At 39.4% G+C, this 203913-nt stretch overlaps 17 protein-coding genes, 1 long non-coding RNA gene and 2 pseudogenes across 31 annotated transcripts; 6 read left to right on the forward strand and 14 right to left on the reverse strand.

Moving 5' to 3' along the window:
* Positions 1-2903: 2903 nt before the first annotated feature.
* On the reverse strand, positions 2904-7326 carry LOC5506473 (brain-specific homeobox protein homolog). Of its 2 annotated transcripts, XM_032374853.2 has the most exons (3): positions 6747-7326; positions 4643-4687; positions 2904-4127 (listed from the first exon to the last, which is right to left on the reverse strand). In XM_032374853.2, exons 1-3 carry the CDS (start codon positions 7021-7023, stop codon positions 3787-3789), a joined length of 663 nt encoding a protein of 220 aa, XP_032230744.1. In that variant the 5' UTR covers positions 7024-7326; the 3' UTR covers positions 2904-3786. The 2 variants fall into 2 exon arrangements, with proteins under 2 accessions (XP_032230744.1, XP_032230745.1); XM_032374854.2 differs by lacking the exon at positions 4643-4687 and having other exon boundaries at positions 6747-7301.
* Positions 7327-14935: 7609 nt separating this feature from the next.
* LOC116614170 lies at positions 14936-20744 on the reverse strand (annotated as a pseudogene).
* Positions 20745-24484: 3740 nt separating this feature from the next.
* On the reverse strand, positions 24485-27044 carry LOC5506472 (homeobox protein BarH-like 2). The gene is made up of 2 exons (XM_032374864.2): positions 26527-27044; positions 24485-25563 (listed from the first exon to the last, which is right to left on the reverse strand). The coding sequence occupies exons 1-2, from the start codon at positions 26774-26776 to the stop codon at positions 25100-25102; spliced, it is 714 nt and encodes a 237-aa protein (XP_032230755.1). The 5' UTR covers positions 26777-27044; the 3' UTR covers positions 24485-25099.
* A 3580-nt stretch (positions 27045-30624) lies between these two features.
* LOC125561792 (mucin-2-like) lies at positions 30625-31740 on the reverse strand. The gene has a single exon (XM_048726199.1). The coding sequence runs from the start codon at positions 31738-31740 to the stop codon at positions 30625-30627; it is 1116 nt and encodes a 371-aa protein (XP_048582156.1).
* Positions 31741-31885: 145 nt separating this feature from the next.
* On the reverse strand, positions 31886-58055 carry LOC5506466 (beta-adrenergic receptor kinase 2). Its single transcript, XM_048726463.1, has 23 exons — positions 57898-58055; positions 57724-57800; positions 57471-57544; positions 50015-50116; positions 49703-49777; positions 49016-49077; positions 48866-48917; positions 48082-48173; positions 47643-47730; positions 47143-47224; positions 46559-46611; positions 45583-45660; positions 43928-44022; positions 43240-43347; positions 42127-42193; positions 40382-40482; positions 40002-40068; positions 38985-39080; positions 38601-38676; positions 37831-37911; positions 37351-37481; positions 34931-35050; positions 31886-34398 (listed from the first exon to the last, which is right to left on the reverse strand). The coding sequence occupies exons 1-23, from the start codon at positions 58008-58010 to the stop codon at positions 34228-34230; spliced, it is 2061 nt and encodes a 686-aa protein (XP_048582420.1). The 5' UTR covers positions 58011-58055; the 3' UTR covers positions 31886-34227.
* Positions 58056-59972: 1917 nt separating this feature from the next.
* On the reverse strand, positions 59973-72480 carry LOC5506464 (organic cation/carnitine transporter 4). Of its 2 annotated transcripts, XM_032374855.2 has the most exons (8): positions 68538-72480; positions 67777-68048; positions 67193-67438; positions 66618-66749; positions 65387-65495; positions 64884-64956; positions 63271-64643; positions 59973-61088 (listed from the first exon to the last, which is right to left on the reverse strand). In XM_032374855.2, exons 1-5 carry the CDS (start codon positions 68817-68819, stop codon positions 65408-65410), a joined length of 1020 nt encoding a protein of 339 aa, XP_032230746.1. In that variant the 5' UTR covers positions 68820-72480; the 3' UTR covers positions 59973-61088; positions 63271-64643; positions 64884-64956; positions 65387-65407. The 2 variants fall into 2 exon arrangements, with proteins under 2 accessions (XP_032230746.1, XP_048582599.1); XM_048726642.1 differs by lacking the exons at positions 66618-66749; positions 67777-68048; positions 68538-72480 and having other exon boundaries at positions 67193-67327.
* On the forward strand, positions 62239-79820 carry LOC116614165 (WAG22 antigen). 3 transcript variants are annotated; one of them, XM_032374856.2, is made up of 5 exons: positions 62241-62467; positions 72027-72133; positions 72732-72989; positions 76011-76397; positions 78301-79820. In XM_032374856.2, the coding sequence occupies exons 4-5, from the start codon at positions 76028-76030 to the stop codon at positions 79158-79160; spliced, it is 1230 nt and encodes a 409-aa protein (XP_032230747.2). In that variant the 5' UTR covers positions 62241-62467; positions 72027-72133; positions 72732-72989; positions 76011-76027; the 3' UTR covers positions 79161-79820. The 3 variants fall into 3 exon arrangements, with proteins under 3 accessions (XP_048582597.1, XP_032230747.2, XP_048582596.1); XM_048726639.1 differs by lacking the exon at positions 72027-72133; XM_048726640.1 differs by lacking the exons at positions 72027-72133; positions 72732-72989 and having other exon boundaries at positions 62239-62467.
* Positions 79611-107950, reverse strand: LOC5516522 (DNA replication ATP-dependent helicase/nuclease DNA2). Of its 2 annotated transcripts, none has more exons than XM_048726638.1 (21): positions 107663-107950; positions 107391-107438; positions 106221-106269; positions 106060-106109; positions 104976-105797; positions 104284-104825; positions 103653-103897; positions 102578-102802; positions 101821-101930; positions 101480-101672; positions 101088-101225; positions 100656-100874; positions 98925-99377; positions 98633-98696; positions 97792-98055; positions 97302-97557; positions 96793-96921; positions 95832-96025; positions 94892-95127; positions 94294-94510; positions 79611-81368 (listed from the first exon to the last, which is right to left on the reverse strand). In XM_048726638.1, the coding sequence occupies exons 1-21, from the start codon at positions 107726-107728 to the stop codon at positions 81020-81022; spliced, it is 4869 nt and encodes a 1622-aa protein (XP_048582595.1). In that variant the 5' UTR covers positions 107729-107950; the 3' UTR covers positions 79611-81019. The 2 variants fall into 2 exon arrangements, 1 of the variants encoding a protein (XP_048582595.1); XR_004297200.2 differs by lacking the exon at positions 79611-81368 and adding an exon at positions 92979-93189 and having other exon boundaries at positions 93682-94510.
* A 396-nt stretch (positions 107951-108346) lies between these two features.
* Positions 108347-109167, reverse strand: LOC125561887. Its single transcript, XR_007307591.1, has 2 exons — positions 109001-109167; positions 108347-108509 (listed from the first exon to the last, which is right to left on the reverse strand). It is a non-coding gene; the product is annotated as an uncharacterized LOC125561887 (long non-coding RNA).
* Positions 109168-110648: 1481 nt separating this feature from the next.
* On the reverse strand, positions 110649-116689 carry LOC5516525 (syntaxin-12). 3 transcript variants are annotated; one of them, XM_048726643.1, is made up of 12 exons: positions 116556-116689; positions 115937-116014; positions 115576-115656; positions 115435-115495; positions 115167-115266; positions 114835-114912; positions 114684-114752; positions 113939-113985; positions 113280-113373; positions 113091-113163; positions 112667-112749; positions 110649-111871 (listed from the first exon to the last, which is right to left on the reverse strand). In XM_048726643.1, exons 2-12 carry the CDS (start codon positions 115974-115976, stop codon positions 111779-111781), a joined length of 819 nt encoding a protein of 272 aa, XP_048582600.1. In that variant the 5' UTR covers positions 115977-116014; positions 116556-116689; the 3' UTR covers positions 110649-111778. The 3 variants fall into 3 exon arrangements, with proteins under 3 accessions (XP_048582600.1, XP_048582601.1, XP_048582602.1); XM_048726644.1 differs by having other exon boundaries at positions 116438-116568; XM_048726645.1 differs by lacking the exon at positions 116556-116689 and adding an exon at positions 116481-116551.
* A 105-nt stretch (positions 116690-116794) lies between these two features.
* Positions 116795-118888, forward strand: LOC5516537 (vicilin-like seed storage protein At2g18540). Its single transcript, XM_001636536.3, has 4 exons — positions 116795-116956; positions 117124-117452; positions 117727-118031; positions 118348-118888. Exons 2-4 carry the CDS (start codon positions 117146-117148, stop codon positions 118471-118473), a joined length of 738 nt encoding a protein of 245 aa, XP_001636586.1. The 5' UTR covers positions 116795-116956; positions 117124-117145; the 3' UTR covers positions 118474-118888.
* A 1323-nt stretch (positions 118889-120211) lies between these two features.
* Positions 120212-134636, reverse strand: LOC5516538 (transmembrane 9 superfamily member 4). The gene is made up of 23 exons (XM_032386474.2): positions 134526-134636; positions 134273-134401; positions 134055-134154; positions 133567-133610; positions 133030-133139; positions 132577-132631; positions 130342-130389; positions 130209-130264; positions 129789-129830; positions 129594-129679; positions 129140-129180; positions 128510-128621; positions 127057-127127; positions 126584-126716; positions 126273-126354; positions 125971-126046; positions 125750-125833; positions 124352-124447; positions 123800-123879; positions 123543-123606; positions 123037-123156; positions 122307-122396; positions 120212-121430 (listed from the first exon to the last, which is right to left on the reverse strand). The coding sequence occupies exons 1-23, from the start codon at positions 134586-134588 to the stop codon at positions 121281-121283; spliced, it is 1932 nt and encodes a 643-aa protein (XP_032242365.1). The 5' UTR covers positions 134589-134636; the 3' UTR covers positions 120212-121280.
* A 321-nt stretch (positions 134637-134957) lies between these two features.
* On the forward strand, positions 134958-154834 carry LOC5516526 (NEDD8-activating enzyme E1 regulatory subunit). The gene is made up of 22 exons (XM_001636537.3): positions 134958-135076; positions 135975-136078; positions 138920-138980; positions 139130-139160; positions 139226-139297; positions 146928-147007; positions 147267-147376; positions 147558-147667; positions 147875-147937; positions 148018-148081; positions 148236-148327; positions 148521-148580; positions 148687-148747; positions 148832-148904; positions 149176-149251; positions 150652-150691; positions 150787-150873; positions 151364-151456; positions 152109-152152; positions 153042-153115; positions 153650-153699; positions 154262-154834. The coding sequence occupies exons 1-22, from the start codon at positions 134976-134978 to the stop codon at positions 154369-154371; spliced, it is 1656 nt and encodes a 551-aa protein (XP_001636587.2). The 5' UTR covers positions 134958-134975; the 3' UTR covers positions 154372-154834.
* A 285-nt stretch (positions 154835-155119) lies between these two features.
* On the forward strand, positions 155120-157728 carry LOC116620747 (annotated as a pseudogene).
* Positions 157729-157763: 35 nt separating this feature from the next.
* On the reverse strand, positions 157764-164180 carry LOC5516528 (sin3 histone deacetylase corepressor complex component SDS3). The gene is made up of 15 exons (XM_001636603.3): positions 163862-164180; positions 162921-163119; positions 162068-162134; positions 161702-161757; positions 161547-161618; positions 161435-161454; positions 161292-161351; positions 160774-160870; positions 160330-160422; positions 160064-160143; positions 159836-159905; positions 159699-159762; positions 158950-159003; positions 158436-158466; positions 157764-158348 (listed from the first exon to the last, which is right to left on the reverse strand). Exons 1-15 carry the CDS (start codon positions 163994-163996, stop codon positions 158247-158249), a joined length of 1200 nt encoding a protein of 399 aa, XP_001636653.1. The 5' UTR covers positions 163997-164180; the 3' UTR covers positions 157764-158246.
* A 199-nt stretch (positions 164181-164379) lies between these two features.
* LOC5516535 (vacuolar protein sorting-associated protein 29) lies at positions 164380-167583 on the forward strand. Its single transcript, XM_001636538.3, has 6 exons — positions 164380-164465; positions 164836-164910; positions 165767-165883; positions 165959-166066; positions 166495-166622; positions 167093-167583. The coding sequence occupies exons 1-6, from the start codon at positions 164463-164465 to the stop codon at positions 167208-167210; spliced, it is 549 nt and encodes a 182-aa protein (XP_001636588.1). The 5' UTR covers positions 164380-164462; the 3' UTR covers positions 167211-167583.
* Positions 167584-167830: 247 nt separating this feature from the next.
* LOC5516539 (E3 ubiquitin-protein ligase RNF34) lies at positions 167831-173837 on the reverse strand. Its single transcript, XM_032386445.2, has 4 exons — positions 173427-173837; positions 170000-170401; positions 169361-169541; positions 167831-169126 (listed from the first exon to the last, which is right to left on the reverse strand). Exons 1-4 carry the CDS (start codon positions 173832-173834, stop codon positions 168948-168950), a joined length of 1170 nt encoding a protein of 389 aa, XP_032242336.2. The 5' UTR covers positions 173835-173837; the 3' UTR covers positions 167831-168947.
* A 245-nt stretch (positions 173838-174082) lies between these two features.
* LOC116611312 lies at positions 174083-181213 on the forward strand. Its single transcript, XM_048725845.1, has 4 exons — positions 174083-174239; positions 176385-176453; positions 178054-178574; positions 179068-181213. Exons 1-4 carry the CDS (start codon positions 174213-174215, stop codon positions 180854-180856), a joined length of 2406 nt encoding a protein of 801 aa, XP_048581802.1. The 5' UTR covers positions 174083-174212; the 3' UTR covers positions 180857-181213.
* On the reverse strand, positions 181029-186271 carry LOC5501490. 3 transcript variants are annotated; one of them, XM_048725847.1, is made up of 11 exons: positions 184885-186271; positions 184708-184798; positions 184513-184603; positions 184231-184316; positions 184055-184148; positions 183634-183713; positions 183104-183201; positions 182887-183023; positions 182691-182803; positions 182163-182314; positions 181029-182039 (listed from the first exon to the last, which is right to left on the reverse strand). In XM_048725847.1, the coding sequence occupies exons 1-11, from the start codon at positions 185099-185101 to the stop codon at positions 181825-181827; spliced, it is 1374 nt and encodes a 457-aa protein (XP_048581804.1). In that variant the 5' UTR covers positions 185102-186271; the 3' UTR covers positions 181029-181824. The 3 variants fall into 3 exon arrangements, with proteins under 3 accessions (XP_048581804.1, XP_048581803.1, XP_048581805.1); XM_048725846.1 differs by having other exon boundaries at positions 184055-184154; XM_048725848.1 differs by lacking the exon at positions 184708-184798 and having other exon boundaries at positions 184055-184154.
* A 139-nt stretch (positions 186272-186410) lies between these two features.
* On the reverse strand, positions 186411-202143 carry LOC5516536 (serine/threonine-protein kinase TAO1). 5 transcript variants are annotated; one of them, XM_032386434.2, is made up of 23 exons: positions 201991-202143; positions 199301-199492; positions 198810-198881; positions 198565-198666; positions 198397-198442; positions 198259-198317; positions 197959-198007; positions 197840-197881; positions 197654-197714; positions 197506-197557; positions 197329-197368; positions 197022-197115; positions 195868-195949; positions 195541-195744; positions 194730-194846; positions 194078-194251; positions 193241-193465; positions 192882-193079; positions 191638-191814; positions 190952-191191; positions 189758-189970; positions 189100-189282; positions 186411-188180 (listed from the first exon to the last, which is right to left on the reverse strand). In XM_032386434.2, exons 2-23 carry the CDS (start codon positions 199427-199429, stop codon positions 187920-187922), a joined length of 2820 nt encoding a protein of 939 aa, XP_032242325.1. In that variant the 5' UTR covers positions 199430-199492; positions 201991-202143; the 3' UTR covers positions 186411-187919. The 5 variants fall into 5 exon arrangements, with proteins under 5 accessions (XP_032242325.1, XP_032242326.1, XP_048581799.1 ...); XM_032386435.2 differs by having other exon boundaries at positions 199301-199489; positions 201991-202129; XM_048725842.1 differs by lacking the exon at positions 201991-202143 and adding an exon at positions 200948-201108.
* Between the last annotated feature and the right edge of the window lie 1770 nt (positions 202144-203913).

Consider the following 203913-nt stretch of genomic DNA (forward strand, 5'->3'; position numbering starts at 1 on the left):
TAATTTGAGTGAGGCTATGTCTGTCATCTTGAACACATGGCTCCTCCGCGGAACTGTCCAAATTCAGATCGTGGGGAGGAATCTGAAAGCCATGCTGTGGTTGATGGTAGTTAGCCAGAGTGGTGCCTTTTCGAAAACTGTGGCGTTGGTTAACCACACAAACACGAAAAGTAGCAATTTCTTTGATTCAAAAGACTGTTTTCATTCAGGGTTCGCCCTAAAAACAAGGTGAATGCCTTTAATGGTTGTATTCTTTGAGTGTACCTTCAACCATAAATGATGGACTCTTTTCGGGAGTTTTGTCACTACTGAAGGCGGATTTGGGAGTTCTTTGTCTTCACTTTTTGGCAGCTTAAAAAGGCTGTCGTTTTAGGAGACATTTCTAATTATTCCCTTAATTCTATCGCAAAAGATCGGCGCCACGGACTCTATAAGCGATAGCGGTATCACTTCTGTTGTTGCCAATGTAGTAATTTGTCTGATAAAAATATAATGGGCCTTCAACAGAACTATCTACTCTCTGCCCACTAGCTTTGTAGCTAAACCAGCTAATATGTAATTACCCGGAATAGTGGCCGAACCAATTGTCCTACTTTTGTTGCTTCTGTTTCGCCGATTTAGAGATAGTCCAATTCTAGTAATGTGGCTTTATCGCTACAGGTTTCTGTGATTATTGAGTGCTAAAAGTGTGTTTAGTAGGTTTTGAGGCTACTTAGCTCATCCTAAGCAATCATGTGCTCCTTGGACTACCAGAATACTTGTTTTAATCAGTCTTTAGCGCTTTTAAAGATTAGTTAGCTCAATTAGTAAAACTGACTTTGCTCGAAATGTCACACGATTCAGAAACAAAGCAAATATGTAAACGAATAGACATTTTTATTCAATTTTGTTAAGGAAATTTTCAAAGAAGTCTTGTTAAATTCAACCAATTACGGCTTGAACAATATTTACATTTTGGTCTAAATATTTTTCAATTTAGAACCGAAAGTATTTTCGAAATACTGTTGATACCTTTTCGACGTCGTTTGAATGTCCTCACTGAGTGGCCAGTTTTTGTGACGGAAAGACATTCTTCGCAAGGGCTTCCTGCAGATAACACTGTAATAAGGAAGCATTTTTCTACTTTGGGAAAAAATGGTGAGTTCTAAAAATACAAAATAAGGTTAGAAAGGGTATTCCGAAAATACTGAAAATAAAAAACAAGGCATTGCAAGGGCGCTTAACTGTTTATTAAGAGAAAAAAAAAAAGACACTAAGCGGGCTTTTGGAATGGTGCCGGTACAACTAGCCGCAAATTGCTTCTTATGAGCTGTTTATTGATAATTCCCAAGAATGGTGAAATCACACATCTTATCATTTTGTGGTTTTTTGACCAAAGTCTTCGATACCGAATCCAGGCCAGTCTAAAGACAAACTGGTAAAAAATTATTTCTTATTTACCGCCGTAAACAAAGTTCTTGTATCGTAAAATCGATATTTATATCTATGAAGATTCTTTTTTCCCATTTCTCTAGCACGCGCAGCATTGTATCATTTGGAAAGAGAATATAAAAAGCCTTTAGCCCCATGTATAGAATAATAAATATTCTGAAAAGGATTATTTTTTCTTGCTTATTGTGTTATTAACAAAAAGCGTAGGAGACAAATATTTTTTCATGGAAATATGAAAATATGTTGTAACCGCAACTCCATGCCAAACTGACAACTTTGGCCGACACAAAGTCTGGTAAAACTGCTCTCTGGTATTTTCTTGTTCAACATACGATACACAAGCGATTAGATATTCTTAAATTTATGCCCTCAGTGGGTACCGAAAACCCGCCGTAGAAATTTAACGTGGTCAATACTCTTAAATGAATCAAGAGTACTTTGTCAGCACTCGACGCGAATGAGTTGAAACAAGATGAACATGGAGTCGAGTTGATGTTTTTCACTTCCATGGTAAATAATTAGAAATCTTAAACCTAGACAATAGCCTAATAAATCAGAAACAACGAACCAAATTCCTGCTAAAGTGGTTTTTATTGTCAGCGATTTGATCACTTTTGGTGACAAGCATTGTCACATACCGGTCAACTGCAGGCCGGAGCTTAGCAACATTGGCGCGAGCGAGGCGTCCATTCAACCGAGCTGCGCCAATGTGAAAAGAAACCCACGAAAAAATAAATTCTATAAGAAAATATATATCAAACTATTAGTTAGTACATGTCAATTTCTCAATAGGCTCTAGAACAAGGCGTCTTTTCAAAAGGAGGAAAAGGAAATAAGATCTTTGCACTATAAGGGTGAAATTGTGTAAAACGATGAATAGACTTCCATCCACCTTTCGTTTTGTCGTAATATCAACTATCGCTTTTTCCTTCTGTTAGCTATTTTCGACAGATTAGGGTCTTATTGAATAGCTAATCCTACAATATATTTGCTGCTGACCGGCAATAGTTTCGTCACCGTTGTTGACATGTAAAAGAGGTGTTCTCGAGAAAAACGACGTTTCTATCGACAGTAGGTCAATGTTCTTGAGTTTCTAACAACTACTTGTGAGCTTATGTATTGGCATAGGCAAACTTTATCTGCGCTTTTTCGAGAGGAAAGCACACAAAAGGCGAGCCAAGAGGAACTAAGAACTGTCTTCATGTCAAAGAGGACGGAAGAGATTGTAAAATGAGAACGTGAACGACATTTGTTTAAGAACTTTTGTCAAAGATTTTTTAATCTAGACGAATTATTTTCACAATTTGATGATTTCGTGGGTTCTATAGTAGTCTGACTTTTTTATATCCAAAGAATTCGATGTACGTAAAGTTTTGAAAGCGAAATCTAACCAATGTTTGTAAGACCATACTTCACTTCTTCTTTGTTTTCTCCAGAAAGAAAAATACGCCCTCACAACAAAATGCACAATATTTAAGAAACATTCCTTTCATTATTTGTAAATAAACCACACAATACTCTGTTTTACATGGTAGATAGGTGGAAGATGGATAAAAATACTCTTTGTACACTTTAAAAACAATCTTACATTTAAGACTATTAATTATTTTAAGGCTTATAATAGACATTCGTGTTTTTAAAGATGCAAGGTCACTTTTAGGCCCTCTTATGTACAAGATTCACGCCCTAAAGCGGGTAGTTCTCATTGTTCTTCTAGCGTTTCTAATCCTCGCTAGGCCAAGTCTAATGTGTTAGCCAAGCTTGACCGTAATCCCTTGTTACGCGAGGGATCAATGCTATGTTTGGTTTTCGCGAGAGGACTTCGCGGGGTCATTCGAGTTTCGGAACGTATTGTCATTTTAAGGTGGCGGGCATGTTTACGGTGGAGAAGCGATGGCCACCATTAGAGTCCGCATGTCCTGGCCATTATCCCATTTAAATGTCATTCTGGACCCCACACGCATCGCTTTCACTAGCCCCCAACAAAACGCTCTCCGAAACGCAACAAAATGAGACATATGGCAGCAACACGCATGGTTTGCAGGAAATTTCTTTTCACCATTGAAATACGAGAGATTGTCAAAACTAGGACAGGGAAAATAAAGCAATAAAATCATTCTTTTGTCCTTTCTTTTTATGGGTAAATGTCTATTGTAGACAAAGGCAAAAAACCAAGACGTTTATCATCTAAACAAAAACCAGTTTCTCTCTAGGAGTTTTTTATGTGCTTGAATCAGTCAAACACACCATTGTTCTTGGAACAAGTCCCAATCAAACAAGCCAAAAGAAGCCCGTCTTCTTAAACGGCTCACTTCTAAACCACACCCAAGTCGTGAGGATCCACTATATAAAATATTAGTTATTCTTGGATTTATCATCTTTTTTGGTGTCTTCCAGAGGCTTGTCCTTGTCTCCCACGTCCTCTTCATCCTTACCAGTCTCTTTTTTCCATTTCATGCGTCGGTTTTGGAACCACGTCTTAACTTGCGTCTCATTTAAGCCCAGAGTTTGCGCGAGCTTAGAACGACTCGAAGTGTCCAAGTATTTTTGCTCGGAGAATGTCTTTTCTAGCACTCTGAGCTGCAAATCTGTGAATACTGTTCTTGATTTACGGCAACGTCGTCCGCAAGGCGTCCTCAAAGTTGGCTTAACGCGAAAGTAAACGGGCAACTGGCTGATTATTTCAGGGCTCGGGTCTGTGAAATAAATATTTTTCTTGTTAAAATCGAGCTTACTTGACACGCTCATTTATTTCTTTAATGCTTGGCAATCCAGTCTAGAAAAAAGAACACATTTGGTACACATCACCTATGTCTATGCTATATTCACAGTTTGGTAAAATTATAAATGCCGTTTGAATGTAATATATCTGATATTCTGTACGGGACGTCTTCGTTTCGATTAAAAGTATAATGAAAAAAGATGCACACTTTGAGCATTCTATGTAAGCGCTAAAAGGCGAAATCGCACGTTTCATATAGCCCTATATGGCTATGCTTATATAAAGCAAAGATCTGCGTACGCTAGTTTAATGGCAAAAATCAGGCAAAAAAAAAAAAACAAATGGAGGCAGTGTTTTTTCGTCATTGTAAAAAGGAAAGATTTTTGTTGTACTGTATAATGTTATTTTTAAACCGATAAAGGTCTAGTTTGAACTCGGAATAATTGCGCAGAGCACAAGCAGAAGTCCCATTTGAACGTGAGAACATACCAAAGTTAATCAGACTAGCGTAACCAGTAATTGACAGAAAGACTCCTAAAACGAAAAACAAAATTAAAAGGGTTCAGTTTTGTAGAAAAATAACCTAAAAGGCCATGGAAATGTCTATAACTATTTACGCTAAAGGCTTGTGATGTTTAGAGAGCAAGTATTTGAAGAAAGACTATGGAGATATGGCGTTTATTACGCAGTAAAAAATCTGCTCTCATTTAAATTGCGCATCATGCGAGCATGAGGAATTGTGTAGTGTGTGGTGGATGGCTCCTTTGTGATTCTATGGCAGCTGAGGAGGTCTTAGAGAGAAGAAGGGGTGCGCACGGAGCGACTGACTGGTGCTGTAAAATGATACTGCCTACAGGTGAAAGAAAAGACTTCTTGCAGCACATGTTCTCCCAAGATCTGAAGCTCTTCTATTCTTTTCTCACAATGCCTTAAGTGTTTTTCTCGAAAACGCTCTTCAAGAGATTCTTCTTTGGAGAAACAACAATTTTGCACTAAGCCTGCAAAGCTGAATGAAACTTGGCGCGCGAAAGACGTCAAAACTCAAACGCGTTGATAAAAAGCTTCGAGCGTCGAATACTAACTCAAATGTTTAATCCTATCAAAATGTAAAACTACATCCTGTGGAATAGAAGTGAGGATATGGTATTTTGATACAGCGAGTCGGGCACTCAACCCGGACCGTTTCAACGAGGATCTTGTAATTGTCGGGGCGTAATTGGTTTTCAAAGGCTTCCATAACAATAACTGCAAAGTATAAACAGGGCTACGCTTCAATTCGTTAAGAATCAGATAACTCTCTTGCGCGGTGAATCCGTAGAATGATAGGCGCCGTGCCTTTTCTTCGCTTTTATCGCTGGATCTCTATAAGACTTAAATCCAAAAGATGATGAAGATCTAATGAAGGACTCGGCTCGCATGCTTGCCGCGTATGCGCCACTTGAAATACGCACCAAAAATACAGCATGTTTTTAGAGGACGAAAGAGAAGCGAGTAGACGTCGAGTTTGCTGTTCGCGAGGATGACTATGTCGGTGGCCGTTAGACGGGGCAAGCTCTTAGTCGCACACTTCCTCTACGAGATAAACCATTATCCTAGAGATGCCGCTCTCCCTCCCTTCTCATTAGAATTCTCAAACTTTACGATAAAGTAATTCGCCGAAGCCAATTTAAGAGTTCTGTGTGGGGAGTACCTATGGCTTGTACAATGATTGCGCGTAATTTTCTAAACATCATAATCTTTTCTACAAGCTCTCTATACCCAAAATGCTATTTTTTTTCTCTTGGTGGGATAATAAAAAAAAGTCATCTTCAGGATGTGGTTATATTTATGGTTTAATGTCGCGCGTGAAAGTGCTACCGGAGTCAAAAGGTTCCTTTTGACAGAAGACGGACTGTCAAAATACTGTACAGCTCTTATATGTTCTCGTGCGCACTCAGTTCCACTGATATAGCTAACGATGCAAAGGCAATTCATGTTTATGCACTCTTGTATTTTGACACCATAAAAGCTATAAGCCAAGGCATTTTTATACTTGTGGTTAGTAATTGCCTCAAAACTCCTCGAAATTGCAGTCAAAGTGACGCGGGGAGATGGCGGATGGATAGTAAAAATAGGAATTATGGTGCAAATCTGTACTAAGGCGATTCATCCATACGGGTATCGCTCTCCAATTAAGATCCCGTTAAATGGAAATTAAGTTTGAAAAGGCCAATAAAGGAAATAACCCGAGGTGGAAATATCACTTATAAAATTAGCGCTTACCACTCGATACGGGTGCATTTGGGACAGCGCAAAGAAAATATTTCATTGATAAACAAATCAACAAATGCGACCAGACCACCGCCACTCAGAGTGCCAACTGCCAAAGGAGAGAAAAATCAGACTGAGGTTGGAAGGTTCGAAACTCAAGAAAACACATATGCCTACAGAACTACACTTCGTGCGCGCGCTTATTAAAGCTCAATTGAAGAAGCTTCAGTTAGTTGTATGTCGTGTAAGAGTTGCTTAGAGTGGGTATAAGCTTTATGAGCTGGTGATGGCTGTCGAGCAGGGGCTCTAGAGAGAAGAGTTTAAGTAAACGAACGGAGTTTACCTTGAAATACTGGAGTTTCATCGCGGGCCCGTGATAGAATTGAGTGCATACTGAACTTGAGAGATGGACCACTTGTGACCACTGGTGTAGGCTCGGGAAATGTACCCTGCCGCTGCATCATATACTGGTCACGTCTTGGAGGTAACAGGTCGTCGATGAGAAAAGAGGAACGATTATTCGGAGGCATAGGGCTTCGCTGGAGCATCGGATTGTGAGGCGGGAAGGCGTAGGAAGGTTGTTGAGGATGGTAGTACATCAGTGGGTCTTGGAAATACATGTTGCACGCTGAGCTCCCTTTCCGCTGTCAGCTCTGGTAATAACTGGCGCGCGCGCAGTACTCATCGGTATCTGAAGGTACTAAGGCCCGTTTAGCAGATGGCACAGCTATTTGTTCTCATTGTTTCCGACGAAACCACTCAGAAGACAGCGAGCCGCTTGATTGACAAGCCAAGTGACAGTTGAAGGGGTTTTCTTGTTTGTGCTCCATATACACGGCTTATTAGCGTAATTCCTAAAGCTCGAAAATTGCGTGTTACGGAAAATGCATCCATGGAGCTGTCCGATATGTTATTGTTCGGCAGTCACAGAGGATAAAGGAATTCCATTCGTTAATCCGACTGGATAATTTTGACCACCCCTTGTATGGTACATAAATTAATTGAGACTATTACACAATTAGTCCGTATTATTCAGCCAAAGGGTGTCAATTAGTCTCATTATCGCAAGATAATCGAAACAGGAATTCAGTTTACTATTAAAACACAAAATACAAAAGTCAAGATAAGCTTGTGACTGTGCCGAGCTCGTTGTTTGAGAAAATTAAAATGATAAAGAAAGGGGAAAAACAATGTAGGAGAGTTAAGAAAATGGAAATTCGAAACAGCTTTTTAGGGCGACATCTCAACTGAAGGGGGCTTGCTTTCTGTTCTTTGTGGGACGAAACAAAGCAGTAAACTCATTCAATTACCAGGCAGTTTAAAAGGACTTTCATGGCTAATTTGTACAAAAGAGTAAACAGAATAGCCTACTTGCTAAGATGTAAAGACATGCCATGAAATTGAGATTTTGACGTGTCGGCTTGGTCAGCCTTCTGCCGTGTTTATTCACAGAAGAGCAGTTGCCCCCCATCAAATACACCGCCAAAAGCTATTTATCCACTGCCATTAAGCAATTGTCTCTCAATTGCGACCATTTTACGAGCCAAAGCACTCGTGTTAATTTGAGGCTCACGTTTGTAATACACTCGAGCGAAAGCATAAACTCACAGTTTAGCGGAAGAAAATGGTCCTAAGAGGCCATGTAGATTTCATTAGTGTTACAATCGATAGAGATCAAAGAGATGATTTCTCGTGGGGCTTTTTGGAAAGATTGTTTGGGTCATTGGTTTTCGTTTTAATTGTAGGGTTGTTTTTGGAGATAACCTTTGCACCAGTTAGGCGCCGGTAGTCAAGTAAGCCCAACAAGAAAAATCGTGCGAGAGCGGAGAAGCCAAGCAATAACAAGACCAGAGAACAGATCTGTTTATTTACGATAGCGTTATTGACACAAAAAATAAAAAGGGACAAAAGCTTACAATTCCAATTCACTTAACCCCAAAAAGAATCTTATTCGATAAAAGGGCCATAAAACCTCTATATGATCACCGATTTCATTGACAAGTTCATATTAAACTGAAATGATGACCAAGTCAGAGTGATTTTACACAACGCGCGCAAAAGAAACTAAAAATAAATGTCCCTATTTTGACTGATGAACTGATAATATGTTAATTGGTTTCCGTAGAGATATCCATTGGGACGCACAGAGTTAGCCGGTGGCCTAAGAGAACGTAGATCCACCATGCACCCTGAGTAAGGGTGACAAGCATGGAAGGCGTAGAAAAGACTTCTCTATGATATGTTTGCGCGTCGTCGTGAATCTAATGGGGTTGGACTCTTCTAAAAGCATTTCCACCTTGCGGTTGGCAGCTAAATAAGGAATTTGAAACCTGCGCATTGGGTCTGTCGATGTTTGTTCAGCAAATTGATGCTGTCTTGACCGACCAACGGGGCTTAATTTCGGAAACTAAATGCGCCGATTCCGCAGGCCCCTCTAAAGGGTTTTATAACAGTGTGGTATCGGACTAGCGAGAACTTCTGCCGGGGTTTTGCCTTCCGAAAAATGCCTTCATTTAGACATAGAAAGTGATGTACAGGATGTAACCAATCATTTTTACATGGACTCGAAAACCGTCGAAACACTGATCCGTGTGCTAATCCTCGTAATAGAATAATCCCATCTAGCTCGGGAGTTGAAGTCTTGAGTGAAAGACTCGCACATTATGGAATTGTCGTGAAAGCGCTAAATCTTCCGCGCCACGCCAAATGTGCATTGCAAATGCTATAATGTGAGCTAACACAAGCGGCATGTCAACACAAGTTTCTCGCTTCGTTGGCGTTTCATCGGTTTCATCCCCTGTGATGTGAAACGGATTATTGTAATCGATACGTACTGACCAATAAAACATAGCTTACGTCCGCTTTTAATAGAACATTACTCAGGAATTTGCGTCAGGGGGCGCATCTGTTGGCCACTTGGGGGGAAAATGCTGCACCGTTTTTGAATGTGTACATTTGCCCTGATGTCGTGAGGTGTTGAGATCGTTTCCGCTAAGTAACGATTTGAGGTGTTCAAAGCCAATTTACAGGTTCACGCCTCGGCTAAACGGAATCGTGTCTGGCCTGTAATAACTGTGATAATGGCTGGATAACTGAGACAACATCCGCAACACACACGGGTCACGATTAACGACCAAAACGGCACGTCGTGTCACATCTAACCCTTTCATTGCACTGCATCAAACTGCGCGGCCTGTGCGCTGACATTGTACAATTACAAAACTATCATTAATTGATTTTGATTATCACCACAAATACTACAATCACTAGAGGTAATCTGAAATAAAAAGTCTGTAGAACTGAACGTTCGTTTTATGATTTAGTACAATCAGTTTCAAATCGCTAAGTATTATATGAATACATTGCCTTTTGTGTATACATGGCATCCGCATTTGCTAGAGCCTCTTAGTTTGTCTAGTGTCCGCTAAACACGACCAGTTTGAGGCGTTTTTAAAAGCGATTTCGCTCTAATTCATTCGCGCGGTATAATTAACTCTGTCAGAATCCTGACAGTTTAACTAGGAGGTATTGTTTTTTTTAGCCGGACGATGTTTGCTGTTGCTTTTGATATGGAAATCCCGGTGTGTGCCGCTTCCTGTTTTCACCATCTCCATTATAGCTAGTTCACAAAACACGTGCAAAGGAAAAAGACCCCAGTCCTTAAAACGCCCCCATGCTTGCTAGCTTCGGGAATTGCCTCGCAATTTTGACGCGATAAAAATGGCTGATTATAACTTATATATGGTAGTATAAACCAATTAGGCCGTGACTTTTATCGAGTAACATTTCAAGAGAAGCTATATACTTGATTAGTGTTTATCCTTTTGAGATTTCAAGAGAACGAATACAATCTTTGAGGGTTGCCGTAAAAGGAGGGACGTAGAATGTTTGAGTTAACACGAGGTGTTAAATACGCGATGGGATAAAAACACGGGAAGGGCGCGAACGACCTGTCGGCATTCCCCGTTACGTACAAGCACAGCACATCCATATGTAAGTTGCTAGGTAAAAAGTTAGGATTATCTCTATTAAACATCTCATCGAACTATCTTCACATCTATGCATACGTGATGCTTTTCGACAGAACCCGAAATCTGTTTTTCTCGTTATGTGAAAGCCAGACCAACTAACGGACGTAGACAAACACAGACGCGTCTAGAAGCCAACCTTTAGTTTAATCTCCCCAAGGTGACTATCAAATAAGCGTTATTTTGCAATATGAAAGCTTGTGCTAGTAAGTTTGTAAGGGCACTGGTTAGCGGGATACGTATTGCTTTCAATCTCCAAGACGCTATTCTAGTGTCTTCCTATCCGCCAGACGAAGGAAGTCATTTTTTCATAGGTTTTGTTTGAGAGGATCTTTTATTTTTCAGCTAAAAAAACAGACTCCCGCTAGCTTTAGAAAGCACTTAGGATATCGTTTGGAGTTCTGAGTAAGCGATGTTTTGAAGCTAAGTCAGCAAACACGACTCTAACGGGTCACTCGAGTGACTAACAGCTTCAAGGTGGTCCAGGGTCTTTACGCCTGTTGAGAGCTCATTACTCGACAAGGCGACCAAAGGTCAATAGCTTGAAACGACTAAAATCATCACTTGAACAACTCTCGAAAGCTTACATACCTAAGGCCAGATGCGTCCCTCCTCGCGTCTTCCTCTTCGCGTCTCCGTCCCTGCGTCTTCTTTCTAGTGTCTTCTTTCTCGTGTCTTCCTCCTCGCGTCTTCTTCCCCACGTCTTCATCCTCGCGTCTTCCTCCTCGTGTCCTTCTGCTCTGAGTTAGTGGACTGATGCGCGCATAACGAGTCTTGTAAACAGAGGCTTTTCATTATTGTGGCTTTATATTCGCGGTTTTTGCTTATACAATCGAACTACGCGAGAAGACTGAGACGCAAAGCGGCAAGTGAACTGCTTTAAACTAACCGTTTAGTTTTTACCTAAGATTGTCCGTGACATCTTTCTTGGGTGAAAAAAAATGATATGATAGATATTGCTTTTGATAAAGCGTGACGAATACCCTCTAGCACAACTATATATTTCCAGCCAAACAAAAAAGCAAATGTAAAGCTAAGACGGTGTTGGTAAGAAAAAGTTCAATTTTGATGTTACCCAAGGTTATCAGAGTATTTCCCCGACTTGTCACGGGTCCTTTACGAACTTTTCTGAAAACAGATGGGGGCCAGAATAGCGGGGCGTGGTCATTAAATAAAAAAAAAACTGTTCATGTTATAGGGGTGAAAATACATAGAAAATACTTGAATCGAAATAGGACGCATTTGGGGGATGTATGGCGTAGATGCAAAGAAGATTATTCGAATTACCGAGGTTTCGAGTCAGCTTTACATACCATGCATATAGTATGCATGTTTTCTAGAATCAACATCGGTAGAGAATTAGCATACCCTTTTTCAGCTGAGAGAAGGGACTATGAAAGAACACGGATGAACACTTTAGAAATAGAAATGTTTTACCAAAATCAACGAGTTTCAAAAAGCAGTAGAAGGGTTTTTTTCATGAATAATATCATCCGTCCCTTTACAATAGGTTTAGACGTGCACTTCCCTCTGCCGGTAGAAAATAATTGATTATCGCTTGAATTGACATAAATGTTTGCTCGCTTTTATAAAGTGTTGAGTTTAGCACAAAATTAAATCCTGTCTTTAAGTATTGAGTCCACCACAGTAGTACTTTTTCTTTAGTCGGAAACGGAAGACCGATATAGTTTTTAAAGAAGCGTGTCTTTCGAAGCTGAGAAACTCTTATCCTGTTCACAGGACCTCGTCGTCTCTCCGTTTTTAATGCTGACCGCTGACCGCCTCGAGGAGCTTGCTACTAAGGCTAGCAGCTCTATCTACAGTTATCGGAGTCTATTTTCAAGTGCTTTTACAAAATGACTACAAAATGGGTGCTTCTGCTGGGACAATCGACCAACCCGCCCACCCCCCCCCCCCCCCCACCTTCCACAACACCCCTCCCCCCACCGCCCATTCAGACAGAAATTCTAGATGGAAGTATGGGAGCTAAAGAATCCACCAAACTAGCTCTAGCCATGTTTTTATGGCCCATCATGAATGAAAACGCCGCTATTACTTTGTGGGATAATATGAAATAATAACAAAAAAATAAGTTGCTTGTTGAGCACGAAAAAGGGTCAATTTGTTATCAGTGAGGTTTAGAGCACATAGCGCGCATTGTTTTGTGTCCTGACAAAGAAAAAAGTGACAGAACAATTCGTGTCTTCCCCAAAAAAAGAAAAACAATACAATAGCCAAACTGAAATCCAAGTCAGCAAACCCAGACAACAAAACGTCAATAAAATCGCTCAAGGATTAACTAAAATCGGAAGCTCTATGCTCAGGATTAACATTGTTTGTAGATCGCGACCGAAGAAATAAAATCAATTCACTGCCAGGACATGTTTGCGCAAATTCGAACTAAAAGATGTCTGGATTAGTTTTAGGATCTGAATACATGATCAAGAAAAGACGTAAAACTGCTCCCTTTCTCGGACCTAGGGGCTCAAAAACCGTCTCCTCGAATTCGCAAATGCTCTCATTTAGGTCAATGCTCGCATACTTGCGCGTGCTGCATGACCCATTGCATATTTACGGTACTTGAATGCGCGCCATCGAAAAAAGATGCTCGTTTTGCCCTTTTTTCACAAGGCCTAACAACATGTAAATCTTTGTAAAGAAAGACAAGCCGACAAGCTCACAATCCAAGACTTACCAAGATATCTGATAACAATCGACTATTTATTTACACATGCACTATTCCTCAAACAAGTATTTCTCAAAGAATGATTTGCCTAAAGGAAATACAATTTGGCTGTGGATCGAATTTATCAAAACAGGACTGACTCGGAAGAGGCGTCATTTGTAAGAATTCTATGAGAATTCTCTGAGATGAAAAATGTGCATTGTTCTTTAAAGCTAAGGAGCGACTATTTTTATTTCTGACAATCCCCCGTCAAAAACCAAATGATTTATCGTTAAGATAAGAAGTTGTATTGGTAGAAATGGTTAGGAAGAGTGGTTGGAATGGGTTTATGGGGCGTGGGGGTTCCGTTGTAGGATAGAGGTCGAGGGAGGGGGGGAGGTAATGTTCTTGGCCTGGTTCTTCTTTCCACACCCAGATTGCTGTGTACGTGCTAAGCATACTAATGCGATAAATACCAACCATCAAAGACAGGAGCCTCCCACGACAGTCACACCGAGACTTGAGTTATGACAAACATGCACCCTTGTCCACAAAACTTGCACTGCCAATGGGGATTAAATGTAATGGGAACGAGCTAATGTATTGACACGGAAAATTAATGACAATAGCAACCAAGTTCAAGTACATGACCTGACGGAGGACACTAGCTAAACAAGACCAGACAGTCTACAGGGTTGTTATGCAGGAAAACATGTGCTACGTTTAACAAAGATAAAAAAAAATCAAGCATAACGCCCATTTAATCTTTGGTTTATATTTGGTTTATTATTGATGTTAAATTACACAACAAACATCAATAAGCGATATTAGCTTAAATGTCTCTTCTTAGCTACCCTAGGACTTCCATTTCATGAAAAGGGATAATTAGCTTTTGATAAACCAGATGATAAATTAAACAATTATCAGAATTGTTTTAAAACATTCCTTTTCTTTTTTTATGTCTTGAATCAAGGCTGTGGGGCGTGGCTTTAGGAAGTCTTTAAGCTACAGTATTGATCCTTAAGAAGAGTTGCGTGACTGATTATTGGGAGAGGAAAACGAGTCTCATGGCTGATCTTTAAAAAAGGTGAGAAGAGTTGCGTAACTGACTTTTGAGAAGGGTGAGAAGAGTTGCGTGACTGACCTTTGGTAGAGGGGTAGAGTACGTGACCGATTTTAGGGAGAGGTGAAAAGTTGTTAGTGATTTTTAAGAGAGAAGAGTTGCGTGACTGAAGGGGGAGAACTGTTGCATGGAGAACACAGCAAGATAATTGTGACCAAATTTGCAATAAATCTGACCCATTTTGTATTAATCCTGACCCAATTTGTAATAGACTCGACCTATTTTGTAATAAACCCGACACATTTTGTAATACACTCGACCCATTTTGTAATAAACCTGGCCCATTTTGTAATAAACTCGACCTTTCTTGTAATAAACCTGACACTTTTGTAATAAACTTGACCCCTTTTGTAATAAAATCAACCCATTTTGTATTAAACTTGGGGATTGAGGCTTTATCTAATGACCTTGTTGTAAAACGAATATACCCCCCAACACACACCCTTATTCTTACTACCATTAATGCTACTGTTCCGGCTATAAATATAAATGTCCTGTCTATGACAGAAAATGGCCAAAACGTCCCCGTATAGTGAATAAAGGGCAGTATCACCCACGGATAAAAACAGGCAGCGACAGGGAGAATTCGACAGGGAGAAAGGGACTTTCTAGAATCATTCACAAAAGTGCAAACAACAACAACAACAAAAAGGTAAAATCATTCTCTTCGCTCATTAACCTATAATTATGAATTTAATGTAAAAATATATGGGGATCTAATAACAACTAATCTAATTTACAACTTCTAGCTGATACCAGCCCAAACCTCTAGGACCATGCTTGACAGAGTATTTGGATAAGGTGGTTGTTTCTTCTTACAAATTGATGCTCGTCGATTTATTTTCCTCGACAAATCTGCCGTGTATATTATAAGGTATGGTTATCGGGACTACGCCTCGACCAAGCTCTTCAAACGTCTCCCCGTCGAGTACCAGTAAAAAGGCGTTGTTGTTGAGCAGATCGATGACAGCAGAGAATACCACACCTTCATCTTTCTTCTCCGCTGCGGGCTTCGGCACAAAGATTGGCTCCGAGGCGACAAGACCTGGAGACCCCCCGTCTTCACTTTTCTTGTAACCGCGTCAATCTTAACCAGACTATCAAGCACAACCCCAGAATGCTAGATTGTCAGACCATAGACATACTTGTAGTCCTTACCATTTGAGAATTTATAGTTGATCTGAGGAAGCTCGAGGCTTTCGTCGTACAACACTTCGTAGGCAAATACGTGGGGGTGTTCCACAAGGGATAGACTGGGGCTATTCTTAGGATCTGCTAGACGATCCCTGCGAAAGTGCCCTGTTGGAACGGAGTACTTCTTTGGGTTTTCCGACTTGTACATCGCTTTGAGTTCTTGTAGAAAAGTGGACTGTATAACGGAGGCGTCTTTATATGTAATGAGGTCAAGCGCAATGTCGTCCTCTTTCTGAAAAGCGTTGATGTGATGAAATACGAAGAGAGGCTCGGTATTGTAGACCGCCATTTCCTTCCCCGTTTTCTGCAGATAACGTAAATACGTGATAGCTGGGACGGATCCCAGTAAAAAACACTTCTCTAAGGACCAACCAAAAAGGTGTCTTCCAAGAAACCTAGGGATACTGAGGAAAAACGGATTTTCCATGAAAATGAAATAGTTCTCGGTCATTGCAAAGCTTTGGGTGTAGACCTCGGCGTTAGCTGGGGTTATCGAGCACAACACTTTAGCATCTGCAAGAGGCTCGACCTGTGAGCAATCTTTGGTTACAGGAGGTACCATATAGATGTTGTACTTTGGTGAAGGGCCCCTTGTGGCTCCAAAGTTGTAGAACGTACCATCTTGCGCCGAATGTGGATGAGCGAGTGAGCTATGAATTGTGGTAGGACCTGACAAAAGATAAGCAAATAGCAAGATAAGAAAATTTATTGCTAATTGAAATAACCATACTATTTTAGGGGTTGTCCACACCACCACGGATTTTAAATACATTTAAATATCAGGATTCGTTTCGCCGAAAACGCATCACTTGCTTCGCTTCCACACTATCGTTTCAGCAGCGTGTTCGCCTGGATCCAGCCGTCCATAAGGATTCAAACGTTTGAAAACGCTGAAAGGTACTGGGTGATGTTATTTTTATGATATGCGCATGCTCAAAGCAGCAGACGCGCTTGCGATATGACGCCATCGTTTTCATTTTGATACGGATTCGACCGTCCCATACTACGGGCCAAAGTATACGGATTCATTTTGGTTCACTTTAGAAGGCGTGTTAGTGTGGACGGAAGGCCTAAACGTATCAAAAAAAGTATACGGATCCAAACGAATCCGGGTTAGTGTGGACGGCCCCCTAAGGACCAAAATCGAGCGCGCTCTCAATAAACTAATCGATACTGTTTGCGCGCGCAAAGCACTCATTTTGAAAAAATAAACCGATCATCTACCAGAAAATGCTTGCATGCATTGTTACTTAAGCCCAACCTACCACCAGGTAGGAGCTTAAAATATGAGCTTCCTTCTTAAGAACTACAGGGGAATATAGCCGGAATTACAGGTGTAACAATTTGGTCTCTGATACTCGTGTTGACCCCATAACTTTAAGTTGGGCCTATGGAAAATTGGGGGACAATGAACCACATAAAGAAGCCCACGATTTAGGAGGAGCGCTTATTCCGATATTCGAGGTCGAGGGGAAGGGGGTTATTTGGGAGGGGAGGCGTATTAAAAGCCCGGCGCACACGGAAAGGAAAATTTCACGCGTACACTTTGATCACTGCCTCGCGAGGCCAAAAACTCACAGTAGGGCTCTTATTCGAATCATTACGGTATTACGTAATCCACGATTACATAACATTAAACTGGGGATAACGTGGAATGCTTGTTATCTCTACAAATATAAGGGTGTTGAATCCAGATGTATGTATAAAACTTATGTCTAACAGCAATATCGCATCAACTGAATATACCTTTATCCTAAAAAAAACAACCTTGGCTAGTCAGAGTTTTTTCTCGAGAAGGTAGGAGGAAAAATATCCTTTAGATATTTTTTTGATGCGTAGAATATGGGTAGCATAAAATAGAGATAACATTGTTTTTCTATTCACCTTTTATGTCCCGTGTTACGTCAAGTCGTCCAAGGACATCTAATGATCGCGGATCGATCTCTGTCAGTACAGGAGTCTCAGTGACAGCGTATAGCTTGTTCTCGATCTCAACTACATTTACCAGACATGTGAACTTCCCCTTATTCCCACCAAAATAGTAGGAAAAGTAGCGATGGAAAATATTTTTACACGGGTCAGGAACGGCGTTCGTCCCAAATTCAGTAAACGTTATCCGATTCGCTTTGGTGTTTTCGAGAAACGAGTTGCTCCGGAGAAATCTGCTGTAGCGTACTCAACGCTTCCATCTTGAATGGTGAAGCGATGAAGCAGCGTTTGACCATCGAACTTGTGATTGGCAAACTCGCCAAACTCGTACTTCCCTGGACCGTAAGTACCACTTAGCCAATTTGGTATGGTTCCGGTTATTTTTGCTAAAATCGGTTTGTCCAATTCCTGATGAGACTCCAACAAGCGCACGTACTTGCTGGTTGAAATAATAGCTGTTTGCGGTTTCAGGTATGAGAGCACCGTTACTGGTTTAATGCGTACAATTTCTCTAGATAAAAGAATGGTAAGTTAATTAAAATGCAGTCATCTCTGTTACGTAATGCGTAACTTAATCCAAAAATTATATAAGTAAGTTTAAGATAGAGTTTATGAAATGCTCACCCAAAACAAACAGAGACCAAACACGTCTAGGGTTTTTAAAATACAAACCGCAAGAAAGCGTTTGCTAAATATCTAAATTAGTTTTCTTGCGTGTAAATTATCAAGATAGAAAAATGTCAACAGGATATCAAGTAGTTGGTGGTTCGATGTTAGGGATGAGAACTCTAAACCTGAAACATTTCGATTTTGTCCCGTTACAAGTTACGTTTATTCCATCGAGCCCTCGTTTAACTGGAACCTATAATTTCTGTTTCCCTTAAGTACTATTATATATTTAATAAACCTGTGTACTCTTACCTCAGACTATTGACCCAGACTGATTATCCAGGTTATTTTGGACAAAACCGCCTTAATTATGAATAGGACACTTGAGAGCTCCCTGTGTGAGACCGTTCTTTATAAATACATGGGGCGGACCATTAAAATTCGATGGGGGGAGGGGGTGGTTACAGGATTCTGGTGGTGACGGATTTTGTTTGTGTTATGTGCATGTGTGTGAATGTTTTTTTTTTCTTTGTTTTTCCGATGCTCGACTTCTTTTTTCATTTTGGGTCCACTTGTAAATGATTTTTTTTCTGATAAAAATTGGAATAGCTAATCAACTCTCATTGCAGCTAGATGCTGAATTACGAGAGGGCAGATTCAAACGTGGTCGGGTTGAAGGCATGGGAAAGCGCCCCAGGCAGCCTCCATATATCGAAATTGTTAGTTTCTGAAGGGAGGAAAACCGGAGAACCAGGAGAAAAACCCTCGAAGCAAAGGCGAGACCAACTAAGCTCAGCTCACGTCGGAACCGGGAATCGAACCCAGAACCCAGTGATGAGAGGCACAGGCACTAGAAAGCGACGTTCTGGTCGTTTTCCTAGCTTGTCGGTCATTTTCTTATTAGGCATTACATACCATATTTGGGAATCCGCTTCAATCATTTTTTCGCTTTTTTTTATCGCTCTAGAGCTTAGTAAGTCAAGAATATCCACGTAAACTTGCAGGAATTCGTGTTTACTACGATTTTGGTGGCAGCCATCTTGGAAATGGAGCCTACTCCCCAAACGTTTTAGAATATCTCCCGCGCGCTCGCCCCAGGCTCTTTAAGTTCATTTAGAAAAGAAAATTTAACCAAAATTGTCGTTTTTGCCAAACGCGGTCACTTCCATATAAGAAAGCTAATATATTCCTTATTCGGAAAAACTGCATGATTCTTGTCATTTTTAAGGTTGCCGTACCGCAGGTGCTTCGTAAACATTATGACTTGCAAGCAAAAGAGAAAAACATTGACTGTGACCATCTTTGGTCAATGGAGAAAGTATCTGAAAAGAAACTAAGAATTTTCGGTACCAGTCCCTCAAAACGACAACAAGGAGGAGGGAGTGAATTTTCTGATAAAAATCTGACCACCCCTTAGAAGTAAAAAGGATTTTTTATGCCTTTGTAGTATCTCCACGGGCTACAAGAAAGTCTGACTTATGGATGACATACCTGAGTGACCTAGCTTATGCTTTATAGTTTTGTCTACAAATAGAAGGTCTATTGAGAACTAGAACTGGACTTTCGGCCGTTGTGGGGGGAGGGGGGGACAGCTTTCACACCCCCAGCACCCCCCCCCCCCCTGGGTACGGGCCTGCAATCAACCGTGGAACTTTAGAGATATTTGTCAATGATAAAATTCGGTCCTTTAGACAATTTCTATGATCGACTACATTGCATAGTATTTTCTTGCTGGCTGGGGTTGTCAATTTCACGCCACACAGCGTTATTGAAATCGAGAGCGTGTTGGAAACGCACACATCAGTCAGAGGGGGGAGCAACAGCGGAGGAGCTCTGGGAACGAGAATGCCCCTCCAAGCAAAGAGTCGTTAATACCTGCCGTTGTAACCTTAGTTTGTTGGAATTGGCTCAACGCAATGGAAGCCCAAAACAGCAATTCCTTTAATAATATATAGATTTAGGCATTGCCTAAAAGCGGAATTCCAAACGACGAAATATTTGCTTATTTCCGGTCAATAATTTAAGAAATATTAAATATTATTATATTTCTGTTTTTGACGACGTCAACGATTTCACAGATCACGCGACCATCTTGTTATACCCCCTTCCCCGGCCACCCTTGACATCACATAACAAGTTTAGTTGTCATACGATGTTTCGGCGTCAGGGTAGTTTTACTTTATTGACGTCGTCGATGACGTCACGTGACCATTTCAGTGCACCCCACTTCTCAAACTCATTAATAATTCATGCACGCATTAGCCAATAAGTGGAGAGGATATGGGTCACATGCATGGGTCTTGATACCCAATGAAAACCCAGATGAACACCACTAGTGATTTGTATATTTGATCCAAACCACTAGTGATGTTCATCTGGGTTCAAGATCTTGGATATCAAGATCCATGCATGTGATCCATATAGAACAATAACATCAATTTTTTTATCATAATTTTAATCACCAAATTGGGCAATTGGTTAAATCAAGGAAACCAAATCAAGCAAGGAAACAGCAGGTAGTCCTACTTTTTTTCGTTAACCTCATAATTTTAAAATGATCCCGAATGTAAAATTGAACTTAAGCCTCGGTCTACTTTATTGCACTCCGACCCCAAACTCTGAATATTGACCGTTTCTTTCTTCTTAAAAACTTTTTTTTCTGGCCCTAAAAGATTGGAAACTTTGCTAATCTGTACTCCTGTACATTGTAGACTTTGGGATGCTGGCTTTCCCCAATGTCTTTTCTTCCTTTCCGCCCTTGCGAAAACGGTTGGCCGCTAAACCTTCGGCCATAGCTCAAGCTTCTCTCGCCGGATGAATAATCTTGCGTCGCATAACAAATAACAAAATGTACTAATTCATTTCCCTTGAGAAAAATCAGGTTGTGATTGGACACAAACTTCTCGGCATTGTTTGGTCAATAGTTTGAAAAGCAGTTTTGCGTTCCGTTCACGCCGCCTTTTACGATTAGGGCAAAATTGCGATTACATCGTGACATTCTTTTGTGAATACTTTGAGAAGCCATATAAAAACCCGTGCTTCGTGTTTCATCAGGGATTCCAAACACCGAGAGTGATGAAAGCACGAGGCCGTTGCCAATTGAAAAGCACTCGCACTCGTTTTTGTGACGTCATCGATGACATCACAAATCACGTGACAGTATTTACGTACCACCCTTGACACAAACATGACACCTGCCAAGTTTGGTTGTGAAACATGTTTCTTCCAAGAGATATGAATATTTTTGCTTTTAATCACCCTTTTTGCTTTAAATGACGTCATCGATGACGTCACACAACAAGTGACCATATTGTTGCATCCCCCTTGACACCTACATGTCACCTACCGAGTTTGGTTGCCATACGATGTTTCCTTCGTGAAATATATATATTTTTTATTTTGATGACGTCAGCATATTATTTCTTCTAGTGACGTCATCGATGACGTCACAAATCACGTGACCATAGTTTTGCATCTCCCTTGACACATACATGACCCCTACCAAGTTTGGTTGTCATGCTTTTAAGGGACGGACGGACTGAGACGGACATCGTGTAATGAAAACTCGAGTCGATGGGTTACCAATATTTGTTACTATATTTGTTTTGTATACCACTTTTCTTAGGTATGGGGCAAGGTATGGGGCTCCGCGCCGCGTGGGAGCTCCGCTATTACTTCTGTGTGTTTGTTTTTCTTTTAAAATTATCATGAATATTATTATATAAATGAAAAAAAAATCATCGCTTTTTTGTAGTTCGGTCAGCGATTTTTTTTTTGTTCGAAACTTTATTGTTCAACTGAAAAAACTGTCCTGAATCAAGAGAGCATATGCTCTCTTGCCTGAATTTATTTGCGCAAAACTACTACATAACTATATAAAGCACGGATAACAGTAAGAGGAAATATCTACCCAAGTCCTGAAAATACAAGGCCTATTTTTAAAACAACGTAAGTGTAGAAAAAAAATGAGAATGAAAGAAGGAATAAGATTAAGAAGGAATTGTAAATGATACAGGTATTTAGAACCATATAGAGCAGTCAGAGCTTAGATTGGCTTAGTGTAAGGCACACTTTGCAACGGAACCGCCGTTTAGCTTATTTTTGTCAACGGAAATAGAGAGCACTCAACTTCGTTTCAAAGCAATTTTCTGACCAAATAGACACGCGTGCTGCCTTGATGTTATCAGTAAAGCTTTAGAACCCGCTCTTTTACACCAAATCGGAGTATTTTAGGGACATTACAAGCGCATTTGAATAACCCATTAGCCATATAAAAACAGAAATAAATCCCTTTTTTTTTTTGCTTTAGTGGTAGGGATATGTTTGGGCGCGAGATCAAGTGAGACCTCTCATGTTCGATTTTTTTTTGTGCAAGTGAAGGTAGTTTAAAAACAACACCGGTAGTGAAAATATCACACTCATAAAGGTTTCGGAAAAAATATTTCAACCGATAAAGATAATGTTATCTGTGACCGACTGACATTTTGTCTTTCTACTTGGTTTAATCGGGGCAGTTGGTACATGGTCGCACCGAACTACTGATAATCAAGATCAACTCGAAAACTGTTCAATCGAAAACCTCTCATTTTTGTTTATCGGGCGCCGATACTACTGCCACATCTTTCGATTAAGCAAAATTGAACAATCTATAAGGGGTAGAAATTACTTAAGTTCGCATTAAGGGATTTGAAGTAACGTATTTGATTGTCGACTGCCAATTTTCTTGTAAATTCTGGTATATCAATGCCTGAAAATGTCGAGAAAAATTCTATGTGAAATCAGCTGCGGTACGCGTTAATTTCCGAAGTTCTTCAATCCAAGGCCGTCTACTCCATGCAAAATCAGCTTACAAATCGAGCTAATTATAAAGAACATTACTAACAGGTGCAAAAGGAAATTGTGACTTAGTAAAGCACTAAAGAGTAGCAAAAATTAATCCCATACAAAATAGACCACCTCAAGGCATTTAAGTGACTTATTTTTCTGATGACGAGTTTTTAAAACATTGCCGCTTAGCAAAACAATTAAAATAACTTCCTTGAAGACCCCAAACACTAGAACAAAACCCAAACGGAAGGAGGCGATAGAAAGGTCATTTCTTTTTCGATAAAAGTAATGAAGCTAATTCGAAGAAGTAGTTAAAAAAGCTAGAAATCCGGTGACGGAGCCGCCAAGACTAGCGATGTTGAAAGAGAAATCGGAGAACTGGTACTTTGTGCGGATTTGCGCAAGCTTTTGACAAACATGAAATTACCTAAGTATGTAATCATTTCGTTTAGAAATATATAGCTCGTTTCAGAGCCAAATGGAACCTAGTAATGAGATAGTTTGGTGCCCGGTAAGGATTAAATTTTCGTTTTTGTTCCTGTTAAGGATTCAATTATCTCACTCGACTAGTTCAATTTCCTCATTCGGATAACATAAGTATTACTTTTTAGCTTCTAAAATGTACTGAGGGAATAGTGTTACTACTTATGTTCTGTCCGGTGGTTTTATTTAGTTACAACACGCAAACTCGACAAGGAAGAAAATCCCCTTTTATTAAAGGCGACATGAATTCTACTGTAAAAGTAAAGGAAACTTTTTTTCAGTCTCTTTATTCTTCTGCAATATTGCAGCTCCATTTTTTTTTTCATACAATAATTCTTTACTGCATTTGATTGAAATTGACTTTCTTATTCGTCTTAAATAAACTAAAAAAAACCTGCACGGTGCAAAGAGATTGAAAATGACACAATTTTCTTATTCTTATTAAAAAAAAATCCAAAACCTTGGGAAGTGCAAAGAGGAACTAATCGTGAAAAAAAATGTGAAATCGCGCAAAAAGGCGTCAAAGTCAAATGATTAAATTACCCTTTTTATGGTAGCATTTTTTTGATATTCATTTTAAAAACAGCATTCGCGTGTTTCTTCAACAATGTAGCGACATTGCATGTCGTTTCCATGCCTTTTGCAGTTTGCCAAAGTCAACAGACATTTCATTGCTCTGTTCCGTTCGTCAAAGACCAATAACATGCCTTAATCCCGACTAAGTTAGTTACCGGGGAAACCGCGGAAAAGCTACTAGTTTTATGGGAAAAGCCCAGATGAAACATAATCATATTATGAAAGAATTCATTTCGGTAGAAGCGCTGAATATTTTGAAACACAAACTTGGTTGAAGTTTTATGAAATCTGATTCCTTTAGCATTAGAAAAAAAACATAATTGTTAAATCATTCTTAAAAGTTGAAACCAACGAAATTGGGAGAGCGTGGAATTTATTGTCTAAAAAGATGTGTGAGAAAGTTTGCTTTAAGTGGAACTGTCTAAATCCAACCCTACGACTAGACACCAAAGTAATGAGTTTATTAAACTGAAAAGAAAAACACTCTAAGACAACTGAGGACATTTTTAGAGAGCTACAACAAATATTGGCTTCCGTGATCTAAAATGATTTCACCGGGCAACAAATTGACAGGTGGTTTACACTAAGAAAAAACTGTCGTTAGAACAAACGTTTTCCCAAGCCGCAACAACTGCAGAGAAAAATAATCCTTTTAGTAAACTTTAATACACTTTACCCTTTGCAATAGTACATTTTCTACTAATTACAGCTCGTTAAACGTTGTATTTTAAGTCAATAACTATAACAACTAAAGTAGTTAAAACTGTTGGGGCAAAACTTTGATTTGATGTTAATTTATTTGCGCATTTTACTGACTTTTGACGGAAAACCTAAAAACAAGAATGACTCTTCATGCTTGCGAAATTGACGATGAGTTCCTTGGCGAATAATATAATAGCAATAATGACAATAGTTAACAAAACCGCAAAAAAAAGAATAAAACAACTCATTTTGTGCGAAGGTTGTGGGTAATGAATCTTTCATTTACATATGATACAAATTCGGGAATTTTTCCTAATACATTTATTTTTACCCCGACCTTGCAAACCCTATTTTTCTCGCGTTAAATATGGTTATTTTACCTTGACATTTTCTTTTCAAAGCCTACAATAATTAAAAAGACATATCGGAATATATCCCCCCACTTGCCCAACATCTAGTTAGCATTTTCTGCAGAAAGCCATTAACTAGACTACCCGCAGAATTCTAGACTTTATCATGTTTTTTCTCAACTCTGAGTGCATTCATTGTTGTTATATACACTACAATGTCATCGACGAAAGACTGTTTTGTTCGCTTCTCTGTTCTCTGCTAACATTCTCTCGCTTTTGGACGACAGTTTTTTCCGTTGCCGACGTTATCTCGACGGCTCTATCTTCTCTTGGTCTCGCAGGCGTTTTGTCTTTAACCCCCGAAGATGAACTTTCCGACTTTTCTTTGTCCTTTTCCACTGAACTGTTTTTGTTATTCTTCTTCTTCCATTTCATTCGTCGGTTCTGAAACCATGTTTTCACTTGTGCTTCGTTCAAGCCGAGAATCTGCGCGAGTTTCGCGCGGTTTGTCGAGTCGAGGTATTTTTGCTCGGAGAAGGTTTTCTCAAGCACTCTTAGCTGTAAATCGGTAAAAACTGTGCGTGATTTTCGACATTTACGTCCACTTGGAGTTCTCAGGCTTGGCTTGACGCGAAAATATACTGGCAGACTATGAAGGATATCAGAGCGAGAATCTGCGAAAAGAAAGCATATCTGTGAGCTTACATTCTCAAAACATAAAATTCCCTAAATCCCTTATTGGGGGTTTAAACAAAAGATTTGAGCTAGAAAATAAAAGTATTGTTGAATTAGAAAAAGGAACAATCTTGATCTTTTTGGGGAATAAATAGGATAATTAAAAAGCTCTATTTTGAAAAAGAAAATTGCAGACACAGGTTTTTTTGTTCTAGAATATCATTTGTTAGTTACCAAAAGTTTCTTTTACTTAAATGAGGAAATCTAATTTCCAAACACTTGGCTTGATCAAGTGGTCAGGTCCACAAATGAATGAGAAAACACTTGAGTTTTATATGGCTCCATAATATAAAACGTGTTTACTTTGTTTTCCTTCTGTCGAATCTCTTAGCACTTAAACATCACCCACAGAAATTGAACGCATTTGACCGCGATTTACATAGCGATTGCTTTCACAGACAAGCGCGGCTCTTTTTATGAGAAATACAGCCACACGTCAAGTTTCTGGTTAACTTTTAAATATAAGCTTGATAAGTTTTCTTTTTTGGTTAGCGGCCTAGTGTGAAAGAGAAAACCGGCTGAAAATGACCGATAATGAAGATCCCTTTGATTGCCAATTAATCCAAGAGACTATAAACGAGTAATATCATTATTTCTAGGCGAAAAACGTGAGTGTAAAAAGAAAAACGAAATTTTGGTGACATACTTTTTTGCATTCATTTTTTTTTTCAACAGTATTGCGCTAATTCTAACAACACCGATTCAACAACATTCCTACTTGTTGTGTCACAAGAAAGCCTGTCTCAGTTTACGAAATTCTTTTTTACGTTTTACTTTCTTTAAAAAATATATAGTTAAATTTTCTTTTGCTGGTGCATTCTTCCAGGCTTTACATATACTGAGAAAAAGTTGTAACCGGTATTTTAGGTGTTTTTTATCTCAAAGTATCGTGGTCTTCTTACCTTGTGAAACTTTAGGCATTTGTGGTTGAGGAAGGAAAGGCTGCATGCTGCAGTCGAATGCGCTCCTGGGCGATGGCTTTTGTGGACAAACGTCTTGGTAATGTGAAGGTTGTTTAGAGACGAAATACGCAGATTGCGCGGAGCAATCTCCCATTAGATGAGGGCTGTATTTGGGAGAAGGAGGGACAATGTTGTGAGGAGAGTAGTGTGGAGACTGCTGATAAAATAGGAACGGGTCTTGGTAAAACATGTCGGCCCGGGTCGTTTGCGATTTACTGCACTTCAACTCTGTTGCAGAAACCTTTGTGAAGATACTTGTTTGAAGTTCGAATCCCCTCTGGCGGAATACTCTTTTTCGAGCACTTAAATGGCTTCTTTATTGCCAGGCCTTTTGCAGACGAGTGGCTCGTTCAGTCGGTGATTGACAGACTTGTAAATGTCTTGAGTAAACAAACGGGCCCTTTGGGGCTTTATTAAGCGTTTTAGAGAGCCAATTTGCGTGCTAAAAGTATTAATAGCAAACTCCCGGTCAGTCTTGACATATTGGTGCAAAAGAGCCGCCCTATCCATGAAAGGGTCTTATTGCCCCTCTTCACATTACAGTTGCAATTAATGCCGCTCGTTACTCAATTACAGCTTATTATGGCTCAAACCTTGCTGTCAATTGTAAGGTCATTATCTCCTAGATAATCGAAGGCGGAATTCAATTACACAGTACAACAAAACGCTAAGAGCGCTTGGGGGATAGTGTATGTACGCGCTTTTTGATAGGTTTTCATGAATAACAAAGAAATTCCCACAATGGGCCTTTTCGCCTCTGCAAACAACCATCGACCTTTTTAAAAGCACTGACTTTGGTGAGATTTACTACCATTTCAAAACCTTTTGTCCACGAATGAAAGTCAATATTTTACTGAAAGCCTGTTTTTTAAGGTATGCTGGCAGAGCAATTTCCATAAAATTTGACATATTTCTTTTCTGCTATTTGAATGTGAAATACTAGTAACAGCGCTGACAAAAGACCAATCTCGGCTTAAACAATGCTTTGGATTCATCTTAATACATTTGATAATCAACCACTTTGTTTGAACTACTGTTTTTGATTTTAACTCTTTGCCCTCTAGTCATATCCCCCTCAAAGTAACTATTTCAACAGTTCCGTACTAAAAATGTATTTTGTCAGACATTTACTAACGTACAAAACTCATTATTTTACCTAGAATAACAGTTTTCCTCTAAGTGCCATTTCCACACGCTCATGGAAAACCAAACTTTGTAGCAGATAGCTTTTCGCGAAAAAGTGGTTTGTGTGTGATGTCATTATAAGACATTACAGTCTTTTGGAGGCGTTAATATGAATAAGAGTTGGAAGAGGAAATTACCTTCTATCGACTTCGAACAATGAAACAAAGTGTTTGTCATTTGTACGGCACACGTTTGAAGTGTACACAAACTCGAGTGAAATGCATCGCCACAAACGCCGCACTGACATGCTTCAAATAGTGATCGAACTAGTTAATTAAAATGACACAATAGCAGCTTTGTTTTCTACTATAACGATCGTATTTTGCAGACTTAATGATGAGCTCGCACCATGAGCCGAAACCATAAAGTTTAAAGTCTCATTTTCGTTCTTTAATGGCATTTTATCAAAGATCGCCAGCAGAGAAAACGGCAAGCAGAAGAATAGATAATGATGAGGAGTTAAAAAAGACATTTTGTCCTACTTTGTCGCCTGTGAAATCCTTAAAAATGCGAGGGAGGTTTAACGAGCATAAGTGGTGTATATTTACGATAAAATCTATCATGTAGTAGACCAGTTTGTAATGGAAAGTGCAAGCTTTAAAGTACTTAGACACGAAAGTCCGCCATTTGAAGTGAAATTGATGGAATAAAGAGACTGCTTGAATAAATCATTTGAATGATTATTTTGCAAAACGGCTGATGATAACGTTCGGCAAAATTTTCTATACGGTTATAGCAGTCCTCCCGAAAATGGCTTCGCATTTCCGGGACTTCAAACCAATACAGACCAATATTCTAAAGTGACCTGTCTCGTTACAGGGTCAAAAACGTAGTGCGTATTTCAGCTTTCTCTATCGGCTTTGCAACTTTTATTTAAAAGATAAACGTTTTTTTTTTGTTATTCTGTTATTGAAAGAAGAAGTTTGGGGTTTATGCCAATTAAAGGATTTCAGTGTATGAAAGTAATCTAGCAAATATCTTAAAAGCTAGATTTACCTTTTAAGTTTTGAAACGATAAAATCTTGATAGCGATTTTAACGATCAAGGAGCGCGTGGCTTCGCTATTATTATTCCACTTGAAATTTAACGGATTGAATGTAAGGCTTCCTTCATCTTTACTTCAAAATCCTGATAACAGGAGCCCTAAAAACTTGAATTTTACTTGATTCCCCTTCATATGTTTACAGACGTTTTAGCCTTTATCTTTCTTCTTAAAAAAGACATCTCGCTTACTCGAGGTGATTTTATATTCTCTTTATTCAACTCTTTATACTTTGAAAAGAGAATTCGAGGGAAGGGGCTGGAGGGAGGGGGAGGTGCAGTTAAAGGTGTCATATGGAAAAAGGATAGTATTTAAAAATCCTCGAATTAAGAAATGGTTCAGGCACTCACCCCCCCCCCCCCCCCCCTCCTTTCCAGTGTACGCACCTGAATATCCCTCGATTACTTATTGCTTAACTGTTTTGCTTATTCTTACAACTTTGGTCCATTTATATATAGGTACATCTTTGACATTTCCCAAAAGAGGGAAAGATATACCATATCAGTTCATTTCTTTTCCGATAACTGGTATATCTGGTAAAACTGGGAGTATCATTAAGGTGAAGTATTTTATATTTTTGATTAACTATATACTTTAACTCTTAACTAAACACACAATGCTGGATTTGATTTGGTAAACGAGTTACAGACGCCTTATAAGAAAAAAACTAAAACACATTTCTTCTCTAGAAAAATGTGTGCTTTGCCATATTATCGACACGTGTTCTTCAAGGTTTCACGATAAAAATCATTTCTATTCTGGTTTTTTTACGAAGGTTTTTTATACTTGAAACCATTTACAAAAATGTTTTAAGAGCCCAAAGTGTGGATGTAAAAAACTCGAGACGACGTTTTAGAAGGTATATGTGTTTACTGACGTTTTGCTGTGTGGTGTAGAGGAAGCAAACAGATCAACAGAACGACCAAGTGCTTTTAACGACTTCCAAACAATTCCATTGTTAAGGGTTTGTTGGCAAATTTTATAATCAGCATTTAGCGCAGGTGGTCAGCATCCAATCTAAACAGGGCCTCTTTTGTGTCTTGAATTGAAAGATCAATGAACATTTTGTAAGAATAAAGGGCTCATGCAAATTAAACGAAAGCTTCTTACAATAAATGGGTTCATAAAAATAGATCTCAAATTCCTAAAACAGGTTGCACAAGAAAGTTAAAAAAACTGGGGCAGGTTAAAATCGGCATCAGCTTTTTCACGTGCTTTGCTGTGTCTATTTATCCTCTCTTTTGCATTTCTATCATTGCAGTTGACTTTGCTAGGTCGTACAGGCTGGTAAAGGGGGTATAGATCAAGTTTCATGGACCGAAACCTGGCCTTTCACCTTTCACGGACGTCGAAATGGACGATTTCACGTTTCTCGTAGGGTGAAAAATGGCCAAATCTTGTTTCACGAAAATACCCTTACCACCCTGTAGGTAATATCGCAATTTTTAGTAAAATTGTGTTATAACATGGAAATGCGAGAGATAATCTCCAAATAGCCAAATAAGGAAAATAGTACTCAACATTTTGGAGAAAAGTAGAAGTTGTTCAGCGAAATTGGTAAAAGAAATCCAACGGGAAAGAAACTCAGGTTTTCATTTTTATTTGTTTGTGTGAATCTGTGTAAGAGTAAAGAACTTTGAATGTTTCTGTTCTTTAAGGAAATACTCTCATTATTTCCTGACTACGTGCCTGTATTTCAACAGCTTATGGAAATATAGTATATCAGGTAGAGGTGTGTCAGCTCTGACACTATCTGCCTGCTTTTGACCCGCTTATGGGCAAATAGCGATCGAGTCAGGGGGAGTCCTGAATCAGGAAGTCCTGATTACAAGGAGAGTGTAACTTAAAAAAATAGTAGTTGTGGTGGTGGTGATGATTGTGGTAGTTCGGGTGGTAGTTGTAGCTGAGGTGGTAGGAGTGATAGTAGTGGTAGTTGAGGTGGTAGGAGTGATAGTGGTGGTAGTTGAGGTGGTAGGAGTGATGATGGTGGTAGTTGAGGTGGTAGTGATGATTGTTGTAGTTTGGGTGGTAGTTGTAGCTGAGGTGGTAGGAGTGATAGTAGTGGTAGTTGAGGTGGTAGGAGTGATAGTGGTGGTAGTTGAGGTGGTAGGAGTGATAGTGGTGGTAGCTGAGGTGGTAGTGATGATTGTGGTAGTTTGGGTGGTAGTTGTAGCTGAGGTGGTAGGAGTGATGATAGTGGTAGTTGAGGTGGTAGGAGTGATAGTGGTGGTAGTTGAGGTGGTAGGAGTGATGATGGTGGTAGTTGAGGTGGTAGTGATGATTGTGGTAGTTTGGGTGGTAGTTGTAGCTGAGGTGGTAGGAGTGATAGTGGTGGTAGTTGAGGTGGTAGGAGTGATGATAGTGGTAGTTGAGGTGGTAGGAGTGATGATGGTGGTAGTTGTGGTGGTGGTGATGATTGTGGTAGTTCGGGTGGTAGTTGTAGCTGAGGTGGTAGGAGTGATAGTGGTGGTAGTTGAGGTGGTAGGAGTGATGATAGTGGTAGTTGAGGTGGTAGGAGTGATGATGGTGGTAGTTGTGGTGGTGATGATTGTGGTAGTTCGGGTGGTAGTTGTAGCTGAGGTGGTAGGAGTGATAGTGGTGGTAGTTGAGGTGGTAGGAGTGATGATAGTGGTAGTTGAGGTGGTAGGAGTGATGATGGTGGTAGTTGTGGTGGTGATGATTGTGGTAGTTCGGGTGGTAGTTGTAGCTGAGGTGGTAGGAGTGATAGTGGTGGTAGTTGAGGTGGTAGGAGTGATGATAGTGGTAGTTGAGGTGGTAGGAGTGATGATGGTGGTAGTTGAGGTGGTAGGAGTGATGATGGTGGTAGTGGTAGTTGAGATGGTGATATGGTAGTGGTAGTTGGGGTGGTAGGTATGATAAAAAGGGGAGTAATGGTGATAGTTTGGGTAGTTTGGGGTGGTAGCCATAGTGTATCATCCTGCAAGACATAGGAATACTTAACACTATATGGAGAATTTTCTAACTGCTACAATATCTCCTGTTTTTCTTTTGACAGGGAAGAAAAACAAGCTAAACCCTGGATTGAAAGGGATAAAAACACACTCACAACACTTTCTCTTGAGCCATGTTATTAACAATTTAGGGTAAGGATTAGTTACAAAGAACTGTGCAGCATATTTAAGCTGCAATTAGGTTTATTTTAAATTTGTAGTATTGGCCTATTATTCTAAGATGACATATAACACAGACACTACAACACCTCATAAAGTGTACTAGAATTGAGATGAGATGTCTTTCTATTTAAGTTAAAGTCAGGAAAATCAACACAAAGGCAATGCACCTGGCTGATATGTTTTTGCCATGTCAAATAGTGCTTTTTTAAATCGGTAATATATCCACATAAACGAACTTCATCTGAAGAAAGTCTATGAAGTTCACACCAAAGAGAATCTCATTTCAGTTGAAGTGTCTGTGCCACATACAAATTTACAGATATAATGTCCTAGTTTATATAACTTTGTACACAAATCTCTTAAAATTGATTTGAATCTAATAATACACCAACTTACAGTCTCTCTTGGGAAATTGCAAGATACTTTTATATTCTTGTGGCTACCTGTGGCATTCTGATGCCCATCAGATAGAACAAAAAACTGGTGGTGGCAGTTTGATTTATACACATTTATTGTTTCTTCCCTTTGATTTTTACTAAGCAAATGCACCACAATAATACGTCAAAGCTTGTTACCCATCATCCAAAAGAGAAACAGACAGAGTAACAAAGTGCCAGATTTATTAATAGCACTTTTGAACTTGCAAACTCTAATTAAACAAAGTTTTAATATGATTTTCCAAGAAAGATACTTATCCTTCAATTAGCAAACTCACTGAAAAGCTGCTGTCATCGGATAAAGCAAGGACTGAAATTTTATGAAAGAGTCCCATTCCATGTGTTACATGACCTAAAATGGATCTAAACCAAAAAAAGTGAACACTAATTTAGCTGAGTTTAAAGCTCGAAATTAAACAGAGTAGAAACTATAAGTGCAGCACTTAACAAACACATGTCTGTGTAGAGCGGACACAAACTTTGTAGTATTGAATTATAACACTGCAGCGTTGAGCTATGAAAGCTGACACAGCAGTAAAAAAAACAAAAAACAAAAAAAAAACAGGCACCTTAGCTAACCCAGCTATCTGGTGAATTCAATAGCATATTAACACTGTTAAATAGTTAAAGTATTGTTAAAATGTCCATGTACAATAAAAGCCTGATATATGCGCCAATGCCTGGAACTAACATTAAAAATTTAACCCAAATCAAGGCTTTCTTCAAGAATTACAGCAAATGTAATAAAGTTAGAATAGAGCCTCAATTTGATGCTTTTGTCTTGTGGACATTGTAGCATATATTGAATTCAGGTTCAACTTTGTGGAAATGAGCAAGGAGTACAACACAATTAGTTTTAAACCTATGTACCTATCTAAAAAATTAGAGGAATATAAAAAAGAAGAGATAAAAAGCCCATTGTGCTGAACAATGAGATATGTGACAACAGTAAACACTCCATTAGGCAAACAGTAAAAACACAGAACTTCAACAAGATATCAAATTATGATATGGGAAAATTTCACATCCACCATATGGGAAAATTTCACATCCACCCTAACCTTTACTGTAGCTCTTCAAGTCAGAGAAAGACACTTAACCAGTATATCAAATTATTGGGATCAAATGATGTGACAGCCCTTTTGTTTCTTGGGAATCGTTAGAAGGGAAAGGCCACAACATTGAGGCTTGTAGCCTCCAAAGATTTTACAAATCTGAGTGAGTAATACATGAGCTATGCGAAATGCGAGGCTGACAATGGGAAAAGCACACTTGTCAGTGTTATAGGCAGAAGCAAACTATAACTGAGCCAGACATACGCTATAACTGTAGGAAAAATGTATTCACTAACACAATATGATTATGACTGAGGCAGCGTGACATAGAATTGGAAAGCCCCACGGAAAAGTGTTACTAAGTTATTATAAATTACAAGACCCTATGTGGTCTTACTCCTACATTCATGTAGTTCGAACCTCAGGCCTATCCAATACTTTGAGCTAGATTTTTCATAGATCTTTTAGACAAATCTCCTGGTGTACCACATGGCTAAGTGATACAGGAAATTATACACCCCACCCACCCTGAATAGCGAATTTCAGTTGCTGAGCGGACTGGCCTGATCACTCAGGCAGCGTTTTCACACATCTCACCTTCTCCCACTTCGCGCATGTGTGCGCAATATCCACCCCAATAGCGCATGTCTAGCGCTGATCAATAGCATTACGGGCTCGTCTAGCCTCGCTTCTAAGTATGTACACTACTGCATGTTAGTTCAATAAATCTTTGTCAGTCACGTGACCTTCACGTGCCCTGGCAAGTACGAGGTCGAAGTTGGTCAAGGTTAAGGCAAGGATGGACCGTGTGATGGGACAGGACCATTTTCCTCTTTGCTGTACTGTGTGACGTAGCGATGACCAGTGCTCATTATTTTTGCGCCGGCCTTCATCATGACCTGTGCCTGCTGAAACGATTGCTTTATCTCCTTTAGCCATTCTTGGAATTCTGTTTCAGTCTGAGGGGAAATAGAAGAATGTCAAGGAACAAAGGATATGCTGCATTTAAAGAAATTGCTGCTGTGAGTTACATGTGTGGATTGATGGGGAGCATGTGACAACGTAAGCACACTACATGATACTGCTGCAGTATCGCTTTGTGCCACATGCATAGGATCGATCTGTTTCGTCTGTGAACCATGGTTGACTTGAGCACATTATCAAAGTGTGCGTGCATGTGTTTTGTAAGTGCATAGCATAAGCATGGTTAGTGTGTGAATATGTGGTTAGTGCGTGCACATGTCATTTTTTTAGTTGAACCTGTGTGCGCAAGTAACTAATTAATGTAATGTATGTGTAATGCAAGGGTCTATGATATGTTGTTGGGGTGTGAGATGTGTGGTTGGGGTGTGTGAAATGTAATTGTGTGTAGTTCTGCATTGTGTGTGAGATGTATGACATGTAATTTGGGTGTGAGTTGGCGTGCATGATACGTTGTTGGGGTATTTGGGGTGTGTGATATGGTGTAGGGGTTACTGCAAGGCTCTTCACCTCTGCTCTGAGAATCTGTGGGTCTCTTCCGTTGATGCTGATCTTGATGCAGTTAAATCCCTTATGCTGGATTTCTTCCACCCCAGTGATGTTTTCCATCACAAGTAAACTTGGAGAGTTCTGAAACAAAATATCAGATGAATTTCTACCAAAATACTCGTTAAACCTCCTTTACTTGGTTATGGAGCAAAGCACTGGTTAGAATCAAAAGGTTATTTTGGAGAGTTCTGAAACAAAATACCAGATGAAATTCTACCAAAATACTCCTTAAACCTCCTTTACTTGGTTATGGAGCAAAGCACTGGTTAGAATCAAAAGGTTCTAAATCAAAGCATTTGATAAATGTGGTGAATCCCTGAGATAAGCACTCGAAAAACTCGACAAGTTCTGGAAAACACCACTTGTTTGTCGGACAATTGTTGAGCAAAACTCAGTTAATTCCAGTGCAAAGCAGTCGATACTGAAAAAAAGCATTGAGGTAAATTTTAGAGCAAAGCTTTCATTGAGCTCCGGAGGTACAGAGAAGGCACTCATCACATACAGAATCAAAGAGTATGTGAGCCAACTAGTTAATGCAAAGAATTTTCCCTCGTTTTTTCTTTTGTACATAAATTGTATACACAATACTGAACGGAGTATCAAAAAGAACCTATCAAAGATGCAAATAAAATAAAAAGTAAATAAAATAAAATTTTCATTTTTCGTTTTTTTTTAATCACAGGAAGAACAGTACCACCGTACTGTTCTAAAATACTGTACTAAAATTGGTGTTGATACTATTTGAATCTTGACGCGAATCGGCAAGTATTAAGTGCTAAAACAAAGAGAAAGAATAGCTCTCTAGCACTGTACGTTTTTTGAAAACGAACAACTTGCATTGAATTGAATCGTAGAAGATCGACAGACGTCGGTAACAAGTAATGCACATGCTCAACCCACATGGAAGACTTTTCCAACAAACCTAGCGCATATATATTTTACGGCTATAGCAATACTGCCATAGTGGTCACAGGTCACAGGTCACATATTGGAGTCCCTTTTATACTAAAAAGATTTAACCGGAAGTTTTCACACCGTTAACAGATGAACCAAGGATCACTGTGTTAAGAAAGCGCAGAAACACCATAAAACGTTTACAGGTGATCGATCCGACCATCCGACGATAAGGCCTAGATTAAACGGCGTGCCATAGTTGCACCGTTCTGGTTCGGTAAAGGTTCGATCATAGAGCGGCCCTACAATAAACGTCGAACTTTTTGTTTGTTAACTCCCATGGGTATGGAGTGTAACAATAGAGTCATTAGGCCCAAAATACATGCTGCTTTGTCTTATGACGCTAAAATGGAGGACAGAACACGAAGACTAGAAATGACTAGAAAAGCCTTCTTGGTCAGAGCAATATGGTCTAATAGGAAGAGGAGAATGAATTGATTACATGCCGCAATAGATTGGATAAAGAAAAGGCGACGACTCCTGCTGCGTCTTCTGTTTTTTCTTTAATTACAAAACGGCATTTCGCATGAAATGCACTCTCAATTCGTGTCCCCGAAACAAAAGCTGCACATCTGTACCCGACCCGTTGAGTCCTCAAGTAATGATTTCCGAAACGCCGCCATTTTTATTATTGCCTGAAAAGTGCGAGGTAAGGGGCTACATACGGGCTTTTAGGCTACATACAGGGTCTCAGGGGAGATATTGTCAATTGGGCGCATGCGCGAAGAACGGGGGGAGCCAATAATACTCTGCACTCTGCGGTAGCTTCTTTTTTTTATTTTTGTTCAACCAAAACGATTTGCATTGATTATAAACTAATCTGCATAATGTAATCGTTATGACTGGTGCGACCTTGGAGCACCGTATAATTACTCGCCGTACCAAAGTCGCATTATCCGACTAGCCCACCCGCTCAAGAAAGTTGGTGCGACCTCCTCGTTTATTCAATTTCGTGCGCAATAAACGGCGTGCTAACGTCGCATTATCTGTCGAACTTTTCTAGAGCGGCTCGGTAATGCGACCCTGGCACGCCGTTTAATCTAGGCCTAAGGTGACACAAGTCACTCCCCAATAACTCACAAATTATGGATAACTGTGGATAACATGGGGACCTGCGCTAAGAGACCACGTGACTGTTTGGGTGACAAACTGATCACGTGACTATTTGGATGACAAACTAGCGCGCGCTCAGGCTTTTAGCGGCAAAATAACAGCAACAAAAACCAACTTATTTAGCGCTTTCGAAAAAAGCCAGAATTCTTTTTTCCAGAAAGGGTTTAGTTTTATTTAAAGATTTTATTTCTTCGTCGTTCTCTTTTGTGACGGGCGCAGTCAATTCTGATTATTTTTGTTTGCTTATATTGTTTTTAACTTGCCACCCAGAGAGGTCATGTGATCTCTTAGCGCAAGTCCCCTATTGGACTTACCATCTGTTCCCCTCTCCACTCTAGTCTGTTGGGGAACAGGTGGACGTACCGCCGCTGCCAACTGTTCATGAACGGCCCGCCCAGCTTATACAGATAGCCCTCCAGTAACCTGTCGCCATCTTCTGCCATGTCTAGACAGACGAACAAGAGGAAATTCAGGATTATATCACGACTTGAGGTTCTCGGCCCATAGAAAGCCCTATCACGAACAACGAGCAATGTATAGGGCACGACAGGTCAACTTTGACCAGGTTCAGTCTCGTGTGGCAGAAGGCTAGGCCCATTTAACATTGAACAGATTTAAAAAATAAATTGCCTGCAGCCAATTTATATGGGATAAAAACCTAACAAAAATCGTAACAAAAAATATCAAAATAATGGAAAAAATATATATTTATGCATTCTCTCTGAGACCCGATACCTGCTCTTGTTTGGAAAAAATCCAGGCACAAACCGAAACTTCTAGATAGCAGATATTACCTGTAATTGAATTCTGATGTTTCGGTTTTTTCTTTGCCTGACATTTGTCGTGTTCCTGGTTAACAACCTCAAATACAGTTTCTGTGAATACAAAAAAAATAAAAATAAAAGTAAAGTAAAAAAAAACATTATGTTTCCCCCTTACCACAGTTTCACATTTCAGGTCGCAAAAGGATATGCTCCCGTGAGTTTGCGCGGGATTAACAACTGGTTCCTCGAAATCGCGCAAGCTTGACAGTTGGTTTAGCGAATTTGTTGAAGATAGTTACTTGGTCTCGCGAATCTTTGCGGTATTGTCAGCTGGTCATGCGAGAAAACAAACGAACGAACGAACGACAAACTACAAAATAGAGCGACAAACGAAAAAACGATAAACGGACAAACAAAAAGCGACAAACGAACGAACAAAAAAAGGACAAAAGAATGAACGAATGACAAATGAACGAGCAAAGAGCGACAAACAAACGAACAAAGAGCAATAATCGAACGACAAACGAGCGAACCAAAGCGACAAACGAACAAAGAGCGAAAAACTAACGAACGACAAACGAACGAACAAAGAGCGACAAACGAACGAACGACAAACAAACGAACGAACAAAGAACGACCGAACGACAAATGAACGAACAAAGAGCGATAAACGAACGAACGACAAATGAACGAACAAAGAGCGACAAACGAACGAACGACAAACCAACGAACAAAAAGGGACGAACGAAAAAAGTGCCAACAAACAAAGGAAGTTCAGAAAGCGTCTGGGATGATCTTGCCTGAAATCTCAGTTTGCCATCTCTCAGAAACCACCAAGTTAAAGTCTTTGTAAATTTCTTGGTCCTGATCTGTCATCTTCAAGAAGAAAAAAAATTAATTATTAAGAGTAGTTTTCATTGCGAAACCATAAGAGTTTCTTTTTTTTTAGTCTTACAGTTCGACACGCGCCACCGTAGCCACATTCGCAGTTTAAGGAAGTCATCTAATAGGGACCGTACTATTTGATAACGTGGCAAAGTAAAGATTTAATGTCCATGAAGGCCATATTATGAATGCTTAGTGTACATCCTTATTACCAAACGTTTTTTGCTTTGGTGACTACGGTAGCACATGTCGCACTATAACTTTAGCAGTTTTTGTCAGGGCGAGAATAGTGAGCTAACCTTTATGCCTTTCACGTCATCCTCATCAAAGGAACCAATGTCGAAGGCATCCGCGGCATTCACCTCGCCTCTCGGTGGGATGAGAGGCGGTGGGTACTAGGCAACAAACATATCATGACATTAACGGGAGGTAAACTAGCTTTAGCTGGTATAGCCTATTGTTGAAAAGGCAATAAGCAGTCAAGGAATTCCAGCAATTGAAATAGCACCTCCCTGTCCGATCACGCCCAAACCACACACCCTCACCCCACCTCCAAAGAAAATTCAGAAAGTTATGTTTTTTTATTCCTCCTATCCCTCCCTCCCTCAATTCTACTACTATACCCCAACATCCCGCCCTCTCCAAGTCCAACAACTGCGACATACCTTCCTCAGTCCTACTCCTATACCCCAACATCCCGCCCTCTCCAGGTCCAAACTCCCTCAGTCCTACTACTATACCCCCACATTCCGCCCTCTCCAAGTCCAACATCCCTCAGTCCTACTACTATACCCCCACATCCCGCCCTCTCCAAGTCCAACATCCCTCAGTCCTACTACTATACCCCCACATCCCGCCCTCTCCAAGTCCAACATCCCTCAGTCCTTCTACTATACCCCCACATCCCGCCCTCTCCAAGTCCAACATCCCTCAGTCCTACTACTATACCCCCACATCCCGCCCTCTCCAAGTCCAACATCCCTCAGTCCTTCTACTATACCCCCACATCCCGCCCTCTCCAAGTCCAACGTCCCTCAGTCCTACTACTATACCCCCACATCCCGCCCTCTCCAAGTCCAACATCCCTCAGTCCTTCTACTATACCCCCACATCCCGCCCTCTCCAAGTCCAACGTCCCTCAGTTTTACTTCTATACCCCAACATCCCGCCCTTCTCCAAGTCCAACCTCTCTCAGTCCTACTACTATACCCCCACATCCCGCCCTCTTCAAGTCCAACAGCTGCGACATACCTCCCTCAGTCCTACTACTATACCCCCACATCCCGCCATATTCAAGTCCAACAGCTGCGACATACCTTGAGGAGTTCAACAAGTTTCCAATCAATGTCCTTGAAGAAACTATGTTCTCTGACCTCAGATGCTCTGAAGAACAATAACCAATTACAAGATAGACGGGACAGACACACATACAGACGGACAGACAGACAGCGAGACAGACAGATAGCGAGACAGACAGACAAAGAAACAGACGGAAAGACAGCGAGACAACGAAACAGACAGCAAGACAGACAGACAGACAGACAGACAGACAGACAGACAGGCAGGCAGACAGGCAGGCAGGCAGGCAGGCAGGCAGACAGACAGACAGACAGACAGACAGACAGACAGACAGACAGGCAGACAGCGAGACAGATGGACGGACAACCGAATAGACAGACGGAGTGTAAGATCTTACCCCCTCCCTCTGCATCCAAGTCTACAAGGTACATCTCTGTTGAGCAGTCCTTTTAGAAGCGAAACCATGTCCTCAGAGAAGTACTCAGGATAGTCGACGTCCTAAGGTAGAAAATATAATAATATTTTCACAGAACGTCAGTAAATCAAATATTTTGAGGGATGGGAGGGCATGGCCTCAAAATGTGGAAACCCCGTCTTCACTAATAAATCAAAAAAGGGGTCAGATATAAAATATCAGATATAAAATCAGATATAAAATCTTAGGGAGGGGGGGGGCATGAACAAAGAATGGTGGAACTCTGAGTTCTTCATCAATACTGTATACAGAGGGCAGCACAAGCATCCTGACATATTATTTTATGAACAATTTACATGGCATTCTCATAAGAGGGAGTGCTCTCTATTTAAAGTCCACATAACCTTTCAGAGCTGATAGACTTTGACAATTCTTTATATTTTCATCTCCCAAATGGTATGTGGTTCGTATGGACCCTATAAAACACGCGTTCGCGCGAATAACTCAAATCTGTTATATTGAAGTATTTTGGTCAACCTTCGGAAAAAAGGCCGTGAACTGAAAGGCCCGGGTCCAGTCATTTGTGACGTAGATCGAGATGTCAACCAAATTACATTAGAAAACAATATGCGCGCGCTAAACCAGTTATTGCTGAAGAGCGTTGGGTGATTACAACTTTTACCGTCATCTTTATATATCAACCTGGTTGTCAAATGATTATTTAACTTCAGGAAACAAATCTGCAAAATTTAGCAGATATTTTTTAGTCTTTGAATTGTTTTTGCATTGTGCGCGCGCGCTGCATCCGCAATCAAGAATGGCGACATTCTCACAAGCGCGCTGTTTTTGAAACCTACAACAAAACGATATTTTCTTTTTTCGCGTACAATTCTCGACTTTAAATTATTCTTCGCTTTATTGTGGGTAGCATTGCAGTAGAAAACAATTCGCCAATATTTTGTAGTATTGCCATCTCTGAATTTTAACGGATTTAAGGAAAATACGTTGTTTCAGATTTTCCCGCCAAAACTCGATTCAATCTCCTTTCGCGCGGCCAGGAAAATTTTCAAAGATCTGTAGAAAATTCAGATTTCAATCAAATTCAATTCCCTTTTCAGAATTTGAAAGTCTATCTATGCTTTGTTTTGGCTAGATTGATATAAGTGAAAGGTTTTAAGAACTTTAAAAGAGCTGACTAACAGTATACATGGCGGACACCTTAAGAACAGAGAAAAGTGGAACTTCAGTTGAACCTCCACAGGACAGTGAGGGAGGCCTTAGGCACAAACATGACATGATGGTTATTTCCTTAACCTTTCTAGGTCAGTTCTAAGAAGTGCTCAGATCATGCTTGTAATATACTGCTACAAGAGAGACCAGGGAGGCGATAGCCCCACTTGTTTTGAAAACTTACACGGGGAATTCTTTGAGATTCTGATTGAAGTTCATGGGGGATCCATGGTTCCAAAATAAAGGGTGGATAATGGCCGGATAGACAGCTTATACAGTAAACCATCCAGTGGTTCTTGGTAGGTCACATAGTTCTAACAATACTTCATGCTGAATTGGATTTGTCGCGTCGGCAAAGTCAAGCAGGCGAAGGCACATGGACAGTAATCCCTGTCCCTCAGACATTGATTTTTTTAATGAAGGGACTTTTCAATTTCTTTTATTCAAAAAGGGGGGTGGATATCCCCCCAATCCACCCCTGAAGTTGTGATACTTACAAGAGTCAAGGTGAGTCTGTCGATTTCGTGTTTATCCTTTGTCTTGTGTTGTCTGAATGGACTGTGCCTGTCAGCATAGTTAGGTGATATAAGTAGAAGAAGCAGGAAGAAATACATATATGTTATTTACCAGCTGGGAGGCCCGTATCGTGAAATACCGTGACCGAGGTCTTGAAAATACTGACCGAGGCCGAAGACCGAGGTCACGGTATTTCACGATACGGACCTACCCTTAGCTGGGAAATAACATATTTATTTTTCTCTTCAATAGATTTCCCAACTTTGTTTACCTTACGGCCTTACGGTTGCACGAAGCGAGGTTTCGCTTCTGACTTTCGTCGATGTTCTTGAAAATTTTGTTCGCTCATGATCATTCAATGAACTCCATTTTGCATTCCCACACCACGCTTTTTATCCTTCAGAAATACAGAACCTCCAAAGAAGACATTCTCTGTGTTTTGACCAACAATTTTGTAAAATAATTTAATCCAAATTGATACGTCGTTCTCAACTCGAATCGATCGTAGAAATGTCTTCTTTCGCTTCAAATCCTCTACAGACGATAAGATATATTACTCTACAGACGATAAGTTATATTCACTAAAGAACTTATCTTGACTGTGGATACGTTAAGCTGGTTAGTCAGATAAATTCCTAGGGTGATTTGTCGTTTTTCTTCGTATGAAGAGACGATTTGCTGCTTTTTATATCCCAAATAAACTTTCAGCATACTTGAAATTATTGCGCGCGTTGCAAAATTATTATGGCAGGAAATTGTCAAAACACAGGGAGTTTGAAGCCGATTTTTTCGAAAAGTCAATGATTCTAGATAAAATAACAAATAAAATGCCGTTTTAGTGTGAAGACATATAACTTCGGGAGTAAAAATCCAGTTTTCGATGGGCATTTTACAAATCAACTCACTATTTCGAGCTTTGGAGGTGAGCGGTCCGGTATCGCGGGGTCCGGATCGTAGGATACCGGACCTCAAGAGAGCCAATCAGAGCGCGCGATTTGATGGATATCGGACCCCGAAAAAAATACAAGTGGCATATGAGAACCAATAGGTGATTTAGTAAATATGTTAAGGCTGTTACTCATTTCACATCCTACCCAACAAGAAGTTTAAAGAGCATGCAGCCAAGTGAGAACCAGTCGGCACAAGAATCGTATGCCTCGCCCTTCTTCAGCACTTCAGGGGCCATATAGCCGTGCGTTCCTCTGCAATAAAAAACAAAGGCACATTGAATCCAATTACAAGTCTTTCAAGTGTACAGATAACTTTTTCTTTTCCTTATTATACATGTTAGTTGTATCACTTGTATTGTTATGTATGTATGTTTCTATGAAAACAAAATAAAAGTTGAGAAACAACAAAAAAGTGTACTACCTTATACTTCTTTATTTTCGTGAGCGAAAAATTGAGTTTGCAGGGGATTTAATTTCGCGAATTATTTGAGGTTCAGGCGAGTTTTATCTTTTGTTTTTACTTTAAAATGATGTTTACCGACTACTGATACCAAGACCGATATAACTGAAACAAAACAAACACACTGTCCCTTAGCGGCAGCTGAATTTGAATCAACTCAAAAGTCAGTCTTAAATTAATGTGAAAGTATTCCTGTTCTCTCGTACAATTATCAAGTATAGTTACATGTCCGGTCATTTTTCGTGAGTCTTTAATTTCGCGAATTTTCTTAAATCGTGAAAAACGCGAATTTAAGTATGCATGAAAAGTAAGCAGAATAAGTAAGTCTCTGAGTGGAAGTACTGTAGTTATTCTTTGATTCAGGAGACTTACACACTGGCATGTGGTTTCTTTTTAGAGAAGTCACAAGCGAGGCCAAGATCTGATATTCGTACATGACCATGTTCATCCAGCAGGATATTCGCAGGCTATGGGTAAATTGAAAGCAGAATAAATAACAGAGTAAGAAAGGTCAGGAAAATATCCAATTAAAAAATTAGGGGCAGCCCTAAGCATCACAGGAATGGTTAGAAATAAGCTGTGACGTCATCAAAATAACTATCACGACCTCATCAAAATTACTATGACCTCAGCACAATCACTATGACCTCAGCAAAATCACTATGACCTCAGCAAAATCACTATGACCTCATCAAAATCACTATGACCTCAGCACAATCACTATGACCTCAGCAAAATCACTGACCTCAGCACAATCACTATGACCTCAGCAAAATCACTGACCTCAGCAAAATCACTATGACCTCAGCATAATCACTATGACCTCAGCAAAATCACTATGACCTCATCAAAATCACTATGACCTCAGCATAATCACTATGACCTCAGCACAATCACTATGACCTCAGCATAATCACTATGACCTCAGCAAAATCACTATGACCTCAAAAAAATCACTATGACCTCAGCATGATCACTTTGACCTCAGCATAATCACTATGACCTCAGCATAATCACTATGACCTCAGCATAATCACTATGACCTCAGCAAAATCACTATGACCTCAGCATAATCACTATGACCTCAGCATAATCACTATGACCTCAGCATAATCACTATGACCTCAGCAAAATCACTATGACCTCAGCAAAATCACTATGACCTCATCAAAATCACTATGACCTCAGCACTATCACTATGACCTCAGCAAAATCACTATGACCTCAGCACAATCACTATGACCTCAGCAAAATCACTATGACCTCAGCACAATCACTATGACCTCAGCACAATCACTATGACCTCAGCACAATCACTATGACCTCAGCACAATCACTATGACCTCAGCAAAATCACTATGACCTCAGCACAATCACTATGACCTCAGCAAAATCACTATGACCTCAGAAAAATCACTATGACCTCAGCACAATCACTATGACCTCAGCACAATCGCTATGACCTCATCGAAATCACTATGACCTCATAAAAATCACTATGACCTCCTCAAAATCACTATGACCTCAGCATAATCACTATGACCTTAGCAAAATCACATGACCTCAGCAAAACCACTATGACCTCATCGAAATCACTATGACCTCAGCAAAATCACTATGGCCTTGATGCATCATTATGATATGGCGAAAATCACTAATAACCATGGCTAAATCACTATAAAAATAAACATGACCATGACAAAATTACTTTAACTGCAGCAAAATCACTGTGACTTCAACAAAATCACTATGACCATGGAAAAATCACTATGACTGTGTTAAAATTACTTTAACCATGGCAAAATCACTATGACCATGATAAATTATTATGACAGCGGCAAAATCACTAAGACAAAGACAATAGTACTAACCCAGAAAATCGCAACCATACATCATAGGTGACTTAGTACCACCATCATATCCACCATCACCATAGCAGTAACAACATGCTAGTGATGTCACTATAACCAGCACAATAACTACGATCACAGACAAAGACATTGTGCTCAAACCTTGGCCCTCTTTACCTTTAGATCTCTGTAGCAAATTTTGCGCTCATGCATATGTTGAAGTCCAAGAATGATCTCTGAGGCATAAAACTTCACCTGGAAGAAGATCATTTGAACCATTTGAGCTAACCCTAATAATAATAATGTCCCATGAACAAAATTTCACGACAAAAAACTCAGTTTGAGAGATGGGGACTAATTATTTTGCACTATGCATTAGCGCTGACCACATAGGTAGAGGCCCGTAGCCAGGGGGGGTAAGGGGGGGTTTAGAAGAACCACCCCACTCAACTGTAAGGTCCACTCAAATAAAGGAAAATCGAGTACCACTGCGAGCTAGGGCGAGCTATCTAAGAGAAAATGGTCCGCTAAATGTGTAAACGAACCCCCCACTTAAAATCCTGGCTACGGGCCTGGCTATTTTACCTTTACAAAATGATTTCAATTTATTCGCTATTGTATACAAATAGAACTCTCTTGTTGTTTTAATCAATGGGAGTGGTGGGAAAGGTTGCCGCTGCTTGACAATAGGCAGACTTCTGGCTGGGCTTGGGTAAGGCTATTTTACCTTTACAAAATGATTTCAATTTATTCGCTATTGTATACAAATAGAACTCTCTTGTTGTTTTAATCAATGGGAGTGGTGGGAAAGGTTGCCGCTGCTTAACAATAGGCAGACTTCTGGCTGGGCTTTAGTAAGGCTATTTTACCTTTACAAAATGATTTCAATTTATTCGCTATTGTATACAAATAGAACTCTCTTGTTGTTTTAATCAATGGGAGTGGTGGGAAAGGTTGCCGCTGCTTGACAATAGGCAGACTTCTGGCTGGGCTTGAGTAAGGATCTCTTACACCATTTTTGCACTTCTTGTGGGGTGGTCAGTGAGGGTATTATGAGTGACACAGGGTGGGGTAAACAATGAAATGCATACATTTGTCAGAGTATTGGACTAGTATGACATGGTTGGGTTTGTAGGCCAGATGGAATCCATACCTCACTTTCAGCAAAGACACCATGTTGAGAAAGATGATAGTGTAAGTCACCACCTGACAAAATAAAACAAAAGCAACAAGCTGTAAATTGGATGAGGAAAATGGAGGATATTACTATCTTCTGGCCCACTAAGTTAATTATTTTCCTTTAATTAGTGTATTTCACCCTTCAACAGCTAGTATCCATTTGGTGATTTAAAAAAAGTAAAATAAATCATTAATCAACAACTGATTGTTATTTTCAAGCTGTTTTCTTGTTAAATGCATTTTTAGTTTCACTCCAATAATGGACTCTGATTAGAAACATAATACAGTAGAACAAGGATATAATGATATTGCATGGGGCCGAAAAACATATATCAAGAATATCGTCAAATCAATATTATTTTCAATAACACTTGATGGAAAGCATACTGTTATACTGCATTGAGTATAGCTATGTGGAGTTTCCACAGTAATGGACTTTGAAAACTTGAGCCCCATACTGAATCAAAATAAATAAGTTCCTTATTTTATGTAATTCTTTAGCCTATTTGAAATTTTCCCTTTTTCCAAAGAAGAGTTATACTGTATATAACCATTTACCATTCATTAGATCTAGCACAAAGCAGAGCTTGTCAGGAGTTTGGAATGCGTATGTCATACAGACAATAAATGGGCAGTTAACCTATGAACAGCAAAACAAACAGCATAAGGAACAAAAAATAACAAAAAATATTACTACTACTAATAGTCCTCATATGATGATATTAACTAGTTGGTAACCCATGAGACTTTCATGTTAAGCATAAAAGTCACAACATTTCTCATCCTTTTATTTTTGATCTCTTAACATCTTGCTGGTACCCCCTCTACCAATCCATCAACACATCTCTTTTTGGGATATCCTGCTTTACAACTCTAAAGAATCCTGGATACTTTGGATCCTCTGAAGGTGCAATTACAGCAGAAGAAAAAAAAACACACAACAATCATTGCGTTCTCGATGATAAGGCCATTTTGGCCAAGGAGATTTACAAGGGAAATTGTGCATGGGCAGGATGGAGCTAGAAGGGTGAGGGGACATTATATGTATGCATACTCACCATAGATAGCATTATCCTCTCATTTAGTGCTAGCGTCTCGCCTTGTTTCAACTTAATCCTCTTTTTGTCTAGACACTTCATTGCATACCTGGGCAATATGATAACATACATGTTTGAGGGACTTTTCTCCATTTCAAAATTTGCAGAGGAGGGTAATGACTCTCCTTCATCAGGAATTACTATTAGAAGAAAAACAACTGGTGATGGAGTTTGGCTCTGCAGTCACCGATTATTTTTTTTAAGGTTTTAGTAAGGCAACAGCAGCTGATTCCGTAGTGATTTGGATGGATTGAGCGATAAACAAGAAAACCAGACTTAGAGATCTTTTACATAGTAGACTGAACTACAGTACAGTGCGAAAGATACCATTTCAAAAGTAAGCTTTGTATTCAACAATAATCATTATTACTAAGCAGATTATCAGAAGGTGGTTACTCACATTTTGCCTGTATCAGCTTTCCGACATCCATACACCTCTCCAAACCCACCCCTACCAATAATTCTATGTACACTAAAGTCATTCATTGTGAGCTGAAAGATAAAGTGGCTGCATTAGCCATACATTGAATGCTTGACAACATATGAGGGAAGGTAATGGGGTTTCATTAGGCCCTGGCGGCCCTGGCGGCCACCGAGCGGCGGCAACTTTTTTTTAAAGTCGACTTAAGTTTTATTTGAACTAAAAAGATAAAATAGCTTCCATCCCCTACTTATTAATCTCCACGGCCTACTCTGAAAGCCCTGCTTAGGTGCATAAACAAACTATCATTCAAAATAATAAAAGGGTATACTGTATGTACAATCAGGGAAAAATTACTTAGGGACACAACGGTTTGTGCACGTGTGCGCATCAACATCAGTACCTAGTAAAACAAAAAACAACTATATGTCTGAAGGATCTAAGTGATTCAATAATGCTAAAACACTTATTTTATTCTACTTTTTTTTTATTCGATACTTTATTTTCCCCCAAAAAAATTGATGTCACGAAATTTAAATTCAATGAGGTATACATATTTTTTGTTGCTAAAATAAATTGGACGGGCTCAAAAAAAACCAACTGGTTGGTTTAAATTCAAAGGTTATTGCAGGCAACAAAACAGATTCTTATACTACTGTATATGCAGTAGGAAACAAGGAATGCAAAACATGTCCAACAACAGTTCATAGATGAAGTAATAGCTCAGAAGTAAATTTAAATTATTATATTATATAATACTTACATTTATATTCAGTTCTAGGTTTTTCCACTGACAGAATCGGTTCCATCTATCACTGCAAATAATTTCATTCCAATTTTAGCATTCAAATAATGATTTAAATCTGTTTTGAAAAGATAAGAAAGTCTATATTTTAAAAGGTTGTGGCTTTACCTTTTCAAAAATTTCTGGAAAACAGTTCCTCTCAAACTGTCTCGAATTTCAAGCATGTAAGGCTGGAATTAAACCAACATATAAGAATATTTAAAGCATGGTGGTTTAATGCCTCATGTTATACTGTAGATGCGAGAATGATATGGTGTGATGAGACACCCTGGATAATACCTCTTTGGATGGTAAGCTAGTCTTAAATTTATTTCAATTTTAAGGAGTATTTTTGTCTTCTAGAGGTGAAGCCCAAGTGTATTAATGGTCTCTAGAGGAGGATACCTATGTGTTGGGGGGGGGGGGGGGCTAGTTATAGTAATCCCCTGGGTCTTTGGTGGCATAGCTGTCAACCCAACTTAAACAGAAATCTTGTGAAATTTGGTGTAATACTGTAAATATGTAAAAAAAAAAAAAAAGAAAAAAAAAGAGCCAATGCAGGTGAATATAGAGAATGTATGAACATTTTCACAAAAATCAGGCTTGTGATGAGGTCCAAAATCTTGTGACACCCATCTAATGCAGATGAGTTGACAGCTATTATTGAGTGGCTACCACCACTCAAGCAGGGAGGCCCACTCATTGACTAATAATTTTAAACAACCAAAGCCCAAAGCATCATAGTTATGTATATATACAATACAAAACCACAAGGGTAATATAAATTAAATATAGCGACATATCTAATGTACATACCTCGAATAAATCTGAAGGAAGCTCTTTTTCAGAGATGTATTTCCAGACATGCTTAAATGCAGATTCTGAAAATGACTGAGAAAGGAATGGATATATTTAGCAAAACTTTCTCAAGCAAACATAGGATAGTATGCTGCCATTCGTGGTTTATGCTGACATTACATTATTTAGCTGGTGGCACAACTCCAGCAAACCACATAATTGAACAACAAAATAAGATACACTAACAAAGAAGTATCTGTACCTGCAGATTTAAACCTAACCTTATTCCTCCATAATGAAAACTCTTTTCATCATACAATTGAGACTTACATGTGAGCAAGCAAGAAGTTCACGCATAATGAAGTTGTCATAGATTTCTCTGGCTTTTTGTACTCTCTCTTCCTGTGTTTTCAGTTTTTCATAATCTTTAATCTGAAAGAAAGATCAGCCATGAGATATAAAAAAACATGGATATATGTCTAGCTTATTTTAGCATTGAGATAAGCAAATTTAAATGCTGAATTATCTGACTTAAAAAAAAAATAAAGAAGGACTGTAAAAGAAAATAATACAGTATATGCAAATGCAAACCAATGGTGTGCTGTTAGTGCTTATAAAGATTAAATCTAATTCAATTTTGATGGGTTCTTTCCTTGGTAAAAGTGCCCAGATGACAAAATGATTAATCCTTGATTCAAAGATAAATTTGAGAATTTATAAAAAAATATTAGTACATGTTAAGGTTTGACATTCTGTCAGTTATAAGCACATTTATATTCTTTTTAATTCAAAGAATATATCAATTTTCTCCCCATATTTTCAGGCATTTTGAATTCTCAAATTTTAGATATTAAACTTCAAGTTCTTGGGTCTTTAGAAAAGTAATATCTTGTTTTATTGGATTTTCAAAACAGCCTTCGTGCTGTTGCTGTATTTCTCGGATCGAACATTGCAACCTCTTATTTAGAGTATATCTCTTTCAGTAACCTAAAAAAAACAAGTATTTACTGTACATAAACAAGCAAGTAATGTTTTGTGAATAGTTGCCCTTTTAAAGATTTCAATTTGTTTCTGTTCTGTGATATGGCGTGACTGTTCAATGCTCTTTTGTGAGATTGCATGACTTTTCAATACTTTGTGGTGAGATCGTGTAACTGTTCAATACTGTACTTTGTGGTGAGATTGTGTGACTGTTTAATGCTCCGTGGTGAGATAGTATGACTGTTCAATACTGTACTTTGTGGTGAGATTGTGTGACTGTTTAATGCTCCGTGGTGAGATAGTATGACTGTTCAATACTGTACTTTGTGGTGAGATTGTGTGACTGTTTAATGCTCCATGGTGAGATAGTATGACTGTTCAATACTGTACTTTGTAGTGAGATTGTGTGACTGTTTAATGCTCCGTGGTGAGATAGTATGACTGTTCAATACTGTACTTTGTGGTGAGATTGTGTGACTGTTCAATGCTCCATGGTGAGATAGTATGACTGTTCAATACTGTACTTTGTGGTGAGATTGTGTGACTGTTCAATGCCCCATGGTGAGATAGTATGACTATTCAATACTGTACTTTGTGGTGAGATTGTGTGACTCTTTAATGCTCTGTGGTGAGATAGTATGACTGTTCAATACTGTACTTTGTGGTGAGATTGTGTGACTGTTTAATGCTCTGTGGTGAGATAGTATGACTGTTCAATACTGTACTTTGTGGTGAGATTGTGTGACTGTTCAATGCTCCATGGTGAGATAGTATGACTATTCAATAGTGTACTTTGTGGTGAGATTGTGTGACTGTTTAATGCTCTGTGGTGAGATAGTATGACTGTTCAATACTGTACTTTGTGGTGAGATTGTGTGACTGTTCAATGCCCCATGGTGAGATAGTATGACTATTCAATACTGTACTTTGTGGTGAGATTGTGACACTGTTCAATGCTCCATGGTGAGATAGTATGACTATTCAATACTGTACTTTGTGGTGAGATTAAGATACTGTTTAATGCTCCATGGTGAGATAGTATGACTGTTCAATACTGTACTTTGTGGTGAGATTGTGTGACTGTTCAATGCTCCATGGTGAGATAGTATGACTATTCAATACTGTACTTTGTGGTGAGATTAAGATACTGTTTAATGCTCCATGGTGAGATAGTATGACTGTTCAATACTGTACTTTGTGGTGAGATTGTGCGACTGTTAAATGCTCCATGGTGAGATAGTATGACTATTCAATACTGTACTTTGTGGTGAGATTGTGTGACTGTTTAATGCTCTGTGGTGAGATAGTATGACTGTTCAATACTGTACTTTGTGGTGAGATTGTGTGACTGTTTAATGCTCTGTGGTGAGATAGTATGACTGTTCAATACTGTACTTTGTGGTGAGATTGTGTGACTGTTCAATGCTCCATGGTGAGATAGTATGACTATTCAATACTGTACTTTGTGGTGAGATTAAGATACTGTTTAATGCTCCATGGTGAGATAGTATGACTGTTCAATACTGTACTTTGTGGTGAGATTGTGCGACTGTTAAATGCTCCATGGTGAGATAGTATGACTATTCAATACTGTACTTTGTGGTGAGATTGTGTGACTGTTTAATGCTCTGTGGTGAGATAGTATGACTGTTCAATACTGTACTTTGTGGTGAGATTGTGTGACTGTTTAATGCTCTGTGGTGAGATAGTATGACTGTTCAATACTGTACTTTGTGGTGAGATTGTGTGACTGTTCAATGCTCCATGGTGAGATAGTATGACTATTCAATACTGTACTTTGTGGTGAGATTAAGATACTGTTTAATGCTCCATGGTGAGATAGTATGACTGTTCAATACTGTACTTTGTGGTGAGATTGTGCGACTGTTAAATGCTCCATGGTGAGATAGTATGACTATTCAATACTGTACTTTGTGGTGAGATTGTGTGACTGTTTAATGCTCTGTGGTGAGATAGTATGACTGTTCAATACTGTACTTTGTGGTGAGATTGTGTGACTGTTTAATGCTCTGTGGTGAGATAGTATGACTGTTCAATACTGTACTTTGTGGTGAGATTGTGTGACTGTTCAATGCTCCATGGTGAGATTGTATGACTATTCAATACTGTACTTTGTGGTGAGATTGTGTGACTGTTTAATGCTCTGTGGTGAGATAGTATGACTGTTCAATACTGTACTTTGTGGTGAGATTGTGACACTGTTCAATGCTCTGTGGTGAGATAGTATGACTGTTCAATACTGTACTTTGTGGTGAGATTGTGATATTGTTCAATGCTCCATGGTGAGATAGTATGACTGTTCAATACTGTACTTTGTGGTGAGATTGTGTGACTGTTCAATGCTCCGTGGTGAGATAGTATGACTGTTCAATACTGTACTTTGTGGTGAGATTGTGTGACTGTTTAATGCTCTGTGGTGAGATAGTATGACTGTTCAATACTGTACTTTGTGGTGAGATTGTGATATTGTTAAATGCTCCATGGTGAGATAGTATGACTGTTCAATACTGTACTTTGTGGTGAGATTGTGTGACTGTTCAATGTTCTGTGGTGAGATAGTATGACTGTTCAATACTGTACTTTGTGGTGAGATTGTGTGACTGTTTAATGCTCTGTGGTGAGATAGTATGACTATTCAATACTGTACTTTGTGGTGAGATTGTGTGACTGTTTAATGCTCTGTGGTGAGATAGTATGACTGTTCAATACTGTACTTTGTGGTGAGATTGTGTGACTGTTTAATGCTCCATGGTGAGATTGTGTGACTGTTCAATGCTCCGTGGTGAGATAGTATGACTGTTCAATACTGTACTTTGTGGTGAGATTGTGTGACTGTTCAATACTGTACTTTGTGGTGAGATTGTGTGACTGTTCAATACTGTACTTTGTGGTGAGATAGTATGACTGTTCAATACTGTACTTTGTGGTGAGATTGTGTGACTGTTTAATGCTCCGTGGTGAGATAGTATGACTGTTCAATACTGTACTTTGTGGTGAGATTGTGTGACTGTTTAATGCTCTGTGGTGAGATAGTATGACTGTTCAATACTGTACTTTGTGGTGAGATTGTGTGACTGTTTAATGCTCTGTGGTGAGATAGTATGACTGTTCAATACTGTACTTTGTGGTGAGATTGTGTGACTGTTTAATGCTCTGTGGTGAGATAGTATGACTGTTCAATACTGTACTTTGTGGTGAGATTGTGTGACTGTTTAATGCTCTGTGGTGAGATAGTATGACTGTTCAATACTGTACTTTGTGGTGAGATTGTGTGACTGTTTAATGCTCTGTGGTGAGATAGTATGACTGTTCAATACTGTACTTTGTGGTGAGATTGTGTGACTCTTTAATGCTCTGTGGTGAGATAGTATGACTGTTCAATACTTTGTGGTGAGATTGCATGACTGTTTAATACTCTGTGGTGAGATTGTGTGACTGTTTAAAGCTGCAGTTTTACTTCCGGAGGTCTGACAGAAACCTCAACCGTTAAAAGACAAAAGAATCTATTATAATCCGAGATATATAACAGGCCATCAGTTCTAAATTATCAATCACAACCTCAAAGAAACTTCCAATAGAGACATATTTTGAAATATTTTTCATTTTCTATTAAAAATCATCGGAGAATGGTTCGTAATCGACAGGAAGTAAACTGGTGACAATGCGGCTTTAATACTTTGTGGTGAGATTGTGTGACTGTTTAAAGCTTTGTGGACATGGTGTGACTGTTCAATACTTTGTGGTGTGGCTGTGTGACTGTTTAATGCTCTTTGGTGAGATGGTGTGACTGTTTAATACTTTGTGGTGAGTTTGTGTGACTGTTCAATGCTCTTTGGTGAGGTGGTGTGACTGTTCATTGCTATGTGGTGAGATTGTGTGACTGTTCAATGCTCTTCGGTGAGATGGTGTGACTGTTTAATACTTTGTGGTGAGACTGTGTGACTGTTCAATGCTCTTTGGTGAGACTGTTTATTGCTCTGGGTACTTTTATTGGCCAATCAACGGCGTAGTACAAATCTTGTATGAATATATTAGCACCATAGTGAGGCTGGCTATCCGTTGCACCAGAGGCTCTTTCGCTTCGCTCGAATCGTTGTCGCCGCGAAGCTCAGAGCCTCTGGTACCCAGGGTATGCTCTGGGGTGAGATGGTGTGACTTTTCAATGCTCTGTATGACATGGGATAAATGTTCCATGCTTTTTATTGAAATTTAAATTTTTATAGAGCTTTGAAAATGTGTGAAGAGGGATTGAAAGGAAAAATAAAGCTTTCTGTTTTAGCAGGAAAATTTTTCTGCTTCACTCTGCTTTAATTTGAGATGGCAATAATACAAAATATTAAAGAAAAGTTTTGTGTTGCAATACTCCCAAAATGAAAAACAAGTAAAGCAGAGAATAACATGCAAAAATTTAAATAGGGTTTTGGGTAGTATAAAAAAAAATGAATGTTGCCATCCTTGATTGTGCATGCAGTACTTGTGCCAAAAAACTTACAACTTAAAAAATGTTTGCTAAATTCTACAGTCTTGTTTCGTGAACTTAAACAATTAGTAATAATAATAATTATCTTCGGTAAAAACTAAGAACACATAAAAACATATAAAATGGGTATCATTTGATAAGAGAAAATATAAAGAAGTGACTAAATATATAATATCTGAAAGGTTATACAAATGCAAAATTTAAAGACTCATATTTAGATGATCATTTTACTGGTGGCTTTTTGGAGATGTTTCAAAATTTCCAGTCAGGGTGCCAGTCAACCTGTATTACTTTGAGTGTTATGGACATCTGTTTGTCATAGCATATGGAATACAAAAGGTAATCAAAGTAACAAATTAAACAAAGCCCTGCTAATAAGGTTTGACTGATGGGTAAGACTGATGGAATAGAGGATTATCAATACATACAAGCAGCAAGAAATATTACTTTGATAGAAAACATTAATGTCTTTAAAGGTCACTAAGCTTCAATTATAGAAAAATCACTTATTGAAAACATTCTAAATGTATACACTAACATTAAGTATATCTTCAAGGTGATTTTGATATGACTCTTTTACTAGAAGATTCTGTAAGCTTTAAAAGTCGAATTATGAGCCAATAAATTAAAAAGAATGTTCCATCATTAAAGTTACTACTATAATCGGTTAATCATTTGGGTGGTTTAAACGAAAATTTGGCCCAGTGATATGCCATAACTGCACTCATGCTTTGGAATCTTCACACGGTGCTAAATGGCTCTTACAGTAATGGTATATGAAATTAAATTGACATCAACATGAATACAAAATAGTTCTTCCAGGATGTTAAATTATTTACGATGGCTCAAGTTTACCATGAATTTACAAGTATACATATTCTGGTCTGCAGTAAAGGAGTAACGCTTTGTCGAGTGTATGATGACAGATAGGGAACTCGAGAATCGGGAGCAATTATTAAATACACGAGCGATAAACGTTACACAGTTCAACATTTTCGCCTTCATGCAAATTACACAGCTCACTATTTGACTAACTGGGTTCTAAAATGCAAAACTAAATTTGATGTGTGTTCGTTGTTGATACGGCCTGTAAATACATGATCTTTCGTTAAAATCACTAAACCCTGCCGAATCAAGCGATGGGAAAAATGTGTTTCTGGACAAAAATCACAAGAGAGTCCCCCTGCGGCTAGGATCTGTGCTCGAAAAAACGGGATTTTTAAAAGTCCAATTCATTTGTGAAAGTATTCAAGCGTGAACACGGTAGAACAAGAAGCAAAAACGATTTATCTAACTACGCATAATGGATTTTAAATAATATATAGTCTAGCATCTCTTTCACGAGTTAGACTTGAAATTGCTCGCTGATTCCGTTCTTCTTATAATGAACAATCTACATAAAATCTGCAAGAAAGGCTAATTAGACTCCTTCGCCAATGCAAGGAAAACTTATATGTTAGGTTGACCTATATTTTTTCACTGCTAATTCGGCATGATTTTGTCTCTTTTAGCAGGAAATACGTTTGCTAGCCACCTGCATTAGTAAAAAATGGCAATAAAGAACAAATACATACGGATCACTTCCTTCTAGTAAAATGCGATCGCGGGATTGTATAAGATAATAACGCCACATTTCGAATAAGCTACAGCCATTTAAACATCAAATCCCCAAATGGCCTGCCATTTCATCGCTTTCACTTTGAGCCAGGTCAATCGTCTTTCGGTTTGTCTGCATATATAATTTATTGTATGCTCAGTTTCTCGGAGTTTTAGAAAAGCTAAATGCACAAGGAAAAGTTAGCCACCCCATACCGAAGACGCGCTTAGAATGAAGGAGAAAATTGAACGCGATCTGCGAGACGGACGCGCATGGATAGCAACGGGAAAAAGACTCATTTTCGAAGAAATAAACGGAAATACGGATCACGAAACAATGCGGCTATTCTACATAGCCTTACAACTAAGGACAGTGTTATAACTAGAGGCATTGTCCACCGACTCAGAGCAGTGCTCACAGAATAATGATCGGGACATTCATTCAGTGATTGCGATATATCCCCCTAGAAAATGATCAAATTTACCACGGTCTCAAGAGAATGATTAGGGGTAAACAAGACCCGAAATTCACCCTGTGAAATCTCTACAGTTGAGTTTAATTTTGACAGCCCAACCCCACTGGATAAATTTTCATCAATATATTTTGCATTGGAAAATGTATGAACCGACTTTGGCAGAAGCGATTTCTCTTACACGTAAAGCGAATTGTAAATAAACGCCGTTCCAAGGCCCGTAACAATCACTTACCGCTTCGTAGAAATCAAGTTGAGGGACTGGCTCGTCACACTGACACTTACAGAACTCTTTGAAGAGGAGAAATCCTGAAGAGAGGAAAACAATCGCGAGATCTTAGCACAAAATGACAAATCTCTCGCAGAAAGTAACACACAAACAGACGTGTGTATTCCAAACGCTCGACTATGAAATTATCTACTACCTCAGAGGCATTTTCTATATTCTTGGAAGCGATCTATAGGCATAAACACATATATATAGTTACCTAAGCGCTGGTCGAAAATTTTGTCAAATGTAACCTCGTTGCGCTCGCTAAGATATTTGTGCATTACATGGTAGACTCTGGAGAGAAGAAACATAAGATAAGCGACTTAGTCGACACCAAAACGCTATAAAATCCTTCGTTTGTGACAGCGGTAAGGGCGATTTCTCAACGTACGATGGATCTGGAAGGCATATTTTCTTGCTTGCTCTTGCTGCTGGCGTGGATTTGGACTTTTCCATCGCCATCAGATAGGAAACATCGGCCAAAACTGCTTCGAGGTCCGCCATCTTGGCTGGTTGGTCCGCCGATCGACATTTGGAAACCCTTGATTACAGTTGGATCTGCCCTGATTGGTAGAATGCTAATTACCCACGTGACCTAGCCGGCAAATTCAATATGGCGACCAATCGATCAGATAAAACAGTCAAGCACTCGTGAAAAAAACTCATTTATGGATTCAAAACTTAAAATAAAAAACATCCCGTCGGCAACTTACAAATGGCATAAAACTGATGAACACTTTAATGGATTATCAAAATACAAAAAAATGCCTATCTGTAAATAAAAGATTAAGGCTAGAGTCGCAAATGATTTTAAAGACATGCCTTTTGCTATATGGGCGACCGGGCGACAGTTTACTGTTTATTTAAGATAGAGAATTGTCAGTCAAAATGTATAAGCCTTGTGTTTGCTTTACAGGTTATTGTATGCCTGCCCGTAGATTGTCACTTACTTTAAGCATGTCACAAACTCGAAAACGCTTTCTTCCCAAACGGGACGGTCAATAACAACGCCTTAGTTATTAGTACTAATATCAATGTGTGCCGCTTTTATAAAGTACTCAAAGTATTATTAATTCCGAAACAAATTTGTTAATCCCAGAGGAGTGTTCATGGCTGTCAAGTTTAGTGAAGATTACTTCAATATTGCTATAATGCGTTTTCAATTTTAAAATAAAATCAATCGACCTTTGAGGCCGCCGCGTTGTCCCGGGAACAAAAATCGCTGTCTACAAATATTAGAGAAGAAAAAAAAAAAAATGAAACAAAATTATATGGATAGTCCTCCTACGTTGGACATCGGTTTGTTATCTAGACTCAAATAGAATAATTTAGAGAATACTGTAATGGAATTAGCAAAAAAGGGGTGAAAGACACGCACTACACATTCGTTTCGCTCGATTTTAAACTCTAGAGTTCGGAGCTTTAGAGTGACCCGTGAAGACCAGCAATAAACACAACGAGCCGTACGTTATTTAGGGTATCCGTTCATGATACTAATTAATCTATATGTGCAATCAAGAATGCATAAGATAAGAGAGGGACACTTTGGTATTACCCGCGCGCAATGTCGATTCCGAATCTGGCTATTTTTAGTAACCACCACACCACCACTGAGCGTGAGGATTTGCTCATTTTATTTTGTCCTACTCCCCCGCGGGTTGCGTGTTGTTTTTTTGCCAACTCGAAAGGAATGAAAAGAGATCATGTAAAATAACTTGGAAGAAAACAATTCGAACTTAAGTAAGCAAGATTGGCAAATATACTCACAGGAAGCTAAATCCCTGTTTTGTTTGTCTGAGCGGCGAAGTCAAGTGAAGAAGAAAGAAAAAACCGACGAGCGATAAAATGGCTGTGATACCGCGTTTGATTCAAATCCCGACTCCAGCTTGTATAATAACAACATTATAATATAACATATAATAATAACAACATCAAAGAAGTACAACTGCCCGTATCCTTGATGTTAGAATGAAATTTTCGATGGTATTTTTGCAAATAGGGTGTTTTTTTTTTTTTTTGTTTCAAGCCACAAAACAGCGGCAAACAACAAGATGAAAATGCCAAAGCGCGGGGGTAGGGTGAGTAAAAATGCTCACGCACAGTGAGGTGGGGTGGTGGTAACTAAAAATAGCCAGATTCGGAATCGACATGGCGCGCGGGTAATACCAAAGTGTCCCTCTCTTATCTTATGCTTTCTTGATGCAATCTATTTACGCGAAATTGCGCTGTTTTTCAAATGATTATACTATTTTTTAATGTGTTTGCATTTTAGCCTTGTAGCGTTCGATAACTTATACATTTCGTTTGAGGTCTAAGATTGTGATTGCGTTTTTAAAGGTTTGTACAGCTCAGCAGTTATTGACAGCGAATTGGCGCGCGTACCGCACACCGTCACACAAGCCGACACTCGAGAGTTTCATTTCTGCGCAATTAACTACCCAAAAGTCCCAGTATTAATTCCGTTTGTTTAGAAATCTTAATTTTATTTTATTTAGATAGCTTCATAGAAAGTTGAACGCTCCAATTATATTCGGTCGCATCCCACGGTCCCGCCGCGAATTGTACCGCGCGCGCTGGAAAACAAAAACAAAAACAAACAAACAAACAAAGCTACAAAAGTACAAGTTGTACTTTAGACGTGTAAAACTTCGGAAAATTCAATGACAACCTGCTGGATAACTTGCTGCGATTAAAATGAATTTTGAAAATAAATGGAAAAGGAAAAACCTTTATACGCCGTGAGTCTTTTATTTCTAGTAAGAATCGTTTTGTTCAGTTTTTTTTAGGGTTTGATACGGCTAAAAATTTAATTCGATGCTCCCGAGTCCTTTTTTTGTGCGTGTTTTAAGACGCTATGATGAATAGGATGTCTATGTTAGTACAAAATCGATTAATGTAAAAGCTTGTGTAGCAATAAGTGACGCTACCGATAATAAAAAATAAATCCAAAATAGTTCTTCGTGCCACTCAAATTGGCGCTCTCTTAACTACAACGACATTTGTGAATGTCTAATATACAAGCAGCAACCATGCGCGTGGTGCATCCTGGTATACGTAAACCACAATGGAGGTACTACTGAATTCTTTCTAAAAACAAACTTTGCCCGGATCTATAGAAAAGTCGATACACGTCCGTCTTTCTCTTGTAGTTCAGGGCTTCCTTGGTAAGATGACTGGGATAGTTTGTGGTCTCTTTCAGGCGAGCGGGTAAAGTCCATTTTGGATGATATGGAAGACTCCTTTGGGTTATAAACCTGTGCATGGGATAGCTGTGGAGTCGCTTGTGTATGCTTCGGGTAGAATTCTTTTTCAGCGGTTTTGTTAAGAAGAGATATAGACCCTGCCATGTGCCCCATAGCTTGTAAGTTTTCATGAGCCGGCTTTTCGTCAATATTCTGCATCTCTTCCTCGAAGATAGGATTTTGCTTCGTACAAACGGTTTCTTGTGGACGACGCATGCGCTGTAGCTCCCGTCGTCGCCACTTCAACCACGTGTAAGTGGTAAAAAGCAGGAGGAGGACTAGGGCTAGCACACATGCTGTGATAGTACCGGCGTCTAGAGCGTTCATCGCCATTTTTCCACTAGACCCAAAACAACAAGAAAATGCGGTTATTAAATTTTAACCATTAATACCCAGGGAAAGGGAAAAGGTATTCAAAAGATGTATATTGTGATCTATTATCACCCTTTAGGATACATTGCGTTGGGGGACCATTTTATATATCGTGATCTATTGTCACCCTTTTTAGGATACATTGCGTTGGGGGACCATTTTATATATCGTTATCTATTATCACCCTTTTTAGGATACATTGCGTTGGGGGACCATTTTATATATTGTTATCTATTATCACCCTTTTTAGGATACATTGCGTTGGGGGACCATTTTATATATCGTTATGAATCTATTATCACCCTTTTTAGGATACATTGCGTTCGGGGACCATTTTATATATCGTGATCTATTATCACCCTTTTTAGGATACATTGCGTTGGGGGGACCATTTTATATATCGTGATCTATTATCACCTTTTTTAGGATACATTGCGTTGGGGGACCATTTTATATATCGTGACCTATTGTCACCCTTTTATGATACATTACGTTAGGGGATCATTTCTTATAGCGTGACCTGTTGTCACTTATTTTCTGATACATTTAGGGACCTAGAGCGAGAACGACGACGGCTAGGACAACGAGATCGAAAGAGATGCCTTCGCCGTTTACTGTCGAATCCGATGTATCGCGACCCGCGTTTTCAAAACACGATTTGTTTTGTTTTTCTGTTCCGTTAGTAAAACCAGGCAGTGTCGCGACAGAAAGCCAGGCAACTGCGCTAGGCGAGAGATGGCAAGAATCTGATTGGCTTAGAATAATTTGACTGGCGGAACAGAAAATCAAAAAAGACAAAAACAAATCGATGTTTTGAAAATGCGGCGTCGCGATACAACGGATTCGACAGTAAAAATCTACACCAGTGTGATTGCAATAAAATTAGCTAAACAATATAGTCAGAGACAGATAAAAATTTACTAAGGACATTTGTAGCGAACGTAGTTAGAGGAGCTTACATGCAAACGTCCGCGTCCTCAATTGATCGTTGAATTGGGAATGTTTACGTCGTGATTTGGTGGGAAACGCCCGGCTGAAATTTATTAGACAGAACGCATTTTCACGTGCTGTTATTCAATCCTGAATCAAATTCCATTGTTTTCTGCCATCGTCGTCCACGGCGTATGGAGCCGTGACCTGTTGTCAAACACTCCTTGCACTCAAATAAATTGTTTATATGAAGCTATATGAACCCCATAATCAAACCCTTCTCTCTGTCGCAGGCCGGAGCCGCAACTTCGCGTATAAACCCACTGCAGAGCCGGCTTCGCAGGGTGACTTCACACATGCGTGCCTACATACTCTTTGATTATTTGGTATCACTCTTGTACTACATATAAACGAAAGGTAAGCGATATCTAATTCGAAAAACAAAAACGCCTGTTTATAAAATGACAAAACCTCCAAGTTTCCTAAACGGTAAGAATATTTATCATTTCGAAGTGGTTACCCTATATTTTTCTACCCTAAGTTACTTGACCGACCATTTAAGATTTTCTTGAGAGGTTTGAGTTACGGGAATTAGTTTTCAGGTTAGGGATTTACTTTTAAAATCAGTTTTAGGGTGTGTTTTCGCATGACCTATAACATCAAATGAAAAAACTTTTTTAATTAGCAAGATTGTCAAGTTATACTTTAGGGAAGGTCTCGAATATTTTTGTTTGTTTGCTACGTGTCTTGTAGGGCTGCAAACTTGAAGCGTAAAGTGACTTGAAGCGAAACGTATTTTTATAGCACGATTTATAAAATCTCTTTACAAACTCCAATAAAGGTATGATATTTAAGAAGTTACCTATTCAATCTTTTGGTAACCTGGTGGAACAACAACGAGTTTATTCAATGTAAGTTTTCCTTTTTCTTAGTGTAAATATTTTGCGTGTTTAGTTCTCAGAGAGTTCTTTTAGTACTCATAGTTATTAAATTGGCTTACGGATGTATCGTTTTAAAAGACAAAACACAAAATTATATACGAAAATATATCTAGTATGTTTTTTGCATGTTTTAGTGGAAACAAATCTTAGTGGAAACAAATGCAAATGCGAGCATTTTAAATACAAAAGAAGTTCTTTAAAGATATACTGTAGCTTATAACTCATTAAGATATCATTTGACCCCGGACACTTTTCCTGTCATTCCAGACGGGTGCATACCTCTTATTTTGCGCCTTTTGCGAGCTCCTTGTGTCCAAATTTGAGTGTGTCAAAAGGCAATTCGATCGAGTGGACTTTTGTCTTAAAGCAAACAAGATTGTAGCTGGAGAAGTAATTGAAGACCTTCAAATTAGCATAAGCAGTGGAGCCTTGCTTTATGAAGCTCAACTTCACGCATAACGAAGTCCACAGTGTGACGTCATGTCCGGAAAAAGTTCGGATTTCGTGTGAGTAACTTGGAGTGTGTCGAAAGGCGATTCAATCGAGTGGACTTTTGTCTTAAAATTAAACAAGAGTTCGGCTTGAGAAGCTTCAATTAGCATAAGCATTGCTTTATTGCTCAACTTCACGCATAACGGAGTTCACAGTGTGACGTTTGTCCGTCACACTGTGTTGGTTCTCATTTGGACGTAAGCGCAAACGGAAGGCACGTAGTTTCCCGATTCTCACTAGAACATAAGCGCAAGCGGAAGCGCAAAAGAACTCAACTGCTTGATTTTCTTGCGCTTGCGCTTGTGTTTGACCGATTCTCACTTGCGCTTCCGTTTGCGCTTACGCTTGCGTCCTAGTGAGAACCAACCTTAAGGAAACCTTGAATCACGACATCAGGCAATGCAGGGTGTGACGTAGAATAGAGACGCAGCCTGGAGCCCGGAACGTATTGTGTTCAAAATACTCAAATACTTTAAATTCTGTTTCTCCATCGATTCTAATTATCGTGGAATTCAGATGAGTTGAGATAAGCAACATCAAAGAGGAGCTTTAAAGCGAAAGTAAAAATAGCTTCATGATTCTTACGAAGTAATTCACAAATTTAACACTGAACTACTGTATATCGCTTTATACAGAACGGGCAAATACAGAGACTGGGATACCTGTGCTAAAGAAACAGTCACATGACGAAGTGACAAACTATTTATTTCCCAAGATGCATGTTGGGAGGCTCGGGCGCCAAGTCTGTCCCCGTTTTATTGTCAAATTACAGAGAGAGAAAAAGTCACGCCGATAAAAACACACACCGATCTCACGAATAAACAGAAGACTGTTCATGTCAACCAGGAAATGTTTCTTGCATCCTGATTGGTTTATGTCAAGGTTACCATTGTAGCGCGCGCTGCACTGTGAATTTATAGCTCAGTATCCTTGATATAGTCATCGCCCAGGTCTTCCTCCTCGGCCTCTCGCTTGCGTCTCTTGTGATGTCCCCAGCAGATGACGGAGAAGTCCTCTTTGGCCGCCTCGGCTTCCTCCACCGTCTGAGATAACTTGGCGAACAGCGTCTCTGGTAACCATAGCGACATGATCGCCCCAACAAGCGTCAGAACACCAAACATGGTAGCAGGAACGTACATGCCGTAATTTGGCAATTGCCCCTGAAAATAAAAGAATATTTTTGTTGGCTGTATTATCTGTCGTCAACAGTCATGAGCAAGAACGAGGGCTTTACCCCCTGAAAATCGGTTTTGAAAGACCTCTTCATGCAAAACAATGGGACCAAAAGTATCATTTTCTAAACGCTTAAACTCGCCAGATTACACCATTTGGAGTGGTTTGTATGGTACAAAGTACAGGTTTGTATAAACAGTACTTATACATATCTAGACTGCACTTACCAGCATTGCTATGTATGGGGTCAGTATGACGCCAAGCCTTGAAATCATGGTACCGCAAGCAAGGGCGTTAGACCTAAAAAGATAAAAGATAGTTCAAAATGCGCCAAGGAAAAGGCCAGCCGACACCGAAAATAAATTTTAAAAAACTTCGATAAAGGCCCTCCGCATACAACTTTGTCAATGTTGTGTAATGTGCGTTATATGATGACTTACATAAACTTGCCATCTCTTAAAAAACATGGCGGTGATTATAAATACATCTATTAGCTTATTCATTTGATACCCATGATGCATTTGATACCCATGATGCATTTGTTACCCATGATACATTTTTTACCCATGATGCATTTGATACCCATGATGCATTTGTTACCAATGATGCATTTGATAAGTGCAGTCCTACTTTATAAGAAGCCTGCGGACTTATTGTTTCAACTTCATGGACCGTTTTTGACAGAAAAGGCTAGATATGGGCATGTGATTGATTGAATGACGTGATTTACCTGACGACAGTTGGGAAAAGCTCAGTGCCATAAAGTAACGCGTTCATGAACGTCACACTCATGAACGACTTCCCGAGAATGGCGAACACTGTTATGATTACGGAGTGCTCTGTAGAGAGGACCAAAGTATGAGTATATAGTGTCCTGATAGTGTTAAACTGCGCCAAGCGCATAACCTCTTCACCCGGTGTTTTTCGCTATGTTTACCCGGTGTTTTTCGCTATGTTTACCCGGTGTTTTTCGCGATGTTTACCCGGTGTTTTTCGCTATGTTTACCCGGTATATTTCACTTTGTTTACCTTTGTTTCACTTTGTTTTCGCTATGTTTACCCGGTGTTTTTCGCTATGATTACCCGGTGTTTTCGCTATGTTTACCCGGTGTTTTTCGTTTGTAACCCGGTGTTTTTCGCTATGTTTACCCGGTGTTTTTCGCTATGTTTACCCGGTGTTTTTCGCTATGATTACACAGGTGTTTTTCGCTATGTTTACCCGGTGTTTTTGCTGTTTACCCGGTGTTTTTCTCTATGATTACCCGGTGTTTTTCGCTATCTTTACCCGGCGTGTTTCGCTATGATTACCCGGTGTTTTTCGCTATGTTTACCCGGTGTTTTTCGCTATCTTTACCAGGTGTTTTTCGCTATGTTTACCCGGTGTTATTCGCTATGATTACCAGGTGTTTTTCGCTATGTTTACCAGGTGCTTTTTGCTATGTTTACCCGGTGTTTTTCGCTATGATTACCCAGTGTTTCTCGTTATGTTTACCCGGTGTTTTTCGCTATCTTTACCCGGTGTTTTTCGCTATGTTTACCCGGTGTTATTCGCTATGATTACCCGGTGTTTTTCGCTATGTTTACCAGGTGCTTTTTGCTATGTTTACCCGGTGTTTTTCGCTATGATTACCCAGTGTTTCTCATTATGTTTACCCGGTGTTTTTCGCTATTTTTACCCGGTGTTTTTCGCTATGTTTACCCGGTGTTTTTCGCTATGTTTTCCCGGTGTTTATCGCTATGATTACCCGGTGTTTTTCGCTATATTTACCCGGTGTTTTTCACTATATCTACCCGGTGTTTTTCGCTATATTTACCCCTCTCATCTACCTCATAGCGAAAACCACCGGGTAATACTTGCGAGGCTACCAAGCGCAATGTTAACTATTTTAGAGTGTAGTGTTTATTATTTTAGAGTAAACGATAAGAGTGATGAAATATTGGAAGAATATTGCGAGTCCTACTTGTTCATGATGAAGACCATTTCCAAAGATTTCGGGAAGGTGATGATATTCATGACGTAGCTATTGTACAGGTTTCCTGGCATACTCGTCACGTACAGGAAGAGGCCGAAGTGAACAATCGCACATACTAACCTGTGTTAATACACAAACGGGGGTTATTCAGCGTGTGCCAGCAACCGCCTGCTAGCAAGCTATGGTCCATTATATTATCAGTAAAGCCCAGTCTATACCCATGCGTATTTAACCGGATTTCTGAGCAGGTTTCCTGTTGTGAGAGTTGTGACGTCACATACCCATGATGCTAAACAGTTTATCTCCCAGCACAGGACCCCCGGTGAGAACGCCTGGGGTATTAAGGGCGCGTTTTTAACTCGTGATTCCGGAATAAGAATAATTATAATAGAAAAAGCGCGCGTTCGTTTATTCCGCGTTCCCATTCCGGAATGGAATAAAGGCCATTCCACCCATCCTGCTACCTGTAGCAGAATTACTCGAATGCCATTCTGAACATTCTCCCAACCATTCCCATTCCAGAATGCTAGGAAAAAAACCCTTAGGCTGAGTAAATCCCTCACCAAGTGCAGAAAAGGATGAACGACCTCTTCCTGAGTTTCCGTGTTCGCACCAAGTCCAACATCGTGTATCTTTTGTCGTCCACTTTGTGCCGTTCCAGTTGGTCTTGTCTAACGTTTTCAATCAGCTCTCTAAGCGCTTGCTCGTCAATAGGTTTAGAGTCTTTGCTTCCAAATTTGAGCAAGACGGAGTATGCTTCGTCTAGCCGGTTGTGAGCGATGAGCCAGCGGGGAGTGGCGGGGAAAATTCTACAATAACACGGGTAATTACTTGATAATTAATGGTTAAAGTTGACAACAAATGGAAGGAACATGGGGAACTAGGAGCGTTATGATAGGCCTACTGAATTCGCCAAGGCTCAATACACAGGCGCTAACACGCACAAATACACACTGACTCGCACTTTCAGAGTCACATCGGTACTTCTGCTCTATTCTATCGTGAACTTTGTTGTCCTAAATTGCGTCTCGCCTATTGCCTCCTAACACCGCCGGATGCGAGGAAGGAAGAGAGGGCGAGAAATGATGAGAAATGGGACGAAGGGGAAAAATGCGAAGAAATTTAAGCAAAGTAAGACATAACTTACCTCCACAATAGAACGAAGATCAACCCAGGGACTCTGACAGCAATGATCAGCATCCGCCAATCTCTGATTAAATACGCAAAGAGAGCCGTGCCCGAGTACCCGATACTCCAGAGAAAGCCGGCGAGCTGTCCTCCGAGAGTGCGATGCTTCTGCCCCAAGATCTCGATGGCGTAGACAAAATATGTTACATTTACACCCATCTGGAAGAAGCCGACGATGAAGCGAAGCAACGAGATGGCGTCAGAGAATGAGGAGCCCAGTGAAGCGAGAGCCTTAAGATAAAAACGAAGCGTAAATTAAAGAGGCCCTAAAATCAGCCAAAATTATTGGAGGGGAAAAAGGTGGGGGGTAGCTTAGCAAAAGTATTGGGGACTCCTTTGTTCATTGACGACACATTATCGCTGTCGCTCTACCAATCTGTTATAAAAAAATATTTGTACTGTATTCAAGTAACGTAGCTCATACTGTTCCTGTTTTATTCGCGCCGTGTGTGCCGTAGCAGGCCTCGAAATGTTGGGGGACACAGACCAGAAACATTAAGAAAACATTGGGGGGCACAGTCACGCCTCTACTAGTCATTTCTATATTTCTCTTTTTGAGAATATTGGAGGGTAGGGGGGGGGAACAGGTTCTCCAAGTGCCGCAACCCCTGCTACGGCCCTGACCGCCCTCATATGAAGGCAACCTCTTTAATTTAGTGCAGCGCAAAGGCGGCCCTCACTCATTACGGTTATATGAAAATGACAACAGACTACTTATACCATTCCTTTAGTTCCAATAAACATAGTGGAATTCCTTCTAAAGTTGTCTGCCAACCATCCACCGGTGAGGGCGCCAAAGTACATCCCTGCGAAGTAAAAAGACTGGATTGTGGCTGCAAGGTAGGCGCGGTCACACAGCAGCTTCCACTGAAAGTAAAGTGAGATTTCACACAGCAGCGTCCACTGAAAGTAAAGTGAGATTTCACACAGCAGCTTCCACTGAAAGTAAAGTGAGATTTCATACAGCAGCTTCCACTGAAAGTAAAGTGAGATTTCAAACATCAGCTTCCACTGAAAGTAAAGTGAGATTTCACACAGCAGCTCCCACTGAAAGTTAAGTGAGATTTAATACAGCAGCTTCCATTGAAAGTAAAGTGAGATTTCACACATCAGCTTCCACTGAAAGTAAAGTGAGATTTCACACAGCAGCTCCCACTGAAAGAGTGAGATTTCACACAGCAGCTCCCACTGAAAGTAAAGTGAGATTTCACACAGCAGCTTCCACTGAAAGTAAAGTGAGATTTCACACAGCAGCTTCCACTGAAAGTAAAGTGAGATTTCACACATCAGCTTCCACTGAAAGTAAAGTGAGATTTCACACAGCAGCTTCCACTAAAAGTAAAGTGAGATTTCACTCAGCAGCTTCCACTGAAAGTAAAGTGAGATTCCTCATAAGCATACGACCTTCGCCCTGAATACGTGCTCTCCACGTGATCACCTTACCTTAGTAAGGATTAACTGGCCTTCCTCATAAACATACGTCGTGCAGTTAGTGCAATGCACATTCTTATCTGGACACGTGTTGTCCACGTGATCACCTTACCTCAGTAATAGTGGAGGTGAACTGGCCTTGCTTATAAACGTACAGTTAGCGCAACACACCTTCTTCTCTGGACACGTGTTGTCCAACGTGCTTTTCACGTGATCACCTTACCTCAGTAACCGTGGAGGTGAACTGGCCTTTTTCATAGGCATACGTCGTGCAGCTAGCGCAACACATATTTTTATCTGGACACGTGCTGTTCACGTCTACGCAGTAGAATTTTGGCGTTCCCATGGCAAACACCAGTACCCCATACTGTGTTGCCATCCCAAGGATCAAAAGGAAAATTGACAGTTAAAGCAACACTTGCACGTGACCAAATGACCGGATGTGCTCGAAGACGTCATCGTAGTGATATCGGCGTCTTGTCTCACATTCATTTTCTGCCATCTGCGAAAACGACAATCTCGTACCCAGTGCCTGCGGTTGTTTTGACAGCGGACGACCGAAGGTTCTGGAGACCAGTCCACTGGCTGTTCTTCAATGCCCTTTTTAAGACCCCAATTTTGCGCCCTTTCCTGGTTGCTTAAAAGCCTGCTTCCATTCCCATATAATGACAAAAGATCGCACTCATTGTTTCTTAATCAAATTTATGAATTATAGTACGGGACCGCAAAGTCGAAGCGCGTGAAAGTTGGCCACCCTCTCTATGAAATTTACAAAAATTGTACAAAAAATACATGGCTGCATAAAATTAATTTTCTAGGGCTGTAGAGATCAGATTGCAATTGCGATAAAACATGTAAAACTATAAAGACAAAAATAAAAAGAAAACTAATAAGAAAAACAAAGTTTCAAATAAACCAATAAGCGACGCGTATAAATAAATATCGCCCATGTTTTCTTTAAATGTATGCTCGGTTTGTACACCTTTCTGATCACGTGATGGGTTTGATCGACATCAGAGTGCCTTTTGTTTATGTGTCCTTTGAAGTTTGCTGGGTTTCCTAACCAGTCTCCCCTTTTAGTCGTTTATACTTAGATAACTCAAAACCCCCCGCTAACTCAAACTGTTTTCTTTCTGTTTGTCAGTGTAAAATGTAAAAGCATTTCAATATTGTATCTACCACGAATCTACTAAATATCATGCAGTTTGGACGATTTACTGCATTTTCATTGCAAATGTTTGAACCTTAAAGCATTGCTTTCTATCTTATGGTATGATTCACCTTAGAGTAGATGTAATCTCAGTGAATGCCACGGCCCGGTGAAAGAGGTAGTGAACCAATATTTTTCTCTACTAGTGGGTAACTGATAGGCTGTTGATATCAACTTACAAACTGCTGCTAGTAATCATTTTAACCTTGACTCGAGCGCTGATGGGGAATTGATTACAAAAGAAGGGTGTCTCAGCTGACGCTTTGTGTGTCGTTTTTAGGTATAAGAAACTCGTTGATCTTCATTTCTGCTATAACGACCCGTTGCTAGTTATTTTAAATTTAAGACCTTTCCCTTTTGCGTACCACTGTACCACTGCATTTTCATTGCAAACTCAAACTGTTTTCTTTCTGTTCGTCAGTGTAAAATGTAAAAGCATTTCAATATTGTATCTACCACGAATCTACTAAATATCATGCAGTTTGGACGATTTACTGCATTTTCATTGCAAATGTTTGAACCTTAAAGCATTGCTTTCTATCTTATGGTATGATTCACCTTAGAGTAGATGTAATCTCAGTGCATGCCACGGCCCGGTGAAAGAGGTAGTGAACCAATATTTTTTCTCTACTAGTGGGTAACTGATAGGCTGTTGATATTAACTTACAAACTGCTGCTAGTAATCATTTTAACCTTGACTCGAGCGCTGATGGGGAATTGATTACAAAAGAAGGGTGTCTCAGCTGACGCTTTGTGTGTCGTTTTTAGGTATAAGAAACTCGTTGATCTTCATTTCTGCTATAACGACCCGTTGCTAGTTATTTTAAATTTAAGACCTTTCCCTTTTGCGTACCACTGTACCACTGGCCAAACCATTTCCGTTATAAACGATGAATGACCTCATAAAATATCATAACCTCATAACATAAAATATCAAGTATCTTTTCACCACATAACAGGCAACAGCTTGAGTGCGTGCACACGCTTGCAATTCGCCAAAAAGGCGAGGTTACTAAGGTAAGCGAGCAAATGTGCGCAAAAATATCGACTTCTACAAATCTCAAGCAAGACGATGTTAATCGAAACATGAATACCAAATAACTTCTGAGTCAAACAACTTTTGTATACTGTTGTTTCATTAGTTTTGATATTGAGAACGGCACCTAAAAGAATAGATAATGAAACTTGTATATATATTGTATATATATTGAAATTTGTATAAGACCACCGGAGTTTTAGTTTATGAAATTGCATTTTATTAATTTCCTTTCGGTTTGGGAATCTAGCCGCTTTTGATTACACTTTTGTGTAGCAATGTCACTGTGTAAGGAGAAGGGAAATCGTAGCCTGAATAGGATTTGAAATTATAAACTTATCGTTTACTTAATCAAAGAATCTAAAAGGAATTGGATCTCGAGGGCGGACACAAATTCTTTTCAGAGGGGGAGTAGAAACAAGTTGAAAAAAATTATTTTCCCCTCCTCAAGTACCCCCACTGTTTTTTTTTTAAATTCTCGAATGACTATGGTGATGAAACTGAAGATAACAATTAAACTTATTTCTTTTAGTGGTCACGGTAACGAATCCTGCATTCTAATTGGCTAATAGAGCGGTCCGGAGATTCCTACTGCCCTACATCCGAGAATTGATATTTTGCGTGCACTGCTCGCTTAAGGTATGTTTTCGCTGGCGCTAGAAAAAAAATTAATAAGTTATTTACCGGGTTGGTCGGTCCGTATCGTGAGGCCGAAGGCCATTTCAAAGCCGACGTCACGGTATTTCACGATACGGACCTCCCACCCTGCAAATAACCCCTATGTAAACCCATGGGATATTTTTCGCCTGATTTTGGCAAACCCATGCAAGTTTAGCGCTAGAAGCATGATATACTTAGTGCGGAAATTTGCTCCACTTGGGGGCGCAAACAATATCAGCATGCGGTCCGACATGACAATTTACTCCTATTTTCGATCAAACCAAGACCGTCTAGGATCATTAAAAAGGCGACAATCAGCTCCATGTTTAAGAGCCGGGTGCGTAGCTAAGCGCAGAGGCAGCATACTACCCCCCCCCCCCCCCACCTTAGCAGCCAAAAAACAGTCTTTTCTTTTTAGAGAATCGTCAAATCTCAAAAGCTTTTTGCATGATATCTATACTGCGAAACCCTCCTCCGCTAATCCTAACTACTCGTCTGATCCCCCTTGGAATGACACACAATAAACCGTAAAAAGGATTCCCAATCCGAAGTACATTTACTTTATTTCTTATCGTAGAATGGCCAGATAATCATTTCCATGACGACAATTTTGAGTAGCTGTCAATTGGTGACAGTTTATCATCCCACACGGACTCGCCTCCACTGAGTGAACCACTGGCGTGATCAAGCTTAGCGGAAAATCCGAATGTAATCTCAAGTGCGTCAAGCCAGCGACCCATTTGGTTGGTCCCTCGTTCCATTGTGGGACAACAGGTTGTTATGGCGAAAAGAGCGATCTTCTAGGGCAAATGCAATTTTGGCTGCTTGTTTTGAGGTGAGGGTAGCGAACCGTTAGAGCCGGCGACTTTGTCAAATATTGGTGATTTGTTTTCTAAAATTACATTCTACAAGCTAGCCAACCCTTAGAAGGCTAACCTATTTTATATCGCACTGTACCAGTTTGAAATGTCAAATTAGAAACAACCTAGACAGACCAAATCGGGTCAAATCTGAACCTAGAATCGCCTGTATTTTTTAACAGTATATATAGAACCGCCCGTATTTTATAACAGTTTATTGTAGGCCTAGGTAAAAACCTTTTTTGACGCAACACATGGAATATAATGTATTTGACTAGGGTAGAGATGTGTATTAAAAGTGGCGATATTTCTATTCTAGATCCAGATATTTAGTCGATTTAGATGATCGAGGATAGGACATCGGTTTACCATACTTTCATTTCTTATTACTACGGATTACTTACGGATTCGAAATATGGCTGCTGCTGTGAGCGTTTCAGTTGAGTTTATAACTAAAAGACAAACCATAATGGTGATAATTGAAAAGACAAATAGTGGGATTTGCTGCAAAAAGGAAGGACAATCTTCCAAAAAATTGAACAGATAAAAAAATTGTAATAATGCAGACTAAAAGCCAGATGAGTATGTGTTTAAGTCTTCCTTTGGCTTTATTTTCTTTATGTCTTTTTCGAAAGCACACAACAAGATATGAAAGCAAAATTCTTCTTAGTTGTAAAGATCCAGATGTTAAGTTAACAGGTGAAACTTGCCTTTCTCATCGAATGTTTTATTCTTACAATATGTACATACCATATTTTTAATCTAAAAAAAACGCTTCTCATTTCTCATTATAGGTTGTCTCCTATTGTTTAGTACTAGAAAACGAAACCGTAAAAAAAGAAAATTAATCATTGAATATACTTAGTTTAAAGCATGCATTGACATTCGGAGACTTTAGACTGATAACTGAACTGCGTGTTTAGAAAGGATACAGATAGACGGCACCCATATCCGATCCGATTATAAAACTCGAGCGTATTTGACTAGCCCCTTAGTGGAACGGATAGAAGGTGAGAAATCCTAATTGATAACATGGCCATGTGAATAATACGGTCCCTCAGCAACTAGCTATCACTTCGTTTGCAGTTCCGTATCGTCCGTATTTAGATTTCACATTGAAATAATCCAGGTATTGCACGTCGATGACAAATGCCAGAGCCCTGGTTTACAATCCGCGGACCGAGTGAAGCTCTGAAAATTAAAGAGCTCTGACCAGCCAATCCTTTTACTTTGACAAATTATCAGCAGAAATCTAAAAGTAACAACCTCACATTAAAATCGAATGATTTATTCCCCAAATCAGCCGATGGAAATGGATGCTTTCTCGTACTTGGTACTTTGCCAGGAGGACAAAATAGCGGCTGACAGAGTCTCTTTAAAGCTAATGAAAAAAAAAGATTAATTTAATTTTAAGTGCTCTGGGAGCCGCCGGTAGGCGAGACGGGTTTTCGCCAGAGATCCATATCTCAAAGAAATCCCAAATTTTGGAATTTTATTGCCTGTCAAACGGCGAATGTAAATATCAATAAAGTGGCAGTCAAAATATCCAAATAGTCGTGCTCGTCAACGAGAGTAATGAATAAGTCTGGCTACCGAACAAAAAGGATCGATTTATGGATATTTTTAGGACAAAAAATCACCTATAACGTTCCAGAAGAAGAAGAAAAACTATTCTGTCACATTTGCATCTTAAGGTTGGTTCTCACTTGGACGTAAGCGCAACACACGCAAATTTTCGTTTTTCACTGGAACGTAAGCGCAAGAGAAAGCAACTGCTTGATTTTTTTGCGCTCGTGTTCGACCAATTCTCACTTGTGTTGCGCTTCCGTTTGCGCTTCCGCTTGCGTCCTAGTGAGAACCAACCTTTAGTTATGACTAAGGGGCGGACCATTTGACTTTTGAGGGGGGGGGGGGGGGTGTGATTTTATGTCTGCAAGAAATTTTTTTTCGCCCATCGGATGTGCAGGATTTTTTTTCCCATGTACTGCTATGCAGGATATTTTTTTTCTTGGAGCCCAGGTCTTTTTGCAGCATTTTTTTCCAATTGGCATTGTTTTTTCTTTTCTGGTGCTATATCTCTAATACAGAACTCCATACGTTGTGTTTCATTCTTTTTGACCTTCGAAATAGATTGAAATTATAATTCAATGAACTCACTTGGTATAGGGATTTACATGGTAAGACCTTCGTGTCATAGCCAAACAAGTCTTCGCTATCAAGCTCTTACCTTGCACATTGAGTCAAATAAAATAGAAAAAAAAGAGAGAAGCTTCTTTGAAATCTCCCACATTTGTTAGAATGTTTTTTAAGGTTCTGTTGAAAAAATTCCACAAAACAAGGGCATCTTTAGGGGGTAAGCATTTATATAGATCCCATCTGAATTTTAATCGATTTTTGGTATCTATGCCTATGTGAACACAAAGTGGAAACAACCATTTTATTTGTTTCCTCCTTCACATTATATTTTATTTTGGAGAAGTCTTGTTTTATCTTTGAGAAGTATAGCAATCATCATTGAAAAATCTTCAGCATGAGCACTTTTGTTTTATTTCAGAATGTAATTTCTAAAATAAAACCATTGGGAACTAGTTTTATCTGATAGGAAAAGACCACACAACTTATAAGTTTCAACATAGGGTGTCATAGTGGAAAGGACGAGTCTCAACCAATAGAAACTTTCAAGAATATGCCGGTGAGGAGAAATACAAAATACAAATATCAAAAATATAGAGGAAAACGTTTTATAGAGTAAAAACATCAAAGTTATCACAGAATTTTTATTTTTAAATATTTCATAGAGTTCATCTTTTCACACAACTTCGCAACATTTTTTCCCTTAAACTTGTGCATGAATTTTTTTGTCTGCTCATTTGCTTTGCATGCAATTTTTTTCTTTGAAATGTAGCTTGCAGGATATTTTTTTCAAAATCACTCACACCCCTCAAAAGTCAAATGGTCCGCCCCTAATCCTACTTCGACTAACCCTTATATTTCAGAGTATGTTTGAAAGCCAATGGCGCCCAAGACCGCCGTGTTATTCTTACAACTGATCGTGTTTTTCATCCGTGCATCACGGAGCGCACGTAACGAAAATTTACGCTCTTCGTCAATCGCATTCACGCGAAACAAAAGGCTCCTGGGATACACTATCGCCATCCAGCGGACTCCAAGTGTGCTGTCATGCGCACAACGCTGTTTGACAAGTCGAGAATGCGCATCGTTCAATTATAAATGCAATTCTGGAATGGAGTCGGAAGGAATGGACTCGGGAGGGACTTGTGAGCTAAACCACTGCGAGGCTGTATATCAAAAAGCACAAGGCATCGAACAGAGAGGGTGGCTTTATGGTTACTTGCAAGGCAAATTTTGGGAAAGACCGACAGGTGAGGCTTCTAAATCACCCATTACAAAGTTTATACGCTCTCTTGTTGCACAGGGCATATAACCGTATCACGTATCTCCCCTTCGCATTTGACTAGTACCTGGTCTTACCTCCTGATGATAAACCTTGTGCTAGAATACACTTAAGGTTGCTTTACATTTCGAAGAGCTCTAAGAAATATCCCACCTTTCCATTTTGTAACTCTATATACTTTTGTCATCCCCAGTCTTGTCATTCCACGCCATCATTTATGTTCAACATTTTCCTCCCTTCCAGATCATCTATCCACCTAACACCCACCCCCCCCCCCCCCCACCACCAACACCACCCACCCACCCCAGGTGCTTTGGTACGAATACCCGCCTTCAACCGAAAACCATATCACTAGACACAGTAGCGTGCAACGCAGGCTTTTACCCTGCATTTTTTTATAGCGAAAAGCCTCGAACGATTCGTAGCCGCCATCTTGGATTTTGCGCACGATGGCGTATACAAATCGCTCGAGGCTGGTTTCTCGCTACAAAATCACCGGGTAAACGCCTGTATTGAACGCTACAGACACAACGCGTGGTTTAACCGTGGTAGGAGCAGATACAAGACGCATCTATTAACTAAAACATTAAAAAAAAAATCGTTCCGTACATAACACGCACCCCCCCCCCCCCCCAAAAAAAAAATGCGTCGAAACTTTAGAAATATTGGATTCCGTAACCATTGCCCTTTTGGATGAAATCAATCTGCGTTTCCAGAGATGAGCTGTAACAAATTATTAGAATTATTAATTAGAGTGTACCAAATGTTCTGATTGTTGGGGAAAAAGGGCCGTTTAAAATTTGCGTCTCCCAAGTCATCATCTGCGCATGCGCAAGGTGTTTCGATTTCCAGTTGTTACTCTAATCCTCAATAGAGTTTAAAGTTCTTAAAACCTTTCACCTATACCAATCTAGCCAAAACAAAGCATAGATAAACTTTCAAATTCTGAAAAGGGAATTGAATTTGATTGAAATTTGAATTTTCTACAGATCTTTGAAAATTCCGGCCGCGCGAAAGGATATTGAATCGATATCATTAGTTTTATTTCTATTTTTGAAGTGAAATTTATACCTGAAATCAAATTGAAATTGATCTCTATTAACACAGCGAGGTATATAGGTTTGCACAAAACAAAACCATTGCCCACATTTCCCGTGACTGTTCCTATGTTTTAGCCTACGATGTTGAGAAATGGGCTGTAGGGTGGTAACTTTTTTAGCTCAGTGTTTGGGCCGGTATCTAGTGGGTTATGGTGCGCTGGTGCACCGTCGTAAATAAAAATGGAGTTTTCGTTGGGGTAAATATTCAGTCGTGTTTGTGAAGTCGTTGAATCTTTGTGCATTCATTCCCCCGATGATAGAAGAGTGGAAGATAAGACCGTTAGTGGGCGAAATAGCCAAATTGACTGTGTTATTTCTTCAACTTTGACCACATACTTGGCGGTCTTCAGTGTCTCTCCCCTCTTCTAGCTCTTCCCTGTGTTCGAGAGGTTTCTTGGCGGCATTTCTCATACAAACGTTTTCTGTTTTTCTGTAGCGAACGAGTGAGTATATATTTTTTGCGTTTATAAACCCTCCACAAAGTGTTGTTTGTTTGTCTTGTTTTTTGTTAAAAATTATTTATAGTTCTATATTTCTCTTAATTTTAGGAGCCCACTTGTAGGAGTTCTTGTAGCTCAAAATAAGAAAAGATAATAAGCTAATAACAATGTACTGCCTAAGCGAATAAACATTTTCAATTGAAGTCTAGAACTTAAAAAAACGAAATAATTTGAAAGTTTCCTTGCTATAATCAGCAGATCAAAATGGATGAATTGTGTCAATATTTGGGAGATAAATATGGCGGACTGACTGAGATTCTTTAATTTGCAGAGTTCAATTTCACTTTCACGACCCTGGGGGCGACCGGAGCTTTTGGTCCGACTAACACCTCACAGTACCAAGGGACCAGCTTGGACGGGGACGTACAGCTCGATAGGGGCACACAAATATGGACCGTGCCAACTAGAGGCACCTACACGATAGAGGCCCTAGGGGCCTCAGGCGCGGACGGCACTAATACCACTGGTGCCAGTACAAAACGTTCAGGAGGACTGGGCGCGAGAATCAAGGGAACCTTCTACTTCCTGGAAAACACTATTCTTAGAATCTTAGTGGGACAAGTTGGTATTCCCGTACAACACGGAGAGCCACTCCCGGGGGGAGGCGGTGGGGGGAGTTTTGTCACTTACACAGACGGCACGCCGCTTATTATCGCAGGGGGAGGGGGTGGGGGGTCCGCGCCATGGCAAGGGTGGCATGATGGGAACGCGGGTCAGCTCTCGGGTGACGGATCCCTGGAGGGTGGCGGTACTGGCGGGCACGGAGGCAGGATATACGACATTTATGAGAAGTCTTATGACATACCACTTCCGGTAGGTGCCGGCGCAGGCCTAAAGACAAATGGCGCCTCGGGAGTGAATGCCACTGGTGGGTCTGCCTATGTAAACGGCGGCGAGGGTGGTCTGGGAACGACTGGTTCCGAAGGTGGATTTGGCGGAGGCGGGGCAGCTTTTCTATACGCTGGTGGAGGGGGAGGGTACTCAGGAGGAGGGGTGACAAGGGCAACGCGGTATTCTAAGTCCGGGGGAGGGGGGTCGTATAACGCAGGGTCGGGGCAGGAGGGAGAAGTAAGGGGGCAAAAAGGCGAGGGAAGGGTAGTGATTATCCTGATACGCCCTGATATCGGGTGAGCTGGTCCAACCGCAGTTTACGATCATCCTTGGTGACATCTAGGCTAACGCGACCGGAATCGACAAGTCGAAACCGAAAAGTTGAATGAACATAGCGTAAACGAATATCGGCCGGTATGAGCGAACGATATGATACGTAATGATTTAGAAAACTGCGCACTGCTCTGGAGTTTGAATCTCGTCAAGTTGGACCGTGAGTACAAAACGGGGACATCACGGCTCATAGTCAATCAGCACTTTAAAGGAAACGGCTTTCTTGTAAATACATTATAGTGTTGTTTTTATCAGTGAGAAATCCTAAAATCAATATTTTAAAGGTCTTTTAAATTCAAACTTTTCAAGACGTTCTATGACAAGGTTGCAAACAGTACAAGAACCTAAATAACCACATAAAAATTGAATTTGTTTTCAATCAAGCTGGCATTGAAAGTAGATGACAGTACAATGAAACATGAGCTATATATATCAACACATGGAACAGTTCTTTGCAAAACCATGTACATATAAACAGGAGTTGTAGATTTCGTTCAGTGCTCGAAATCAATACAAAATTTGTCACGATTACAAAAAGCTTTCACAAATATTGTACACATAAGCTGTAATATTGGACAGATTGTTTTGGTAGGGAAGTTTATGTCAATCAAATTGTTTCTCCATCCCTATTGGCTTACTGCCCCCTAAACTGTCAAGGTGGCCACGGTAGCGCGCGTGGTATTAAATAGTACGCTTCTCCCATCCTGATTTGCCTACTTCCCCCTAAACTGTCAAGGTGGCCACGGTAGCGCGCGTCACATTGCAAATGGCTTTGTATGAGGACATATTGTAGACGATAGTAGAGCGTATGTAAGTGTGCACTACATTGTAACTGCGTGTTCTCACCGGCAAAAAAGCGTCCATTCACAGTGTGGGTAGTGTTTACTGTGACTGCGTGTTCTCACCGGCAGACAAGCGTTCATTCACAGTGTGGGTAGTGTTTACTCTAATTGCGTGCTGTCACCGGCAGACAAGCTTTCATTCATAGTGTGGGTAGTGTTTACTGTGACTGCGTGTTCTCACCGGCAGACAAGCGTTCATTCACAGTGTGGGTACTGTTTACTGTAATTGCGTGCTTTCACCGGCAGACAAGCTTTCATTCACAGTGTGGGTATTGTTTACTGTGACTGCGTGTTTTCACCGGCAGACAAGCGTTCATTCACAGTGTGGGTAGTGTTTACTCTAATTGCGTGCTGTCACCGGCAGACAAGCTTTCATTCATAGTGTGGGTAGTGTTTAATGTGACTGCGTGCTTTCACCGGCAGACAAGCGTTCATTCACAGTGTGGGTACTGTTTACTGTAATTGCGTGCTTTCACCGGCAGACAAGCTTTCATTCACAGTGTGGGTATTGTTTACTGTGACTGCGTGTTTTCACCGGCAGACAAGCGTTCATTCACAGTGTGGGTAGTGTTTACTCTAATTGCGTGCTGTCACCGGCAGACAAGCTTTCATTCATAGTGTGGGTAGTGTTTAATGTGACTGCGTGCTTTCACCGGCAGACAAGCGTTCATTCACAGTGTGGGTAGTGTTTACTCTAATTGCGTGCTGTCACCGGCAGACAAGCTTTCATTCATAGTGTGGGTAGTGTTCACTGTGACTGCGTGCTGTCACCGGCAGACAAGCGTTCATTCACAGTGTGGGTATTGTTCACTGTGACTGCGTGTTTTCACCGGCAGTCAAGCGTTCATTCACAGTGTGGGTAGTGTTTACTCTAATTGCGTGCTGTCACCGGCAGACAAGCGTTCATTCAAAGTGTGGGTAGTGTTTACTGTGACTGCGTGTTCTCACCGGCAAACAAGCGTTCATTCAAAGTGTGGGTATTGTTTACTGTGACTGCTTGCTGTCACCGGCAGACAAGCTTTCATTCACAGTGTGCGCGTGTGACGGCAAATCCTTCACCCACTTATTCTTCACCAGAACATCAAGTAACTCGCGCAACAGAAGACTTGCTTTCAGGGTTGACAGCGAGCCTATCAGAATCAGCTTGCGCTTAGCACGTGACACGGCCACGTTGACTCGGCGCCAGTCCTTCAGCAGTTCGCCAACATTGGCAGCGTCGTTACTGCGGACTAGGGAGACTAGAATACAGCCCTTGTCGCGCCCCTGGTATTTGTCGACTGTGTTGATCTCGATCTCCTCGAGGGATTCCCGCGGGACGTCATTCAGCAGTTGCCTGAGAAAAGAACAGTTTATACGTTAGCAGTCAGCTTTGAGACATAACTAAGTGACCGCTTGAGAAAGTTAGTGAAGGTGACTTCTTAAGGGAGGTTTGGAGGGTGACATCTTAAGAGAGGTTTGGAGGGTGACCGCTTAAGAAAGGTTTGGAGGGTGACATCTTAAGAGAGGTTTGGAGGGTGACAGCTTAAGAAAGGTTTGGAGGGTGACATCTTAACACATTGACCCCTCAACCGGCCTGTACCGGCTTTGGGAAGTACCCACAACCCAAAAAAATTCATAAATGCAAAATAAACACAACAAGATGAAGATACTCAGGCATCAGTCTAAGGGATAAATGGTCTTGCAGATATGCATCCAACCAAGGTGTTGGCATCTACTCTTAAGCCAAATAATAGCACAGGTTCTTTGACAAATCTCAAATCGAACAAGGAGAGAAAAGCAGAATCACCCCTCTCAATAAAACGCTCAAAATACAACACAAGGGAGAGAGATCAGCAAACACAGCTCAAGACACAAATAGATACCTTTATTCTGATCCTCCAGGTACATTTCCATGGCCTCAAAACACAATGTCCACTCCTTGAAGGATTGTACAACCACGAAGATGTCTTTACGTATTGCAAAGCCTTCTGGGAGATCCAGGGGAAAATTCACGAGGGGAGGGCCAGTCAACACTCCTCTCCCCAAGGTCAGATGGTTTTTTTTATAAGTCTTTTCACCCCGAAGCCAAACAAATCAATTCCAGCTCATACAGACCCAGAATAGCAGTGTAAACAATTTTGGAATCAATTTGGTTTCAGAAAAGACAGCATTTAGGAGAGCTGTGGTGATTCATTAGAAAATTATTTTCTCATCCAGGCAAAGCTAAACAAGAAAAAATCATCATGAATCCACCTTTGCTTGCAAATATCCATAAGCAAAGCACTCAATTATGCCCCAAAAGACTTCATGATGTCCTGAGACACTCTCCTAATATGCTCATAGCTGTATTTTTGATGAAAAATACAAGCAACCATCAATTTGTGCTGGCTTCAGCACAACGACGAGGGTTTAAAAGTGGGGACCGCAAAGCACGGTTGGAAAGCTTGGATACCGCTGACTAGGTGCAGCTGTGTTTGACTTTGACGGGCTGTATAAAACTCAGAATAGGGGGGGAGGTATCTGTTTTCAGTCTGTTTTTTTGTAAATTCAGCTAAAAAAAAGCCAGGAGTCAATGGGTTAAGAGAGGTTTGGAGGGTGACCGCTTAAGAGAGGTTTGGTGGTGAACTCTTAGGAAAGGTTTGGAGGGTGACCGCTTAAGAGAGGTTTGGAGGGTGACATCTTAAGAGAGGTTTGGAGGGTGACCGCTTAAGGGAGGTTTGGAGGGTGAACTCTTTAGAGAGGTTTGGAGGGTGACCGCTTAAGAGAGGTTTGGTGGTGAACTCTTAGGAAAGGTTTGGAGAGTGACCGCTTAAGAGAGGTTTGGAGGTTGATCGCTTAAGAGAGGTTTGGAGGGTGATCGCTTAAGAGAGGTTTGGAGGGTGATCGCTTAGAGAGGTTTGGAGGGTGATCGCTTAAGAGAGGTTTGGAGGGTGATATCTTAAGAGAGGTTTGGGGGGTGAACTCTTAAGTTTTGAGGGAGATCTTCAGAGAGAGTGCCGCTTCAACAGTAGTTACCAGAGGACTGACATTAAAAACAACCGCAAACTCAAAACTCAGAACATATTCCAAAATCTTCTAAAACAAGATTTAGCTCAGATTATCTCCTAGTAGGCTTTTAAACACTCGTCCTACTCTCCCATCCCCCACCACTTCCCCATGTTAGGGTGATTTAGACCCACGACGCCGGCAGAGAAGCGTGCGCGGGGCGTCCTCTTGTCGGCGTCGTGGATCTAAATCACCCTATTTACAGATGAAAGGAAACAAATTGTTCAGACTACAGTGAAACAAAGAGAAAAGATCAGTGTGAAACCAGTGCGATATGCCGCTCTACCCTAAATTACGAAAGTCATTAGTAACTACTTACTAACCGAGAGTGAGGTCATGCCGGGAAATATCAAACTGAGGCTTTGGCGTATCGACCGAGGCTTTGCGAGAAAAGCCTTGGTCGATACGCCAAAGCCTCAGTTTAATATTTCACGGTATGACCGAACGGTCGAGGTTAGTAAGTTGTTTATTATATGGCTTTTTAAAATAAAAATGACAAGAAAACAAATCAACTTTCGCTTTAGCGCGAATAACGATTAGTTTATCGATCGATTTCGAAAAGGCGGGAAAACAAGAAACACTCGCGCGCTGCTAAATAAAAAATGTAAATGAGTGAAAAGATTCAACAACAAGTAAGTTAATTGGACGACTTTTGGAAGCTACAGTTTTTATCATAGGTGAAGTTGATCCAAACAATAACAAAGAAAGCTGTTGTCAGTCTTCACGGCATGAATGCACTGTTTAGTTCGAAAACTCCACGGTAGTAGAGAACAAACTTCTAAAGTAAAATAAAAAGGCCAATCGCTTTGTGCTGCTTATTAATTTGATGGAAATATTGCATTCACAAATAACAGGTAGTACTTATCTTAAAGAGACTTTTCTGGGTCTTTACACCCCTTGTTATTTATCCATTTGTTTGTTTATCCGATATAAATAACTTAAGCTTTGTATTTTTTGGCTATCGGTGGCGGCTCGTGATCTTACTGTTTTTCTTTGTGTCAAAATTTTCCTCTTCAATCTCTTCAGGATAATAAAACTCCGACTCAAAGTGCTCATCCTCTCCCATCCCATCAACTGTAAGCCCTTTTTGTTTCTTGTTTTTTTTTTTTTTGGTTGCTTTGGTTTTTTGGTCGATTTTGTTTTAGCGAAATTCGTGCAACCGAACAAAGCAACACAAAAAAGCTGAAAACAATTCCCCGCTCCGAATACGGAAACATTTCTACATTTCTGTTTCTTCTGGGTGTTAGAATTCGCTACTCGAATGTTCGCTGTCGCTCGTTTTGCAGTTTGAAGGTGGAAAAAATTTCAAAAAACAGAAGATTGTAAAAAAAAATTCGTAGGGCAATACGGAATTCCGTAATGCCCTCAGAGAAGGGCAATACGGGAATGTCACGACTACAAATTAGCCAATCACAGCGCGCATACTATCGTAGCCATATAATAAATATATAGATTTAGGCACTGCCTAAAAGCGGAGCCAGCATGGAACACCTTTTGTGTTGTCTGATCGAGGTATTTTGGGGGGATCTAGAATCCTGCTCTCCTCATGTTTACTGAGATTAAAAAAAACGTAAGTTTAATCATTGACCAAACCAAATGGATCCAGCCCTCATTCAATAATACAAATCACGCAGAACATTAAAGTAAACAAATACAATTCCTGGTGTGAATATGGCTGTCAAAGTTGTCAAGAGTCTAATGGTAAATTCTTATGTCCCCTCCATTATAAATATTTTGCAGAATATGTCATGGATGTAACACAGGATAATGTAACAGCATTCCAAAGATTCCAAATAATATATTTAGACTGTTTAGATGCCATACCATAATTTTTATGTACAGATTACGTGACAATATTCTCTCCTTCATTGGACTGATTATTCAGAAATATGTCTGCAAATTAAAATCCACAAATATATCTGCTTTCATTACATATTGGTGGAACCACCCTTTACCATAAAGTGGCCTTGTTGTTGGTGGCCTACTCAAAAATGAATGCAATGGAGAAAAATCAGATTGACTTTGGAAGCAAATCCTAAAAAAATACATCTAACACATCACTGACAGTAAACTTCTAATTTCAAACCAAACCCTTTCATTGATCTATGTCTGAGGTAGAGAGGAAACAGCAAAAAATATCTGTTGCATAAAAAATAGTCGACAGTGAGAGGAAAAAAGAAATTGACTCAATTTGATAGAAAAATAACAGTAATGAAAATAATATGATTGAGGATTTCTTGAAATTACCCTATCCCATTATCTTGGTTTTGTTTTGAAAAAGAACAAGGTTGTTGCTAGTGTTATATAATTTAAGTATCTTACCCTAAAAAAACCCTTCCCTCATAAAAGTTCCATTTGTATCAAAGCTACATTCTGACAAGCATTGCTCTTTTGAAGAAAAAGGCATGGCTGTAACAGCATTTCAAAGATAGCATATAGTGTTAGACACAGATGCAATACTGAACTTTTCATTTATCATATTAAGTGGTGATTTTCCATCCCCATGGGAATTAAAATCCATCAAAAAATATACATACAGTAATGCATTATACCATTATAATGCTATTCCAAAATAAATGCAATAGGAAACAGACTGACTTGGAAAGGAAATCCTAAAAAGAAGACATTAGTGAAAGGGCTAAATTAAAATCTCAAATTTAAAACCAAATCTGTTCATTAATTTATTTTTGGTGTAGAAGGTAAATAGCAAACACATCTGTAGTGTCCGCCGCATTGCATTATGGATTGTTAAGGTGCGCAATGCACCATGGTAGAACACATGTCAGAGATCCGCCATCTTGTATTAAATGTGGAAGACCACGAGTCTGTTTCTTTTTGCTTTGTTCCTTGCCGAACACCACATTCTGGCGACGAGGATGGGATCAACAACTGGATAAACACATACTGAAGTTAAATCTGTCAAAAAAAAGCCGGTATGGCCGTCTGTTTATCAGGATTACCAACGCCAAAAGCCTTCGACTGCATTGGCGAACCAGCCACGCTGGAACAAAGATGGACAATCTGGAAGTCCGAATTTGAGCTCTACTGCACTGCATCTGGCATCAAAGACTCGAAACAACAACGAGCAATACTTCTCCACCTAGCAGGAGCTGGAATACGAGAAATTTTTCACGCTTTTACGGCTGAACAACAGGGGGAGGACTATAAAACAGCCATGGACTCCCTCACTCAACACTTCAAACTCAAGAAAAACGTACCGATGGCCAGGCAAGCCTTCTTGACAGCGGTACCAAAACCCGGTGAGAGGATTCATCAATTTGCAATTAGACTGCAAACCCTTTGCGAACACTGCGAGTACAACGACCAAAAGGACAGTCAAATTCGAGATAGAATTTTGACCTTCATATTGGATAAACCCCTCAAAGCAAAACTCTTTCGTGAGGAAGGTCTGACTCTCAGCAAACTCCTGGAAATTGTCAACACGTACCATGACAAAGAAGCACTAGTTCTTGTGCCAGATCAAGGTGGTGTTAACCAATTGAGAGTACAACAGAAGCCTGACAGTGCTGGTCCCAAGTTTGATGGCAGATGTCATCGTTGCAATAAGCAGGGTCATAAAGCTGCTGACTGCAGATGTAGCAAAAATCACCAATGTGAAAAATGTGGGAAAATTGGACATTTCAAGGTCTGCTGCAAATCAAAGCAGACATCTGGAAAAGCAAAGTCTGCAAGTGGACCAAAATCAAAGGGCAGGAAGCCATCTCATGTAAGACAAGTGGAAGCTGTTGATGTTCAAGAAACTGATAGCGAAGAGGAAGAAGATGTTTTTAATGTATTCTGCACGCACACAGAGTCACCGCCTGGTACTATGGAGATATCTATTGGAGGTGTTATACAGAATGTCATCATTGATTCGGGTGCAAGCTGTAACCTTATGTCAGAAAGGACATTCAATGACTTATCAAAAGGAGACATTGTTTTGAAGCCAAGTAGCAAGCAAATTTTTGCATATTCGTCTAGTGATGCTTTAAATCTTAAGGGAAGTTGTATGCTTAATGTGCATGTACCAGAAACAAATGTGGATAAGCGCGCAAAGTTTTTCATTGTCTCTGGAAAAGCGTCAACTTTGTTAGGTCGTGAATTATCCGAAGCTCTAGGCATACTCAAAGTAGGAGTTCAGGTTAATAGTTGTAGCTCAGATTTCTCAGCTATAAATACTCAGTTAAACAGCAAAGCAGCGCTTAAGGCCAAATTTCCTAATGTTTTTCATGGTTTGGGCAAGCTTAAAGGTTTTAAACTCAAGTTACATATTGATCAGAATATTAAGCCAGTAGCACAACCATTGCGTAGGATTCCTTTTAGTCGCAGGCAGAAGGTCGCTGACAAGTTAGAGGAACTTGAGAAGCTTGGTGTGGTGGAAAAGGTAAACAGTCCTACAAGTTGGATCAATCCCCTTGTGGCAGTCGAAAAGCCAAATGGAGATGTTCGCATTTGTTTGGACATGCGCCAGGCCAATCAGGCTATCTTAAGAGAAAGACACCCAGTACCTACTATGCAAGAAACCCTACAAGAAATCTCAGATGCAAAGATTTTCACCAAATTGGATTTAAACATGGCTTTCCATCAAATCGAGTTATCCCCAGAGTCCCGAGACATAACTACTTTCGCAGCGCCAACAGGTTTATATCGCTACTGTCGATTGCTCTTCGGTGTGAACATGGCTACCGAGAAGTTCCAGAACCTGATATGGCAAGTTTTGAAAGACTGCCCTGGAGCCTTCAACATGCATGACGACATTCTTATAGTGGGTAGGAACCAAAAGGAGCATGACGAGAACCTGGTAAGAGCTGTCCAAAAGCTGCAAGACAGCGGGCTCACCCTCAACTATGAGAAATGTGTGGTAGGAGCCTCGAGTATGGATTTCATGGGAGACACCATTTCTGCAGATGGTCTTAAGTTATCTGACAAAAGAGTCGAAGCAATTGTCGAGGCACCTGCACCAACCAACCAATCAGAGGTGAGAAGTTTCCTTGGTTCTGCTCAATTTTGTGCCAAATTCATTCCACAGTTTGCAACCATTTCTGCTCCCCTGTGGGATCTTACCAGTAAAAATGCTAAATGGAAATGGGGTGCCAAAGAGGCAGAATCATTTGCACAAATTAAGCACTTGCTAACATGTGCACCAGTCATGTCTTATTTTACACAGGGAGCCCAGACCAGGATTATCACTGACGCCTCACCAGTTGGCCTGGGGGCCATACTAGAGCAAAGACAACCTGGTGATGGTCAATTTCGACCAGTGTACTACGCAAGTCGTAAGCTTAGTAAGGTTGAACAGCGCTACTCACAGTTCGAGCGAGAGGCCCTTGCTGTCAAATGGGCCTGTGAGAAATTTCACATGTTCCTTTATGGAACCCATTTTGAAATACTAACTGATCACAAACCCTTAATTTCAGTCCTAGGTCCAAAGTCTAAACCCCCGTCTGCTAGGATTGAACGCTGGCTGTTGTACCTTCAGCAATTCAGCTATGTGGTCAGGCACATTTCCGGAAAGGAAAATTCAGCCGACGCCCTGAGTCGTTTACCAGTTGGTCCAGTACAGACAGCTGATTCTAAAGCAACCAGCGAGTATGTGTTTAGCACTGCAAAGGCCGCAGTACCTGTCGCCATGACCCCAAAGCATGTAGAGGTTGTTTCAGAGAAGGACCCAACCCTTATTCTGGTACGCGAAGCAATTAGAAGTGGAGACTTCACCCGCCTCACAGGTACCTTGTACAAAGCAGTGTCAAAGGAGTTGTGGATTGCCGGACAATTAGTGATGCGTGGAAACCGAATTGTGCTACCAGAATCCCCATGGAAGCAAGCAATTATTTTAGCTCATGAGGGACACCAAGGAATGGTGCGCACAAAATCCCGCCTGCGAAGCAAACTATGGTGGCCGCAGATGGATGCACAGGCTGAACAGTTCATCAAGGCCTGCTACCCCTGCCAGCTAGTTGGACCACGTGGCAAACCGGAACCTGTTCGATCAACAGAACTACCTGAAGAACCATGGGAGGACCTCGCCACAGATTTGACTGAGATACCTGGAGGAAACCACTTGCTGGTAGTTGTGGATAACTACTCCAGATGGCCAGAGGTAGTACTCCTTAAGAAAACCGATGCGCCACACGTCATCACGGCATTGGAGGGAATATTCAGGACACATGGCATACCATACACGGTTCGCAGCAACAACGGACCGCCCTTTGCCTCGAAAGAATTTGAGAATTTCTTAGAGTTCTTAGGCATAGAACATAAGAAAGGAATTCCATATTGGCCACAGAGCAACGGCGAAGTGGAACGATGTAACAGAACAATTCTTAAAGTGATTCGGATAGCAAACTTGCAAGGAAATGATTGGAAGAAAGCGCTTGATGATTTCCTTTTTCAGTATCGCACAACAAACCATGCCGCAACTGGATGCTCGCCAGCCGAACTCCTAATGGGAAGGCAGCTCCGAGACAAGCTACCTAGTGTAAAGATTCCGAAGGATAGAGCGACAGAGTCAGAGTGGCAACACAAACTTAGGGACAGAGACGCTCTATCAAAACTCAGACAGAAAGAGTATGCTGATGCTAGAAGACATGCTGAGCCAAGTGGAATTGATGAAGGCGATGAAGTACTGCTGCGACAGACTCGCCGCGAGAACAAACTCTCTCCAGTTTTTGAGCCTGAAGCTTACAAGGTTTTGCAGAAGACAGGTAATGCAGTTGTACTGGAGGATTCTGATGGAAATAGGAAGATGAGGAATGTAGCACAAATGAAGAAGTTCATCAAACCACAGGAAGCAGTCGCCGCAGACATGCTGCCTACTCCACCTGAAATCGCGCAGGAACACCAAACCGCACCTGAAACCCAGAACCAGTCCACACTTGATTGTACAGCTGAAATGCCAGCGTCTCCTGGTTCTCTAGCCAATCAGCGACCTGCGCGCACTAGGCAACAACCTGTTCGTTTTAAGGATTATGTGCTACAATAAGTTTTGTTAGTTTTATTTTTCTTTTCAGTTTTACATACATGCGTAGGACCCCTACTATAGCTGTTATAGTTATTTAGCTCCTAGTATGGACTTTAATGCTAAGTAAGGGGGGGATGTAGTGTCCGCCGCATTGCATTATGGATTGTTAAGGTGCGCAATGCACCATGGTAGAACACATGTCAGAGATCCGCCATCTTGTATTAAATGTGGAAGACCACGAGTCTGTTTCTTTTTGCTTTGTTCCTTGCCGAACACCACAACATCAGTTGCATAAAAATAGTCAACAGGGAGAAGAAAAAGGAAGAAATTATGACTAAATATGTTTGATAAGAAAATATAACAATAATAATGTGATAATATATATGTATCAGTACTTTCCTAAAATTTCACCTTTCATATAATATTTAGGTTGATAGAAAAATGTTTTCTTTACAGATTTATTATTTTAAAAGCACAAGTTTTTAGTTTTATATAATATAAGTATCTTGTTCTAGAAAGAAATATTGAGTGTGTATGTAGTATTGGGCTACCTGTAGTAGCAGAGGGACTAGGGGGACTGGGGGCGAAGTAAGATGGAGGCCTCCTAGAGCGATCGGACTACGATTGTATGGTAGCACCTTAGAGTATCTTAGACACAATAAACGCCTTACTACATGGTGTCAGAAGTGGGATCCGAACCCACGCCTCCATTCGGATTTTGATACTCGGCACGTTCCAGGCAAGGAACTTTATACCGCAGATGCACTATCTAGGTGCCCACTAAACGAAAAGAGGTCTGAGACGTCGTGCCAGTCTGACCACCTGTACGCTGAAGCAGACTGTTATGTGAATACCATACTGCTACACCTACCAGCATCCGACAAGAGACTAGAGGAAATACGGTCAGAGCTGAAGAGAGACGACGCATTGAAAGTCGTGATGCATTACGTACAGAATGGGTGGCCAGAAACCAAACAGAAGCTCTATGGGCCCGTGAAGAAATACTGGAGTGAAAGAGGAAGCTTATCCACCCACGAAGGCCTATTGATGAGGGGACGAAGACTTGTATATCCGTCGAGTCTCAGGCCAGATATCTTACGGTACCTACATGATGGTCACCAAGGCATATCCAAGACACGGGACAATGCAGCATCGTCCGTTTGGTGGCCCGGAATCTCCAAACAAATTGAAGAGATGGTTCGCAATTGTGCCACCTGCGAAAAATATCGGAAGGAACGTATAGAACCGATGAAGGGAACAGATTTCCCAGAGCGACCGTGGTCCAAACTCGGAGCAGACTTCTTCCAACATGAAGGCCGACACTACCTGCACATAATCGACTACTATTCGCGCGATATCGAAATATACTTGGTGAGCAAGAATGTAACAGCCTGTGATACAGTAAACAAGATGAAGAATGCCTTTAGTCGACATGGAATCCCAGATATCTTAGTTACCGACAACGGACCACAGTTCGCTTCTGCAGAGTTCAACAAGTTTGCGGCAACATGGGGATTCGATCACATAACTTCATCACCTCGGTACGCCCAGTCAAATGGCGAATCGGAACGAGCTGTCAAGACAATAAAGAACTTTCTGAAGAAGTGTGATGACGAGTACCTCGCTCTTCTAAGCTACAGAAACACACCGCTTCACAACGGATATTTTCCCTCACAGCTAAGTATGGGTCGCAAACTAAAAAGGAGAGTACCGTGCCACCCTGACGAGTTGAAACCTCAACTCCCAGACAATGATGTAGTGAGAAAGAGAGAAAAAGAGTACAGAAGACAAATGCGGGAAGACTATGACCGCAGACACAGTGTTGCAGAGGGGGAGGAGTTAGCAGAAGGTGATCGAGTATGGATACCAGACCTAAAAACGGAGGGGACAATAATCAGGCCACACGAAACCCCACGATCGGTTGTAATACAAACACCAAAGGGATTGCGGATACGTAACCGTCGACAGGTAAGAAAAGCCTTAGGAAGCCCTCAGCCAACATACGCTGCTACACAGTACAGGGCCCCTATACTCCCCGAGAGATACACGACTCCGGAAGCAATACAAAGCCAGTCAAGCCCTCTCCCGGTACAACAACCATCAGTCTCCGACAAAGGAGATGGGAATCGAGTACCACAGCCGTGTCCTACGCCAGAGCAGCCAACCCTGAGGCGATCAGAGAGAGTGCGCCGCAGACCTTGCAGATACATTGAAGAATATTGACTGACAATGACTGCTGTTAGTTACCGTTAGAACAATGTTAGAATATTTACTTGTATAGGTCAATTTAGAAGTAGACCATAAGTACACGTTTGTATGTTAGGTTACTGTTAAAAGGGGAGATGTAGTATTGGGCTACCTGTAGTAGCAGAGGGACTAGGGGGACTGGGGGCAAAGTAAGATGGCGGCCTCCTAGAGCGATCGGACTACGATTGTATGGTAGCACCTTAGAGTATCTTAGACACAATAAACGTCTTACTACAGTGTACTGCTGAATCACATAGTAATGCCCTAGTCATTTGAGCCCCCTCCCTTATACAATACAATACAATACAATACAATACAATACAATACAATACAATACAATACAATACAATACAATACAATACAATACAATACAATACAATACAATACAATAATCTTAATATACCGAGGGTAACATATTAACCGAATTACAGTTTTCTAACATATGGCCATCCCTAATATATCTATATTAATATCATAAAATACAATAATAACTCAATCATAGTAGGGGTTTACGGAATTACAAAGGAGAATAATTAAACTATACAAGTATGTCATCACTACTACATTTAGGTAAACTAATAACGAACTACAAACAGGAAAACGACAGCAGTAGAAACTACAACAAACAGACAAAAATTAACATGCAGTAACATTGACTGTTATTACACATAGACTGATGTGAGTATACTACCTACAGTTATGGTCCCGGGCTGGTATTGACTGTTTTTTTATTCTTGAATTAGAAACTGGCTTTTATTACAGTTCTTTAAGATTAAAGTCTAATCCCCCACCCTTTCATGGGACCATGGGGGTACCAAATGACTAGTTAATAAGAACTCCCTATTGTTATCTTCAAGACATGGTTTTCAATTATTATGACTTCCGGTCGTTTTTAGCATTCATCTTGGCCCTCAGGTAGTTCCTGGTTGATGAAAGAGTGAAAACAATTATTTATTATTTCTTTCAAAACAATCTTTTCAACAAGCCATTTATAATCTTACTAATTTCCACAGCTACTTAAATAAAAAATGAACACATGAGATGCAAGATGCAGACAAAAAATAACAATACAAATAGACAATAGGTTTTGCATTTTGGGTTTTTTATCCTCGGTAAGGAAAAATTCTTTTGTAAGTTGAAAAGGTTGCTGTCTCTTCGTAGGAACTAAGAGCACAGGATATAAGATAATATAAGACAAGAACGGTCTTCTTCAGCAGTATGACAAATGTAGGACGATTATTGGTTAGATTTATGAAATCTCACAACCATCAAGAAAAAGCTTAGATATTATATAGAACGAAAAATGTCAAAAGGAGGTGTTATGTTTATGATAACGCATTCTCAAAGCATGACGACAACAAAAAAGCTCAATAACTGTCATACTCTCAATATAAAATCGTCGTCCGAAACTCACCTTCGCAGTGTTAAACCTTTGTCGCTTGTGGTTGTGTTCGCTTGTGTTGTTGTCGATTGAAATCTCGTTGACACAACAAGTGAATAATTTTCTAGCTTAAAACAGACACCGACTCTCACAGCCCTTTCATCTTGTGATATAACGATATAAGTAGAACTACTATAGCTGCCTTTATCCTTTTTCAACCACCAAATTTTATGCAAACAAAAACAGACACTATGGTTTCTGCATACCCGACAAAAACATTTTTCCTTCCTCCGTGCTTGCATTTCGTCGGAGCATAATGGAAGTTTTTTCTCCAAAATATTCCTTTGACAATCAGGACGTCTTAGAATATTCATACACAGTCACTTTTTCTTCTCTTCATCTCTCAAAAGCAGTTTTCTCCTCTGTCTGATATATATATATATATCTTATCTGATAACTTTTTCCGTGGCCGAGTGGGGCCTGGGAGTCGCGCGGCCGACTGGCGAGTGACACCACAGGGTACCCGCGCGATGACCACAAAAACTAAGTCGCATAGCTATACTATATTTCTATACCTATGGAGCTCCGCTCCTACGGCCGCGCTGGCTCCGCTATTAATAGTATTCCATGATCATCATTGCTGACCTGATGAGCTTCAGTTGATGTCTGTAAGGAGAAATGATCCCAATCGACCCAGGCTCTACTCCACCGCGTCTCAGTGCGCATGTCAGTTGCTGCACAAGAATGGCTTCTCGCTCATTAGACACCAGGCTCCCGGAATGTGTTTCTAACGCGGGTACTTTGTCCGTGTTCAGAAACACCACGGGGTAACAGGGATCCAGTGCTTGAATTAACCAGTTGTCTAAAGAAACCATACATCATCATCTTTATAGTGAAACAACCATGGACGACATTCCACAGCAATTCGAAGAGATAGTACAAAACTTTCTAAATCGACTGAAAATACTTCAGGACAGTGGCAAGCCAACTTACACAATAAAAGGATCTGTCACGCGTATGCTTTCTCTATTGCAACTTGTCTAAAATAGTGGTGCGCCGGTTTGTTTTACATGTGACATCTCCTTTGCATTTTTTTTTATCTTCTCAAAGTCGCAGGAAAAAAAGAATGCACTCTCTTTAAAAGAATGCAATCTCTTTAAAACCTTCACGTCAACATTGCCGTGCGACTTGCAATTATTTGTTTTTGCACGACAAGTTACCAATACATTTCGTCCTCACATACCATCAGCTTGAGAAGCATGCGTGCGCAGCCAGACACACAGCTCATCCCAGTGCGGGATGTCGAGCAGGGCGTTGGCCACTTGAGGGGTGCCACACTTGAGTCGGTCGCCATAGATCAGGGTGTTGGAAAGGGTCATGATATCCTTGTGCATGCGGTATTGGTGTTCTAGGCTCACTACGGCCTGAGGGTGGCGCTCTGATAGGCGCTTAAACAAGCTGACATCCATACCTCCCTCCCTGGAGAGACAACATTCACATTAAAAACTTGTTTCCAGGGTTCTCCGGAAACAAACAAACATGTGGCTGACGGGTTCTAGAATCGATGAGAATATCGTTGTAATGTGAGAATGTTTCAGTTTCAGTTTCAGTTTCAGTTTATTGTTTTGTCACTTAATACATTTTTTAAATAAAGATAATTATAATAATTTACATAGTGTGACAAGGAGGACCGTAAGAAACCGCAAGGCTTATACGAGACGGACCTCCTAAATCTTAACAGAAAATACATATTTGATAGTTCGGACAGTCAGATTAATCATATAAATATTTGGTAGGAGAGCTTTCATATTTGTTTTTCATACTTATATAAAAAACACACACACACACAAACACAAATCGAGAAAGAAAAAAAATTAAGAGTTAATAAGAGAAGTCTTTAACTTATTACAAAAAGAGTTAAGCGTTTTGGCAGACTGAATATCAGAAGCAGGAATTGAAATATTTAGGTCCCTGATGTCTTAACGCAAACTTATGTATATTTGTTCTAAACTTTGAAATATGCGAGCTGAATAAAATGCAGATTTAAACCATTCCATTGGTGGTTTTCTTGGACAAATTATACAGACAAATTTATTAAAGACGTCCAAAAAAGAATGGGAACTGGGTGGAGCAGTTCATATCTAGACTGACAGTGTTTGATGTGAGTGTGATCTGGTAACTACCTGGCTTGTAGGCTCTGGACAAGTGGGGGTAACTGGTAATGGTCTCCTACCAGCACGAAGACCCTCGCGTGACGGAGCGGGCCGAGACAGACCGGTTGCGTGATCTGAGACGCTTCGTCCACGATGCAGTAATCGAACGAGCGCTGCGTGAATAGCGCGTGGTTAACCCCAAGACACGTGGTCGCCACCACAGACTGAAAGTGAACAGGATACGACTGAGACGACACAAAAAGCGATCGAAGTTGAGGAAAAGACTGGGGCTACATCACGATTTTCATTCGGCCACGTTTTACTCAAACAATCGAAAAACATGAAAAGGGCAGGGTTAAGACTATGGACTGAAAAAACAATTAAAGCCCCAGCTGACTAAGGCCCTGCCCTGCCGTGCCGAACCAAAATGTTTGGATTTGGCACATGAATAGTTTGACGTCTGAATCAATTAAGTTCGGCACGGCAGAATTGAGTTCGGCACTAAGCGCTGTTGCACCAGTCGTACTGCACGGCAAAAGTAGACACCATTACTCACGTCGAATTTTCGATGTGCCGAATCATATACCATATTCATTTTGTGCAACTCTGAAACTTTGTATCAAGTCATCGTTTACTACTCGCAACCTATTTAGCGCGACTCATTTGAGTGCGGCGTCTGAACCAACGTTGAACCCAATGTATTTGTGTCGATACAAATATACAATTAGATTCGGCACGGCAGGAGCGCAACGTATGACTAGGGCCCAAGGACACAATGTTGAAGGAGCATTTCTTGCGGGTGCATGTTTCCGCTCTATCACTTGTCCCTCTCCCAATGCGCGCGGTCTCGGCACTCTTCCTTTCCCCTAGTCCCTTGCACTCGTTATGCAGGCTATATCATTCCAGGTATGAGAACTCCTTACCTTCGAGTCGTAGAATGCTTTGAGCCCGTTATGCAGGCTATATCATTGCAAGTATTAGAACTCCTTACCTTCGAGTCGTAGAATGCTCTAAGCTCGTTTACCGTCTTGACATGTGAGCCTGCCACGCCCACTGTGTAAGGCTGGATCTCAGGTAAAACCTTGTGAGCTTGGCCAAGCCGAAGGAAGTCCACACCCGCCTATGAGCAGAGGAAGAAGTATTATAAAAAAGCATTGTAATAGAGTGGCAGTTATTTTATGATTCTGGCTCAAGGGAGAATAACTAGAGCGAGTCTAGGTGTGTAACCTTGTGCATCTTGCAACCATGAGATAAAAATTGGAGAAAGATACACCCCCGTATTCTCTGTTCCCGGCGACACACATCCTTTGATTAACAAGCAACGTTTGTTTTTTTGTTTTTGTTTTGTTTTTACATTAAACGTTCACCCATAGTAAGCCACACCTTTGTTTTTTAAAGATCGGCAAAAAACTGTATAAATAAACATTGAAAAACCGTTTGAATATAGACACTGAGGACGCATACATTGCGAGCCCCGGTTTCATGCTCCACTAAACTAACCTCTTTAAGCTTGAGTAGTATGTTGTCCACGGCGGTATGCGTATAGCTGGTGAGCAGCACACTTTTGCCACTCGCGATCAGCACTTTAACCAGGCAAGCGATCGTGGTCGTCTTCCCAGTCCCGGGCATGCCGAGGATAAGGGCGTAGTCCTCGGCGGTCAGTGCTTTGCACACGGCGCGCTTTTGGCCAGCGTTCAACTCCTGAATGATGGTGTGCACTGTCGTGTCCTGGTATGATGAACATGTTTCTTGTGACCTATGAATAGAGCCACAAAAAAGTGAAATACAGTGTACCTCTAGTGGCCATTATAAGGGGAATATAGTGGTACCTCTAGCGGCCATTAATACATCTGGACAATGGTAGCCGCGGCCGCTTTATGGAGGCTTAAAATACAGTATTTGAATGAAAAAAGTTTGGGACCGCTTTATAGAGGAACTATACTGAATTCGTTTTTGTAACATTTGGACCTGTAGTGTTCTCGAGACTTACGTCTCTGTATCCGTCAATACGAAGCCAGCCGACGATTGACTGCTACCAGACGACTGGCTGCTGAAATTGATGAGCGCTTGCCGACTGCGTGAGAACACGGGAGGCTCAAAATCGATAACCATCCGGCGAAGCCTCGCGTCCCTTTCCGAGTCCTTGTTGAAGAGTTTGGCGACGTTTGACCAAAGTGTTGTCAGCGAGCTGTAGCCTTCGTCTTTGTCGAGACGAAACACGAGCGAGCGTCCCTCATAGGGAGTACCTTTACAGCTGTAATGAAAAATAGATTAACAGGTGGTTGATGGTTAAGGTGCAGTTAAGAGAAAGGGCGGAGTGGGTGGGGGGGGGGGGGGATGTGACAGAGCTCGGAGAGATTAACATAGGCGAGAGTCCCTGGGTCCAGCAGCCAAATCCAGAGAGGGGAAAAAGTCTTATCATTTGGGATGAAAACGATAAAACTATTTATTTTGTTCAAAAATCTTAGTTTAGTCACGCAAAATATCGATATCCCAGCTAGACATCATAGTCGCCCTCTATAAAGAGCGAAAAGGAAAAACTATTGAGATCAGAACTAACCCGAGGGCCTGTTTCGGCTCAGCGGTGAACAAATAAGCGGAGCCAGTAAGCACCGGGATATTTTCTTATTTAAAAGACCATTCTGAGCATCACTGGCATAAAGCAAAGCGGAACAGTATCAAAAAACTTGAGGGTAACCCTATAAAAGGTGAACTATCGATGGTAATTTTTTTGGACCTCATCCGAGACGCGCAAGGTTTGTTTAAACTAATCTATTGAAGCATTACAATAAACGGGCTCAATCGTCCCCTCTATACTACATGTGCCATACCAGTGTGCGAGGTTTCTGTCAAGGGTGATTTCAACCGCCTCCTCTGTCACACTCCGCAAATATCCTACAAGAAAATCGACGTTAGCGTGAAACGACGTAAGCGTACACGCAAGTATACAGCATATACGTGACATGACGTGACAAAAGGAAAACGTATAAAAATGTACAAAAAAAAAATATAAAAATGAACATATCCTGAAACGAGAAAATGTACACAAATTCAAGTAATCAGGTATTGAAGAAAGCGTATGCGGAAAACTACTGTCATACAACAACATATGGCATCATTTACCTGATGCTACGGCAATCAGGTTGCAATGCTCTTCGCTTACTACCAGTCTCTCCCCAACGGTGATCGGCACATCAACCAAAGAGACCTCGGACGGGTGATCAACTGACCGCTCGAACCGATGAATATATTTCCCATGATGCTCTGGTACAGTGGAGTCCAGCACCATACCGCTAAAGCACTGACCAAGTTTCTCTCGGTCCCAGGCATTTATCGTCCATATGCTGTGCTGGCTTGATCTCCCTGACTGTAGTATGACCTGGCCTTCAAGGCACACAAGCTTGAACCAATCAGCGAAGAACTCGCAGTGTGTTGGGGACACGTGACTGGTCAGCTCATGGAAGAGGTCGCCCATGCCACTGGTCACGTGATCGCCACTTTCCAGCGACTTGTGGAAAACTGAGCAGTTCTGTGCTTGTGAGCAGCGTTTGCACGTGTGAGGGTCCTGCAGCATGGCTACATCAGAAAAAGAGCCGCATGTAAACCATATACATATTATAAATACAAATAACAAATAACAGATACGTACTGCTTCACGGATACGCACTGCACGTGCAGTTCTGTTTCAGTGAGTATTGCAGGGTGACTAGCTCGACATCCAGTATGTTTATTTTACCCGATTCAGTATTTTACACAAGCTTTTTTGGCGCTCCTTGTTTACACTCTCTTTGCATACTAGTTGTACACACGAGTAACATTGTACAAAAGAAGCGAAAGGCGATCTATGCAACAGTTAAGAGGTTCTCTGCCTCTCGGCTCAAAATAACAAAATCAATTTTGTAAACTCGAATATCAAAGTAAGCTTATTGATTTGGACCATAAACAAATTTTAATAAATTCATGATTTCAAACCATCGCTTTTTTGACACATGCGTGCGATGGAGGCGAAAAAGCCATCACATAAAACTTTTATGCTTACGCCAAATAAGCCACCTATTTTTTTTAATGTTTTCCCACTAGAAGTGAATAAGTGAGCACATTCGATTTTCGTGAGAAACGTGGTGTAGATATGGGTCATGTAGAAGCTATCAGAAGATTTCACCACATTGGATTGAATTGCAATCAAGTTTGAGCTGAGCAAGACAGAAACTTACATTTAAATGAATCTGTCTCGCAGTGTCACAAACGAGACTGAAATTCCCGCAATTGTGTCCCTTGAAGCACTATCAGTGAAAACCTAGTCTTAACTGGCGTGGCCCCTTGAAGCCCTATCAGTGAAAACCTAGTCTTAACTGGCGTGGCCCCTTGAAGCCCTATCAGTGTAAACCTAGTCTTAACTGGCGTGGCTCCTTGAAGCTCTATCAGTGAAAACCTAGTCTTACCTGGCGTGGCTCCTTGAAGCTCTATTTATTGTAAACCTAGTCTTAACTGGCGTGGCCCCTTGAAGCTCTATCAGTGAAAACCTAGTTTTATCTGGCGTGGCCCCTTGAAGCTCTATCAGTGTAAACCTAGTCTTAACTGGCGTGGCTCCTTGAAGCCCTATTCGATGAAAACCTAGTATTCACTGGGGTGGCCCCTTGAAGCTCTATTTAGTGCAAACCTAGTATTAACTGGCTTGGCCCCTTGAAGCCTTATTTAGTGAAAACCTAGTCTTAACTAGCATGGCTCCTTGAAGCCCTATTTAGTGTAAACCTAGTCTTAACTGGCATGGCCCCTTGAAGCATTATTTAGTGAAAACCTAGTCTTAACTGGCATGGCCCTTTGAAGCCCTATTTATTGTAAACCTAGTCTTACCAGGCATGGTCCGTCCACCCCCAGCCCTACTCAGGGTCAGATAACGCGCCACCTCATTCCGTCTCATGATCAGCGCACGCTTCTCGTGTAGCAGAGCAGGGACGCCTATTGTGTGACCAGACTTCATGTAATACAACAGGCCCGTGTCAATTCCGTGACGGTAGCGGTCGCTTAGCAACAGTGTGTAGAGGATAACCTGCGCACGGTGCTCCACAGATCCTATGAAAAAAACATCATTATGAATAAACTAAGCATGCTTCTGACAATCAAGCGAAATTACTTAAAAGGCCTGCGGTGGCCATTACTGCTTTCGCTGTTTGTACACCATGCTGAATGATTCTGTAATGTTGCTCATTGATTTTCCTGAGTTATATTTTCTAATTATTATGCTCTAGTATCATTAAGTAATACATAATAGGTGACAAACTTTACCAAGCTTAGAAAAGAGTTTGCCAGTCTTGAGCTCAAGTGGTACTGAAGCTGTGGTCAGATGATTATCCATGCCTGGGCGATGTCTCCTGCTCATGGGGCGGCGGTCAATTTTAACCTCCACAGTGGCATCAACCTTACCTGTGGTAACAAGAATGATAATTTTGATGATGATGAATGTTGGTGATTTTGATGAGGAGGATAATAATGATTACTGGTGATTGTTGGTGATGATTGTTGATGATTATGATTGTAGTGAAAACTATGCCTAATGATAGATGTTATGTTTTAAGTCCTTTAGACCTTTTAAGTCTTTAAGAACTGTTTCAAAAAGTTTTCAAGAAGGCAACAATTCATAGTGACTTGAGATATTTTTTACTCTCATGAAGACCTACCTTTCAATCCAAACCTTGGAGACCAGACATTCTCTTCGATGTCCCTGAGCTGTGACACACACACGCTCGGCATCTCAGTGCCTCCTGTGTCACATGATCCATCCTTATAATCCATGGTACTCAGATCAGGGTCGGGAAGATCACACACATAGCGCCACGCCCACTCACTAAAGGCAGGCAACAACTCCTTCACCTGCGGAAATATAACACCACATATTGTGGAAAATACTGTAATAATGGACACTTGTTAAAGTTTAGAGTGGGATCTTGGATGATAAAATAAAGAGGCTTTTGCCTTAAATCTAGGAGGACACTACATGTGTGTGTGTGTCGAACATTACCTTGTTTAGTGCATCGCACTCTGTCATTCCAAGCCCATAAAATCCATCCAAATATGTGAACTGTTCCAGCAATCCTTGCACAGCACAGAGCAAGGCATCATGTGAGAAATCTAGATGTAAACAAAATTGACAACCAGTCCATAAAAAGAGTGTTGTTGTAATATTATTTGGTCATCTTTGCTCCAAGCCACCCTTCCTTTAAGCATTTTTTTTCACAAAAAATGCATGCAAGATGTATCAGGGGTTCCATTAGGCCCTGGCAGCTATTTCCCACCGAGCGCCGGCTACTTTTTTGAAAAATTCGACTTAAGTTTTATTTGAACTTAAAAGATAAAATAACTTCCGCCCCCTACTTATCAATCTCCATCGCCTACTCTGAAAGTTAATAAAAGCCCTGTTTATACTGTTTACCCGCACTATGGAACAGGCCCATAGCCGAGGGGAACCTGTATATGACTGGAAGGAAAAATTGAGTACCATATTTAATTTATCTTAAGGATAGTTATAAAGTAGGTTCACTAAATGGATTTCCCCTTCCCAAAAACTTCTCAATACAGACCTGTAAAATGTAAGAGGTCAATCATGCAGTGCCGTAGCAGGCCTCGAAATATTGGGGGGTCACAATACAGAAAGATTTTGGGGGTACAGCCATGCCCCTACTGGTCATTTCCTTATAATTTTTGAAAATATTGGGGGGACACATGCCCCCATCCCCTGCTACTGCCCTGACCATGACACGCAAGTGAGCAGTACTTACCGTTGGACTTCATGGCTCTGTCAAACAAGTCATGCAATAGTGTACCCATCAGCATGGCCTCATTCGCATCTTCTGTCCTGAACCGTTCATTTAGTATGCTCCTACGCAAGCAGCGTGTTGCTCCTGCAATGGTTGTCCCGGAGATGAGTGTGTCAGGGTGAACAATGATGTAGTTGTTAGCTGTGTTATCCAGGATGCAGACTCCAGAATTGATGTCAAAAACACCTGAAAAAGGTTGCAGGAAATGTGGCAACAAAAATATATGAAAATGATATTCATTATATCTCTTGGATTAATATCTGTTCCCTTCCCAGTACAATTGCACATGAAATTTAGTGAAATTAATAGCAGGATTGTGTGACTAATGTGTCAATGTCACGCAGGATTGTATGACTAATGTGTCAATGTCACAGCAGGATTGTGTGACTAATGCGTCAATGTCACAGCAGAATTGTGTGACTAATGTGTCAATGTGACAGCAGGATTGTGTGACTAATACACGAATTCAACAGCATGTGTGACTAGTGTGTAATGTGATAGCAGGATTGTGTGACCCATGCATTAATGTGACAGCATTTATGACTAGGCAGATTGTGTGACTAATATATCAGTGTCAAAGCAGGATTGTGTGACTAATACATGAATTCAACAGCATATGTGACTAGTGTGTAATGTGATAGCAGGAATATGTGACCCATGCATGAATGTGAGAACATTTGTGACTAGATGGATTGTGTGGCTAATGTGTCAATGTCACAGCAAGATTGTGTGACTCATGCATAAAAGTGTCAGGGGGATTGTGTGACTCATGCATAAGTGTGACAGGATGATTGTGTGACACAGGCATAAATGTGACAGCAGGATTGTGTGACTCAAGTGTGTATGTGACAGCATTATTGTGTGACTCACCCAATGAATGTGACAGCATTATTGTGTGACTCATACATGAATGAAACAGCAGGATTGTGTGACTAACACATGATTTTGACAGAAGGATTGTGTGACTCATGCATGAATGCAATAGCAGGATTGTGTGACTTATGCATAAATGCAATAGCATGATTGCATGACCTACCTGTGACATGTACTATATCTCCAGGCTCCACATCTGTTCCTTCCCAGTCTTCTCTCAGGTACACATATTTCTCATGGCTCACCGTCTCCTCAAACACGCGTAGCACCTTCTCAGACAGGCTTCTTCCATACCGCGCTGTGTCCCCTACCATCTCTCGACGGTACACTTCCAGGACAAGAAGTCTACTGTAGGGGGTGGTGTAGGGAGAGTATGGGCTGGATTTGGACTGTATGCTTTTAGCAGCACTGAAACAAACATGCATTCACATTTACCTTTTTTAACTTTCTGTGATCTTTTATATGGTTTTCTTACACTGCATTCAATCTAATCAAATCTGTATGTGATCCTGCGAACTATTCAGATGCACACAAGCCATATTTGGAAAGAAGGAGGAACTCATTGTAATCAAGGAATTGAATGCTCATTTGCTAATTAAATTCCCTTTCAATTTTTTTACTGCAGGGAGCAAAGGTTTGTTGTTTCATATTTTTTTATCTCTTTATAGTTCCTGATTTAATGCAATGCAAATTAAGTAACAAAATTCATGTTTTAGATTCTTCACGTTTACAGCATGCATAACAACGCTTAAATACAACCCAGGCCTCCGTGGTTGTGTTGGAGTATCTCATACCTTCCTGGCATTTTACCAATTGGTGACCATTCCACTCCATCCAGCAGTCCACCCAATTCTATCCCATCCATAAGACTGTCTTTAGAGGTCTCCAACAATGATTTTACAGGTGTTGTAAAACCCTGCTGAACACAATGTGATGGTTCTTTCCCTGGTGTGGCCTGATCATTGACAGTTGTATTGAGTTTAGTTGGGGTCAGAAGGGCAAGGTCTACTATCTTCTTTCTTTCGTAACTTCCTCCATCAACTTCTTTCTTCCTACTGGATAATGAACTGGACAACTGTGTAGCACCATGTTCTCCTTCCCAGAAATCGTCATCCCCAAAAGAGATATCCCCAAGGTCTAATGGCTTACTAGTCTCTGTGCTTTCCTCTGCACTATTGCAGGCAATGCCTGGCTGTTTATCGCTTCCCATCTCTTGATTCATCATACTGACCCCATAACACTGTGCAATGTCCATGTCAATAGAATAACTTACTGATGTTGGGCTCATTGATGATTCATCAAGTTGACCAAAGAAAAGGTTGCTTTTAACATTTTCCTGAAGAAAAGAGCAGATAAAGACTTGATATCAAACTGAAAAAAAACAAATTGATACAATCTGGACAAGGTTGGAAATAAGCTCTGATAGCATCAATGCTGTGACCTGAGCTTCTTCTTAGGTTAATAAAAAGTATCAATTCAACCTTACCTTTGTAGCAATGGACGGGGAAGAAGAAGTATTCTGTCTTTTTTTAGCTGGGGAAGTCCCTCCTTTAGAAGCTCTCCTCTTGAGTGACGTAATCTTGGATTTACTTATCTTGGCAGGGGCCAGGACTGTTATTTCTTGAGTGTCTTCTCGTACAGAACATGTATTAATTCCTGTGTTGTTTGAATTGTTCTCAAAGCATAGTTTGACAGAAGTTTTCTTCGTCTGTTCTGTTAAAAGTCCTTCTGATATGTTGTTTAATTTCTTAGATGGCTGTTCATCTAATTTATTTGTAGAAGTTTCACCAAATTTTACTTTAGATAAATCTTTTGTCTTGTTTTCAAAGGAAAGCTTGCGAGTTGAGGACGATTGAAAAGTCTTTCTCTGTGTCATATTTTTGGTCTTGTCATTTTTTGGTGACAGAGGTTTTTTCTTAACTTCATTTCCCCCAGTCCTCTCATTGCTCGGTTTTATTTGGGTAAAGCCTTTGATTGCCAGTGATTTGGCTTGTTCTCCTCTGATAGCAAGAACACTGTGGCATGCCCCAGGGGAGGGGGTTGGGGGAATAATATCATCATCTGAATCTTCAAGGTTTATAACTTCTGTGATCTTTTGTACTATACTTTTTGTGCTGAAAGGCGTTTTGAATCTCGGCTCTAGAGCAACATCTCCCTTGGCAGATTTATAGGCATAAGTTATATTCTTTGCATCATCATTGCTTTCACATTGTTTCAAAACTCTTGTTTGGTTAGTCATCTGTGAGTCATTTTTACCATTACGCTCCTTGCCACTGCTGCTATCCTGCCCATCTTTGGGCTTTGCATCCTAAGCAACACAACAAATAGTTTAGCCTACATAGCAAGTACAAGAGACATGGAAGAGAGAAAGAGAAGAAACCATGTACAAATGAGGAGAAGAGTGTGGCAAAAAGTGCCTGCTACTGACTGACATATTTGTACCCTATGTCTCCTGCCTTATTCTGCAGGACACACAGCACTGATATGTCCAGAGGGGTCCAAGGGGTCCTGAACCCACCCTGTCCATAATAAGTTGTTTTTTTTTGTTTAATGAGGTTTGTTTCCAATACCTGCTTTCTTGGTTTGTCTTTCTTCAATTTCAAGCTTTTTCTCTCAACACCTTTGGAGAACATATTGTAAGTGAAAAATAGTATTCAAACAGTATGTTTATAATAAAAACAGACCTCACAGAGTTCTTCCTAATAAAGGAACATATCAAAGGTTTACATACTTTTTCTGGCTGAGCCAAAAGTAGAAAATAGCTGGTTGGCAGGTTCACCCTGTAGAAAGTAGCCATAACAGGAAAAATTATGATCGTATAAAAATAATAATGATAACAAAAAAATGATGCTAGTGCTGATAATGATAAAATGATGATTATGTTGATTATGGTGTTGGTGCAACAATAACCTGATTATGCAATAACAGAATGATGACAATAAAATGATTATGTAATGATAAAAGGAGGACAATAAAATGATAATGTTAATGAAGATCAAATGATAGGGGTAGCGATGGGTACCTTGAAATTTTAAAAGTCTTGAAAAATTTTTGTAGGGCAGCCACGTTCCCAGGATTGGCTGGGGGGGGGGGGGGTGCACCGTCATAGGTATCATATGGAAAAAGCATAATATTTGAAGATTCCTTGATAAGAAATGACCCAGTTTTTGGCCACTAAGGGGGTTTGCACTCGCACCCTGCCCACCTCCCTGTGTACGTGCCTGCAAAGTCTTGGAATCTCAGTGTTTCTTACGCAAGTCTCAGAGTCTCGATTTTTCAAAATTTTATGGGTTTGAGAGCCTGGTTTCTTTACTTCTACAGTCTCAGGGTCTCTGATTTTGTTTAACGTGTTCCGTTTTATTTGCATTTATTTGCCTGATTTGTAAGCCAATCAGACTCACAGCATAGAATAAAACATTTCATTTGTATTGTGATTCTTTTGAGTGGCCATGTCGATTTTTATATTTTATTTCCAGAAAAAGAAAAAAACAACAATTCTCTAACAAGTATAATGTCATTATCGAGTCTCACACTTGCATATTTATCAAACTAAAAGCTGGGCTTTGTTTTTAAAATACCTTAAAAGCTCGGGCTTGGATTCTGAAATTTTATAAAAGTCTCGGGCACGGATTCTGAAACAAGGGTCTTCAGGCGCCTCGGCAAGTCTCAGACTTACCCATCCTCACCCTCACCCCCAGACCCGTACCCCCCCCCCCCCACCCCACAACGGCCAAAGGTCCACTTTCGGTTCCCAATGGACGTGCTATTTGTAGGCAAAACTAAAAAGCATAAGCTAGATCACTCTGGTAGGTAGCCGAATCTGACAATAAACATCCGGAAAAGAATAGTTAAGATTAGATGAGATAGGATTAAGTTCTTAGCCACTGATACAGTATACAACCTTGCTGAAGTATCCAGTGATGGACTGCTGATTACTCGTGCTTTTCTCCTATTGAGTAAAGTATCTTAAATCACGAATTTAGTAAACACAAAACAAACCAACAAAATAGCAGTTTGTCTTCGTTTCTTTTGTTATATACAGAAGCGTGAATGTAATATAGTGGTAGATAATGCAGTTTAAGTATTGAAGCTAGCTAAAATTACAAGATCGTCTACTAGAATTCATTCAAACGGCTGGAAAATATTTTGAAATTTAAGCTTATTTCAACTCACCTCGGATTTGCCATTGTTAGACTTTCCGCGTCCTTTTTGCAAACGTGATTTGTTTATTCTACTCATGATAGACTACCGGAGCCAGAGAAGTAGACACAAAGAGCTGCATTTGGCTGTATTTTTTAGATCGTGTACGAAAATCAAAAGACAACTAAATCTCCCGCCAAAAGCCGCCATCTTGAAAAGACAGAGAGCACAGGAAACCCAAAGTTTGTAGTGCAAGGGCAGGAGGACAACAAGTTGTCGTCAAAAATTCAAGAAATTTTAAAATTCGCTGAAATATGCTTTGTTCGGTCATGCGAAATATGCGACGTGCTTCCTAATCCTTGGAAACGCAGATTTCTTGTTAGAAAACCACACATGCCGGTTGCAGTTTGGGAAAATAGAGTTTTTATCGATTTCTTTATGGGAGGGGGGGGGGCTTTATTACATTTATGTAGATACCACTGGAAGAGCTGGTAGCTTAACCCATTGACCCCTGGCTTTTTTTTAGCTGAATTTACAAAAAAACAGACTGAAAACAGATACCTCCCCCCCTATTCTGAGTTTTATACAGCCCGTCAAAGTCCGACTTTTCAAGCTTTCCAAGCTTTCCAACAGTGCTTTGCGGCCCCCACTTTTAATCCCTCGTCGTTGTGCGACAGGAAGTTCACCTCCACGGTCTGAGTAGTTTTAGTTTTTTTCGGAGCCTTCCTACGGTTTAAATAAAGTTCCGAACCGCGTTGCGTTGTTGTTTTACTGCGTATGTGCCGCTTGTCTGCCTGGCGCTGTCTGGCGCTTGTCTCATTAGTTAGCGGTCTAACGGCTGTCGTCTCGACTGCGAAATGGCTTCCTTGTCACGACATACCTTACAAAGAGAGAAAAGAGATGAAACTCTGGCTAATTCTTCTGCCGCTAGCGTGTTGGGCACATGCGGACGGAAGTGAAATTACCGGAAGTAATTTCAAAGCGTGACGTCACCTTTTCAAAAACTCAACGGCAACAGAGCCACTAAATCTTCGAATATTGGCTTCGGCTCTGGACATCGTCAGATGTATATTATGTATGTATATTATTTTCAAAACGAATTATAGGTCAATTTCAAGCTTTGTCCAGCTTGATGGCGAAAGAATCCCATGTCCAGAGGTCAAAGCTATGTATTCAAAGGCGTTCGAAGGAAAGGGAAACATCCCTGATATTCGCGAGCTTGGGAGGGTTCTTAAAAAGCTTTTTCCGAAAATTGTTAGAACTAGAAAAAGAGCATGGTGCGAGAAGCAAGAAGTTTACGCCAACATAACATATTTTTCGACAAACAAATTTAATAAAAGAGACTAGTAGAAACAAAGTGTACAAACTTACATGTTTTTATTTCAAGAGTTGTCTCAATCAAACATCGTAGGCGAGAGAAGCGGGGCTGGCGCGATTCGCTTATTAGTGTGCAAACGGAAGTAAAATTTCATTGATGCATCTACTTCCGTCCGCATGTGCTTCGCATGAAACGGCAGAATAGCGGCAGAAAAACAAGGATTTGCGAGATGCTGTATTGTGGGGTTTAGAACGTGTTTCTTTGATTCTTGACATGATCAAGTAAAAGAGCCACCTTTCTTCTAGTTTTGTACGAATTTTGGGCCGATAAATTTCAAAAAAAGGAATTTTTTCTGGCGTGTTTTCTAGTGCAGGTAAAAAGAGTTTCATCCCTTTTCTCTCTTTGTAAGGTATGTCGTGACAAGGAAGCCATTTCGCAGTCGAGACGACAGCCGTTAGACCGCTAACCAATGAGACAAGCGCCAGACAGCGCCAGGCAGACAAGCGGCACATACGCAGTAAAACAACAACGCATTGCGGTTCGGAACTTTATTTAAACCTTAGGAAGGCTCCGAAAAAAACTAAAACTACTCAGACCGTGGAGGTGAGCTCCCTGTGGTTGTGCTGAAGCGAGCACAAGTTGATGGTTGCTTGTATTTTTCATCAAAAATACAGCTATGAGCATATTAGGAGAGTGTCTCAGGACATCATGAAGTCTTTTGGGGCATAATTGAGTGCTTTGCTTATGGATATTTGCAAGCAAAGGTGGATACATGATGATTTTTTCTTGTTTGGCTTTGCCTGGATGAAAAAATAATTTTCTAATGAATCACCACAGCTCTCCTAAATGCTGTCTTTTCTGAAACCAAATTGATTCCAAAATTGTTTACACTGCTATTCTGGGTCTGTATGACCTGGAATTGATTTGTTTGGCTGTGGTGTGAAAAGATTATTAAAAAAAACCATCTGACTTTGGGGAGAGGAGTGTTGACTGGCCCTCCCCTCGTGAAGTTCCCCTGGATCTCCCAGAATGCTTTGCAATACGTAAAGACATCTTCGTGGTTGTACAATCCTTCAAGGAGTGGACATTGTGTTTTGAGGCCATGGAAATGTACCTGGAGGATCAGAATAAAGGTATCTATTTGTGTCTTGAGCTGTGTTTGCTGATCTCTCTCCCTTGTGTGGTATTTTGAGCGTTTTATCGAGAGGGGTGATTCTTCTTTTCTCTCCTTGTTCGATTTAAGATTTGTCAAAGAACCTGTGCTATTATTTGGCTTAAGAGTAGATGCCAACACCTTGGTTGGATGCATATGTTGTGGTTTGAAATGCTTCTTGGTTTGAAAATGTTAAAACCAGTTTGAAAAAAATTCAAACCAAGAAGCATTTCAAACCACAACAAATGTGGCATGGTTTGAATTTTTTTCAAACTGGTTTTAACAATTTCAAACCAAGAAGCATTTCAAACCACAACACATATCTGCAAGACCATTTATCCCTTAGACTGATACCTGAGTATCTTCATCTTGTTGTGTTTATTTTGCATTTATGAATTTCTTGGGTTGTGGGTACTTCCCAAAGCCGGTACAGGCCGGTTGAGGGGTCAATGTGTTGATCTGGTATAAAATCTTTTTTTCGCATCACAGAAAATGTACTGTGAATTAATTTAACTCTAATCTTTAATTCAATTGTACAAAACTGACCATCAAGTTATTCTATTTTATTACAAAATATTTCAACATTTTATTGTGTAAAAACCTGGATAATAACAGTTTGAGTGTGTAGCCTAAAACTCTACTATTCTCTAATTTTTATTCTACAAAAAGAACAGACAACTATTTCATAAATTTCTGGCAAATTATTTCTTGATTAACCTTTTCTGACAGTCCACATGTTACTCCAATACCTATGAAATTTGGTGCTGGTGCTGTGTAAAGACAGAGATACATAGTATATACAATTTGATAAGGGGGATACAGTTTTGCATGCATAATAGTAGATTTTAAGCCACATTGTCACCAGTTTACTTCCGCAGGGCCAATAAAAACCTCAAACAACAAGGGACAAAAGATTTTATTGGAATCTGAACAATTTAACAGACCATCTGCTCTTAATTATTAGTCACATCCACAAAGAAACTTGCAAAATACACACTGCTTAATTACAATTTTGGATTATTTGTTGCGTTTTCCATTAAAAATCACCAGAGATTGTTACATAATGGACCAGAAATAAACTGGTGACAATGCAGCTTATAATGAAAACACAGTGGAACCTGGATTTTACAATAACCTCAATGTTATGATGAGGTTCCTTTTCCTCAGCAAAAATACAGTGAAATACTGTAGATTAGAAATTACCTCAATCTAACAATATTGTATACAACAATATTCTCGATTTTACGATACAAATCTGCTCTCCCAAGCGTAATTTTGACCTCGATACAACAATATTACTGATGTTTTCTATCACTGAGCAGGGGGAAAAGCTCAAGATACCACACACGTACAATACAGTTGGAACCCACTGACAAGGAACCAGAACCTGAAGACAAGATATCGGTTATTGATTGAACCAGAAATGCTGAGCCCTTTACATGCCGCCTTGGAATATGTGAGGGCATTAACTTTCTGATTGCATGTACCTTGGCACTGGGTGCAGTACAGTTATGTAATAAAGACAAATGGTTACAAGAGCCTCTATTTACTAAAAATGCAACTGGCCCCAAGGAGAACTCTACAGAAAATGAGTTCTTACTGAATTATAGATAACTGTCTAATTTTTCACCCAATTAGCATCCATAACATTTTAACAAATCTTGATTCTACAGTTTTATTATTTCACTGACAGCCAGATGACAACGCCAATGATAACAGCGGCAATCACCAGAATCATCAAGAGGCAACACATCTTACGGCGCGATGCTTTCTGGACGAGAACAAAAATGTCAAAAGTGCACAAGGTTAACAATTCATCTGGTCCAGCTTGGAAAGAATTGTGTCACCATCTGAGACTTAAGTTAAAAAAGAAGGAATTATTGTAGAAGGGGATATCAATTCTTTTCTGTTCATTGGCCCTATTTTGTTGGAACAGAAGAACTCCTGCTTCATATTACACTTTGAAATCAGAATCCCTATCTTCCCACCCCCTCTCCCCCAAAAAAGCTTGAATTGTCCCAACTTGCTTCTGTGATTTAATACAAGAGAAAAAAATCCCTCTGACCAGTTTATTGTTGCACGCGAAAAAAGCAAACAGATGAGAACTTGTTCCAGTTGTTCAGATACTGTACAATTTTCATTTATGCAGAGATAAAAAGAGGAGGTACTTTTGCAATAAACACTTGATAAAAATGTTTAAATGTAATAAATTACTAAGGCCAGAGACCTTTTTTTAGTGAGTCACAGCATTCAGGTGCATTCCCGGAATTGTCCGGGGGGGGGGGGGGGGGGGGGGTGGGGGTGTGCAGTCATAGGAATCATATGAAAAAAGCAGAGCATTTGAAGATGCCTTAATAAGAAATGACCCACTTTTTGGCAGTCAAAAGGGGTGCGTGCATGCACCCCCTGTGGGGGGGGGGGGGGAGGGGGATTGCCATTACTTTTAGGTCACAGGCATGAATCACAGTATAATGATGCTAGTATGCAGCATTGTAACTTTCTGTAAACATTTCCCTCCCCGTCCCAGATGCTAGAGGAATGAAGATGGCCTTTCTGGATTTTTTACCTGGTAGCCCCTGGCCTTGTCCAATTGAACATTAGCTGTTTCTACGTGGACAGCAGCGGTTTCAACATTTGCCTCTATACTGTCTGGAAGAGACAACTTACAGTAATTATCATCATTGTATCATCATTATCATCATCATCACAATCTTTACCAAAACCATCATCAACACCATTATTATCTTGATCACTATCATCAATTTTTTTGTTGTAACCATCATTATTTTCATGATTGCCAGCAATGATAGAAGTAAATATCAGTATAATAATCATCATATTTAACTGTCACCAATAAAATCATCATACTGTAATCATTGCACTTTTGGACTCTACTCTCAAGACAGGACAACAATTATAACATCACAGCTAAATCATTAGCTAACACTACTGTCATAAAGTATGAGGAAAACTAACATTAAAGGACTTACCGATTACTTCACCCTGCTCATGGATCATGTTTCCGAGGTCACGGAATATCTCATTCACGCCAACAATATCAGCCTGATGACATAATAGAAATAAATGCAATCAATGTTTGCTCTTACAGGAATAAACATGTGATCTAATATTTATATTACAATTGTGATTCACTTGTATAATGGTGTGTGGACTAATACCTCAAGTTGTCTGATTGCTCGTTCTCTCTCCTCAATCAGCTCAAGGTCGATCTCCTGCTCTGATTGCGCTTGGATGCTGCCACCACCACCAGTCCTAGAAATAAAGCATTCGATACTATGTGCACATACCTTATTACACTTAATTTTCGCGTTACTTTAATTTCCTAAATTTTGCAATTTTAAAAGATTCACGAAAATAAAGTGACTTGTAAATTAAGTGTCGTGAAAATTAGGATGCGCGAAAATTAAGTTAGTACACAAGAAGCCTTTAGGGGAATATTGGCCGTTTGATAAGCTTTATGGAAACACCTTGTCTATTCAGTCATTTAATGTACATACTGTTTAGTATCATAAGGGGTTGAGTTGGACTTGTATTTATAGATTTTTATGAAAATAAATTTAGCCCACGCATCTTTTTGTTACATATAGTTTCAGTTTTGATGGTTACAGCACATTTTAATTCAAGTTGTTTTGCCTGATTTTATTATCCCAAAATCGAAATCGCAAAAATAAAGTGACCTGTTTTTTTTTATGAAAATAGGAAAATTGCGAAAATAAAGTGTTGCGAAATATTGCCATCTCAAAATCACGAAATTTTGACGTCGTGAAAATTAAGGGTAATAAGGTAGCAAAGGATGACTGACACTTGGGAGGTTTACCTGTCAAAGTCAATCAAGGTCTCGCCTCCATGATAACCACCCATGGGCTGTGAACACAACCAATAAACAAAAAAAATGAAATAACAATATAGTAAACATGATTTCTTTGGTAAGTTGTCAAAAACAAGACATTAACCTTATGTATTACCATTCAAATATTGATTAATTATAATTTCTGCTTTTGGTATAGAAAATCATAGACACACAATCAATTTTTTCTAATTTATGTAAAAGAACATGCTATATTAAAAAAATATCTTAAAAGATCCTTTACAAAAAAAAAACACACCAAGTTTCAAGAACTGTCTTTCAGAGTCTTAATACCCATACATATCAGGATTCCCAATGCAGGCCCGTACCCAAGAAGGGGGCAGGAGGTGCGAATGCACCCCCCGCAACGACCGAAAGTCCACTTTTGGTTGTCAATAGACGTGCCATTTGTAGACAAAACTATAAAGCATAAGCTAGATCACTCTGATATGTTGACTATCCATAAGTCAGACTTTTTTTGTAACCAAATCCGACAATAAACGTCCTGTGGAGATACTGCAAAGACATAAAAAACCCTTTTTGTTTTTTCTGAGTTAGTAAGATTTTTACCAGAGAACTCCCCCTCCCCCCACCCCCCCCCCCCCCCCCCCGAAAAAATTAGGTCCACTTTTGCAGATTTCGCACCCCCCCTAAGAAAAATCCTGGGTACGGGCCTGCAATGGGCCACAATGTGACTGAGCTCTCTCTTACTCACACTTGGGGTTATGCCCATTGATGCAGCTCTCGCTCTTGAAACACACTCCTTCTCTCTCTCAGCTGCCACCTGGAGACAAATGTGATAACACGGATGTTCTTTGAGCAATACATTTGAAACCTGCTGTACAATAACAACAAGAAATTCCTACCCTTTGTATTTTCTGGAAGTTGTTTAGTGATGATGAAAAGTTATTGGTTAACTTTTCAATCTGCATCTTTCTTTGCCTCTGTGGAAAGTGTAGAAGGTAAATTATTCCATCTTAAATGTCATTTCAAATAATAAATTCAATAAAAGTTCAATATCAATCATAAAAATTCAGATAAACTCAATTTCAAAATTTAGATAAACACACTACAATGGCACCTATTTGTGCAAACTGGGTGTACATTGTTGGGTGTTTTCTACCAAGCTCCAGCTAGCCTTGTAACATAGCATTAAATATTCAAAGCATTTTCAAGGTCCATGCTCAAGTTATCTTACCCGCTCTGAGGGGCTGATACCCTCCAAAAGCATGTTCAGTTGCTTCAGATAAGAATTGGTTTCTTTTGCAAGCTTCTGTGTTTCTCGTTCACTCTGTTGGCTATCAAAAAAAAAATTATTAGAGTTATTTAGTATATAAAATATAAAAAATATTAAAATTCCCCTCAAGTCACCTGAATTGAGAGGTGCAATGTAACACCTGACTACCTTAGGGAGGAATATATTGAGTGATAACAATACACATACACTTGTGGCAAAGTGGACTTACAGTTTTTTTGTGACATCTTCAGTAGTTCCCACTTTGTCGACCAATCTCTCAATGCGTGACACTATGGTCAAAATAGAGATTTCTTCTATTAAATACTTCAAGAGCCAGGAATGTAAAGACATGGTTAACAATGACACGTACCATTATTGTTCATCTGCTGTACATTATGGCTAATACTGTTACACAGACGTGTGTACTCAGAATTGTCATTCCTTGCAAAACCTGTAGAGAGGATAATCAACTTTATTTATATTATAAATCTTTATATTAGGCCATATGATTTGTTGTTTTAGTCTTGCAGTATTGATTTTAATGTGGAAAAGGGCCATTTTTTTGCATGGGCGGGAGGGACTCTTTGATAATACTGTGAATCTACAGTTCAGTTAGTGGGAGGAGCAGTCGAACTAATGCTAAGCCATCTTTCCTTTTCAAAGGGAGGGCTGGTTTCCTCTATACAAAGTCAGCATATATGGGCGGGGACACCATAACCAGGGCACACTACCTGATGACGGCCTTGAATTGTTGTATTCTCCGAATGACATGGTGCTTCATACAAACGATGTGCAGATTGAATTCAAGTCTAAATTAGGAAAATGATGTAATGTATTAATCTGTAAACAACATTTAAGTAACATTCCCAATTATCAGTATTTTCTACTAAAAATACCCCTCAAATATCAGTTAGTAAGAGCCAGAATATATAGCAAGCGTGTGTTTTTATACATGGTATTGAGTAAAATAGAATCTTAATTATACCTTATAACTTAAATAATACGCGATGATAGAAATAGACGTGACATATGATGTTTTTAAACTGAGCATGGAAATCAACAATATACGACACGAGCGACAATCATTGCCAAAAATATACTAAAAGACTACTAAAAGACTTAAAAATTAAAAAAAGCCAAGTATTATAACAATTTCTGGTTACAAAAAAAGTGTAAGTTAGTACGATAGGGTTGAATTGACTGGTACGTTTTCAAATGCCATCATATCATACCAAATTCTTCCCAAAAATCGGCTTCAACGGCCAATAAACTTACGATAACTTTAAACCTCGTCAACAGAGGAATAAAATTTGCAAAATCTGGCACACACTGAACACTGATAATACTAACTTTTAGAATAGAAATGGCGAAAACTTGCACAGCTTGCTTTTAACTGCAGCTTCTGAGAATTTCAGCGGTTATACACAACAAATACGTCATCGTGGTTCGATTACGTCATAGAATTTCATGATCGTGGCTCCACTTGGCTAGTACTCATTCTCCAGTGAGTGATTTATTACCTGTTTGCGTGACAGTGCGTCGCGTGACGCGTATCTGGTTTCTCGCTAACAACGGGTAATCGGAAGTAAACGTTTCTATAGTGATGTTGTCTTTGATTACGAGCACGTAGCAACAAGCGCGCTCGAGAAATAAAATCGTCGTCGCTTCCACGCACACAGCCACTCGAGTTTCATCGCAAGTGAGATCTCGCTTTGGTCCTCTTCTTTGCTGCCGGCTTTCACATTCCAAAGGTAAAGATTGAAGGGGGAAACAAACACACCAAAATACAATGCTTTGAGAAAAGAATATGAGGTTTATTTAGAGAGGAAAGAAAAAAAAAATTGCACAGGAAGACAAATTCGTGGCGAAAACAGGGAACCCCAAAACTCTAACATTATATATCTTATTTCATTTTCAGTTGCAGTACTTAAAGCTTAAACATGGGTTGTGGATCATCGAAAGCTACGGACATAGTTGTCCCAATGCCCGACAAAGTTAAGTCCAACGTGAATAAATGTGATAACGGGATACATTCAGAGAAAGATAAAGACAGCTTGCGTGGGAGCCAGGCAAGCTTGCCTTCCTCGACCTCAGACACCACAAGATCCGACAGGGAAACTTCAGCTAAATCCACGAGAACTGAAGACAGTGGCTTAGGTGAACTGGAAGATGAAAATATCATCACTGAGAACTCCGACCCGAAAAAGATCGAAGCAGTGAAAGCGACCGATAGGCCCGTTACGCCTGGTGAGTTAAATTAAGTACTTAACTTAATTCTATCTAAATCTGATCTTATTATGTTAGATCCCAGCATTTCTTTACGTGTTTATCCATTCACTGCACCATTTGCCGTTATCTCAATAACTTGATACATAGAATATTCACCGAGAGCTCAAAAAACACCAGTAAACAAGGGCGCTAGATTTTAATCCCCTAAGACAACAGCACTCTAACAACTTTGAATGCCCTCGTGGTCAAACTTTGGAGAAATAAATACTGACATTATACACGCTTGTTTCAGAATTAACTCTTGAAGGAACCAAAATCCCAAGAAGACAGAGTCCCAAAGAAAGAAAAGTTTCATTTGCGCAACAACAAGAGGACGTCCGCAACCGTGTCAACTGTCTTTCACCCTTGGGTGGAGTTATAGAGCGGCCACAGAGTAGAGGAGGTTTAGCCTTCGACGTGATCCTTTGCCCGGAGACCGGCAACGTGAAAAGAAGACCACAACATCTGAAAAAGTTGGAGAGGAGAGGAAAGAAAACCAAGAGAAGGACAAAGGAGGAAATTGAGAACAAGATGAAGCTAGCAGAGGAGAGAAGAAAGGTAAGCTTATTCTATAACTTAAGCTTACCTATACTTAAGCTTACTTATACTTAATTTAAATAACATTTTTTGTCCCCAAGAAATATAAAAGTAAAAACACCACTAAAATGACAATGAAATTGTTTTGAATATTTTGTTTATCTCTCGGATACTGTAACCACAAAGCGTTATTGTACGTGGGTGTTTGATTTAAATTGAGTTAAGCTTACATAGCAGGTGGTCCTACTAGCAAATGGAATCTCCTATTTGACCCAGGAGGAGGTTTTACTGCGTCATTGAGAACATTTTCCTAATGAAGAATTCTTTGTATTTTTAGGAACAACAACAAGAGATTATGGAGAAAGCTATCTCATCAAGAAAGGAAAGACAACTAAAAGAGGCCCAAGCTATGGATGAATTTGCAAGGCGACAAATTGACAACAGTCAAGAAATGGAAAGTTAACAAAATAATCAACAGAATAGAATAATTTATTTTTGAAATTGTGTACATATTGATGACAGTCATTTAAATGACTTGAAAGTATTTTCTTTAAACTCAATGAAATGGATCCTTTTTGAAGAGTTTTTGCTACTTGCGAGACATAAACTGCTTTAGCTTTTTTTTACATACCCAGTACATATTCTCATCTTTTTAAAAAAAGATGTTGTAAATAAACTTTGCTAAGATTTATATAAGAAAGGGATCTTTGTGTTCAATATATCATGAACTCAGGGTTGGGAATAAGATAGAGTTGACACTGCTATTTGTATTGGTTCAGGTCACTGCCGGTGTGAAAATCATAACAAAATAATGAGAGTGAAATACATTGGTGTATTTATACAAAAAAGTTTTAATAAAATTTTGCAGAACAATAAAATTAGACAAATAGCTATTTACATTCTTGGTTGCCAATACATATAGGCACCAAAGTTGGGTAATACATTTCCCACTCTCCCCTAATAAATTGGGTGTGTAAGGTATGTAAAAGAGGTCTAGCTTTTGTTTCTACGAAGGCCATGTCTTGGCTCCCATACAATAGCATTGGGTTTTAGCTTAGTTATATTTTGCACAAATCAACTATATTTTTAAATTTAGGAGATTTCAACATAAATCTGGGTATTCTTAGTGTTTAATCCAGCCAGGGGTGGTTCAATTCAATACCAATGGAAGCATGAAGGGAAGCACCAAACATGCCCTAGGCTAAGGGGCATGATTTACTGGATGGATAGCGTCACACAGGGTACCCCCACAATGACCATTAAAGTTGAATTGTTATACCATATTTCTATACCTATGGACATCCCCCCGACTGGAAGGTCTGCTCTCGTGAAGGAAAATTAAGTACCACTTTGAGCTAGGGCAACCTACCTAAGAGAAAATGATCCATTACAGGTAAATGGGTAAATAAATCCCCCCTGTTCAAAATCCTGGTCTAAAGCTATGGGAATCTCTATGGGAATCTTAGCCTTGTCCCTAGGCTGGCCAGGCTCTGTATGGTTATGTCACTGGCGTTTTCTGTCAGCATAAAAAGAGTGTCTGCCATATCGGAAAGTGTGAGTCTGCATGCAAAGCATCATGGGGCTGACAGCAAGGGAGTAGCCTGGGGACGAGGCTATGTGAAACTAGCAATGTCCAAAAGCTGACCAGTGTCAAAGTACAGTGCAAGTAGGCAACAGGGGATAGGAGGAGTACAAGAGAGGTGGGCCCTGGCATGCAAGGGTGGGCATACCTGTCAACTCTCTCACATTAGGCGGAAGTCTCAAGATTTTGGACCTCTTCTCCCACTTTGAGCACCAAATCTTCCGCTTTTTAGCGTTTTTTATCACTTCCAACAAATTATTCTATAGAAAATTGTCATTTTGCTTATTTTCTATTAAAATGTTTGAAACAATAATTCCCTTGCGTAGCGCAATTTATCTAACACCCTTGTGAGACCTATAAGTGGATTTGTTCATGAGAGCTTTCAATAAGGCAAACGCCTGTTAGGTTAAACCAACCCCTCCCTCAAAAAATTCTCAAGTCTTGAGATTTTCGGAGGTTGACAGGTATGGGTGGGTAACAGGGTGATGGTAATTGTACTGTTCATTAGAGGCAAAACACTTTGTGTTTGTAACCATAACACAAAAATAATCAGTTGGGAAGGACTTTCAAAACAATCATTCATTTGGCTAGTTTTTCAAATGTAACACACTAAAGCACATTTCAAAATATGTAGTTTTATTCCCTTGCTTTACCTAGCAAACAGTTGTGTTGCAAATTATGTTGTAATAATAGCTTGTCAAGGCTCGGCTAAACATACAAACATTTTTGTTATTGCTTTATATACACACGTTTCTGTGTTCAGCCATACAAAACACAGCATCTCTAATGGCTTTCACAACGTCCCCCAATGGTAAAATGAGATTTTACATTATAATAAAACATTCATGTTGGACATACTTTTGCAGTTTAGGCAACCACAAAGGAAATTTGTGTTTTAAACTTTTATCCAATCAGAACTTGAAATTTTCATGGATCCAATTTCTTCTCTCTTGTATAATTTACAATGTAATCCCATCATTTTATGAAATTAAGAAAAGAATTGTTAAGGCAACCTCATAAGAAATGCTTGCACAGGTTTTTTTTTATTATGTTTGAGAAACATGTTTAGCCAAGCCTTTCTTCTCAAGTCTGGTGCTCAAATATATGATATTATTTCATGTTGTATCATTATAATAGGGTTATTAAGACAAAGGATACCAGCAGTCGTGTTTGGAACATTTCATACTTTTTTATGTTCTTCTTAGGACTTGACCATGGCTTCTTGAAACTGAGTAACCCCTAAGGCTAAGTTATGAGAAACAGATAGTCTTTTAGAATAGTCTAAATCTAGGATAAACGAGACAACAACAGAATAACATGCTTTACACAAAACAAGTAGCAATGGAACTTTGTACACTGGAACAATGTGGTTTGAAATGATGGATGATTTTTTAAATTCTTTTGTGTCACTGGGTGTGATGATGTGTGGAGAAATCTCCCTCCTCGTACTATTAACACTTCTACCTGATCACAGTTGGCTGGCTGGTTAATGATTGATAGCTGTCCATAACTGACAATTTATCATAAAATTGGCACTTCTCATATTCAAAACGCACTCCTTTCTTTGCTCTGACCAAATTTTGAACCCTTAAGTCACCTTTCCCTAGACTCTGCCCCTGCATCCAGTGTACTCCTTGCTTCGAGGGAACTTCATTTAAAATCCATCCTCTAACTCTACATTGAGCATTTTAGTCTATCTTCACAGCAGCGTAGATGTGCCTTACAAATAAATAAGTTGTGTAGAAGCCAATTGTGCCAGTGAGGAGCCAAAATGTGAACACCATGATTATCGTATATCCAAAGTACATGAGCGCAGGGATGAAACCAACAATATTAAGCTGAAAGAAGAAGAATAGTCAAAATAACATTTGTGGGGAATTCCTGTATGTGAGTATTATGAGTATTACTCATCAATATAATCATTTTTTCACATTTCACAAAAGGCTGGGCTAACCACCTTATTACACTTTATTTTCGCCTCACTTTAATTTCGAGAGTTTAACGATTTCGAAAAATTAGCGAAAATAATGTGTCGCAAAAACTGGGATGGCCGAAAGTTAAGTGAATAAACAAAAGCTTTCGGCGAAATTTTAACCGTATAATAAGCTTTATAGAAACACCTTGTCCATTTAGTCTGCTAATGTACATATAGTACAGTATGTGGTTGAGAAGGACAATTCTGAACTGTATTTATAGATTTTTGTGGAACTAAATTCAGCCCCACATATTCATGTTACAGTTTTGTAACTAAAGCACAATTTGATTTCACTTGTTTTGCTTGATTTTATTGTCTCCAAGTCACAAAATCGCGAAAATAAAGTGACCAGCTTTTTACGAAAATAGCGAATTCGTCAATAAAAGGTGTCACGAAATATCGCTCTCTCAAAATCGCGAAATTCCTAAATTTCCTTTTTTTCAGTTTCTTCCAATTTGAGTGTTATACAAGAAAGCAGCACCATTATCATTTAACAAATGCATGTGTTTGTTTTTTCAAAAAGAATTGCTTCTATTGCATTTTGTGTGGGGGATTAACTCTTTAGCCTCAAATGCATATGATTATTTAGCAAAAGATGTCAAGTCTAAGGGGATTTTGTGTATTTTGTTGACAATGATAACGTTGATGATGATGTTGATGATGACAATGACAATGATGATGGCGATGATGAATAATGTTGATGATTGACAGACTGTTATTGATAGCATAGGCTACTCACCTTTGTAACAAAGTAAAATATGGCATAGAAAAAGACGTAAATGGCACAAGAACTGGACATGAAAAAGGACCTCCACCACCAGTGATAATCCTGCAAATTACCAAGACACTATCATCACAAGGCATAGAAAACCTAGTCATACTCAGAAAAAAAAACTTATTCGTGCATAATCTGCAATAAATGTCAAGTCAAATCCATGCTTAGAGATCCAGCTTTTTGCAGTCACACTCCGAGGAGTCATTAGAGAAACCTCCGCAAGGACAACAGCGGGGCATCAAGAACAGCTAGTGCGCTCCCGCATATTCCAAAACGACTGTTGACATGTAGAACATGCAAAGGGAAAATGCCATTCTAGATTTGCTGTTGCAGACCAGAACTGCGTTTTTGAGCAATTCTTGAGTGCACACACAGTTCTTGATGCCACCCCCTTTGCGTAAGGTCCCAATTATGGAGTCTGTACAAAACCAATTCAACACAAGAATGTTTGTCATCACTTAGATCCAGCAGCACTGGAGTTTGAGTTTGAGTTTTGCAGAACAAATGTAGTGTAAACAATAATCACAATTGTCATCATTCTAACACCATTTTACTGTAGCCATCACTCATAATCATACCCCTTCTCTGACCGATAACCACCCCAATTTAAAAAAAAAATAATCATCATCATCATCACCCTTTCCAGCATTTGTTTATGTGTTACTGCAAAGTTTTGAACTTTCATTTTCTTTACCTCAGAGCACAACTGGAAGTAGACCATCACCATGGAGATTTGAGAGACGCACACAGCAAGGATGACAAATACAAGGAATAGGAAACCAAACAGGTAATAAAACTGGTTTTCCCAAATTGCCTGGCAAAGGAAATCATGGCAGAGTTGTTAGAAGCTACAGTCTTATATCATAATAGAGCACAATGGCTCGCAAAACAAGCCCTAACTTCACAAAGTTCTAAAAAACAAATAATATTGTTGGTACTCTTGACAGAGACGTACCAGGAAGGCGATGCATTTAAGATGGGTGAGTAATGGTGCTAGTTGGCAGCAACCCAAAAAACTGGGATTAGGGCAATACCCGCAAAAAAACATGTCCTGTTTAACATTAAATGGATGTAAATTTTAGAAACTAAAGGGTTTGGGATAAAGCCTCCTCCCTCCCACTGTTGCTGACGAGACCACCAGAGGGTAATGTTTGGAAAAATTAGGACCTACAGGCTATATTCTAAGATGCTCATACTTACAGATAGTATAAAGAAAAGCTCAATAAAGACAGCTCCAAATGGCAAAATGCCAGCCATGAGGTTACTGGAAATAGAAATGAAATATATGTAAGGCTCTTGGAGAAATAGTAAACTATCAAAAGTATTGTTTATTTTTCAAAATACACACAAAGTACCTGTGATATAAAAGAAACATTTGTGGGAACGATTTTAATATTTCAAATTTCATCTAGAGAAAATGGTGATAATGATGGTAGCAGTACAGATATGGTTGTCACCTTGGAATAAGGTTCATGTACCACATCTGCTCTGGGACTTGACGAGGAATCTGATTAGTTCTCACGGGGTGTTCATAAGGCTGGTGGAAAAGCATAATACAAAAAAAAAATGGTTAACAAAAATATTCAAAAACTATTTTCAATGATAATTGAAAAATATGTTATAAGTTCTTTATGGAATTTACAACATTGGATATTAATGTCAAATACCACCAATTGCTCATCTAGCCTTGTTTCCCTGGTCATTCCATGGGTTTAAACACCATCACGAATGTTGCCAGGATTTACTAATGGAGAGGGGGGTTGCACAAGTAGAGATATATGGTGAAAATGTATATGATCTGCTAATTCTTGAATAAGAAAAGACATATTTTTGGTTGCCAAGGGCCACACATTGGTATATGATTTGTTTGATACATAAGAGCTCTATAAACAAAGAGAATCATGTACTGTATGTTATTTTTTATTCTCTTCCCTAATGGACAAACAGTGAGTAAACCATGCCCAACAGAAGCCTCTATTTATTCTCACCATCATTGTTTCAATACTTACATATTTTCTGTACCCAAAGTAGTATCCAAGAAAGATAAGTGGAAGAGATATTCCAACCCACAAGCACAACAGTGCTAGCATAGTTGTGAAGGGTACCTAGTAAAAAAAAGACAAAAAAATGGTATTAGCATTTTTACAAGAGATGCAAATGAAAAGAAAAAACAAATGGATAAAAGTATCACAACTAGAGTTAGGCATTCCGACCAATGAATAAAAGACATAACTAGATTGAACTAGGATTCACCATTTTTAAAGCATGCTAATAAATACAAAAAAGACACAAAGCTTGCATTACATCTAGCATTAGTGATTTTTAAGGGGTGTGAATGACTAGAAGACAAATTGTCTGTATATTTAGTGCTATCTATTTGTAAGACATGCAAATGACTAGAAAACAAACATTGATTATGGCCCTGTGCACAGAGTTGGTGCCCAGTCGAGTAACACAGCTTTTCGCGATGCTATTTTCAAGGCGTTTTGTGAGGCGATTTTCTAGGCGTTTTGTGAGGCGATTTTCGAGGTGTTTTGCGAGGCTTTCTCTCAGGTTTCTACAGGTATAGCATCTGAGCGGGTTTTTCGTTTGGTCACTAACCATGCCCACTTCTCACTTCTAAGCGTCTTTACCCTCGTCTTTACCCTACGCTGATAGCCCCACGACATTGCTTTCCGGTTAATGTTTAATTTCCTGGAAATCGCCTTGCAAAACGCCTCGAAAATCACCTCGAAAAACGCCTCGAAAAATGCCTCGAACTAGTGTAAAATTAAAGAGAGCATTGGACATTTGTTCTCACGCTGGATTTGTATTTCGCCTGAAAAAACTAAAGGAGTTTTAAAGGTAAAATTAATAGCAAGTTAAATTATATTTTATGTGCACCATGTTGACAAAAAGGCAGCCGTTTTAACTAGAAAATACACACATCTAAAGCAATTTTATTTTTTGCGTACCTCTAGCGGGAGTACAATTTGGACATTGTTCTCATGCCAGATTTTATATATTTTCATGTGGTAGTTGATAATAAAGCAGAAAATGAATTATTGTAGAACAATCTATAGCACATGTGCACCCGATTCTATGTTTCCTTTTTTTGAAACGGAAACAGGATCATTCTAATATCTATGTGAATTGAATTTAGATATGGAAAATGTTACGCACGATTTTCCATTTTCGTGACTTTAGATAACTTTTTTCATAGTAGTTTAAAAAATATATTTGGGTTTACTGCTACGTATGGATGCTATGGCGGTATCTTTATTGGTATGCCAATCATGAAAATATAATTTTATTGTGATCAATATTTTTTTTAAGAAAAACGAGTAATTTTGGCATCGTTTGAAACTGGGCACCAACATCGTGCACAGGGCCTTATGATTATATATTATGATTAGGAAAAAACTTACGGCCCCTGATGAGTGCTTTCCCCAGATGAAAAAGTTGAGAAAGAAGCAGATGGCAGACACAAATCCTGGATATAGTGTCGCAGTCTGAAAGAAAAAAGGGAAGGAAACCTTGTGATGACAAGAAACAATACTGCTAATGCTCAGCCAAGGCCTATTTATGTTACTGTACAGTTATAAAAAAAATTGTATTATGGAAATATATGTACAATCACAATCCTTACCAAAAAGGCAGACTTTTTCCAGTTCTGGCCTTTTAGGGTTTTATAAAGCCGTGCGGCAAAATACCCTGCAAACATCCTAGAAGAGAAGACATGGCAGTCAGATAATGTCGAAGGCAAGATAGAAAAAGACACAGAAATTGTTAATTAACTGAGTATATGCTAAGCTTTTTTGTTACAGATATTTAGGCTGACCAAAACCCTAGATTTACTGAGGCTAACCTCACGAAGGCATCCAACCTTTTTCTAATTGTTATAAATATTTAGGCACAGCTCTTACTAGCCTTAGTTCCGGTGCTGCTTACCCCATGAAGACATAGAGGAGAATAATTGCTTGTACCATGCTACCTCTACTGGCTGGGGATAACATGCCAAGCATGGCAAACACTGAAGATAAGAGAAAAAAGACCAAGTCAATGTAGCATTGCAAATATGTACAAAAAAAAAAAAAGTTATCTTGTTCAGAGGAGTGCATTTACAACAATTTTCAATATCCTGCAATATCTTGTCAATATTTTCAACTGCTTTTATTTGTATCATCTAATTCTTGTATTGTATGTTCTAATGCACCTAGTATTTGTATCATCTAATTCTTTCTTTATATGTTCTAATTTACCTAGTATAATGACGACCATGGAGAAGATCTGCACCCCAGTGCCTATAAATGCGGTGAGAAGCCACGCCTTCTGCGGTGGGCGGAACACATCTCCATGAACTAGCTTCCATCCTGTCTCTTCAAGGGTGTCCTCCTGTTTGACACACAAGTTATAATGTTTGTCTAGTATCACCAAAACAATATAATCTCTCATGGCAGGTAGATACCATGTTCTTCCAGTTGCCATAACAACACAATCTTTGTGTTAATGGATATTATCTAAAAAAAACTCATTTTCTTTCTACTAACAATTTCCTATGCATATTATGCTATGAGAAAAACTAAAAACAGCCAAAATAAATAAATAATAATAATAATAATAAATTGTCAGACCCCAAGCTTAGAGGGCACCTATTGATATTTGAGGGTTTTTAATATAATTACGAAATACCAAAGAGTTGAATGACTATTATTTGGTGGTATTCATTCATTACCATGTCATCTTCCTTATTGTAGCGAGCAATATCTCTTCTTAATGTTCTAATCATGATCATGGCGAGAATCCCTGGAAACACCAACAACAAACAACACAATTAAGTCAAACACTGTGCAACAGATACCATTTTTAAGGATACCCTAGACCCAAGCGGTAGTTACCCCGATCGTCCCAGCAAAATCGCTCACGCTCGCGTCGGATTAAAGCAAATGCCAACAAACTACATCTCAATTTAAAGCTTAATGATTGTACTTTCCTCCTAAGATAATTATTTTTTATACGCGCTTAATTTTGGGTGCTTTTGCCTGGTCCGAAGTGCGAAATCGACCACTTTTAAACATGCGAATTGTTTATACACACCAAAAGCGCGTAACCATCCCGGGATCTGCTTTATATCTTTCGTCATGTACTGAACTGACAAACCATGTCTACATTTGACGTCACACAGCCAAGTTGAATTATAATCAAGGGTCAAAGTTAGGCGTGGGATAATTTTGCTTCTTTGGCTACAACGCGCTAATTAAATCCGTAGCAAAAAAAGCTATTGATTATGACAGAACAATATCTATACTAGACGCTTGCCAAGTTGCGCCGGAATCGGCAGTTAGAAGTGTACCTTTAATTCACATATTAAGAGTAAGATGGGGTGAAATTTGATTGCGAGATATCGGGGATTGAAGTTGACAAAACATTAGAGGCACCGTGACAGTAGTGACAGACGAAGAGCGAATAGAGCTGCGTATGGCAACCAATAACATTGCACACTCTACACACAGCAGGAAAACTCTTGGAACTCAAATGTCATAGCGCTAGTCTTGCAAGTAAAGGAAGATGCCTAGACCGAAGGGAGCTTGCACCGTAGAAAAGAAGAGCGCGGAAAACTTAAAAAGACCAAGAACGGAGACTACTCTATGTTTTGGGCTTTCTTCCTTCTTTAGCCTTCTTCGAAGGAAGCCAAGGATTCTTACTTAATCTTGGCACAGTTACAACTATGCAAAATTTAGAGTAAACGCTTATAAAGTTGAGATAAATACGGATAAATCTCGGATAAAACGTTGATGATGCTACTGATGCGCTTGTATGCTAATTAGAGGGAAAAGGCTGTTGATCGCGAGACTTCGAGCTAAGTAAACAGTATTATGGGATTATAGACGCCTTCGAGAATAACGCAACACTCGTTCGAATTCGGTTTTTCTTGAATATTTGGCAGTGTATTTAAGATTTTGGTGTTTTTTTTTTTTGCTAACATCTAGAGTGTACCTATTGCCATCAAATGGCATAATAAAAAATATTCACCCGAAATAAAGCCATTTGGGTCTACGGTATTGTTAACAGATAATTTAGATTCTTTATTGATATTCAAGCTATTCTTACAATTACCTGTAGTGCAGCACAAAGTAATGGTCTGATTGGAGGAAAAATCTGATTACATATAAGACAGACAGACTCACCTGATAAGAAGAGAACAATGACGACAGAGTTGACAATCGCAAACCAGTGAATCTGGACATCACTCATTGCCAGATATGTGTCCCACCTTGAGGCCCACACAATATCACTAGACTGGAATTAGACCAAGTACCGTGAACGTGAGAACCAAAGTTACAATACAGACATGATAGATGCCCACATGATATCACTAGACTGGAATTAGACCAAGTACCATGAACGTGAGAACCAAAGTTACAATACAGACATGATAGATGCCCACACAATATCACTAGACTGGAATTAGACCAAGTACCATGAACGTGAGAACCAAAGTTACAATACAGACATGATAGATGCCCACATGATATCACTAGAAGACTGGAATTAGACCAAGTACCGTGAACGTGAGAACCAAAGTTACAATACAGACATGATAGATGTTTACATAATATCACTAGACTGACATGAGAACATGAGAACCAAAATAACAACATAAACATGGTACTGTAAGATACAATCTACATGGACCGATATGGAAAATGAGCACTATAGACATATTAAACCTGTGGTAGGTGCACACATAATATCACCACAGGCAAGCATGAGAACAAAAAAAACAGAACAGAGAAGGAAACGAAAAATCCACTTACCTCCCAATGGACTTCATAGGTGTAATATATTTCATTTTCATCTGAATGAAAAACAAGTGGAAATTATAAATATAGACAAAGCCACCCAAAGCATTAGACACAAGCATTTTAGGATAAGTACAAAAACAATGCTATGAAGTAAGATTTTACACATGAATCAATACAGGTTACTATACAATAAAGACTTCTACACAGTGTTTAAAACAGTTAGAGTGAGGTTGAAGGCACTGCCAAACAATATGTATGTATGGGTTCGGTAGTTTTTCCTCCTTGTAAGTTACTAGGTTATTGCGATTTGGCAAGGCAGAAATGGTCCTCCGGTAAACAATCTTGCACCAACAGTCCAAAATTTGACACCCCCTATCAATAAAGCTATCTCTTCTTTAGTTTTCTAAAATCCGACCAGGTTGAGATCTTCAGCAGAAAACTGAATAAAACATCAAATGATGCTTACTGTTTGGGTTAATCTCCAGCCCAGCTGGGTGATCATTTAGCAGTGAACATGATGATCCCTCGACCTTGATGGCATCTTTGGCATAGCTTGAGATAGAAATACATTGAAGCAGTTATTTATTCTGACCAAAGTGGGAACTTTTTAAGCTTCACAAAATACAAACTGAGAAAAAAAGTGAGCACCAATAGGTGTTACCTTTTAGGTTGCACTTCAAAACCAACAACTCTATATGTGATGCTGAAAGAAAATATGTCTTATTATATTAATAATACAATATTTTCGCATATATTAGACACAATCTGTTACAGGCATCAGACATAATATTCAACTGCATATTACACATATACAGCTATTTCACAAAAGGTTGTCAGTGCAAATGGTTTATGGGTACTAATCATTCGTAAAATTTAAGGTGTTAAATAAAGTCCAACAATGTCAGAGCCAAGCATTGGTAACCTTTAAATGGATAATTGTTTTGATTTATCCATATTCCTCGAGACGCATGGTTACTTTCGGTCGTAGAACTGCCATTTTTCAATGGCCATTTGCACTGACAACCTTTATTGAAATAAGTGTGTATGTCCTAGTTTTATTAAGCTTGCATGCTTTGCTTACTTGTCATAGGTGTGGTACTTCAAGGTCAATTTGAGATGATTGTTGAGCAATACTTTCTGTAGACAAAAGATAGCTATTTTGTCACCTTTATGTGTTATGACAAAGCCAAAAGATTTCAACTGCAATACAGCACCTTGTCCCCAATCATATATCCAAGCTTGTAGCCATGCTCATACTGGGCCTAGAAGTAAAGAAAAAATTAGAAATGGCAAACTAAAACCTTGGAAAACAGAGAGTTGAGTGTTTATAAGGGCAGGGGCTGGTACAGGGGGTGGATCGGGTGGATATCCACCCCCCTTTTTGAGTAAAAAAAAATGAAAAGTCACTTTGTTTGAAGAAAACAAATGTCTGAGGGACGGGAGGTACTCTCAAAATTCCTTCGCCTGCTTGACGTTGCTGACGCGACAAATCCAATTCAGCGTGAAGTATTGTAAGATCTATGAGTAGTGACCTACCAAACACCACTTGATTAGTTGTAAGCCGTCTATCCGGCCATTATCCACCCCTTATTTTGAAATCCTGGATCTGCCCTGAAGGGAGTGTTCATTACATCAAGGGGGGTGTCATAAAAGTTTCAATGTGGTTGAAGGGGGGGGGGGGTGGGGTGGGGGGATAAAAAAAGTTTAAAACCCTTAAAAGTAGGAAACTTTTATATTTATTATCATTGAAATGAGTTATCAAAATGCAAGAAAAGCTGTTTCCTAGCATCGCCAATAATATATTTATGCTACATTTACTGCTGTTGAGCCGCGAACGCTATCCCACAAATGACAAATTCAACAATGTTTAATTCATTGTAGTAGTTCATTAAAGCTTGACCTATAGGATCAATAAAAACTACAACTGAAAGATATGACTTTCAAAAATATACTAGGAATCTAGCACGGCAGGTTTTTAGATAATGTCAATACGTAAAAAAGTCTGACCCGGCTTTGGACACCCCCGCGAGTACCAGATCTGGGAGATCTATCAGACCAAGGGCACAGGACGATTTTATCTTTCATTAGGACAGTCCCGTGCAGTAAAATTTAAAATTGTCCTGCGTGATATGGACTAGTGATATGGCATGCAAAGATAGATATAGGTATAGATACATTATCTTTATTGTTTCAAACAGTACTTTACTGTTTCAGTCAGCCTTGCATGAGGGAAATTTCGTATCAGAGATGTGTAAACAAGTATTTGAGGAAATGTAAAAGAAAAATCACATCAGAAGTGACAATGCAATTTTCAGCAACTTTGTGGTTAAATACGTCTAGCCTGCATAGCTGCGGTTTGTTTGTTTTATGTAGTGCAAAACTAGAACCGTGGAATTTAGGTCGCACGAAGTCTGGTACTAGGATTGAGGGGTCTCTATACTTGTATATCAACTGCCGGCAATCGAGCCCAGACGAAATTTGAAAATTTAGTTGGCTGGCAAGCTAAAAAATCAAGGATCCTGATTGGCTCGGCTCCCTCCTGTTTGCACAATCAATCAAAAACTCATAGCTGTCTAGTCAGAGTTTAGTGTCTCTGGTCTATTTCGGGCATGTTCACATGAAGACAATCACAAAGTCAAAGATGTGAGTTTGCGGCCAGTTTGCTTCTCTGTAACACGACATGATTGCTCTAAAATAGAACCTTTCCTCTTGTCTTGCCAAAAGTTGGAGTTTCTTCGTTCTTGTCAGGGGAGAATTCCCGGGCCCTACTCTATGCGTGACTGGAGTTCTCACACACAGTGGTCACTTTTGCCAGTAGGTATTGTATTTGCAGAACTTGCTGAGCTTACAAAGTTAAATAGAGTTAAGTACTTCGCCAAAATTCTTTATCTTCCCTTGCACAAGGATTACAATTTCGCTGTGACAACCGGACTCTTTGTTCGAGTGAAATTCCTACGCCCTGGCAAATGTCGCCAAGACAAGTCCATAAACGCTTTTAATAGTAGTCTTTGAAAAAAGTGGTATTGCCGTGGAATATTCGATTTTCTCATTTTTATTTGCAAACGATCCAATTTTTGTTTTGAAACTTACTTTACAAGGTCAACAAGAGCTTTTCTGCAAAATATTTCTTCGCTATTTCAGCTACAAAAATAGCGCCAAAAAGGCAGTCCCGCCCGCCAATGTGTAAATTTCACACCATTTTGACATGATGTCAGCAGCTTCAACCAGCTCCGACAGCAGCTTCAATCAATTTGACATTGAGAACACGGAAGGCATTTGGACCGAGTTGGGACTATCGATGCAGGCTTTTGTGGGCACAAAAAAAAAAACGTAACGCAACAAAAAAAACGTAATGCAACTAACAAAAAAAAGTTCATGAAACAAATGCCACTTCGCAGGCTATTTTAGGACTGGTGCTACACTATACAAGCAATATGTTTTACATTTACCTGTCCTGTCTCAATCATGTGAAATTTTGTAGCAACAGGGAGGTTATCAAGCACCCTACAAGAAGCAAAGAATGGGATTTAAATAAAGTATAAATACAACCTAGTTAACTCTGTAGTCACTGTGGTATATATGTTCACTTTATTCAGAGTTAACCAATTTCTTAGTTATCACAAAGCTGTAGCAGGCCTAGAATTATTGGGGGAGGGGGCACAATACAGAAACATCAAGAATACATTGAAGGGGGGGGGGGCACAGCCACACCCCTTCTGTTCATTTTCTTATAATTTTTTTAAACATTGCTATGGCCCTGTGATAGCATTTTATTAATCACTAAATGTTAAGGCCTTTTAAACACAATGCAAAATGTCTAAGTGTAAAAATGTTATACACAGTTATACAGAGTATCACACAGAGTGGTGACGTGTGATGGTTAGTTAAGAAAGGTCACTCACATGTGAATATAGTACTCCTTGAAGATTCGATCAGCCACCACCTTCGACATGTCTGCACTGATTTTCATAGGGCACAAGACAACACACTTCTTGTTCACATTCATTTCGACCTGCGTAAAATAACAATTGCTCTAATTAAACTGTTATACCATCCAGGGCTTATTTCATAATAAATTGGGAAAGGGATTAGAAAGCTGTTAGAAGAGGAAGCTTTATAGAAAGGGAGGGGGGTTATTTTCACATTATGTCCTTCTTTCAAGGTAAAGTGAGAGGACTTGATAGAGAAGGGGGTGTTTTAAATCTTACTTACTGAAGGAGTTTTACAAAGAAAAGGGACCTTTTAAATCAAATTATGAGGGTAAATTTACTGCTGTATATTTGACAAAAAGTAAAACTGTGCCTGAAGTCAACTTTTATGCCGGAACAAGCAACAAGACTTCAATTTATATTCTATGCCAGATCTGTATCCTCAAAATGAGCATGGCTTTTTTAACAGCATCTTTAACTTAAAACATGAAGTATATCTTTGCTACTTACTTCATAAGGTGTGTTCACAATCCTATCACCCCGCAGCACCTCACCTGTTTTAAAAGTTTGCATGATCATTTAAACACATTTTACTGAAATTTTAGTATCCTGTGAGCCATTTGTTATTCTTATTGCAGTCTCTTCATATTTCAGGAGCCATTAATGTGGCTTTCAATAAAAAATTCTGTTAATCATAATTATGTGTAACATTCTACTTGCACTAGCTTCTATAAAATGCTTTTATGAATATCGGATACATTTTGATTATTAGGTTGTAATCTTTTTTTTTAAAGTAAGCAAAGCTATATTAAATCTGAATTTTGTGAGAATTCTACTTGACATTAGTGTCGTCTAAAAAAGTTTTGTCATTGTTTAATGGCATTTGATTCAAAGACAGTTTTAGCCGGTGCTGAGATGGCCCGACACTGCATTCATTCATTCATTCATTAACTTACAGGCACAATCCCGACGTCACGCTATTTCTAAATTTCTCTTACCTAAATTTTCAGGCTTGTACTCAAGATTTTTCGGTTGACAAAAGGGCATGGTGTAGTATTCATATGGAAGTTGAGTTTTTACGCTGGTCATCTTAACCGCCTGGATAGTCAATGAGAGATAGAACAACAATGAGAGATAAAACAATTGTTTTTTTACACATTGATGATCACCAATACTTTTTAATAAAAGAGGTGGTTCGAGGTTAATCTGTACTTACTTTAACGTCTAGCTTCTGTCCTTGAGTGTAATCAATAGGGGCGATACCAGGAAGATAGAAGCCGTACCCCGATCGGCATTGAGCGAGAACAAAAATCAAACATAAACAGCTTCGACTGCTACGCCATCTCTACAGCATAATTACAAAAAAAAAGAAACAATGAGATAGAGTAATCATTAGGTCAAGCTACTATATATCGAATTCATAGTGTCATGGGCCATAAAACTAGAACGCGATGATCATAGCAACACACCATCTTTGAGAATGACTCCACGTCCGCCATTTTTCTCGGAGCTGTGATTAGTTGCGCGCGCATGCCACGTTGACATCGTTACCAGTCTCTACACGGCATAACGCATTTTACCTAAGATCTTCTCAGTAGTAATGAAATCTCGCTTTTGTTATCTAAAACAGCTGATTTAAGTAAAAGCAATAAAATGGCAAGACTTTTAGCGTATTTTCTGTAAGAAAAAGTAAAAGCTGTCAAGCGAAATGCATTAGGATAAATGAATTACCCCGTTATCTGAATTTTATGGGTTTATATACCTCCAGCGCGTCATACGAATTACATTTTTGAAAAAGCTTTCGTTTACTTTGCTTTGATAATGTTTTATTACGGGATGGATCGGGATGTCCCGAGGGTTTTAGGAAAGTACCGCTGAGAGTGCTTATTGGCTCAGGCCACTAAATCGGGGCATGCGCAATGAAGAGAAAAGCGGCGGGTTCGCCTGGAACTGCTGCAAGGGAAGCGAAAATGCCCAAAACAGCGGTCGAAAAAGAGAAGAAATATGACCGCCAACTAAGGTACTATCCCTTTAAACCTTCTATTTCAATTTTGTAGTTATTTCTCTGTAAAAGCGCACGAAAACATGATAATTTCACGTTTCGGATTCTGCGCGCAATGCGGATCTTCGACAAACTGTCTGCGATTTCAAGATGTTATTACCGGCGAAATTTTAACTGTGTGTTACCTGTCAGATGCACTTTGATGCCTTAGGGATGAGGTCGGGTGGTGACTTGATCAATAAACTGTTAGAGTACCTGTCCCTTAAAATGTGTAAATCTCTGTCGCATTATCGCGATAATTCGTCCTTTGATTTCGAAGTTCAGTGATTTTTGGTTATGGCTAGGGTGTTCTGTGATTTGTAAATAAAATCATGGATTAGGGGTGACTTGCTTATCCGGCTTTCCCCTTTTTCTGAATGCCAAGTAGCATTTATTTCCCCATATATATGCTATTAATGTGAGTGGGCTCACATTGTCTATCCACCTCCCACATATGGGAGGTGGGAAGGATAAGATGACTAGCCCTGAGGCCTGGCTTAACTACTAGGAGGCATGTTGAGTGCGACATGAAGCATGCAACATGTCTCCTTAATGTTTCCAAGTTAAGCCACTGCCAGCAACATGGAGCTTAAGACAAAGTTTGTAGGACGCGGCACGTAAAACGTCTCTTAACCATCTGAGAAACCTATTTTTCGTTGCTGCTACAAGATTTGCTGTGCTCTTCAGTGTTTTTAGGTGTCTAAACTAGGAAATATGTTGCACCCTACATGTTGCAGGCTACATGTCACACACCTCATACAAGTCTCCTAGCCTAGCCAAGCCTTGAGGACTGTAGAATAGTTGGAGTAATCAATATACACCTATTTCAAATAAGAGAAACAATAAATTGGTTATAAAAGTACAACTATTTCTCCAGGTTATGGGGTGATCATGGCCAAGCAGCTTTAGAACAGGCCAAGATATGTCTCATTAATGCTTCAGCAACAGGCACCGAAATCTTGAAGAATCTCATACTTCCTGGTGAGTCATAACGAAAACCCTAATCACATGGTCAGATGACAAGTTGTTAGTGTTGTGCACCCAGTGTTTATAAACAGATTGCTAAATAACTTAACCTTGTTCTCATCCAATCCCAATCTTTTTCTTGTGAGGGGTAATAACTGGATTTTAGTTCCCATTTAGTTCCCTGATGTTACACCCCAAGACAATACACCTTATGCTGCATTCACACCAAAACCATGTTTAGTTAAAGTTAAACAAGGGTTTTCTTTGCCTGATAACTTGCCAAGTTTTCATTGTGTTGAGTTCTTACTAGCTAAATGATCACTTAGTAACATGTACAGCACAGTCCATTCAGTTTTGTTCTTGGTTCTGTCCACTCTTGGGAGATTGGGATTTAACCCAGTTTAATTAAACCACCTTTAAACTGGTTTAAGTGCTGGTTTGAATGCAGTATTAGACATGTAATGGTTGATACTTGTTGTGGTTTGAAATGCTTCTTGGTTTGAAATTGTTAAAACCAGTTTGAAAAAAATTCAAACCAGAAGCATTTCAAACCACAACAAATGTGGCATGGTTTGAATTTTTTTCAAACTGGTTTTAACATTTTCAAACCAAGAAGCATTTCAAACCACAACATACTCTAGACCTGTAATTGTCTATACCCTAGACCTCAATACCCCAGACCTGTGTCTATACCCTAGACCTGTAAAATTATCTATACCCTAGACCTGTAAAATTGTCTATACCCTAGACCTGTAAAATTGTCTATACCCTAGACCTGTAAAATTGTCTATACCCTAGACCTGTAAAATTGTCTATACCCTAGACCTCTAAAATTGTCTATACCCTAGACCTGTAAAATTGTCTATACCCTAGACCTGTAAAATTATCTATACCCTAGACCTGTAAAATTGTCTATACCCTAGACCTGTAAAATTGTCTATACCCTAGACCTGTAAAATTGTCTATACCCTAGACCTGTAAAATTATCTATACCCTAGACCTGTAAAATTATCTATACCCTAGACCTGTAAGTGTCTATACCCTAGACCTGTAAAATTGTCTATACCCTAGACCTGTAAAATTGTCTATACCCTAGACCTGTAAAATTATCTATACCCTAGACCTGTAAAATTATCTATACCCTAGACCTGTAAAATTATCTATACCCTAGACCTGTAAAACTGTCTATACCCTAGACCTGTAAAATTGTCTATACCCTAGACCTGTAAAATTGTCTATACCCTAGACCTGTTAAATTATCTATACCCTAGACCTGAAAAATTGTCTATACCCTAGACCTGTAAAATTGTCTATACCCTAGACCTGTAAAATTGTCTATACCCTAGACCTGTAAAATTGTCTATACCCTAGACCTGTAAAATTATCTATACCCTAGACCTGTAAAATTATCTATACCCTAGACCTGTAAAATTATCTATACCCTAGACCTGTAAAATTATCTATACCCTAGACCTGTAAAATTATCTATACCCTAGACCTGTAAAATTATCTATACCCTAGACCTGTAAAATTGTCTATACCCTAGACCTGTAAAATTATCTATACCCTAGACCTGTAAGTGTCTATACCCTAGACCTGTAAAATTATCTATACCCTAGACCTGTAAAATTATCTATACCCTAGACCTGTAAAATTATCTATACCCTAGACCTGTAAAATTATCTATACCCTAGACCTGTAAAATTATCTATACCCTAGACCTGTAAAATTATCTATACCCTAGACCTGTAAGTGTCTATACCCTAGACCTGTAAGTGTCTATACCCTAGACCTGTAAAATTATCTATACCCTAGACCTGTAAAATTATCTATACCCTAGACCTGTAAAATTATCTATACCCTAGACCTGTAAAATTATCTATACCCTAGACCTGTAAAATTATCTATACCCTAGACCTGTAAAATTGTCTATACCCTAGACCTGTAAAATTATCTATACCCTAGACCTGTAAAATTATCTATACCCTAGACCTGTTAAATTGTCTATACCCTAGACCTGTAAGTGTCTATACCCTAGACCTGTAAGTGTCTATACCCTAGACCTGTAAAATTATCTATACCCTAGACCTGTAAAATTATCTATACCCTAGACCTGTAAAATTATCTATACCCTAGACCTGTAAAATTATCTATACCCTAGACCTTTAAAATTATCTATACCCTAGACCTGTTAAATTGTCTATACCCTAGACCTGTAAGTGTCTATACCCTAGACCTGTAAAATTATCTATACCCTAGACCTGTAAAATTGTCTATACCCTAGACCTGTAAAATTGTCTATACCCTAGACCTGTGAAATTATCTATACCCTAGACCTGTAAAATTATCTATACCCTAGACCTGTAAAATTATCTATACCCTAGACCTGTAAGTGTCAATACCCTAGACCTGTAAAATTGTCTATACCCTAGACCTGTAAAATTGTCTATACCCTAGACCTGTAAGTGTCTATACCCTAGACCTCTAAAATTGTCTATACCCTAGACCTGTGTCTATACCCTAGACCTGTAAAATTATCTATACCCTAGACCTGTAAAATTATCTATACCCTAGACCTGTAAAATTATCTATACCCTAGACCTGTAAAATTATCTATACCCTAGACCTGTAAAATTGTCTATACCCTAGACCTGTAAAATTATCTATACCCTAGACCTGTAAAATTATCTATACCCTAGACCTGTAAAATTATCTATACCCTAGACCTGTAAGTGTCTATACCTGTCATACAAGTCTATTTCCTTTCTTCTGGGAAGATCCCTTATTAGCAGCAGGTTGTTTCAAATTTGTCAAATTTATTATAAATTGCATCTCATTTGTGTCTGTTGTATCAAGGAATTGGCTTGTTTACTATTGTTGATGGGGAGAAAGTCACAGGAGAAGATGTTGGGAACAAGTAAGGACCACAGTGATCAGTTTAGTAGCTTGACCTTTTGTATTGCTTGGTGTATTCATTGATTGTTTCAAGACCATCCATGTAATCAAAGATTATACCTTTGGATTTGATTATAAAAACTAAAAATGCCATGTATTGTTTGATTTCAGCTTCTTTTTAAACAAAGAACACATTGGAAGGGTAAGCCATTGATAGAATCCTCATTTTTGCTTTCTGAACCCTTGTTTATGTTTCTTTTTTTTCAGTCTCGGGCAGAATGTGCGACTGAGTTACTCCTGGAGCTCAATTCAGATGTATCTGGAGAATTTATTGAGGAGGTATGGTTTTGCCATGACTGTCCCTGTTTGTCATGAACTTTATATACAAGGCTAATGAATGCCCCTGATTGGCCATCAGGTCATGTGCGACTTAAGTACAGATGCATGATTAAAGTCATATTACACATATTTCAGATAGATTAGAAATTATATTTAGGTGTATGCTGTTTGGGCATTTTCACTTGAACACTTGTTATTGGTTTTAAAACAATTACCGGGAAGTCTTTTTGTCTATTTATGTCCTCTAAAGCACAGAAGTCATCACATGACTCGGCTTGTTTGACATGATGTGATTAATTTTAAGCCAAAGAAATTAGTCTCACTAATGAGGAATTAGCCACAACTGAGAAGCTATAGTGAACAATTTAATGAAAATACAGTGAAACCTCGCTCTGCAGACACCCGCTTAATACAAACACTTGTTTTTCTGGACAGTATTCAACAGATACTTTTATATGGCCCAAAGGACATTTTTCATACAAAATTAACCGCGGCTTATGGACAAAAGAAATTCGAGTCTTGCACTTACAGGAGATTGATGCACTTTTAATAACGTATTTATCAAGTTCTAATCTGATATTATCAAGCTTTTCTAAACCTAATGCTCTTAACGATACCATAGACCCAAATGGCTTCATTTCAAATACCACCAAAATCTTAAATACTCCGCCAGATATTCAAGAAAAAACAAATTCGAATGAGTGTAGCGTTATTCTCGAAGGCGTCAATAATCCCATAATCCTGTTTACTTAGCTTAAAGTCCCGCGATCAACATCCAGGGAACTTAGTTTTACGGCTTTTCCCTCTAATTAGCATACAAGCGTGTCAGTACAATTATCAACGTTTTATCAGAGATTTATCTGTATTTATATCAAACACTTTCCCATTTAAAAATGTACTTTCCCATTTAAATGTGTACTTTTGCGAGAGCGTTGTTTTCACGTCCTCAAAACGCGGGTCAACCAATCAGAGACCGTCACTTCAATAGCCTTAATTCAACGCGTCTGGAGAACGCCAGTCAGCCAATGAAATGATCTTGAAATTTGAGCCTTCGTGATTCCGCGTTCTTCGACGCGACTTGACCAATCACACGGAATCATTCTTATCCCGCAAAAAGGTCAATACAAATAGCCTTCTGTCAACAGATGCAGATTACCGGTGATAACGATAACTAACGCGGACTAGGGGTCAGAAGAGATCAAATGGAGAAGATGACTTTAGAAAATAAAAGGAGTAGCCTTACATCTTCAAAACTACGTATAGTACTCGAACTTTAACAAGTCATTAAACAAGCTATTTCTAAAACCAACACCAAGGACACTCGAATTGGCTTACCCTAGTAATGACCTTTTTCTTCTTTGCACAGCTCTCCCAGAATCTCTTTTCGCTATACCAAATATGTCATGTCTTTCTGTGAACAATTCACCAAGTGGATATTTTTAGTGTTCCCAGGTCGGACTAATCATACTTGATCTCAATGAACCAAAGACTTGTGATGGCGCGAAACGAAATTGGCGCCCTTTTAGTCCCGTGGCTTGGCTCGATCACGGCTGTATCCAGCCCAAATTTGTCTGCATCCAAATCAAATATTGTTCTTTTTGCCGTCGGTTTCATCCAAGAATGACCCATTCGTATTGTTCTCATTATAAAAAGATGCAGGAGAGAAATCTTCTAGCTCACGTTGCACATGATGCCGCGTAACACGAGATCTCAGGGTATGGAATGAATTGATAAACAATTTACTGTTTCAACAGATTCGGATTATACAGCAAATCAAAGTGCGTTTTCGAACGCAGAACGTGCAATCTGTAATATAGGTGAACTCGAAAAATACCATCGTGTTTCGAAGCAATCACATTCGGAAAACCCCTTTAATAAAGCAAACCTCTAACTACTGAAACATCTCACCGAAACGTGAAAGAGGAAGATAGTATACAACATCATCATTTATTGCAAGGAGAACGAATAAAAGCCAATCACATTCCCAATCAGTGCGTTTGCAGACGCAACGAGTGTCTAGGATCGATTTACAAAGCTACATAGGCATGGAAAGCCGGTAAAAATTTTAGTGTACTATGTATCTAAAGTGACTAGCCTTTAAACAATATATCGGCGTTTTCTTACTTTGTAAGTCAAGCACGCAAAATGTTTTGTTCATTTCACAGAGATCGGACATAGCCATGCGTTATACTTCTCAATAGACACTCAAGAGTAGGCTTTGAAAACAAACCGGAAACTGTGCGTTTTAAAGACGCAGGCTAGTCAATAGTGTGAAAGAATCTAATTTTCGGTACGAGAAACACATTATGGCGTTTGTAATTGGTTGTTAGAAGACAAGGTTGATACAACTTTCTTATTCAAACATCAAAAGCAAGCTGTTATAAGTTGATTTACGTCTAGTTATGTGCTTTAGGAAAGCACCCGACTCCGGGACAGATGGAGCACCAAAGGTTGAGCTCTCTGTTGGTGGTCATATGATATGATTAAAAAAACTGCCATCTTGTAAGCTAGGAGATAAGGCCCGAACAAACCGGAAAGTGTGCCTTTTAAAGACGCAGGCTAGTCAATAGTGTAGAAGAATCTAATTTTCGGTACAAGAAACACATGGCGCTTGTAATTGCTTGTAAGAACATGATATAATTTTTCTTGTTCAAACATCAAAGCAAGCTGTTATTAGTTGATTTATAGTTGATTTACGTCTTTAAAGCTAGTTATGTGCTTTTGGTTTGCTTAATGTTGGGTATAAGTTCATAATATTTCCTACATTCATGTCACCTTCCTGGGTTTACATTCAAAGTAGTGGACTACAATTTATTTAATTGAGCATTTTTGTCTATAGTTTGGTGAGCTTGAGTATAAACAGGGTATAAATAACAATGTCAAGTAATTTATCCCTTAGGATAAAACCAATCGCATGTCTATTAGTGCGTTCGAAAATGCAACGGTCTAGATATTCATGCAAGCACGAGATCAAGAGACAGATATAGGCATGGAAAGCCAGTGAAAATATTATATCCTCGCAAACTTTAAACACCGCCAGATTACTATTTTCCAAAAGTAGTTGTTTATCCGAGAACTAGACATTTTGTTGCCAATAAACAGTGAACAATACGCTCTGAGAATAAAGCCGATGTTCAGGGATGTTGGCGCGTTCTAGAGACCCCTTTTAGGGGTAGCGATGAGTAAGTTCGAGATTTGCCGAGGCGCCGAGACCGCGTTTTAGAATCCGAGCCCGAGACATTAAGTCAAATTTCGGAATCCGTGTCCGAGCTTTTACTAGCTTGTGTTCGGACATCAGATAACTTGCTCGAGGTATGTCATAAACATTAGTTGAAAAAGAATAGCTAGAGCGGAAAGGCTTAAGACTCGAGACTCGAAAAAGAGGGAAACCCTTAGCAGTAACAACATAAAACAGATCGCGTTTAACAGAGACTCCGAGAACGTGGTACAAAAAGAGGCTCCAAGATCCTAAAATGTCGTGGGGAAAAACGAGACTTCGAGACTTCCGTAAAAACGCCGAGATTCCGAGACTTTGCGAAATTTTTGCGAGATTTTCGAAATTTTAAAGTACCCATCGTTACCCCTTACGTATATTACAGATTGCACGTTCTTTTTGCAATTGGTTCCCTCCAAGAATGACCCATTCGTATTGTTCTCATTATAAAAAGATCTTCTAGCTCACGCTGCACATGATGCCGTGTAACACAAGATCTCAGGGTATGGAATGAATTGATAAACAATTTGCTGTTGTTGCAATTAAATATTGACAGATTCTGATTATACAGCAAATCAAAACGTAGCAAGTGCGTTTTCGAACGCAGAAACGTACAATCTGTAATATAGGTGAACTCGAAAAATACCATCATGTTTCGAAGCAACCACAACTTGAGTAAATAGCCGCGGGTATATGTGCTGGGGCTCCCACGTGCTAACTTTGTCAAGTTGAAAAAATGTAACACCAAGCTGTAATATCCGACTGTCCCTATGCATGAATCTACGATACTGTAGGATGATAATAGGCTAAATTCTTTTAAACAGATTATCTGTTCAAATCTTTTGATTTTTCTCTAGAATTATATTGATGCGCTCTTTTGCTCGACTGGTGCTTGGAATGCTTGTGTGCAAAGAGCAAAGCTCCCTAGCTCGGGCCTTATCTCCTAGCTTACAAGATAGCAGTTTGTTAATCATATCATATGACCACCAACAGAGAGCTCAACCTTTGGTGCTCCATCTGTCCCGGAGTCGGGTGCTTTCCCAAAGCACATAACTAGACGTGAATCAACTTATAACAGCTTGCTTTTGATGTTTGAATAAGAAAGTTTTATCAACCTCGTCTTCTAACAACCAATTACAAACGCCATAATGTGTTTCTCGTACCGAAAATTAGATTCTTTCACACTATTGACTAGCCTGCGTCTTTAAAACGCACAGTTTCCGGTTTGTTTTCAAAGCCTACTCTTGAGTGTCTATTGAGAAGAAAATATAACGCATGGCTATGTCCAATCTCTGTGAAATGAAGAAAACATTTTGCGTGCTTGACTTACAAAGTAAGAAAACGCCGATATATTGTTTAAAGGCTAGTCACTTTAGATACATAGTACACTAAAATTTTTACCGGCTTTCCATGCCTATGTATCTTTGTCAATCGATCCTAGACACTCGTTGCGTCTGCAAACGCACTGATTGGGAATGTGATTGGCTTTTATTCGTTCTCCTTGTAATAAATGATGATGTTGTATACTATCTTCCTCTTTCACGTTTCGGTGAGATGTTTCAGTAGTTAGAGGTTTGCTTTATTAAAGGGGTTTTTCGTATGTGATTGCTTCGAAACACGGTGGTATTTTTCGAGTTCACCTATATTACAGATTGCACGTTCTGCGTTCGAAAACGCACTTTGATTTGCTGTATAATCCGAATCTGTTGAAACAGTAAATTGTTTATCAATTCATTCCATACCCTGAGATCTCGTGTTACACGGCATCATGTGCAGCGTGAGCTAGAAGATTTCTCTCCTGCATCTTTTTATAATGAGAACAATACGAATGGGTCATTCTTGGATGAAACCGATGGCAAAAAGAACAATATTTGATTTGGATGGCAGACAAATTTGGGCTGGATACAGCCGTGTTCGAGCCAACGGGACTAAAAGGGCGCCAATTTCGTTTCGCGCCATCACAAGTCTTTGGTTCATTGAGATCAAGTATGATTAGTCCGACCTGGGAACACTAAAAATACCCACTTGGTGAATTGTTCACAGAAAGACATGACATATTTGGTATAGCGAAAAGAGATTCTGGGAGAGCTGTGCAAAGAAGAAAAAGGTCATTACTACGGTAAGCCAATTCGAGTGTCCTTGGTGTTGGTTTTAGAAATAGCTTGTTTAATGACTTGTTAAAGTTCGGGTACTATACGTAGTTTTGAAGGCTACTCCTTTTATTTTCTAAAGTCATCTTCTCCATTTGGTCTCTTCTGACCCCTAGTCCGCGTTAATTATCGTTATCACCGGCAATCTGCATCTGTTGACAGAAGGCTATTTGTATTGCCCTTTTTGCGGGATAAGAATGATTCAGTGTGATTGGTCAGGTCGCGTGGAAGAACGCGGAATCACGAAGGCTCAAATTTCAAGATCATTTCATTGGCTGACTGGCGTTTTCCAGACGCGTTGAATTAAGGCTATTGAAGTGACGGTCTCTGATTGGTTGACCCGCGGTTTTAGGACGTGAAAACAACGCTCTCGCAAAAGTACACATTTAAATGGGAAAGTACATTTTTAAATGGGAAAGTGTTATCAACTTTATAAGCATTTACTCTAAATTTTGCTTAGTTGTAAACTACGCCATAATTAACCCTTTCACTCCTGAGTACTTTTGAGCAACATTGTAAGAAAAACAGACTGAAAACAGAAACCTCCCCCCTATTTCAAGTCCAACACTACCAGTTAAGCTAAGCTACCGCTGACCCAAGACGGTATGCCTTGAAGTTTCCAACAATGCACTGCGGTGCCTCTTCTTTCTATAATAATAATAATAATAATAATAATAATAATAATAATAATAATAATAATAATAATAATAATAATAATAATAATAATAATAATAATAATCGATTTTTATAGCGCCACTTCTACTATGAATCCAGTGGCGCTTTACAATATAAAAATTAAGGTAACAATATTTTATATAAAGTATTTAAAACTTAGTAACTATACTAAACTTAGCAAACTAACTAATTATCTAACTAACTAACCTCCCCCCCCCTATTTCAAGTCCAACACTACCAGTTAAGTGGGCCTATATTTTACGGGCGTCTCAGGGCGTTATGGCAATGAAAGACTTAAGTAAGAATCCTTGGCTTCCTTCGGAGAGGGCTAAGCGAGAAAGAAAGCCCAAAACGAGTGGTCTCCATTCGCAGTCTTTTTAAGTTTTCCGCGCTCTTCTTTTCTACGGTGCAAGCTCCCTTCGGTCTAGGCATCTTCCTTTACTTGCACAACTAGCGCTATGACATTTGAGCGCCTAAGAGTTTTCCCGCTGCATGTAGAGCGTGCAATGTGATTGGTTGCCATACGCGGCTCAATTTGCTCTTCGTCTGTCATTACTGCTTTCTCTAATGTTTACACAACTTCAATCCCCGATATCTCGCAATCAGATTTCACCCCATCTTGCTCTAAATATGTGAATTAAAGGTACACTTCTAACCGCCCGATTCCTGCGCAACTTGGCAAGCGTCTAGTATAGATATTGTTCTGTCACACCGTGCCACGGATAATCAATAGCTTTTTTTGCTACTGACTTAATTAGCGTGTTCTAGCCAAAGAAGCAAAATTATTCCATGCCTAACTTTGACCCTTGATTATTAATCAACGAGGCTGTGTGATGTTAAATGTAGACACGGTTTGTCAGTTCAGTACATGACGAAAGATATAAAACAGATCCCGGGAGGTTACGCGCTTTTGGTGTGTATAAATAATTCGCATGTTTAAAAGTGGTCAATTTCGCACTTCGGACCAGGCAAAAACACCCAAAATTAAGCGCGTATAAAAAATGATTATTTTAGTAGGGAAGTACAATCATTAAGCTTTAAATTGATATATAGTTTGTTGGCATTTGCTTTAATCCGACGCGAGCGCAAGCGATTTTGCTGGGACGATCGGGGTAATTACCGCTTGGTCTGCAGTATCCTTAAGCAAATGGACACATCAAGTATGCTAAAGGACAAAACAGAACACAGTAAACAGTGCTGTATAGAACAGTCACAATGTTAAGTTAGCGTACCAGACTATAGACTAGGTAAAGTCAGAGTGTACAAAATGTTTTCAATGGATTCAGTTATAATAATTGAGTTGAAATTGGCAATCGCAAGGACGATTGAGGAAAGGAGTAGTTATCCTGTTTTGTTGTTGTTGTTTATAAAAATATTGCTACGAATTTGAGTATTAAAGAAATAACCGAAATATGTCACTAGTTTGCAGAAGTAGTTTATCCAAATGTTACTTGATACACGAATTGTAAAGATTAAAATTTCAATATGAAGCATGTTGTTTTGCTGAAGCATGAGTTCTAAGTGTTTAAAATGCATTTTTGACGTCTTCTATATTAATGCGACTGTTATTAATTATTGTTATTGTTATTAGAGCCCTGAGGAGCTGCTAACACACAAGCAAGATTTCTTTAAACCTTTTTCTGTTGTCATAGCAACACAACTATCAGAAGAGTAAGTTAGCAGGATTGTTACATTCTGGGAGGTACAGGGTGTGGCAACCATGTGGAAACGTGTGGAAAATAGAATAGAATACAATCAGAATTTCGTGTTTCCAAGTATACTCAACCTAGTATAAATTGAAATAGCCAGAGCCTCGTCCGAAGCTCACTGGCCACTAAAATGAGAGACCCAGGCTCTGGCTATGGTAACAGGGTAGATTATAATCAATCCACTGTGTAAATGTGTGATATGTTTTCTTCGTGTGTTGTAGGATATTGTTGAAGTTGGCCCATGTTCTATGGTCAGATAAGGTGCCATTGTTGGTCTGCCGATCTTATGGATTCATTGGGTACATGAGACTGGTCCTAGAAGAACACCCAAGTAGGTTATCGCACAGTTTTGTTGCACTTAGTCTTATGATGGGAATTATCAGAATCATGATGCTTGGGTAGTCACTGCCCTCTTCATAATTTATTACCTAACAAAAGCAAACTACCCCCATTATTCTTTTTAACAAAGTATCCTTCAATAATTGATGGACATTTTATGTTTTTTTTCACAGTTATTGAATCCCACCCTGATAGTGCATTTGAAGACTTGCGTTTGGACAGACCGTTTCCTACACTGCAGCAGTATGTAGATTCCATGGACCTTGAGTCAATGAGCAAACTTGTAAGTACAGTAACTGATTACATTTAGATATTCATTTAGGGAACATATAACAATCGTAATATCGTTACTGTACACTAAAATCTCACTTCTCCATCGCCTTTGATTTTACAATCTTATCATGACCTTTTAATGAAGGGAGAACTCACTGCTCTTCAAATTTCAGTTCTATTTTTGATGCAGTATCATTGTTCCTTCTGTTTTGTGTAGGATCACTCCCACACCCCCTATGTTGTTATTCTATTAAAGTACCTCCAGAGATGGAAGGAAGAGGTTAGTGAGAAGATGGAAACTTAGCATGTTGTTCTGTGATGAAATGTCTTTCTTATTGTCGTCTCTATGTTGTGGCCTAGCATGACAATAAACCTCCACAAAACTACAAAGAAAAAGACGCTTTCAAAAAGATAGTCAGAAAAGGTATGTTAAGCTGGCTGCTTGACTGATAGACAGACCAGAAAATAAAGGGATTGTCTGTCTGATTGGAAAGGAAAGGATTATGATGTGTTGTTGACTTACTGTATCATCAGACTCTGGTCTTGTCTGTGAAAGTCATCCTTATATTCTACTGCAGGAATTCTAATCAATGAGCATGGAATCCCAGAAGAGGAGGAGAACTTTGACGAGGCCATCCGAGCAGTGAATATGGCACTAGTACCAACAAAGGTACAACTTTGGTTATCACCTATCTATCACCAATACAAAGTATTTCAGAAGACACTAATCAGACCCCCAAAAAATGGTTGAAATGTCCATTAACATGTGATAAGTATAAGCGGTTTATTAACCTTTATAATTTTGATATACTGTAGGTTTGGTATACATATTTCAACAGATTTATGTTATGTCCTTTTGTCAGATTCCCGGTGAAGTCAGTAATATCTTCAGCCAGGAATCATGCTGTAACATCACAGAGATGGTAGGGTTTATAACTTTCTGGCTAAGCATGGAATGCTACGCCTGATGTCTTATCTGTTGTTTTAGAGACCACCAGAATGACATTTTGTTATGTTGTTTCCTCACAGAGTAGTTCCTTTTGGATTATAGCAAAAGCTGTAAAGGAGTTCGTTGAAAATGAAGGACAAGGTAAGAAAGTGTTATGATTAATTTTTCCTTTTCCATGTCTGTTGATATTTTGTCTTACACATTTTTTGTTCTATCTCCGTTTAGGTGCACTGCCTGTTCGTGGCTCTATACCTGATATGACAGCAGACTCCAAGAGATACATACAACTACAAAATGTGTAAGATGTTTCTAAGCTACTCTAAAATGCGTAACTTTATAAAAACTGCTTTCTGTTGTCTATTTTTCTTGCTTTTTTTTGAAAACTAGATTGGGATGTTTGAGGGATTACAGATATGCATCTGTAAAAAGTTTGAGCCCCAGTTTTTAAGTGTGTGGGGGCTAGCGCTAGCCCTTCCCCCTGCTTCTCCCTGTCTGCCAATCCTGTACCTGCAGTTGTTGTGTAGAAAGACTGTGGAATTCATTTGTCTTACAAAACTCAACTTTTCTAGCTACCAAGATCAAGCAAAGAAAGATGTTGTTGCAGTCACCCAAAGAGTACATAGAATACTAGACACAATTGGAAAGGTGAGAGTTAAGGTCATACTGGAGGTAAATTTTGTCGCCGGAAATCGCCTAAAAGTATATCCATATCAAAGATCGTACTGAAACATTTGTTTTTGCGAATTCAGGAAATGCGAGCTTCAAAACATTGAGCAAAGGACAACAAAGATTGGGTGGAATACCTTCACACTTTGTTATGTCCAGCAAACATGAAATTACTTTGAGTTTATATGCAAATTTACCATTATTCGCCTCACTACTCACACAAGCATAGCGCTCAAACCAAAGAAGGATTTTCGCTCTTAAGAGTTTGTTCAAAGCCTTTCACAGACCTTTTAACTCCATTCCTTTTTGAAATAAACGAATTGAAACCCCGCATCTTCCTGCTAGGGAGTTCTGTTTGGGTAGTTCAAAACCAAATCCCATCCAACAAAACGTAATCCAGCCAAAACACCACAAACAAACTGAGCAAATTGCACAACTGCGATCATATGTTTTGTTGCTTTGATCTGCCTATTTGTTTTCAATGTACAGTAATAAGAGGTCTCATGCTGCGAACTGAGCAGTCTCATGCTGCGAACTGAGCAAACCATCCATTCGCATCTCAAGTCAGTTTGCGGCCAAACAAAGCATGCTGTAGCTTCAGCATATAAGGTTTTTAGGCCCATATAGAGCACAAATTAGGCTTTCTTCTGAGCCATTTTACTAGTGTTTAATTAAATATTTCTGCAAGCGAGAATACAGAAAAATTTAAATTATCTGCCGAGTGACCCAATGCGGGTTGGTTTTCTACTTTTTCCAATCATCATTCTTATTTCACTCTGCAAAAAAAAAACAGAAAGTAAACAGAGTATTTCGCTGCACACTCCGGCAAGTTTTTTTTTTAATAAATGAAGAATTTGCTTGGCAATTTTAATATCAATAGCTTTCATAGCTTTCGCGGAGAAATTCTCCACGAAATCAACATTAGACAAGCTTGTGTGGCTTCCAGATTACCAGTATCAGATTTCACATTTTCCCATGGATTGACTTAAAAATATTTTTTTCTATAAACCTTAATAACTTCTTTAATATATCCTGAAGTTTCATGGGAATTCAGCTTTTTGGGTGGGAGATATCAAAGATTGAACTTATTAAACAATTTCTGGAAATTAGCCTCCAGTAAACCCTAGGATTATAGATAGGTCCCTAAATTGATTATGTACAAGGCTTTGATTTTTTACACAAAGAGTATAAAGTATACTAGGCAGAACTGGAAAGTGAAAGCGAATACAGTGATTAATTGTCTTGCTTTATCTTACAATAAGGAGTTTGTGATGGAATTCCAAAACTCTGGAGAGCAGGCTCGCAGGCTACTTTTACTAGTGTTATCTGGAAAACTGTGAAATGTGTGCTGGAAGTTCTTATATGATTCTGTTTTTCAGTCTGCAGATTGTATACCAGAACAAGAAATTAGATTATTTTGTAAGTTATTTAAATGTGTGTTCTGGTGTATTCAGTGCAGTTCTTAGATACTGATTTCAGTATTTAAACCTACTGTTTTGTTGCCTTAAATCCAGGTAAAAATGCTGCATTTCTCAAGCTTGTTAGATGCCGGTCTTTACAAGCAGAGTATGATCCCTCTACCTCTAGAACAAATGAAATAGGTGAGTCAATTAACATTCCCTATACATTATCTGCCTTAAAGTCAATTTTAGCCTTTCATTTAAACATATGTTGCCTAGATCAGGAAATTTGTCTTCTTTATTTTGGCAGTCAATCCAAGCCTGGTCCCAACACACCGTGGCCTCTTTCACGATCCACAGAATTCCCAATATTCAAAAACAAAACATTTCTGAATAAGCCTGAAGGAGAGCCAGCTAGCAGGCTAAGGCAATCCTCACCAATTTATTAGCATTAATCCTTCAGTTCATTTTATATAGCCAATTAAATCTTACTAACTCTGTAAAGTATATAGAAAATGATTCTCCCCATACAGACGTACAAAGGAAAGGCACAGACCAAATACTTAAGCTTTCGATCTCCCCAGAAAATAGAGTTGAATTTAAATCTGAATTTTTCACAGAGCTTTATAAAACCTTTAGCTTTCTAGGTGAAAGTATACTGTCCTTATTCAACCACCCTTCTTTTTGTCAGGAAATGCCCTAGATGACCCTGAGAGTGATGTCATGTTCTATGTTCTACTCAGAGCCGTTGACAGGTTTTACTCACAGTATCACAGATATCCAGGTATGGCATGTGCAGTTCTAGGGCATGTGTGGAAGTGGGCCCTGCTTTTTTATTATAGAGATTTGGGGGTTTCCCAAATCCATGGGAGAACAATCATTCATACCCTTTCTTAAAATCCTTGCTTCAACCTCACTTGGAAGTTCCTGGGCTTGGATTTTGAAGTTAGTGGGTGTAGATACAACTAGGTTGGGCCGAAGGCTTCAGGCCTGACCCAGGTTTTCCCTTTGGAGTGTTCTAAATCCTAAAAAGTGGACCTAGTTTTTTGTTTTTTTTTTTTTGGGGGGGGGTGGGGAGTTTTCTGATAAAGATCTGACCACCCCCAAAAGAACAAGAGCGTGACAGATTTTTTATGCCATTGCAGTATCTCTACTGGACGTTTATATTTGGATTTGGCTACAAAAAAAGTTTGACTATCTAATTTGCTTATGCTTTAATAGTTTTGTCTAAAAATAGCATGTCTATTGAGAACCGAAAGTGGACTTTTGGCCGTTGTTGTTGGGGGAGGTGCAAATGCACCCCCTGCACCCACCCTGGGTACGGGCCTGGGCCTCTTCTGTGGAATTTTATGATTTTCTGTTAGTGTCCAGGTAATTTGCTGGTATCTTTGCTTCATCACTTTTCCAACTCTTTTCTGAAGATGTGTTTTTTTTAGGCAATTTTGATGACCAGGTAGAGGCAGATGTTGTTAAGCTAAAGGTACATGTTGTTTTCGAGAAAATTGACAATGATATCCCATGTTTCACAACTATTAGGAACATTTACAGTGCAATGTGGACTACCGTGTCACCTTGACAGTATTAGAATGTGAGCTAAAAGGAATGTGACACACAGTACTCCTAACACATGATGAAAACTTATAACTTTGTATAACTTTGTACAAATTTTTTATAAATTTGTGTCTAGGAAACTGGACCCTTGGCCTACATTCTTCAGGGGCGGCAGAAGGGATGATTCAGAGGGGCGCCACCCCCCCCCTACACTTTTGAAAATGGGGGGGGCAGTGCCCCCCACATTTCTGAGCAGATGTTTCTTTAGATATATATGAACATTTTTTTAAACCAATGGGTTTCAAGCGGTACATATGCAACCAACAACAAATTTGTTGAACAGTTTAAAATCCCCTGAAACCACCAACCACCCCTCCCCCCAACTTTAGCCCCCCTCACTTATGGGACCACTCCGCCGCCACTGTTCTTTAATTTTTTGTGGCCACTGTAGCATGCTTCGTCTTGTTATTGTAAATGAGATACTGTCCTTCCAAAAAGGTTTCGAAAATGGAAAAAGAAAACTCCTTTGTAGCACTAAGTACTAGGATACTGAAGGTCATGATAAACACATCACATGAAGTATATACCAACTTTATCTATGGTTACAGAAGAAGAACCCTGCTTCTTCTTAACCTGGAACTATTGAATTGCAGAAATTGACCAGTAGGGGTGTGGAATTGGAAATGACCAGTAGGGGCGTGGCTGTGCCCCCCAATATCTTAATGTTCCTGTATCGTGCCCCCCCCCCCCCCAATCTTACATGGCCTGTACGACCCTGTAAACCATGTGTTTATTATCATTGTTTTTGTATTCCATAGTCGTGTGTAGCTGCACAACTGCAGGAATGGTCTTTACCGAATGCCACCGTTAAGTCGGAATGTATACATGAAATGTAAGTACTTTTATCGCATTTACAAGTACTATTACCGCATTGGCTACGAAGGAATGTATACACACAATATAGATATTCCATTTCCAATTTTATTCCCTAAATGAGGGGGCCCAGTGGAAGTCTGTAGACCTGTTACGTCAGTCATGTGATGGTCTTAAATTCTATCGTTACACGTAGAATCGCTGATTGTTTGCGAACATAACTAGTCGGTGACGAAACTTTTCATTATGACAAAAAAGGTTTATTAGGTATTGCACTTTATTTACTATTTCATGTGAAAATCATCCATCTCCGTCGTAATTTACAAAATCTGGGATTTCTATTTAATCTTGCTTGCCATGTGTAATTTGTGTAATTTTCAAGCATGAATTTTGGTGAATGGGGCGACCGCGACGAAATAGTTTACTCCAAATTAAACTATGCCCTCGGCTATCTTGCCTACGTTTAGGAGAGTAATTAAAAACGTACGGATGCGCTGTCTACGTTGCCCCTGAATCATCTGTCATTTTAAACCGTTACATACTTTGTCAACAGTTGTCGTTATGGAGCCTCTGAGCTGCACCCTGTCGCCGCATTCATGGGTGGTAAGTCCACTGACATGCCCTCCCCCTCCGCACACACCCATCTTCACACCCATACCCAGAAGGGCCAGTGGTGGGTTGGTTTCAAACCCCTGAAAGACCTTTCCCCTTATCACTCATCTAGGAAACTGTGGATGATTAAGGAACAAATCTGTAGGGATCTCATTTCGGCAACACGTTACATTCCTTAGACCCTCCGCAATAACTACCTATACGCCAATGTGCAGTTCTACTAAGTAAGATCGCTCTAGCCCGGTAAACACCAACATTGTTGCACAGGACATGAGTTGCGTACCCTTTTTTGATTATTTTCGGATATCAAACATCGATGAAGATGCATAACTACAACAAAAGCAGACCAAGATAGATCAAACTTTTTCTATGTAATTACTTATAACTAAAATGACTTGGTTAAATATCTTAATTACTTAACTTGCTTAGTGTATTGAATGAAACCAAACCAAAAGACATGCATAAAATTTATTTCCAAAGCGACCCTTCCTCAAAATTTAAATGTTCGCTAAATAAGGCACGTTCTTGATATACTGAGTTTGATTTGTTCTAGGCGCGGCTGCACAAGAGGTTGTCAAGATTGTCACCCGTCAGTTTGTTCCTTTTAGTAATACATTTATCTACAACGGAATGACTGGATCCTCCGTCACAATACAGCTATAGTCTTAGGAGCTCCATCATTTCCATCGCTAGTAAAGGCTAGTTTTTTTTCTAATTGCTCGCATCTTTTATTAAGAACAACCCTTATATACAATGGAACCCCCATTAAACTCACCTCAATTAGCGTTGCCCTCTTTAGAACGTACTTTTTCCTAAGTCCCTGTTTCAAATTCTTCAGTCGAGGTATATCTATAAAGCCTTTTTGCACGGTCAAATGGGGCTATATGGACTGAAATTCTACAAATATCAGCTCGCCCTAAAACCATTGCTATGCGACTACCACTGCAGTTCTCTTCACGAATCACATTGAATACACCCTAGACCAAACTCGTAAACAACTAAAAGCCAACTGCGAAATTGTATCAGTTTATGATACAAGATTGTTAGAAAAGCATTGTACATAATTATCTCCATTCATATTATCATAAAATGTTAAAAACTAACAATAAAAAGCACGTAAGATCTATTTGGATTCTATTTGTTTTCTTGATTTTTTTTCGTGTCGCGACCCTTCCTACGGTTAATCTGACCTACATACTGCAGTTTTATGCGCAAAAACGGTTATTGCCTGTCGAAAAAGACCGCGCATCATGCATTTTGATGATACTCTCGGGCAGGGGTGGACGTGCTTGATTGGGACCCAGGCCCTTACCAGCAGCAGTTGAGGAAGAATCATTCTCAGGCCACCTTTTCCTGACCATTATCCTTTGCGCACGTACATAAACAGAAGTATTTTCTGAAGCTGGACGCTACCTTGCGCTGAATAGTTTAAATTTTGAACCGTTTTAGAATGAAAAAAATTTATAACACGCCTAATTTTTTTCTAAATAATTTCTAAATATCACTACTATACCATTATCCCCATACCAACACAAGGCCCTCGATGGGCCTGGACAATACTAGCGGGGATCCTCCCCTCATGCATCAAGGTCTAGCGCATACTGATCTTTCATTCGCCCGCGGGCAATCCCGTGATACCGTTCGTGTGATCCCTAGCCTGCGTAACCTGGTAACGGCGCGAGGGAGACTGGACTGAGTCCTCCCTCCCTTGAGCCGCTACGCATGCTATGTGATCCCGTAACAGCCTTCCGTGCCACTGCAGGGCACTGCAATATTGCGCGCAAAAATGAAGGTGGCGATAATAGGATCCGGGGCTACTGGACTAGTCTCCATATGATGCTGTATCGAAGGTTTGGAGCCTGTGTGCTTCGAGCAAGAAGAATCGATATGTGGCCTTTGGTCCTTCACTCCAGAGGAACGACACAGCTCCGTCTACCGCTCCGTTGTCACCAACACGAGCGAGGAAATGATGTGTTTTTCTGATTTCCCAATTCCTAAGGAGTATCCCCCATTTATGTACCACTCATACGTCTTGGAATACATTCACAGCTACGCCAAACACTTCGACTTGCCGAGGGCGTCTCCAGGGGGATGACCCAGGGGGCGCCCCCCCCCCCCCCCCCCCCCTTCAAGCAGCAAAAAATAAAGTAAATGTATGAGACATTATCTAAAATGCAGGAGAAAATGCCTTGAAAGGGCCATTTGGACCCCCTCCTTTTAAAAATCCTGACTACGCCGTTGCTTGTACAAGAATATTTGCTATAGAACATGGCGCTAGAAGGATCGGGTGCTAATATAGTGAAGAAAGTAGAGTTTGGCGCGGTAATGATCTGCGTAGGCCATCACTCCAGACCACACTGGCCTATAATCCCAGGCATGGACGAGTTTCAAGGCGTTAAGATTCACAGCCAGGCCTATAAAGACTTCAGGGGATTTCAAGGCAAGAATGTGCTGGTTTTAGGTCTGTGGCTATTTGTTTTTACATAGTTTTGTCACGCGATCAAAAAGAAAGGATTCTATAATATCTTAGAAAGGATATTAATTTCCTCTCAAAAGAACAAGAGCATAAAGCATTAATGCCTTCATATATCGGTGATTTATCATCAGCTTGTTTAGAGATCTTTCGCTTCACTTTATCTCCTCGTCTGATTACGAGAGTTTTATTGTTATCAATACCGACCAATCAGCATGGGTCATAATATTTTGCTAAAACTGGTTCCCATGGTATTTTGTTAAGAACCATAGTTCTGATTGATTGAAACTCAACACTAATGCACCTCTAGAAAAAGTCATTCTTCTATGGTATTGGCAACTCTGGTGGATATATTGTAGTGGAACTTTGTCGCCACAGCAACAAGGTATACCTCAGTAATCGCAGAGTATCATGGGTATTATCTTGTCTGCGCCCAAGTGGGGTTCCCATCGACCACTGGAAGACCTGTCTTAACCGACCATGGCAGTGATGGGATGTTTCCAGCCAGGAGGAGCTATTAACCCCCAAGTTGAACTTCAGGCAAGATCACGCATGTCTTTAAAGGGATTGAGCAACTTCCGTCACTGTAATGATGGTAGAAATTAACCAAAAGAAGAGAAACATGGCAAAAAGATACTATGCTTCACTGAGGTGAGGTCACATGTCACACAGGCATACCATACAGTTGATGTGAGGTCATGTGCCACACAGGCATACCATACAGACGTTAGTTCACACAGGTATACCATAAGTGTGGCATACCATACATGTGTGGTAACACAGGCATACCATAAAGGTAAGGTTACACAGGCATACCATACATGTGAGGTAACAAAGTCAGTGTATTCTTTTAACCTTTCATAAAAAAATGCATATTTTTCCCTCTCAAAAGGTCAACTTCATCCAATACAGTGAAGAGCTGGCTGATTTGATTGGTTGTAAGCCATCACTATGGTAACTGCTCTTGCGTGATCCAGTGTTGGCATGGCAATCCTTTTTTGGGCCCTGCACTCCTTCACAGTACCGTATCATGGGACCAGGGGCATGGTCTGGGGCAAGAGATGCCATCATGTGGGCTAATACTAATATCTATTATTCCACCAAATCCAGAGTCCTAATAAAGGGCCATTCTAGTTTGGCTAAGCAATGGTCACTGGTAGTTGTTGTGTTTGCAGTGCTTATTTGGGCAATATTAGCTAGATATTTGACATCTACCTACGATGTAAAGCCAATCTGATTGCTATCAAGAAAACAGCTGGTTGAATGTGCTACAATTATGCCTTCACAGCAGCTTTTATAAAACTGTGAAATACACCTTACAGGAGTGTTGTCAAATGGTGACAACTCTCATGTAGAACTGAACATGTTTGAAATAAAAGAGAGTTGATAAGAGAGCTGTTGAATGGTCATGAGAGTTGGAATTCTCATTGACTCTCCTCTCTGATTTAGGCTTTACACTTTGTTTTCAAAAGACTCTAGTAAAAAAGGGACATTATTTTGAGGATGTAATCATGCAAGTAGGAAATAATAAGCACAATATGGAATGGGATGGTCTTCTCAAGCATAACTAACCAAACAATACTACTGTGTACTCCCTTTATTTTCTACTCAATGTAGTGTAATGAAACATTTCTATTTACAAAATTGTACATTAAAACAGGACAAATAACCTGTACAAGCTAATGAAATGCTTTACTGACAGCAAGTTAATTTGAAGATATTTTCTTAAGATGAAACTTCTGCTGGTCTAGGGACCCTGAAAAGGTTCTCCACCGAAAAAGATATCTATAATAAAAATACCAATGCATACTTTTCAACTCTCCCACATTAGGTGGGAGACTTCTCAAGTTTTGGGTCCCTTCTCCCACATTGAGCACCAGATCTCCCACGTTTCCCTCCCAAAAAAAATCTCAAGCCTTAAGATTTCCGGAGGTTGACAGGTATGCACATGAGGGTGAAGCACCATGAATCAGTCAGCATTTTTTCTGTGGAAAGTGAATATATAATGGTCGACAACCTTTTTGAGATCAGCTTTATGTAAAAGGCTGTTGGTAGGTGTTTAGGTTCAGGAAGAGTTGCTATTTTTCTTGCGCAAGGTGAATTTGCCTTTCAGTAAAGATGATAGATATATCTTGGCTTTAGTATTGTCAGTCTTCTTCACCCAGATCTAATGACAGACAACAAGAAGAAAGTCTTAAAACAACAAGGAAAAATGTTTTCTTGACTTATACAACCGTCAGCAGATGCTACTTACCTCTGCTTGTCCAACCGAGCTTAAAGTACCACTTGGAAAGAATAGGAAGAAAAGACATCAGTTTAAGTCACCATCATAGCACCACCAGAGGTGAGTTCAATAAAAGATGTGGCAAGTTTAGACGTAATCAACATCACATGTTATCTGCTAAAACCTGCTTTTTATAAAAAAATGGGCTTTTAAAGACCTAAACAAGGAACCGCGGTATAAAAGGCGTGGACCTGGTCCGAGTCATCATTCTCGCTAGTCCTAGTCAAGTGCAGAGCTCCGTAAATACCAAAAGAGCAGAGCATGTGCCTGACTATCGAACTTGCCATCACTAATGGTCAACTCAAAACCAATGGTGTGCTAAACAATGGTGGTGGTGAGTTTTATAGTATAGATATGATCAAATAATGCCTGCTAGGACAAGAGCTCAAACAGGACTCTTAGCAAGCCACGAGCTGGTGACAGTGGTGACTTTACGGTAAATCAAATTATACAATAAATTGTGATTGGAAATGACAGTAAATACCTGTATTTGCCATTTTCTCTGTTCTCCACTATGATACTGGTGCCCTTACTGAACCTGTGAACAATCATAATGTAAGGTAATGCATTATTTTCCAATTTTCTAGATAAAGGGGAACTTGAACAGAGGAAGAGTGATTTTTTCCATTTTCCCCAGCAAAGGCAATCATTCTTAGCTTTTCGCTCACGAGGTAGCCTTGATGTTTTGTTGACACAATAAAGTGATTATTTGTTTGACATAAAACTCGTGCAACACACGATGCCACACAAAGTTTACATAGGCATGCTAATAATGTTTTTATTGGTTTCTCAAACAAGCAAACAATCAATTGACCAAGTATAGAAAATCTTTTGTTTTTCTTATTATGTCAATTATTAAAAGTGGCATTCCACCTATAAGACCCACCCCAATTTTGAAGGTCATTTTGGATCGAAAAAAGCGTGGCTTATATGCAGGTAAATACAGTAATGTTGGTTTGAACATCTCACATGAAAATGGGTGGAAATGGATTGAATAGTATTTTTAGGTTTTGAAAAAGTTGACAAACATTTCATCATTGCACTTTGCAAGAATGTTAAAGAAGAACCAAGGTAATATAAAGTGGATGGGAGGTTATTTGTTATAACTGAGTATTGATTTGCGAATAAGCTCATTGTTATTAAATAAACAAAGAAAAAAGTGTAACAATGTGCATATTGTAAAAATCAAAACTAAAAGTTTTAACATCTGTCTTTTTATAAATGAGTTCTTACCATTTCTTGTCGTAGTACAACTTTCCATCTTCAATTCTGACATCTCCCATATCAACAGAGTTCCCTTTAATGTCATAAATATAAATAATTATCATCCAAAACCTTCCTAGTATTATCTCAAACCAACTTTCAGATACCTGAATTGCCACCCTTGATGCGACTATTGCTACTTTTGGTGAGTGATGGAGCAGGAGAATTGGATCGACTCTGTAGAAATATCAAATAGAAAAGTGGTTCAAGTCGTTTTGTTTATTAAACTGCTGAAAACCTGACTGTTTGATATGAAATAGATTCTGGTACTACTGTAGTTGTGTTGTTTTATTAAAAAGGGAACCATAAATTGACTGATGAACAGACATACATACCTCCATAGGAAGTACAAGTTTGTTGAGGGCACGCAGATCATCCATAATATCTTGTTCATCTAAAAGGTAGTTGATCTGAGGTACATAATGTTAAGGGGTGCAAAACATCTGGGTACAGTCGACCAATTGAGATATGGAAATGTGTGTAAAACATGGCCTTCATTCAATGATATAAATTTTAATCATATCTCCTAAAACTCTGCATGATTGTGAAAATAAGATAAAGGGCTTGGTTATCCTGTACAATCTTATGTGGGAAAGGATATGAGACGTCTTTCTCCGTTTCTCTGGGGCAGGAAGGGGTTCGTTTGGTCTTCTTCTAAGCTTTCTTGTCACAGCTGGCTTAATCTCAACAGAATCTGAAAATATTTACATTTATCCATTATTTTTTTTTTTAATTTTTAAGCTGCTCTGTGTTCCTGGGGCATTGTGAGCCTAAGGTTGGAGACTGGATGCATTTTGCATGTAGAACCTAGATGACCAATGATGCAGTTCTTGGTTTGAATCAGTTTTTAACATTTCCTGGGCAATTAATTGAGCACTGTTTCAAACATTAGAAAAAGCAATGCTTGAATACTACAAACTCCTGACGACAGTAAAGAACACTCTAATTGCTTTGTTTGAAGATGTAAATTTTGTTACTAGCAATGTTGTCTGGGCCATTTACTTGAGGTGGTAAATATCTGTCAATCATAACACCCAATGCTTACCTCCTGTAAGCTCCATGGTAACTCTTTCATTCTCTATGGTTTTCTTTTTCTCAAGTAGTTCTGACATTAGTGTATCCTTCAGTTCCACCTTTTTGTTCTTAAAATAATCACAGACTGTCTGTTAACTGCACCCAGGGAAAACCAAAAAACTATGCCAAAGATTTAGCATCCACAATTCAATAACTTAGGCATGAAATACGCAATGTGAAAAGCCATGTGAAAAAAGCCATGGACACACTAGGTCCAATATGAGTAATGAATGTGTCACTGACATACAAAATCAATGTACATGAGATGTCCTTCTCCTTAGTAAAATATGTTTACTGAAATAGCTGAAAAATCCAACCCATTATATAATTAAATTGACTCTATTAAAAAAAACCTCAAATTAAAATAAAACAACAGGGTCACCCAAGAAAAAGGCCAAATGTCTTTTGCTATTAGAGAAATAAACAAACATTCAAATACAAGAAAAATAACCAACAAACATACATACTGTACAACAATATTTTCATTACCTCATACTCTTGCTGAACAGCTTGCTTTTCTCTGATGTATTCTTTCTCCACCAACTCTATCTAATGAAAAAATAGACAGAGCTATTGTGGATATCTATGTGGTAAAAAAGGTGAAATGTGAATTATAGATACTGGTGAATTACCTCATATTTCCTGCAGATTTCTGAAACAAAACAAAATGGCAAGAATTAGCATCCCTTAAACAGCCAAGATGTATAGTGACCTTCAAGCAAGATAACAGATAATAACACCTACCAGAAATCACTAGTCGGTCATCTTTAATCTTTTCCAGTTTGTTTAACCTTTTGAGGTATTCCTGGTGCTTCCCTGGAATGTAGAAAATTTAAACACAGCACTTAATATTGCTTTGCTTTTGTACACCTTTTAATCTTTCTTTTCTTTAATATTACCACTTTTCAATTGTTGAAGTTGATTTTTAAAGTCTTGGAGTTTTTCTTGGTACATCCTGAAAAACAGAAGTGAAGTTAAAACAAGTTTGTAAATCCAAAAGGGGGTTTCACTACCAGGTTTGGACAAGAGAGATGCTTGACAAATCTTTCAGTATCTAAAATGACAGAAATGATATCTTTGCATAACTGATATCTTGGCATTTAATATCCCTTTTAGGTGTTGGATCCAAGGGGCCAGTGCCCCCCCCCCCCCCCCCCTCATAAGAGGGAACTAAAATACACACTTTTATATGTTTTTGAAGGACTCAAGAATGGTAGAAAAAAACATGTAGAAAGCTTTGTGAATATAATGACTTTGTGACTTACTGTTCTTTCATTTCAGTAAATTCCTCCTCTAGTTTAGCCATATCTGTCTCACTTGCATCTTCAGTATCTAAGGAGGATAATTACATCATTCAGCTTGAGAGAATAACACATAGCAGCTTTAGGCACAGAGTTGACATAGAATAGAATCTATATCATCCACTTCACTCCTATCTACCTTAAGAAAAAGTATTACTTATCATCTGAAGCTAATTGTCAACTGCTCTGCTCTTTGATTTGTCCATTCATTCATATCTCCATTGTTCTTTCTTTATTTCTCTAGGCCAAGCTGTAATGCCATATCAAGGTAAAAGGGTGACTCTGGATACTATAGTAGGGGGCCTTGAGCACGTGAAAATGTAGAACACCATACAGTAGAACAACGTTGTTTTTGTGCACGCACTATTCTCGACTTTTCAACTACAAGGCTTTCCCCCTTTTCACATCATTGATAACATAATTGGAACGCCAAGGATGGCACACTCTCATGCAAATCCAACACCTGAGCATTCTATGTTTTCACATGCTTTAGGTCTCTAGTAACGCAGGCTCTAAGCTTCTCTCCTCCAATCTAGGTGCCCCATCACTAAACTAATAGTAATATAATAACTTTAAGTGGAACATAAAGGTTATGGGGTGGCAGATAAAAATAAATGTGTATATAAGCTCAGCCTTATCCTACTAAAAAATGTAGTCTTTTAGAAATGCCCACAATGCGCCTACATATAACGTATAAAATAAACAACAACGCAAAAGGCGATACAACGGGCATAGCCTATAAACAAAACTGACTAAACATTGCAGCTTACGAGGTATTCGTGGATCATTTGAAAGACGAATGTGAAGTAAAGCTCACCTTCATCGGAGTCACTGTGTCGAAGAAATCCCCTGTCCTCTTCATCGTCTATAAGATCTGATCGATTGTCATCAAAACTCGGTTCACGAACGAACATTGCCGCCATCTTGGAATCGGACGCACTGCCGAGTTCGCATGCGCCCTCATGGTCACCGCTGGCTGCACTTGAGTCACTTCTCGGGCTCACAGACCTTGCAGCCTAAAAATTGACAGCATGAAAAATTCTATAAGTAAATTGTACTTATAATTGATTCTAGAATTATTAGAACGGAAAATGGTTTAGCTATATATACTTGTATTTTTTCCCGGTACAATGGGATTAAAAAAAAACAATAATAATAATAATAATAAAACAATCCGAAAATTAAAGAAAAAAGAAAAAAAATGAAAAATATCATCAAAATGGATTTTAGGTTGTAATTGCCATAATGAGCCACAGCACTATCAGCACATAAATGTCATGTTGTCCATGTACTACGACTCGGAGAACATCGAATGGAAAAGTTCGAACAATTTCGTATTAAAGCTGAGAATGACAATCAAATAGAAAAAAAGAAATAAGAATTTATGACTAGATAAAACACTCTCGAAGGACTCTGTTTTGGTGTGACAAGCAACTGTTGAGGAGAAAATAAGTAATTTCATTATCCTTCATACAATGTCTACTCCATAAATGTCTCTGGCTGTATGAGTCTACCAGGCAACTGTCGGTTAAAATTTAGTCAGAAAAAAATAGAGAGGTTGGTAGGATTGAAGCAATGACAACTCATACTTTCCAGTATTAGTTATAGATATAATAGCGAAAAAGAACGGTGATATGAAGCGATTATGGACTCCGTATCGTCTATATCGAACATCAGACGTTCGCATTTATAGCTAGTACTCGCCAAATTTCTACTCTTGTGGAATTCTGGAAACTGCTTGGAAAAGAATTCGATTACCTGAACCACTTTCCCTTTTTTCATGAAGACCATGTTCTTTGAGTCTTTGATGCCATTTCTAGTCCGGCTTCTCCTATGAGCTTTAGATCGGTTGCGGGTATTTGAATTGTTTCCCTTTAGTTTTGGTTTTGGCATCGTAAACCGGTTGCTATATGCGGTGAAATTTCAGTATGAAAGCAGATAAAATGTCTTCAAAATACCACGTTTATGCTCCCATTTTACCGCCAACTCCCAATTTTGTAATCTGTCTTACGAGACAGACACAAAAGAGGAAAAAATACTAAAAAAAACTTCGATCTTGCAGTTTGAAGCTCTTTCTACTGTCTGAAGTTCCGGAAGTAAAATATTTTCAGGTTCGACCGATGTGATTGGATAGAAAAACAAATGTCTGTTAGAAAGCCAATCGAATGAAAGCAAAATGGTGAACTTTATTTCCGGTTTATGCCCTGTGATCATTTTGTTTGTAAAATGTTATCCAATCACATTTCCTCTCTCTCTCTTCGATATTTCCGGTTTCTCTTGAGATCACGTGATCTTTTTACTCGAGGGACGGCGCTAAGCTGTGCGAGTCGAATCTGGGACTAACATATACCCTTTCAAAATGGTGAGTATTTTAGACAGAAGAGCACCGAGATTTATAGGAATTTTTCACTTCTTTCAACACCTGATACCTTAACAGTATCCCAGATAGTTCCGGCTTTTTATTGTACGCATTTAAGCTATTATTCCTTCTAACTTCGCCTTGAAACCGAAGAAAAGAGAAGGAAATCAAGAATGATTCTTCGATGAAAACATATTTCCTTCATTTGATCGCTTGATGTTTAAGTATTGTCCAAGGAATCAGCAGCTCTACACATGTAGCATTATTTGCACGGAATGGGATTTTTTTGTTTACATTTATTCAAAGCGCGAGATACCTTGTACCTGATGTATGATGTAGACCCTGGCTGACACACTCTCTATCTCTCTCTCAGCTTGTCTTGGTCCTGGGCGACTTACATATCCCTCACAGACAACACAACTTACCGGCAAAGTTTAGAAAACTTCTGGTAAGATTGTAGCTAATAGACTTGTAAACAAACAAAGTGAACAGACATATTAAGGGTAGGATGGTGATGCAATTACTGTCACCCACCCCCTTTCTAGTCTCTACCCTCATTACCCCCCCCCCCCCCTTAAAAAATTATATCCAAGATGGTCGATCAAAATTTCAAAATATTACAAGGAGCTCAACTAAACTTTAAATAAATTAACTCTATACATATATATATACTTCAAAAATTATTATCAAAGAAAGGAACCATTTTAGCCATAACATGCAATCACAGGGGGAGGGGCAATTATTAGAATGACAAGGAGGTTGAATTTTGGGGATTTCAGAAGTTCGCCTGGGATTACTTGAGAGTGGAAAACTTGTGGATTTTTTTTAGGCTCAATATTCAATGCACCCCAAATTGTTATGGTGTGTCTACCACAATGAACCGATAAGGCCTAACCCCTGCTCAAAATAGAGCCTGGTATTTATCGTTTTAGGAAAAAAATCTTAAAGGACTTACAAATGAAACTGCTTAGTCTAGTCACTATTTTCAGCGGTATAGCCAGGATTTTTAACAGGTGTGGGCCCAAAAGGGACTTTCAAGTTATTTTCTACAGTATTTTATATAGTCTCTCATACATTTACTGTATTTTTGGCTGCTAAAATAGGGGGACCTGGGGCCCCTAGGCTACGCCCCTGATTTTTAAGCTCTGTATTTGTCTTTAACTAGGCTGTCCCTTGTGGTCAAGATTTATTTTACTGGTGGTCACTCCCCATTTTGTTGTTCTAAAGATTGTAGTTCATCTCTTAAATGTTTTATTTTTTTCAAATAACAATGCACAATTATAATATGTTTTACCTATCCTCAGGTGCCAGGAAAGATTCAGCACATTCTATGTACTGGTAACTTATGCAGTAAAGACTCTTTTGACTACCTCAAGACTCTTGCTAGCGATGTGCATGTTGTTCGGGGTGATTTTGATGAGGTAAATATGACAACAAGTTTCTAGCAAAACTCGCCAGCATAACCAATACTTATATATATTTTCTTCTTGTTTAAGAATCTGTCCTATCCAGAGCAGAAAGTTGTGACTGTTGGTCAGTTTAGGATTGGACTCTGCCATGGCCACCAAATAGTTCCATGGGGGGACCCAGAAAGCTTAGCAATGGTATGTACATACATACTCTTGTTTTGTCTGGATTTGCTACTGTCCCTTGTAGTGGAACAGCAGCATCCAATGAAGGGCTGATGCTTGAAATTTTTCTTGGGGGGGGAGGGTGGGTGCAAAATCCGAAGTGGACCTGATTATTTGGGGGGAGGGGGGGGGGGGTGATTTATGTTATAAAAATCTGACCACACCTGAAAGAACAGAAAGGAAATTTAATGCCATTGCAGTATCTCCACAAGACATCGCTAAAAAAGTTCCATTTTCCTGATATTCTTGTCTACAAATAGCTGGTCTCTTGGGAGCCGGACTATGTTGATTGGATGTTTGAGAGCAAAAAGTAGTTTTCAGATGAAAGTGATTTAAAGTGCTTTACACAATTCCATACAAAGATATCATTTTGCCTATTAACTATTTTTCTCACTTTTCAGCTTCAAAGACAGCTGGATGTAGATATCTTAATATTTGGCCACACCCATAAGTTTGAGGCATATGAACATGAAGAGAAGTTTTATATCAACCCTGGTACTGCAACTGGAGCCTACACACCATTAGAAAGGCAAGGAGATGCTTTTGTAAATACAGCACTCAAATAGCTCAACCAGTATATGGAAAGCAAAATAAGAAATGTAAACATTGGCTGCACAGCATCTTTTTGTTGAGGGGGCTTTAAAATATATCACGAAGAATAGGGGTGGTGGGTGGAGGGGCTGAATTAATGTAAATGCATGGACAGGTCTTTCATGTACGGGGAACAAAAGCCTGTCAGCCTCCCAATATGCTTGTCCTATGAAAAACCATTCAAATATTTCCTAATATTTGTATTATATTTTTTTTTTGTATTATTGTAAAATATTTGTATTATATTTTTTGTATTATATTTTTCCAATATTTGTATTATGTACATGCTGTTATATGGCTGTTAAATGTTTGTGCCAAAAAATCTTCCCCTTTCCCCTCCAAATCAAAGATAAGATCTATGGCCCTAAAGTATTATCTAAATGTCTGATGAAGTGTTCTGTATTCCAGGAATGTTACGCCATCCTTCGTCCTAATGGACATCCAGGCTAGTACCGTGGTGACGTATGTCTATCAGCTTGTTGGTGACGACGTTAAAGTGGAAAGAATTGAATACAAGAAGCCTTAGCTCCTATCATACACTAGATCAGTCTTTTGAACCTTGTACCATACTTCAAATAATTATATTACCGAGAAGTTCAGAATCAAGTGGTGATCCAACATGTATAGGATGTCTGTGTATGCTTTTGGATGTATTATTGTTACATTTTTTACAGCACTGTATAAGCATGCTTTCAAGAAATGTTATCGTAAGAATGATAGAAAATTTTAGGGTTGCTAGATGATCCAAAGTTTACTGCAGCCTCTCATTTTCTGAAAGTTTGCTGAAATGTCTTGTGGCTCTAACAAATTCTTTGCAACAGATCTTGTAATTCTGTTGATTACAAATATCTTCTGATATTGTAGAATGTAAAAGCAATAAAGAAACTCAATTTAAATAAGTTCAGCTGAAATCTTTGCGACTATCACAAATAATTCCAAAACTCTTAAACTGCCTTCTCACTTCCATTGATTAAGTTTTGATTCAGAACACCTTTTCTCCCCTATGATTGGTTGATTGATATTTTGAGTCCCTTGTAAGTCTATCCCTTGTTCTTTCTTACATTGTATATCCAAGTCTTTACCAATTATTTTATAATGCACTTCTATGGTGAGAATCTTGAAATTAAATAACTGAAAGAATAAACAAGCCTTTAGTGGTATTTTTATTATTAATTTCTTATCTTCTCAAAAAAACGTTGCTCAGGTCATTATTGGTCATTGACTTTCACTGCATCATGAGTACTAGTCTCAAGCAAATAATACAATTGTTCTATTAAATTTGACCAATCAAAAAGCTGAGAAACATTTATTGAGTCATGTGTATATAAGTAATACAAGAAGTGTATTATACAGTATTTACACAAAAATCTCAGTCATTTGGTCTATACCCTGAGTATAAGGCAATTTTATTTTTCAAAAGTTTTAGAGAAATTTTTTTTTCACTTCCCAGTATATTCTTCGCAGCGAATAATAAAAGGGCCTTTCACTCAGGCTATCTGGTCTACAATAGTACCATGCAATAAAATAAGTGCTGTAGTCTGTAGATCTGACATGGCAATGTTGTTTTGTTTTGAATATTCAAAACTTGCATCATTTTTCAAAATACAACTTTCCTGTTTTATTTGATATTTTAAAAAATATAACTGAGCTGTTTTAGTTGTAGGATGGATTGAAATTCATCATGATTCAAGCAGATTTAATTCACTTACTGAGATGAACATCTCATTCTCACAGGGTTTCAAAGCTTACAAACCATGTGTCACGCAAGTCAGATCGATATTACAGAAGCTGAGGTCTGGCTAATGTATTACATAATTACGAACATCTTATGATCCAAACATGAAGAATAGTGGCAAGCAATATTATATTTTTTGTTATGGATCATATTTTAGTTACACCAATTTTACTAGTAGACCAACACATTAACTCATTCGCCTATTCAGTCTCACCATGCAGACATACTGGTAATTGTAGTCCTTTCTCATTTTCCCAAAAAAATACACCAAATATTGTGCTTGTAGAAAGGGGGGGTCAGATGAAGAGGGGAGGCAGAGACCCCTGTGCTCTTGACCCCTTCATTTAAGTGATCCATGGTCCATTTTAAAATATATATCTACAGGATGATTCCTTGTGAATTGAATAACAATTCTTCGGCAAGTACCCTACTCTTCTGAAAGAGAACATTGCTCTTTCTTTGGCAGCCCCCCTTTCTAGCCCCCCTCTTAATCAATTAGGAGAAGTCGTAATTTGTGAATGATTAACATTAAGCTTTGAACACCCTGACAATTCGTGAGATGTTCTGCCTACATATAGGGCACTCTGCTAACTGTTTACTGCAGTTTATACAGGCTACCATGTGCCCACACTCTAGTAGGACACAGTCGATCAGGTTATCCATGCACACTTTACAGGACTCATCCAGTGACTCCGACACATTCTCAACTGAAATAACAATTGCAATTATTATGCATTTTTAGTAAGCTGGGATGTTCGAAAGTACAAATGAAAAAATTAAACAAAAAGAAATGGAAAATTTAAAGGATATCCAGTAGATACTTTTTGTTGTGTGAAAATTACAATGCAAGCAAAATTTCAGTTGTGCTCTAGCAGATATATAGGAAAGAAAGGAGAGCACTGTTGTGTTAAAAAGGCCAAAACCAGGAAGTGCAAACATACCTTTCTGTTTCTCACAATTTCTTGACTTCCATAGCAAACGGACTTTTGATAACAGCTCTTCCTTTTCCACACATCCCTTGAAATCCACAAAATTTGCCGTAAGGATGTGCTTTAGTTCTTTGACTGACAGGTTATCTACTTGTTCAATGTCCGTAATGTCATCTATAGTACGTCGAGTTGCCTGCAAAAAGAAACATTTTTATTGAAAGAAACATTAAGATGCTAAACACCTTATTGACATATAAAGAAAGTAACATGTGGAGTAAGATAGTCATTTACCTTATCTCAAAAACAAATCCCTGAATAAAATTTTGCTTGGGTAGAGTTTGAAAATTTGGAAATCCTCTTATGAGAATTCATAAGATTTTCAGTGCTAGAGTTGTTCAAATTCCTCAATTTCTTAGAAAATCATACATTGAATAACAAAAAAATCGGGGGGGGGGGGGAGGGAGAGCAGAATTTGTTGCCCCTCCCCCCCTGCTCCCACCACTGAAAAGTTTTAAAGATAATATCAATATCTTTCATTTTTTGTTTCAGTCAATAAATCTTCTTTCAGATCTTCTTTCAGATCTGGCTAAACATGATAGCAAGCCTTTTTTTGCAGAATAAAAGAAGAGATTTACTATTTGCTCCACATACCTCTTTTGTTTCACATGCATTATTCTCCCCAGCTCTATTGACTCTATTTGCTGTTTGACCACTATTTGAGTTAGGATGCGTCCCCCCCTGTCTTTGATCATGAGTGACAGGGGGCGGAGGATGAGGAGTTCCTCTAGGAAAGTCAGGATACCTCCGTGGCTGTGAGTATTGTAGTATTAACTCAATCAAATCCCGTTTTTCTTTACACTGGGACATGGGAATGTTTTTCAGTCTTAAGAAGTCCTGCAAGTCTTTGATCTTCAGATATTGTAGAAAGTCTTTGTGTGTTGATGGGGCTGCAAGTGCTCGACATGTTATACAACGTGGTGATTGGTCACGAGCATTCAATCCTTGTGTGAAACAGTTACTGCAGAGTGTCTTCTTGCAACCTCGACATGTACTCTAGGAAGAAAAAAAAAAACAGACAGGGTATAAATGAAATGGGGGGAGGGGTACTCTATACATTTTTTTATTCTTTTTAAAACTGAACTTTCTTTTCAAATAATAATATTATCCCTTACAACAAGATAAGCTATATTAGGTTCCCAAGGGCATAGAAAGCTAGGGATGGTAACATCAAAACTTAAAAAAATAAAGATCATTTTAGATTTGGGTTATGGCTATTCCTTTGGGCATTGTTACAATTAAAACAAGTAAAGGCCACACTGTTGAGTGCCATTTCTAATGCAAAAATATAAACAAAATGGTAAATTAAAAACATGTTCTCTCTCGTTTGAAGAATGGGCCAAAGAGTTATTTAGAAAGAAACTAAGCAAAAAAGTCATCAATACCTGAAATGATGCTTTATAATAACAGATATGTTGTTCAGAAAACCATCAAACCACCCACCAGCGTAAGATGTCAGGAAACCAATTACCAGCATAACCTTTTTCTGAAATTTTAGTAAGCTATTATATTTAAAGAAATAACAAGGTGTACAGAGGTTTCTAACCCAGGGAACTAATTGAAATATGAGAAGTGCAACATTGTACAAAATATCAGGCCATGTGGGTGGTATTGGCTAGACATATCTGTCTAATGACAACTTAACCATTGATTATTCCTATGAGCTATTTTAACCACAAGGCTCTTCTAAAGCCTCTAGATTTAAAAATTCTGATAACAGGTCATGCAACATATTATCCCACCATATACCGAATGCCTGGGGGGCACTAGAAACAATTCTGCTATTAACTGCATTCTACAAATTGGATGATTCACTACTACACTACTTTAAGGGCTTTGCAGTATTAAAAAAATCTATAATATTTAAACCTGTTTTCTTAATCCATGTTCCAATTACTTTTTACTGATGTACCAAACAAACAAACATGAACAAATCCAAGTCATTGAAAAAAAATTGGCTTTCGTTAAATTTATTAATTGGGCCCCTTCCTTTGACAAATCCTGGCTACCCCCCCCCCCCCCCCCCCCCAAGTAGAGAGCTACTTGCGGATAGCTGACTTTGACAAACACTGTACAAATTTAAAACTAGAATGTTCATGAAGTGGGGTAGATTATACAAATAATTTACCAGAAATTAATAAAAAAACGGGGATGGATAGCCACTCACCCCCCTATCCAGATCTTAACTTACTGTTTCTTCTTATAATAATGTGAGAGAGAAATATTTTTGCACTTATTCGAAAATCATTAATGAGTTATACTACTAGAGATTTCACAAAAAGATATTTGTATTTAGTAATAAATAAAAAATTACTTTTACTACAGTTAAACCTGAAGTTTACGATAACCTCGATTTTACAATGTCGTTCCTTTCTCCCTACAGAAATAAAGTAAAATGTATAAGAAATTTGAATAAAAAGATATTCTTTATTACGATCCAAATCTGTTCTCCCGAGCATAATATTAATTTGGACACAAGGATAGTACTCACTGATTCTGTCTATTGACAAAGAGACAAAAATTCAAGACACATAGCTGTCAACTCTCCCGCATTAGGCGGGAGTCTCAAGATTTTGAACCTTTTCTCAAGCCTAATTTTCTTGAAAATACCCATACATTTTCTGTATTCTCCCGCATTAGCTATCTTGGTACTTCTGATACATTCACTGTATTTTCTCAAGATTTTTCCTAAAGCAAGGTTGACAGCTATGAAGACACCACACAGGTACAGAACAGTTAATAGCCTGCGAGCCGGCTCTCCTCTGTGTTTTCGGGGTAATGGTCGTTTTCAGGGTGCAATACAGTTAATCGATGTTTTGACTTGACAGATCTTGTTAAATACAAATTAGAATATTTCAAAGAGTAACTGTACAGTCTTACACAGAGTACAGTTGCAATATTATTATTTTGTAAAAGTTGAATTTGAGGATCTCTTTACAACGATACCCCGATTTTAGAGCTCAATATTCATTGAATATAATCAAGGGTCATATGAGTATTGATTATTATCGATATTCTGATCCAGCCGATATCAATTATTAATTGATTTCGATACACTGATGACTTTTCAATATATATTTATATTGATTGAACAGGTCAGGCTTTAACCAAATCAGAGAGGAGAAACACACATAAGGCCTACAAATTAGATGCAAGTAAAAAAAATAATTATAAAATCAAAATTACCAAAGTGAATTTTCATCGACTTGAAATAAAAACATTTTCGTTGCTTAATCGAAAGTAGATAAATAAACCCCAAGTTACGCAAATCACTAATGGCTTGGTTTTCGAATGAATTTAGATAATAGGTTGCGGGCCGCATTTTTTCCCACCTATAAACGTAAGTATATCTCGTCAGCAAAAATGATAAAATAAAAACAGAGGGAATTGCCCTAATTCTTATAATACAGTAAATTAAAAAGAAATCAGCTGTGTTTATTTAGAGGTAATAAAAAGGTGGAAGAGTAAGAGTTTTCTTTTTTGAAAGGATTGATTCGTTGATTTATTAATTAACGATCAGAAGTACCTTTCAAATTCGTAATCCCAAGTCGCTAGGTGTTTGTTGACAATAATTTGCATGGGCGCGATTTTCCGACAAAGCATCACACGAAAAAATTAATAGAAAGTGCCAAGAAAACATTTATTTGACAGAATTCTGTACATTGTACGCTAAGTGCGATTGTAAACGATAACACTTTTCGATCGCAGAAAACTTCGAGATGTTTATGACGGGAAGACTACATGGCGATTTGCGGTCCTTCAATCTTCTGGTAGGAATGAGTTTTTAAATTCTGTGCGGTGATCATAGGCCAGCAGCCATGGTCCATAAAGAAAATACTGGGCATATAATATAAAGATTCGGACGTGGATTATGAAAGATAGTGAGCTTCTATGGAATAAAAACACTCCGGGTGGCCGTCGATAGAGAAGGCGATCTATTTCAACTCATAAGCACGTTCAAGATCGGCAAGCAAGCAGAAACCACAAATAATATACACAATCGCTGTGATACAATACTTACTTTTCGTTTGAACAAGGTGAAATTCACCGAGCACAAATAGCACACCATCTCAGTGAATTCAGGCGTTGGATTTGTCGTCGAATTATGAGGATTTGTTGAGGGAAAATTTGCGGTTGTCGTTCGTTGGTGTTGGGGTGTTGATCTCGAGTCGTGAGGTACAGCAAAATGATAGCGTAATATTGCATCAACTTGATCCGACTGGTTCCTCAGCTCCCCATTCAGCCCTCCAGACCCCATTTCAATACAAAAACAGAAACTTTGGAGGTTAATAAGTGGAAAATATGAGAACCTTTGATAACTAAAGCTGCTAAAGACATCATACACAGATATGTATCCGGTGACGGGTGACGGAGAGCAATCTGCACACAGGGTACCCACGGCGACAATAATTAGAATGCCACAGGGCATCCGAATGAACCAATAGTGTTTGCTCTTCAGCTCAGCAGTGCTGTGTTTACCCTACGACGCTAATCACAGTGTAGGGGGTTCGATTGCGTGTGCATTTTCATGCTTTTATACGGAAGCCCATAGGGGCCATGTCAGATGCAAGACGTCAGATGCAAGCAAGATGTTAGATGCAAGATGTTAGATGCAAGATGTTAGATGCAAGATGTCAGATGCACGATGTCAGATGCAAGATGTCAGATGCAAGATGTCAGATGCAATATGTCAGATGCAAGATGTCAGATGTCCGATGCAAGATGTCAGGTGCAAGATGACATCAGATAAAAGCACGTGTCGTGTTGGTCAGCGGTCTACTTTCTAGAAATTACAGAGTTCAGCAAGATGGCAAGCGGCGCGAACGAAAATAAGGTAATGTAAGCCAATATTCACCAACATAGAAACGGATTTCGAGCTCGTTGATTAAAATAACACAAATATGAGATTGTGTGTTCTATAATAGTTGATTTTTTGCCTGCAAAGACCTGTTATGTTTCTGAATGAAGCTCTTTCATACGCATTTATGCGATGTCATATGAAAGCGGTTTTACCACTTCGAGCCAAAGGCCTTAGGTCACAGAAAATTTAAGCATGTAACAAGGTTCGTGAAACTTGTATTAATCATTCACTGACGTCCAAGAACAATACAGAATCCCTTTTGCATTTTATGAGTATATTTGACACAAGATAAGAACAATCTTTGCTTTAGTCCTTCGCTTTTTTGCATTCATGTCGCATACCTGTCAACTCTTCCGCATTAGGCGGGAGTCTCAAGATTTTGGACCCCTTCTCCCGCTCCCCCGCGTTGAGCACCAAATCTCCCGCTTTTTAGCGATTTTTATCGCTTCCGAAAAATTATTCCATAGAAAATCGCCATTTTGCCTATTTTCTATTAAAATATTTGAAACAACAATTCCCTTGCGTAGCGCAATTTATCTAACACCCTTGCGAGATCTATAAGTGGATTTGTTGGCGAGAGCTTTCTATACGGCAAACGCCTGCAAGGTTAAACCCACCCCTCCCCCAAAAAAATGAATACACCCCACCCCTCCCCCAAAAAATTCTCAAGCCTTGAGATTTTCGGAGTTTGACAGGTATGATGTCAATGCCAGTATCTTGCCTATAGGAAATCTTGTACCCATTGCATGATAACAATCACAACGACTACAAAGGAATTTGTGTTTAGTTTTCCTCCAAGTCAGTTTTTCAGACTCTGAGCCACTCATTCACATATAGAGGGAATGAAAATAGCAGGTTCGATTCAAATTTGAGCCTCAATGTTACCCTGAAAAATGCAAGAGAAACAAACAATATGTATGTAGTTTTATTTGCCGTGAGTTAAATTTGCAAATCATAGCAATGAATTATATTTTTTCTGTGTGTTTGGCATATATTCTTCTCGACTTCTCGCTTCTTAGCTATTAACCTAGAGTTTTAAATACAAGTTATAGTACTTATCAGTGACAAAATAAAGAATAGTTTCAAGTTTGAGTGATCGTGTGGAAACCAATATCTTTCTCTATGACATCAATCTTTATTTGTCAATGATCCTTATCATGAAACACGCATTGCTTGGTTGTTTCTTCGTTACGTTATGTTCTTGTCTTCCTTAATACTGTGGAAACAGTGGGTGAAAAGCTTTCTTTACCGGCGAGAACAAGAAGAAACACACACCTCGAGTAGTAAATGATTGTGCATATTTTAATTTTAGTCCTCCAATCAAATCGTTCGCAAGACAATGGCGCTATTTTAAAAACAATCACTTTGGTTGCCAATGGGGCTTTAAGCATTGTGTGAACTAATTGCATTAACTAAATTTTCAGGGCCTTTTTTTGGGGGGGGGGGTTGTTTTGTTGTTTACTTTTACAGGCGATTTTTCACATTGCAATTTCAACAACTTTCTCTAATTCTGCCAGAGGTTAAAATAATTGGGCTGCTGGCTGTTGGATAGGTTTTTTTACCTTTTCTGTCCTAAACTGTGTATACATTTAAAGTTGTCTGTCCTTAACATTGTATACATTTTAAGCCCTTTGTACTTAAAGCCAATGGATCCGACTTCACTGTCACCATCACCATTGGTTTCTTGGGCTGAAATCGTATGCAAATGAGATGAGTTAACTTATAAATCTGCTTGAATCACAATGAATTCCAATCCATCCTACAACTAAAACAACTCAATTCTTTTTTTAAAGAATAAAATAACAAGGGAAAGTTGTATTTTAAAATTATGAGAGTTTTGAGCATTCAAAACACAAACAAAACAGCATTGTAATGCAAGTCGGATCTTGGACTTCAACAGTGGTTTATATCACGAGTATGAAAGTTGTGGTTGTTGTCCTAAACAGGACTTATTTTTGCAGAAATTTTTGTTCAAGACAAAGTCTGGGTAACAGATCCTAGGTGGTACCCCTATACCCAAACAGGGGCTGCGTAATCCCCCCCCCCCCTCGAGGAGAATTTTCAAGTATGGTCTCAGCTCACATTATATTATAATACAGTGATTGTATATAATTTCAGGTTGTAACATTTCTTCGCGAAGAAATTCAAGCTGACGATTCTATAATCCAAAAATTTCTGTTGGAAAAGGTATGTTTACATTTTGTATAATAATGTGTAAAATTTTGATACAAAATATAATATATTCATATATATAGCCTATTTCAGAAATTCTGTCCCAACTATATAAGTATATTGAGTTTCAATAATATGGTGCACTACACCCTGCAGTTATATTATTTCTATCTTTGTGAACTTTCATTAACCATTTCTAGCCATCTTGACTTAGCCAAAGTTGTTACTTTGCACAGAAAAATCAATTCTAAGTTGGCCAGGAAACGCAGCCAGCCATACTTATTTTTAAAATTTGCTCCCAACAATTATAATATAAAATCTTGCCTTCAACAAAAGCTTTTAACCGCACTTGTTTGAATATCACTGTAAAAGATTATCATTGTGACTATTTCTAGCTATTTCCAGCTATAGTTTGTCTTGATTCTCTAGGTAATATTTATTAGAAACAACAACGTAGTTTACAAGGTCCGAGCTGTGTCAGCCATGCTTTCATGAGTGCCTCCTATTCTAAGTGACGTCACGTAAAACTACAAGAGACTGTCAATCAACTATCGTGACATAGTTTGTTGTTTTGTTGCAGCAGTAAAACCGTGTACTTTATCAGTCATAAAATTATTTTGACCATGTGGCTCAAAGCTTGTTCATTCATGAATTATTTGACAAATATCCATGGGTATTATTATTGGGTATCTTTTTTGTTAACAAGCAGCCGGCTGCCGGTGAAGTCGTCTGTTTTCATGTCTTTGCCGGCTCTTTTTTTCTGTATTTTCCTTTCATAATTTGGGGATGAAGGCTTTTTTTCGCCACCAAAATCTGGAAAGCCGGCAAAATCTAGCAGATTTAAAAAAGTTATTTTGAACCCTGGAATGTATAAAACTCCGTGCATTTTCGTAGATCCACCGCATGGATCCACTCCTTAGTTAAAATATCTTACATTTACATCAAAGTTTACTACTACTACATATGGATCGATTTCGTGAGACGCAAAACCGTCACAGTCAATGTGCGCACTTCATTACTTTTTGAACCTCTACAAGCCTGCCGAGTTGCCCACTTTAGAATTGCTAAATTTAAGAAGGAACTTACGTCTATGCCTACACATGAAGACATCTCGTTTTGAACTCATTGTCCCTGTCTCTACTTTTGCTTGGTGAACTACCTCTTTTACAAGGCATTCACCAAAGGACATTCTTCCCTTTTCCTCCAATTACATCTTCTATCATTCTCTCCCTGTTCATTGGCACTTCTTTTCAAAATGGTTTTATTGTGCATGTAAATTAGTTGTTTTACATTTGGCATACAGCTAAAGCTAAGTTGCTGACAGTAGGGGCACATATCAACTAACTTAAGGAACTCTCCACCTATGTTAGTCCTGTCAAGTCACTGTTTTGGCCCCCGGTGAGAGCTTTTACCCAAATATATATTATTATTTATCTAATACAGCTGTTATCTGTGTAGATCAGCCCCTTTGTGGAAAATACAGCAATTGTTTCTATAGGCATTTAAGTTTATTTTAGCCCTTGGGGGAGGGGTGAAACATAATGTTTAAAAATGGCATATGTCTAATAGTTTTCCTTAACTTTAACTCTCTTTAATAACCTTATTTTTGTTTCAGGTTGATGACAAAACTGTTACATTGCTAAGCCACGAGGATCTTAAGACTTTAGGTATTGACTGTCTTGGGGACAGATTATTAATCATTAACCATTTCAAAAACTCTGTTCGTGAAGAAAAATTGGAACGTGTGCGGTCCCTCTTAGATGCAAGCAAAAAAAGGAAGCAGAAAAGTACTAATAATGCCTCAACGAGTAAGAATGCTCCCACTCTGACGTACTACTTTGGATGGAAGCACTGGAATGAGTCTAGAAAGGAGTATATCCAGAAAAAGACAAATAATGGTGGGGGATCCAGAGAGTGCAAATTACCAAGGAATGCTTCCAAAGAAGAATGTATGTCGAAAGCGAAAGAGTTTTTCTTTCCTGAGGGTGAGAGTCCGGAAGGTCGTCAAGAGCTTATGACTTTTAAGCTCACAGGAATTGAGAAGGAAATTGATGATGATTTCAAGTACGAAGACTACAAGAGAGACACGGGTCTTTCAAGGCCAAGGCTGTTCTTGTGCAGTCGTCGACGTATCAGGTGTGGCCTACAGTTTGAGAATAAATTAAAGCGGTGTTACAACCACAAATGCCATTTTTCATTCTTTTTAGATAATAATGATAATCTTTTGGGGTAGCGTGGTTCGATGGGTGCTCGGAATGCTTATTAGTTGTCAATCAAACAAAAAATGTTTATTACAGTGTCGTTTGACAAATGTCACAATTGTTCTATCATTCAAACCACCCCCGACAGACTGACAGACAGACTGACAGACAGACAGACAGATTGACAGACTTTCCTAGCCAATTTAAATGAATGCGTTAGTGTCGACGTTGTAAGTGATTATTTATCATTGGCCATTGAAACGTTTACGGGACGTCGAAGCATTTGATTGGGTAACACCCTATGTTTAAGTACACTTTCAAGTAGAGTGAATTATGTTTTGTGTTTATATGACATGTTGGTTCCAAAGTACATCGTTTGTCGCGGGTTAGAAATATTCTTATGAAAAACATTTTCTCTGATCTTATAGCTGCGGCAAAGCAAACAACCTAGAAGACAGTGACAGTGACAGTGATCTTCTTAAATCAGTATTTGATAGTGGCTATGCAGACTCTGAAGCAGGACCTTCTTTTGAATTTGACAAGGCAGCTCTCGCGGACATACTAGGGACAAGTAGAGAAGACAACCAAAGTGAATTGATCGGCACATCTGAGGAGAGAAAAGCCATTTTCAAGGAACAGCTAGAACAGTTAGAGGAATCAAGCAGAATAGACAAGGAAAAAGATCGTCTGCGTCTAGAAGAAGAGCAGGAACTAACCAAGCAAGAAGAAATACGCGAAAAAAGAAGACGGCGAGTGCTTGATGAACCCGCCCCTGGGGATCAGTCGGTAGAGGTACGTATACGACATCCTCGCATGGGAGTCTTAAAGAGAAGGTTTCACGTAAGATCAAGTGTACAAGCCGTCTATGATTGGGCAGGGTCGGTTAGTGCAACGCCTTTGTACTTTCAGCTATGCAAGTATCCAAACACTGTTATTTATCCTTCCGATGAAATATCACAAGCATGCAATGAAATCCTTAATGTGGTTTCAAGAGGACAGCCCGTGCCTCTTTCGGTCGAAGAGGATTCTGTGACCATAAATGACGGGCAAAAGCTCTACATCGATATCGATATGGATGACACAATACCAGATGCTCTTCATATCGGGCTATCTGATACACCACCACAAATGCTGTTGGAAGACGACGAACCAATGACGGAAGAAGAAGCCATTGCCCTTACCCATTACAACGTCTTAAACAAAAAAAGACAAAAAGAATTGTCCAAGTACCTCAAAACAAATATTGTGGAAATAGATAAAGATCACATTGTTGAAGAGATTCTGAAACTATACAAAGACACGTCGCTACTGCAAAACTACTTAGAAATTGAATGTGGACTGACTGCCACAGGCGATGGAGTGCTCAGAGAAATGCTCACGAGTTTTTGGGAGAAATTCCTGATGCGAAATGGGGAAGGAAGTAGAGAAATACCCCTTCCACTTGGCCCAAGCATTGCACGCGAAACGTATGAAATACTTGGAAGAATTTATCATCATGGATTTATGCTAACGGGAAGCTTTCCTGTTACAATTCCCAGGGCGTCTATCCATTACGCCCTGTTTGATTGCGTTAAGGATGAATGCCTTGAAGAGTCGTTCCTGAACACTCTCCCTGCCAAGCAACGCGAAACACTTTCCGCTGCTCTTTCCAGCAAATCAGCTGCATCATTCCCTGATAAAATTGTGTGCGATATTCTTGAAGATTATGGCAACATGAGATGGCCGTCCCAAGAGAACATATGTTCTATTGTCAAGGATGTTGCCGTACATGAGTTGGTTGCTAAGCCTGCAATGGCTTTGCAGCAGTTTCGAAGTGGAATGGGAGAGTTTTGGAAGGATGTGCCACCGCAGGAAATTGATGCAGTGTACAAGCTGTCTCAGCCAACCTCACGTAGAGTCAAGGCAGCCCTTAGAGGTAATCCTCTAACCAAGAAGGAAGAGTCTGTACTGAGATGGCTGAAGTTGTTCATTGATGAGTGTGGCGATAAGATGCTACGGAGGTTTCTGGTTTTTTGCACGGCATCAGATAGCCTAGCGCCCGATAAAACTATTCAAGTTCGCTTCGAGTCAATGCCAAGTGCAGCAATCAGACCGAAGGCGCAGACATGTTTCCGAATCCTGATCCTGCCAACCAATTTCTGTGGCTATGCAGCATTTCAGGCCAACATGGACATATACCTGACTTACAGAGACGCATGGGAAATGAAAGACTATTAAAGTTGAACGGAATTCATATATATTTGTTACAGTTCTGGATGATGCTTTTGAAGTAGAGTTTTTTGTTGTTGTTGGAAAGTCTGCCAGCAGGCCAAATGTGAACGACCACGTTCACATGACTTTGAAATAGCTTCGTCTATTACCTACGTCTATTGCATGACAGACAACAAGAGGATTTGTTATATATATTTGTTACAGTTATGAATGCCTCTGCCGTTCATTGAAATAGCTACGCACATGTCAAATAGCTACGTGTATTGTATGACTTAAAACAAAACAGTGGGTGTTACTGACAAAAGAGAAGCTTATGTGCGAGCTTTACATCGTTACTTTTTTTAATAAAAATTTCATACATCATATTGGTACCCGGTTATTTAACATTCTTGCCCCCCCCCCTCCCCCAGACCCACACACACACATCTCTGATTTTTCCTTGAAAAACAATTTTCGCTTTTCTTCTAAGGTTTTCGAAATCCTCATGACATGCACGTCTTTAATTATGGTGGTGCAGCCCCCTTGACGCTGAACAACGGATTCCAGGGCTGTAGCGGAGAAGCACGTCAACGTAGTTTTTTGTAAAACCCCTTTTTTTTCACATATCGAGGAAAATAGGCATCTGCGCTCAAAAACAAGGAATACCCGAGGTGTATAACCTCGATTAAGATGACAATGACAAATTATCGAGCGGGTGAAAATAACTCATACAGTTTTGCAATGATAAAACGACATGTTGTGTAATAGCTGCGCCCCCTCCCCCCACCAAAAAAAAAATGTGTGCCACAGCACTTATGAAAACCCACTTTTCCTTAATAGTATCGAGAAATGCAAGGGTGTTTTTAGTACCATCTTACATTTCACGCTAAAAGGTAGGATTAAATATCATCCATCTTCATGACCTGTTCCTGTTTGTCTGACTGATATATCTAACGTTCCCTAAGATGTCGAGCGATGTTTGTCTAACGACAAGTTTATAACGAAGCTTCCGTTAAATGTATAAGATTAACATACAAATCTTCAGCTTCCACGACATCATTCGGCATTTGTAAATTGTGCTCTTCCATGAGCATCTTGAACATATCAGAGAATTCCTCTGTGCACCCAAATGCGTTTGGCTTCTTGCACAACTTTTCTGCTAAAAAAGTGGCATCATCCAAGTCAATACAACTTTTGTAATCTTGTGTTCCTAGAGAAAAAGAACGATTCAAACTGTCAGTAAAAATAACTATCGAAGTTGATTGGCGAACCACAAAGTGAAATTAGGAAAAGGTAAGTTATCGTGTAGACCGTATACGGTTTGTTACTTCACCTTGGAGTGATGGAAGATTGTACAATACATCCGGCCTTCCGGGTGGGGTTTCCTGATTGTGATAAGGTCTTATTCTGTGAGTGTTCCAATGCTTTACAACTTTGTCTAACTCATCTTGAATTAAACCCTGGTAACAGAACTTGAGGCTAGAGCTGATAAAGAAACCCATAGTTAACGATCCTCTACACATAGAAATAGAGGAATTAAATAAATGAATTCGACATAGATGAAGAAACATAAAATGATAACGAAATGGATGAATAAAATTAAAAGCGGAGTTAAACTCGTTTTTTTTTTAGTCCCGTTAGGTCTATACAACTTGTTGGAAGCAACAGAGTCAGATTTAGTAGTTACACTCGAGAAGCAAGATAAAAAATGAAAATGCTTGCAATACAAAGGTCGAGGTTTGTAAAGTGCTCGATATGTATGGGAGAGGGATTGTACAGAGTAGGAGAACATAAATACTGGTAGAGCATTATTGAGTTCACTTATATAGGGTTCTGGTTTGTTCCAACATACAGTACTTACCACTGCACCAAGTCGTTATCATCAAAAAGGCCCCTATCCCTCAAGTCCTTGAAATAGGTTATCCAGAAATCTGAATTACTTTTTCTTAACTGAGACCACCAAGCTTCGATCCGCTGTAATAAAATGTATGTATATATATATATATATATGCTTGTCAAGAAAATTACGAATTAACTATGCTTTTTAAAATACGTACCTGATTTGCAACCGATGTTCCGTACTGAAAATTGTTAACTGCTGCTTCGTCATTCAGACCAAAATGAAGGAATACTTGCATCACCTCAATGTTAACATTTTCTGTTCCATTATCAGCTCTAATGCGCCTCGGCACTCCTAACAAAGTGAAGTGATTTTAATAAGATAAGTTCTAATTTAGGAATATAAAGGGGCCTGATAAATAATTTCTAACTTTCCTTTAATCATTCTAATGCAACCAGCGAAGTAGTCGGCCACTATAGCGGGGTCGTTGTTAGATGATGCCACCCTCAGCCACATAATTCGTCTGGAGTACCTAATATGAAAATAATTTTTACGATTACTAGAGGCTGCTGTCATACAGTACGAACAAATTTTCCTCAATCACCCCTGGTTTTTGTCTGTAAACTCAAAACTGGTAGGTCCCGACCGATCCACACAGGACACACCGGACACTTTCGCTGTTTCTCCTAGCCTTGTTTCGCCCCATGACAGGTAAACCGGAATCCGGAATCCATGAAAAAATGAGACTTGGTATCCGGAATCAATGCTACTGTAATCCAGAATCCACACACTAGGATCCGGAATACAAGACTTAAGCTATGAAATCCGGAATACAAGAATCCTGGACAACAAAAATGGAATCCTGAATCCACGGGAAAAAACCCACATGGAATCCGCAATCCTAGGATTCGGTATCCAGAACCCTATTGGAGAACCTGTCATGGGGCGACTTGTTTCAACTTACCCGTCAATGCAACCATGGATGCAAAATCCAAACGGCTTCAGCTTATCGTACCCATCTATATGCCAACAGTAGTTCGGACCCTAAAATATTGAAAAAATATTTTGTAGTCTATTAACGTGTTCATATTATAGTGCTGGTTTATAAGAAAATTTTGAAAAGTCATTGCCGTTTGGGGCTCTGTCTATGGGCAGTTTTGACAGATTTCGCCGGCAACTCGATGCATTGCCGCATAGGACCCTTTCCGATGACTAGTCACTCTGTTTTATGTTGTTCTTCTGAAACACGAAAAGTCAATATCCTGAAATGTTGTGGAGCTTAGCAGTTTCAGGATCCCTGTTTTACAAGGTTTAATTATAGTGTATGATCTCGAATGATCGGAGATCGACCCGTTGTTATGATCGCGTTTCTATTTCGTACTTACTTGCGAGCGGTAGGTCCGTCTTAACAGTCTGTGAGATTTCCTGCGTTCTGTACCTTCTGGGTCAAGCGTTCTCAACGCAATCCGTACAGTTTCTCTGAAAGTGCATGGATAACATCTTTCAAATTTTGTTACTAATTTTAGTGCTTATTTTTACGGTGCGCAATTGCTGTACATACCTATTAATTTGTAGATGGTAATCATTTCGCAGTCTCTGGTGCATTTGTCTGTAACCAATGCAGTTTCCACTTCCGAATAGCTCATTCTGTATAGATATATATATAATGTTATTAAACGAAGGTTCCATATTGCATTGTTCTTTGTACATGATCTCAGGTAGGTTTTAGCATTTGGATAAGCAGACACATCTCAAAGGGTGCAAAATAGCTATTTTTAGATAAAAAAAAAACATCAAGGCCAAGCTTAGAGGCTATATTTTTTTAGTTTTTGCATCTCCTTGCCTCTATCATGCCTATGACTGTTGCGAGGTCAGGTACCCCTTCCCTTCTCTTAAGGTTCATCTTACGTAGAAGTCGTTTCAAATGTCGGAGGCTTAGCATTGTTAAAAAAAGTTTGCCAATCGCATTAGCAACTGTAGCAAAAGGCGTTCTTATAAATCACAATATTCACTATAACATTAAGAAGCATGAACTCACCTCAGGGTCTCGCCATGATGGACATACAATAGAGCTAACATTTCCTTGTATTCAAAACCTAAATGAAAGTACTTCTTAACAAGATCATTTCCTACCAACTGCTGTCAAGGAAAGCAATTTTCAGCACCTATACAATGCAAAATATTAAAGAAAAACAATTACAAGACAAAAAGATACGGGAAAGTCCCTGTTCATTAGCAAATGCTGGCAGATAATACGACATGGCAATGACTCTTCTAGGGAAGGCTCCAAATGATCCACGTGTTCGTACACATATCATATCTGACATCTTGCATCTGACATCTTGCATCTGACATCTTGCATCTGACATCGTGCATCTGACATCTTGCATCTGACATCTTGCATCTGACATCTTGCATCTGACATCTTGCATCTGACATCTTGCATCTTACATGTTATAATATCGTGCATCTTGCATCTGACATGGCCCCTATGGGCTTCCGTACTTTTACGAATGCGTTGCACACGAGAAAATTGGCGATGGCCGGTCTGCCTGTTATATATCACTCAATGCGTAATAATATGAGCGTTTTTTTTAGGAGTGAGTCATTTAAAATCCAGATTTTGAAAGTCTACAGTTCGACACTAAAATTGTCATAACTTGATAATTACTAAATCAGGGAAAATAAAATTTGTTTTATTTTTGTTTCAGTGAAAAACAGAAAGTTGGATATAAAAACAGAAAGTTGGATATGTCTATGTATGTTAACGGAATGACTGGGATATGTCTTGGTTTGGGCAAAGTCCTGGATCGGGTTCCTAGAAAGTAGTTTAAACACGAGGTTCCGCTATGAAAGGGATAGCTCCTCCCACCCCCGGGCTCAAATTTGCAATTATAAACATAACACTGCCAAGCTAGCAATCACAAATTATAAGTCTCTTGTAAATTTGCTTATCTCTGAGCCCCAGTCGACTGGAATAAAACTATTTTTGCACAGGTAACGAGACATTTTTTCTTAAGAGATTAATAAATGAGTGATTTTGCTTCCACTGACGTTTTCGGTGTAACATTTTAAATTTTGCGCTATCCATAATCCAACGCATCTGCATAAATAACTCTCGCGCTGTGATGAAACTCAGGGGCGGCAGATTGGTCCCATAAGTAGGGGGGGGAGTTGGGGGAATGGGGTGGGTAGTGGTTTCAGGGGGGGGGGAGAGTGGTGGTTCCAAATCCTATTTATAAGAGCGCGGGAATTTTCAACTTTTCAACAAAGTTGTTGTCGGTAGCATATATACCGCTTGAAGCCCGATGGTTAAAAAAAAAACGTTCATATATATCTAAAGAAACATCCGCTCAGAAAAGTGGGGGGCGTTGCCCCCTGCCCCTCCCCTTCCGCCGCCCCTGAAAGTGCTAGTATTTTAGAGCGCACACAGCTTGGTATAACAATATTTTACTATTAAAATAGAACCATTTCAGATGGACAACTCTAGGAATGAATATGAAATTGAATTCAGCGCTCAGAGCAATTGTCCTGACATGTTGACTCATTGATAACTGATTGTTCTTGAGCCCGGGGGTGGAAGGAGCTTTCCCTTTTATAACGGAACCTCGTGTTTAACGCTAACCCAGGGATGAATGCCCTTTTTATCCAATAATATGTCAAGCTTCCTTTAAACAGGCCCCTGACCAATAGGGTACGGTTCTCGCATCTCTACAATTAAAATCACTTTATACACACATCTTGCAAGTACTGTCTAATTCTTTTCAAAGAATAACAAAATGCAACTAAGAACATAATTTGATTAAAAATGCCCCGCTTGGAGACAAGGGATCACTTGTCTAACTTACTAGAAAAATAGGGGGTCACCGATCTACGGGCTAGCCTCGTTCCATAGGAAGAGGACATTTTACGAGACTGTGATTATAATAATTTGAAGCTTGTAGTAGTGAAGGGCTTGCTGTGTTCGTATTGTGCGTAGTGTGCCAAGGGAGGCATTGTCACGTGATCTTTGCCGGATCCAGGGTCCCAGCGGTCTTTGCGGGCGCTCACCAAAGGTTGAATAAAGAAAGCACTGAATCCAAAAGCATGAGAACCTGTCTCCTATGCCCGATGATCCAGCTAAATTCTAAGGGCCTGGTTCCTAGAAAGCAAGTTAATGCTTATCAAGGGTTTAATCAGGTTCTTACTCAATCAAATGCCCCGATAGCCATACTAATCCCTGGGTTAACGCTAACCTGCTTTCTAGGAACCAGGCCTTGGTTGTTTTTGAGGTAGAAAACTTCGAGAATCGGTCGCAAAGACCACTAGTTTTTTGAGCATGATGTTGCTTTCCTTTAGATGAAATCCCTTAACCAGCCCCGAGACAAAACCTTTAAAAAACTAATTGTTTAAAAACTACGCTCTATTCCTTCAAAACACTAAGCTTTCCGATGCCATTGTGTGACAGATCACGTGACAATTCCAAAAAAAAAGCAGGACAAAGCCTACCACGCACACTTACAACACAGCAAGAAAGAGGTGTCGGCCCGAGCTTATAAATGATAATACAATAATTGCTATAAAACATTTGAGGTGTCTTGGGGAACGATTGCTTTGATTAAACCCTACTGTGTTCATCAAAGAAAATTCAAATTGGTTCAACTCGTTCAGAGTTATATAATTACTTTTTTCCTCTGGTCTAACACCAAATTTCGAGACTTACAAATATACAAATGTTACGTCGAAAAGAGAGACAGCCCGACTGGCATTAGAATGACCGAGGGATTATCATAACCCACCCTATTATCTTTGATAAAAACCCACAATTCCGACCGAGTTACCCGTTGGATCATCAAGGGGCCCTAAAGGAAGCTATATGCGGATAGCAGTTTATGTTCAACACTCCGCTATAGAAGTAGCACCCTGTCACTTCAGACGGTATAACCCTGTGAACTATTCAGGGGTCCATAAGTGTATTGATGAATGTCGCACACCCCTTATGCCTGGTGCACACTAGTGACATAACGACATTTATGTCATAGGCGCGTGCACCCTTATGTTCATATGTTCAAGTGTGAATGGTTTTGACATAAGCCCAACATAACGTAATGAACATAACGACATAACAGAAAAAATATGTGTTTTTTTTTTCTTTTATGTCATTATGTCCACGTCGTTATGTCGGGCTTAAAAGAGTGCAAGCGCCTAAGTTGTTATGTCGTTATGTCAGTGGTGTGCACAAGGCATTATGGAAGTACTCCCTCTGTCACTTCATGAAGACTGCTGGAGAAGGGTGCCGTTGTTCTCGGAAGGCCTACTTTGCGTGCTTCCACGACTGCTCGTCGTGCTCTCCGTGCTCAAGTTGCTAAGGCTACTCATACTTGTTACACTACGCTGCTTCCACGAGGCCGTAGATAGCGTTTCTATGTCCGCGTTACTGTCGAAGTCTTCAAGTTCACGCTCCTGACGGCTTTGAAGGATAGCTTGTTTTTGTTCACGCATTTCTCGTAATCTTTCGGTTTCTTGCATCATCTGTAAGAAAGAGTGCCGCACAGTGAGTGGCGAAAAACGTAGAGTATGGAAAGACATGGAGCGTGGGAACGAGCTCGCCCCTGTCCCATTCGTTTACCGTGGTCACACAACTACTGAGGCGGTCATAAAACAAGTCCCTTATGCAAGTTGGTGGCCTTATTTACGGTACAGCACTGTCCATTATTATATTGATGTGAGGGGTCGCACAATAAATTAAGATGAAGTATATGTGTATCGTCGTTCCAACACATTAGATTCTATGATAGGTTGCACAATACCCTGCAGGCGGAGCTTTACTCCTGTTATCAGTTCACTTATCCGTGCCGCGACTCTGTTCTTTCGCGTTCTCGTAAAAGAACAGAGTCGCGACACGAATAAGTGCACAATGAATAAGTGCACAATAAATTGAGGCCAAGTACATGTTTATCGCCGTACCAACACATGACAGTGAAAGGTCGCATAATAAATTGAGGTTAAGTACATGTGTATCGCCGTACCGACACATGACAGTGAAAGGTCGCACAATAAATTGAGGTTAAGTACATGTTTATCGCAGTACCGACACATGACAGCGAAAGGTCGCACAATAAATTGAGGTTAAGTACATGTTTATCGCCGTACCGACACATGACAGTGAAAGGTTGTTCAATAAATTGTATCGCCGTACCGACACATGACAGTGAAATGTCGCACAATAAATTGAGGTTAAGTACATGTGTATCGCCGTACCGACACATGGCAGTGACAGGTCACACTGTAAATTGAGGTTCAGTGCATGTATCACCGTACCGACACATGGCAGTGAAAGGTCAAACTGTAAATTGAGGTTCAGTGCATGTATCACCGTACCGACACACAAAATTTCTGTGAGCAAGAGGTCGCACAACGAGTTTGGGGTGACGGAGTATACGGGGCGTACCTTTTCTTCCAGCAGGGCTCTCCGTACCGACACTTTGTCCTGTAGCTCTTTCTCCTCTCGTTCGTGCTGCGCCTTGAGTTGCATCGCCTGCTTGCTCTGGTATGCGCTCAAGAGCTCCTGCTCTCCCTGGAGCTTCTGCCGGAACTCCTCTTGCTCCTTGAGCTGTACCTCGTCCAGCCGCAGCTGAATCAAAGGCGGGGATTTAAACTCTTTAGTATCAGAATTCGGATGACGATCAACACATTTTAGTATTAGCTCTCGAGTCGCTGATCGGAAATGATGATCAACACATTTTAGTATCAGCATTCGAAACATTGATAAAAAAACGATGATTAGTAGAATCAACATTCGAATCATTAATAGAAACGATGATCAACACATTCTAGTATCAGCATTCGAATCATTGATAGAAATGATGATCAACATATTCTAGTATCAGCATTCGAATCATTGTTCGAAACGATGATCAACACATTCTAGTATCAGCATTCGAATCATTGATAGAAATAATAAAACACACTAGTATATCAGCATTCAAATCATTGATCGAAATGATGATCAACACTCAGGCAACTCTTAACCACAGGATACCCAAAAGAAATATTGGTTACTGCTCTGGTGTTATCATGTCGAGATTCTGTGCCCGTTGTAGACGTACCGTTTGCCGTTGAAGCATCTCTGCTATGCTTTGGTCGTACTGTACCGCCAGGTCAGCCATCTTTCGCATACGATCCTCGCGGAACTGTTTGATCATATCCTTGTGCTGGTCACGCGGAGTGCGCTCCAGTATCTGTTTCTGTAATGCTTTGTATTGAAGCGTCTGGATGCGGATAGCGTCGCGGTACTGTTTCTTGATACGAATTTCGTGTTGCTACGGAATGGAGCAAAAGACTATAGTCAGGATAAGGAATATAGAATAATACATGGACATAAGTAGATATATAGTAGTAAGCGCAGCGCTTTTGGGTGTTGCTACGGAATGGAGCAAAAGACTATAGTCAGGATAAGGAATATAGAATAATACATGGACATAAGTAGATATATAGTAGTAAGCGGAGCGCTTTTGGGTGTTGCTACGGAATGGAGCAAAAGACTATAGTCAGGATAAGGAATATAGAATAATACAAGGACATAAGTAGATATATAGTAGTAAGCGCAGCGCTTTTGGGTGTTGCTACGGAATGGAGCAAAAGACTATAGTCAGGATAAGGAATATAGAATAATACATGGACATAAGTAGATATATAGTAGTAAGCGGAGCGCTTTTGGGTGCTGTTTTTTGATGAGTAGTTAAGCTACATAACTTGTTTTTCTTCGGCTGCAGAGGGAAGGCCTCACTAGTGTATGCATAGAGGCATTGCTAAACAAGGAGACATGTTTCCTAGTTTAGCCACCTCGAAAAACCTTGTAGCAGCGCATAGAAATGTTTGTCATATAGCTAAGAGACCTTTTCGTCTTGCTTCCTACAACATTTGTCGCACGCTACATGTTTTCGTTGGTGGCTAAACTAGGAAACATTTAGGAGACATGTCTCATGCTACACGCCGCGCTCGACATGTCTCCTAGTTTAGCCAGGCCTTGATTACTATGGATCATGCAAATGTGTGAGTGGAATGGCTAAAAGAATATCGCTCACCCCCTTTGTTATTGTTTATAATAGAAAATGTAACGGTTTACTTGCAAGTAAAATTCAAAACAGCCATCTACGATTGAAGTCTGATACTTTATCAATGATATTTGATAGAAAGTTTCTCAGTGACTCGCTTGAATTAGCCGATGGGAATGGATTCTTTGTGTGACTCGGCATTGAGCGGGAGCATAAAATGGCGGCGTGATTGGCCTTCTTTAATACCTTCAGCGTCTTGGGCTGTTGCTTGAGCTCCGATAAGTGCTTCTTCCTCAGTTCTAGCTCGGCCTGTTTGTTGTACTCCATCTGGTTGGTCCACTCGGTCTGGTGTTGGTGCTGTTGCTGCTCACGGCGCAGCTTGTGTAGTGCCGCTAGGTGCTTGAACTCCAGCTCCTGTGTGCACTCGTGATGCCGAATAAGCATCTGGTGTGACTGCTCCTTCTGAGCTTCCAATTTATTCATTTCCTTTACACACAAACACACACAAAAATATGTTAAAACACATTGATATAAGTTAATGCATTGATTTACATTAACAAAGTAACTGTTCCCAGGGTTTTCCAAAAACGATCCTAGAAATGTAACGGAAAACTCCAATACAAAGGTAAGATAATGAAAAACATTCCATGTTTCATTCTCAAGACACAAAGTAAATTCCAAAATAAGAGGATATACATTTACTTACAATAACATCAGGAATAATTCGACAAAATTTCTCATGTCACAAACATAGCTCAGAAAGCGCAGGTTCCATTTGCTTTCGACTGACATTTTGGAACTCACTATTGCTTATTTGACGATTTTCAAAGCTATCAGCATTTACTATATTTTTTTTTATTATATATTGGACAGTAAAGTGCGGATTATCCTTAAAGTGCGGATAACACCTCTAAGGTATGGATAATACCTACCTCTGCAATAAGTGCTTTTTCCAGGGCGTGTCTTTGCACCAGTTGATCCCGTCTAAACTTCCGCAGCTCCAAACGCAAGTACTCCTTATGACTCTGTACTTTTTGCTGGAGAATGCGAGACTGAGTGGCGCTAAAATTGTCTTTTCGGCCTTGGTAGAGAGATCGATTGGCCTGGTCCTGCAATGGCAAGATAATATGTCTTAAAAAAGCACCATACATATTCCAAGAACTATCACAAGCACCATACATATTCCAAGAACTATCACAAGCACCATACATATTCCAAGAACTATCACAAGCACCATACATATTCCAAGAACTATCACAAACATACAAATTCCAAGAACTATCACAAGCACCAAACATATTCCAAAAACAATCACAAGCACCATACATATTCCAAGAACTATCACAAGCACCATACATATTCCAAGAACTATCACAAACATACAAATTCCAAGAACTATCACAAGCACCATACATATTCCAAGAACTATCACAAACATACAAATTCCAAGAACTATCACAAGCACCATACATATTCCAAAAACTATCACAAGCACCATACATATTCCAAGAACTATCACAAGCACCATACATATTCCAAGAACTATCACAAGCACCATACATATTCCAAGAACTATCACAAGCACCATAAATATTCCAAGAACTATCACAAGCACCATACATATTCCAAAAACTATCACAAGCACCATACATATTCCAAAAACTATCACAAGCACCATACATATTCCAAGAACTATCACAAGCACCATACATATTCCAAAAACTATCACAAGCACCATACATATTCCAAGAACTATCACAAGCACCATACATATTCCAAGAACTATCACAAGCACCATACATATTCCAAGAACTATCACAAGCACCATACATATTCAAAAAACTATCACAAGCACCATACATATTCCAAGGACTATCACAAGCACCATACATTTTCCAAGAACTATCACAAGCACCATACATATTCCAAGAACTATCACAAACATACAAATTCCAAGAACTATCCCAAACATACAAATTCCAAAAACTATCAAAAGCCTGTACATCTTCCATGAACTATCACAAATATACAAACTCCAAGAACTATCACAAGCACCATACATATTCCAAGAACTATCACAAACATACAAATTCCAAGAACGGTCACAAGCACCATACATATTCCAAGAACTATCCCAAACAGCATACAAATTCCAAGAAACAAAGTAGTGACTCACCCTCTTGAATTGCAGCTTGGCCGCCTTGTACTCCGCTTTTTGCTTTGAGCTGAATACCTTCATCTCGTTTTCCTGCTGGTCACGGATATGCCGCAGCAGCTTCTTCTCATCTGACTGCATCTGCTTGACCTTCTGCTCTACCTCGGCCTTGTGCCGGGTCCGCAGCTTGTCAAGCTCCTTTTCAAACTGGTGGACCATCTAGCATAGAGAAATGAGAAGATGTCCTTTTATTAACAAAACAATGAATCTCTACAACAGGGCTAGCTCCCTACCTGGTAACATGCCCTGACCACTCACATGCCTCTTGCATCACCAAGTTATGGTCCATGCCACTCACCAATTTACAGCACCTTACATACCTGGTCATACTCTTTGTCCAGCTGCCTGCGATGGTCGTTCATCTCTGCCTGGAGCTTATTCTCCAACTGCTGAAGCTGTCTTTGGTGATTTTGCCGCATGCGCTTATAGACCAGTAACTGGTCGTGCATTTGATCTGCACCACTGCGATGCTCTTGCAGCTGACGAGCAATGACATTCTGTGGTCGAATGGTGGCAAAGCGGTCATCCTCTTCGCGTATCTTGTGCTGTAAGCAAGGAAAATAGGATACCAAGTTAGCTAATATGGCAAAGTGCTAGAGATAGATCATTTAGATGTTAGACAAGGCTCTATCAGTATTTCTTGAAGCAAATACTGTAAGATCTCTATCCAGCCGCCTCTCTTAATGAGCCACTCTATTTGAGGCAAGAAAAAGGAATAAGGCAGAAGGGTTAATCTTTTGTCTATAGGCACAAATCGATTTGATATTTGATATACTTGACGGCTAAGTATTTTTTAGGTGTGTTGGATTATTTGAGTCTGGTTTAGATATGATCAAGGTAAGGCATTCAAAAATGCTCCTTGGATATACAGTAATCAGACTGTTTGTTTAAACTTCCAATTTCCAATGTGACCCTCTGCTATCATTATTGCAGTGATTAAGCCCCATGAAGGTGATAACAAGATGCACACTCATATTCAAAATGCACACTCGCATTCATTGTTTGCGTCACATTGTGTTCAACACAGCATTACAAGTTTTGTCACACCCTTCTCAGGATGCATTGCAAGAGAAAATCAGCAGACTGTGCACAATCCTATATCCCGGATAAAAATCACCCTATTGTCTTTTAGACAAGTTACACATGCAATGACTAACCGCATGCTGTGAGAATGAGGTTGGACTACTGGGCGTAGCTGTTTCCCTGTCACTCTCGCTCTCAGTGCCGGGCAGGCTCTCTGTGCTGCTGTTATGACTGCTCTCCACGCTGACCCCGCTTGTGTAGCTCTTAACACTTAGCTGCTTATTGCCATGAGGATCACTATCTGCACCCTGAGAAACATCAAAGGATGAAGCAACAGCACACTGAGCAGACTTTATATTGTATATACAGTGCAAGCTTATATAGTGTAATACAGTGTATAGGTTTGCAAGTAACATACTGGTCGTATTACCTCCAAAGGGCACAACACAAAATGATATGGATCTTTTAAGTGAGATGTATATCGCTAAATGCCATCAAAGAGTTAAGGTATTACAAGTCAGATGAATATCGTCAAGTGCCATCATATGATAGTTCTGTTATGAAATGCAGATCATTTAGAGCAATCATTGGAGTTTACAAGTAAGATGCAGATCATTTAGTGCCATAAAATGAGAAGTTAGTTTTTACAAGTGAGATTTTTATCCTTAAGTGCCATCATATGAGAGTCAGTTATTCAAGCATGTACTTATTCAAGGTATGGCTCATTTAGTTGTTTATTACAAGCAACATGTGGATCATTTATGGTATTTATCAGTGGATAAAAACCTGAATATGATAACCCCTGTAGCTAAGTAGAGAGGGAGCAAAAGCGTTGAGATGAGGTCCGTCCATCATGACCAGGCCTTCAAAGTTAACCTGGCACGCAGGTACCAGATACGGCGACTGTCAGCCATGCAGAAAGCAGAGAAAGCGCAAACCAGTAAGTATTTCAGTCAATAAGCACAGTATGATTGTTGGTTTCGGGGCCTAAGGGCTGATATTCAACACTGATAAAAGATGGTTATGGCATTAATTTTTATGTTTGTTAATATCAGTAATTACAGATTTTATTCTTAACTTAAAGCTTGAACTACAGTAGTATAGATACAGTAGCATCACTTCTACAGTATTTCCCCTTTTTCAAGGTTTTAATCATGATTTAGGCTTTACAGTTCAATTGTTAGTAAGGTCAATAAATCAAGAGATATAATGAAGATTGTTTATGTACTGCCTAGTCAAACTCCTTCACGATTCTAGGAAATATCCAGTATGTACTTAACTTTAACTTTAAATAACTTAATTGCCACTAGCGAGCTAATCCGGCAATTGGCGGTCAGCGGAGGCTGGCGCGTGAGAACGATAACGGACGACAACATGTACAAAAACAATGATAACACAATGAAAATACTTGCGATGCTCATAACTTAACGTGACATGCAATAGCAAACAAACGAAAAACACGATGAAAGCCCATCATCGGATTAGCTCACTAGGTAAGGCCGCTACAAAGTTGGCTGCAGATGGTAGACAGGGAAAAACTGCCTGCAGTAAAACATTCCAGACGGGGATAGTGCGATACTGTGGGCAGACTATTTACCTGCTGTTCATCATCCTTGAACTGTGACAGGCTATCGGCATCAGAAGCTCCCTCACTCTCAGATACATCCCCCGGGGCCTCACTCATAATCATCTTCTTCATCTTGCGGTAGTTCATATTATCGAGTGCACGGACAGCAGCCTTTGTCCGACGTATCAAGTCCTTGATTATATTGGGAGGTCTTTTTTGGCTTACAAAACAATGCTATTAATAAGACGATAAACACAGGTTAGTGTAGTAGCTAACAGCCACAATAGAGGTGCTACTGTAAACAATGCTTGCAGAAGTAGATATAAGAAATGAGTGCTAAATAGGTATGGTACATACTTTAATAAGTTGTTCAGCGTCCGGTCTATCAAGAGGGTGTTTCTGTAGGCATAACTGTACAAATTTGATAAAATCTTGGGACCTGCATAAAAAAAAAAAACATATCTTTGGTGAGCAAACTTACAAAAGTGGTTGATTAATTTGTTGATTAATAGAACCTTACTACCTTTCACACTAAGGGTGGGAGGTTTGTTTGGGGAAATATGATTGATTGGTTGTCTGACAGATTTGTTGATCAATAGAATCCTACTGTCCATCCGTACTAAGGGAGAGAGGGTTGTTTGGGGAAATATGATTGATTGATTGACAGACTGATTGATCAACAGAATCTTACTGTCCATCCGTACTAAGGGTAGGAGGGTTGTTTGAGGCAATATAATTGACAGATTGATTGATCAATAGAATCTTACCATCTATCCGTACTAAGGGGGGGAGGGTTGTTTGAGGCAATATGATTGATTGATTGATCGATTGATTGACAGATTGATTGATCAATAGAATCTTACCATCTATCCGTACTAAGGGGGGGAGGGTTGTTTGAGGCAATATGATTGATTGATTGATTGATCAATTGATTGACAGATTGATTGATCAATAGAATCTTACCATCCATCTGTACTAAGGGTGGGAGGGTTGTTTGAGGCAATATGATTGATTGATTGATCGATTGATTGACATATTGATTGATCAATAGAATCTTACCATCCATCCGTACTAAGGGTGGGAGGGTTGTTTGAGGCAATATGATTGATTGATCGATCGATTGACAGATTGATTGATCAATAGAATCTTACCATCCATCTGTACTAAGGGTGGGAGGGTTGTTTGAGGCAATATGATTGATTGATTGATTGACATATTGATTGATCAATAGAATCTTACCATCCATCCGTACTAAGGGTGGGAGGGTTGTTTGAGGCAATATGATTGATTGATCGATCGATTGACAGATTGATTGATCAATAGAATATTACCATCCATCTGTACTAAGGGTGGGAGGGTTGTTTGAGGCAATATGATTGATTGATTGATCGATTGATTGACAGATTGATTGATTAATAGAATCTTACCATCCATTCGTACTAAGGGTGGGAGGGTTGTTTGAGGCAATATGATTGATCGATTGATCGATTGATTGACCAATAGAATCTTACCATCCATCCGTACTAAGGGAGGGAGGGTCATTCTGTGCGATATGGTACAAAGCGCTCATGGCATTCATATTAAACAATGGTGGCTTCCTTTCAGCTGAAAGAGTAAAAATGAAAATGACAATGTTAAAAGAAGTAGTCAACTCTATACCAGTGAGTGGCCAGTTTGTTATAAGCGATCATAGACGCTACGCCCCTGGGGCCACACCCAACATGATGTGCAGTATGAGATAGGTACCGCAAGTATAGGTCAAACAATAAAAATAATTTGAGCTCTTTGGAGGTACTAGCTCAGCAAATAATGGCTTACCCAGTTCTATACATGTAATTCCTAGAGACCAAATATCAACCTAGAATTAAAAAATGGATATTAGGCAATTTGACAGATAAACAGGAGCATCAATCATGTTCAGATTACATTTGAAATAAAACATAGAACCTAACAAAACAAATAGAGCAAGACAAAAAACAAATTTCAAATCTCTACCTTCCCATCGTATTGCCCTTCGTCCATTGCTAAAATTACTTCAGGGGCCATCCTATAACCAACAACTAAACATTAGATACTATCCGTCCATAAATCACTTTGTAAATCTGGCAATAAATCCAACTCTATGTAGAAGCGTATCTCTTACCAATATGGCGTGCCAACAAAAGAGTTAGCTGGTGAACAGAGAGCAGCGGAGCCAAAGTCAGCTGGTAAAAACAGATACATGATGAGAAGAAGGAATTGGCAAACAAACATGCATGAAGGGAGCATACATTTGCTACTGGAAGTGAAAAGGCTTATAAAACAAGCACAAACGGAAGGTGGTTCTTACCTAATTTAACTGTCCCGTCTTCTGTAAGTAGTACATTTCCAGCTAAAATCGATATAAAACATTCCAATGCGTCATTCTAGTACAAATGTAAACAGTAAAAAACAAATAGATGGTTATACCTTTGACATCACGATGAATTTTCTCATGTGAATGCAGATAATGTAATCCCTTCAAAAAATATATTTAATTGTCAGCATGTAGTTTAGAAGAAAACCGATATATAGCTAAATAGAGCAAAAGTTCTCATGTTAATATTTTGTTTATCTAGTTTTACAGTTGTAGCAATTTTTCTTTTGTGTACCTAGAATGGTCATCCTAATGCATATTCCATGTTGTGTATTGTATGTTCAGTAAAAGGGGTGTAAATATGGGGTAAAAAAGGTCATTTCTTTTTACATGTTTGGTGGAAAAGTGTGTACCTGTAAAGAATCTGCACAAATTGCAGCAATCTCTAGCTCTTGTAAAGGTTTTTTATGTACTGCAAAGGGAAGAACAGGTGGTGTTAACATTAAATAACACAATGGAAAGCTGGAAAAAGACAAAGCAAATGATGTTACCTTCTAGAATGTCTGAGGCAGACCCTAGACAATATTCCATAACAAGCTGAAACAAACATATTGATGAATTAATAACCTGACTGACAAGTTCACTTTAATAACTCTATGTATAGGACCAGCTGACCAACCGACTGACAAGATCACAAGCTTCTTAACTCCTCTACTCACCCATGCTGTGTGTTCCTTTATATGACATGCCTTGTAGCTAATTGTATTTCTATGATTACATTGCTTTAAAAATTTCACTTCTTTGACTATGTCCTGCCATTTCTGTAAAGCAAAATCAAAATATAAAATGAAAGACAGTGCAACTACAAGTCCCTATAAAGAACGCTGTGAGAACAGACTAACACAATTCAGCTAGGACAGATAGAGCCCATATAAACTGGAAAATCTGACTGATAAGAACAAACCTCTTGTGACTGTTTTCCACTATATGACATCTTCTTAATTGCAACAACTTCATTTGTTCTGACATTTCTAGCCTGCAAATTATAGGAAAGCATTGATGATGGTGGTTGATGAAAGTGCTTTTACTTTGGTCACATGTGCAACATAAATACCTAACAACTGAATCTCCTAGCTGATTATAAGGACAGAAACAGTACAAAGCAAGTTTGGCTAATGATGGTACACAAACTACATGAGTGCATTTGAGAGGGTTGTTCGTAAGTGCCAGATGCTGGGCAAATTTTCCCAGCTGCGAAATAGGGAAATGTTGGCTGAATAAGCCTCGTGGACTTCATTATTAAAGATTATTAGTAATCAGCCAGCCCAATTTCCTAGCTGACAGGCAGGCAATTTTCTTTGGGATAACCCACATACCGTATGCACTACGCCTTCTATCAATACATCAAAAAGAATGTCACATTTGTCATTTTTCTTGGGATCAAGTATTACTTACATAGTACACTGCACCAAAACTGCCATGGCCAATTTCTCTCAAGTCAGCGTAGATCTTCTCGGGGTCATGGTCGTCAAACAGCCCTGCGTACTCAGCATTCCTGGTCAGTGAACCCTTCACGGAGGGCATGGCCACATCAGGCCTACGCGGCAGCCCACGGAGTGAGCAAGAACTGTGACTCTCTAGTGCCTGCTGAATGTGAACACAAGGCTTATGTGAGGTCGTGTGTAAACAATGCAAACGTGGCCGGGAAAAGCATTTCTGGACTGAGCATTGAGGTTCAGATTGCACACCATAGAGTAGCATTTCTCATGTCACATGGTCAGGTAAACATAGCTGGGCTAAAATAAGTGCATGATGTTGGTGTTGTTTGCAAAAGGCTTTAGATGATGTTTTTTTTTGCATGTGTAGAAATGACTGTTGGAGAGGACTGAAGGGCTAAAATAAGCGAAATAGTTAATCATAAAATAGTGAAAAAGAAAAATTTCCTTTTGAAGAAATAGGACAAATAATTCTTAACTGCATTTAGGGTAAACAAAATGCTAAATTTACTATCTATTTCCATATTTCAGAAAACCATTTTTATAGATTTTAGCCTTCCAGGTATTTTCTTTATTTAAGACCTACATTAGATATTAGCTGTTTTTTATATTCCATTTACTTAAGAGTAACTTGAAAGATAGAAGAGAAGTACAGTATCTGGAGAGGACATGTGACCAAAAAGCATGGAATGGTCCATCCCAACCCAAACCACAGACCAATTTGGGCTTCAACAGAAAACAGAACTGAATACTTAACATCCAAGTCATAGCAACTGGAGTATTGTGTTTTCAGATAAGGGTTTCTCTCTTTACCACAATTTTATTCAATAGCCCAAGTGATTGACATGTTGGACCAGCTGTACAATATAGATGAAACTAGCCAGGCCATCTTTAATACACTTATGTGGTCAAATTAATGCAAAACAGATACATTCTACAACAAAGAAGCCTAAATAGCAAGATAACTTTCCAATTGTCTACATTCACATAATCAAAGTCTAATTAAACTAAACAGTGTAATTAAATTTTTGTAGAAAGATGGCTCATGGGGAAGACAAAAATGAGAGGTGAAAACTGTATTCGTTAAAAACATAATTTTGAACAACTACAAGGACTTCACAAATTTTACTTACGTAGGATAATGTATAAAGCTAGTAACAACAAAAATATTGCTTGTGGAGAAAGTAATAACTGTGAAGTGAATTGAGTAATTGCTTCCATAACTACCATTGTAAGAGGAATCATGCAGGAAATAAACTCTATACCAATCAACAGATGTCAACTGCTCTTAAGTGGTTTAAGAATGTTAGAAGTAAACTCCAGAACTTGACTGCCAGATGCATTAAAGAAAAAAACTTTTCATCCCTTGATTTGAATTCTTCATATAGTTGAGGGAATCACATAATCGAAAGTGCAATAGCATATAATGAAAGCAAATAAAGACAGAATAGTGATTCCACTAGCTAGTAGATTGTTCTATCAATCTATTTTTGTTTGAGCATAAACAATAGGAACCAACATGGCATGGTGAGACCAAGACTCAACTGTTGTCCAATGTGTGAATTAAATTCTCACAAACAAAAAACAATTGAATGATTGTACTTACACAAGGCATTTAGCACTTAAAATTTTCTTGAGATCTCTCTGGAATTATCTTGCAAAATTTCATACAACCAATGAGAAACCGAAGTACATCTCTTTTGGAATAATTCCACGATCAAGTGTTGAAAACGTTAGAAGTTAATTCCACGATCTAACAGATTACGTAAAACAGCATTTTCCACGGATTAATAATTGTGAATAGACCTGGAACTACATGGTTGTATTTTCATGGAAGTAAATTCTGTAATAGGAAGATTACGTGTGCTGGAAGGTATGTAGAGGAAACACGAGATTTTACAGAATTTCGCGGGAATCCTACAAACATAAGACTAGGAAATTAGTAACAATGTCTTAACTATTAAGCAAACAAATTACTCGTGAAATCTCTTCTGAATAGAATAAATGAAATGTGTTGATTAAAGGGAACCTTTAGAAGAAGCGTCATAAGAAAGCGAATTCTGGTTTAATCACGATTCGTTGAAATGTTGTCAACTCCCAGTTGCTTCCCAATTCAAAATCTTTACTAGTTGTCTCACTTCCGTCCAAATACGTTTTCATCGCTGTTAATTTTGGAGCTGTTCATTGATCCATTAACAGAAATCAAAGCATACATTGGAAATAACGGGCCTGTGAAATGTTAAAAAATTGTCGAAGGATCATTTATCTGAACAGGACTATACCAATCTTGATCAAATTCCCTTCGGAAAATTTTGGAAATTTGGTCTAGAGTGGAACACACGTTAACCGCGAGATGGGAACGGATTTGACAATCGTCCGGTTCAATAAACTCCCCGGCAATGAACTAGAGGCATAGTTGAAGTATGAGATCATTACTTGGAAGTAGAAAGAGCAGGATCTAGAGCCGGTGTACCAATAAAGCGGTGTGCAAACGTATTACGGGATGACTAAACTCAGAGAAGGGCAAGGCTGCCTTTGTTCGTCTTCGTAAACATACTTCGCTTTCGAAATTTTCACCATTCGGTAGGAGCTTGCAATTCCAAAGAAAGCCCATGCAAGGGTCCTATAAATATACAATTGAGAACTCACCTCTAAAGTACGATATCTGCAGTAAAATCTTCATGAAACACAACAAAAACTCGCGAAATGCTAATGCCCTCCCAACAACATGGCGGCCTGCCTGTAGCGCATGAGCGTGACGTCCGTCGGCCCAGGCTCCCGAGGCTGGCACGGTCGTGGTAATAGTTCCGTGTTATGTTTGATCACTTTTTATCGCAAGCGCGACATCGCGTTAGAAGTCAGGTGACGACATGTTGCACGAGATTCGGGGTGTGCAGTCTGATGTGACCCAGGCCTTACACCAGCAATGCAAAGAACGATGCCGCAAGGTCAGATTGAGCGGGCGGGGTTTCAAATTCTAATGAGTAAAAAAAAAAACACAACTAATACGACTACGACGCACATTGCGCGCGTATCTAGGGGTTTTCGAGAGCAAAAAAGTTGGTTATTTCTCATTAAAGGGACGTCAGATACTATCCTTTTCCATATGATACCTGTGACTACGACCCCCCCCCCCCTTCCCCCTCCCTCCTCGGCAAATCCTCGATATGCGCCTGCGCGTGTCATATCCTTGTTTTTTTTTAAAAAAACGATTGAATTCTCGATTAAGCCCGTCATATTTTGTCATAAAATCTTAACACCGGAGGGTTGAAAAAGAGATATGTTAGCATAACATGAAGAGATTAATGAAAGCTTCGATGGCAGATCTATGTAGACATATTTTGACGCCTATTTGACAAAGCACGCAAAAATGTGCTTTTATAAAGACTTCTTTGAGACTTATTGTTAATTTTCTTTTTCGTGAATTCCCAAACTTTGTTGAAGGACCATTGGAAAGCGGCACCGGGAGATCCAGGCCCTTAAGGTCCCCCCTTTTGAATTCCCCCCTAAGAACAGTAATGATCTATAATTACAGAAGGGTTGGACAAAAGAGGATGAGCTTGCCTCCGGGGGCGGGGTGAGGGGTATTCATAAATTTGCTGTACGTTTTTCCCGTAGAAAAGCCCCTTAGCATCGGCTTACCATTGTTTAATTTAAGCAAACGGCAGTTGCCTGTAAGTTCTTTTGAGCCTATTGTTACGTGAACTACTTCCTGTCGCTCTAAGCCGTCGTGAGCGTGGATACCTGTATGTACGCCAAGGCGTACTAAATCGCCCAATTACGAGAAATAAAGGCAATATAAATGCGAATCAGATATTCAGAGCATTGCATTGGGTATTGTACGGGCACAGGCAAGGAAGTTTCGAAATAACTATCTACAATACCAAAAATTTTAATACGTTAGTATTAAAATATCGTAAGATTTTTTTCAAACCAGTCGATGGAATAGTCTTTTTTTCATAAGAACCTGTTTTTATAAAAACGTCTAGCCTGAGATTATACCAAATTTTAAGAACATGCCGAGGCTCAGATAGCAGAAAATATTTCCTTTCTTTTTTAATCCTAATGCGTTCTAAAATGCAGAATAAAATTGTGCTCATAGTAACAACCTTATTATTGCTATTGATCATTAGTGTAATTCTCTTCCTAATAATTCATTGGGTATTATATTCTTATGTACACTAAACTTTAGGAACATCGTTAAAGAACATATTCAGCCATAAAATCTCCCAAAAATAAGAACGGCCCAGCCTCAACTAAAAATTAGATGTTCTTATATAAAAAAGGGTGTAAATGCTTCCCTAATCACACTTGCTATCTGCTTGAATGGCGAAAAGGTGGTCCACCAGAGATCCTTATTTTTACATCCGCTAATGTTCGATGATGATGCTTGTAGTTCAACTATACTCGCGCTATACGACTCGTATTGATGCATCTCAAACAAGAGGGTACCCTGGGTACCAGGCTCCACGCTTCACAACAAAAAGAGCTGCGAAGCGGCGACAAAGACTGTGGACATTTTTAGTGAAGCCTCTTGGGTAACAAAAGGCTTGTTTTGTAACTCAATTCCAT

Source organism: Nematostella vectensis, chromosome 4 (assembly GCF_932526225.1).
Source record: "Nematostella vectensis chromosome 4, jaNemVect1.1, whole genome shotgun sequence".
Lineage (NCBI taxonomy): Eukaryota > Metazoa > Cnidaria > Anthozoa > Actiniaria > Edwardsiidae > Nematostella > Nematostella vectensis.

Coding starts and splice junctions, on each gene's coding strand:
- LOC5506473 (XM_032374853.2), bottom strand. CDS start 7,023: ATGTATTTCCAAGACCCACTGATGTACTACCATCCTCAACAACCTTCC. Junction 4,688..6,746: donor TGAAACTCCAGTATTTCAAG/GTAAACTCCGTT, acceptor TTTTCGTTTTAG/GAGTCTTTCTGTCAATTACT. Junction 4,128..4,642: donor CGCTAGTCTGATTAACTTTG/GTATGTTCTCAC, acceptor TTTATTTCACAG/ACCCGAGCCCTGAAATAATC.
- LOC5506472 (XM_032374864.2), bottom strand. CDS start 26,776: ATGTTTTACCAAGACCCGTTCCTATTTTATCAGCAGTCTCCACACTAC. Junction 25,564..26,526: donor AATGCCTAAAGTTTCACAAG/GTAAGAAGACCA, acceptor TTCTTTTCGCAG/ATTCTCGCTCTGATATCCTT.
- LOC125561792 (XM_048726199.1), bottom strand. CDS start 31,740: ATGGCTACCACCCCAAACTACCCAAACTATCACCATTACTCCCCTTTT.
- LOC5506466 (XM_048726463.1), bottom strand. CDS start 58,010: ATGGCGGACCTCGAAGCAGTTTTGGCCGATGTTTCCTATCTGATGGCG. Junction 44,023..45,582: donor TTTGCTACAGAGATCTAAAG/GTAAAGAGGGCC, acceptor ATTTACCCATAG/CCTGCGAATATCCTGCTGGA. Junction 43,348..43,927: donor AAGAAACCACATGCCAGTGT/GTAAGTCTCCTG, acceptor TTTTTATTGCAG/AGGAACGCACGGCTATATGG.
- LOC5506464 (XM_032374855.2), bottom strand. CDS start 68,819: ATGTTTGAAATCTCACTTTACTTTCAGTGGAAGCTGCTGTATGAAATC. Junction 68,049..68,537: donor TTATTGGAACTAAAGGAATG/GTATAAGTAGTC, acceptor TTTTATCTTAAG/GCTCTCGCTTCACTGGGCTC. Junction 66,750..67,192: donor TTCATCCTTTTCTGCACTTG/GTGAGGGATTTA, acceptor GTATTAACACAG/GTTAGTATGTGCGATTGTTC.
- LOC116614165 (XM_048726640.1), top strand. CDS start 76,028: ATGGCGCCCAAGACCGCCGTGTTATTCTTACAACTGATCGTGTTTTTC. Junction 76,398..78,300: donor ATTTTGGGAAAGACCGACAG/GTGAGGCTTCTA, acceptor TTTAATTTGCAG/AGTTCAATTTCACTTTCACG.
- LOC5516522 (XM_048726638.1), bottom strand. CDS start 107,728: ATGAGTAGAATAAACAAATCACGTTTGCAAAAAGGACGCGGAAAGTCT. Junction 100,875..101,087: donor CAAACTCTTTTCTAAGCTTG/GTAAAGTTTGTC, acceptor TTTTTTTCATAG/GATCTGTGGAGCACCGTGCG. Junction 95,128..95,831: donor GTCCAGAGCCTACAAGCCAG/GTAGTTACCAGA, acceptor TTGTCTCTCCAG/GGAGGGAGGTATGGATGTCA.
- LOC5516525 (XM_048726643.1), bottom strand. CDS start 115,976: ATGTCATTCGGAGAATACAACAATTCAAGGCCGTCATCAG. Junction 115,496..115,575: donor ACAGCAGATGAACAATAATG/GTACGTGTCATT, acceptor TTTTGACCATAG/TGTCACGCATTGAGAGATTG. Junction 112,750..113,090: donor TGAGCAGGGTGAAGTAATCG/GTAAGTCCTTTA, acceptor TGTCTCTTCCAG/ACAGTATAGAGGCAAATGTT.
- LOC5516537 (XM_001636536.3), top strand. CDS start 117,146: ATGGGTTGTGGATCATCGAAAGCTACGGACATAGTTGTCCCAATGCCC. Junction 117,453..117,726: donor CGATAGGCCCGTTACGCCTG/GTGAGTTAAATT, acceptor CGCTTGTTTCAG/AATTAACTCTTGAAGGAACC. Junction 118,032..118,347: donor TAGCAGAGGAGAGAAGAAAG/GTAAGCTTATTC, acceptor TTGTATTTTTAG/GAACAACAACAAGAGATTAT.
- LOC5516538 (XM_032386474.2), bottom strand. CDS start 134,588: ATGCGCGCGCAACTAATCACAGCTCCGAGAAAAATGGCGGACGTGGAG. Junction 126,717..127,056: donor ACAATAAGGAAGATGACATG/GTAATGAATGAA, acceptor TGTGTCAAACAG/GAGGACACCCTTGAAGAGAC. Junction 121,431..122,306: donor TATTTTACTTTGTTACAAAG/GTGAGTAGCCTA, acceptor TTCTTCTTTCAG/CTTAATATTGTTGGTTTCAT.
- LOC5516526 (XM_001636537.3), top strand. CDS start 134,976: ATGAAGAGAAAAGCGGCGGGTTCGCCTGGAACTGCTGCAAGGGAAGCG. Junction 139,298..146,927: donor CTGGAGAATTTATTGAGGAG/GTATGGTTTTGC, acceptor TATTGTTATTAG/AGCCCTGAGGAGCTGCTAAC. Junction 150,692..150,786: donor ACAAGAAATTAGATTATTTT/GTAAGTTATTTA, acceptor CCTTAAATCCAG/GTAAAAATGCTGCATTTCTC.
- LOC5516528 (XM_001636603.3), bottom strand. CDS start 163,996: ATGCCAAAACCAAAACTAAAGGGAAACAATTCAAATACCCGCAACCGA. Junction 160,871..161,291: donor CTGTTCAGCAAGAGTATGAG/GTAATGAAAATA, acceptor GATTATTTTAAG/AACAAAAAGGTGGAACTGAA. Junction 159,004..159,698: donor TTGTACTACGACAAGAAATG/GTAAGAACTCAT, acceptor GATTGTTCACAG/GTTCAGTAAGGGCACCAGTA.
- LOC5516535 (XM_001636538.3), top strand. Junction 164,911..165,766: donor CAAAGTTTAGAAAACTTCTG/GTAAGATTGTAG, acceptor ACCTATCCTCAG/GTGCCAGGAAAGATTCAGCA. Junction 166,623..167,092: donor GCCTACACACCATTAGAAAG/GCAAGGAGATGC, acceptor TCTGTATTCCAG/GAATGTTACGCCATCCTTCG.
- LOC5516539 (XM_032386445.2), bottom strand. CDS start 173,834: ATGCCCTGTGGCATTCTAATTATTGTCGCCGTGGGTACCCTGTGTGCA. Junction 169,542..169,999: donor ATGCATGTGAAACAAAAGAG/GTATGTGGAGCA, acceptor TTCTTTTTGCAG/GCAACTCGACGTACTATAGA. Junction 169,127..169,360: donor AAATTGTGAGAAACAGAAAG/GTATGTTTGCAC, acceptor TTGTTATTTCAG/TTGAGAATGTGTCGGAGTCA.
- LOC116611312 (XM_048725845.1), top strand. CDS start 174,213: ATGGCAAGCGGCGCGAACGAAAATAAG. Junction 174,240..176,384: donor GCGGCGCGAACGAAAATAAG/GTAATGTAAGCC, acceptor ATATAATTTCAG/GTTGTAACATTTCTTCGCGA. Junction 176,454..178,053: donor AAAAATTTCTGTTGGAAAAG/GTATGTTTACAT, acceptor TTTTTGTTTCAG/GTTGATGACAAAACTGTTAC.
- LOC5501490 (XM_048725846.1), bottom strand. CDS start 185,101: ATGCAAGATGTCAGATGCAAGATGTCAGATGCAAGATGTCAGATGCAA. Junction 184,317..184,512: donor CAGTCATAGGCATGATAGAG/GCAAGGAGATGC, acceptor ATATCTATACAG/AATGAGCTATTCGGAAGTGG. Junction 184,155..184,230: donor TACCATCTACAAATTAATAG/GTATGTACAGCA, acceptor TTATCCATGCAC/TTTCAGAGAAACTGTACGGA.
- LOC5516536 (XM_048725842.1), bottom strand. Junction 198,443..198,564: donor TAAAGGAACACACAGCATGG/GTGAGTAGAGGA, acceptor TGTTTGTTTCAG/CTTGTTATGGAATATTGTCT. Junction 191,815..192,881: donor CCAAGCTGCAATTCAAGAGG/GTGAGTCACTAC, acceptor TTGCCATTGCAG/GACCAGGCCAATCGATCTCT.